Below are 285,377 nucleotides of genomic sequence, written 5' to 3' on the forward strand. Positions count from 1 at the left end.
TTTTACTTTTTCCTACCTGCTTGGGAAAAAACAGCCCGGTGTTGCAGTGGCTGCAGAACTACATCAGACTAGACACACACTGTGCAGAACTAAAAATCACTGAGCACCATTTCAGGAGAACAATCAGTCTAAAACAGTAAAAAATCCCAAAGAGATCTTTAAACAGTAAGAACTATTTCAAAAATGATTGAGGTAGCATACAAAAAATAAGAAAAAAATAAATCAATCCTAGTAAAATCCTGGGGTTCCACTGCCTTGTCTGTGTTCAGCTCTACTGAAACTTCCATCTGCACAACTGAGGGAGGTGAGGAAACCCTAAACACAGGAACTGGGCAGGGAAATGCCTAAACCAAGTCCAGGGGAACCTGGTCAGGATTTGTGTGACTCTCATCACACTACATCTCAACAGTTACCACAGAAATCTGAAACTCTGAACAACTTGCAAGTTTCCTAATTTATCTGTCTCTAAACACAAGGCCATAATGTTTATCTTCAAGTATAAAAGCTAAATCTTATCTCTCACCTCTTATTACCCAAAAAAGCAGGCAGAATTTGGATTTTTTTTAGTTCAGCCTCCACAGGACACACTAGGAATGCACTGAGCTTTATGGTTCAAGAGTTACCACACTACAATTGAAAACCAAGGGAAAAATGATGGAAAAGAAAGAAAACACAAAGGATGTGAAGGAAGGATTGCAAGATCAACTGATAGAATGTTTCTGACATTGTCCCTGGATCCAAACTTTCCCCTCTTTTCAAACTGACACTGCCTGAAATGTATTTCTAGAAAATAATGTCACTAATATTAAAGAGCTTCTATCTAAAATACCAGGATAATAACTCCAACACTTGGATCAGTCAAGAGTATTTTCACAAACTGTGTTCAGGAAAAAACTGTACTTAATCCCAAACTTAAAAGAACAGGAATAGGAAAAAAGATAATTTCTGCTGGGACTGATTTTGTAATGAGATTTTTTTTAAACCATGTTATGACATTCTATGTGACAGAACAGGAAAACAAGGAAGAACAGAAACTTCACTATTTAAACTTTCAATGGATCTGCTGCTTAGGAACTTCTTTAAATTTGTTTTCTACCTCTCTGGGTAAGAATCAAAGAAACAACTTCAGCATCAATCAGTATCTACTTATTATAATCAGCATTAAGTTTAAAAAAATGCTTTTTTGGCTGTAGTACTAATATCACTTCTCAGGACATTCCAAGTGCTGGACAAACATGAATTCCTTGTGCTGCTGTGGTAACTGCTGTGGTTGGAATTTTAACACTGAGCCCATCTGCTGCTGCATCCTTTTCACAGAGCATTTTCTGAAGCCACCAAACACAGAGCAGCTCACAGAACACAGTGATGATGCTGCATTTCACACCCTCACATACTGCAATAACTAAGGAGAGAAAAACTTGATTCCAATGGGACCTAAATGAATCCAGAGCAGTTTTTCCAGGGGAAGGATGGCTCAGACAGATCTGCTGGGTGGCACCTGCTCTGTGCAGCTCAAACCAGAGCCCTGCACTTCCCACCAGGAAAAGCCCCTTGTGCTAGGGAGAAATAACGAACAATTCGGGTTTGCTCCAACATTCCCTTCCCCCCGTCCTGCCCAGGGCCAGGCCGCTCCCCAGCATCTCCGCGGTCTCCCCCGGCCCGGGCGGCCCCGCTCGGCAGGGCTGCAGGGGACATCGCCACTTCACGAGTGCCACCTCGTGGGCCCGCCCGGCGCCAGCCCCGCTCCCGCAGCCCGGGCGGGCTCTGCCCGGCCCCGCTCCGGGAAATCCCGCTGGGATCAACTCCCAGCTGCGTTACCGACCGCGGGAAAAGCAGCGATAAATGCCACGAAGGGAATTGGGTCTGCTCAGGAGGGCGAGGCTGATCCTCTTCCCGTCCCCGCACCCCGTTCTGGCCGAGGGAGGGATTTGGGAACTCCAGCACCTACCTTGGTGATTTCTTCAGAAGCCTTCTCAAAGTCCTGCACAGTCCTACAGTAAAATCCTATTGTGCAGCTCGGGTCCATTTTTTTGAAGGACATCTTTTTGGGAGAAGGACAGTGGAATGACTGCAGGTTTTCCAATTAAAAAACACAAAACACGGTTACAGTCAGGAATGGCACAGATCCATGCGTTTACTTTTGTCCCCAACAGCTTTAAAGCATCCAATCCCCTGCAGCACCTGAATTACAGCCCAGCACACCCTCTGGAAGTGATTTCTCCCACCCCTCACCCCAAATATCTAAGTGATTGCAGCCTTCCCCAGCCGCGTCAAACCTCCTGCTGTTCAGGCTGCATTCCCCAAACTTCCCCCCACACACACACCAGGTTAGTTTGGAATCTGTCACAGCTCTGCTGCTCCCAGCAATACTTTATGAATATTCCCAAGGCAGAGAAGGTGAATGCTCTTCTGCAAATTGAATTTGTAACAGCTTTTGCACTATCTTACTGCTTTACTACCACTGCCCAGTGCCCCTTCCCTCCCCCAGCCTCCATAAAAGAGACATAATGGAATAAACCAACCTCATGCATTTTCCTTCAGTAAATGAAATGGGTTCAAAAACCCACAAAACACACAAAAGCAAAACCATATAACAATGATCCACAAGTAGGGAAAAACCAAACATGCCCTGCTTTACAAATGGGTTTTTCCTCACGTGAAATCTCTTTCCCTGACAGATGCTGCCCCGCCAGTGCTGTGAGCTGATACTTTCAGCAGCCCTGCTGTAAGACAAAACAAACACAAAACCCCCTTCCCCACGCTCCTCACTCAGCTTATGAGAGAAAAAAATATATATATATTCCATCTACCCTGATTCTGTGGTTATTTATTACAGGAAATGCAGTTGTGGCGAAGCTCTTTGTCCAATAACTGCAATTATTTCCTCACTTGCTCTCAGAGGGAGCCAGTCCCCTCCACTCTGCCTCTAACACAGAGGATGACCCATCATCCTCCCTCTATTAAACCCCTTTTTTTGCTAATCACAAAAATCAATCCACAGAAGACAGCACTGGTTCCCAAATCCGAGTGTAACCATCCCTGCAGCAGTTTTACATAATAAAATATATTGTTCTTTCCTGGTGATTACAAACCCGAGAGGTATTTCTGTAAAACCTCTGCTAAAAAACCTCCACCAAGATGATTAGGGCTATTTCTGCAAGATTGATTTTAGTCACTGCTTTTTCTCCTCACCACTCCAATTTTATAAACAGCAACTGTATTTTTAATATTAATTCCTGAGTCTTCAAATGCATAAAAAAATAAAAAAATAAAATCAAACCCTGCCTTCCACATGCCATTGCAGCAGCAGCCCTGTCCCTACAGTTGTGCAGGAGGTTTAATGCTGCACAAATCACTGCACAACAAAGAGAAGTGGGGAGGATTTTTTTTCCCATTCCTCCAAACAAATGGATGCTGGAAGCCAATACAGAGTGGATTGATTTCCAACTTATTCTGGACAATTTGTCAATTTTGAAAATACTCCCTACAGATAAATCTAACAAGCAACTATCCACACTAAGAAAGCAATTTCTGTTTACTTTTGACATTTCTGGACAAAGATATAATACTATTAAATGCAGCAAGCATTAAATTGCAATCTATTTTCCGTCTGCAGGAAAGCATTAGGATGAGATCAAGCCAAGCTGGCAGGTTGCATACCTTCCAAACACAGCTTCAAACCTTGGTATTATTTAGAAATTCAGATTAATGCCAGTCTGCAGCACAATTTTGAGGCTGAGTCATAGGAACAGAACCCAAAAGATGTGTTTTGGTAGCTTGGCCACAGCAGGACCTTAAGGAATTCACCTCAGCTCTGCTGCTCTGTGCTATTCCCACCTTTTGTCTGCTTTTTCCCAAACTGTAAAATCTTCAGGGGCACTGGAGCAAAAGACAGTTGTGAGGATAAAGGGGAAGGAGCTGGGTGCTCATCCCAGGCAGAGCTGGTACTCACCAACTCCTGCTCCAAACATCTCCACAGGACAAACCTACAGGAATCTCCAAACACAGCCAAACCTCCTGCCTGGGGTATTTGCTGACCCATTTTGCTGCTGTGTTCTTCTGCTTCATTCAGAACCTTCTCATTTCCTAGAGAATCCTCCACTTCTATGTTACGTAACATGCTAACTCAAGCACTTTGTTAAGCATAAATAATGACAAACATGAAGTGTTTGCTGTAAGGACCTGACACCAGCCCTGTGCAGGCCCTTTGGGATGTTTTATTTATATATGAATAGTTCTCCTGAACAGCATTTGATGGGATTTTGCTCCAGCTCTGCTCTGGAGCAGCTGCTGCTGCCCTGGCTGTGGATGCCCCCTCAGGCTGAGCCAAGAGCTGCTGGAAGTTCCCCTGAAGTTGGGCACAGGGCCAAGGAAAGTTTGTGTGGATGGCCCTGAGGATGTGACTGTGAGTGCTGAGGCCACTGAGCTCTTCCTTGCAGCTGACAATGTTTTCCCAGGCCAGCTGTAAATTGAGTTCTCTAATCACCTCCTTTAGCTCCATCTATTTCCAGGCTCCTACTATTGAATACCACAGGAATTCTCCCTAATGTTGCTTGCAATTTGAATTAAAAAATAAATAAATAAAATGACCAAAAGGACAAACTTATCAACCCCAAATCCAAACAGGTTTAAGATCTACAAATATCATCTGTTTTCTTTGATGGAAAATCACTTAAATGAAGTGATCATCTATTTTGGAGATTTTATGATCATTAAAAAGAAAACAGATGAAGATTAATGAAGTAAAAATTAAACCTCCATATTGAGATTTAACCTGTGGTCATTTTTGTTGATTATAGGCCTATAAAGAAGGGCAGGACACTGATAAATAACATGTAACTGTAAAACCATAAAGCTGCAGCTAGCTAGAACAGCTCTAAATAATTAGTGTTTGATTCATATGGGAAGAAAACAGTGCCAGCTCTGTATCCATAGTACCTCAAGAGGGAAATCCTTTATGCTGACATCTACAAAAGATTGGCAGTAATGAGGATCCATGTAAATCAAACTGTCATCTGCAAGGACAAAACAGAAGACAAGTAATTCAAAAAACACCTTATTATTACACTGCTTACAATCCAATTTCTATGCAGAACAGCTGGAAAAAAAGCCAGTGAGTAACTGCTTGCCAGGCTGATACTCATTGACTGAAGCATAGGTTTTTGCAGGACAGATTAACTTTTGCATAATCAAATATGCTTGTATAAGCAGAATTTTTATAAAGTGATGAAACTGTCATTTAATTTTTGGTGATAAAATTACTTTTACAAACACACAATTATATTCTGGAGTTTGCATATGAAAAATGTATCGCCCTGCTTCATCCTGACAGCAAGAATATATTGCTTGTCATTTAGGCATCAACTAACACCACTTAAAGCAGGAGAGAGTAAATACCTAAATAAGAACGGCCAGGCAGGAACAGCAAACGCTCCTCAAGTTTGGTGAAACAGATAAATTATGCCTTGTTTATGCAACAAGGGAAATTAAATGTACATTTTACAGAATCCAATTACTCCGTGGGGTAAATGACAAATGGCTGGACTTGGGGAGATGTGATGAATTAATAAGGTGCTCATTTTACTATTTTAATCACGCTATTTCCCACTGCTTCAGTATTAACTTCCTAACTCTGAGAGAAAAAAATACTGAGGAGACATAACACAGTCAAACACTAACCTTGGAACCCAGCAAAGTAATAGGATTGCTTGGGTCTGCCACCAATGATGCCAACACAGTACTCCAGGCTCAAAATTCCCTAAAACAGGAACAGGGAATCATTTAAGATTAACCAAAATATGAAACTCAAGTATTTGCTTATATTAAAATATTTGCTCTTTGCTCTTTTAGGCAAACGGTTTTGTTTTTTTTTAAAGATTGGCTCTATGACTTCCTGGGGCTTGACCAAAGTGAAACCACACCAGCAGATATTCCAGAGACTTCCCATGAGACACCACACATGTTTTTGGGGAGGAGACAAAGTATCATGTCACACATTGAGCACCAGTTCCTCAGTCCAAATATCCCAAAGTACTGAGATTTCCAGCTTTCACACACATTTACATCCTATGCCCCTGGGGACTCTCTTCCTTTTGCCATCAAATGGACAAGCCTGGCCAGAGCATCAACTTTTACATCCTGGGCAGAAATGCCAGCTGAAGTTCAGAGTAAGTAATTACAAGGTCCAGCTCCAAAAGCAGCTGCTGCACATCCAGGGAGGAGAAAGAAACACACAACAGCCAGGCCCCATAAACATCCCTGCAGGTGGCCTGGGGGGCAGAGGAACCAGAACCTTCTGAAGGCAGAACTTTTGGGAAGGGGACATTACTCAGTCTAAGAAGGGAATTTTTCTTTCAACAACAAGATTGATATTGTCAGACTACTAACACCAAGGCTTCTCAAGAGAAAACCTTCCCTGCTTAGACAAGGATATAGTCACTTAAAAACCTCCCCTGAGATGCTACAGAGTCAAATCCAGCATTGTTTACACAGGTTAAGGAAGTGATGCTTATTTAAAATACGAATGAGAAGGTTTCCTTAGAAAACTTCTTTAAAATATAAATGAGAAGGTTTTCTTAGCAAATGCTCTGAGCACCACAGAACATTCACGCAGATCAGAGGCAAAGGCTCCAAGAGCCAAGGAGGGCAGAGCAGAGAGGGAGCAAAGCTGCTCAGAGTAATGGATAACTGTTTAATCTATGGCAAGCTTCTTGTAAAAGTGAATTATAAAAAATTTATCAATTTTCACCCATAAATATAAAACCCTTTGTAGAAATTACCTCTCGTGCTACATTCTAAAATGTGCATTTTTAACTTAAAGCCAGACTCCAAGAAATGTGGTCACTTCTGGGGAACAGTCAGGGCAGACACTGGAGTGACTGATTCAGGCAATTGAGAGCCCTCTTATCTCAGCCTCCATCAGGCTGCAACAGCCTTGGCAAGGGAGCAGCAGGAATCACTCACTGCAGCCAGCTGAAAACTAAAACTTTCCCAAACCAACTGTCTGAAAACACAAGGAAAATAATCAGGGAAAAATTTAATAACAATTTAAGTTCATAACTTGAAGGCCTTTAGCAGTCTGTCTTCCCATGCCAGTAAAAATCAAAATGTTTTCCTGAAAAGTTACAGTGAACAGAGAGCCACAAAATAAATCATGTTAGAGACTGCCCGCCTTTGTCTGTGCTCCTACACAGGGGTAAATGAAAAATGAACCCAAAATTTTCAGACAGATCAAGAGGAGCACGGACAATGAAATAAAAGCAGCAGGGCTAAGAGAACAAGCCCTTCCCTAAGAGGAGCAAGAGGCAGGATTACAGCACATCCTCAGGTATCTGCAGAACCTCTGCTGACAAAACCACAGCACAGACCTTCCCCCTCTGCCTTCTCCTTCAGTTTGCCTTTTTCCAGCTCATTTTTATTGTGGCAACTGCTTGCTACTCCTGCACCACCATCCTCAGAAACATTCATCCAGACAGGGAAAAAACAATTCAGGCAGTGAATAAAAATGTCAAAGAATTCCATGGGAACAAAGAGACAAAAGAAAATGGGAAGAACAGACAGACAACAATTTAAAACCATTTGAACCATTTTTCTCATTTAACAAAATAAGAAACAGAGCAAGGAATGGAGTGTATTTATATTTTAAAATGCTGCCTGATCCTTAGTTACATATGCTATTAGAGTCCTGCTAGATTAAATTACCATTTGTAATTTGAGGCACTGCATTAATGTCTTTTCAGGTGGCTGCTGGAGGAGCAGGACAGTTATCACTGCTTTACCAAGGGACATCATGTGCTCTGCAATTATGTCTGATCTTGTAATAGGGAAATTTCAAATCTGTAAAGTCAAACTTTACAACCTTCAACTGTAAAATCCCCACCACAGGTTTAATGGGGAGAATCACCCTCGTGAAGTTGCTTTTCATATCCCCTTGTGCTACTCTTTGAAAAATGATTGAACTCTCATTTCATACCTTTACAAACTCCAGGTAGTCTGTGTTTGTTCTCTCTCCACCGAGTCTCACAGGAACCAATATAATTACAGCTTTTGTGCCTGCTTTCCCAGAATCCACAAAGGAGCACTGCCTGTCAATAACATCCGAGCTGTAGACTGAGACACACAGAAATATTCACATTTCAAACAGAACCTCCAGGTTGCAGAGACACACCCCCAACGTGGCATCCCAGTGTGACAAACTAAAACTGCAGCCCCTCCAAACCTTGCTGTCCTCTCAAAACACAGCCCAGGTGTTGGAGCCCTGGGTACTGAGAATTTCAGACTTTCTGACAGGCCCTGACCCTCAAGAGAACACTGCATTTAACCTAAAGCCATGAAGAAGGTTTCCAAAATTGAATTATAGAACTAGAACTATAGGTATGTAGTTTGAATAGAAGTGTGTAATATCACAGGGTGAAAAATTTAAAGTTTTAGAATGTAGTAGTACATATATAGCAAGATAGAGGTTTTAGAACAGTAGCTAGTCCTTTTTCTTCACCTTCTTCCTCATGAGTTTAAGTAATATTGTGTAATTATATTAAAAAAAAGTCCACATTATGAGGCATGGGTAGTTAGTTTTTAAGTTAAAAGTAAAAATAATTTAAGTATCGTTTCTTAATTAGACAGTTTATCCTTACAAAACCTTATAAAAAGGGAGCTAAAATTCCATTTTTAAATTGTTAAAGTCCTACAGAACTCACAATTTATAAGACTGTAATATAAAGAAGAACTAATAAACACCTAAATCCAAACAAAAAATACCATCTTACACATTTAATCCCAACCTTAACAAAGAAAAAAAAAACTCAACACCCAGGTGACTCAGAACCAGTGCTGAGCCTCCTCATTCCCAGCAATATTTTGTGGAATGGGAATTGCTGCTGCTGCTGAGTTGCAATGCCAAGGAAATGCAGAAGGTGTAGGGCAGGAGAAAGCCAATAAATATTTATTGCTGCATATAAACTTCTAAAAGGAATAATTAAAACTTGAAAGCTTCCAACTAACAGAAATATCTCCATGTAAAAGGAGAAGAGGCAATAATTGATTTGCTGATTTGGAATTCCATCATAAAATACCAAACCAGCAAGAACAATCTACACATATCAAGAATCCCTTTGTCTACATAATCTCAATTTTGTGGATCCACTTCATGGGGATTTTTTTCCTTTAAAGCTCTATTGTTAAGTGCTAACTGAAAAGCATAAAAAGCATTTGAAATGTTTGCAAAAATCTACAAAATCACAGTTACCTGTACAATCCTGGGCAACATAGACTGTTACTCCTTGCAGCTCAGGGTCTCTTGCTTCTTCAACAGCTTTTCTAAGTGCAAACACAAAACTATTCAACTTACCATTCATTAAAAAAAATTAACAATAAACAAACAAATTATTTTGGTTTTTTAGAAACAGGTTGATTTTAATTGTTTGTGATAGGAGTTTTTTGTTTGTTTGGGTTTTTATAGGGGTTATTTTGTTTAATTCAAGACACCTTCCCTTCCTGACAAACACAGGAGGTGGGGTGAGATTTTTTAATTTGTTTTTAAACCCTGGATACCAAGAGCCAGCCTGTATCTTCCATGGGTGTCTTGGTACCACATTTTTCCCAAGCCAAGATGACAATGTCTGGCTATTTAGAAGAAACAATGAAACCCACAAAAAAGGCCCCAGATCCCACAATAACTTACAATGAAATTCATATTCATTACTTTATTTCTTTCTGTTTATAACTATTTTCTGTCATGTATATAGATGAAAAAGGCTAAGTTTGCTGACAAAAACACTATTTTCAACTCATTAGATCTCTTTATTTGACCTCAGTTCACATAACAAGCCACAAATTACCATCTGGAAATAAAGTTTCACCAAAACATTCAAAAAGATAATTAAAATATTAGACTCTCCTCAAAAGACTGAGTAACAGACCTAAAAAGTAAAATAAAATCCATGTTGATAGTCAGAACCCTGGTCATCTATCAGGGACAGCATTTGCAAAGAAAGGGAACTGTTCAAACTCCAGGATTTAGCTTTGATTTCAAGCACACACCTGCATTAAATGGTCACTATCCCTTTATTCCCCACTCTGTTTTGAGGAGTGGTTGAATGCAGCCATTCCCAAATTATGAGGAAGCTGTACATTGTCAGTGCTGCTGCAAGAGAAAGATCCAGGAAAGGAAACCTCTGCAGGGCTGGAAATCACCCCGGGGTTGTGGCGAGTGTAACTCTGCACCAAACTCCCCCTGCTCCCATTAGGCAGATAAATAATTGAATAGATAATTTATTAAAGCAAGCAAAAAATTCTGACTGCTTCCACCATGAGAAAAAAGTAGAATAAAACCCATTAAAAATGCTAAACTCCTACATACCTGTTTGCATCTGCATGGATGCACGCCTGATTATTTCAGTACAGCTGCACTTCAGATTAACATAACATTTACACTAAATATCAAATTCTTTTATATATATATAAATATATAAATGCATGAACTTTGCCTTCCGCTGTTTAAATGATTTATTAGTGATTTGGTTTATAGGTAAACTGGAATCCACTAAAAAAAAAACATAGAAGACTACAAAAAAACCCCAAACATTCAAAGAATTGGATATCAAGGCTCACAGTATGGAGAAATTTGACTTTCGACTTTTTTTTTTTAACCACGCTGAATGTCACAGACCCTTTACTTTTACTGGGATATAATTATAATATTAATAGTCCCATACATTTACAGTTTCACAAGAATTTGATGTGTGCAAAGAAATGCTGAAAACATCAATTTTAGCTCTGACATTTCATTACACTATCAGTACATTACAGCCCCCAGGTTACAGTATAAAAAAAAATCTCTAATGTTATGCATGTTCCAAGGTTGAAAGAGTGGTTAGTTTTTAGAACATTTCACTAAATGCAGCTCTACTTAAAAGGGTTTGGGAGAGATATTTGGGATTCCACAAGAAAACAGGAATGTTGTGTTTTTTCCTGAAATAAGATTGACAAAAGCTCAGCACTCAGTTCCTGCACCTGCTGCTACTTCCCTTCCTGCCTATGAAAAAGCTCTGGAATTGCTCCTGCTATGGGTGTTTTACAAAGCCAGTAATGAACAGTTTGCTGCTCAATTAGGCTGAAGCAATCTCGGGACACTCAGAAATGCTTCTCTGTGATGTGCCAAAGGGAAGGAGCAGAGAACTGAAGGTGTTTTACCTCAAAATGTCCAAAAGGAAGGAGCACAGAACTGAAGGTGTTTTACCTCAAAATGTCCAAAGGGAAGGGAGAGAGAACTGAAGGTGTTTTACCTCAAAATGTCCAAAGGGAAGGGAGAGAGAACTGAAGGTGTTTTACCTCAAGATGTCCAAAGGGAAGGGAGAGAGAACTGAAGGTGTTTTACCTCAAAATGTCCAAAGGGAAGGAACACAGAACTGAAGATGTTTTACCTCAAGATGTCCAAAGGGAAGGAACAGAGAACTGAAGGTGTTTTACCTCAAGATGTCCAAAGGGAAGGAACAGAGAACTGAAGGCGTTTTACCTCAAGATGTGTGCCACCACGGCAGGCCCGTACCAATCCCCCGCCATCTTCCCAGATTTCTTCCCGTACTCTATCAGCTGGTGTAGCCCAAAGGCTGCCAGGGGGGAGTCCCCAAACCAGGAGATGATTTTCCTGTGATAAAGCTCGTTCCTCCTCTCGGTGCCATCCCAGTCCCTCCTGGCGGGGGGCCGGGCCAGCAGCCTGGGGTCCCTCTCAGCCGTGAGCGACGCCTCGAAGGAGGCCGTGAGCTTCCTGACGGTGCTGCTGGGCCAGGACTCCGAGTCACAGCTGTCCATGGCCAGCGCTTCTGGCCACACCCAGGCTGCAGCAGGAAAAGGGAAAATCCACAGGAACATTCATTTTTAATTAGCAAAGCACTTCCCTTTGTCCCCCATGCTCATTAAAGCAATAATGTGTGTTTTACATGGTGCTGTTAACAGGTGAACAAAGAATTCTGGAAGAGCAGGGTTTACTTTGATTTTCTGGTGATTTTTTGGTGACCATCCCAGCCAGCTGAATAAACAAGATACACCTGATTACAGGTAAAAAACTCTCTTACATATTAAATTCATGAATGTTACTTCAGTACTACCCAAAAACCTTTTATCCATGTCAAACAAGAAGTTTCAAAAGCTCTTAATTCTTCTTATTTTTCAGTTATTAAAAAACCAGGCAGACCTGAGGAACTATTGACGTAAAAGCAAAATTTCTTCCTGGCAAAATGGCAAAGGAGATCAGCAGAAAAACAGGCAGGCAGGATTTTTTAATTCACTAAATTCATTAATTCCTTTAGACTACAAGGCAAACTTGTTTAAATATCAGTCAGTATCTCCAGTCTGCTTTTCCAGCTGAAGGTTTCCCTATGGATGGATGATGCACCCCACACAGCATTCCTCCTACAGAATGGGGTTTAGCAGGCCCAGGAAGATCCTGGAATTGTCCCCCAATTCCAGCAAGTACTCCCAACACAGAGCCAGCTCAGTGGAACATCCTCACAGGCCCTGCTGTTCTGGGCTCTCAGCTTCACACTCCAGCCAGTGTCTCTAGCACAGGCATTTCAAAGTAAAACTTCAAATTTAAAATCAAAACTCATTCCCAACAACATTCAGCAATATCTGGAACATTCCACATGGCAGTGGAAGTGTAAATATCTCAGCTAGAAACTTCAGGCAAGTTTTGCTTCCTAACAGAAACAACACCATTAAACAAGAACGAAAACATCTCTGGGAAAAGAGTAAACAGCCATGAAAAACTTCCTGTAAACATCTAAATATGTTTCCAAAGCTGCCCAGATCTCATAAAAAGCTTTTCAAAAGATAATTCACCAGCTGTCAGAAGACCAAGTGAGGAGCAAAGCAGCCCAGAAAGACCATCCCTATCCCATCTTTCTGTGGATTTGGATTGCCACAGGAACAAGAGCACTCTGGAATCACCCCATCATCTTCCAAATTAGGATACAAGAGGGACAAACAAGGAATTCTTTGGAACCATGGATTTTAAAGATAGAAAGCTGAATGGTTTTTGTTTGGGGTTACTTCCAAATGAGCCATTACACACTCCTGCTCACAGGGAGTCTTCTGGGCAGGTCTTGAATTTCTTTTAAATGTATGTATAAGAAGAGTGATATTTAAGGGATTTGTGTTCTCAGCAGAAGTATTTACACACTTTTTGATATGTGCAGTCAGTTGAAAGAGATAATGAAAGTTTTATGAGTTAAATATCCACAGCCAAAGGCACATTCACTGAGCCAGTGCCACAGCTCAGTCCTGACACTGCTGGAACAGAGACTCTTCTGCTGGAGTGTTCTGAGAGCCCACAAATGGCTGAGGAAACAATGCCCTGTGTTCTCTCAACGCCCCCGGGCTGCTTCAGGGCCGTGCCTTGGCTCATTCTGAAGCAAGCAATGGATTATTGTAATAAAGGGACTGGCAGCGGGATGGAAGGAAAAGGTGTTTAACTCTGCCAACCTCAAATACCTCTCTGCAGGACATGGCCCAGCCTGGAAGAATGAGGAGGACATGGACACTCAGCCCATGCCAGCAGAAAGTGTCCCACAGCTCCTAAAGCTTCAGCTAGCTGGCTGTGCCTGGGGGAGGACTTTGAGACAGACAGTGGTAAGGAAAAAGGGAAGAAGGGAAGTTCCTCTCTAAGTACACGGGGGGAAGGGAAAGAATGACACAGTGAACATTTCCACACAGAGAATGATGTATTGAGGTTAGATTAGAATCCTTCTAGGAACTCAATATATTAACACCAGGAGAAATTCAATAATGGACAACTTTAGAACTGATAAAAGAACATCACTTCTGCCATAGCCCACAGCTATGGGCTGGGGAATTCACTCCTACATCTGGAGTTCAAGAAACAATCAAATTTCCAGAGAGCTGGGCATGTGCATGGGTAAGAACACCCAGATCACATTTTTGTGACGTATTAACTCGCATCTGGATATTGGGAACTCCACAGGAGTTTGCTTTGGTAGAAGTTTGTTTTGCACTTGGTGGAGTGCAAAACACTCCACCAAGAATTTCGGTTCTCAGAAAAGGAAGGGCAGGACAGCCCAGTCTCTGTGCAATGGGACAATTCCAACAGGAGTGAGAAGCCCACAACCAAAACCAGCTGGCCCTTCAGATCTGGGATAAAAAAAGGCCATTCTGGTCTCTACAGAATGCCCGTGCTTATGCAAACACAGAGATCTTCTCTAACTCACCTCTCCCAAGGAAATGAAGCATCAGCCCCTGAGCCAGCAGCATCTGCCCCGTTCTGAGCGTGCAGCCCCAGCCACAGTCTGTGGTGAGAGCAGAGCCCTTGATCTGAGGGAACTCCTCTCTGTAGGTCAGCCAGATCCTAGAAATGAAATCCTTGCGGAACTCCTCAACGTTCCCCGAAATCTCGGTGCTGATTTTGTCAAAATTGGACCCATCTGTAGAGAGCTCCCCAGATTCTGCAAGGCAAAGCACAGCTTAAGCTCTAATTAACTTGTTATGGCACTCCTGTTATTAGTAACAAATATCAAATTTAAATTTACAAAAATTCACAATTGCCTCAAGTACAACAAAGGAAAATTGGAAGGCAAACATAACAAAAATGTGCCAGATTAAAAAGAAAAAAAGGAAAAATCAAAAGAACCATGCAGACACCACTGTGCCAGTGGAACCACTGACCTGCAAGTAAGTGCTTAATTCACCCAGCTGTGAATGGTCAAATAAAGAGACTTAAAAAACTGCACACTGGAAAGTGATAACAAAGGTGTTGGTGCAGTGACCCTGGTCAGGCCTTGTCACTATTTCCATCAGGAGTTTTTAGAGAGAAAATCTCCAGCTGATGGTAAATGAAGTGCAAATTACAACACAATTTTTTACAGAAAGCACAAGGTTTTGGTGTAAAATCTGAATAAAGCAGGTTAGGATGGGCTGCATTAGAGACGGACATTTAAATGAGTATTTTCTAAGCTTTTCAGATTTACATTTTGGATTTGGTAATTGTTAATGCCAGTCTTTCTAGAAGATTAAAAATACCTTTATTCCTGCTGAGGAAGACTGGAATGAGTGAAGAGCTCTGTACTCACCCTCAGTTTTGAAGTGGTAACATTTTCCCAGCAGAAAAACTGGAGAGTTCCGACTGAAGTAAGTTTTTGTTTTCAACACCCAACCTAAAACAGATGCAAAACAAATACAAATTTGTGACTGAGCTCTCCAAAAGGAAATGCTGACAGCATCTGGTTAAGCCAAAAGTAACCCCTGAAAGTGGAATAAAAAAAAGATGCATTGATATTGGGTTTTGGTCTCATAAAAAATCCCATAAAAGGTACAATGGCTACTATTCCCTTTCAATCATGTGACAGCCTCAAAGAAAGCAGGAAGAAAAAGTATCTTTTCATCTTGTCAGGCATCTCCAAAACTCAGCTATGATTAATTAAGTTTATCAGAAATCTGGTGGTAAATCTGAGCAACCTCAGTCCCAAAGGGAAAGCAGAAAAATCAAGGACAGATTAGTATAGGGCACACTTCAAAATCTGGTTGCTCATAAATGAATTACTGATGTTCAGCTGTGGAAAAATGTTACTCAAGGGTAGATTCTTCAGTGGAGTTTGTATCTCACACAACATCCTATTTTTTTCTATAAAAGCACATTTATAAACAAAATAAATCTTTGTACAGATGATTCCATATTATCCCTGCTTAAAAGCCTATGCAAATCTAGAGTAATTTCCAAAATATATTTAGTGTTTCCAAAAGAAATAATTTTAAATAAAATTATGCAAGATTTATTTGAAAAAATGAAAAGCTAAGGAAGTTAAGCTAAGAAAAAATTGTTACAAGGGCTATATTGCATTTGTAGTATTAATTAGTTATGATTCCATTCATGCCAACAAGAAACACTCCATTCCTTTTAATGAGGACAGATCTCACCACACTCTGCTCCACTTACTGTATTTCATGTTGTGCCATGCAGACATAAACTTTGATTTGATCTTTTCTACTTCATCTGTCCCCGTGGCCTCCATATTCAAATTCCAGAGAAAAAGCCATCGCTGTCTTGTGAGGCTTTCAGTTCTGCTGCTGCAAAAACCAAAATATAAACACTCAGCATCCCCCACTCAGGCACTTAAGCCCAACGTGGCCAGGAACAGCAATAAACTCACAGAGCCCTCCACCACCAGGCACTGAGAAGCAATCCCGTGTCCCATGAATAAGTAATAAAATAATTTAATTCCAAATATACACCAATAAAAGCACTACACAAAGCTAAATAAAAGATAATGTTCTCCAGCAGCTCTGCCGTGTACCATGAACTGCTCCAGAGCACAAAACCTGTGCTGGCACACGAGCACGCTCATTTTATCAGCACTGAGGTGGAGAGCTGACATGCAGCCCACTAAACAGAAAAGATGCTGTCCTTTTCTGCTGAAGAGAAAACAAAAAGCACTCTTTGTGTTAAAATCCACCACAGTGCAGGCTAATTTTGTAAAAACTCCTGATAAATTTTCCAAGGAAATGCACTTTTACAGGCTCTTTCTGCGCTGCAAGATAAGGCAGATTTCACCTTAAAAGCAACCTGAACTGGTAACAATTGGTAATAAAGAAATAAATAGGTAATTGGTAATGCCTTTATCCCTGTTTCTAATGAGTCTGGGAAAATGGGACAGAATCCCCTCCACAGCCCAGCTGCCCCATTTGTAACAGGAAGTTTGCTGTAATTAACAGAACCATGTGTATTCTGTCAGTGGATCACCTTGAAATACCTGACAGAAAGTTTCTGGATGGTATTTGGTGGCCCAAACCCTTGCAGAGAGAGGTGAAAAATTAAAAGCTCCTGCTTCAACAGCAGCTCTTGTGGGACATCAAAAGTTGATCAACAGTAGGACATCACTGCAACCTTCACAGAATTTCTATCTAAGTTCTGACAGCACCAGCTGACATGAGCAACAGTGAACTTCCTCATGTAATTAATAAACTTGAGCCAAGAAAAACCTCCTTGCTTTAAAAGGAGTATCTAGAACTGTATTTACCTTTCTGTGTGCTATTCTCCATGGAACAGGGATCAAAAGCAGGACAAAGACTTAACTGGGTCACTTCTCTGCACTGGGAACAAATTTTAAGTAAACCCAATCACTGACAGTGTAATTAAGGAGAGGGTGAAGATGTCAGGATGGCAGCACCACCTGAGCCTGAGGGTACTCACACAGATCCACTTTTTGGAGATCTGCAATCTGCTGCCCAAACCACTCCTAGCATATCTTCCCACTACTCCCTTATATTATCTCATAAACATCTGCTTTTTGACAGAAAAAGAAGCAATGCCAATTCACAAACATGAGGGAAGGCTGAGGTTTTCCTAGTGAAAATAACAAACGTTTACATCCCTGCTCTGAGTAGCCTTGTGTTAAGCTGGGGAAGGAAAAAAAGGAGAATTTCAAGCTGGGTTTTAACTTCCTGCCTTTTCCTCCCTTTATTTCTTTAGGAAAGAAAGGAAAGCCTGACTGTATCACCAGCTCTAGACAGCAAAGTGGTAAAATGAACTTTTTCAGGAAGAGCGTTTGGTCCTGTCTTCCCTCACATGATCCATCAGCATCAACCATTTATCCAGACACCACTGACTGCCTTAAAAACCAATTCCTATAAAAGCTTCCTCTGGCTAAAATTAGAAATGAAATAAACGCTACAGTTCTGAAACGGCTTGAAGACAAAATTATGTAAATGAGAAAGAAGCTAATTTTCTTTTCACAGACAATGGTCACCACAGCACATTTATCATTCCTCTCTGTACATTTCTTCTCTGACATTATGCTAAAGATGCAAAAAGGGCTTCCAAGAATGCTAACACAAACCAGGTATAATTTTTTCATGGGAAAAACACAGGTTCTTACCATCACTGTAAGAAATCATCAGTAAGAGTTCCACCGACATTAATGGAACAGCACCAGGAATATTAAAGGTCCCAGGAATATTAAAGCCAACGGGAAAGAATATCAAATTACCAAAGCGCATGGCTTTCTCCCGAAGTTGCCTGATTTCTGAAGTTGTTCAGATGCACATCACGAGGCTGATGTTCCCTCAGGGAGAGCAGAACACGGCTGGAACTGAGCCCCCACTCCTGAGCCCCCCTGAGGGGATCCCTGCCGGGAGCGGATGGGAGCTCACAGGGATGGAAAACACCCCAAACCCCCCAAACCAGCGTTTGTTTACATAAACAACAGAAAAGCAACGCAAGCTGCCGGTAAGACCGCAGCGGGAAGGATGAATGAAGCCTCAATGGGGTAATTATAAGATAAATGATCTCCTATTAACTAAGACTTGTCTGGTTTTCATTTGTACCTTGACGGAGCCCGGAGCGGCAGCGGCGGCAGTCAGCGGCACCCACACGGAAGAAGGACGGGGAGCAGAGGCCGAAGGTCATTTCTGAGGGGCTGCAAACACATTCGAGGGCAGTTAGAAACGATACTGGGATAGGCGGCTCGCAAAGAAAACCAGATTATTCCTCAGTCCTGCGGCAGGGACGGAGCGCTTCGCCCGGCAGGATTCGCAGCCGAGCAGGAGCCCACACGCACCGCGGCAAGGGGCTCGGCGGCTCCCGGCCCCACAGGACACGGCCGCGCCCGAGCCGCCGCCGCGGAGAGCCCGTCCCGCCGCCGCCGCCCGCCGCTCACCCCTCACGGAGCCGCCTCCGCCATGCCCGGGGCCGCCCGGGCAGCGCGCGGCCTCCCGGCGCTGCTCCAGCCGCGGCGCAGCGGCGCGCGAACTACAACTCCCGGCGGCCGCCGCGGAGGGGGCGAGGCGCGGCAATTGGCAGGACGCGCGCAAGGCACGCTGGGAAATGTAGTCCGGGGAGAGAGCGGCTGGGAGGGGGAGGGAGGACGAGAACGGAGGAAGAGGAGGGAAGGAGGGAGGAAGAGGATGGAAGGGAGGTGGCGGGGTTGGTCCGGGTCGGGCCGTGGCTGGAAGCGAAATCGCAGCTCCTTCACGGAGTCTGCGGCTGTCCTTTCACAGCGCTTCTCTCTTTGCTCGGGTTTTTTTAGGAGGGGCCTGGTTTTGTTTGATTTTTTTTTGTAGGTTTTTTTGGGTGTGGTTTTTTTTTTTTTTTTTTTTGTGCGTGTGTGGTTTCCTTTTTTTGGTTTAGGTGGTTTTGGTTTTTTGGTGGGCTTTTTGTTAGTTTTGTTTTTGCTTTTGTTTTTTAATTCCGTGTCCTTTGATTCCTCCACAGCAAAATGCTTCCCATATCTCCAAACTCCCTGAAGGATTTCAATTTCCAGCCTACATACCCAGCTGAGTGTGGTCTCCTTTATTTCCTCTCTAAAAGTCCCATCAAAACCGCTGCATCTCCTCTCACTCTCCTGAGGGGTTTTTAAGGTTTTTTTTAAAGTGTTTTGTAAAGTAGGTTCTTCATTAATCTGTTTGTCTTAAGCTGCTTAAAAATACTCATTGGCTGTATCGGGAGCCAAGCTTAAAAAAAAAAAAGTGCAGGATTTGTGGAGGATTGAGTTGAATTTCTCAGCTGTCTGGAACCAGCATTAGTGCTCAACATCCTAATATTCCTGCTTTCCCTGGTACTCACCAGCCCAATTTTGGGTTCATGAAGCAAAGTCATGTGGGTTTTTTTTTTTTCCATTTTGTGATTTTACTGCCTTCTGCTGGTCAGAGATGATCAGGCTGAGCTTAATTTTTTATAATCAGCGCATGATCTAAAATTTAGCTGCAGTGCAAATGCCAACAATAGATGCTTTGTGTATTTTGTGGTGTTTTGTTTGTTTTGGTTTTTTTTTCCCCTCATGGATATATTTCACATAGGAGGGTTGATCAGTAAAGAGGATTGTAGGTTTTAATGTGCAGACTACATCTTGTTCCAAAAGTCTGCTGTTGGCCTGAGGTGGGGATGTAGCAGATCACCTTTCCAATCCTTCCCTGCCTTTCAGCTGCCTGCTTGCCCTTTGCTCCCAAGATAAAGAAAAAAAATTTAAAAATAAAAACCCTGCTGCTGTTTGCATAAACTCATAAAACTGTGACAGTGCAGAAAAAAAAGAGGCCTGCTGCCTCCAGAATTTCATGATCTGTTCTAGGAATTATAGTTGTTTAAAGTTTTATCTTTGCTTTTATTCCCTGAGACAGAGATGGATGTTCTTGTCTGTCTGTGTAGGGGCTGCAAGGTGGAGAGCTGAGGAGCTGACAGGCTTGGATCTGCCTAAATGTACAAGGAATTATCCAGCTGATCAAAGGAAATGGCTCTTCCCTTTCCTGCACCTTCCTGCTCTCAAATTTAATAACCATGCCCTGAATTGATGGGCCACACCTGGGTATACCCTGTAAATCCCTGGGCAGGCAGGGGATGAGAGGGAAGGTATTTATTTTCTGCTTTTTTTTCCTCACAAAACAAAGCTTTGATTGCCAAATAATCACTCAGGCAACCATAAATAATTGTCTGTAAAAGAGTTTTCTTCACATCCACCAATTCCTATTTCTGAAGGGAAGGTTTGCACAGGGAGTGGGAGGGAACTGAGTTTAACAAACTTATAACAAATGTCACAGAGCTCACACTTTCAGCATTTTAGTGGCATAAAACCATCTCTGAGCTCCATTTGAATGCCATAAGGAGATTTTGAAAATCTCTGTTCCTGGAAAATATCGTTTGTCTCTTCTTTATTTTTTAATAGGTAAACAAGGTGGGTAACACCAAGTGGCAATGGCAAGATTAAAAATTAGAGGAGATACACAACATTTATCCTCCAAACACTGCAGAATGGCAAGAGAACACTGGGCAGTGGGGAATGAAGCTTCTGCTCCTGTTCCTGCCACTGTTCCATCATCAGAAATCTGCAATATATTTAGAAAAGCTCATTAAACATTTGGCCAAATGTGCTTTCCCAAACGTTGTTGCCTGAAGAGAGCAGACCTTGGGTCAAGTAGCTGGAGAGAAGGGAATTTTCCTCATTTATTTTTAGCTTCATTTCCTAGGGAAGTAAGCCATCTGTGGTCTGTTTCCCTCTGGAAAGTTTTGAAACTGCTCTGAATTCAAGTTTGCAGAGCCTCAGAGATGTTAAATAACTCCAGTTTTTGTGGGAGTAGCTGCTCAGGTCAATAGAGACTCTGGAACAGGAAAAGATGAAAACATGGGAATTCAGACTGTGTGAGTTTGTGCACCCTTTCAAGCACAGTGAGGGTGAAAGGGGCAGCAGGAGCTGGATTGCTCTGATCTGGTTCACCCCAAAATTAGCCAGCAAACTTCTGCTAGGACCACTCAGTCCCTCCAAATCCAGATTTCCCTTCTCTGTCCCAGGAGTAGGGTGAGGAGGAGGAGGCTTCAGCAGGATACTGGGAAGAGTCTGTGCCCAGGCTACCCTTAATGTAAGATCCTAATTATGCAAGGGGAAATAGAACACATTAATGCCATTTATAGGGTGCTGAACTGGGAAAGGTTGAGAGCTGTGCTCAGGGTGGAAACATAAACTACAAAAATGATAAACATGAGCAGGAATTAATAGAAGCTCAGTTGGGAAGACTTTGAGTCCTTCTCTGGGAAGATTGAATTTCTTTAACCCATCTTTTGAAGTGAAGAAATCTTTAAATAAATGTGCCAGGAGACAGGAAAGCAGAAGTGAAGCTGCCATCAAACACCATCATGTGAAGAAGGCTCTGGAAAGGCTGATACAGTTCTGTAAAGGAAATAACAGGGATGTCAGGGATGTAGTGAAGGCTGCAGGAATTCGGAGAGTCCTCCCTCCTTAAATCTCCTGGTTTCTCCAGGAAAATTTGGGTACTGAGCAGCCTGAGAAGAGCAGCACATTCCCTCTTGCCAGAGCTGTCCGGAGGAGATGGTGTTTGTGACACACGTGTAACTCTTTATATTTAAAGAGTTTTGCCAGGCGAGGCCAAGGTTTGGCCCTTCCCGGCGCTGCCAGGAGGTGGCTCCCTGCATTTGCAGTCCCTATTTACGCCTTTGTTTATGGAATTACTCCAGACGCCTTTTCCCTGGAAAACGTTTCCCCTGCCTTTGCCCTGAGGAAGTTTACGTCAGAAGAACAAGGAAGCCCTGGGCTCAGGAAATAATCTGCTAACAGGCAAGGCAAGGATCAGTTCACTTCTGTCCAAATGTTTTCTGGCTGGGATCCAAAGGGATTTTTCGTGTGCAGGACCTAATCTTGTAAGATGACTTCTATCAGGCTCAAGGAGTTACATCTGTGTTGGTAGGGTGCGCTTACCAAATTTGATTATAGCCCAGTAAAAGTCATTCTCAATTATAAAAAAATCATTTTAGTCACATGTTTTAAAGGATGCAGGTGGTTCATGGACAGGTACCCTGGTGAATTGATTAAATGCTGCTTCATTGTCCCCCTTTCAGTGTGAGAGTGGATCAGAGTCCTGTGTCCAGGCCATGGATCCTTTTTGGAGGCAGGGGTGCTTCCCAAAGGCTGATGTGTACTTCTGTTGGAATCCAGCTTGGAACCAGCCAGGTTCCTTCTCTGCTGCCTAAAACATTGTGAAGAATTACAGTGTGTTAAAGAAGAGTAGCTATTCAGTATCCTCAATAATGCTGGTAAAGTTCCAGGTTTTACATTGGTTACTATGTAGCCTCTATTCAAACATTAATTTAAATTAACTTGGGCTGTCTGGAGGTGTTAATTGCATGTACACAGCCCCTCCACTCTTGACTTGTCTTCACCCTCGCTCTGAGATACCAGACACCCTTGAGAACAATACATGGGCACAAAAAACTCTGCAAAATAAGGTGTAACACTCCCAGTACATCATGAATCATGCACAATTTCCCCCTGTTTTAAAAGAAAATGGTTTCATCTTTTGCTGCAGGAAAACTTGCCACACAACTGTTGTTTCTGAATCAGAGGGATCTGCTAGTTCCTAAAGAAGTATTTTTTGTGCAGACTGTAATTCCATGTAACAGGTTTCTCTGATGGTCACATTCTCCTCTTTGCAAAGCTTGTTTGTTTTTTTAGACCAAACATTTCCTCCAGTTAATTCACTTCTAGGATGACAAAACAAGAGGCAGAAGGATTGTAACTGTGCCTGGAAGAGGCAACACTCCCCTTAGTACCCAAAATAACACCCTGACACCATCACATCAATCCCCCCATGTTCTTACCATGAATTTTTTATTTGGCATTATTTGATTTATAATAGTCAAAGACTGCAATTTTTTTTTCCTCTCTTATTTCTTAACTTTTTCCTTGACTTCTCTTGGTTAATGCTGCATGCACTGCAAAATTTAGGGTCAATCTGCAGAAACTCTTGGGGTTTTTGCAAGGTCACATGTACATTTCTACCAATGTTAGTGATCTCTTATTATTTGAACCCACAGACTTTGTAGACTTTTGCTGGTCACTATCTGAAAAGTAATGAGGAATCTATTTTTCTGAAATTCATTGTGTATTGACTATTAATTGAGGGATTTTGCTTGTATTTAACCCAACTATTTGGAGAAAACCTATTTCTCTTCAAAGCAATGCCCTCCTGATTTTAAGGCAATAATATAATAATATTTTATATATATATAATTTATATATATAAAATATTCTATATAATAGGATAGAATACAGTATTGGATAATGTAATATAAGATGTAGATATGATATAGATATTATATAAATAATTTATATATATAATGTATCTATATATAATGTATATATGTATATAATATATATATAATGTATATATCTATATATAATGTATATATATAATGTATATATATAATTTATATATATTATGTATATAATGTATTGATAGAGGTCCATTTTAAATCCAGGTGGGATGGCTGGAGCTCCTCTGGCCCAGCTCTCAGTTACAGAAAAAGTCAAGGAAAAGCAAAGGTGACATCAAAACTCAGCAAGTAGTGCCCAGAACCTCACCAAGGTCCTTTCTGTGTGGTAATGACTGGCAGGAGGGCAAAATGCAACCTAAAATCCCAGAGGTCTCCAGTGGACCTTGGATACTCCATGCCCTGTGTGTCAGGGCTGCTCTGTACCTGGGCTGCTCTTTGCACCCTCTGGCAGCAGGAAGAGTTTTCCTTTCAGAACTGCTGATTCCCAGTTTTGGTCTCAGAGTTTGGGTTAGCCAGGGGTATTTTGGCCTCCTGCATTCCAGACTGGTGCCATTTTGGGAAGAAAAAAGGGAGGAAGAGGAAACATTGCTGGTGGTCCCTGATGCTTTGGTCTGTTCTTGTGAGCACACACACTCAGATCTGGGAATTTGGTCTTAGAATTCCAGACTGCTTTGGGTTGGAAGGGACCTGAAAGCTCATCCAGTTCCATCCCCCTGCCATGGACAGGGATACCTCCCACTATCCCAGGTTGCTCCAAGCCCCTCCTGGCCTTGGACAGTGCCAGAGATGGGGCAGCCACAATTTCTGTGGATATGAGGAGGTAAATCTCTTATCCCATCCGCAGTGTGAGGCCCTTCTCTGGTGTGCAGTTCCACACGCAGGCAGCAGCTCCAGAGCAAGAGTCTTTTGTCTTGGCAGAGGTCTGTGGGATATTTCTTCCCCTCCCCCTTGGAGAAGAACATCCCTTTCTCAGTGCCTACAATGGGTCTTTGCTTCCCAGGATCTCTGTCTGTGTGCACGTGTGTGACACATGACAGCACCTTTGTGTCCTGGGGCACAGCCTCACCCACAGGGAGTCACTTGGTGGCTGCATTAAATCCCCTGGGATCACTCACACACGGAGATATTTGCAGATTTTGGGGCACTGCCTGTGTAAACACACACAGACAGCAGAGCAGAGGAATTGCACACAGCTGGAAATCAGCAGCTGCTGCCAGGGGAAGGATTGGTGTCCTCCATGTGAGGGAAACGTTCACCCAAGCAGATGGAGTGGGGGGAATTAACACTCCTGCTTTTGGACACTTCCTGGGTGACTATTAATAGTTGCCTGGTTTGGATTAGTGCACAGCATATGTTGGGTAGCAGGGACTTGTGTTATCTGCTAGATCGTGTCCTGGGCTCAGTTGTTTTTTGAAGTCACAAACCAGTAATTTTTGTTAATGACTCCCCACTTTCTGCCTCCTCTTCCCGTTAGAATAACCCCAAACCATGACGTGGTTGGAGACACTGCTAGTAATGGCATGTTTGATGGGAATGGATGGTACAATCTTCCAACCATCTCCTGAATCATCATTAGGGACAATTTTTAGCCTTTTTGAAGGAAAAGATGGGATGACATGGGGCAGGAATGACTGAATGACTGGGAGCCCAGTTTTGTCTGGCCAAGGGACCTGGCCATGCCCTGCAGATCCATGACACCCAGCAAGGTCTTAAGCTGCACCTGGGCGGAGGGGGGGGTTAGGTTGGACATCAGGAGGAATTTCTTCACAGAAAGGGTGATTAGACATTGGAAGGGAGGTTTGGAGTCCCCAGCCCTGGAGGTGTCCAAGGAAGGACTGCAGCTGGCACTCAGTGGACTCAATGCTCCTGGAGGGCTTTTCCAACCTCAGTGATCCCGGGATTCTGGTGCTGCCAAGGGTTGGTCTGGCAGCAGTTTTGGACTGAGAACCGGGGAGCGATGCTGAGCAGCCTTTTCCCCAAACCACTGACGGATCCTCATCAGTGCGAGAACAACCCCAATTGCTCTGCTCTCACTCGGGAATAACGCGGCACCGCAAGGGGAGCCCCAGGCCAAGGGGGTCAGGACTCTGGGGATGGGGACAGGGGAAGGGGCAGGGATGGGGACAGGGGATGGGAATGGGGACAGGGGCAGGGATAAGGATAGGGGCAGGGATGGGGACAAGGGCAGGGATGGGGACAGAGTACGGGGATATGGACAGGAATAGAGGCAGGGATGAGGACAGGGGACGGGGATAGGGATAAAGGCAGGGATGGGGACAGGGGCAGGGATGGGGACAGAGGACGGGGATAGGGATAAGGGCACGGATGGGGACAGGGGCAGGGATGGGGACAGAGGACGGGGATAGGGATAAGGGCACGGATGGGGACAGGGGCAGGGATGGGGACAGAGGACGGGGATAGGGATAAGGGCACGGAGGGGGACAGGGGCAGGGATGGGGACAGAGGACGGGGATAGGGATAAGGGCACGGATGGGGACAGGGGCAGGGATGGGGACAGGAGCGGGCCGGCCGCGGTCACTCCCCGCCGTATATCTGCGAGGAGCGGCCCCGCGGCGGGAAGGGGAGGAGGCGGCGGGCGCGGCGAGCGCCGGGGGTGGGAGCTGCGCCGCTCAAGTGCGCGGCTCGGCGGAGCATTACGGCGGCCGAGCGCTGCCCGGGCCGGCAGCGCGGAGCCCGCAGCGCGGCCATGGCCGAGCGCCGCGCCTTCGCCCAGAAGATCAGCAGGTACCGGGGCCGGGCCGGGCCGGGGCGGCGGCGGCACCGCGCGGGGGGCGGGCGGGCCCGGCCGCGGGGGCTCCGCCGCTGCCGCGCCCCGGGGGCGGGCGGGCCCGGCGCGGCCCTCGGGCCCCGCGCCCCGCCGGCCTCCGGGGGCCACGGGCAGGGGTCCGGCCGCGGGGCCGCGGCTCCCCCGGCCGCCGCAAAGGGCCGGGAGCGGGCGCGGCGGGCGCCGAGCGCGGGGCCGCTCCCCCGGGGGAGCTCCCGCGGGGCGCGGGGGAGGGAGGAAGAGGAGGAAAGGAGCCGTGGAATTCCGCTCCCGCGAACAAAGGCCGGCCGGGCGCTTTGTGCAGCCCCTCTCGCCGCACAATGGGCGGCACGGCGCTCTCCCGGCCGGGCCGAGCCGGCCCTGCCCCGGCCGCCTCCCGGCGCTGCCCCGGCCCCGCACCTGGGAGGGGAGCGCCGACCTCCCGCGGCTGGAAAATGGAGAGAGAGCTCCCTTCCAGCGCCTTCCTTCCTTCCTTTTGTGTGCGAGCGCGGTTGCTGCGCTCCTTGGACGCGCCGGGCTGCGCCAGGCTCGCGGTGCTCAGCATCCTTGCGTTCCTCAAAGTTTGGTTATTTTTTGAAGGAGAGTATTTATCGAAATTTACCTGCTAACAGTCGGTTTCTGCAGATTTACATTCCGAGTTAGCATGTGGTTCCAGGTGGGAATAGTTTCTCTGTTTGCAGGTCTGAGCAGGCAGCCTTTGGTGACCATGGTACCTCTCCTACCTGTAACCAGCAGTGGAGTAAAAGCGAGATCCATCAGTTGTGCCAGAGCTGTTCAGGAGCATGTGGACAGTAGCAAAAGGAGTCTCATTTTCATGCCATTGAGTGAGAAGCTGTAGGTACAAATAGTTGCAGTTAAAGAAGCTGCGATGGAGAAGGGTCATGGGCAAAGGAGAAGCGTGGGTGGGAGGTAGAGGAGTGACATCAGTCCCACCCCACTCACGGTGTGGAAGCAGGTGAAAACATTGCTCTTCTCTTCAGGTTCTCTGCACATTTTGATGTGCACCAGCCAGGGGTTAGTGTGACAGATCAAGGAATGGGGAGAGATGGATTTGCTGCCAGACCGTTTTTCCTGCTCCTTCGTTGTGGTCATAGGAATGTCACGTGAGAAACAAGCCCTGGCAGTCAGTGTCCGAGCTGTGCAGCCCTGGCAGGAAGTTCAGTAAGGTGGCCCTGCGGTGACCACTGGGGTGCTCAGCAGTCCTGCCTGGTTCACTGGGTTGCAGCACAGCTGTGCCCCCTCTGTGCACCTTTTGGGCTAACCTGAGTGTTAGCACAGCTGTGCCACCTCTGTGCCCCTTTTGGGCTAATCTGATCCATTCCCTGTGTTTCCCAGTGTGGTCATTAAACAGGTCTGGTTCACCTGTGCCTGTGGAAGGACCCAGGTGCTTTGCAGTGAGGTCAGGGCTGTTGCATCTCCACCTTTCCTTTACACTTGTGAGATTGTTGTGTTTTCTGTGGGGTTTCCCATGTTGCAGTGTCATGTTCTGAGAAATCTCAAGTTCCTGCTTTGTGGCTTGCACAGCCAGTGCACGTGAAGGCAAAAACTTGTGGGCAGAACGCGTCACCTGGGGATGCCCAGGCTGGGCTGCTGCCCTTTGTTCTCCTGCTGGCACAGAGCTGCTGGGAATGTTGCTGTTGCAGGGCATGAGAGACTGGAGCAGGCAGTGCACGGAAGTCCCAGAGCTGTGCTGGTGGCTGCTGGAAGCCCTCCCCAGTTCCATTGTTTTCAGAAGAATAGATCCCTCACATTTTCACACTCTGCCTCCCGGTTTGGCTGACTCACCGAGGTGGACATAGCATTTGTCTTATTCACAGGAAGCAGCCATGCTGCTCTTGCTTTGCCTGTGTGCTCCAAATGGATGGCATTCAGAGCCACCAACACTAATTCCTTTAGTCCAGCTGCACGTTTCTAAACTGGTTGTTGCAGTTTAGACAACATGGGATGAGCTGTTTCTTGGAAAGCCCAGGGATGTGTCCCACACCTCAGATTTATCTCTGTGATTTCTTCAGCTGCAATGGTGCCCCTCAAGAGCATGATCAGAATGCTGATGCCCTGCTCATTGCATCCAAATCTAAATATTGGGCAGAGGCTATCAGTAATTGCTCCAGCAGTTTCTAAATATCTTTTTAGGACTATGTTACAAGGTGTCTTCATGATTAGGTCCTGCTAAGTTTTTGCTGGATGGGTTTGAACTAGAATTTGGAAATCAGTAATTCTTCTTGACTCCATCAGAAGAAACTCCTGAGTCAAACATATATGATGGGCTAATAAGATCTTGCATGCAATTGCTAATTTTTGTTTGGAACTGCATTGGTAGGATTTTTTTAAGCTGTAGTGGATCACATCCTGGTGCTTCTGTAGCAGCACGGAGGCTGTTGCTTCCATCTCAGTGTGAGAGCAGGGGAACTTCAGTGCCTCCTGTGTCTGGTGCACATTCCCAGCTGTGTTAGCTCAGGACATTTTTTGGATATGGGGCTGCTTGGCAAAGAAATAGGATATGGAAAGCCCCTCACCAAAAGGGTCAGTTCTGAGTTCCTGAGTGTCCCAGTAACTGCAGCATGTTGTATCCCAGCACCCCAGTGCTTCCTGGGACAGAGGAAAAGGCATGCAGGGTTTTTAGTGTTCAAAAAGAGAGAAAGGAGAACTCCCCCTTAAACCTCACGCAGCAAAACCATTACAGGGATAAACTCATGTGGGCTTTCATGTGAGCCCCTGAGTCAGTGCCTTGTCAGTGCTCTTGGAGCATCCTGAGGCTGGGTTAGCTGGGGAATTCAGAGCTGCTCCTTTGGTCAGACCATCACCTTGGAAGTGTCTTTGCTTGGAAAGAGTTCTGATCTTCCTTTCTGCTCCCACAGTGGGAGAGGATCCCTGTGACTTGGAACAGCCCACCTGCCCTGCCCTCTGCCTTACAGTGCCTGTCAGCCTCACACAAACCCCACAGTGTGATTTACAACTGCTCTGTGTTCTGTTGCTGAGAATTTTCAGTTTTCCTGTGCCCAGCTGTCAGTGGAGTCCAGAGAAAACAGTTTTTGCTTGGTGGATCCAGCCCCTTCCCAGGTGCTTCCACGTGCACAGGAACCCCATAATGAGGTGCTGTTCTCTGGGGCTGGATCTTCAGCAGGGGCTGATCCTGCTCTCAGACATTCAGTGGCTTGGAAATTCCCCATCATCCAGGACTCTTACAGTACATGGGATTCCTGGAGTAATCACAGCTTGTCTGTATGGATTTGAATGGAAGGGAAAACACTTGTGTTCACTACACTCAGAGCTTCTTATTTCTGCTGCAGCTCCCTTTGCACTGATGGGGTGCTGTAAAAGGGGACTTGGGAAGGCTGAATTTGCATTAATGTTCATTTAGAGCCCTTTTACGCTCCCTGAATGGTGTGTCAGGGGGGCTGACAGCCTCCTTTGCCCAGCCCCAGGGTAAAGAGGGATGGTGTGAAACCTGCACCCACTGAAACCAACAGCAGAGCTGTCACTGGCTCCCAGGAGCACCAGATTGGGCCAGAAGCGTGGTCACAGCAGAATATTCATCACAGTTTATTCTCTTCCCACATCCAGATGCCATTTGCATTGTCAAAACACTGTCACAGATAACTGAAAGGATTTCTAGCAGGAATTTCAGAGCATCCCTTTCCTGTTCTCCCCAAAAGTCCCACGGCTGTCCCCGTGCAGCCTCTCTGGATCTCTCATGGGGGAGTTGGCAGCACTTGGGAAGCCCAAGAAAATCCCTGACTGCTTAAAGCAAGGGAGGAGGCAGGGACAAAACTTCACAGAATCACAGAATGGCTGTGTTGGAAGAGACCTCCAAGATCATGGAGTCCAACCCAGCCCCAGCACCCCAACCAAACCCTGGCACCCAGTGCCACATCCAGGTTTGTTAAACACACCCAGGGATGGGGACTGCACCACCTCCCTGGGCAGCCATTCCAGAACTTTATCACCTTTTCTGGGAAAAGCTTTTCCCTGCTATCCAGCCTGTATTTCCCTTGGTGCTGCTCGGGGCTGTGTGCTCTGTTCTGTCAGTGCTGCTGGAGAAAGAGCCCAGCCCCAGGTGGGCACAGGCACCTTTCAGGAGCTGTGCAGAGTGATGGGGGCAGCCCTGAGTCTCCTTCTCTCCAGGCTGAGCACCCCCAGCTCCCTCAGGGGTTCCTCACAGGGTTTGTGTTCCAGCCCTTCATCTCCAGGGCTCTGCCACAGAGCTGCTTCTCTGGCCAAGGCTCCGTTCTTTGGTTGGGTGTTTTAGCCTGAGGTGTGACTTTGCTGTCCTGGGGTGATTTCCTCAGCCAGGTGTCCTGGGAGCTCAGTCCCAGGGGTGACATTTCAGCCTCAAGAATCAAAGATGATCAGAAGAGCACCACAGGCAGCGTTGTGTGATGTTTTCTCTTTTAATCAATGGTGAGGAAAAAGGGAACATGTTGTTGCTCATCTGTGTTAATTTAAGAACCCACACACACCCTGCAGCGGTCGGGATCAGGCTGGGCATTTCCTCAGCTGGAAATCAAACCCATTTCACTCCAAGGGGAAGGAGTTCACTCAGAAGGAAGCAGGACCTGGGGTTTAGGAGGAAGGGCTGAACTGGCAGGGTGGCTCCAGGCCAGAGCTCTCCCTGCCTCCCTGGAGCAGGTTCCCTCATCCAGCAGAGCTTCCCTGGCGGTGACTCACCTGGATGGGGCTGCAGGCAGGACAGAGGGCCAGCTCCTCCCTCTGCACAGGTGACACTCAGCCAGTGCCACTGGGCTTTGGGACTGACATCCCTGCACAGTTAGGCCAGAGGATGGATGAACAGAGAGTGAAGGAGTAAATGATGTGTAAATGCAGCTTTCTCTCTCTGGGGCACAGTGAGCAGCTCTGCTGGGGCTGAGATGCCTCTCAGTGCCAGGCTGCCCTCTCAGAGCTCCCTGTGTGTGACCCCAGGCTGAGGAGCAGGCTGGAGCAACACTGCTGGAATTAGCAGGATGAGGAGAAGCAATTTGCTTTGTCCTTTCCCAGTGGAGAGGGCTGTGGAAAAGGGACATTTCCTCACATCACCCCAGGCTGGCCCTGACCCACCTTTGCTGGGAAACAGGAGAGTTCCTGACCTTGCTTGGCACCACCAGGCAGATCTTGGGCAGATTTTTTTCTGGGAAGGCAAAAAGAAGAACTCATATTTCCAGTTTGCTGGTTAAGCTAAAAAAAAAAAAAAAAAAAAAAGGAACAGTGCTTGGGTTTGACCAGGCAGGGCACATAGAGAAATGATTTCTGTGTGTAGTAAAGAACCCTGGGAGTGCAAACATGGCTTCATTTTGTTATTTGCAGCTCAGAGTACTTTGAGAATGACCAGTTTTGTTTTGCTTTAGGAGCCAGTTCCAAGAGGATTTTTTCCCTCTTCTTTGTGTGTTTTTTTTTCTTTTTCTGTGTGAACCACATGCACACACAATAATTAACCAGTGAAGAAGGTCAGAAAGGAAGTGACTGGGGAAGATGTACTTTAAACATAGACATTCATGAGGCTGTGGGCTGTAATTAACTGGAATGTTTGTCTGAGGTTCCCAGGTTACATGTTGAATATTAGATAAGTTATTAAAGAGGCAGTTTTTTATTTGTCCTTTTAATTATCAAAGCTTTAATGGCTCTTCAGCTCTACCAAATTAATATTTTTTTTAACATCCGGGGAATATTTATTTCTCTTGTTTTGATGGGGTTTGGTGTCACACCAGCATTGCTTTAGGTTAGAAATAGTGCTCAGGGTTATAGTGTAACATGGGCTGCCGGTCATGACCAGTTTGTCATGGACAAACAGCCTGTGGGAATGCAGGAGGAGGAGAAGGCAGGTGTGTTCATGGAGTGATGGAATGGTTTGGGTTGGAAGGGACCTTGAGGCTCACCCTGTGGTCAGGGACACCTTCCACCAGAGCAGGAGTTGTTTGTTTTAGGGAAACTGGGAACCTCTGGGAGGAAACAGTGAGGAAGCAGCCCTAAGAGAAATCAGCTGAGATGTTATCTCAATGTGGAAATACTCATTTGGTTCTCCAAAGGTTCTGCTCCTTCTCTGGGGTGAGTGGTCAGGATGAAGCACATCTGCTGAAAGGTGATTCCCAACTGGAACAACTCTAGAGAAGCCATTGGGTGGTCAGGGGATCCCAAAGGGGACACCTGGCAGGTAGAAAGGGGTGGGAGAGGGCTCTTGAGCCTGCTCATGCTGCCACAAGCCCAAAGGGGGATAGATCACCCCTGAGTACATCTGCAGATCAGGCTACATGAGGAGATGGTTTCTGAGTGTCAGAGGCACGATGCTTTCCCTGGGGAAGGGGTGTGCAGAACCTCTGTGAGTGCAGAGACACAGAAAGGAGCCAGCCTGAGCTGTGGGTTGGGCTGCAGGCTTGGAATGAGCAGTGACTCCTGCAGACTGCACTCAGGAATTCTGGGGTTTGCACAGGGTCCATTAACTTCCCATGGGGAGAGTTCTGATGGGTGCTGGTGAAAGCTGCAGAGGCAGGAGTGCTTCAGACTAGAGAGTAATGCTGGTTCCTTGTGAAACCCATGGGAGCTTCAGTTCTGACTGGCTGTGCTCGTGCTTTGGGGGGATTTTCACAATCCAGTGAGGTTATGAATGGGGCAGCAGCACAGCTGAGCAGTGCCACCCTTTGTGGCACCACATTCCTTCCCCTGTTGGACCTCAGAGCTGCCCCAGGTTCTGAGGAGGAGCCAGCACAGCTGTGGTTGCACAGCTGGGGACAGGTCCCTCCTCTGGCTGGACTTCCCATCTGTAAACAATGCCTCTTGAAAATGGGGAAGGGTTTTTAGTTTTTCCTGTTGTGCTGGGCTCCGAGTTTCCCTGCCAGGGCTCTGTGTGTGCCTCCTCAGGAGTGACACAAAGCACAGCAAGTGAGAGCCTGGTGCAGAGCAGAGCCCTTGGGGACAAGCTTGTCCATGCCCAGCCACAGCTCCAGGTGTGCTTTCCGTGCCACGCAGCCATTTTAATCCATTCCAAATTTCCCTACAAAAGCCAGCAGCACTCGTGGTTTGCTCTCACGTGTGTCCGTGTGTGCACACTTGGTGGGAGCAGGGACATGGCTTTTCCTGCATGTTCCCTGTCCTCAGCAGGACAGAAGCCACCCACCAGAAGTGAAAACATCAGCTCCTGTGGATAAAGGCAAACATTAAGGAAACTACTTCTTGCAGCCAGAATACATAAAGCTTGATTTTTCTTTTCTCCTGCAGTCTACTTTTAAAAAAAGACAAAATAATGCTTCCTCTGGCTGATCTTACATCCATCCTCTGGCCTGAGGAAACATCTGCTCCCCATGGCAGCCTTAGTTTTCCCAGCCAGTTCCCTCTGAGTTCCCTTCTCTGCCACTGACAGCAGCTGCCTCCATTCCTGCCCAGCAGCAATCCCGAAGGCAGGAGCCCATCCTGGTGTCCAGGATTAGCTCAGGACAGGTTGAACTGTCTCCTTGGCAGGATTTTAGCAGCTCGTGTGCTGTTCTAATAAACAGCACAGTCCCCCTGGTGAGATCAGGAGTCTCTCAGCCACGAGGATGCTCAAAGATCACTGATACAGCAGAAAAAATATCACCCCAGTCCTTGCAGGCTGTTCATTGCCTTATGGGCTGGTTAGGGCCTCCTTGGAGCAGGGAGTTTGCTCAGGGAGCCAGAGCTGCCAGCAGGGCTGTGATGTGGTGAATGTCCCTCTTGGTGGGTTTGTCACTAATGAACTGGGTGTTGGCTCCTGGGGAGCAGCATTGTGTGGTGAGGTCCTGCAGGCCAGGGCTACTCAGCAGCTTTTCAGCTACACAGCTTTTTCTGTGGGAGGGATCTGGGTTTTGGTTTGCTTTTGGAACAAAACCATTTCCACCCTGCTCTGAGGCTGGGCTGTCCCTGCTGAGAGGAGCTGCAGGTTCCTGCTGGGCTGCAGCATGGAGAGCTGGGCATGGTATGGTGGGGCTGGGCCTGTGCCTCTGTGTTCACACAGCCCTGGCCATCAGCATTTCCCTCTGCTGAGCTCCTCCTTCCCCCTCCAGGTGGCTTTACCCACCTGTTGTGTTTTCAGCCTTGCCAGAGACATTGTGGCCCTTTGGCCAGAATTGGTTTTCCATGGAGGGTCACAGCTTTCACCCTCCAGGCATGGAAGGGCTGCTCTGTGCTTTCCATTCCTGGTGAGAAAATTCCCCAGTGGTGGAATTTCTGTCTGGCAGAGACACAAGGCTCTGTGCCAGTGTTTCCTCTGCTTGTCACCTTTACCTTTCCTGCAAGGGAAGGGAAACACCTTTTTGTTCTGACCCAGTCATTTGTTTCCTGGTCCTTTGTCTGACTGTGGTTGCAAAGCCCAAAAATAGGCAGAGGGATGAAAATGCAGAGTACAGGAGCAGCTGTGTGACCAGGAACTGCTGGAGGGTGAGGAGAGCTCTGGAGAAGAGCTTTCCTTGGAAGAGCCTGCTGGGAGCAAGTTCATTTGTGCTCGGGGTCACGTGCATCTTATTGCCACAGATGTGCACAGAGGAGCAGTTCACAAAAGGGGAAAAAAAATTTAATTGGTGTTAAAAATGTGTATGTGCAGCCTTGTGAGGGCTTTGTGATTCCTGGGAGTTTGGTATGTTCCTGGTGGGCTGTGACAGCCTCAGTGCAGTGAGCAGTGTGTGCTTCCATTCCAGCAGTTGTTATTTTTTGCAAGTCTCTCCAAGCCCACTGGTGAGTGGGGTGTGCATTTGCACCTTGGAGAATCCATGGGCTGTGCTCACTCTGGGTGCCCCCAGAGGTTCAGCATTCCCTGCTGGCAGCTGCTGCTTCTCATCCCCAGCCCCACTTGCCCTTGCTCTGGGAGAATTCCCCGGCTTCTTGCAGGATGGGGAATTTGCTGTGTTTGTTTGATGGCCCAGGTGGCTGTGCCCCATGCCATGTCCCTGCAGAGGGCATGGACACACAGGGGTGGCGGTGCCCCATGCCATGTCCCTGCAGAGGGCATGGACACACAGGGGTGGCTGTGCCCCATGCCATGTCCCTGCAGGGGGTAACTGTGTCCCTGTGTCGTTGCAGGACCGTGGCAGCCGAGGTCAGGAAGCAGATCTCGGGCCAGTATGGAGGCTCCCCGCAGCTCCTCAAGAACCTCAACATCGGAGGCAGCGTCTCTCACCACACCACTGTAAGTCATGCCTGCAGCTCAGGCTGCTCTCCACACTCACTGCACCGCTGGCAGGAAGCTGCTCTGCTGACAGGCTGTTGATGGGAGAGGCTCTGATAACACCGAGGAAAAAATTCCGTGCAAAACCCACTGATTTTGGGGATTTCTGTGTTGCAGATCAGTTGGTGTGGCTGGGAATCTGTGTTTCTGCAGAATCAAGAAAGCAAGGGGCTTTCTTGACCAGATATTAGTTGTTTTATCTCCAAACAGCCTGGATTGGGCATTAAATTCCATGTGTGTGTGTGGTTCTCTGCATGGGGAGCCCTTTGCAAGCTCCTGCACTTCAGGTTGCTGTTTTCCTGTCCTTGTCACCCTGGAGAGCAGGTCCACAACAACTCATTTCCTCTTCTGAAGTATTTTAAATATTATTGTGCAAACTGAGTGTGTCTATTCCTTGTATTTACTTACAAGTTTACAGCCCACTTTGAAGAGCTGCATTGTCACAATCACCCTTTCTGAAGTCAGACTTTCTTGCATGGCCTACCAGTGACCTTCCAGATTTATTGTGGTAAACATTTCGAGAGTGCAACAAACTTTTTCAAGCTGGAAATGTTTGATTTAGGGTTTCACTTCAGGTCACAGCAGTTCTTTTTGCTGCAGTCAACTTGGAAAATAAATATTAGAGCATCTTGTTTCCTTCAGAGAGGGGTGGTTAGGTCAGGCAGGGCTGGAAATGTGCCCTGAATTTGATGGTCTGTGCAAGTGTTGTGAATTTACAAGAGTTCTTCTCTCTGGAGTGGGGTCCTGTAGTGTTTCCTCAGCTTCTGGGGTTGTGGGGATGAGTCCATGGGAATTCTCTCTGCTTCATGAGCAGTTTAACCTGTTAAAGCTTCCTCCTGTGGGGCACAGAGGTGTCCTCAGAGCTGTGTCACCTCAGAAGGGACCTCCAGGCTGAGCTCTGGCTCAGAGCAGTGGCTGCACTGCGGGCACGGAGTTCATCTCTGAGGTCTGGCTGTGCCAGGGGCACTGGGGATGGAGGAGGGCTGCAATTCTGTCCTGTCCCAGGAGCTCAGGGAGAGCAGGAGGCTGCTCTGTCAGCAGCCTGAGCAGGTTAATGAGAGGCGTTAATGAGAGAAGGGTTAATGAGAGCTGCTGCCCAGGCTAATGCCTTATCTCAGTGCCTCTGCTGGGCTGTGCAGTGATAATGCAAAGCCCTGACTTGGCAGTTCTGGATGGTCTTTTGCATAATCCAGCATTAGGGCAGGGAGGGTCCCCTGCTATTAGCTGGTGTGGAGCACTCAGGGTCATTGACTCCACTTCCCTGCAGCCCTGGGCAGCTGAGGAGTGCACTCCCATTGGATATCCATCCCAGCAACTGCTGGGCCTCCCTTGGCCCACCTTGGTGTCCTCTTGGAAGGAGTTGGCTGAATTGCCTTTGTGCTCTCATCAAGTGAGATGTCTTTGGTGAGCCTCTCCAGCTGCTCCTCACCCAGCCATGTTTTTCATCAGTTTTTCCTTGTATCACCTCCTTTCACCCTGAATTATGTTTTTTCTACTTTTTCCTCCTATTCCTGAGCTTTTTCCATTCTGCCACCAACCAAGTGTTCATGCTCAAAGCTTCAGTCCTGTTTGTCTTCACATGTAATTTTTGATACAGGATCAGACTTGTTGGTCATGGTATTATCAGTAGCTCTCATTACCCTGTTGCCCTGGTGTTTGCTAGTAAATATATGCAAGGATCTATAAAAATGCTGGAAAAGGTCATGCTGGCTGGAAGCAGGCTCTGAGCTTTTCCTATCAAGCTGCATTGTGTGATGGCTGCTGTGATAAGCTCCCAGTTTGTCACATTAAATTGGGTGCTGAGCAGAGAAGCTCTGCAGAAGCCTGATTAACACGGGGTGATGGTTTGTAGGAGATAGTCTGTAGGAAAAGTCTATTTAGTTAAGTCATGAGTCTGTATCCTGAGGCTGCATAATGCAACAGAGGTTTGCTTGTCTGAATTTTGGGTTAATTTCTCTCCCCGAGGCACCCGTCAGGATCTGCTGTGCCTGCCTGGCCTGGTTTGATAATCAGCATTATGCAGAGGGAAAGCATTGCTGTGTGAAGCTTCTTGTAGTAGAAAAGTTCACTTCTGTGTAGCCACACTGGTTTAAAAGCCTAAAGTAGGGCATGTAGTGTGGGAGTGAATAGGAGATTCCTGCTGAAATGTTGTGGGGTTGAGTTCCAGTATCTCCACAATGGCAGGTTGGGATGGGGAGCTCCAGCCTGCCAGAATTCCAGAATTATTTGGCCAGTGCTCTCAGGGATGCACACGGTGGGATGGCTGGGGCTGTCCTGTGCAGGGCCAGGAGCTGGACTGGATGGTCCCTGTAGGTCCCTTCCAGCTCAGGATATTCCACGATCCTGTGACTCCAGTGGTTGTGCAGGCCTGGTGGTCTCATGCCTGGTGCAGCATTCCCTGCTGGGAGCTGCTGCTTCTCACCAGCAGCCCCACCTTGCCCACTGTGCTGACAGTTCTGCTCCAGGAATAGTCAGCACTGATCCTCTGATGGTTCATCTGAGAGTCTTGCCAGTCCAGTGGAGGCATTTTGGTGGAGAAATGGAGTTTTTGTGAATGAGGAGCCTTCAGCACCGTGCTTGCTTGGGCCTTGTAAGCTGAGGCCAGTGCAGGGGTGTTCCCCACTCCACAGGCCTGCCCTGGTTGAACCTGGGATAGATGCAAAAACCCGTCAGCTGAATTTTAGCAAGTCTCTTCCCTTTTGCCTCACAAGCAGCAGAGAAAATGCTGCCAGAACTGTTTCTAATTTGGTATCTGGTAGAGCTGGGGAGAAGACACTGCTTTCAAATGAGTTTATTATTGTCAGCCTCCACCCTTCTGCCACTTTAGGAGCAGCTGATTTTAATTGCACATTCCTCAAACCCCAGACACAGGTCCAAGGCCCTGAGAGGCTTCTCCTGAGTAACCCAATGTGCCAGGCTGGGATCCTGGCAGGATCCTGCAGCTCTGAGCTTTTTCTTTTTGCAGCCCACAGCAGAAGGCACTGACAGGTTTGTTACTGGGAAATAGGAGCTGTGAGCTCAGAGAGCTCCATGAAGGAGGGTTTATTTTTTTGCAGTTATTTTTGCAAGTCTCTCCAAGCCCACTGGTGAGTGGGGTGTGCATTTGCACCTTGCTGGGTGTGCTCTGCCTTGGAGAATCCATGGGCTGTGCTCACCCTGGGTGCCCCCAGGGGTTCAGCATTCCCTGCTGGCAGCTCCTGCTTCTCACCAGCCCCACTTGCCCTTGCTCTGGGAGAATTCCCCAGCTCCTTGCAGGATGGGGAATTTGCTGTGTTTGTTTCATGGCCCAGGCTGTTTACTATGGGCCATTATAATCCCTCATGACTAACCACTTTCTTTTCTTCCCAAGTTTGTTTTTTCTGTGGATCAGCTCCTTGTGCTCATTGAACTCTGTCTGCTGGAAGAAGATAAAGACTTACAAAATCTTGGACTTATTTTTTCACTTTTGAGCGCCAAGGATAATAATTGAAATTTTTTTTGGCTGTTGTCCAAAACTTGATTGTTTTTCTTCCCAAGAAAAAGTTCTCTTAATTTTTAAAAACCTTTTCAGGTCTTTTTTCTATTTCTTTACATCTTCACAGGTATAATTTAAATGGTTGGACATAGTGCAATGGTCTGGTTCACAAGATGGTGTTCAGTCAATGTTTGGGCATGGACTATCTTGGAGGACTTTGCCAACCTTAATGATTCTGTGATTTAATTAGAAGAGCAGCTTTTTACTGAACTTGCAAATAAGCAGAGTGAATGTACATTCAGTTGTTCTGTAGAAAAATGACAGCTTTTTCCAAGGGATTGGGTGTGATATTTCCTGCCTTTTGATGTATGTTACAGCAGAGATGATTGTTGGTATGTAAAGGAACACTGTTATAAGAGATGTTAATTAGTCTGGAATAAAGGGGTCTGGATTCTTGGATGTGATGTGATCTGACCAGGGCTGCTCTCAACACTTCATTTTCTCCTGTAAAATGAAGGTGCTGACATTTACATATCTTTGTAAAGCACTGCTGGCTTTATGGGCATTATCTGGGCTAATTGAGCCTTTGTCTTGGATTTATTGGATGTCAGACTTTGGCCATGTACTCAAAGATAGCATCTAATTATTCAGCAAGAGAATATAGGTTCCTTTGTATATTTCCATTGTTTATTTTAATGTAATTTAGGAGAAGAAGAAAAGGTGATTTGTGCAAGTGAATGGGAATCACAGCAAAGGAAAACATGACAGTGTCCTGTGTGGCACTGACAGGGCATTTTGGAGTGCTCAGTAATTTTATCACCAAAAATTGCAAAGGAGAATGAGCCAAGTCTTTGTGCTGTCTCAGGGCTGATGAAGGCTGGAGGGTGCCTGCCATTATTTGTATTTCCTGCAGGTTTTGCCCTGCCTGGCTGGATGGTTTATCCTCATCAGGCAGGGGAGGATGGGAGAGGCATCCACATCCTCTGCCTGCCTCTCCCCTGGGACTGCTCACAGTCAGCTCTGCTCTGGTGCAGGCGCTTTCTGTGGCTCATGAAACTGCTCCCATGCCATGGCTGAAGGCAGCAGCGAGCCTGTGGCACAGGGCAGGGCTGTTTCACCTGCTCAGGTGACTCTGCTGCCCACTGGAAGTCTCTGCAATAACTTCAGCAGTGTTAGCAGGGATCAATACTCTTAACTAAATAATGTTATACCAACTAATTGTTAACAGACAGGCTGGGGGTGCTCACCTGGAGAAGAGAAGGATCCAGGCAGAGCTCAGAGCTGATTCCAGAGCCTAAAGGGCTCCAGGAGAGCTGGAGAGGGGCTGGGGACAAGGCCTGGAGGGACAGCACACAGGGAATGGCTCCCACTGCCAGAGGTTGGCTGTTAGGGGGGTTTCCTTGCTCAGAGGGTGCTGAGGCCTGGCCCAGGCTGCCCTGGGGCTGCCCCATCCCTGGCAGTGTCCCAGGCCATGGGACAGCCCCATGGCTCGTCCCTCCCTGCAGGGCAGAGAGTGTCCCCTGGGAGCTGAGAGGTGCCTGTGCCAAGGATGTCCCACCCAGGAGAGCACTCTGTGCTTGGCAGGGCCACCAGGGTCTGCCTCTGTGAGCCCCGAGGGTCTGGAGGGCTCCATCTCTCCTGGCCTGATGTAACATTTCTGCCAAAAGTGGGAAATCTGTGATTTTTCTGCAGTCTCTGGTCAAACTGTTTGGCTTTTTCATTTCTCTGTTGCTGTCTCAGTTTATGCTTTCAATTTTTGTCACAATTTATCAGAGGGAGGCTCTCCAAGATGAGTCTCAGCACTTGCATTTTCTGTGTCAAAGTCTTTGTGTTCTCCAAAGACTCCTGGTGAAATTACACAACTCTTACTCATCAAGATCTTGTCTTCTTACCCGTCCTTGGAGGCATAACTCATGTCTTTCTAGGGTTAGTAAGAAATTGCTTTAGTATTCCCAGATAACTAATTAATCTCTGATTAATATTAATATTTCTATACCCAAATGGCTTCCTACATTAGCAGCCAGTTATCACAGCAAATAACCTGGCACTGTTTGTACATAAAGCATCTCACTGGTTTTGGGACTGGCTGTTGCTTGTTACATGTAGGATCATTCTTTAGCTAAGTGTATTTGTGATTATTTCACAGAAGCCCAGACTGGTTTGGGCTGGAAGGACCTTGGAGCTCCTTCCACTGTCCCAGGGTGCTCCAAGCCCTGTCCAGCCTGGCCTTGGACACTTCCAGGGATGGGGAATCCATTTCCTTTCATTGGAGGCTTTTCCTAACTCAAGCACTGTGATAGAATTTGACACACACTGCAGATCTCACAGAATCCTGACCTTAAAACTGAATATTTTCAGATTGGAAAATGGAGATTTCAGACACAGAGAATGCTTACAGGCATTTGTGGGGCAGGTTTGCAGTTTGGAAATGAGGGAATTCCATCGGCTGCTGTCTGTGGTGATTCAAAAGCAGGAATGAGAGGCAGAGCAGGAGATAGGGAGCTGCATTCCAGAGGTCATGGCTGCACTTATGGCTGGGGAGGTGTCATCATCCCTGCTGAGCCTGGGGAGCTGCCTGTGGTTGATGGAAAGCAGAGATTGCCTAGGAATCCCCTGGGTTCATTTGAATATTTCCATCTATTATAAATGCAGCCAAAAAATGAAATGCAGGAGTTCTCTGGGCTCACCAGGCATCAGGAGCATGGGTTTTCTGAAATGCAGGGATGGCAGCAGACAAATGTGTGAGTCTTTGAATTTGGATCCATTTGGGTTATTTTTGGAGTGCTTGGTTGAAAGAAAATGTCATTTTTGCAAGTAAAACATGTTTTTTCATTACTTGAGTGTTGTCAGTGGTTTAATATTACACTGCTCATGTTTCAAAACCTCTTGGAGTGACTTGCCTGTAGTTCACACTTAAAAATAAATCCACTGCCTCTGTTTAGCAAGCTCATTTCTTTCAACTGTTACCTTCTTTAACCTGCCTGCAAATTGTAATATTTTTTTTTAGCATATTACGCTCTCAGATTTATTCTGAGCCCTTGCAGTACATCAGGTTTGACTCCTGTTCCCTGAGGTCCCAGTGTCCCTTTAAGGGTGACAGGATTTTGCCCCAGCCAGCACAGGCCATCTGCATTGCTGAGTGCTCAGCAAGGGAAGTGCCTGTTTGCCCTGGAGACCCGGAGATAGCTGAGAGGAGGCTGGGGCTCAGCTTTGGAATGTTAATCTGCTGCTCCTGTCCCTCCAAGATTTTGCCCAGGAAAGGCAGTGTGGGTGGGAAGTCGGTATTAATTTAGAATTTGGAGCTTTGGCACAATCTGTTGCAGTTTTAGCACGTTATAAATCGCTTAATATTTAAGGAGGTACCGAAGTTAAGATGGAACTTTGTCCTGGTTTCAAAATTGGCAAGAAATATCACCCTGATTTTGAAGAAGTGCTTTAGCTGCCAAGTAAAAATAGCAGTCAGGATCCTCCCTGTGATGAGGAGCTCTCTGCAAGGTTAATTTTTCAAGGTCCCTTATGGGATCCTCACAGGGAGTTCTACTCCCACACAGCAAGGAGGCAGGAGGAACAACCTTGCACACTTTGCCATTGTCATTTTTACAGAGCCCCCAATTGTGCTGATCCTCACAGGGGCTGGGCTCTGCCCTTGGGAATGATGCATCTCATTTGAGCTAAAAGGGAAATTGGGCTTGGACTGGGCCACAGCAGTTGGGTTCAGATCCTTGCTGTGCCAGATGCATCCTGCCAAGCTGCCATGCCTTAACCTCTCTGTGCTCCTGGGGCTCCCTCCCGGGGGGATTGGACATCCTGGGAGGGCAGAGGTGAGGGAGGGAGCAGGAAATGGGAGGGAATGTTGTTTTCCATGGCTGTGCTGTCATACCCAAGCTGGAAAAGTCTGCAGGGTCCTAGCAGGGATTTGAGCGTGTCACTTGCAATCCCCTGTGCCCAGCTGGCTGCTTGGGAAAGGATGGGCTGAAATCCTCCAGGCAAACCTGGGAATGCCTGTGTACATCAGGGCACTGTGTTTCAGTCAGTCCCTGTGAGATGGAGACAATAATGGTCCCTTTTTCTGCCCCAGCTGTTACTGAGCTCCTGTACTGAGCTGCCGTGCAGTGCCCAGGAGAGCAGATCTTGAGCCTTCAGCTACCTGCACGGTGCAGGTCTTGTACAAACCTGACCTCTGCATTGTATTTTTTGTTTCCCTGTGTGAGCTTGCCCTGGGTGTAGCTTTCCCTGCACTTTATCCCTTTGTTCCCTTTGTTATCCCTTTGGGATGCCTGGCTGCAGTGAGTGAAGGTTTGTGTTACCCTCCGTGGAGTGATGCCACATCCCCTCACTGAGGCTCCTGCAGATTTGTGCAGGTGCTTTTGGAAGTGATGATGATGATGCAGGTAGGTGCTGAAAAGGAGGAAATAAATAGGAGAGAGACATGTGCACTTAAACTCCACAAAAATACAATGTTTGCTGTCTGGAGAAGGGCAAAGTCGATAGGGAAGGCAGTTTGATTTTCCAGCTTTTAAGGGGATGTAACAGTGAAGAATAACACAACCTTAAAGAAGAAAGCTCGAGTGTCCCCATTGCAGGAGAGCCGTAAACCTTTGAAATAGGGCTTTGTCCTGCAAGTGCTGCGAGCCAGAGCTGCAGCAGCACGGGTGCACCTCTGGAAACTGCCTGTTAAATGGGCCAGAGCAGCCAAATCAAGGCTGCTGTCAGAGTTAGCTGGTTGGACATGTCTGTGCTCAGGTTAAGGACATGCAGAATTGGTATTTTTAATGTATATCTGTTTCCAGATGAGAGGTTTGATTGGGGTTAGGGTAGGTCTGAGAGAGGGAGTCCTGTTTGATTTGTTCTGTGCTTTGAGTTTATCAGTGCTGTGATAAACACAGTGTTTGTGCTGCCAGGGAGCAGGTTATGCCCCTCTTACTCATCCTCAGCTGCCCTTTCTCCCCACATTGTCCTCCTGTGGATTTAATGGCACAGAACAGTGCTTGCCATGAGTGAGGTGGCAGTGCCTGATCCTGGGATAAAGACTGAGGGGAAGCTGAGTTAGGGAATTGTCCAAAATTTCATCTGTAATTACAGCCTGCACAAAATCAAAGAGTATTTTTTTAAAGAGCAGCAGTTCTGGGAGCAGCATTCCTCTGCATATTTTTAAGCATGTGTTTGCTGTTAATTTACATTATTCTGTGGTCCTGGTGGGGAGGATGCTCAGGGCTCTTGCAGACTTTGGTTTCTGGAGGGTCTTACTAAACTCAACAGAAATGGACCCCCTGGCCAGGATTTCCTGCAGTAACACTCCAGTATTCCCCATCAGGTTTATTAGGGGAGACCACACTGGGCCCTTTCAGTACTGAAAGGGGGCTTAGAAAAATTGAGAGTGACTTTTTACACAGGCAGACAGTGATAGGGAGAATGGTTCCAAACCAAAAGAGGAGAAATTCAGATTAGATATTCATAAACTCCTCCCTGGGAGGGTGGGCAGGCCCTGGCACAGGGAAGCTGTGGCTGCCCCTGGATCTTTGGAAGTGTCCAAGGCCAGGCTGGACACTGGGGCTGGAGCAGCCTGGGACAGTGGGAGGTGTCAGGGTTGAAACAGGATGAACTTTAAGGTCCTTTCCTGCAAAACCACTCTGGCATGCTGGGATTAGTTGGTAGGTGGTCTGCACGTTTGCAAATACTTGACTGGAATTGTCCTTCTGCCTTGGGAAGTCCAGTGAGGAAGAGCTGGCTGTGTTTTGTGAAGGAGACACCTCTGTTGCTTCCCTGGAGAGGGTTTTTCTGGGAGCAGGGTGAAGGTGGCTGTGTCTGCAGCCTGCCAGCCAGCAGGGCTGTGGGGCAGCACAGCTTTATCCTCCTCAGCTGAGATTTCAAACCTTTTCACGTGCAGCTGACAGGACTGGCACTCCTTGGGTGGCTGAGATCAGCTGTAGCCCAGTGGCAGCTCCTGTTTGTCCTGGAGGTGAGATGGCAGAGCAGGTTCTGCTCCCCCAGCAGCAGTCAGGGTGGTTGGGATGATGGGCTTGGGTCACCTGGTCTTTACCTGGGCTTGCCCAGCCCCTCCAGTGTGCACGTTCCACCTGATGGTTTGTGTTGCAATTTCAGGTGGCTGATGCTTTGCCCAAGTAACAGCCCCTGGTATTTTGTGGTATTTTGTGTGTCCTTGTCCCCATCCAAGCCTTTGGAGAGATGCTGGAGCATGGAGCAGGACTGGGGAAAGGTTAAACCATTGGCAGCAAGAGCCTTGAGAGGAGCTCTTGTGGTTCTGCTCACACGTGGGGACATCTTTTAGGTTCATTTTCCTTTTGGTGCATTTATTCATCCTTCTTCCCTCCTCCTCCTCTTTCATCACTTCTTCCCCCACAAATATCTGAAGCCCAAAGTAATGTTCTTGCCTCTTATCTGCCAATAGTGTGACACCAAGTAGTTCCTCTCCATGGCCATGGATTTATGTTTGGCCTCTTCACTCAGGTGCTAGACATATTTCTGGCTGCACAGATGGTGAGTCTGACACAGGCCTCCGGCTTTGACTGTTATGTTTGTTTACATCTTCATGGTACAACAGTAACCCAAAGAGACAAAGTGGAAAATTGGGAAGTGCAGATTCCGAAATGTGTGAAGGGCTTGGAACCCCCCGGGTGCACAGAGAGCCCCTGAGCACTGCCTGCCTTTCTGGCTTGGGTGGATTTTCACTGGCATGGCCCCTTCCTTCACCTCCTGTCCAGCACATCCCAGTGCTCCTGTTGGACAGGGGCGATTTGAGATGGGAAATGCAGGGATGGGGGGACCTGGTGTGTTTTGGGCTGTGACAGCCTCACTCCCTTGGCCCTGCATGTCCCCGTGAGCTCTGCATATTTATACATTTATACTGAGGCTTTTCCTCCTCTTTGCTGTAATTCTGTTCATCAGGATGAGTGGAGTGGAAAGGCTGGAAGGGATGAGGGGAAGGTTCCTGTGTGTTAGAGAATCACAGGTAAATGAGTTTGTGCAGATTAAAACACAACACTTGCACAAGCAGCTCACTTCTGGAAGATCCCTCAGCTTTGGAGCTGCCAGGTCAGAAAAAGCAATAAAATTAAGTCTTAAAATGTTAGGGCTTAAAAATAGGGGCAGCTAAGCAGCTTTAAGTCATGCCCTGAGGCTTCGTTACCCCTCTGGGAGGAGCAGCATGGATGGAGCTCTGCCCTGGCCACAGGAGGGGGTGAGGGGATGCTTCTCCCAGCACCTCTGCTGCTTCTGGAGCTTTTGCCCACAATTTTTCACTCATTTTGTTACTTTTAGCTTCGTTTGCAAGGAGTGTCCAGTGCTGGCTGGTTCCTCCTCTTTGGTTCTGAGGTTTGTCAGTGGAAGGGGAGATTTGGCACAGAGCAGCACTTGGGAACAAACTGAAAGTCATGAGTTGGATCCTCATGTGGGGCACCACTAATGTTGATTTTTTGGGGGGATTTTTCTTTGGTTTTTGGTTTTTTTTTTTTTTTTTGTTTGTTTTTTTTTTTTTTGTTGAGGTTGGGATTAAATTGTGAGATGATTTTTTTTTCCTTGGATTCAGATGTTTATTAGTTTTCATTTATATTACAGTCTCACAAAGTGTGTGTTCTATAGTAGTTTTCTTAAACAAGGTAAAAATGGAGATGTATTTTTTTTTCTATAAGGTTTTTTAATGATAAACTCTTTAATTAAGAAATGATACTTAAATTATTTTTATTTTTAATCTAATAATAAACTACTCATGACTGGCAATGCGGATTTTTGTATTTAATTACACAATACTACTTAAACTCATGAAGAAGAAGATGAAGAAGGTAAAGAAGAAGGACTAGCTTTTGCTCTAAAACTTTTATATATATATCCTAAAATTTTAAACTCCAAAGTTTTCTACTATGTGATATTACACATTTTAATTTAAACTATACACTTAACATTTTAGTTCTGTTATTTAATTTTGGAAGATTTTTTTATGGCGTTAGGTTAAATGTAGCGTTCTTTTGAGGGTTAGTGTTTGTTAGTACAGAAAGTTCAAACTTTTTAGTAACCAGGGTTCCAGCATCACCCCCCAGTGACATTTGTCAGGGATGTGGTGCCAAGTGGAGCTGCTCTGCCTGTTTGTGAGGAGCAGGGTGAGGTGGTGACATCTCAGCTGTGTGTGGCAGGAGCAGTGACAAGTTCTGCTTGTGACAACTGCTGAAGTGATGAAAACAGTGAAAGTGTCTGGTTTGTGTTTTCAAAAGTTATCCAAAATCATGTACTTTGAGTCCATTTCAAGAGTTCAGGATGAGAAGGGGGAAAAGGTTGTGGGGTTAAAGAGATGATCATCATCTTCTTGTGGAAGGTGTCCCTGCCCATGCAGAGCTGGTCTTTAGGGTCCTTCCAACCCTCCTCTGATTCTTTCCATATTTCTTTACACAGAAATTAATTTGTTTTGTTTGCAGAATCAAGTACCACATTTCCAGCCATCACATATTTTTTTTTGTGAACCAGATTCTTATCTGGTAAAAAGTCACCTTGTCCACCTCCCTGACTTCCTTGGAGTCACTCTGGTTTCCTGCTGAGGGGTTTGCCTTGTAGGAAAATTGCAGTGTTTATTGAGGTTGGTTGTGGTAGGGAGATTCTTTCAGTATTAGCTGAGTCTTTTCCCTTGAGTAAAAAGCTGATTAATTTCAGAACTTGTTGGCAATAGTTTGAAAACTGGAATTTGGGATTTGTATAGCAATATTTCTGAGAAGCACATTTAAAACTGAAGTGCCAAGTGTTCTTTATAAAATTATCTCCAACACAAGCTACAGGATAGTTCCTTGTCCCACAGAAATCATCTGGATGGCAGGAAAGGGGAAGTTAGTAGAGAAAACTGCTGAATTTGGATGTGCTTTTGTGGCTCTTGTGAAAACACTCAGCCTCACTGGCATGTGCCAGGGAATTCTAGGAAATCTCTCAGTTGCTGTAGAGACAGCTTCCTCAAAACTTGTTTTTAGTGTTTCATTTTCTTAATGTCTATGTTTATGTATAGCCTCATAGCATAATGATCTCATATCAGAATATTTATATGTATTTATGTAATGGGATATGTAAAAATACAAGTTATGCAATGGGAGTATGTATCCAGTTTATGCAAAGTTTCTTCTAATGTGTCTAAAAAAAGCTCAGGGTGGTGAGATCAGCGCTGCCAGTGAAATCTACTGTTTTCCTGCACGTTTTCAGTCCTTCCTTGTGCTTCAGGTAAAGGCTTTGTGCCCAATAAAGATGATTTTTAAGCAGCCATTTTATTGAGGGCTGTGTCCCTTCCTGGCATGGGCAGAGTCATTGTGGCACTAAAGGCTCTAATACCAAGGCGAAGAGGTGGTTAAACTTGTACCTGTGGTGGGTGAACATTGTGTTTTGTGTTCCCCAGAGAGGTGGTTTAATTCAAAATAATGTTAGTCCTCAGAGCTGTGTGGCTGCCTGAGCTCCTGGTAAATCAGGCCTTGCTCTGGGTTCTGCCTGGGGGAGGAAGGGTTCCTGCATCTTGGATCAGGATCAAGGTTCCCTTTGTGACCAGAGCCTGGTAAAAACAAATCCAGGCTCAGGTAGGTGGGAAATAAAGTACTAAGTTTCCTTTTGTTGTATTTCTTGAAAATAGATGTAACCTTTTCTGGCTCTAGTTGTATTTTTTGGGTGGTGATGGTAGGCACCAGAGAAACATGCAGAGGACCAGCAGATAAAAGCTAAGGCAGGAGAAGCAGCTCTGTGATGTGTTAGCTGAGGTTAACACCAGGGATTAATCGCCTGCTGTTGCATCAAACCCCCCAACAAGGCAGAAGAACTGGTTTGAAAAAGAGAGCAGAAAAGGCGCGCGTGATTCTCCTGTGCCTGTTCACCTCGCTGTGAGCCCCGTGGTGCTCTGTGTGTCCCCAGGTGCCTCTCACAGAAGCTGTGGAGCCTGTGGACCTGGAGGAATATCTCAACAGCCACCCCCTGGCCGTGGAGTCGGGGCCCCTGCGGGACCTGCTGGAGTTTCCGCGCGATGACATCGAGGTGGTGTCCACGCCCCGCGAGTGCCGCACGCTCGTGTCCGCCGTGCCCGAGGAGAGGTGGGACACCAGCTCGCCTGGGGTGCTCCAGGCACTGAAAGATGTGTTTGGGAAATCCTCATCAGCTCTGTGACCTCTGCTGTTTGTTCTTTTAACAGCGAGATGGACCCTCACGTGAGGGACTGTGTCAGGAGTTACACGGAGGACTGGGCCATCGTCAACAGAAAGTGAGTGAGAGACCCTCTGGTGTTTGTCACCTTAAGTCCATCTTTAAATTTTTGGCCAAGTGCTATAAGGAGACTCAAAAATACTGTCCTGGCTGCTGATTCCATGTGCTCTGCCCGGTCCAGCTGAACTGATGCTTTGTGTTTGGAAAATTGGATCGTGGGTGTCAAAACCCCTTGGGGCAGTTAGGAAAATCTTGGCCATTTCAGTCCACACCTGCTCCTTTACCATAGCAGAACAATTAGAGAGTGTGGACGAGTAAAATTACTTTTAGCATTTGTTTCTTCCTTTGTTCCATCTGGTTTTAGTTCTTTTTAGAGACAAGTTGCATTAATTTTGCAGTGATTTATGTGGAGTCACCACTACAGACAAGGTGCCCTCTTCAGCTTCCATTGGTTCCCAGAGAGACTTGGGAAAAGTACATCATTCAGACAAATAATTGTTAATATTTGAACCATCACAACATTAACCTAATGGGTTAACAGTTCAGAGGATGGGCATGCATTGATTATCCCATGCAAATTAGCAGGAAGGGTTCTGAGAGGCTCAGTTGGAGCAGGGACTCTCTGGATGATTGGAAGTCTGATGACTTCAAGAGCTGCTGTCAGGGAGTGAGTGATCCATGTGATGTGCATCACCTACAGATGACTTGGCTGCAGCTCCAGCTCTGCCCTTGTGGCAGGTGCTACAATTCACTGGTTTAATGTTGTCCTGAGAGCCCCTTCAGGGATGCTCAGGATGTGTTTGGCACTGCTAACGTGACCTAATAAAAAAGTGTTTTGTAATCTCATACCAAAAAAAAAACCAAAAAACCACCCAGAAAGGAACCCGAGAGGGAGGGAGATGTTTTATTAACTGCCAGCCTTGGCAGCAGAGTCTTGGATAGGCCTGGGCAGTGTGACCCACCCAGCCACCCACCCCTGGCTTCTCAGTGACTTCCATGGGGACCTGGAATTCCTGGCTGTGATTCCTGCTCTGATGAGCTTTATTTGGTGGGGTTTTGTCCTCTGAGAGTCAAAGCACCTCCTGCTTGGATAAAATCATGGCAGTGCACTGGGTAGAAATGGAAGAGTTGCTGCTGGAGCAGGGGAAGAACCCAAAAGCTCAGCTGGGAAGGACTGAATTGTTTTTCCAGTAAGGATGCCAACAATTTCCTCTCAATCCATCCCATTGGATGGTCCCAAGTCCTCTGGCTAGCTCCAGGGGCACAAACCCCAGCTCTTGGAAGAACTGCTGAATTGACTTGTGACATTCCATCCTTTTCTTCCCCACCCCAGGGGAAATAGTCTTTATGTCCATCTCTGCCTCCAGTTTTTTGTAACCAAAATGTTTTTGAGGCAGGGAAATCCACCCATTCAGTAATTCCCTTAATGATATTGGAAAAGGTGAATAAATTCACTGGCCTGGAAAAAAACCCACTAGCATATTCTGATTTCAAGCTTGTGGTATAATTTCTGTGTGCTAGACTGAGGAAGTCAGGTGTGAATTAGAGATAATTTGCGCTTATTGGTGGAGCTGTGATGGAAATGCAGACATCCAGGTGAGGATTATACAGATCCTGTTGTTCAGCTCTCAGGAAATACAGCCTAGCAAGGAAAATGCATCCCTTCTTTTTTCTCTTCCCTTCCTTTATTTGCTGCTAGCATTTCCATGTTTTTCCCATGTCTGGAGCATCCTCTGTGGTAACTTTAGTGCCAGGGCATGGTAAGAACAATTAATTCTAGCTGTGATCCCAGGAACTGACTTGGAGTGAGTGTTGCAGGGAGGCCGTGCCTTTACCCATGTGTGTGTGTATAAATACAGACCTGGTGCCATTTGGCACCCAAAAATTTGTTAGTCAAAGAGATCTGCTCCTGTCAGCACAGCAGGCAGCCTGTTCACTTGTAGGAGCTCTCACACTCCGGAAGGCTCTGAGGGACCCACTTTCCTCACAGAGATGCTGTGTGAAGACACTTGGTTTAGTCAGGGTTGGAAAATTGTTCTCCAGAGGTGCTCAGGATTGTCCTGAGTTGCTGTTTTGGTTTTCCAGTTAATCATTTTATCTGCTCCAAGCCTGTTCCTGCTCCAGCAGAACCACTGGCCTTCAGCCCTCGTGTTCCCGGCCTGTTTTTAGCTTGGCATCACAATGGCACATTTTACAGCAGCTTTAATTGGCCCTTGATAATCCTCCTTTTGACATCACCCAGAGTGGCTTTATAGATGAACAGAGTCACATTGTAGTGCTGGAATAGTGGCTGTTGGATGATGCCCCAGCTCCAGTGGAGCTGACTGGAAATTGTGTTTGCAGAGAGCAGCTCCTGCCTCGGGAGCACCCACGCTGACAATGCTGGGTTTGTTCCGGGGTGCTGCTCCTGGGGTCGGGCTCAAAAGGGCTGCTGAGAACGTGGTTGAAATCCTCTGTTTGCAGATACCACAAGCTGGGAACTGGGTTCAACCCCAACACCTTGGACAAACAGAAGGAGAGGCAAAAAGGGCTCCCCAAACAGGTCTTCGAGTCTGACGAAGCTCCTGATGGCAACAGCTACCAGGATGAACAAGTAATGTGCCTTTAAAACCCTGCTGCATAAAACCTAATTTATGGTCCTGCTTTAAAAGTGCAGTCCTTTTCCCATTAGAAGTTGGTTTAATTTGTTGGCTCTCAGGATGACCTCAAGCGCCGCTCAATGTCGATCGACGACACGCCCCGGGGCAGCTGGGCCTGCAGCATCTTCGACCTCAAGAACTCCCAGCCCGATGCCCTCCTCCCCAACCTGCTGGACAGAACCCCCAACGAGGAGATCGACCACCACAATGAGGACCAGAGGAAGTCCAGCAGGCATAAGGAGCTTTTTGCACTACACCCGGCACCAGATGAGGTATTTTTGCGTGACAGCTGCCAGGGATTGAAAGGATTTAAGATCACCTGTGTTTAACATGCATGAGAAGTGCAGCTATTTTGTGTTTTTCAGCTTGTTGTCTTGCCCATAGATATTACTTTCTGAAGATTGGGTTTCCCTTCTGGTTATGCAATCCCCAGTAATGCAGGAACGTTAAAGGGATTTAATTTAGCATATTTATAGCTGCTGATGAATGCACCGTGCTGGGAAGCCTCGGATTAAGTTGCTGCTGTGTCTTAGAAGGAAAAAGTGGTAGATGTGTTTGCATCCTGGTTCTGCTGGTGGTTTGTACAGGGGTTGTGTCTCTAATTCCAGGAGGAGCCCATAGAGAGACTCAGTGTCCCTGAAGTACCCAAAGAACACTTTGGCCAAAGACTCCTGGTGAAGTGTTTGTCCCTGAAGTAAGTATCACTCCAGCAGACACAAATTCAGAATTTAAATCTGCTGCTGTATCCACGTGCATCTGAAATAACTCCACTGCCTTGTTTATTGCCCTGGAAGGGTCATTGCATTGTTTGGTCCTAGGCTTCCAGGTTCATTTTGTGAAGCTTGAGTTACACAGTTGTACCTTCGAGACTTCCTGCAGGTTGATGAGATAGGAAATATCCTCCTCCCTTGGCTTTTCTCCCTGCTGCTTTCCAGCTCTACCTGTTCCATGTCACTGGCACATGACACGAGGCTTCACCACGCTCCCCCAGGGCTCTGAAGTTGTCCACTCACTGGTGTTCCCCTCCCTAACCAGGAAATGCGAGATTAAATTTAAAGATTAAAAATGCTCGAGCCTTAAACACATAAAGACAGCCCAAGATTTGCCAAAGTTTAGGCTCAACAACCTTGACTGTGTCCCTTTAAGAGTGAAGACTTTATATACTTAGTAAGCATTAACTGGAGGAATAGAAACCTGTTAAACAAGTTTAATGAAGTGGAGCTCCTGAATATAGGGTTACCTGCAGCTGGTTCATTGCCTATAACTCTTCTCTAATAACACAAGGTAAAATTTTACTGTTATTCCCTTGGAGAAATAAAGTACAAAACTGATTTTCCACACTGCTGTATTCATCTTCTGTGTCCTCAGTTAGGTCAACCCTTCTTATTAGAGAGCTCCAGTTGCTGCTCATAACTGAGATATATGTGTGGGACATTTCTCCTGCTCGTAGAGTACTCCAGGACCTAATATAGCCATAGAGATGAACTGATTTTGCAGCCTTTTATGAACTGGAACAACATAATATGCAGTAGCAGTGCAGCTTTCCCTCCAAAGGAGGGTGTCTTTAGCATAAATAAGTTAGATGCTGGAAATTAATGTTGTCTGCTCTTTAAGCATCTCTTACTGACTGCAAATTTATGGCAAATCTGCCCAGCTCCATGTTTGCTTGTGTACCTGGGAATCTGTGAGCCTGTGCTTGGGATGTAATCCAAGATTGTGCCATCTCAGTGGCACAAAACAAGGACATTTTCCCCAGGGAGAAAGCTCAGATGACCTAAGCAGGGTTATTGCCAGGTTAATCTCAGCTTAGTTGCAAAACTGGAGAAAACACCTGTTTGGTGGTGTTGTCCCTGCTGGCAGGAGGAATTCCAGGCTAAGGCTGAGAGCTCCCTGCAAGGGCTGGATGTGGAGGGAATATGGATTTTGTGGGGAGGCTGTGCAGACAAAAATGGCATTTCAGCCCCAGGTTTTGAACGTTTTAAAATTCCTCTAACTTCCCAGGTGTTCTGACAATAAGTTCAGCTCTGTTTGGTGGGTCAGTGTTCCTGTTGGGAGCGTTGGAATTTGCATAAACACTGGAGAACAGTCACTGTGAAGAGCTGGCACCTTTCTAAGGGGGTTTTGGTACTTTTTGACAACAGTCAACTGTTGAAAATTGCCAAAATAAGTGTCCCTGATATCCAGAGGCAGCAGCCCTGGATCTGAGAGGAGCAGTTGGCCATTTATCTGGGAAAACAGAGGAAATTGGCTTCTCCAGGGCATCAGGGCAGCTGAGTGCTCCAGTTACCCCAATTAACAATTCCTGCCCCTTTGAGGAGCCTCTTGGGCTGCTTTGCTTGGCTTTCAGTGGGTTAAAAATGGCTTTTGGAAGGTCCAGGGAGATGGTGCTGGTGGGAGGGAGCAGGGCAGGAGTGGGGTGGAAATTGGGAACAAAGATCCCTTTGGAGCAGGAGCTGCCCTGGGGTTGGCTCAGTCCCCATCACCCAGGGAGGATCTGGGGACAGGGTTGGTCATTCCTTCTGACAAAATGCAAGTCAAACTGATTCTGTGTTTCCTTCTTTCAAGATTTGAAATAGAAATTGAGCCCATTTTTGCAAGTTTGGCTTTGTATGATGTTAAAGAAAAGAAGAAGGTAGGTTTTTAATTACTTGAGTGTGACATTTTCAGTGAAATTTAAGCACATAAAATGGAGGATTTAATTGTGGTGGCAAAGCTTTAAGAGAATAGTGACATAGAGGTTGGAAGAATGATGAAGGCATTTCATGAACCACCTTGTGTGTTCTTCTTGGTAAAGCAGTTGAGGTATAAAAATTTCCTAAAAATACTATCTAATATATATGATTTAATACTTCCCTAAAAATATTATCTAATATGTGAGTGCCTGAAATGAGAATATATATATATATATACACACACATATATATATATACATATTATATATATTATATACATTATATATATACATACACACATATATACACACACATATACACATATATACACACATATTATATATACACACATATATATATATATATATATATATGTAGTCCAATTTTGGCTTTCAAAAGTCTCTTCCCCAGAGAGAACTTAGGTAACTGAAACCTTTCATTTAGATTAGGTTTTTATGACTTTCTTAATCTCTTTTTGGTGATTCAGCATGGCATGGGTCCAAGCAACACTTCAGTAATGCACAGAACTAAAAATTGCTAAAATCAAAACAAAACTGAGGAGTCTCCTCAAGATCTAAGTTATAGGAAATTGAAAATACATTTGTTCACCTATTTATGTTCTGTATTTATTATTTAAAGAGTCTCTTAGTTTTCCTTGTTCAAGATATTAGCAATAGTGGAGAGAAAAATGTTAAAAATATGCATTTTGACATTTATCTCTTTAAGACTTGAATTTAATGCATTGAGATTTAAGTTATGTAGATGAGAGTATGTGGAATATTATGTGAACTTTGTTTAATATTTAAATCACATTTCATAAGCCAATTTTATCATCTCATTACTCCTTTTTTTGGCTCTAAAGTAGTAAGTTCTTTACTGACCTCTGGTGTTGGTAACCTGCTCATATCTTTTTTGGCTCTGAAGCTTTGCAGTCAAGGATTTGCTGTTTCAGGGTAGAAGGCTCAGTGTCTGTCTTTCAGTGGGTGTTATTTTTTTTTTTTCTTTCTATTTTGATATTTTGATGGCTAACAATGGTAATTCCTAATCCTGTGGTGGAGCTGCACACCTTAGAGGAGCTGGAGGAAATTTTATTTGTGGTGTTTCCTCCATTTCCTTTCTCACTGGTTTTTTAATCAAAAAGCCTTTTTTTTTCTATTCATACATGGTTTGACACGAGGAGTTTTTAACATGTATTTTAAAACAATTTAAAATTGTTCATGAAGAGTTTACAAAAAAATAAAGATATAACTAATGCTTGCAACTACCCAGTTTTTTTTCTTGTTTTTCATACATGGTTTGACACGAGGAGTTTTTAACATGTATTTTAAAACAATTTAAAATTGTTCATGAAGAGTTTACAAAAAACCCCAAGATATAACTAATGCTTGCAACTACCCACTTTCTCCCTTAGATTTCAGAGAATTTCTACTTTGATTTAAACTCTGAGCAAATGAAGGGAATGCTTCGGCCTCATGTCCCCCCTGCTGCTATTTCCACCCTGGCCAGATCTGCCATCTTTTCTATCACCTACCCATCCCAAGATGTCTTTCTAGTAATAAAGGTAAGAAATGCCAGGGAAATTGAAATTATTGTGGTCTCTTGGTTTTTATTTAAAGCAAAATAGAAATTCTGTTCTCAGAAGTGTAAACAGTGCTGCTTAATTTCAAATATTCTCACTTGAGTTCCTTTGTAACAACCAGTTCAGTGCACTGAAGCTGGAGAGAGCACAAAGGTTTGCTTGATGATATAAATCAGTTTTCTGGGGCTTGACCTTGGTTTTCATATCAAACAATGTGCTGACTCCTTAAAATGACAGATAAGTCAGTGATTTAAAAATATCTATTGATCTGAATCTCATTTCAAAAAGGATCCACGCCCCTCAGCCAGATTTTCAGATGTATTTAGGGGCAGACATTACCAAGAGAGTGAGATCCATAACTGAAATAAAATGCAACATTGGTCTCTCCTGGGATAAAGTACACAAAGATAAAAGTTATTTTCTGTTCTCTCCTTTGGTTCAATGAGTGCTCAAATGTTGCTCATTCAGGTGGGTGTTTAGTCAAGATTTTTGGGTGGACTCCGGGTAAAAACCATTCTATGGTCAAAAGGGGGGTTCAGGAGAGATTTTCAGTTCATAGGCAGTGTGAAGGTTCTGCAGGAAATGCTTCTTACACAAGGACTCACCAGGCTCCAGGTCTTGGGGAAGAATTTTTCCTTCCTTGTGCTTGTTGAGTTTATTAATCCTTGCTGGATCCATGTCCTTATAATGGTTCATTTTCCCTTCTCAGCTGGAAAAAGTGTTACAGCAGGGAGATATTGGGGAGTGTGCAGAGCCTTACATGATTTTTAAAGAATCTGATGCAGCAAAGGTAAGAATTTTTTTGGTGTTTGGATAAAAAATTAAATGTATCTTGTTTTACCTTGGACAGTTGATACTGTTCCTGTCTTTAAAAAGATCCATTTTTAATTAGGAATTTAATCCTATTCTAAAGGCCAAAAAAGAGCCAAAGACCTTTGAGTCTTGATGCCTTATTGGGGTGGAGTAGTTAAAGGTCAGCACATTTTGTGGCTGTCAGGGGAGATTTGTGGTTCCCATCAAACTCAGTCATCTGTGATTCCCTGTCCCAAAGGATCAGCTGGGTCAAGGGAAGGCAGCCTTGGATGGAAATTTGCAGTAAAAAATTCAACTTTTCCACTGCTTTTGCAGCTTTAACCCCATCCCTTCTGCCCGGTTCTAAAAGCACCTCCAGAATGGTTCCTGATTTGGTGTGCAGGTGGGTTGGGCCAGCTGGAGATCAGAGGGTGATAATGAGGGCTGGGTGAAGGGCAGAGCAGAGGCTCCAGCCCTTCTTGTGGTCCCAGCCTCTCCATTTCTCAAAAGCTTGGATCATTTGTTCATTTCAATCAACCTCTTAATAAGTTATTTCCTCCCTAAAGCTCTAAAAATTGCTCTTTAATATGCAGAGCTATGGAAAAATCCTCTTTTATTCCCATTTTTCCTTGACAAAATGAGTATGTTAGTACTTATTTGAGGAGTGTTTTGGGTTTCCCACACAACTCCAGATGATCTGAGCACCTCCTGCATAAAATCACATTAGGAAAAGCCCTTTCAGACTTCACAGGGGAAAATTCAGGTTTTCTGGAAGGATCACTGGGATTTGCCAGGCTGTTCAGGAGGGTTAGGAACATAAAAGACTGTTCTGACTGTCCTCTGGTGGCCTCGTTTGGGAAGCAGAAGTTGCATTTTCTCAACACTTGGTGCTCCTCCTCTGGAAGGTGCTACAGAAACACAGATCATTGGGAGTTAGAAAATACACCATCATCCCTCAGTGATTTTTCTGAATGAACATCTGACCTCGTTCCTCTCCTTTTAACCTCTTGGACTGAATATTTTCTTCACAGAACAAGGAAAAGTTGGAAAAGCTGAAGGGCCAGGCAGAGCAGTTTTGCCAAAGACTGGGCAAGTACCGGATGCCTTTTGCCTGGACAGCCATTCACCTCATGAACATTGTGAGCAGTGCTGGCAGCTTGGAAAGAGATTCCACAGAAGTTGAAGTTGGCACAGGAGGTACAGGACTTGGCATCTGCAGGAGGGAACCAGTGTGGGCAAATCCAGAGGTTTTGATTCATATCCTGTAGCTGCTGTTGCTCCTTTTATTGCTTTCCTCCCCCTACTCTGATGGTCTGGGGTCATGGTTGAACTAAACCAGAAAAGTCCATGATAACAAATGGATTTATCTTTCAAGGATTTTACTAGCAAACCATCTGTTATATTATTTAAAACCAGGCTTGTGAGACTGAGGGAGCATTACAGGCTGATGAACATTTTCCAAAGGAGTGGATTAATCTTTGCGAGCCACATAGCTCATCCGAAACTGCTCTTCAGCATCCCCAAAACTGCCAACTTCATCATCTTTCAGAGCAAGGGAAATACATAAATCTCAGCATGATAAAGACTTTTATAACAGCAGGAAGGCGCTGGGGTGAGGTGGCTGGGAGGGGAGCAGGAGTCAGCTGTGCTCCACAGCCTCCGGAGCGGGATTGCCTCTCCTGTCACCTCATGGCATCATTCCCTCTCCTGCTCTGAAGGAAGGAGTTCTTCCTTCCCCAGGAATCCTACTCGGAACCAAAGTAGGCTCTTGGACTGTAGTTTTTCCTGCTTTATTTTTGATTCCTTCTCACTGTTGTGTTTGGCAGAACGTAAAGGGTCGTGGTCGGAGCGGCGCAATTCCAGCATCGTCGGGAGGCGCTCCCTGGAGAGGACCACGAGTGGGGACGAGGCTTGCAACCTGAGCAGCTTCAGGCCAGCCACCCTGACAGTGACCAACTTCTTCAAACAGGTCTGGCAGGCCAATGTCCCACCTAGGAGTTATTTCTGGGACAGGAGGATTGCATGGTGTGAGGTCACTGGGTGATTTATTTGTGATTAATTCGATTTCTGCTCCCCAGTCTCTGGGAGACTTTGAGCAGCATTCAGTTTGTTATGTTATTTATCAATTATCATGGAATAACAGACTGGTTTGTGTTGGAAGGGAGACTAAAACCCATCCAGTGACACCTTCACTGTACCAGGCTGCTCCAGCCTGGCCTTGGGCACTGCCAGGGATCCAGGGGCAGCCACAGCTGCTCTGGGCACCTGTGCCAGGGCCTGCCCACCCCCCCAGGGAACAATTTGCCCCTAATATCTGATCTAAACCTCCTCCAAGTTATACATTACATAATATTATATAATATGTATTAATTCTGGTAGTAGTGAATCCAATTCCTAAGTTATACATTACATAATATTATAGAATATATTAATGCTGGTAGTTGTGACTCCAATTCCTCAGAGGGATTAAGGTTGACATCAGTTCCTTGGACACATCCAGGGATCCCTGAGGAGAACAAAGCATTCTGCTTCTGGTGTTCCTTTGCTGAGTGGCAGCTCCTCTTAGCCAGAGCTTGGGATTTTCCTGAGCAGTGGATAACATGAATAAAGGGAATAAAGTTTTTAGTTAAGCTTAGCAAAAAGTAATGAGCTGAAAATTTTCTAAGGTTTGCTTAAGGTCACAGCTAGTTAAGGAAAAACTGGTCACTAAGTTAGTAATGATTTACAAAAGCATGTATTTATTTACTTTGTTTAGGTTATTTTTACTTTGAAGCGGCTCATTTTATTTAATTTGTCCTATAAAAACTCCCAAAAATTAATTTAAGATTTTAAATTTCAGATTCTTTATTATATTCCTTTTCTCCTGTTCAGTATAATTAATTGAACACTACCCAGTGTTTTTCTCCTTCCATTTGCTTCTTTTATTTTTTATTTATGTTGTGATTTCTTACCTTTAAAATCAGGTATCTTCTGCTTTTGGGTGGCAGAGTCCCATTTTCTGTAATATTTCCAAAATTAGTGAAACTCTGAGCTATTAGAATGGGCATGAGGAAGACTGACAACAGACTCCTTGCACTTCCTACTTTTCCTGAAAAACAAGGCTGTTCTGGGCTCGTCCCAAAGGAAGGGCAGAGGAGAAGCAATGAGCATCACCTCCTGAGTGACAGACACTTTTTCAAACTATTACACTTGCTAAAAAATGGGTATTTTTGGGAAATCTCTTAGCAGCCATTTCCAGTTTGGAAAAAGATAATATTGATGGGGAGAGAAAAGGCTTTCAATTAAAAGTTCCTGCAGCTGTCAGGGTGATGAATAGGGGATGAAGGAAGGGGAAAGGATGGAGAAACGAAGTGTAATTTAACACGTTAATGGTAACACCTTGTTCTGGGAGGGGACAGCTGGGTGTCAGAGGGAAGAGCCTGTGGGGTGGGAGGCTTTGTTCACTCTGGCAGCCCTGAGGGGTGTTTGGGTAACCAGATGTTGCTCCTGAGCAGGAGGGGGATCGCCTGAGCGATGAGGACCTGTACAAGTTCCTGGCTGACATGAGACGCCCCTCGTCGGTGCTGCGCAGGCTCAGACCCATCACAGGTATCCAGCTGCCATTGTCTCTGCCTTTTAGTGAGGGAATGGGGCCACCATGGGGCTGAGGACCATTTATTGCCCAGATAAACATCAGGCTCACAGCCTGGGAGATTTTAAAGGAGCAAGCTGTTGGCCATAGCTCAAAGTAGTCACAGGTTCTTTGTTACAAGGCAATAAATAACTTTCTAACCCAATGGACAGCTGCCACAGGGTGTATTTTGCTTTTCTAACCTATCACCTTTACTTACTTCTACTGCACTGAAGTACTTACTTCTACTTTTACCCAATGGGCTACTATCTGTACACACAGATGCTTCTATTAGAACTTCTAAACTCTCAACTTGCTTTGTACAACCTCACCCCTGCATTATAAACCCTTCACCATCTTATCAATACAGTTCCTTACTTAAGGAGTATTCTTTCTTACAACTGTAGAAACAGAAATCCATGGATTTTCCATTTGCTGTCTGTGCACTGTAGCTTCACATCAATCCAAGCTTCTCCCAAGGCAGCAAGGACACAGTCTCAAGCTGTGTCAAGGGAAATACAGGTTGGATATCAGGGAAAAGTTTTATACAGAAAGGTGATAAAGTTCTGGAATGGCTGCCCAGGGAGGTGGTGCAGTCCCCATCCCTGGGTGTGTTTAACAAAGCCTGGATGTGGCACTGGGTGCCAGGGTTTGGTTGGGGTGCTGGGAGTGGGTTGGACTTCATGATCTTTAAGGTCTCTTCCAACCCACTGATTCTGTGTAAATCAAACCCTTCAGCGTCTGTGGAAGTTTCTGGTTTTCCAGTTCCCACACAGCCAACCCTTCTGGGCTCAAAAGTTCATGTGTTTGCTTAGTTCCTCACCCAAGCACCCCAAGGAAATCCTTGAGAGCAGTCCCTGGGCAGCAGGAGCACGGAAGGTGTGATGGGGCAGGTTTGTCACTGGCACAGTGAGGGAGGTGTCTGTGAGGGGGGGATGCAAACCCCAAAGCCAGGAACCTCTGTTTCCCACTCTCCATCCCAAAGGAGATCTCTTCCCTGGTTAATAGGAACAGGCTCCCCCTCTGTTTGAGAAGGGGGAATAGGAACTCTGGCACACCTCAGTGAAGCTGGTCCCTGACCTGTGCTATCCCTGACAATGTTTACATTACTTAACCTGCTCTTCAAACTCTCCAGGGACAGCAATCCTGCCTCTTCCTTGGATCATCTCCCCAGCTCTCAGTTTGCCTTGCAGCCAGGTTAGGTTTTAAGAAAACTTAGCAAAATTATCTTGCTGCAAATTAATGTGACTCTGGTGTGCCATGGCCTGGGGCAGTGACCACAACCTCCCAAGCACTTGAATGCTGTGATCCCAATTCACCTCTGGTTTGTAGCCTGACCAATCTCAGGGTTTTTCAACCTTTCCTCTGATGGAGTTTTGTGTGTAACAATAGCTGGGCCTCCCAGGAGCATTATCTGGACTGCATTTCCCCAGTTTGCTTATGAAGAAAGCATCTGTGCCTTGTTAAAGCGCATATTTTCTGTTGGTTCTTACTATCTGGTCCCCAGTTGCCTTAGATATCAGCTGGATCCACTGATACTTGTTAACAAATCCACTTCATCTCTACTTTATCATTTGTTGATTTATTAAATTCATATATAGGATGTCAATGGATGAATATATAGGATATTAACCAGAAGAAACAAAGCACTGTTATGCTTTTAAAAATTAATTTCTATTTATTAATGAATAAAACCCCTTTCTTCTTGCAGCTCAGTTGAAGATAGACATATCTCCAGCTCCAGAGAACCCCCACTACTGCCTAACCCCAGAGCTGCTGCAGGTCAAGCTTTACCCAGACAGCAGAGTCAGACCTACACGAGAAATCCTGGAGTTCCCTGCCAGGGATGTCTACGTCCCAAACACCACATACAGGTCAGAGTTTTGAAATCCATTTCACTTTCCAGGGCCTGACACTGGCAAGTGTAGAAATTCCTCCCTTATCAGCAGGCTTGTTGCAAAATCTGGTGGATGGGCAGAGGTGCTGTGCCAGAGGCATGGGAAGGGTTCAGGCTGACACAGTGAAAAAGGCTCAGCTGGGAAGGGACAAACAGGTTTGCATCAAACTTGGCTGTGAATAAGAACACAGCAGAGGTTTCTCCATTTGGTTAAATTCTTTTCAGTTTTATGTAGAGTTTTTTTTTTCTTTGCTAAAGTAATTTTCCTACTGGTTTTATTAATTTATGTCACTTTCAGTGACTTTTTTTTTCCTTTAAAGTGAGGGATAAAAATAGAGAAAATATATAATCCCTTTGTTCATATTTCCATTTTGGTTTCCAGGTAATTTTTTTGTTTACAATACTTGACAGAAAATCCTCTGAAGCCCTGAAAAATAGGAAATTTCTCTAAATATTTTGGGAATCAATAATCTTTATATAACAAAATCCAGGCTGGAACCAGATTTCTTTTCATTCTGTACCATTATTAATTTAAAGCTTTTTCACAGTATCTTTGAAGACATTACATGGCTGAGTGGAATTGTCTTCATCAGCTGAGTGATTTCACCAACTTAGCAAATCGTTTCTTTAAATTTAGGTACAAACCAGGTTTTTACAAATCAAAGCTTACAAGAAGGGTTTAGCCAAGGTCCATATCCTGTATTTTGAAAAGTGTCAGCCATTTATTTATTTGTCTATTTACTTATTGGACAGGTAATTTAACATTACAGTAAACCAGTACAAATAAGCAACACTGCATCATCTCATCTCTGTTACAAACCCATGAGAAGGAAAAGGATTTTTATTGCAGAATTTCTGTAATTAACACGTTCTGTTCATGGGGTTTCACTCTGACAAATGACAACCAAAACCATTTCCTGTGCTGAGATAAAAAACCCACACTGTACAAGGGTTGGGGAAGATAAACAAGTCAATATGACTCAGGGGAACTGCAGGACTGGGGTTTGTCAGTCAGCACTTCCAGGGCCAGCCCAAGGCTGTCACTCCGTGTTCTGCAGCTGAAGTTCAACGTGTGAGTGTCCCCAGGAGCTGGACCAGCCCTGTGCCATGGGTTGTGCCTACTGGGTTTGTGGGTTGGCACCCTTGACCCCATTGGAGCAGCTGTTCCCTAAGTGAAAGGTGTTTTGGTGTGTGCTCACTTGGTTGTTTATTTAATTCCTTAGCTGGGTGGACTAAAAGGTCACAGAGGCTTGGCTCTGATTCATTTCACGTGAGGAGAGCAGATCTCTTCCTCCTTTCAGTGAGTTTGGCTCCTCACTTGCAGTGGGCAGCCCCAGCTGTGCAGTTGCCCTGTGGGATCCAGGGGAGCAGGGCTGCTCTGACCCCCTGTGTGTGACACACCTGCACACAGCTCCAGAAGGCATGGATTGGCCTCAGCTACACTCCTGGAAATACCCAGAGCCCTAAAACGAGGAATTACCCATCTTTCATTTGCTCCTGAAATGTTCCACAACAAAAACATGAACCAAACATTCAATTAGTTACTTCAAGAAACAAAATTTCTTTTTTTTTCTTTCCCTAAATGTTTTCAGTAGGGTTTTGCCAGCCCTTTGTTCCCAGAAAACACTTTTTGTTTTCCCTACTACACAACCCAGAAAGGAATGCACAGCCTGAAAACCCATTCCCCCAAACAATATTATCCAATGTGTGGCAGGTTGGCTCCAAGACATTAGAATTTCACTGTGAGGAAGGAAAAGCTCCACAAAAAGTTGCAGCACGTTGACATTGGGTCTTGAGGGAATGACAATACTCACCAGACATTTTGTAAGACCATCTCAGATGCCTCAGGTTTGTGTTTTGGAGGAATTCCATGCAGGGCATGGGCTGGGACTTGGCATCTGTTGGTAAACACAGCATCAAGTCCTTCGGTGTGGTGAAGTTCATTGTGTTTGTTCTGAGTTCAAATGCAGCAGGTTCAGCACTCAGTCAAAGCTTTTTAAGTCTGTTGGGTGGATCATTATTTTGGTTGACTTGAGCAGGTAGTATCTTCCTTTCTTAGGCTTCCAGTACAGACCTTTTCCTCTGTCCAGCCTTCCCCTGGACCTTGGTGTGACGTAGTTTCCATTCAGGTTGGTTTCCTCACATTCACTGTGCCACCAGCCTCCTGAGGAGAAACGTGGGCATGTCAGTCTGGGCAGAGTAAACAGCTCCTCTTTGCAACACAAATCTGCTTTAGACCCTAAATTCCAGCTCAATTGGCATCTACCCAGGATTCCCAAATCACTGAATTGTTTGGGTTGGGAAATTCCTCCAAACTCACTGAGTGCAGCCATTCCCCAGCACTGCCAAGGCCACCACTGACACATGTCACCAAATGCCACACCTGCCTGGATTTTAAGTCCCTCCAGGGATGGGGACTCCACCACCCTGGGCAGCTGTTCCAGGGCTGGACAGCCCTTTCCATGAAGAAATTTTCCCAAATATCAATCCAAGTCTCCTCTGGTGTAACTTGGGGCGTTCCCTCTCCTCCTGTCCCTGTTCCCTGGAGCAAAGCCCGACCCCCCTGGCTGTCCCCTCCTAGCAGGGGCTGTGCAGAGCCACAAGGGCCCCCTGAGCCTCCTTTGCTCCAGGTGAGCCCCTGCCCAGCTCCTCAGGGATTCTCCAGCCCCTTCCCCAGCCCCATTCCCTTCCCTGGCCATGCTCCAGCCCCTCAATGTCCTTGTCCTGAGGGGCCCTTCCCTGGGCACAAGGTCCCCCTCTTGGCATTGTTTCAGGCATCCACAATTTTCAGGAAGGCCTGGGATGATGTACAAAGTGTTTGTTGCATGAAGCAGATGGCTGGAGGACAATTTTGTCTCCTGTGGTTCAATCATTTAATTGCTTCTTCAGTTGTTTGCTTTCTGCTATAAACTGGCAAATAGAAAAGCTTTGTAAATCAGAGATTTACAAAGGGTTTAAGGGTTCTTAATTAAGAACCCTTTAACCAAATTATCTCCAAAGAGAAATGGCCTCAGCCTTGCATCTTTTGCTCTTTTGGGAGTGATTATATTGTGTATATATGACAAGAAGCTAAAATCTAAGCTTACCAGAGCTTGATGGCTCTGGGGGCAGCTAAAACCTTTGAATGGAAACTCACTCATTATTAACTTTAGGGTTGTAGCCTAAATGGAGTTAGAAGTCAGTTTGTCTTTAAGTTTTTTGCAAAAAGGGATCAAACAACTCAACCTGAGGCTGTCACACCAGACCAGGCATCATAGGAGGGATAGCCCTTTGCTTCAGAGTTTGGAATCTCATCCTGGGGTTATTTCATCCTGGGCTGCCTGTTCTGTTTCTGGCGTTGGTTGCACCAGGAGGGCAGGATTAGATGGGATATTGGGAAGAAATCAGATTGGGAAGAAGTTCTTCCCTGTGAGGGTGGTGAGGGGCTGGCAGAGGTTGTCTGGAGAGACTGTGGATTCCCCATCCCTGGAAGTGTCCAAGGCCAGGCTGGACGGGGCTTAGAGCACCCTGGGATAGTGGGAGGCATCAGGGTTGAAACAGAATCACTGGATTGGAAGAGACCTTAAAGATCATGGAGTCCAGCCCAGCCCCAGCACCCCAACTAAACCCTGGCACCCAGTGCCACATCCAGGCTTTGTTAAACACACCCAGGGATGGGGACTGCACCACCTCCCTGGGCAGCCATTCCAGAACTTTATCACCTTTTCTGGAAAAAGCTTTTCCCTGCTATCCAGCCTGTATTTCCCTTGGTGCAGCTCGGGGCTGTGTGCTCTGTTCTGTCAGTGCTGCTGGAGAAAGAGCCCAGCCCCAGGTGGGCACAGGCACCTTTCAGGAGCTGTGCAGAGTGATGGGGGCAGCCCTGAGTCTCCTTCTCTCCAGGCTGAGCCCCCCCAGGCTGAGCTTTAGGCTCCCTTCCCAGTGGGGCAGAGCAGTGGCCATGCCCTGGGCTGTACCTGGGTGGCTCTGGGGGCAGCCGGAGCCCCCGGCCGTGTCCCCGATGGAGAAGCGGAGCCGGGCGTGCTCCGGCAGCGCGTTGGGAATGCTGCCCGACGTCCTGGCCAGCTGCAGGGTAAAGTTGGTGCTGGGGCCCCCCAGGCTGAAGCTGTACTCGATGTGCCTCCTGTTCCCTCTCCAGTCCTGCAGCTCGATGCGCAGCACGTAATTCCCCTGCTGGGTGATGGAGTAGATCTTCTTCAGGCCCAGCCAGAATTCCTCTGCAAAGTTGGAGGGAAGAGATGGTTTTATGGATAACCTGCAGGTAGTGTGTGTGAAGATACAGTATTTAAAAGGCTGTATTAATTGCTTTAATTAAATCAGTGATTCGAGTCTTGGGGACCGTTGATCTTTGCAGAGGTCTGCTGCTACATTCTTTTTGTTTACCTCTGCTTAATTGCACACTGATGATCAATAAAACAGGAGTTCTAAATGAACTGGAGCTTCCCCCTTAAGTTTCCCACCTCGTGTGGAACTCTGAGAGGGAGCTGCAGACATTTAAGAGGTGTGTAATTGGAATGTGTGACAAATGAAGCCAGTGACATTCATAAAACCTAATGGCAATTGTTGCATTTTGGGAGGAAAGAGCTGCAGAACCAAACTGGGGTTTCAACACCCTCCTGTACAAAGGGAATTTTTCTTTTGCTGGAATTTCTGATCATTAGGTTAATTGGTTTCATATATTATATTCATTAAGTAGCTTATTATCACTGCAGGTAATTGCCACATGTACAAAGTGGGGCTGAATGTGAGTGCCATGCACACAGCTGGCATTTAAAGCCATAGAGCACAAGATGCTTGAAGAAAATACTCCCTAATTTCCAGGTTAGGAGCTGTAACCTGGTTTACTTTATCTCCTCAGAAGAGCACTGAGTAGGACATAGCTGAGAGCAGTGAAATTCTCTGTAAAATCCAACACTGAAAACATTTGGCTGCTTTTTGGTGCAGTATTTGGGAATTGGGAGACCAATCACTAAAGCATCCAGCAGGATCAGATAAACTTTACAGCTGAAAGTCTACCTCAGCTGGGAACTCGTGTTCCAAAACTGAGGGAAAGGTTGAGATCCAGCAGCTCTTTATTATAAAAGATGTGGAAATAAGTCAATATTGCTGCTCACCTGGGTGAGGTTTAGATCTGTGCTATGCTTAGAAAGTCAGACTATTTCCCAAACAAGAGGTCACTCATCTTGTACAAGAAAAACACGGAGAAGATTCTGGATGAGGAGGCTGTTGGGCAGCACTTGGTGCTACAAATTCTTTGGAGTTGATGATTAACAGGGCAACGTGGGTGTTTCCTCACCCTATCCAGCCATGGAGGGGATTGGCCACTCTGGAGAAGCCTGAGATGTTTGCTCAGGGGAGCACACACAGCCTTGGGCTCTCCTGAGGCTGCAAAAATTGATGTGGTTTTAAGGGTAACAGGATTGCAGGAAGGCTCAGAGAAAGTAGTGACAGCAGCTTCGTGAGGTTTTGCCTTTGTGTGTATTTGAAATGCTTTGGGAGGTGCTTTTATAAGCAGTAAAATCTTGGTGAAATAGTGTTTAAAGCATTCTGGCCTTGATTCAGTTTCTAAACACACATTTGAAGGGATGTCTTTGAGAATTTCACAAGCTGTGTGTTCTAGTGAGCACTTCCTGCTGTTTCTGATAAATCAGTCAGCTGCTAATTGCAGGTTTAGTCTGCTTTCCTTTCCATAAGAAGATTCAGCTTCTCAAATCAATTGATACACACAAAAAAAAGGAATATTTACCATTGAGGTCACCAAAACCATTTGTGTAGGCATCCCAAGTTTGGTTGAAGTCCAGTGATCCATCCACCCTCTTCTGGATAACAGTCCAGGAGGTGCCTGTGAAAAGGGGAATTCAGTCACTGCTGGGCCTTGGCCTCATTCCCTGTCCCTGAGTGTGCTCTGGGATGTTCCCATTTTGAGGTAGAATGAGTTAATTGAGGTCTTGATGAAGGGAATTCAAATGAGCCCAACTGGAGAGAGCCCAGGGCCCTCCAAGTGTCCTTGACCACACCCGGGGTGACTCCTCTCACAGAATTATTCTGTTAGGCTGCCTTAAATGGGTTTTACTTGTTTATGAGGGCTGAGAGACGGAGAAATTGATAAAGAAGAGATAAGAGCCCCAGACATTGGCTCAGAGGGTCAGACTCTGCTGATAGTGGCTGGCTGCTGGCACAGCTCTGGAGCAGGGATGAGGTGCTGGGGCTGTGTCCAGCTGCAGCTCCACGAGGGTCTTCCCTGAGCCCAGGTCATGACACCCTCACTGCAGCTGCTCCAGCAAATGGCAGCAAAGGAGCTTTCTGCAGAGGGCAGCCCTGGGAGCTGTGTGTGCACATCCAAACATGTGAGGTGGCCCCACACGCTCCCCAGCTCTCTGAGGGCATGGGAAGGGATGGGGGGCCGGCACAGAGCAGCTCCGGGGGGGCAGAGGAACCAGGGAATGAGGGAACTGGCCAAGCTGTGGGTGGCAAAAGGAACAAATTTGGGTTCCTTAGGAAGGTGACATGACACCTGTGTTCCTGGCTGCTGAGCCACCCAAACGTGGCACAGAAATCCCATCCCAGGACTCACTTCTCTGGGTTCAGTTTGGCACAGCTCAGTCTAAAGCACAGCCTGTTAATGAACAAAATGTTACTTTTGTAAAAGCAAATTGTTTGCTGTTTGCTTTTCTTTGGGAAATGCATTCATGGTTGCCCTGTAGTGGGTTTTATAATGACCATTTTCATTGCCTACAGCTAATGGGGCCTGGGATTTGGATAGCCTTAATTTATGTCACGTGATTGAATGTCCTTTCCTCAGTATAAACAAGAAGGGAGTAAAGAATGGGAGCAGTGATAAGGAGATTTCAGGATATGGGAAACCTGATTAGAGCAGCAGGCCACTAAGAGAAGTCAAGAAGATACATGAATCATAAGTTTTTGTGTACTTTGGGAGGAGACAAAGTTGTTTGGCTTAGAGAAAGATATTTGTGTGTAAATTAGATTGTTGCTGGCACAGCTCTTACCAAATTTCATTTCACAGTAGACATTGAAAGCTTCTGAGCCATTGGGCTGAATAGTGTAGACCCCACTGGCCTGCACCCCGGTGTGGTAGAGGGCAGTGCAGTCAGCAGCAGAACCTGGGGAGCAATCAGCCTGTTAGAAATCCTGCTTGGGGTGTGCTGAGCTGAGAGCCAAAGGAAAAAAATGAGAATGATCATATTGGTAATTCTATTTTACAATAAACATGATGGAATGGACAGACTGCTTTGGGCGTAATAGTGCAGCTGCCAAGGTGTGCATAGGTTGTGGTTTTTGAGTTAGGCAGGGCTTCAGTTTGGAGGATTTTGGAAAGTTTCTAAGGCCTAAGACTAGACTCTGGCAAATGGGCTTTCCTACCCCTTGTAAATCTCCTAGTAAATACCATGCTCACTGCTACACTTCATCAGTGCCTTTCAACTTCAAAGAAAGGACTCCTAAATCTTGTAATTAGCCAGTGTGGAGTAAATGAGTTCTCTGTTCAGGCTCCACAAGAGAGACATGGGTAAAAGCATGGCCACAGCATGTTTACAAGAGGGGAATGGATCCTGTTACTGCATTCTTGGACATTGTTCCTGTGTGTCACCCCAGAGACAAGTACAGCTGGAGTGGGCCTAAATAGATAATGACATTTTTTCCAAAGAAGGAAATCTAATTCCTTCCCACAGCCCAGTGTGTAACATAAAAATCTTCTCCTTTTAGTCTTTGGCTCCTACAAACCAATCCAGGGCTGTCCCAGAGGGTGGTGGGAAGGCAGCACATGCTGTAGTCAGTCTCAGAGATGGGGTCTCACCATCAGCTCTGTATGTCCCAGCCGTGGGCCTGTGCACAGCAGAGGGGATGGGCTCTGCCTCCTGCTGCTCCCCCAGGAAGGAATTCTCCAGGAGCTCCCGGAGCTCGATGTGGTTTAGCTGGAAGAGCCATAATGACACTGTTAACTTCCCAAGGCTCTGGAATGATGGGGTTCATGGATCAAGACAATGTCATGCAGAGAATAATTTTTCTTGTGAGTGTAACCCTGTGGAATACCCAATTTACCACATAAAAATAACTGCAGCTCCATGCTGGTGGATTTTAGGTGTGGGATTGTGTGTGTGCCACTGCTCTGGCAGGGTTGGATTCATGAGGGGGGGAAATGACCCCCTTCTCTTGTGGTGCACCTTAATGGGCAAACAGATTTAACTTATTTAATAATAATTTTTAATGGGCAAACAGATTAGCTTATTTCCTCAGGTGACATCACTCAGACAAATTATGCCAACAGCTGAGGAGGACAGAACCCACAGTTCCTCAGGCTGAAATGCATTTTTCTCTCAGAATAAATTAAACCTGATCATGCTGGTTGTACTGTATTATAGTGATGCAGACAGTGATGCAGACATCCACTCTGGGAGTGGGTTTTGGAAATTAAGAAAGAGGTGCAGAGCAATGAGACTTCCAGACCAATGGAAGAGCAATAAGGTGATAAATAATAAGAGGAAAAACCCCAAATGAGCAGTCAGAAATGCAGCAGCCTGGTGTTGAGACAAGGCCTCAAAGCTGTTGTTGGCCACAGCTCCTGCCTGGCAGCACTGCAGCCTCTCCCCAGAACAGGTACCTCAGAGTGGTCCCACCTTCCTCTGCACCCCAAACTCAGCAAGGGGTGCCTGACCCAAGGGTGGGACCTCAGCTCCCTCAGTGTCAGCAGAGATGGAAGGAGAAGCAGGGTGGCTCCTGTACCTTGTCCTCCAGCTCCATGATCTGGTTGTGCTGCCTGTCCAGCTGCACGTGCTGGTCCTCCACGATCCTCAGGAGCTGCTTGATGTCGTTGTCCTGCTGCTCCACAAAAGCCTGAGGATAGGGATGGAGGAAGGTTAGGAGCAGCGGAAGACCTTCAGCAGTGGTGCTGCCTCTGTAACTCTTGTCCTGGGGCCAGTTTTGAGAGGCACAAACCACTGAACGTTCCCTTCCCTTTCCAGAGAATCCTAGAATATCCCTAGCTGGAAGGGACCCACAAGGATCATCAAAGTCCAGCTCCAGAGGTTTGCATGCTTTGCCTCTAAAATGAAAAATTTCTTTGCTTCTGGAGCAAGCACCAATTTTTTGGAGACAAACTACCGGCAGCTTTGTAGACTCTTTTTTTAATTGCTCTTTTCCTTGTCTTTTCACATGCAGAACAATTATGATCTGTGGAATTGGCCCTTGATTTAAAATAGATATATGGCAGTGATTAAAAAAGGCAAAAATTCCCAGCATTTAGGATATCAGCTTGGGATTTGAGAGATCAGGATTCTTCTTTTTGGTTTGACACAAATATCCAGTATTTTCCCATACAAAATGCTTGGCCTTTTTATACTTTTGCAAAATACAGTTAATATTTCCTTTTCCATAGAAAACTGTATACCCACTTCACTGCTTGCACGATTAACATATTAATTTTATTAACACCTGTAGGGTTCTTTGGTTCTGGAGGTCCTACAGGTGCTATAAATGGTCCTCTCTAAAGGTTTAAGCTCCCTGTTTCTGCACTGGGCAGGCAGTTCCCACTGCACTGATTTGGGATGAGCTGGTGATGTACAAACCCATGGCCTTGGAAATCTCATAATTTTCCCGATTGCAAAACTTTTTTATCATTATGATGACAAAATTCCTTAAAATAGATTTGCAAATCAATACTGAAAATAATACAGAGCTTTATAATTTCACAATTTTTCACTGATTTCTCTGGGGAGTTTTACTGCAAAATTAACGCCGTGTCAGAGTAAGGCAGTGATTTTTTTTAAAGGTTATTACAGTCATTTCTTCCTCAAAAATCAGATTAGTACCCCAGAGAGGAGCAAGGGGAAGCATGAGCTTCTATTGCACAATTTCTGATGATGGCATTGCAGTGTATTTTGGCTCAGTGTGTCAGGGCCTTTCACAAGTCACTTACTTTGAGTGAAGAAATTTCTTTTGTCTCTTGCACCGGAGGCTGGAAAATGGCCAGTTTGGTGACCTTGTCCTCCAGTCCCCACACTTGCTCCTGCAGCTGGATTTTGTTTTGGATGAGGTCTTCAATCTTCAGGTTCATCTCCTGTGAGAGGTTCTTTATCTCCTCATTGTTGATTTGCAGCCTGGCCGTGGTTTGCCGGAGCTGTTCTTCTTCCTCCTTGATTTCGCTGGCTTGCAGGGAGAGCTCGTAAAAGGACCTGTCAAAAATGTAGAGTTTCTGAAAGATGTCGTTCATCTGCCCCTTGGTCTTGTGGACAAAGTCTTTGAGGCCGTGGCCCAGCTGGAGGAGCCCATTGGCCAAGATTCGGACGTCGTCCAACAACGCAAATCTCGATTTCGTTTCGGGAGATGCGGCGGAACCCACGGAGAAAAAATCCTTGTCAGCTGCAGCTGGGAGAGCCAGCGGGGCCAGGAATAGTAAAACTGGAATGATCTTCATGTTTCCTGCTCCTGGCTCTCTTTGCTCAGGATGCAGAGGCTTTTCCCAGTGACAGCTCGTGCTCTGTGGCTGTTATGGGTTGCAGAACTTGATCTATTTATACTCCTGTTCATTTTAGGAGAGGCAGAGCACGGGTTGATCATTAAGCTGTGTGTGTTTGAACGAGTGTAACCTCTCCTGAATGTAGGTTGGTACCTGGGAAGATAAAATTGAGAGACGGGCGCGTTGCTGATTAAACTGGTTCTGAACTTTTCCATCTGCCAGGCCTTCTGGTGTAAAATGTTATTGATGACACGGTGTTTTTCACATAACTCTTTTTAATAGGTTAATTTTGGGGCATAATCTGGGTAAGGGCTTAAATTGCACCTTGTTTGTGTTGTTTGGTTCCCTTTATTGCCTCAGGAGTGTGAAAGGATTTTACCATGTTTGAGAGCACTGGATGTTCAGGTTGTGAAGCTCCTTGATGAGCTGTGGAAGGGCAGAATATTCCCAGGTGATTCACACAACTTGATTTTCATCTCAGGCCGTTCTCTGATCTAACTCATTGTGCTGCAGTGGATTTACTTGTCATCGAGCCCAGATTAAGTGAGAAAGAGGGAATTAGGTCCAGAGATTGCCTGGATGTGATTCTGCTGTGTTAAGGTTTGTGCAGTAATTTACACCATATAAAACTTATTTTTTAAGAGCTGTTTTGCAGAGGTGGGTGAGATAAATAATACCTCGCTTGCATTTCTCACCTTAGCATTCTTTTTGCTGTTTAGGATTCACACTGCATAAAGAAAGGCTGCAAGTGCTCTGCAATAAATGCCCAGTTCTGCAGTGGGTCTCTGCATAAAAACATGGGGTTTTTGGGTAGTACTGCAGTGTGAGTCAAAGGTATTTCTCTTTCTGGACTCATTCATAGCAATCCAAGAAAACAAAATCAAACATTGCACAATGTGCTTTGGAGAGTTTTCAGGTTTTTGCCAACTTCTTGTATGTTTAGAAATTCTTCCCCTGGACTTTTTGTTGTGTTGATGTGCATATGCACGTATGATATGAAGCATCCATAGAAAAAATGTTTAAAAAATGAAATTTTTACCTCATATGTTGAATTTTTTGTGTGCTTAGGGGTTTGTGATATCCAGGTAACCTTCCCATTCACAATTAAATACTGTGAAAGTATTTTAGATCTCAGATTAATTGCTGGGGAATATTTTGTGCCAGTATGGTTGGGATCAGAGTTACTGGAGTATGGAAAAACAGCAGAAATAGGGAGGTGATCAGGCCCAGCTTTGATAGGGATTCCTTCAAAAAAACCAGTTCTGAATTGTTTCTCTGGCATCTGACACAGGGATTTTGGGCTGCAAAACTTGAAGAACTGGTTGTAAAATTAAAAAAAAAAACAACAAACCCAAACCAATGTATAGGCATTCTTCAGTCCACTTCACAGTCCTTAAGTGGCTCTGTTTTTTTGTGGTTTCAAATGAACCATTTTCTTTTTTAACTATTTAATGTAAGAAATCTTCCTGGTTTATTTTGAATTCTTCCAAACCCCATCACCCCCAAAAATCTTCCTTCTTGGCTTAGTCTTTCTAAAAATATAGGGAGTTACTGAAGAGATAGCAATGACCAAACAACTGGGGATCAGACATTTTGCCAGGTTTCTACAGCTTGTGTGTCCCATGTGCTGCCTGTGCTGCTCAGGCACGACACTACCTCTGGGAAAGGTTTGTTTTCCAAAGGGAACAGGCAGCCAAAGGCCCTGATGTCAGATATTAATGAAGCACTAATTAGCTGCCAAGCACGTTTCCATATTAATGCCAAGGCCATGGAGTCAGACAGTGCTGAACTCGCTACAGAGCACCCCTAGATGTCACAACAGGCCCAGAGTCCAGAAGAAAAGTGGGACACAGGAAAGCAGAGAGGAGAAAAGCTTCTGGCATGACTAAACCATAAAATTCAAGAGCTTTGGAAGCCCTGAGAGGGAATCCTGCCTCTGAGAGTTGTCAGGAAAAGATGTATATAACAAACATGATCCTGAAGATCTTTCATGAACCTGGGTGACCCTGATTATGTGGGCTTTAAATGATTTTTATAGTAGGAATAAAGCAAAGAAAAAGCTCTCTGGGTTTTACTGAAACGGGAAATTTTCATAATAGGAAAATTCATTCATAGGAATTTTCATTGTAAGAGTTAGGAGCAGCTCTTAATGTTTTAATGCCTTTGTGAAGGATTTTGCAAAATGGCTGCAATGATATTACATAAATATTTAGAGGAGTGCCTGGTACCATTATGTCCATGGCTTGGGAAGCCTTTGCACTTTAGCAATTTATTTTATGGAAGTAGAAGTACTTTTGAGATCTGTTTGAGATAATAGGATAAGCTTTGCATATAGTTGGCATGGCATTTTAGTAAAAGCTCCAAACACAAGTCCTTGGGTTTACAGCTCCTGCCTGAAACTTTATTGATGGAAATCAAGACATTCATAATGTTCTGTCGCTTTTTCAGCCATCAGTCCCTTTCCATGACTGTGTGTAGACAGGAAGATCTGAGATTTTTAGTGATGTGAGGTAGAAGAGAGGCTGGGAGGGCTGGGGACGGAGAAGAAAAGGCTCTGGGGAGATCTTAGAGCTCCTTCCAGGGCCTAAAGGGGCTTCAGGAGAGCTGGAAAGGGACTTGGGACAATGGCCTAGAGTGACAGGACAAGAGGTGATGGTTTTAACCTGAAACAGAGTAGTTTAGATGAGATTAGATATTGGGAATAAATTAATTTTTGTGTGGGTGGCGAGGCCCTGGCCCAGTTTGTCCAGAGTTTCCCCATCCCAGGATGTGTCCAAGGACAGGTGGGACAGTGTTTGGAGCAGTTTGGGACAGTGGAACGTGTCCCTGGACATGGCAGGGGGTGGAATGAGGTGATCTTTACATCCCTTCCAACCCAAACCAGGGCTCCAACCCAACTTGACCAGTGGTAAGGTCAAGCAGGATTTTTCCACTTGGGGGTCACATTCTGATTGCTAGCTGGGCATTTTTTCCCCTTTTTCCATGTAAGTTTTCCACAAAGGGAAGATGCCTCTAATAGGAAACCCTCTGGAGGGAGGCTGCCTGAACAGGGGGAACATCCCCTGTCCCCTATTCCAGTGGGATCTGTGCATCTCGAATCCCATAAGCACCAAGAGCTTCTTCCCAGTGAAATGCCCTTAATGAGGGCTTGAAAAGCAGTGGAGAGGGAACAACCTGTCCCTTTCCTCAGCATAAATCAATCCTTTGCATAAGCCTGCCTTTAATATAGGGATCCTGTAGCCTGGCTTCACAAATACCTTAAATCTTTCTCTTAGGCACTAATAATACTTAATAAAAGTTTTATGAGCAAGGTACATTTTAAAGTAAATTTTCATATCCATTTTCATTTTAAAAGAACATCAAGCAGCAAATGTATTCATGGCAGAACAAAGTAATTTAGGAGAGTCACAAAAATGGCCCTGGCCCCCTCTGAAATAGTAGGAGAGTGTTGATTTGGCAAAGTGACCAGTGGGGATGGGATTCCAAAACTTAATTCACCATGAAGGACTTGAGAGGGAAGAAATTCCCACTTGCCTGCTAAGCTTATTCCTCTGCCTGCAGGGGTGAAGCAGAGCCTGGTTCATGAGGCTGCCCCAAATGTCCCTGGAGCTGCTCTGCTCTTAGGGAATTCCTTGGGATCACCATTAGCTGGGGCTGTGTAGACGGGGCTGTTTGGGGAGCAGCTCTGAGGAATTGCCATCAGAACCAAGGCCTTGGGTGGGGTCCGTTGGCCAAAATCTTGTCAGTGGTGCCATTTCAGGCAGGCGGGGGCAGCCTCCCTTTGCAGCTGCTCCTCCAGGAGTGTGTCCCACCAGTGCAGGTGTTTTGGAAACTCCTGGCATCTAAAAGGCACCAGGTACCTTCCCTGAGTTACTGCCCTCCTGAGAACCCAAAAAAGAGTCTTTTTGTTATCAACCTCCTGCTGCCAGCACTCGACAGCAGCTGCTTTATTACACCTTAAAAGTTGTCCTGCTGTGCTCCTCACTTCACTTCTGAGCCCATCTGCCACCTGCTGTCTCTGTGGGACAAGGAACAGTTGGAAACCACTCACAAATTGTGTTCAGAACCACGGAACAGTTCCCAGAGGGAAGGAACCTCTTTTTCCTCTTGCCTCACAAGCCAGGGCTGTTAGAGGGCTGGTTCTGCAGTGTTTGGCCAGAATGCAGCGTGCCAGTTCTTCATCCCTGGGAGCTGAGGCAGCACTTGAGGCCCTCCCTGAGCTCCCATGGAACCATCCCTGCTGCATCCCCTGGCTGGAGCCAGGCTGGCCAAGGAGGATGATGCTGGTGTGCTGGGCAGGGCTGGGTGGGAGGTGGAATGGGGATTGCCAGGCTGGTTTTTTAAAGACGTGTAACAATTCATACATTTAGAGTGGTTTGGCAGCAAAAGAACGTTCATTTCCTCTGAATAACTGAGTGTTGAGGTGCAAAAGTCTGCTTTTATTTTTGTCTTTAAAAGAACATCAAGGAGCTTTGTGTAGGTCTAAATGGCTTGCACAAAAGACAGGTAGGGGTTTGTAGTGGACAGTTTTGCTGATGGAGTGTGAATCCATCACACTCCAACTTTCACCTTGTTGGCAAGGGCACAGCAGGGCTCAGAGGACAGAAAATACTGCAGAATTTTGCATCTCTCATGGCTATTAAAGTATTCAGGGACTTGGAGAAATGGGACTGGAAGGGGTTTGCAGAATGTGTGTCCCCTGCTCAGCAAAGCTTGAAGTTGTCTTTAAACCCACCTGATGAGTGTCTGCCTCACCTGTCCTGAGAAACCACCAGAAAAATGGAGGTTTGACACCCTCCAAGGCAATTTGTTCTACTGCTTTAACTCTCCTTACAGCCAGAACATCTTCCCTTGTGCCTCACCTAAATCTCCTGTGCTGCAATTTCCTCCCATTAGGCCCTGCCACATTCCCTGTGGATGTGATGAGCACTTTATTACTTCAGCCTTTGAAACAGTTCTTTAGCTACCTGGGGGTGTTGGCATTACCTGAAGCTACATGTATCCATTCAGTTTAATCCATTCTCAGAGGAAAAATGTAACCTGAAGTTATAGTGATGTCAGGAGATTTAAAAAAGAAAAGAAAAAAAAAGCCGCAAGAAGGAAGGTATTTAACAGAAACCAGCTCCTCTGTGTTGAGCAAATAAAGTATATCAAGTAGAAGTAAATAAAGTTTTTGTATTCATGTTTTCTTTCCAATTGAACTTAGATTGTAGAATCACTGGGAAATTTTTGGATGGATTTTTCAAGTACCCTTCCACACAAGAACTGTTTCAAAATGTGATGAGAGTTTAAAAATTATGTCTTTTGATGTCTGAAATAAGGGGTCATTACCAAAGACAATTGTTTGTCTGGGTGTGCACTGCATCCGAGAGAAAAGAAAATGTCAAACCCTTCACTGTTTGCCTTTCCACAGTAGTTTAAATAACAGCATTAATGAAGGTGTGACCCCTCTCATCAGCTGCTGCCTTTGTCTCTTGCAGGAATCTCCTTTATGTGTATCCACAGAGCCTTAACTTCGCCAACCGGCAGGGATCTGCCAGGAACATCACAGTGAAAGTGCAGTTCATGTATGGAGAGGATCCCAGCAATGCCATGCCGGTGAGGGGGGCCCTGTGCTCCGTGGGAAGGGACCAGCACTCCTGGCAGGCTGTTCAAACCTCACTGAAATGCATTTCAAAGTAACAACTTGAGAGGAATAGAAAATGGTATTTCAGAGCAAAGAGTGCAGTTGTGCAGAGTTTGCAAGGTGACAGTGGAGCAGCTGAATTTTAATGTGAGGTTGTTGGTTATAAGGGTGGTGAGGCCCTGGCAGAGGTTACCCAGAGAGATTCTCCATCCCTGGAAGTGTCCAAGGCCGGGTTGGATGGGGCTTGGAGCAACCTGGGATAGTGGAAGCTGTCCCTGTCTCATTCCTGAGATGGGATTTAAATTCCCTTCCAACCCCAACCCATTCTGGGATTCTGTGTTTGCAGCAGACACTGCTCGTGGTTGGAATAGAAGTTTTGCTTCCATGACAAAGGATTGAAGGTGACAGCTTTGTTCAGGGCCAGCAGTGATCCCCACTCAGAGAGGATCTATGCAGGGATGGTTCCATCCATCAGTTCTTCTGCCATGTCTGTGTCCATGTGTCACTGGAGTTGTTAAAATGGTGCCTTTTCAGTGACTGAGTGAAGTGCTGCCTGTAAGGGAAGGGGCAGGGAACAAGCAGGTATAACTGTACAGGTGCACAATAAATGGAGCTCTAAATGTCTCTGCAGGATTATGGAATAAATTCTTGGCACAGTTTTATAGGGGTGGTTCTGTGGTTTTTTCCTCTTTTTGCAGGTCATCTTTGGCAAATCCAGCTGTCCTGAGTTTTCCAAGGAAGCATACACAGCTGTGGTGTATCACAACAGGTAAACACAGTGTGGAAGTGCAGTTACTTGTCAGTGACTGGTGTTAATTATTTAACAATCAGCGTCTGGACAGCACTCACAGTGACTGCAGTGCCAGTTGATGCTGTCCTTAGAGTTTTGTGACAACTGGGAGACAGAGTCTTTGTTTGCTGTGGCACAGATCAGCTTTGTGTGATCCTGAGCACGTAGCCCAGCTCAGCAGATGCTCCAAGTACAGCTCCAGTCAGCAGTCATGAAGATTTATGTTTCAAACTCACGGGAGCAGGTGCCCCCGTTGTTTTCTTGGAGCATTTTAGACATTAGGTACAAATTGGAGCTACTTGATCTTGAAAGTAATTCCATTGCAGCTGGGGTGAGGGGTGCTGAGTCCAGCAGGAACGTTTTCCTGGCTTTGCAGCTGTGCCAGGGAGAGGTGTTCCAGGGGAGATTCCTGTCCTGCAGGTCGGGCTTGTGGCAGTGTCCACGTTGAGACAGGAGTTTATTGCTCATGTGGTTCAGAGTGCCTGTGTGAGGAGGAGGAGGCTGCTGCCCATTTTTTTGTGGATTAGAAGTTTTTCCAGTCCTTTGTGATCAGAAAGTGAGCTTTAATCCCTTGGGATAGCCCATACACTCCCTTCCCTGCAGATCCTTTAACTCAAAGGGTTCAGTCTGGAGCACAAGGTAGCAAACTGCTGTGGGTGACTCAGCTGAGGCTCTGCTCTCTGCGCAGATCTCCTGATTTTCATGAGGAAATCAAGATTAAGCTTCCAGCCACTTTGACAGACCACCACCACCTGCTTTTTACTTTCTACCACGTCAGTTGCCAACAAAAACAAAACACACCCCTGGAGACTCCAGTTGGCTACACCGTGAGTGTCTTCCCATCCTTATATTTTTCAGCACAGGATTCATTCAAATGCATTTGCTGCTTCTTTGTTTAGAACTCATATCCCATTGGAGAGCTTGAGCAATTGGCAAAAGCTCAAAGAAAGCCTTAAGTAATGAGTGTTTTTGTTGTTTTCTTCTCTTTGCAGTGGATCCCGATGCTGCAGAACGGCCGGTTAAAGACGGGTCAGTTCTGCCTGCCTGTGTCATTGGAAAAGCCACCACAGGCTTATTCAGTGCTTTCTCCAGAGGTGAGCTGAGTTCTGCCTGCTGGAAACCAGCAGAATACATGGGAGAAAAAAACGAGAGGATGTGCACACATATCTGTGTGTGTGCATTTATTTATTTCTTAAATAGCGTTAAATTTAGACAGAATTTTAATGTTTGTGTGTGGCTATGTGCATGTGATCTGGCCAAAATAAATGAAAATAAGTTGAATTGTAATCAGCAGAGCCTAAGCTCTGCTCTCTGTCACATCCTCTCTGATTCTTCCTCAACCTGCAGGTTCCTCTCCCTGGGATGAAGTGGGTGGACAACCACAAAGGGGTTTTCAATGTGGAAGTTGTTGCTGTGTCATCCCTCCACACTCAGGTGGGTGTTGAGAGCAGTCACTGGAATAAAATAATCTTCTGACAGCTGAAACACTGTCAGAGTTGATGCTGTGTATGACAATCCCTTGTAGTGAAATTACAATCTCATTTTCAGTTCTGAGCCAGCACACCTGTTTTTCCACATTCTGCTGTGAGTATATTTGAGAAGTTCTGCTTAAAAATATGAGTGGTTTGGCCTTAATTCACAGGGGAGTGAATGGCCAACAGTGTTTTCAGCCTGTTGTGTTTGATACAACAGCTCTAACACAGCCCAGGCAATTGATGTTTTCTTGTTCTCGTTTTCTTCTTGTTTTCTTGTTCTTGTTTTCTTGTTCTTCCCTTTCCCCTCCTCCTCTTTTGTTTCCTCCCTGTATTTTCCCTCTGTCTGCCTTTGATCTGAAAATAAAGATGACAATCGCTTTGTTTAATCATTTGAGCTTTTGTTTTATTAATTCCCACTGTGTCATGTTGATGGGCTGTGTGTATTTTATTTGTGCTGTAAGTAGCAATGTGATTTTAGTGCGTTTTTGTCTGGTTTGTCTAAGAATACACAGTCTGTGGGTCCTCTAGTTTTGCCTTTATAACTTTGAAACTAGAATTAGAATTAAATATGGACAGATCTCTCAAAGATGTTCAGTTTCTGCTAATTTTAAATGGCCAGATAGAAAAATGAGGGTGAGAACCCATCCATGAGACACAAATCCATAGAAAATGAAGGTATCTTGGGGATTCTTACTGATTATTGGCTTTTTGCTTGTTGTAGGACCCTTACCTCGACAAGTTCTTTGCGCTTGTCCATGCTCTGGATGAGCACATGTTCCCTGTGCGAATAGGAGACATGAGAATTATGGAGAACAACTTGGAAAATGAACTGAAGAGCAGCATTTCAGCTTTAAATTCCTCTCAACTGGAGCCGGTAGTGCGATTTCTTCATCTCCTGCTTGACAAACTGATCCTTCTGGTAGTAAGACCTCCTGTCATTGCAGGCCAAATAGGTATTTTATTTAAGTTTTATAGAGAATTACATAGCTGAAAGTTTGACACTTCCAATTTTATCATATTTATGTAGAAGTAAAAAAGTCCATTTTTATGCTTTATTTTAGTGCCACTAATATACCAAGTGTCTCCCAAATAAAACATGCTGGCATCCAGATCTAGGGTGATATACACAGGAGCAATATTTAATATTTAATAGAAAGCCTCTAAGAAGGACTGGGAATTTGGTGTCCAAATTGAGCCACCAGAAAAAGAGCCTGATTTTCCTGGATGCTCAGCATGTTTTTAGCACTGGAGTTTGTTAAGGTGTCTCCATCCTGACAGAAAATAGGGATTTCAACCTTACTGGTCACCTTGGAAAATCTGGAAGTAGGTGAAGTAGGAAACTACAGATGCTGCATGTTCCTGTTGTGGATCTGATACTGCCAGCGTGAATAATCCCTTCTTTTGCTCCCTGTGAAGGGCTAAGCTCTGGCAGTACAGAAAATCTCAAGTTTAAGTCAGGATTAGATCCTTACTATTTAAAACAGCAGTTTTTGCAGATTTTCTTTTGTAGGAAACCTGAGTTTGGACATGGTGGAATATAAGGATCTAAGACTGCTTTAAAAATACTTTAAAAAGTATTTTCTTAGCTGTACCATTTATTTATTTAATCTTTCTGGGAAAGAATTTACCTGCATTTTTGTTTTATATTTTAATGTTCTTTAACTCTTTCAGTGTTCTGTATTGATTTAGTTGTCTTGTATGGAATATTATGGACATTAGTGACTGAATTTATTTAAAATAAGATTTTCATTCTCTAGCTACTGTCTTCTTCATCCCTAATTTTTCTAGAATATCTGCTTCAGTCTGTGTGTAGTTTTTTGTGCTCATTTTCAGAGCAGCTTTTTTCTCTCAACAAAATGAAATTGTTCATTTGATACAGTTTGTATTTTGGCTAAGGCTTAAATAGAGGAAATAATTAACTGAGAAAAGCATGATAAATATCCAAAGGGTATTATCCATCAATTAAACAAAGACTTACTCTTGTTACCATTGCAGTTGATGACCAAAATTGGGCTGATTCCAGAAATGGAGCCTAAGTTCATTAAGTTTATTTTTAATAAAAGTGGCAGCTGATCACTGGAGCACTTTATATGAGGAACTGGAGAACTTTATATGAGAAAAGCTTGCTAGGCTCTAGGGAGCTCCACCATTTACCCTGCAGGAGGTGGATGAACAGCACATTTTGGATTTTTCCTGGGTCCTGCTGCACTCTAAACCAAACTTCTCCCTTTTTGCTTTCAGTGAACCTGGGCCAAGCATCTTTTGAGGCGATGGCATCGATCATAAACAGACTTCACAAGAACCTGGATGGCAACCAGGACCAGCATGGCAGGAACAGCCTGCTTGCTTCCTATATTTATTATGTTTTTCGCCTGCCCAACACCTACCCCAACTCACCATCACCAGGTAGCTCTTTTGTTTTTTCATTTTATTTCAAGTTTGGTGAAAAAAGGCAGAAGCCACTTACTGGCAGGTGCTCCTGAGCTTCAGCTGTGTGTCTGCTTCCCTGCAGGGCCCTGTTATTAATTTGCCAGTGTAGCCACTTAAAAGATGTGTTTAATTACTGTTAGTTGTGTGAGAGATTCAATTATTTGATGATTTGAAATAAGTGTCACTGCTGAAGAGGGAGTCTGGGTGAATTATGGCAAAAAAATAGGTTTTAAGGTTTTTTCTGTGAGACAGGTGTGATGCACTCCTACCCTGTCATGTTTCCCAGTCTCCTTCATAAGAACTTTTATACTTTATTCCAGTTCCAGCAAAAGTTTAAACACTGTCTGGATGGAATAGGTATCCAAAGGGAATTATCCATCAATTAAACAAAGACTTGCAGTTGATGACCAAAGTTGGGCTGATTCCTGAAATAGAGCCTAAAGTAATTGAATTTATTATTAATATAATATTTTACATATTTTAATGTATGTATGTATATATATATATATATATATACACACATATATATGCATATATATATTATATGGTTTTATTTCTATGTATACCTAAAAAATGTAGATATTATGTATTTAAGGCAGGAGTGCAAAATACTAGAAAACATATGTCTGGGTGCAGGAGGGAAATAAATTAATCCAAGGTGAGAGCAAGGGATGGGAAAGAGGTGGTGTGAGTGACAGCCATGAAAAACCAGGTTTTGGAAAGAATGTTCATGCACAGACGGGGAAGCTCTGAGAGATGTTGGGAAGGTTTTGTACCTAAAACTGTGCCCACTTTGGGTGGGTTTTGAGTGTGTGGTCTGGAAAACATCCTCTTAGCCAAGGACAGTCCCACAGGGAGCCTCATGCTTCCCTGTGGATAAAACAGCTTTTAATTCCCATACTGGACTGACCAAGCAGGGCTGGGTGTCCTGAGGGGGTCTGGGTGATGGAGGATGGCCAGAGTGACCAGGCAGGAGAGGCCTGAGTGTCCTGAAGGGGTCTGGGTGATGGATGGCCAAGCAGGGCTGGCTGTCCTGAGGGTGGGGGATGGCCGGACTGACCAGGCAGGAGAGGCCTGGGTGTCCTGAGGGGCTCTGGGTGAGGGATGGCCGCACTGACCAGGCAGGGCTATCCTGAGGGTGAGGGATGGCCACACTGACCAGGCAGGGCTATCCTGAGGGTGAGGGATGGCCGCACTGACCAGGCAGGGCTATCCTGAGGGTGAGGGATGGCCGCACTGACCAGGCAGGGCTGTCCTGAGGGTAAGGGGTGACCGCACTGACTGGATGTCCCCGCAGGTCCCGGCGGCCTGGGCGGGTCCGTGCACTACGCCACCATGGCCAGGTCGGCCGTGCGGCCCGCCAGCCTCAACCTGAACCGCTCGCGCAGCCTCAGCAACAGCAACCCCGACATCTCCGGCACCCCCACCTCGCCCGACGATGAGGTGCGCTCCATCATCGGCACCAAGGTACGGCTGTCTCGTCCTTTCTTGTCCTGCCAGGGACCCCCCAGAGCCCCAGCACCTCCCAGGCCTTCCCGAGTACCAGGGAAGGGCTTGGGGGTGTCCCAGCCCCTCCTCAGCCCTCTGCTGGTGGTTTTTGTTGGCACCACAGGAACGCTGCTCCTTGGAAATGTTCCTGACTTTTGGAGCCATCCTGGAGTGCTGCTTCCACAAGTGTGGGGGCTGAGGGCAGGAGTCCTTCTGGATTTGTCTCCCCCTCACTTCTTTCATGGCCAGCAGCCAAATCCTGAGCCCAGCTCTGTTGTGTCTCCCCAAACCTTGCACCTCTTACCCCACTCTTCTCTCCCAACCCCGAACTCCCTCCTCTGCTCTGCATTCAGCTGCTCAGGTTTCTCTAGTCCTCATGTCCAGAGTGGGTGTCCTGCACATAGCAGGAATATTCCTGCTCCCTGTGTGGCCCAGAGGGGATTTGGGGTGCTTGGTGAGGCGCAGTCTGGCCAGCTGAGCACAGGGACACTGACTGCCCATCCCAGAAAGTGATGTTCTAGTGTGGGTGCACAGCATCCAGCAGGGCTGTACTCTGGCTCTTGAGTAAAGAGTAAATTCACTAAATTTCAGTAAATCCATCTCCTCCTGCTGACTTCTAACTACACAGAACCACCACAGTCCCAGTCTGAGCCCTTCATTTTGTGCCTAAAATAGGTGGCATGAGCCGGGACAAAGCAGTGCTGGTAATTCCCTCCCTTGAGAAGGATGCCCAAGCTGCTTTAGGGGTTTCCTCTTTTTTTTTTTTATTCTTCAAACTGTGATAACTTCACCAGGGTGAGACTCTTTCCCACCATGACCTTTCACTCTTCCAGCAGAGGTGAATTCCTGAGCCCTTTCAGGGAGCTGTTAAGTTCCTTTGAAAGTTTAGGGAGCAAGGTTGTTACCAAAGCCACCACCCTGACCAGACAGGCTTGACGTGGCTGATGCTGGGTTTTATAAGAGCAAGAAAAACACAGTTTGAGGAAGAGGTTACCAGTTTTGAATGAATAACAGCATCATTTGCTGACCAAATAAGAGGCTGAAGAATTGTGGGTAGGCAAATGATTATTTCTTACATCAAAGTCTGGACTTAGAAGTCTTGAAATATTTTCAAGACCACTTCAGTATCTTGCTAATTAAACAAGCCTGACCTTTTGTGAAATGCCACAGGCACTGATGTGCATATGGAATTTACCCAGGCTATCAGAAGTTTAACGTGTGCTGGCTTGGTGAATAATGTCACAGTACAAAATGAAGAGAGATTTTCTTCCAGAGGTGTACTCCAGGCTTTAAAGGAAAACCTGTTCTGTGGATAATTGTTGAGGGAAGAATTTCCTTTAGGGTAGTCTAAGCATCAGGAATTAACCTCAGTCTGACTATACAGACTTTTGGTTGAGTATAATTATTTCTATTTCTTAATAGACAAAAATAAGACAATTCTTGAGATGCTGGCATGAGTAAAAGGGTGCAAAAATCCCTGTTGTTTCTCCAAGTAATGGTTTAAGGAATATTCCCAGATAGATTCTAATTTGAAGTGCAGGTTCCCTATCACAGGAAGTTTTCTGCTTAAAAACAATTTAAATTGTGGGGTTTTTTGTTGTTTGAGGGAGCTCTTCAACGTCCAGTCTAGTGTTATTTTTTATTCTAATGTAAGGTATTTAGAGGTATGGTATAAGTAAGTCTCCCTTATCTCCTCTTACTTCATTTTGAAAACTCTTTACAGGATTTGGAAGATTTCTGTTTATTGTCACAACAGAGGAAGTCTTAGGTCTGTCACTTGTTTTGCCATCATTAGTGAATTGAAACCATGTAAATTTTATTCCCTACTGAAGAAAATGTATTGAAAGTCTAACAAGACATGTTTAAAGTGATCCTGGAATGCTGGAGATGTGCTGGGAAAAGCCCAGAAGACGTTGTGGGGTTTTTCATTGCTTTGCCAGTGAATTTTCACAGGTGTGGGTTATGTTCCTGCACAGACCCAGCTGCAGGTTGAACCCCAGGGGCAGCACAGAATTTAACAACAGCTTTGTGAACTTTGGAGTGACTCTGCCAAGCAATAAGGAGCTCCTGTACTCTTTGGTTTTCTGAAGAGGAAAGAATCGTTCCCTTTCTAAATTTTTGCAAAATGACTTTTGCTTCTGAAAACACAGTGTGTGTTTAATTGTTCTCCTCAGAACCAGAGTGACAAGATAAGGAAACCCTGAGAGAGAAATGTGAGGGGGATAAAGGCATTTTCAAAATTAGTCTTGATTTTACAAAACAAGAGCTTAGTTCAGCATTCTGCAAAGCCCTTTCGACTTTAAATCACTGTGAGCAAAATAAAGCATGTTTATGGGGCTGAGCAGGGCACAGGGCTTTGATTTATTCCTGCCAAAAAGTAATTGAGATTAAAACACTCTCCTTATGTGTTCAGTATTTTTTTATTGGACATCTTAAGCAAAATTACAGCACTGCTGAGCTCTGCCTCGAGGAGCTCGGTGGATTAATGGTTTGAATCCCAGGTTACAGCTCTCACGCCAGGTTCAACCTTGAGGTGGATTTTAGTTTGCTGAGAGAAATAGATGATTTGGCTTGGTGGACTTTGCAGCTGATGCTGATCACTGGGATGAAATGGGCTGCACCTTTGCTTCGTGTATTGGGAAAAAGCCCTAAGTTAGAACAGAAGTGAGGATGGAAGCTCTTGCTCAGGTGAGGTTGGCAAAATCAATGTGTGGTATTTATAAGGAATTCTGTCTGTCAGAACTACTTCCTGGGACCCAGGGAAATCCACTCCATCCCACTGAATGTTCCTGTTGGGAGCAGCCTGAGTGGCAGCAAAAGTTTAAATTTTTCCTTTTTTCTGAGTTTCCCAAGGAGAGGAGAGCAGAGAGAGGAGGGATCTGCAGGAATTTTGCCAAAATGGTCCATTGCAGTAGAATTTGGAGTACAGGCTAGATTGAGCTTTTGAAAAGCAGGTTGGTTCCAGAAAAGGTAGGTGCTCTTTCCTCCCTTTGCCGCAATGCCCAGAGGAAATGCCCAAGTGAAATCCTGTCCACAGGTTATTCTGCCAGCAGTGCTGGACTTTCATTCCATAGGCAGGTAACCCTGTGAGGATTGACAGTCAGCTTCTTCAGTTTCTCAGCATTTGTGTAAGAATTGTAGAGCTTATGAAATCCAGGCTACCCTGAAGGTGCCGGAAACCTCAGACAGCATCCTCACATCTCAGCACCAGTTTTCCTCTGTCACAGTGTAAATCTCACCTGGCTCCATGGGAATGGGTTTAAACTGAGCAAAGGACAAGTGGGGTTTTTCAGGAGGAGGAGAGTTTTTGAATGTCAAGCATTCCAGACAGGACAGGCCAGACCAGAGCTGTTGACAGGATTAATGTTCTGTATGTATGTGAGATATAAAATAATCCTCTGGACTCAATGTCTCGACAGGCACCTGAGAACTCAGGTTCTAAGTGCTGATGTGTTTGCAGTGTACCCACTTTGATTGCTTGTAAGGACTGAACTCTGACTGCTGTATGGCATGCAACATGTAATATTTCTTTCCTTTCCCAACTGCTTTCTGTCACATGCCCAGGGCTTGGACCGCTCCAATTCCTGGGTAAACACTGGTGGTCCAAAAGCAGCCCCATGGGGATCCAACCCCAGCCCAAGTGCAGAGTCAACACAGGTGGTGTCTTCGGTAGAGGTTTTTCTGCCTTTGTTTTCCCTGATGTTTCCCTGTAGAATATCTTCCTTTCAGTGCATATTCCAGTTTTGGTGGTTTCTTTTTGTTTGTTTTTTTTTTTTTAAAACTTTTCAGTTTGATTTTATAAATTCTCATCTTCTCCCCCACCACCCCACCACACTGCATGAAAAACCTCCGATTGCGTGAATGTGTCCCCCTCCTTTCATTTCAGTGGTTGCTGGTCTGTGAAATGTAAATGCTGTGACTGCTTTTGTTTTCTTTTTTTTCTCTTTCTCTCACACTAGTTTCAGCTTCAGGTGGAGCACATTTCTAAGTGGGAACATTAATCACAGCTTCATAGTTTTGTCCATGTTTGCCATTCCTTTTGATGTCGTGAACCATTTTGCCATTCTCATCAAGCATTTAGTACTCATCGTCCAGTAATCCTTCATGACTTGTTTGAGTGGAGTATTGTGAACCCAAATTGATTGCCACATATGAAATTCTCGATTAAAACGTGTCAATTTGCGTGCTGGAGGCAGTGATTTGCCAGGGCCAATTGTATTGTTCTGTGTTGCAAAGTATGAAAACTTTACAGCGGCTTCAGTCAGGAAGAGTTTATTTAGCCCCCGTTGCCTGCTGCTCTCCCCTGCATGGTTGCCTTGAACGTACCTCTCAACTGCTCCTCATTCCCAGTTTATCAGCATTCCCAAAATATTTAGTCCAATTCGCTTGCTCTTGTGGCAAATTATTTCCATCAGAAGCAGAACTTGAGTGATTTTCCCCCTTTGCCCCTGGCAGCAGCAGTGTGGCTGTGGGTACATCCCCCCCACACTTGCCTTCTGGTAGATTGAGAGGTATGGGCTGAAATTCCAGATATTACCTGTGCATGTTGATAAAATGCAACAATGAGAAGTTTCATGCTTTGCGGCATTGTCTTTGTGCATCAGAACATGCAGTTCTTTAAGTAACCTGTATGTCTTAAAACCAATCAGAATTGCTGTCGTTTTGTTTAGACCCAATCTGTAAATGCCTAAGAGTTTGAGAATGCTTAAAAAGCTGTAAAAACCCTACAGTTGGAAGAGTATTTTTGTAAACGTTCGTTGTCCTTGAGCTGCAAAACCCATCCACGGCAAACTTTAATGTCCTGTCATCATTCATTCATCTCCACTCCGTAGGCTACGGATCGAAGTTGTAATCGTATGTCTTCGCACACTGAGACGTCAAGTTTCTTACAAACATTAACAGGACGATTACCAACCAAAAAGGTAGATTTCAGTGGAGACAATTGATATTGTGGGGCAGGGAGGTCAAGTCATTCTGGAAACGTGATGCAATTGATTCTTTTATTTATAGCCTGATTATTTTTTTTTCCCTCCCGAGGTCATTAGGAACTGCTGGTGCTTAACACCTCTGAATATCCAGGCTGTAGGGAATGTGAAGTATTTGGAGTTGAATTGTGAAGAACTAAATGATCAGGAGTTGCTTGTCTGATTTAATGGCCATAGTGTTTGGGGCCAGTTTATTACTGGCTTTCAAAAAATATGAATAGCACTGTCTAGACACGTAAATGATGCATTTTGTGTGCAAAATGAAAATGTGTTGGATGGCTCAGTGTGCTGAGCTCACTTATCCAGGTGTTCATCCAGAGAGACTCCAGAAAGGGAATGGGAGTCACTTTGAAAGTGAACTCTCTTACAGGAAATGAGGACCTTGCAAACAATGTCAGAAGGGCAAAATGCCAGAGCTTTTGTGTAAAGAAAACGTGGCCACTGCCACTGTCAGTCTGTGGGTTGGTCTTTTCTGAGAAAAGAAATCCAAGAGCTGTTTGAGCCCCATGTTTCTTTCTTACTGTGTTAAGTCCTTTCTCGCAGTAAATATACATCTTTGTACAAATCACTTTATGTGTCCACTTTTTACTCCTTTTTCCTGCGAAAATCAGACCAGGCAGAAAGGTAGACTTTTTAAACTAAATTAATTTGAGCACCAACCTTTTCTTTAATTATTATTTCTTGGGGGCGGGCAGAAAATTCTTTTGACACTGGAGATTCAATCCTGGAGCGAGATGCTGTGAAACGTTTCTCACATCACGTATCATAACCTCATCCCTCATTGTTAGCTGGGGATTTCTTTATGGGATGCCACCACTGCTGTCACGTTCTCAGTTATTTAGTTTGCTTAACTCATTGTTTGCCACACTTGCCACGGACCGTGCTGACATTTCTCATGGGGGCTGTGCTGGGAGCTGCTCTGGAGGCTCGGGCTGACTCTGGGTTTGACTCTGTAGCTTTTCCACGAGGAGCTGGCCCTGCAGTGGGTTGTGTGCAGCGGGAGCGTGCGGGAGGCGGCCCTGCAGCAGGCCTGGTTCTTCTTCGAGCTGATGGTGAGCAAACACCTCCCTGATGTCTCCCAGCCCCTGCTTTCAAACAGAGCCAGCTGCAGCTGCAAGTGGCTCTGCTTTAATTTATATCCCCGTAGGTGAAGAGCATGGTGCATCATCTATATTTTGCTGACAAACTGGATGCGCCGAGGAAGAATCGTTTCCCGGAGCGCTTCATGGATGACGTGTCTGCACTGGTCAGCACAATCGCTGGTGATATAGTCTCCCGCTTCCAGAAGGTGATGGCAAACAATTACACTGAGCCCTGCTCAGCCACCAGCCTTCCTGCCTCTTGTTTGCTTGAAAACACACAGGGTTCTTCATCTGCTTTCTGGTTTTCCTTCTCTCCAGGACACGGAAATGGTGGAGCGGCTCAACACCAGCCTCGCGTTTTTCCTCAATGATTTGTTGTCCATCATGGACAGAGGATTTGTTTTTGGTCTTATTAAGACCTGCTACAAACAGGTGAATGCAGATAAACATTGTGGCTTAACTGAACCATGGCAGAGCCTGTTAGTGTTAGATTTCTCTGGACAGACAGTAAAATATGGACACAGAATTCCACTGTTCAGGTCTTAGAGCAGGGCATTCTCAGAGGTGATTTAGGGTTTACGCCTCTCTGATTACACTGTTCACTGTTAATTAGGAATCACTCCCTGGAGTGAATGGACAGGCAGCAGGAAGGGAGAATTATTCCCTCTGCTCACCACGTTCAGAGTAATTGAATCAAAAATTAGTGGGAGGTTCTGTGAGGGAGCTCAGACTGTCGTGGTCTCTTAAGGACACGGTGACCCTGGATGATCATGTTGATCACTGAGCTCCTCTTCCATCCTTTGGGGCATGCAGGGTGTCCTTCCCCATAAGGAGGGCTCCTCCCACATTTGCAGTGTGGCAAGGAAATCACCCTGAACCACAAGGTTTTGTTTGACTGCAAATATCCATTCTGATGCTGTGTACAGAGGAGATAACAGGGGATCAGTGAGAAGTGGGCTAAGCTTAGACTCATTTTCCCTGTGGACCCTAAAACATTCTCTGTAAGGGGCAGAAGAACAGCAAGAACATTTAAGATTTTAAGCTGCCTGCTGTATAGTACATATATTATGTGTCATTAATTATATTTTTATATATAAAAGATATATATATAAAAACCAACCTGCATCTTAGAGCTGTTAGTGCATCACACTGGTTCCCACAACTCCCTGCTGAAATCAATAGGATGTAGGAATTACAGAATCAAAAAACAGTTTGGGTTGGAAAGGACCTTAAAGATCATCTTGTTCCAACCCCCCAATAGGTGAAGCCCACAGTTCTTCATTTGGTTATTTAAATACTACTGGGGTATAGATCTTGGGTTGAGAGATATGTCTGGGATGTGTGTGGCTTCTACACATCAGGAACTGAATTTCTGGCACAAAAAAGGTGCTGTGGACGTGGGTGTGACCATTTAATGACACCAAGCTCTGCAGTTCTTGCTTTGGGGGTGATTCTGGGGAGCAGGGGTGGGCCAGGGGGCTCACCTTGCAGTTACACTGTCTTTTGCTGCTGACTTCAATGCTGTGGGTTGGATTTTCCAGGTGTCCTCAAAGGTGTATTCCTTAACAAATCCCAGCAACCTGGCATCTCTCAAGCTGGACTTCCTGCGCATCATTTGCAGCCACGAGCACTATGTCACCTTGAATTTACCCTGCAGCTTACTCACACCGCCTGCATCTCCATCACCATCTGTGTCTTCAGCCACTTCCCAGGTACTGAGAAATTTGGGAAATACAAGCTGAGCTCGGACCTGAGAATGAAATCCTCTGAGGCAGTTGTATCACTGTACCTTCAATCCCCTTGCTAATATTTTTGGAAGTGTTTAGTTAGAAATCAGTTTTTCCTGCCGTAGAGGTTCTTATTTCTTTTGAGCTTTTATTCTTGAGGAAACAGTGCCCATATTCCTCTCCTGGTAGTGACAACACACTGTCCTTAGGAACCTGGTCCCCTCTTGTATTGGACAAACACAAATAAGCCATAAAGGAAAATACTTTGTCCAATGTTATCCTTTTCTGGCAACACAAGAGACTTCTGAGCTCCCTGCAGCTTAGTCCTGGCCTGCTCAGAAAAAGTAATTTGAACTAGTGTGTCATTCAAGTGGATTAATTAGTTGCAAAATCACATAAACAAAATCAATTAAAGCCTTCTTCAGCCTGGATAAGAGCATCTTCGAGTTAAAAGTTTAACTAATCCACTTTTAAAGGTTATTTGGTTTAACTTTCCTAACAGGGGAAGACAGTAACAACAAACAGAATTAATGGAAGGGTTACTGAGCTGGGATGGAATTTAAGTGTAGATGTGCCTTGATCCAAACAGAAAAGGGAAAAGGTGTGAGGTTTGTCTTTAATTCTGAAAACTGCTTCTTGTGTATTTCCTAACCTTTGACTCTGTTCATGATACAGCTTCTGAAACTTGATTTTTTCAGAGTTCTGGGTTCTCCACAAATGTCCAAGACCAGAAGATTGCAAATATGTTTGAGTTGTCTGTGCCTTTCCGCCAGCAGCATTACCTGGCCGGGCTGGTGCTCACAGAACTGGCTGTCATTCTAGATCCTGATGCAGAAGGGTAAATCTTCACAAAGTTTTGTTTTTCAAAGAGCTTTCTGTAATTCCAAGCAAATGGTGGATACAAAGAAAGTCCTGGCATGGCCAGAATTTATATAAATTAATAAGCTATGATACAAAACCAGTGATTTAAGCATCTTCTTTCTTCTTTATCCCAGACTCTATAAACCTGATTTCAGTCACATTTTTCCAGCTGAGAAGAGGGAAAGTCGTTCCTGCTGGAGCCCCCAGATGCCACAGGGGCACTGCTGGAGCTCTGAAGGGAAAATAGCTTTTCTCAAATGTAACAGGAAAATAATTTCCAACATTTAGGAAGCCTCTCTTGCTGGTGGTTTTAAATGTTACAATATATTTTGCCTGTGGTTCCCCAGCTCTTTTTAACTGTAAATTATGCATTGATGAGGCCCCTGTGGGTTACACAAATAGACAAATAGAGTCAAGCATGCAGAGTTTGTCAGTGACTCGCCTGGCTTGTGCAGCAAATAATTTTCTGCTCTAGTCCTGACATCCAGCTTGTTCCTTGTGTTATTTAGGGCTGTTTTCTGCCTTGCCTCTTTAAAATGGTTTGCAATGGAAATTATTGATTGCTCCCACAGTCCTGAGTTCCCTCACAGACATTTTTCTCAAGGTGGACTCAGAAATATCAGCCGAGTCGACAAATGCTGATGATTCATGGTTAATTCTGCCCCTTTGCCAAGAGGTCTCTGGAGTTAAACATTCATTCTGTTTCCTCTTGGAGAAGAAAGTGATACCATAAACTGGAATATTTTCTTGTATATATACATAACACGCTGCAATCCCATTTGTTTGGCCTGAAATGGAAAAAGCAGCAAATCTTTACCCATTTGTGCTGTCTGCAGAAATCCTTTTTGTGCCAGAGGAGCATCCTGCTCACTGGTTAGAAATCAGGCCCTGTCTCTGAGTGTGTCTACCCTTGCTCTTCACAAACTTTCTGTTCTCTACCTGCCTTCCAAGCCCCTAAGCCTGGCTCAGAATGGTAATCTGTGCACAGAGGAGCTTGCTGCTGTCCTCTGGGGACACAACTCCTCTCTCAAACCTTGTCTAGCCAAAAAAAGGCCGCTGGTACCAGTTCAGCTCTGGAGATGCATTTGGATCCAAGCTCCTGAATTTGGGGGCAGATGTATACCTATAAAACATTTACTTTTTACTGTTTTTCAGAAAAACCTGGAATTTCAGGTTTGTTTACTTTTCAAGCTCAAACCCTCTGCATTTCTCCTGGTAGATGTATCAGATAGCAAACCAAGTGTGTTCAGATCTGCTCTTCCCTTGCTGTGAAGACTTCTAACAGTCATGCATGATCACCAGAAGAGAGTTCACACTTGCTTTCCATAAAATACTGTGGCCACCACTGGAGAAAGCTCAGAATTGCTCCCAGTTCATTATCCTGCAGCGGGAGTGGAAGGGCTGTTCATCTATTTGCTTATTGTGTTAGAGACCTGCTTTAGGCCTTGATAGGTCATCCAGAGCCTTAAATGTGTTCTGGCCTTGCTATTTTTGCTCCATTAGCAGGATATGTTTCATTTTAGCTCATTTTTTAAGAACTCTTTGGGTTGAGTTGGACAGAAGAGGAGTCAGGTCCGTGGTGCCTGCGGTGTGTGTTGGATGCATCCCTCAGTGTGACCGGGTACAGAGCAGCCCTGCAGAGCACCTGCAGCCTGAAAAACAGGACAAACAAAGCGTGCAGGGCAAGGGATCCAGCTGAACGTGACAGTCCCAGCAGCTGGGCCCTGCACAGTTGTCTCTGCAAACACTGCAGGGGTGCTTTGGCCATCACACACAGTGCCCACGCTGCCCATCTTGGCTGAGGGTGCAGGCCAGAAGTGAGAAAATCAGAATTCAGCCCTCAGAGTTCAGTGCCAGAGTCGGTTTTGCACAAGTGTGGGTGGGTGTTGAGAGAAATCCAGGCCAGGGCTGAGATAAGGGAGGGGAGGGAAGGAGGCAAGATCGATTCGCTGCCTTATCAGGCAGGAAGAGCAGGGGGCTGCATTTCCTCCTCTCCACCAGGGATTGATCCACCACAGTGCCCACCCAGCTCTGGGAAAGTGACAAAGAAATCCATGGATCCCTAGGCTGGAATGACACAGCCTTGCTTGGATGTTTTCCCCATCTGCGGTTTTATGGCCTCTGGGATAGTGTCCCTTGAATTTTTAAAAACACAATTTAGGTGCCACTCCTTCAAAATAATACAATGACTTTTCTTTATCCTTAATCTGAAGGAACCAGTCACTTAAATAAGCGTTTCCTTCCTAGTTGTTAAGGCTCTCACTAATTACACAAGCAAGCAATTGTAGGATCTCATTATGGCTTGATTAAAAGCCACAGGGAGGACCTGCAGCTCCAGTAGCTGATGTCCTCCCAAGCTGTACTGCTGCCTTATAGTCAACTTCAAACCCCCAAAAATCCAGTCAAAGCCTCTTTTTTTAACCAGAACTCACCTCTACTTTTCAGGTAAAGTGGATACTGCCTGAAATTCAGCACTTGTTTTAATACCTCAGGTCTGAACATTGCAGCTTATGTTTTGCTACTGCCTAATGTCTGAGCTTCCTTGGCTGCTTCATGCATGGGGTAAAGTGTCTTCTTGGCTGGTTTGCCTACAGAAGCAAATAGCTGCAGAGAGAACCTGCTATTTGCTCTGGGAGAGTTTTGCCTCTGCGTGGTGGCTGAGGGGATTGAAAGGAGCAGAGTCCTTGAGAGATTCAGGGGAGTTTTTTGTGTTTTCAAGGAGGGTCACATGTGGTACTCTATAGAAGGGCTCTGCCAGTGTTTGCATCTGAATAATGACAGAAGCCATTTTGGCTGTTTTTCCTTCTATCCCTTCATGTCTTTGCCACTTTTTATATTCAGAATTTTGGGTCTGTAGTCTCCTGTTTTGGTTCAGTATTTGCATGGGGTAGGGTGGGGAGCTGAAGCAGAAACTTCCTGATCATTTGATTAAAGCAATGTTCTGGCTTAGGAGCGTTTGTCTTTCTGTAAATGGTGTTAAAAAGAAACAAAAAAATAATACAATGAATAGTTTTACTGAACCCACTGTCCTCTCAAGTTTCTCTCCCTGTTTTCCATATTCCCTAAGTTTTTCTAAGAGATTTGAGTAGATTCAATGCTTCAGCATAGCAGTAACTGGGACTTTGAGGGTTTTTAATGGAATATATGAGAGTGTTCACATTATATGGGTGTGCATTCCATGAGATATTTTTGCCCATTTTACAAGGCACAGTGAAAAACCAGCCAACCATCTGTAAAATCCATGGGAGATCAAAAAAACCCATGCAGCGGCAGTTCGCCTGAAGTTAAAAATAAAAGATGGGATTTTTTTCCTTTTTGAAGCCCCTTAGTTACAAAAGAGAGTTTGCTTTGAAGATATTAACTAATGTGCATGACCCAACTGTATTTTAACAGATTATTTGGATTGCATAAGAAGGTCATCAACATGGTACACAACCTGCTGTCCAGCCACGACTCGGACCCGCGGTACGCTGACCCCCAGGTAAAGGCCCGGGTGGCAATGCTGTATCTACCTCTGATTGGCGTGATCATGGAAACTGTGCCTCAGCTCTATGACTTCACAGGTATTTGATATTCTCTGCCTTGGCTGTCTGCTCACCAGACTTGGGTGTTTGGGTTCTGAAATTGAGCTATGAACGCCTTTGCTGTCGGACGAGGTTGTTTCTGAATTGCGATTTTGGCGTTTTTTCGTGTTTGGTTTCACTTGCAAAATGTGTCTTCAATGCCTGTTAACACTCAAAAGTTGCATTTGCCCACTTGTTGGCATGAAATAAAAAAAAAGCAGTGCACTTTAGTTTACATCCCACTGGCTGATGTAAATGCAGAGCCAGCTTCCATCTGTGTCTCTAACCTGCTTAAAAAGTCACCCCTCAAACTGTACCAGAGTCCCTAAATCCAAAGGATGAGCAGAGTTCCTAAATCCAAAGGATAAGCAGAGTTCCTAATTCCAAAGGATAAGCAGAGTTCCTCTTCTTCCTCCTATCATGTGCTCCATCAGCAGTTCATTTTCAGGGGTGCTTTGCAAAGTGTCCCAAAGAGCAGCAGAGGTTATTTCAAATCAGGGCAGGGAGTCCAGTCAGGAATAGTTTGGAATTTAGTGTTCTCATCTACATCCTCTGAACTTCATGACACAGTTAAGCTGCAGGAAGGGATTTGGAGTATTCAAAGGGACAAGTGGTCTGTTGTCTCTTATTAGAAGGGTTTTAGGCACTGAGGTTGTGTAGGTTGCATTTGGGAATTACTTTCTTTGCTTTCATGGTCTCAAATCATTGTCCTGTTCTTTGCAGGACCCCTCAAGTGGGATGATTTTCAGTTTGAATTCCCAGTTCAGTGGGACCAGCACTGTGGATGGAGGCTGGGGGGTGAAGCCTTGGATTTGGGGCTTGACTAAAATCCTGTATTTCTCTGCAGAGAGCCACAACCAGCGGGGGAGGCCGAGCTGTGTCGCCGTGGACGATTATGAGAGCGAGGGTGGCAGCATGATCAGCCAGACAGTGGCCATGGCCATTGCAGGGACTTCTGTCCCCCAGCTCACCAGGCCCAGCAGTTTCCTACTCCCTTCTTCGGTACAAATCCATCTCTCCCCATTTCCTGACCCTCAGTCTGTGTCAACCAGCAAATATTCAGCAGGCTCTGTGGGGACCCACATCAGTTTGTAGTTGGGTATGCAGAGGGGCAGCAAGGGGGACAAAGCACATTGGCATCTTGCTGTGTGTGTATCAGAGGGGCATAAGAAAATGCCAAGGAGGGATAGGAATCAACAAACCTCAGAAAGTGGGAGAATTCTCTTTCCTGATAAAGAAGCAATCCTGTAAAAGCTCTGTGAAGTGCAGTAGTCACTATGAGCTTTAAACCCTAAGAACAAATTCTACCCCAGGTAAATCCCATCTGGCTGAAGATAAGGAGGGGTCATGTTCCCTGTTCTCTGCACAGAGAGGGAATCCTGATTCTGGTAGCAGGCAGACCCTCCCATTTCTGCCTTCTCTTGCCTTTACTCCATGACTATGACCCCATTTTGCTGGGGTTCAGGTGCACTCTCAGTGAGACCCTGACAGATGCATGAGGTAACATGCAGCCCCTCTGCTTAAACCCTGAGCTGCTGAGGTTATTACAATTATCTCAAGGGAAGAAACTCCCACTCTGTGGTGATTGGAATGTGATCCCTGTCCTGTCCTGTGTTTCAGAGTGGCAGGCAGCACTCCACCTTCTCAACAGAGTCCAGCCGCAGCCTCCTCATCTGCCTGCTGTGGGTGCTGAAGAACGCAGACGAGAGCGTCCTGCAGAAGTGGTTCACTGACCTGTCAGTGCTGCAGCTCAACCGCCTGCTGGACCTGCTCTATCTCTGTGTCTCCTGCTTTGAGTACAAGGTACTGCCCAGCTGGAACCCCCTGCAGTCCCTCCCGGGCCCTGCTGAGGACCTTTATGCTCCCATCCTTTACACGACCGCAGAAAGGCATTTCCTGTCCTCTCCAAAGTATTTCCTGTATTCACAATCCCAAGGCCAGGCTTTTCCCATGTTTACTTCCCAGCCATGTGAGTGTCTGTGCCTTGTTCCACTTCTCAAGCAGTTTGTGCTGCTTGCCCCTTATCTGGGAACTGCTGCAGTGCCACTTTGAAAAGAGAATTTTCTGTAGCAATGCTGGAATTTAAGTGTTTTATCCACCTACCAACTTAATCTGTATTCCTTTCTTACTGCATGTCTGTAGATATTTTGAGTTGTTAACTCTTAGCAAATATCCCAAACTGAAAGAGTCTTCCCTCATGGTTTTGTTTGGAACTTGCAGGGCAAGAAAGTGTTTGAAAGAATGAACAGTCTGACGTTTAAGAAGTCGAAAGACATGAGAGCCAAACTTGAAGAAGCAATTTTGGGCAGCATAGGGGCAAGGCAGGAAATGGTCCGAAGAAGTAGAGGACAGCTGGGTAAGTAAAGGAGTCCTCTGTGCCATCCCTTTTCTTCCAAAAGCTGCTCCTCCCATCCCCAACAAGTATTTGCACCCATCTGTGGTGTGGGATACAAAGAGGCCCCTAGGAAAGCTGTTTGCAGCACCCTTCCCTGAGTCTGCAAAATCTAAACAACCTTTCCTAAATTGCAGGCACTTCATTTGCTACTTGATTGCCTTTTTTAGTGACATCACATCTCATTTATGGGGTGTTCTTGCCTTAGTTTTTTACAGCATCTTCTGGAATGTCCTGTTCAAGGATCAGAGAGGAAAGCAAACTGCCTGATCTTGCTCTGACAGCTCTGAAAATGCCTGGGCATTTCTGCTGACTTAAGGAGACCTGAAGTAGCTGTAGTTGGACTAACAGGCTCCTTCTGATGATTTCTACTGTTTGTAAAACCCAGTAATTTTTAGGAACACCCAAAATTCAAGGGGTGGCTCAGGGGACAAGAATCAGAACTGTGGTTTTGTCTCCTGCTTTGCCACACGAGCCTGTCCTTGTGGGCTACGGTGGAAAAGTAGTTTAGAGCCATAATTAAGGAATCACTTCAGAGATGGGAACCTTTATTTTTTTTCTTAATGTGGCTGGATTACTTTTATTACCTGAAATTCCCCTGCCCTCCCAGCAATGAGAATAAAAGATTGTGAGGTGGAAAGGGGGGGTCTTGGCACCACCCTGAGAGCATTCCTGGGTGCCAGTCAAGGACAGAGTGTTGGAATGCTGAGGGTTGGCACGCTCAGGCTCCTTGAGCAGTCCAAGGAAGGGACTCCTCTCACCAGTGAGTGCCTCAGCTGCCTCTCTGTGTCTCATGCCACTCAGCAGTGACAGAATTAGGGCCATGTAAACATCCTGGGTGAGTGCCACAGAGCCTCAGGCTCCAGAAAATCATCTTTGTTGCCACCTGCCACTTGTGAGCAGATCTGGAGCTGCTGCTTGTGCAGCTGAAGTGAGCACCAGCTGACTGCTGCTGTTTTGCTGTTTCCCTGCAGAGAGGAGCCCTTCTGGGAGTGCCTTTGGAAGTCAAGAGAACCTGAGATGGAGAAAGGATATGACTCACTGGCGGCAGAACACCGAGAAGCTTGACAAGTAACTCTGCCTTTTCCTTCTGCTCTACCCCTGTGCCAGGCCTGTGAGAGCAGGGTCCCCCTCCCCTCAGAGGGTCACTGCCAGCTCAGGTTTGAGCCCTCAGATGCACAGGGCTGGCATTGCAAAAAAAAAAAGCAAATAGCTTTTACTCCAAACTGCCCTCCCAACTCTTGCCTTTCTGCTGTCCCTTGCTTCCTTAGACTTCCAAATCAGATTTAAAGAGATTTATATGATCCATTACTGTCTTAAAACCCTGCCCTAAGCTGTAATTTAGAGGGAAGATCCATTAAGAGTTTCCACAGATAGCATTTATATCTCATGTCATATTTCCTTTATTCCATAAGAGCATTCTGGAGTTCTCAAAGCTCGCTTTCCTTTCCTGTCCTAATCCATCACTTTGATTGTTTTTCCACATGTGCTGTGCTTTTAGAAGCCACAAACCAGCCAGGTACTGTAGCATTGGTGTGCAGTTCTTACAAATTGCCATTTTGTACATCTGCAGACTCAATCATCACAGCATTGTTTGTGATGCTTGGCAGAACTTCTCAGTGTGTGTGTGCAACTGACTGGAATGAGCTCTTTTGGCTTATTACACCCATTTCCTTGAAAATTCCCTCTCTTGGTGTGGTTTAATCCAGAGGGCTCAGGAGTTGTGTTTGAGCTTTGCTGTGCACGTTTTCTGTCTCCTCAAATTGCAACCTGTAGTCTGCAAAAGAATTGTTCCTTAATCTAGGGAAGCAACCTCAGCCCAAGTGAAGCTCTAAAGAAACTGAGGAATGGGGTCCTCAGAGCCCACACAGAGATCAGGCCAAGTTTTATCCTTGCAGACACTGACTCTTCCTGGACTAGAAAGCAATTCTTCACAGCCTTTAGTTGTTTTGTCCCACGCAAAAATGTAATTTCTCCTTATGACAAGTAGTGGCTTTTTGTCCTGTTGAGTCATTGGGAAAGCCAAATGCCCAGGGTATTTCACCCTGCTGATGAAGTGATGTAGATATAAATTCCAGAGTCACACCAGATTAGAATTTGGCCTGAAAGACTCAGCAGCTCACTGCCAGCACTGGGTCTGAGTCCTGTCCTTCCCAGAAGGACCTCAAGTACACATCTAACAGCTGTGGAATTCCTTGATGGTCAAAGGATGGTGTCTCACCTCACAAAATGAGCTGCTTAGATAAAATAAAACTCTCTAGAGCTGCTTTCTAACCCCTGCTTGCTGTGACTGGCTCTGCTGTGTCCTGTGTGTGTAGGTAGAGCCTGGCCCTTTGAAACCCCATAAACAAGACTTTTCACTCCAAGAGCTCTGCACAGCTCTCTTTTTATGCAGATGATATTATTTTGTGGGGGATCAGGTCCCAAAACTTCCTGTCCTGGAGATGTTGGGGATGTGAGCCAGCTCCCAGAGAACGTGGAGTGTGGCAGGGAAGGGCTGCTGCAATACAGTTCCAAGAGCCAAATCGTTTCTTCCTTTTTCTGTGTGTTTTTCTGGGATTTTGGTCACCCTCCTGCTGGGATTTGGCCTGGCACAAATCTGTCAGGGATGGCACCTGTGGCAGGGCCGGCCAGGGTTGGGCTGTCTGAGTACACCCCTGGATCTGTGCCCAGTGCAGCTGGTGCCACTGGAAGGGGCTGGTTGTGCTGAATTCCTGGAATTACAGGTGTGAGTGGGTGTCTGGACCCTGCAAGGCTTTCCAGGAAAACAAGTGCCTGGCATGGAACAGCAAAACGTTGTCCTTTAGCTGAGAGGGGAAGTTGTGCTTCAAGGATTAAATGCAGTGTTGCTTGGAGAGATAAGATTGCAGCCTGGCAGGCTGCACTGTGCTGCTCCCAGGGGGAGTGCAGGTTCCCAGCTCGTGTAGCACCACCGTGTGTCCACAGCATAAAGCCACATGTCCTGTTCCTGGTCGTGCTGTCGCATGCCTAACGATGCTGCTGAGCCAGTTTGGGGTTGGACTGGGCTTCTAAACTGTTGTTGTGTTCCTGGGAGAGTAGTGAAGTGTCAGAGAGCAGTGTGAGCTCTCCAAGCATGATGAACGTGAAGCCTCTGTAAGTCTGTACTTGCAAAAAAACTGAGTTTTCCTTCCTGTCCTCTCAGGGGGTGCATTGAAATATCTTTGTGGTGTTGTCCAGTGATAAATATGCAAACTGTAACTGGGAGTTTCCTGCTAGTGAGAGAACATTTTTGACTGGAAAATATGTAGGTCTGTTCCTAAATCAGGAAGTAATTTTATTTCTTTGTTTTCTTTGATCAGGTCAAGGGCAGAGATAGAACATGAAGCACTCATTGATGGGAATCTTGCAACAGAAGCCAACCTGATAATTTTGGATACTCTAGAGATAGTTGTACAGGTGAGGCTGATAAGAAAATGGAGATGTAATGGCATTGCAGTCACCTGGCCAGGCAGCACTTTGTTAAACAAAACTGCCTCAGTGCTGAGGGAACTGTTCAGCTGCAGCAGCAAGGGGGTGATGTCTCTCCAAATCCCAGCCTGGAACAATCTGGTTTTACATTGCAATACCTTCCTTCAGTCTTGAAATTGAGAATTTTAAGATTCTCCCTTCCTTGTAGTATAAGAAATAGTTATTCAGGAATGAACTGTAAAAATTTCCAAATCTTGCCTTATCCCAAACAGTTCCTCCAGTTTTTCCCAAACCTGCCTCAAACCGCTGGGTTCCAGGTCAGCCTCCTGGACCTGTACTCACTTTGTCCCCTGATTTCTGTACAGATGAACCTGGGCACAGACTGGGAGCAGGCAGGACCATGCTTCCCAAATCCACCTCTGATCTGCAGAGAGACCCAGGAATGCCAAGGATTGAATTTGTGCCTGAATAACCCAGCTACAGCCCACCTATGGGCTTTCCCTCCAGCAGAACAATGTCCCCAAATGTGTCACTGAGGACAAAGAATCCCCACTGCACCTGCTTTATCCAGGGATCAGGTGTTCCTCACCTGGGGGTTGCCTCAGAACGGGGCTGTTTGGCAGGCCCAGCTAAGTGGGTCATTTCCCCATGCAAAGGGCTTTTGGTCAGAGCTGTTTGCTCTCTCCCACATGGACAGGCACGCAGAGGGTTCATTTTTCTCATGGAGTCTTGGTTTCTCATTTTTCTCATGGAGTCTTGTTTTCCCTGTTTCTCATGGAGCCTTGTTTCCCTTTGCAGACCGTGTCGGTGACGGAGTCCAAGGAGAGCATCCTCGGCGGGGTGCTCAAAGTGCTGCTGCACAGCATGGCCTGCAACCAAAGTGCCCTTTACCTCCAGCACTGCTTTGCCACGCAGAGAGCTTTGGTCTCAAAGGTGAATCCCCTGTGGGGGCACAAATCCCCCCCTGAGCCGCACTGAGGGAGGAAGGTGCTGTTTCTTCCTTTGTATGGGGCCACTTCCCCAAGCAATTATTATTTTGGGCAGTGTGAATTTTCAGACAGCATAGCCTGGCCTGGTTTTCATGGGCAGTACCTGCATTTCTGCATTTTGGGCTTGGCTGCACCAAAAAGTGCAGCTCACACACCATGGATGGGATTTGGGTTCCTGCTGGCTGGCACTGAGTGGGGAGAGGGGAGCTCAAGGCACAGGTGGGGTTGAAGCTGGACAAATCTCACTTTAAAAGGATTTGTTTCCCAGTTTCTGTGGGTGTGTGGGGAGAAGCTCAGAGTTTTAAGCCTGAGATTTTGGGAGTGATGTAAATCAGTGTGAGGGTGTAGATGTGGGAGCAAGTTGGAGGGGAAGGTAAAATGAGTTGCCTTCCAGTGCTGCCAGTTTTGCCTTACTGTAAAGTGATTGAAATGAGCATCATTCCCCCAAAACAGAGGGTTTGGGCTCCCTCTCATTACAGTGCACCCTCGCTGCTGCCTGTTTGAGTGCTCATTCCTGCCTGTTCCAATTTCCTCCCCTGCTGTTTTCCAGTTCCCTGAGCTGCTGTTTGAGGAGGAGACAGAGCAGTGTGCAGACCTGTGCCTGAGGCTCCTGAGGCACTGCAGCAGCAGCATTGGCCCCATCAGGTCCCACGCCAGTGCCTCCCTGTACCTCCTCATGAGGCAGAACTTCGAGATCGGGAACGTGAGTCTGCTGCTCTCCCTGGGTTATTGCAGATAACGGGGCTGGGGCTGCTGGCTGTGGGTGCAGTCCCCCACACAGCTGGGGGACACCCTGCTTCTGGCCAGGGGCTGTGAGGGGATTGACAGCACAGATAATGGGATTCCAGTTTTTAAGGCTTGACCAAACCAAAACCATCCTGGATCAAGGATGTTTCATGAGAGCATCATCCTGTTCAGGGTGTGTGAGAGGAGACCATGTGCAAACAGACAACATTAATATTTTTGCAGGAAAACCTTTATCTGGAACTAAATAATCATCAGATTTTAATGTTCGGCTGCAGCAGGTTTATTCTAATAATTGCTCTGAGACAGCTGTTCTTGCAAAACTTCAGTTTTCTTTTCTCTGTCAGGTCAGGAGGAGGGTGCCCTAACCAAAGCACTGTCTGCAGGCTGCTGAAATCCCATAACAACATCTCTGTTGCAGAACTTTGCCAGAGTGAAGATGCAGGTGACCATGTCCCTCTCATCCCTGGTGGGGACATCCCAGAACTTCAATGAAGAATTCCTGCGGCGTTCCCTCAAGACTATTCTGACATATGCTGAGGAGGATCTGGAACTTAGGGAGACAACATTTCCTGACCAGGTAAAAGACATAAACCACAAGGCAAGCAATATGTAATTCATTACCAGGCTGTGCCTAAACCTGCATCTAGGACTGGAATTTGCAGGCATTCCCTGGAAAGGGTTTGGGTTTTCGTTTTTTTAATCATCTAATCACATAAAACTCAGATTTTTGATTAGTTCTGACAAGATGCAAAGATTCAGAGTGATTGTGTTCCTCACATAACAATGGTAGCTCAATTTCCATTGCCAGTTCTTTACAGCAGCCTATTTTTCACAGGTCCAGGATTTAGTGTTCAACCTCCATATGATCCTGTCAGACACAGTTAAAATGAAGGAGCACCAGGAAGATCCAGAAATGCTGATTGACCTGATGTACAGGTAGAGTTGGCACTGTAGGGACAGGAGATGTCAGTGCTCCACATGGGTTTGGGCTCAGATGCTGCACATTTGGGCACTTACAGGACTTGATTGTGGGCCAGGGTGAGTCTCACTGCTCACAGACCAATATGTGCCTGTCTGTTGTGTTTGAGTGTGGTGCTGAGAGGTTTTGTTTGGCATTTGGGCAGCTTATCTTGGATAAAAGTAGTTTTCATTCCCCAGCCATCCCTGAAAATCTCATCTTCCACCTGAGTAGGGAACTCTCCCTGCTTGCTTCAGGGAAAGCTTGGGGGCTCTTCCAGCACTTGGTTGCCCCAAATGGTGTCCATGTGCAAAAGATATTCCAGAGCCAAGTTAAGCTCCCAAGTGCCAAATTCCATGCTGCTGTCTGCACAAATGGCCCTGAGGGCTTCTTAGTGGTCAGCAGAGGGGTTTTGCTGTAGGGAGCCAGGCAGGTGTGCTCTGATTGTGCCACACCTTTGGATTGCCACTAATCTCAGGTGAAACATGGGCTTTGGTCAGGAGCTTCAGCATCACCCACTGCTCACCCACCACTACTGGCTCAGAAATCTATAATTCAGGGTGACTTCCCATCTCAACAGCTTCTTGTCTCAGGGATTTCCAGAGCACCAAGGGGGTTGGTGTTTAAGCAGAAGTGACTAAATACAGTGTGAAAAAGCCGTGCTGAAGGGCTGTGCTGGTTCAGAAGGAAAGGACATGGAAGCACAGAGGTTTTGTCTCCCTTCAGGATTGCCAAGGGCTACCAGAATTCCCCTGACCTGAGGCTGACGTGGCTGCAGAACATGGCAGGGAAACATTCCGAGAGGAGCAACCACGCCGAGTCTGCCCAGTGCCTGGTGCACTCTGCAGCCCTGGTGGCCGAGTACCTGAGCATGCTGGAGGACAGGAAATACCTCCCTGTGGGCTGTGTGACATTCCAGGTGGGCATCATCCTCCCTAAGGGGTTTCTGGGCTTTGCTGCTGAGCTAAATAGTGTTTCCATGTGCTGGGAGTTCTGTGCTTACATCCTCAAAACATGCTCGCTGTTTGTTGCATCAATGAGATGCTGCTCTGTGAGGAATGTGTATTTTATACAGATCCTCTACAAAAATAGATGTATTTTATATATGCACTACAAAAATAGCAATATTTTACATATATACTCTATAAAAATAGATATATTTTATATATGCACTACAAAAATAGCAATATTTTACATATAAACACTCCACAAAAATAGATGTATTTTATATATATCCACTACAAAAATAGCAATATTTTACGTATATACTCTATAGAAATGGAAAGCCATATTTTACGTATATACTCCACAAAAATAGAAAGCCACCTCTACACAAATTCCAGGATTTGACTGCAAATCAACTGTCTTTCAAAGTATTGAAAGTGTTGAGTGTTGTTTGAATTGAGTAAACATATTTTTATCTCTTGTATCTCCCCAGAACATATCTTCCAATGTTTTGGAAGAGTCAGCAGTTTCTGATGATGTTGTGTCCCCAGATGAAGAAGGAATCTGTTCTGGGAAGTATTTTACAGAAGCTGGTCTGGTGGGATTGCTGGAACAGGCTGCAGCATCTTTCTCTATGGTAGAAGACTCATTTCTTTACCTCCCTTCTCCAGCAGCCTCACACTGCTGGGCAGTAGGAAGGAAAATGTTTTCTCTCTGAGTGTATAATTCTATTGTAAATGCTTAATTTGCACAGAGCAATTGGAGTTTTAATTGTTTAAAACAGCCTGATTTGCCCTCTGGAGTAAACCAAGGAAAAGGAGTGAATTAATTCCCAAGACACAACATGAAGTGTCATTCACTGGGCTTAAGCACAAGTAGCAGTAAATCCAGAGCAAAAGCCTGGAGTTCCTGCTCAGCCCCTCTGTGCAGTGGCTGCCCACAATGGGCTGGACCCACTCCAGGAGAGAGATCCTGGGGATCTTCCGAAGTCCATCTCTTCTGGGGTGCCAGAAGGGGATGCAGAAGTCACACAGGCTGAAGATGTACTGAACAGAAGGAGCTGAAATGTGCGCTTCAGCTTTTCCATATTGAATGCTCATAGGTTTGGTTAGGATCCTGTTTAGCTTGTTTTGCTCTGGTGCCTATGTCCATCCGAAATATCCCAGGATTGGTTATGTTAATGATCCTAATTACTGACAGCAAGGTGTAATGCACCAGGCTCTTGATTTCAGGGGTAACTGAGGATTTTATTCCATTTATCTCTGGGTACATTTGAAGAAATGATGTGATTATCCCACAATGGAGTCTCAGTCACCTTTTCATTTTGCAGTTTCATCATTTAAATGCTGTGTGTGTAATTCTGGCTGTTGAATTGATGGAGCAATCTGATGGGCCTTATTTTTGTAGGCTGGCATGTATGAAGCAGTTAATGAGGTTTACAAAGTCCTTATTCCTATTCATGAAGCCAACAGAGATGCCAAGAAGTTGTCTACAATTCATGGTAAACTGCAGGAAGCATTCAGCAAGATTGTTCACCAGGTAATGGTTTGAATTTTCAGCTGCAGGGTGAATTGTGAAGAAACTTCAAATGCTCAGTGCAAGGAAAATGAAAAACCATTATTCTCAGATTCCAGAGAATTGTCAAATGATGATCCATGGTAAATACAAGGATCATCAACAGTTTTTTTTCTGGAATTTAAAATGAGAGAACATCACAAACCAAGATTTGTGGTAACTTCAGAACTATCCAAGACTTAAAAATTCCAGTTTACCCTTTCAGATGTTCTTTTAAACTGTATTTTGCATGCTGGGAAAACCCACTGTACCTTGCCTTTAGCCTGGTAGGTAACATCCAGAAGTGCTGGGGGGTTTATTTGTTTGTTCATGTGATGGTTAAAGAATTGAAGGAACCTTTCCAAACTTGGATGGTGCAAAAGCCACCAGCTTAATTAAGGGCTGTGAGGGCCTGGCTGTGCTGGGCCAGAGGAGGCTGCTTTGGTTGCATGATGACTTAGAACCATTGAGACCATTGCAGGCTTATTGCTGGTCATGTTTTGGCCTTTGAAACTCTTTTTTTTTGGTTTCTGTGACATGCCCTTTTTACTTTTTATCACACAGAGTACTGGCTGGGAGGTAGGTAACTCCATCTTAGTTAGCAAAGAACACTAATTGAGTTTCCAGATGACTCACGCCAACGCTTGCCCACATGTGCTAGCTGTGGGTGTTTCTGTTGCTGTCTGCTGTTTAAAACAATTCATTAACCAAAGAAATCCCAATAAACCGTGGTTGTAGTAGGAATTTCTTCATAAGCAGCTGTAGGTAGTGCATGGATGCTGACGTGTTCCACTAATGAGGTTCTTTGGTGAATGAGCCACTGTATCATCACTAGTTTGTTTTTATAATTTGTTTATATTTCTTTCCATCAGCATTGACACAGAAAATCATCCCTCCATACCATATTTTCACCCCACCCACAGGGGTCGATTTAAGCACCAATGCTCAGAGGTACCAAACACAAACCTGGTTTGCTGCAGGTGCACCTTTGATCTCAGAGGAGAAACTGCTTCCTTCTCTTCTCAGTCAATCCATGTAGGGCTTTATCTGGCAGTAAAAGGGCTCAGTTGTGTTAACTGGGGCCAGTTTTGCTGCCTGGGTTTTTGAGGAGGCTGTGTGCTCACAGTTCTGCAACACACGCCACGAGAACCACGCTTTTGGGTTAAAAATGGACAAAGCAATTGAATGATCTGCAGGGCCACTTTGACTCCAGCCCTAGTCCAGTTGGCACAGTGGGTGCATGAGCATGGAGAAGTCTCAGAAAGCACTAAAAAGCTCTGTGAATATGATGTTCTTTGTTTAGGCTTCATCTTTTCAGTTTATTTTTGCTTTTCTATGGATCAGGCAGCTCATTTTGGGCCACCTCCCTCCAGGTTTCCACCACACATTTACTGAAGCGAGGCTGAGACAAAAAAACCTTTGGTGTTGTGGGACATAATTAAGGCTGGTGATGTCTGAATGTCAGTTTCAATTCCAGCCTGGCAAAAAATGGAAATTGAGCAGCTTAAAATAAACCCTGACACTTCAGGGCTGGCCCTGGAAATCATCCCCTTGTCCCCATGGAAAAGGTCCAGGGAGACACAGCCCAGCAGAGAACCTGTGCTAGGTGTGGAAATGATGTAAATGTGTTCAAGCCAACAAGGCCTGTGAGCATCTGTTTTATTATTCTGCCCCTAAATCGACCCCTGGAGAGACTCCTGCCATTGGTTATGATTCTAACACCACTTGGTCATGTTTTACTGCATGGTAAAAGACACCGTGGGTTCAGCTCTCGTCTGTCATCGTGCTCCTTCATTGCCACACTTTTTCTGACCTTTGTGCTTTGTAGCTTTCAGGTTTGTTGCATGTTTTGCCCTTTTTTCCCCTGCCCTTATTTTAAATATTTTAATGGATGCTCGCCCCCCCCCTTTTTTTTTTTTAATTTTAAAATTTATTTGCTGCCAATTTGCTGCTTGTTTGTTTTATGGAATTTCCCTAATTAAATACTTTCTGTTTTCTCCTCTATCGCCCTGGTTGCTGACCCTCCTCCCCACTCTTACTATTGTCTGTTGTGGTAAGTTCCTACTTGTGGAATTTTTTTTCCCTTTCTCTGCCCCTTTTTCCCCACCTCCCCTTTTTGTTTTTGGTTTGTTTTTTTTTTTTTGTTTTACACTGTGGAACCCCCAATTTCATTTTAGCAAAGAGCTATGCCAACAGCAGCACCCCCCTCCATGGCACAAGGGATGTGGTGTTGCCAACTACAAGCATTGCAGTGTCCTGGGGCTGGCACCAGAGGATTCCTGAGCTCTCCTTAAACACACCAACTGATGGGCTTTGTGTGCTTATTCATGGAATAAATGTTGAATTCATTCTATTAATTTGCTTTCCAATTAGGAAAATTAAGAAAAAATCTTTTCATGCTGTGCCACAAGAATTTAAAAACTCTTTTTAAGCTGTGCATGGGGAGGTTGCTAGTGGATAACAGGGCTCCAGGAGCTGATTCTTTCCCAAAAAATCAATATTGGAAGACTTGTAGTAGTTGGCAACACCTGCAAAGGACCTTGGGTTAAAATTGAGCAGGAAAATAACAGTACTGAGTTTGGTAAAGATGGGTTGGATTCTGCATTTTGAAGGAGTTGCTTTGTTCCTGCACCCTTCAGGCAGCTGCTGCTGTCCTGGAGGAGGAAGCAATGATCCCTCTTGCATCAGATTTATCTTTAATTTCCCCCCAAGTCTTGTTGGCAAAGCTTTTTGTGTGCGTGCAAGAGATAACCCCAAAACTTTATTCCCAGCAATTTGGAAAGGTATTTACCATGCATAATAACAAATCATGAACCTTCATAAGTCATGGTGGCTGTTACCTGCTCTGCCAGTTGTGTGATGGCTATTCAGTGTTCACCTTCATTCTCTTCTCCTCCCCAAATCCTATTATTTTTTGATAAAATAATAGGAGATAATGATGCTTTTAATAATTCCTCCCTCATATCTGCATTTTTAGCTCTTGCCAGAAACAAGACCACAGAGCACTTAATGATTTGTTCAGTTTTCCCTGCTGTGGCTGGGAAGTGGTTTGGTGTTGGCTGAGTTTGAGATGCCAGTACAGAGCCATCCCCTGTCCCTAGTGCCAGGCATGGAGCTGATGATCCCAGGGAAGTGGCAGCTCCTGAATGTCCCTGGCAGGCCTGGAGTGGTCTGGAAGTGTTTCCCCAAAGGGATTTGCTCCCATTCCCTTGTCTCCAGGCACAGATTTCCAGCAAGAGTTACATCAGGGGCTGGCCATGCTCCTCACTGCTGCCTCTAGGATCCCTTTTACTGGGATTCAGTGTCTGGATTTACCAGGGAGAGCCAGAGCAGCATGGGGATGAGCTGGGAGCTGACCTCACACAGGGACAGGGAATCTCACCAGGCTTCCCTTGAGCTCTGCCACTCCTGGGGCTCCCCAAAACTCTTATTTTTTGCATTTAGTAAATGCCAGCAGGACTCCTCAGGGATTTATGCTGATCAGCAGACAGCATTCTCTTCCTCCCTTATCATTTTTACCCTGCCTGTAACAAGGGTCTGCCTGGGCAGAGGTGTCCATGGCAAAAACTCACTTGTAGGGATCTGGTTCTTGCAAGTGCTTCACAGCCTGGAAACCCCTGGCCCAGGAGGGAGGAAACAGCTCATGAATTAGAAATCAGTGTGTCCTTAATCGCCCAGTGCCAGGGTTGGGGCAGGATCCCACAAACTTTGGCTCTGGGGAGCTGATCCCTGTGGCAGCTCCCCCCAGGCAGACACGGAGTCATGGAATGGTTTGGGTTGGAAAGGACCTTAGAGAGATGAGGTTCCAACCCCACCTTGCCCCAGGTGCTGCCTTGGGAAGGACTTGGAGAAAGGAGCCCTGGAGTCAGAGCCTTCTGTCTGTGACAGTGAGATGGAAGCTGGAAATGCTGAATATTGAGGGATTTTAGTGTGGATAATGTTACCCAAAACTGTGGCTTTGAAAAGGTAGTGATGAGGAAAAAAGGGTTCAGTAGCTCAATCCTGCATGGATCCAGAGGGATGGGCACTGCACAAAGGCAGGGAGTCCAGGGAAGTGGCAACATCCAGTGAAACAGCAGCAGCTCTGCAGCTGGAGTTCCCACCCTGGGAGGGCTCCTGGGCTCCTGGGTGTGCTGAAAGCCATGGGGAATTCAGTGGGGCTGGAGAAGAGCCCCTCTCTGCAGGAGGATTCCCAGAGGGACAGGCTCTAGAGCAGGGTCCAGGGAGCCTGGGCACAGCCAGGTGTTGCTTTTTTGGGATGAGGGCTGCTCCTCACCCCAGTGCCTCCAGGAGGGCAGAGCTCAGCTCTGAAGTGGAAGTTTTTGGCCCTCAGGCACCTCCAGGTGGGTGCTCCAGAGTTTCCTCCAGCCAGGAGAAGGCTGTGGCTCTGCCAGTGGTTTTTGCAATCTGGAGTTTGCCTGAAGGGTTTTTTTTATTTTAGTTTGGTTTATTTATCCTCTTTGCCTTCGTAGATCATGTTCACCATCACCACAAGAGATCAGTTTTGCCATAGCAAAATACTAAAATAAAACCTGGCAGCCAGGACACCTGTGAGGGCTGTTTGAAGCCAAACCCTAACCCAGCTCAGGGACCCTGAGTGTCCTTTACTGCATCACATTTGTCACGAGAGTAAAGGTGAACATTTTGGAGTTTCTTGCTGAAAGGCATCCCTGGTTTGTGCATGCAGCGTGAGTTCTTTAACACAAGCAAGGTGTGTTTAATTTTTAAAGCATTTTTCTTCTCTCTCTCTCTCTCTCTCTCTCTTTTAATCAGATTTTCTCCGTTGCCTTTCCAGCAAAAAATCTTTCTTGTTTCTCTCCTTTTGTTGCGTTTCGGGGCCAAATTCACCACTGGCTCCCCTGGAAGCAGGTACATGGCACAGGATTGCATCTGCTTTCACCAGGAGTGACTTTGGCCCTCTCTCCTAGGCAGTTCGTAGAGAGTGTAACACCTCCAGCTGGAATGCTGGTTCAAGAGCACTTGTGTGTGTGTGTGTGAGTGAACTGGACATTGACTTGGGCCCAACCCTGCAATTCCTGGAGGGTGGATTTGGGGGGAATCCATGCTGGGTGATTCCAGGGGTGTCTGACCCCTGCAGGGTCTCTGCACAGGCTTTGGAGAGCCTCAGATAATGATTCCAACAATAGGATTTATTTGCCTTTGGCTGCCTCTGAGAGATCTGATGCTTCTTAAGCTGAAAGAGATTAGATTTAGGTGGGATGTTGGGATGGAATTGTTCCCTGTGAGGGTGGTGAGTCTCCAGTTCCCAGAGCAGCTGTGGCTGCCCCTGGAAGTGCCCCAGGCCAGCTTGGACAGTGCTTGGAGCAGCCTGGGATAGTGGGAGATGTCCCTGCCCATGGCAGGGGTGGCACTGGATGGGCTTTGAGGTCCCTCCCAACCCAAACCATTCCATAATTCCATGCTGGCACCTCCAGGCTCCTCCTGGGTTGGGAGAAGTCATTGCAGGGTTGGGCTAATGGTCGTAACTGATCCATAGAATTCCATGTTAGTTTATAATTCCATTGTGGTGTTTGCTGCTAAATGCATCCATGCTGAATTCCAGGTGTGGTTTTTTTTTTCTTTCCCTTCTTTCTTTCTAATTTTTTTTCTCTTGTTTTATAATTTCTTTTCATTTTTGCATAAATTCAGGAGCCTGCGTGCAGCTGTGCTTGGGGGTGTGCGTGTCTCCACCCTGAAATAACTTCTTGTTTCTCCATCCCTAGGATGGAAAGAGGATGTTTGGCACCTACTTCCGAGTTGGTTTTTATGGCACTAAGTTTGGAGACCTGGATGAGCAAGAGTTTGTTTACAAGGAGCCTGCAATAACCAAGCTGGCTGAAATCTCCCATCGGCTGGAGGTGAGAGGGTCTCACTGGAAGTTTAACTGCATCCTATCAGTTGTTTCACAGGAACAGCCCCTCAGAGAAGCAGTTTGGGTGTCTGAGAGCTGCGGCTGGTGTCCCCTGCCCTCCTGCTGTGTGAGGAGGAGGAATTCCCTGATCAGAGGCTCTCCCTGAAAATTTGTGGAGTTCCCATTATCTTTCTCCTCCAGTAGGGTCTTCCCAAGGCATAGACTGAATCTTTAGTCTCTTCTTTATCTTCTGGTTTCTCCAAGATACCCTTGTGGTGCATGAATTCTGCATTCCAGGTGTCCAGCCTCATCTCTCTCCCAAGCTTTATTCACTGAAGCCCAGCAGAGCTGGTTTATCAAAACTTAAAGCTCCATTAATTTTCCCAGGCTGTGCTCCCACAAAAGTAGGTTATGACAACGTTCCTAAATGCTGGCTGAGAGCAATTTAGGAATATCACAGTATTTATAATTTGTATATATATAGGTTATGAGTAACACAATTAATTTAAATGTTAATTAAAATCATTAACTGAAATTTAAACATTCTATTTCCAACACCAGTGGATCCCAAACTGACCCATTTTAGTTGCACACAGACACAAAACAAGCCCAAATACCTCGTTCAGAACCAGGCACTGTTGGAAGGCCCTCCTGCTTTCCAGGGCTTGTTTTGTCCCATTGCTCTGGAATGTGACTGTTGGAATTCTCCTGGGTTCAGCAGATCCCATTCTGCCAAAGGCATGTGGAACTTCACCTGCCCTGAATGTGCCTTTGGCCCCCAGCCCCCACCAGGGCTGCATTTGATGTTTTTTTCCTTTCTCCTTGGTTGTAGGGGTTTTATGGAGAACGGTTTGGGGAAGATGTGCTGGAAGTGATCAAGGACTCAAACCCTGTGGACAAATGTAAACTTGATCCCAACAAGGTAAGGGCACAAGGGCAGGTGTGAGGTAGGACTGGTCCTGAATGGGTGAAAATGCAGTGGGACAAATTCTGCCCTGAATTTCACCACGTGGGCAACAAAATCCATGTACTGAGCATTTTGTGGCTGCCTGGGGAGGAGAGTTTGGGAAAATAATTCCAGCAAGGGATGCAGGATTGGCCATTCCCTTCCCTGCCCTGGTAGTGGTGGGTGGGAAGGGAGGAGGTGAAAGGACAGAGGCTGTGCTGGCCTTGCTCTGCTGGGTGCAAGGCAGGAGGGGCTGGGCCATTCCCTGGCTTTTGTGCAGCTGCAGCATTTTGTCACCTTTGTGCCACGTCCTTTAAGAGCAGCAGAAAGAGCAGGAGCAGGCCTGGGAAACAGGGCAGGGCATGACCTGCAAGGAAGGGTTTAGATTGGGTACTGGGGAGAAATTCATTGTGAGGTGGTGGACACAGGGTGCCCAGAGAAGCTGTGGCTGCCCCTGGATCCCTGGAAGTGTTGGAGCAGGTTGGAGCCACCTGGTTTAGGGGAAGGTGTCCCTGCCTGGGGCAGGGGTGGGCTGGATGGGCTTTAAGCTCCTTCCCACACAAGGCATTGCATGATTCCATGATGTGAAAGGCATGAGAAGGGAAGGACAGTGAGCTGTGCTTTACCCAGCCCACAAACCAGTGGCAGCACCTGGGTCCCTCCAGCGTGAGCAGGATTTCTGAAGGCAAAGCCCAGCCCCAGTTTGTGCAGTGGTGTTGGGAGGACACAGCTCCAGCTGAGGAGCACATTCCCTGCTGCAGGCCTACATCCAGATCACCTACGTGGAGCCCTACTTCGACACGTACGAGATGAAGGACAGGATCACCTACTTTGACAAGAACTACAACCTGCGGCGCTTCATGTACTGCACGCCCTTCACGCTGGACGGCCGCGCCCACGGCGACCTGCACGAGCAGTTCAAGCGCAAGACCATCCTCACCACCTCCCACGCCTTCCCCTACATCAAAACCAGGATCAACGTCATCCACAAGGAGGAGGTGAGGCCGGAGATGGGTGAGGATGGGGCCTGGTGGTGCAGGAGGCTCCTTCAGCTCCATTCCAGCTTAGTGTGGGAATGTTCTTCACTCGGGGTCACCAATTGTGGTGGTGTCTGCAGGGGTCCCAGGATGAGGGAAGAGATGAGAATCTTGACTCCATGTTTCAGAAGGTTGATTTATTATTTTATGATATATTAAAAGAAAATTATATACTAAAACTATACTAAAAGAATAGAGGAAAAGATTTCATCAGAAGGCTAGCAAGGAATGGAATGATAATAAAATCTTGTACTGCTTACAGCTTCGACACAGGTGGCTGTCATTGGTCGTCAAGTAAAAAACAATTTCACATGCTGGGTAAACAATTTTTTAAATCACATTCTGAAGCAGCAAAACATGGAGAAGCTGAAGCTTCTCAGCTTCTCAGGAGAAAAGATCTTAACCAAAAAATTTTTCATGAAATATGTCCGTGACAGCTTAGGAGTTGCCAGGGACTGCTCCCTGTTGCCATTTGACCCAAAGTAAGCCCAGACTGATTGGGGGCTGTGTCTGCCCCACCACCTCCACACCTGGTACATGGAGGGGCGCTTGGAGAGCTCTGCAGGCCGGGCTGGGTTGGTGTTGGAGCAGCCTGGTCTAGGGAAGGTGTCCTGCCCGTGGTGGGGGTGGAATGGGATGAGCTCTAAGGGCCCTTCCCACCCAACCCTTCCATCATTCTGTGATAATGGAGGTTTGCTGATTTTCCAGGGGTGGGCAGGATCAGGTGTGGTCACTGGGACTCTGTGAGCAGTGACCCAAAGGGACATGAGTGCCACTCAGAAACATCTCACACAGCTCTGGGGTGCCCAGAAACACAGTTAAAATCAAGCCTTATCTTGATGGCACTGAACCAAGATGATGCATTTCTGATGGTTTCAGAAATGTTGGTGTCCTCCACCCCTTAGTGGTGCCACACTGTGGATTTTTTTAAATTATTTTTTGTTTATTAAATGTGTGAGATGGTATTTTTTTAGTTTTTAATTTATTTTATTTATATTTATTTTTAATTTTATTTTTTAGTTTTTAATTCGTTTTTATTTTATATAATAGTTTTATAAATTGTGAGTTTTGTAGTATTTTAATGAATTAAAAATGGAGTTGTATTTTCTAATATGGTTTTTAAGGATAAATTGTTTCATTAAGGAATTATATTTAAATTATTTTTATTTTTAATCTAATATTTCATTATTTGTGGTTTGTAATGTGGATTTTTTATTTAATTATATAATATTTAAATTTATGAAGAAGGTGAAGAAGAAGGATTAGTTTTTGTTTTATATATATTGTTTATATATATAACAAAATTTTTATATATAGTTTTATATATTTTATTATATTTTTAAATTTTTAAATTCTAAGTTTTTTATTATGTGATATTATGTACTTTTATCTAAATTATATATTTATAATCTTAGTCTTATTATTTAATTTTGGAAGCTTTCTTTATGGTTTTAGGTCAGATGTAATGTTCTCTTGGGGGTTAGTGCCTGTCAGCACAGAAAGTCTGAAATTGTCAGTGAGCAAGGTTCCAACACCACCACACTGTGGCCTGGGTGATGCTGAGGGCCTGTGCCTGGTTGCCAAGCTCAGCCATAACAAAAATCCTCTTCTGGCTCCTTGCTTAGATCATTTTGACCCCCATCGAGGTCGCCATCGAGGACATGCAGAAGAAAACCCAGGAATTGGCTTTTGCCACCCACCAAGACCCTGCAGACCCCAAGATGCTGCAGATGGTGCTGCAGGGATCAGTAGGTACCACAGTGAATCAGGTGAGGATCACTGTCCCAGCTGGGCTCTGCAGTGCACAGCCTTGGGCCTTGTTTCTCAATCCCCCTAGAATTTGTTCAGTCTGTGGCATGTGTTTAAGGTCACTTAGGGTAGGGCTAGGCCAGCTGTTCCCAGTGATTTTGCTATTTGAGTAGGAGTCTGGAAAATGTGGAAAGAAACTGGGAAGAAACATCCCTCCCTCAGTTACTGCTCCTTCCTGGCACTTGCAGTTGTTTCTGCCTGCTCCTCTTCCCTGAACTTTCCCTTTGTTAGCCAGGCTCTGCAGGATCGTGTCCTGCTGTGGATTTTCAACAAAATGGAAAGCAGTGGAGAAAAACTGAGGAAAAGCTGAAGGAGCCTGAGTAAAGCACAGTGCACAAGCTGGAACAAAAATCAGCTGCAGTTCTGAGTGCTGGGTTGAGTTTATGGTGCTGGCAAACACTCCCTGGCTTCCATCTGCATTGTTTAAACTTTGCCTCAGTTGTGAGTTGAGCAAACTTTGTCAGGAGTCCTTATAAAGGAAAACAAATGGAGAATCTGTGCAGTTTCTCACACTGTTTTCCAAAAGCAGAGTTTTAAATAAAACAAAGCAAGGCCCAAAGGCAACTCAGTTGTCACTGAGGTTGGTGATTTACACCAGATTTCCCAGCTGCAGCTCTTCAGGATGCTTTGTGTAAGGAAATACTGTGTTTTGTGGATGTTTTCTACGTGGCTGAACTTTCTCCAGTGATTGGATGTGACAGACAGTTCCCAGAAACTCACTGTGCCCCTTCTTCTCCTAAAGGGACCATTAGAAGTTGCACAAGTTTTCTTGTCTGAAATCCCCAACGATCCAAAGCTCTTCAGACACCACAACAAACTCCGCCTCTGCTTCAAGGACTTCACCAAAAGGTATGGAAAGGGTTCCCAGGGCACTGCCAGGTGCAGAGGCTGCTGCTGCCACCCCAGCAGGGCCACATGCAGTGACCCAGGGCTGTCCTGCTGTCCCTCCACCTCCCAGCTTCCATGTGCAGCTCCTTCCTCACCTGCCCAGCCCTTCCCTGTTGGTGCTGCTGCTCCCTGGCTTCGTGGCCCTGCTGTTCAGCAGGGAGGAATTGATCCCAGCTCAGCTGTGAAGTGTCCCAGAAAAATCACAACAGGCCAGAGCTCTCAGCCTGGCAGAGTCAGGAGGAACTGCTGGGCTGGCCAGGAGATGAAATTTCCTTCTGAAGTGAATTTCTCCAAGCAGAGTGGAGGGATGCTGGCACAATTCCCTGGAGAAATGTGCTGGCTGCTCTACTTTCCTTGAGTCATGCAAACTGCAGCATCTTTTATAGCACCAAGAAATTTTAAAAAGCACCAAAATAATTGAAATGAAAAACCTGTGAGCAAATAGATCCAGTGGAAGCATAGCTTTCCCCTGTGAAATAAATGGATTTACTGATACAGTTGTTTTCCTACCCTTTATTTAAATTACATCTTCGCAAGCAGGAGAGTTCTTGATGAACATCCCAGGCTGCTATTTATTAATCTCTCCTGATTCTATCCATCTTTAAATCCTCTGGGACTGGAAGTGGCTCTGTGGAAATGAGCTTTTCATTTCTCTTCAGAGAGGATAAATGTAACTGGAGGGAGGGTAAATGACAATAAAAAAGGAGTGGTCACTCTGGAAATAGGAGATGTGACACCCTCTCCTTGCCCCCTGGACACCAGGTGGTTCAGCTGAGCCCTGATGACCAAAAGCCAAGACAAAGGGTATTCCCTGTGATCCCAGAGGGACAGTGGCTGTTTTTGTACCGTTGGATGAACAGACCTGCAGCAAGGGGCTGTTTCTGCGTGCCCAGCTCTCTCTCAGAGGGTTTGTGTTGCAGGTGTGAGGATGCCCTGAGGAAGAACAAGAGCCTGATCGGGCCGGACCAGAAGGAATATCAGCGGGAGCTGGAGCGCAACTACCACCGGCTCAAGGAGGCCCTGCAGCCCCTGATCAACAGGAAGATCCCACAGCTCTACAAGGCAGTGCTGCCTGTCACGTGCCACAGGTGCATATTTGGGGTTCCTCTCGGGGCACAGGGTGTGAAACTGAGGGCTCTCTCCTGTGCCATCCGTTTGTTTTCAGTCCTGGCTCTCCTGGCTGAGCCCATCCCTGTTCCCTTCTGTCCCTCCTGAGAGCACATTCCCTTCCCAGCAGCTGTGGTAGGTGGTGTTTGCAATGTTCCTTTTGTTCCTCAGCTAGGACAGTCAGTTTTTTGTTTGTTTCCATCCTGCATCCCATTCCTTTTAGATGCAAAACCACCCTCAGCATGGCAGGACTTTATTCCCGATGAAAATGGGATCAGGCGTTCCAGGGGGGGAAATTGTTGGTGCTGGAAGACCAGGAAGCTGGAGATTGGGTTTGTGTGAGACAGGACATAAAAATCCCAGAGGGAATCACAGGATCACAGAAGGGTTTGGGTTGGAAAGGTCTTAAACACCATCCAGTCCCACCCCTGCCAAAGCAGGCTGCTCCAACCTGATCTGGAACAATTCCAGCTTTGGGGTGACCAAAACCTCCATGTGCAGCTCATGGATGAGCAGGGGATTTGGGGTACAGCCACTTTCCAGCCAGGCTGTGGCTCCCAGAACAGGGCCAGGAGTGGTTCCCAGCAGCAATCTGTGAGCCCTGTGGAGTTCCCTGGCAGCAGGGCAAGGCTGGATGTTCCTGGAGCTGAACTCAGGGGGTTTCTGGCTGGGAGTGCTGCAGGAAGGTCCCTTCCCTCCCTGCCCAGCTTTGGGATGCTGCAGCTCTCCCCAGCTCTGTGTCCCAGCTGTTGCCTGGCAAATTTTCCTGGCTGGCATGGTGGGAATACCAGAGCTTCCCTCCCAGCCAGGCACCCTGCAAATGCTTTTGGTGTGGTAATTATTATCTGATCAGATAACCAGCCTAATACAGGTATGACATAAAATACCCTGAAAATCATAGAATATCCTGAGTTGGAAGGATCCCGCAAGGATCACTGAGTCCAACTCCAAGTATTCCTGGCAAATTCCACTTTAGGGATGTGTTTGAAAGATTTAAATAAGGTTTCAGTTGTGCAGGTGTTTGTGCTGCTTCTGTGTGTACACAGGAATTAAACTTTCTGTCAGTGCTCTGGATCATCCCAGATACAAACCCAAACCCAATTCCTTGGAAAAGCAACGAGTTTTAATGCCAGTGGATTTAATTTTTGTTGTAACCAGCTCTAGGAAATACTGGAAATCAATTCAGAGTCATTCATCTGGTGAGGCTTCTTATTTCACCATGGAAAATCTGAGCTCATCATTGTATTTTCTCTCCCTCAGAGACTCCTTCAGCAGGATGAGCCTTCGCAAAATGGAAATCTAAACGAGTTAAAAACCAAAATAAAAAAAAAAAGCACTTAAAAAATTAAGGTTTTGAAAAGAAAAAGAGCCTTGTTATCAGCGCTGGGAATCAAAGAAGTTTTATTGTGAAATAAAACTTGGACTTCATCCTGGACATCCCACACACCTCTTCCTCCATCCAAGTGTTCAGTGGCCAAAAAATCATTCTGAAATGTCAAATGTAGACTTCTCAATGTTTGAAAAGAAAAAAAAAACCATCATGGCAGTGGTATCCAGAGTATTGGTGATGAGCTGTAAACTTACCTGTTTTTTAAGGCATTTTTATGACTCAAAGGTACACTAAACGCATTTACCTTTATTTATAGCATTACCTAATGTTAAATTTATTTTACTTTTAGTTCCTATATTTAATTTATATTAGGACCATACGCAAATGCATTTTGGAAGTTTTTAATGTAGTGATGATGCTGATGGTTATTTTGATGGTACTATTAAATATGTGAATGTTTACACTTTAATTCCCTGTGCATTGGACTTCAGGGCTCAGCATCCTTGGGGAAAAGGTTCAGAGCAAGGTAAGTCATGGTAACATTAATTAACAGAGTGCTGATTGTTTATTATCCCTGTTCTTTTGCTGCAAACATAAAAAAAAATAATTGCACCTGTAGCCAGCAGCAGGTGGAGGCACAGCTTGGTACCCCCTCACCTCCTTCAGCCCAGCAGGGGAAGTTTCAGCTTCACTTGTGTGTGTTCATGGACATCTCCACCAGCTGGGAGGTGCCAGCATCTCCTCACCCCTGGAATTAGCAGTGTCCATGGAACTAAACTCATTTTATGTAATTTTTTAATTACAGCCTAATTTCACAGGGCAAAAAACCCTAAAATGGTGTCACAGTTTAAAAGGGTACAAGGCATTCTTTGCATTGCTGTTTATGTGAAGAAAGATGTGTTTTACAGCAGATATTTTGGGGTCTAACACTGCACTTCAAGGAAACATCAGATTTGGAGCTGAGTTCACAACTCCTAAATCTTGTCCTTAATATTTTTCCTCTCTGTGGTGAACAAAGTCCCCTGGAAGAGGTGGTGTGTGATTAAACACATTTATTCTCTCTCCATAAACACCTAAGTATGCATAAAATACAGATATACACACAAAGCCTGAATTTGATAAACATACTCTTTATATATATAAAAAAAAATAGAAGGAAAAATGGGTTTATACATGAAGTGGCCCCCTTCTGCAGCAGCACTAAAGTTTAGGGTGGGAAGGGTCTTTTTTCCCTTCCTGCTACTTATTTTAGGTTATTGGAGACTTCTCCCATGCTCTGTCATCCCAGCAGCTGCACAGTGGGGGTGCTTTGTGTGCCAGGCTCTGGAAGGTTCCCTGGAACACAATAATCCTGAATTGGTTCTGTCTCACACCTGCATGGAGTTCCCTGCAGAAGGAAAACTCCAAACTTTCCATGGATATTCCAAGGCTCTTGCAAAGCCCAGGGGTGCTGACAAGGCCTTGGAGGTGCTACAGGAGTCAGGGAGTCTCAGAATGGAAAATATGAAGGAAGGAGGGAAGGGCTTTGGAAGAGATTTACAGGAAGAGGCATTAAAAATATTTACACAGTGCAAACAAATCCAAGGAGCCATGAAAGGATAAAACTTTAATTTGCAGCAGTCCTGCTCCAGGACAGGAGTTACAAGCAACAAGTTCAGGGGGTGGCAAGTGGTGCTTGAGTGAATATCCCAAAAATCCACCCCCAGTCCCTCTCCCTGTGCCAGAGGAGGGGTTTTCATTCTTTTCATTCAGCATCTTCCAGCTGAAGCTGTTTTCTCTTCAGCTGCCACAAAGAATCTCCTCCCAGGCTGCGCTGGGATGATGGAAGGCAGCTGGGTCTTCCTGACATCCTATTTTGGTGTAAATAATGGTATTTTGTTTCCTTGGAACATTCCTGATGCTGCAGTTGAGTGAAAAAGATAAAAGTCTTGCACTAGGTGTAGAAAAATAAACTTTCATTTGCAGGCTGAAATTCAGCAAAGCCTAAAAACTTGCATTCTGTAATGGGATTGGGCTGCCCTCGCAAGGTAAGATTACTCATATTTTTGTAATGTAGCTTTTTCTTGGTTTTGACTCTGAAATTATTTATTATTATGATACAATGCTTTGGAAAAGGGAAAGTGTATTTTGTCATTGCAGGGTTTTTTTATGCTGCAAAATCAAGGCCTGTACAACATTCAGAGGTCAAACCTAACATGGAAAATGCACTAAAAGAGATTTTTCCTGACTTAACCTCCATGTTTATACAACATTATAATAAAAGGTAGTAAAAATTAAGTATTGCAGAATTAACTAGGCAGAAGTTTTTAGGGGTTTTCCTGTAAATAAATTAATTTGTAGTGGAAAAAGGTGAAATATATCCAGGGCATGCTCAAAGCCTGCAGTGACAGTTGATGTCATTCCATCCATCCTGGGACAGACTGAACAATCCCCCTTTTTTGAATCAGATTTGTTAAGATCTTAATTATCAGTTTACAGGAGTCACCTTCAATTCTCTGATAGACAGTTTGGGATTGTCATCTCTAGTATTTAGTGCAAATGTTTTTGGTTTTGCAATGTTTCCCCTTAACCTCTCAACTGTGGTTAAAAAGTACCTTCAAATTAGGAAGTACTGTCCAAGAACCAGCTAAAAACCACAGAATGTATTCTAGGAGCACTTTAATTCTTTAAGATAATTTCCCAGCTTTTTGTTGTAACTGTTCCCAAAGCCCTTTCCCTTTCTGCTTTCCCCTCTCCAAACACAACAGGCTGCTCTGCTTGTCTCAGATGCGGATCATAACTTTTTATTTCATATGTACATCCTTAACAAAGCATCAAAGCCAAATGCTCTCCTTTCCCCCCAGTTTCAGTGAGCTCCAGGTACAAATTAACTTCAGTTAGAAGGTCACCACTAAGTTCCCAACCACCCCAAACAGAGATGCAGATTTGAGGGCTTCACTCTTCAAAGTACAAAATTATTTTAATTACACTACACTCTGCCCTTGGTTTGAAGTATTAATCACATCTATTTACACTTTGCTCATTAACACCTATGCACCAAGATGCAAATTAGACCAGTCAAACACTTCCATGAATTCAGTTCCCTCCAATGCTCTGGACAAGGTTCCCAGACTTTTCTTTGTGCTTCAAGTTGCAAGGAGCAGGAAAGAATGGGAGCAGGAGAATAAACCACGTCCATTACCCAACGACTAAATATGAAATGTTACTTCCCAAGTTACAAAAATACACAACTTCTGATGCAATTTGCTAGTTAATATACATTTACTCCAGGGTATGAATACAAATAACTTTTATTTAAAAAAAAAACAAAAACAAAACAAAAACAGGGAAAAAAGGAAAAAAACCCAGAAAAAAATAGAGAAAAAAAGGAAAAAAAAGCTAATAATACAACAGGCATGTCTGAGACCTAGAGCTGCATTAAAACCACTACTGGGTGCTGTAGGCATCGTTTAGAATCTATACAAACTGGTATTTCTAAAAGGTCAGAGCACTATTCTCCAGAAGAAAAGTTATGGTGTGAGTCAAGTCCTATGTCATGTTTTGTTAATTCAAGTCGAGCCACTGGACACCGAAGGAAAAAAAGACCAGAAAGATGAAGAATCAGTAGCTTCAAAAAACAAACAGCCGTTGCTTCCAGGTAGTTTGGATGCAAATCAGAGCCAGAGGTGTATGCAAATCCCAAATATTTACAGTCCAAGTACAGCATCACTCTACAATTTTCTTATAAAACAGTAGGTAAGGAGTCGATGTAGATGACGACGTCGGAGAAAGAGAATTCAGAAAGTCCTTTTCCTCTGTGACCTTCACTTCGGAGTCATCGAAGAGCAGCCACTTGCCCTCGTACTCCTTGAGGCTCTGGAGCACGTAGAGAGCTTTGTTCTCCAGAGCTTTGTTCTCCAGTCCGTTGGCCGCCAGCACCGGGGGCTCGCCCTGCTCCGCCCGGGGCTCGGTGCTGGGCTCGCCGCGCGGCTCGGGCGCCACGCTCGGCAGCTTCTCGGGGTTGGGCTGTTTGCTGGCACACAGCTCACAGTCAGCCTTGCTCTTCTGCCCCCCGAGCAGCCCCACGGCCTCCACGTTCTTCTTGCCGAGCACCTTGAGCCTGAAGGAGACCTCGCCGTCGTCGTAGTCCTCGGCCACGGTGCGCGCCTCCTCCTCGGTCAGCGGCTCCGGCTTGAGCGCGGCGTAGGCCGGCTCGGGCAGGAAGGTGCCCCTGTCCAGCTCCAGGCTCTGCAGGTCCGTGACCTTCACCGAGGCCGTGTAGTGGCCGCTGCTGATTGTGATGCCGCTGTGCATGACCACGGCGAAGAGCCCGTAGGTGTCATTGGTGGGCCGCGTGCTCCACTCCTCCAGGGACAGCCTGAGCGGCGTCAGCAGCGGCGTGTTGATCTTGGACAGGCCCCCGTAGCAGTCAAACCTGCCGAGGGACACAGGGCTTACACCTCCTGCCACAGCACCTCCCAAACACCACTTCAGGTGGCCCAGAGCTGCAGCCATATCCTTGCTCCTCAAAGATATGGATGGTGGGAACTGCTCCCTGCTGCTCTGGCCCAGCACCAGCATCCCAGGTCAGGAAAGGCATTTTTATGACTGTAATGTTAAGTCTTACAGCCCAGAAACTGTAAATTTTAACTATTTCTGAGATCCCATTTTTCTAAAGTATCAGCTAAAGATAACTTCTAAATAGTGATGATACAGGTTCAGCTGATTGTTACCATTCCTGCTCCTATTTCTGCACAACACCCCCTTCTCTCTCTCACCATCCTGTTCAAAAACAAACCAAAAACCTCTTCAACAGCCAAGGCTGAACCAAGCACGGTTGGGTTTGTTTTTTTCTCCTCCTGAAAGAGTCATTTACTAAATAAAGCATTACTTATTTTACTTTCAAGTAGCTTTAATACCACTCAGAGATGGTGACTAATTTTCCTCAGCTCCCCTCAGTGCACTATAGCTGTGCCAGTGGTGCTCACCTGGGATTCTTCACTAGCTGTCCTGTGGCATTCTAATTTTTCAAACAAATCTGTGGCTAATTTACTTTGGGAAAGCCTCTAGTATTCCATAAATATTCAGTATTTTGTTCACAGCACACAATTTACCAGGAGGGGAAAAAATCCTTTCATTATAGGGATCTTCTACAGAGCTTGAAGAGAAAATCAGTGTTGGGATTTCACTGTGCATCAGCCTCCTTGAATGATTCTGCTCTTGGTGACTTGCACATTGCATCAGCCCAGATCAGTTAACCCCTTTATTTAACAATAGGCTGTGATGTCCTAATAAATTCCAGGGATGACTCAAAGTCTTACTCAACTGTGAGGGTGTTGCAGGGAAAAATACTGGGGAGTACAGACAAGCCCTGTAAAACTGAGGTTTCCAAGAGCTCACTGCTCTTATCATAGGAAAAAATAACTTAAATCCAAGGAAACTGCAGCCATGGCATAACTGCAGTTATGATTATTGTTTTCCCGGATTTAATTTTGGTTCTGCTTCACTCCTGTTCAGAGCCATGAACCCTGAGAGACACAAATAAACACAGTGACACACACAGATCCTCAGTCACTCCAGTGCAGTGAAACCTCACTTCAGACCTCTCTCACCACCACATTTCACTCCACCAAAAGGAACACAGAAGAGCACAGAATCAGAAATAATAAAACTTAAATCTTCTGAAAATCCCTATTAGCAGCAGGCAGAAATAGAGATATTCAGAAGAGAGTCAAGAAACACAGAACTGCTGGCGGATACCCTGGATTACAAATCCAGTTCCACTCAAGCACACTGGGACAATCATATTCACAGAAAACAGGAAAAAGCAGGCTCTACCTTTCTTCTCAATGAATCCAGCATCAGAAAGATTTGGAGAGGAGGAAATAAGAGAGGAAATCTTTTCCTATTAGCTTTTTGTTCTTCTTAATGATAAGAATCTGAAGACAGAAAAATTGCATGCCAAGTACTCTGCCTGCTCTGACTGATGCACTTCAAACACATCAAACCTGATTTCTGCACATCTTTTGAGACCATAAATTAGTGACATTCTACCCACTGCACTGAATTTCACAAGACAAAAAGCTGATTTTCTCACAGATTGTTAAATTTCTATAGTGGAAATGCTTAATTACATGTTACCAGTTAACAAATTCCTCCTAAACAGCTTCACAGCCTGCTCACACGTGGCCTGGCATTTTTCCCCACATACACACTTGCCAAAGAGAATGACTCCTCCCCAGGCAAGGAGATTTTCACACTGGCTGCTTTATTTAAAAAAAAAACACTTTGCAAAGCAGCATCTAGAAAAAATGAATAAAATCCTTATTAACTGCAAATATTTACAGTACCCTTCATTTCTCATTTATTTACAACTCAGTCACCAGAGAATTCAGTAGAGCACAACTGAGCAGACCAGATTCCAAAATTTTTGTGGGAGCTAAAAGTTATCTGAAGATTCTTATCTTAAATTTTTTTTTGCTTAAAGCCAGTAAAGAGTTTGTTTTTTTAGCAGTGACAGGGTTTTGCCCAAGAGAAAACATCCAACCCAAATATCAAGAAACTCTTCTAAAGAGCTTCAGCTTCATTATAGTTTTTATGTCAGGTTTTCCACTCTGACTTCCTTAATTTCTGACTGGTAGCCCTTGGCAGAAAATTTATGGAAGGACTGAGAGGACACATGAGGAAAACCACAAGAGACTGGATTCACTCTGACCTGGAAATTGGTCTGAGTGTTTTGGAGCAAGGAGCTGAAGCTGGCCAGGACAGAAGAGGTGAGTGAGGCAGGAGAGGATTGGTTAACTGTAGGCCCTTCCTCATGGAAACAAGAAAATAGGAAATACAGGAGCAAATGGAGGATAATTTTCATGTTTTTCACTCAACTGTGATGATTTTTAAGTGTGCAGCTCTAAGTCAGTATATACAAATCCGTATTTAAGTAAATATTGTGGAGATCAATGAAAAGACCATTTTGTATGTTATGATTCTGGACATGTATGGAAAGACATTGCAGAGACAGAGGAAATTCCCTTTCTGCTTTGTCAGAAACCTGGATATTCCTGTACAGTGCTCTAGGGATGGATTTTTCTTTGTTTCCTCTCATCCCAAAGAAAATCCCTAAATTCTTAAGTATTAAAAAAAAGATAAAAAACACTCCCACAACTTCTTTCAAAACATAAGGATTGCTACAATTACAATGCCAAACTGATTGCTTTGTAATTTAATATCAATGATGCTGATACTATTGTGTTTTTAAAGTAATTGTTCGTTTTGTTTTTTTTTTTAATATTAGCTCTTTAAAATATTTATCTGATTATTTTTTCCCCCAAAATTTTAGTGTTTACATTCAGGCAGAGACCAAAGTCTGCTTAAAGGAATTGGTCAATTTTGGGGTAATGAGTGTTGGCTCTTTAAAGTTTGTTAACTCCTGATTTTTTTTCCCCACTAACATTCATCTTTTTAGTACTCACATTCTGGCAGAGACAACATCAGACCCTAAAATGCAGATTTGTTCTCATTACTTGTTCTGGTAAAGCACTTAAAGCTGCCTCTGAACTCACAGTTTATTTACTTAAAACTTAATTATCCCCTTAAATAGAGGGATATTTAAAGTAAATAAAGTTTTAAGAAATATTACGTTGTTCTAAGAGTAGAGCTAATAATTTTTTGTTAAGGAGTCTCCTAAAAGTCAGTTTTTCTGGAAATAATTTCTGCCACTACCTGGAACAACACAAAGCCTTTATGGCATTGGGGGCTTCATCCCAGCAATTAACTCCAATCTGGGAATCTTTGGGAAACACTCCAATGCATTTCCAGCTCTTGGGGTAAGACTTTCCTTGCTGCAGGACCCTGTTTGGTAAGACAGGCAATGCATACTCACTCCAGGCCACTGGCAGCAAAGCACTTCAAGTGAATTGTGATCACTTCAGGCATTTTATCGAACAGGAGGCTGCGCTCTGCTTCCGTGTAGTGGTGGCAGTTCTCACAGAAATATTTGTCCTCTCCCACAATCCTCTCCACTGAGGCAAACTGGGAAATTGCCCATTTCAGAGTCTTCATTTCTGTTTTTGGCTCTGGAGAAACTAGAAAAGAAATTGCTGTATTCAGGGACATGCCAATATTTACATTTCCAACTCATCCCGCCAGAAGAGCAACAAAACAAAATATGCCAAGTTCAGACCACTCCAAACCTGCAACACTGCAAAGAACACTCAGTATGTGTGAAATATGTGATGTATTCCCATCTTTGGAGCATTTCAGGAAGGGATGAAAACATCCCTTAATGGATGTCATTACTCAAAATTAGGATTTTCCCAAAGCTCCTTTCAGATCACACAGTTTTGTTGCCATGTCTGGAAATGCAGAGCTTGTATGAGACCAGAATTTCACTTATTAAGGCAAACCCCCGAAATAACCAGAAAGTTCCCTCTCACTTCTTGCATTTTGCCTCCTCTGCCACCCTCACATTGCTGACAGGATCACCCGCTGTCGGCAGCACTTCACATACGAACATCACCCCACACATTTTCCTTTGAATCCTTCAGCAAAATGGGGAGCAAAAGCAGGAAAAGCTGCTCCAAATTAAATCAGTGGCAACTAAAATTAATTCCCTTAAAATTCTCAATTTCAAGATGTGTTTTTGGCACGCTTCCTTTTGAAAATAGCTAAAAAACTGCATATAGATCAATAAAATTTGTGAAAGAGACCACATGACTAACATTTACAAACATAATACAAATGGTATTAAAATAACAACAATCTGAAATACTAAGATTTTTTTTTTAGTAACTAAGGAAAAAACCTGGATTCTTGTTTCTTTTATTTCTAAGAAAAAATTTAAATGTTTCTTATAAAAAGAAGAAAAAGCAAAATTTCTTATCCAGGAAGAAAAAAGAAGACTCAAATCAAAGGAAAACCTGCTCATAAGGAGGAAAGCAGGTGCCTAAGTGACAGATTGTAGGCAGTCCAAGCCATGTGTTAAGATCTGGAACAATTTGAGTATTATCTGGATTTGCCAACATTATCACCACCATGTTTCCAAAGTCTAAAGTTAATCAGGACAGGAGATAAAAGTCTCTAATTTTACCCAGCACAAACAGGAGCCCTGCTCCTTCCTAACTGCAGCACTGTCCTTCCCCATGGCCGGCTGAGGCAGGAACACACCTCACAACCCTTTTCTTTTGAGCAAATTACTTACTTTCAGAACTCTCTTCACTTTTAGAAAGCTCATCTTCTTGCACTGGCACACTGATGTCCTGAAAGTCCTCCCTCCTTTCCGTGAAGCACTCGCACTCCAAGCACCTGGTCCTCAGCACTAACTGGCCCTGGAAGAGCTTCTCCACCAGCTCGAAGACAGCCAGCTCTGTACCTGCAGAGAGCACATGGGACATCATTCCAGAGACCCTTCAGACCCTGCTTATCCTCACAAAATCACTGTTACACCGTGGCCTTTAGGGAGCTCAGATAGGAATTCAAAAGCAAAGCAAATCACGAGCAGTTTTCATGGTATCAGCTGCTTGTAAGTAAATAAGGACCCTCTGTCTCTTGGGCCTCAAACTTTAATTTCTGTTCTAAATTGGGTTCTTGTTTTGTGCTTGAAGTGTGACAGTGTCACATTCTGGAATATTTGGATGCCATCAATGGACTGCTGAGCTCCTCAAGGAGCACCACACTGAGGGTTTGCCTTCTTTCTGTTCATTCTCAGTCCTCTCCTCCTTCCTAAATTTACTGGCCAGTTTTGGCCAAATCTGCAGAAGAAATGCAGAACTCAAAAGACTCTTCATTCCTTCAATTTTTTTATAAAAAACTGGTGGGTGGAAAGTTCCAGATTAGTAAGTACTGGATTTATACTGAGGGCCTTCCCTCAACATGTATCTTGTGTTTCATTGACATAAACAAAATCCAGACCTGCCAGCCAATTAGCATTTCTAATTGGTATCTATTAGATCTAAATAGATTAGATCTTTAATACATCCTGAGTCCTTCCTGGTTCTTGGGAAGGTTGGGAATATGGAAAGATAAAGGGAAAAAGAGGATACTGTGTGTAAAACCATAGCTAGTGGTGTTTGGTTCTGTTTGCTCCTGCCAGAAATATCCCTTTACATCTCAAATCCACTTGCTCTTTCTATGGATGACAAAAATTAGTGGTAAATACAAACCTGGTAATATTCAGCCTTTTTTATACATATTGTACAATGATTACAGAATGTTAAGAGAAATGCCTTGAGATCTAAGCTAAACAGGTCAAGTTCTAAGAGAAAAAAAATTACAAACACATATAAAAATAAATTCTCTTTCCTAAAAATCATCTTCAATTCCTGAAAAATCTAATTTTGTGTTTAGGGCTCTGCAGGCTGTGCAGTCTGAAGGCTGACTTCCCACGCATTGTACTTTCTTAATCCTACTAATTTTAAGCCCATCCACTTGTGCACCAACCTTCCTTTTTTGGTTCTTTTTCAGTTCCTTTTCCATGATGGCTTTCCACAGGAGACGCTGGTTCATGATATTCTTCTTTACTGTCACCATTTTCACACTTGACAGCCGACTCTTCAAACTCGCAGTCATATTCTTTCCCTGGCTCTTTGGATCCCAAGTTTGTAGTTAACTTTCCTAGACTGTAAAATTTGGACAGAATACTGGGCTGTTTGCAGGAAGATTTTAACCAGTTTAACCTAAGGCGCGACTTTTTCTGCGTGGGCTTGGCGCTCTCGCTCTCCCCGGAACACCTGGCAATGGCATCCATTTGGTTTTCCATCTTTTCTCCCGTGGCTTTCCTCTTGGACCTGGTTTGTCTTTGATTTTCTTCTGCTGCAATTTGCTCTTTTGATACTTTGGATTTTTTCTTGGCGTTGCCGCCCTCGGCGTCGCTTTTCCTTTTCCCATTTCCCTTGAGCAGCTTCTCCTTGGCCGCGTCTCCGCCGTGGCTGCCCGGGCTGGGATCCTCCTCCTCAGCAGGGCTCACAGACCCGTTGCTCTCAGAGTTTTGGCTGGGTTTTTCCTCCAGTTTAGCTGCAGGCTCTTCCACAGGCAGTTTGTTCAGCTCTTCCTTCTTCAGCAGCTGGCAGGTTTCCTGGATGTTGCCCAGGATACACTGCAGCACCTCCTGGGCATCGTGCTGCAGGTACCCTTCGTACATGGGGTTCAGCTCTCTGTGCAAAGAAAGGAGCAAAAATGAGGGTTTGGTATCCTCTGCTAACTGGGGAATGTGATTTGAGACTGAAATCAGCGATTTAGAAGTCATGGAGGATCATGTGTCCTCTCTGTCAGAGCTGGGGGAAGGTTCTGCCTTAAGGATTTACATATACCCAGAAGTGGAGCTCCTCAGCTCCAAGGGGATCCTTCCCATCCCTGAAGTGTCCCAGGCCAGGCTGGACAGGGATTGGAGCACCCTGGGATTGTGGGAAGTGTCCCTGCCCATGGCTTTAAGGTCCCTTCCGACCCAAACCTCTCTGTAATTTAATAACACTTCTGTACCTAAGCGCTGTTTTAAACCCCTTGTGCATTACAGTTTCCAACGCCATGGTGCTGACAATAAGCACAAAAATCTTGCTGCCTGCAAGGCCACCCCAAATTTAAAGCCATCTACCTTGCACCAGCCTCTAAGGCTGGGCAATGTAATGGCCTGGAAATGTCAGGACAGAATTCTGTCAGCATTTGGGGGGTTTGTACCTGAGGGTGTTCAGCAGCCTCCGGGGCTGAGTGGCCAATTCATCCGTGTATTTCTCTGGGTTCAGGAGAAAACTGGCTTGAAGCTGCTCAACTGAAAGGATCAAGGAGTGCAAACTGCAGATGAGTTCATAACTTGCCAAGGGATCTTCTTTACAGCCTCCCTGCAATGACAATGGAAAGGGAATAAAAACACTTGCAACAGGTACATCAGTCACAAATTAACATTTTTCTCTCCTCTCCTCCCTTGGTTTTCTACATTTGGCTGAATTTTTTGTCTGCTATGGAAGGCAGGTGGGTTTCAGACAGTATTTTGGTTTTTTTCAAGTAGGAAACAAACATAAAGCCCAAACAGCCATTGGTTTAAAATCCCAAACCATCCTTGCCCAAACTTCAGCTCCAGGCACTGTTTCATAATTATCTATGTGCCAGAAGCATGGTCAGGTATCTTCCTCAAATTTCTTCTGTATAAAACTTGTGCTAAAGCTCAAAACAACTCAAATACATCTTCACCTGAAGTAACAGGGCAGAAAACAGTGCTGAAAAGGTTCTTAAGAACAGAAATCAGTTACATTTTCCCTACATTCAGGACAGCCTCGCTTGCAAGGTTACAAAACAAAGAACACGTGGGGATTTGTTACCTTTTCTGCCTTTTGCTCTCCTTCATCCTTTGAAGATTCTCTCTTCTTTGAAATGATGTTATATAAATGTTTTACTCCAGTTTTAAAACCAGGACAAAAATATAATACCTGAAAGCAACAGTTGAAAACACAAGAATAACTGGAGTAAGAAGTTATTCCACACATAAATGAACATTTATAATCCACACAGCTCTGCACCTCCCCAGGCACACAAAGATCCAGGATTTTTCACAGCAGGGAGGAGCCCTGAGTATGGAAACTGAAGAATTTCCCAATCAGGACAACCACAGGGCACACATTTCCTGCAGCAGCATCTTTATTTCCCTGCTGTAATGAGATGCCCTTTTCCCTGCACCCAGAATAAACCAATTTCCCCCATTTGTGCTGGACCAGAACCTCACTTTTGGAGCCCCCCTGGCCATGGGCTCACCTGCAGGACACTGTTCAGGTAGCAGGTGTTGCCCAGGTTGTTCAAGCCCACAAAAGGCAGCATGTTGTCTTTTTTCTCACAGCTGACAAGGGAGGGGGGCTGTGCAGCAGGAACCACCTGGTCACTGGGAAACAGAGAAACGGGGTAAGAGACACCCTGGAAAAAGCACTCCTTCATCCCTCCCCACCTCAGAGGATTCAGCAGTGAGAAATGCAGATCTAAACCCTGCAAAAGTGTCTGAATTCACTCTGACTCCTCAGCAACCCCCCCAAAAGCACACAGGAGGAAAACCTGATCTAAGTTCCAACACATCAAATAGCAGGAGACTGATTTAATGGAACAAAAATTCCATATTTAGATACTTTTGAATGTTCTTTCTTCATTCATAAGGCAGAAAAATGTGCCTAGAATGTATTTTTACATTGCTCCAGTCACATCATTTCTAGATGCAAAGCCAAAGCATAAAACCAGAAAAAAAAGTCTAAAAAAATAAACCAGTAAGCCTGACACACTATACACTGATTATCATTATTATTAATTACTGATAGAAATGATTAATACACTGTAATGACAAAACAGAACCAAATTTTAAAATCTCCAACTATTTCTAACTGACCACAATTTACTTTTTCCCACTTAAATCCCCTCACCAGCAATGAAACAGATTTCAGGCTCAGAGCCTGAAAAGCCCCAGTGAATGACAGCCAACCCCACAATTAAAGATCCTAAATATTTCCATTAAAATTCACCTTGCAGAAAATGAAATTTTAATATAAATAGTTCAGTGACACAGTAACTACTTATATTAACTTGAAGCACAGTAAGTTTTTCGACTGATCCCAAAGTTTGTGCCAATTAAACACCAAAAGAAAAAATCCAAAATATCAAAAGAGCAAATTGCAGCAGAAAAAACCTTGTTTTCCTAGAAGAGTTATTAGAAGAAACAGGTTTTAAAAACTAACTTGAGCACGCGATCCCAAAGTTTGTGCCAACTGAACATCCCCGGTGCGGCAAAGCCGCTCTCTCAAAACAGAAATTGATCACAGCAATGAGTTGGCTCGGTCTGCCGAGGCCGCCCGGACGTTAATTTAACGAAAGCGCGTGTTAATTCATTTAATTGAAGCGCACGTTAATGCATTGCACGGAGCGCGTGCTGCAGCGCGTTATTGCTGCGAGAACACGAAAGCGAAAGGAGCGGGGAAGGAAGGCAGGATGGAGGGAAGGCAGGAGGGAAGGAAGGCGGGATGGATGAGCCCGAGCCCGCCGCGGCGCCGCCACACAACTTCTCCCGCGCGGCACTCACATCTCGGCGCCTCGGAACTCCGCGCCCTTCGGCTCATTTTCCTGCGCCTCGATGAAATCCAGCACTCGCTTCGCCTCCTTCTTCTGAAAGAGCTTCAGCGACAGCCTGTTCTTCTTGGAGGGGCTGGCCCTGGCGCTGTCGCCGGGCAGGACGCCGGGCATGGTTCCTGCGGGGCGCGGCCGGGGCGCTCACACCTGGCGCGCACACACACACACACGCGCACACCAGGCGCCATTTACTCCCCGAGGGGGCCGAGCGCGGACCCGCCGCCCCCCGCCCCGGGCTCGGGCCGCCCCCCCGCGCCCCCCGCATGTTCCCCGCGGCCGGCGGGGCCTGAGGCCGCGGTGCGGCCGCTCCCCTCACTCACCGCTACATGCCGGCCCCGCTCCCGCTCGCCGTTGCCATGGAGACCGCGGGGGACACCGTCAGCGAACTTGGCGCGTTTTTTTTCCGCGCGCCGACGAGGACCCCCGCCCCGCGCGCGCCCCGCCTCGCGCCGCAACCCCCCCGGCCCGCCGGCGGCCGCCCCTCGAGAACGCCGGAAAACCGAGCGCGCCCCGCCGGGGCAGGCCGGCGGGTAAAAGCCATGACGATCGGAGGCGGAGCGTCCGCCGGGAGCCGGAGGACAGAGCGGCGGCGGCTGGGCGTCGGAGCTACCCCGCCACCGGCCCCGCAAGGCCGCCGCCTCATCAGGCAGCGCGGCGGGCAGCCCGCTGTGGGTCCTGCCTGGGCGCGCGCGGGCGCTGGTAACGGCCCGGCCAAAGGGCTCGGCTTCGGGCTGTACCATTTGCGTGGGGAGAGCCCTCACTCCCCCCTGCCGGCGGGAGGTGGATTGGTCCCGCTGTGACCACGCCCCCTGCACGGCTCGGCCAATCAGAGGCGGCGGATCCGTTTCCCCTCACGCCCTTAGGGCCCGGTCCGCAGTGCCCAGAGCGGAGCCTTCCCGCGCTTTGCCATAAAAACCGCACATTGCTGCGGGAATTCCCAGCGCTGCCCGGCCCCAAGGCCCCACCGGCACAGCTGTGCACCCCGCATTGCCCAGAGCGGAGCCTTCCCTAAAAACCGCACATTGCTGCGGGAATTCCCAGCGCTGCCGGGCCCCAAGGCCCCACCGGCATGCCTGTGCACCCCGCAGTGAATTTTAGTTATCACTGAGGCTGTTAGGGCTGCAAAACTGGCGGTTTAGGGGTGCAGAATGTGGGAAAATGTAAATTTCTGCGTTGTTCTCTTTAAACTGGCCCCTCCAGCACCTCCTGCCTGTACATAAAAGATGCATATTGCTCATACATAAAGGTTTTCTAACAGGAAAGACTATTCACGTAAGATATTTTATAGGTTTAATTACATAACTGACTTTGGGCAATACCCAGATCTGAGTTTTGGGGTGAATTACCCCAAATTTGAGCACTTAAAAGCCGTAGTTCCCCAGGACCAGCTGCTGCTGCCTCCCCTGAGCGTGGCACTCCTGTTAAGCACTAAAGCAAACAGAACTCTACAAAACCCACTTTTTTTTGTAGTCCTGCAATATTTTCAGATGCTTTTTTGCTGCTGCATAAATTAATTATTACAGCAGGTCACTATCCCTAAATACTCATTTGAATTATGGAAGGAATTGTGTATATTCCAACTGTGTATATTCCAACAGTCACAGCCATACTCCTGCACAGGTTTTGATTTCTCTTACAGATAAAATATCCACCTGTACCTGCACACGCAGGGTTCAGATTCCCAAGGTGAATATTTTGATTTATTTCCTTGGCCTGTGGGATGCCCAGAGCTCCCCAGAAGCTGTTGGGACTCTGCATTCCCACTGAGCATGGATGGATGGATGGATTTCCCCCGCAGCTCTGCCATGTGAACTTTAGCTCCACTCAACAACCACTGCCCGAGGTCCCTGCAGTTAATGGACACTCAGGACTACAGAGGCTCTTTTGTGTGAGACAAGAGTCTTATCCAGGTGGGTGGTGCCCCAAGGTCCTGGAAGTGCTTGGCTGATTAATAAAGTGATTAATTAAGTGACGCTGCTGGTGATGCCTTGTGCAGGCTGCCCTGGAACAGAGACTGGGCAGAGTTCCAGAATAAAGCAGGGATTGATTCAAAGCATCTCCTCCATGGATCCCCCTTGGGCAGCACCAGAGCCCAGCCAGGGCTGCACCCAAGATGAACCAAAATGGCCCCAAAATGCACGGCTGGGCACGGGCTCTGTCACTGGGATCAGTTCTGCTCCATTTGCACCTTGCAGTTCATTGTCCCATTCCAGCTTTAGCCCCTGCAGTCCCACCCTGCTTGTTTTTCTCTCTGCAGCCCACGGGGTTGGTGCTCCTGGGGCTGAGATTTGGATCATTTGTCCTTGGTGCCCAGCTGGAGCAGGAATTGTTTTGTCTCCCTGCTCTGTGCACAGAGCTCAGCATCCCCTCATGTGAATCTCAGAATTAGCAGCACAGAATGTGAAAATAGAAAAGCCAAACCCTGAGGCATCAGTGATTTGAGGCATTGGCTGAGGAGTCGCTTCAGTGGCAGCTGGAAGGTGCTGGGCACTCAAACCTGGGGCTGTAATGAGGAAATCTGGGAGTGTTTGGGCCTTGGGGCTGGGTTCCAGGCTGGAACAAGCTCCGAGGGCAGGGCTCCAGGCTGGTGTGAGACAGAGGTGCCCTGACCCTGCTGCTCACCTCAGCCAAGGCCTGCCCTGCCCAGTGCGTGCTGTGCAATCTGCTTCAGCAAACAGGAGAAAAGACTATTTATATCCAAGGGTTTTACAGGCTGAGTCTAAGTCCACATTAGGTAATTCCTCATTTCATGTGTTAGCTGAGCTCCAGGTGTGCTCGTGCCTATGAATGCCATCAGTGACATCAGAAGGCCAAGATTTGGGGTAAAGTCAGGCTTGGGGACATTGCTAGGCTCATGGTTTGACTTTTCAGGGGCAGTAACTGAGGGAAGGAGGGAAAGGAGATGTTTGCAGAGCAAATTTGAGGGACTGGAAGTGCACACAGCATTTCTCATGGTGGTGATGGGGCTTTGGTCTGTGTGTTACATTTTTTTGGGCTAATGAAGCAGCCAGCTCAGTTTCCATAGGTATAATCATTATTTCAATACACAAATGCATCTGCCACACTAGCAGTACATAGGTGAGCCCAACACCTCTCAAAGTACTCACTCAGCAGTCATTTGGAACAGCTTTTCCTGCTCTTTTCCCACAGTGTGGGGACAATTCCCAAATTAAGGGGTCTGTGCTGAGCTGTTGTGCAGCCCTGCAGGGCTCAGGGTCAGGTCTGCTTCCTGGATTTTTAAAATTAAAATGAAAACTTCCTGTTTTACTTTTTCTGTTGGTAATTTCATCTGATTACATATAACCCTCAGCCTGCTGTAAATAATTTCTCTCTCTTAACATACTCACAAATTGCTCCCTAATTCCGCATCATCGTTATATTAACCAAACCATGCATATGTCATTTTTAATTTCCACTCCAAATTAGTTCTCTCTGGCTTTGAGAGACAAAGCCAATATAATTGTGAGACATTCTGAGTGATATTTAAGCTTCCCCTCTGCCACCTGGATGGAAAACTGGGGTGAAATCTTAGCTGCAGGTCTGTCCGTTGATTGATTTTTTTTAATTAGGCAACACAGCCACACTTCTGCCTCTTCTTTCTTCCCTCTCACCTTTCACTGATGAGTTCATCAGCTGCAATCCCAGTCCAGGTCGTTGTTGGATCCAAAGTTTGGGGCACAGGGAGGAATCCAGGCAGTGCCAAGCCCTGGATGCCAGGACAGCCTGCTTTGCTGATTCATTACAAAATGCTCCCAAAGCCACGATTTATTTTCAGGAAGCAGGAGCTGCCCTGCTTGGGAAGAAGCCTCACGCACCAGCCTGACATGGAGCTGTGCTGCCTCAGAGACACCCACACAGCTCCATCTCAGACCTGCCATCCAGCAGCTCCTTCCCACCCAGGAAAAACCCTCAGCTCCCTCAAATCTCCTCTTCACCAGCCTCTCACCCTCTCAGATTTTTATGGCCCCTTTTAAATTACAGCTCCCTGTCAGTTCTTAACGCGGGGAAATTTTTCCAGCAGGAAAAGGTTCTGCTTAAATGTAAGGAAATGGGGATTATTTTTTTCTGCATCTCTCCAAAGCCACAGTAACACCTAATTAAATATTGATGGCAGCTTAGCACGCTCCATAAAGGAGCTGTTGTCTCATGAAGCCTCGCTCCATGCAGTAAAGGAGTGTTTCAGGCACAGGCCAAAGGAGGAGCAGGTGCAGGAGGCAGTGATTCCTTACGTAGGGTCCAATGTGCAAAATCAAATTATGTCCGATACTATGGACTTCACAGCCATGTGTTACAAAAATAGCTGTGCTGGGAGACCAGAAATCTTCACAGGCACAGCCAAAAATAACCACATGAAATGCCTGGAAGGAGCAGATTCCCCAGAGATGGGATTTCTGGAGTCCTGGAGGCAGCCTCCAGTACAGAGCACGATTCCCAGCAGGGGAAAACCTCCCCAACCTTTAGCTGTTGCTGAATCTTATAAATCAATTTCTAGAGCCTGCAGCCATATCAGTGATAGGCCTATAAATCTGTCAGGGCTCTGGTATTGTTAGAATTATTCTGTGAGTTTTGGTGCAAATTGTGTGCAGACAATGTGCTCTTTCAGCAGCCTTGGATCACACGGGGACCTCGGGGTGGGAAGTTCTGCAGCCCATGCCAGGTAAAATTAATTTTATTTCTGAGGAATGGGACTCTTGGTCAAATTCCCCACACAGAAAAGGTAAGAAACCATTCAGACTAATAAGAATACTGTCTATAAAATGTCAGGACAGGACTGACTTCAGGCACAAGGAACAGAAAGGAATATTTAGGGATTTTATTGTTTGGTGATCCCCACAGCTCATGCAGACTCTGTGCCCTTTCACAGCCAGAAACAGGAACAAATTGTCTGACTTTCTTTACTCCACAGGAAAGGAAATTTGACTCTTCCCACAGCAAGCAGCCTGGGAATGTCACAAACCCTGAATTATGCCTGCTTGACGAGCTACATCTGCTTTGAGAGCATCACAGATCATTTCATAACCCTTCCTTTCACTTTGCTGCTGCTGCCTCGGGGCACGTGGGAACAATTTGGCCACTGCAGAACTCCAGTCCCTGTGAGAGCAGCACCTCTGCAGGGCTGTGCCTGGCTCTGGCAAACAAACAGGATGAGTTTGGGCAATTTGATGTCAGACTGAGGGGGTGAGGCAGCAGCAGAACTGCTGTCTTCTGTCAGGGGTCAGCTCCTGGTCTGGGCCACTCATTCCCACCTGGGCCTTACAGCAGCTTCAGCCTCTGCCAAGTAAAACCTGGCCCAGAACCTTGACCTCTGGGGCCAGCTGTTCTCTGGCATCCATAAAGATACAGATTTTAGGAGAGGCAGGAAAGAATAAATCAGGAATTGCTACAGTTGTGTAAACTCCGCGGACAGCCTGCAAGGAGCTCCTTTATTTTCAGCTGCAGAAGGCAAATGTCAGCTTGGAGGCCTGAGCCACAAACCATGAGATTGTCTAAGCACAAACCATAACAAGTTCCTCCATGTGGGAGAGTTTATAAGTCTGGAGGTCAAGGTATTTAGCCACTGATAGCACAGCCTTGGCTCTTGTTTATCTCGCTCCTAGGAGAAAACACAGTTGGATGTGATCTGTGAACTTCCTAGAGCTACATATGCATGGGTGATATCTCAGAAAATAGCAATAATTGCACCCATAATATAGAGATAAAGTAGATTAATTTGTTCATAATGATTCTAAACGTGTGGTTCTGAAAATCTGCCAAGGGCAAGAGGCTTCTGTGGCCAGGTCTGAAACAGAATATTCTCCTCAGATCTCTCTGAAAGCAAAGCTGCAGAAAAAAAGGGGAGGTTCTGTATGTGGTGCTGTTGCATCCTTAAGGGTGTTTTCCCCAGTTTTTGCCTGGCTGTGCATATTTTCTTCCCCAGCTCACAGTCTGCTGCTCTGTTTGATATAAACACGGATCCAGAGCTTGTCTGGTAGCAGAGGCAGTTTGCTACTAGGGGGCTGGAATTCACATCAGAAGGCAGGGGCTGCATTGCAAACCATAACCAAAGTAAAACTGCACACAAAATCCCTCCCCGTCTCTGTTCTCAGGGCGGAATGACATCGCACAGAGCTGTTACTCACTCCTGGAAGCACAGGAAGGAGAGAGCCCGACCTGCACATGCTTGCACCATCTGCTGGCAGCATCTCCACTGACAGACATTCCTAGAAGGGATTCTGGAATTCCTCATCCACACCTAGGGACACGAGGCCACCGTTATAAAGGTTTAAGATTCAGGTCAGTGTTGGAGCCCTGGGTGCTGAGAATTTCAGATTTCTGTGCTGCCAGGCACTGACCCCCAAGAGAACACTGCAGTGACCTGAGGCCGTGGAGAAGCTTCCAAAATGGAATGGTAGAACTGGGGTTGTGGGTGTGCAGTTTGAATAGAAGGGTGTGATATCACAGGGTGGGAAACTCAGAGTTTAAGGGTTTAGAATATAGTAATATATATAAAACAAGATGGAGGTTTTAGGGCAGAGGCTGGTCCTTCTTCTTCACCTTCTCCTTCACCTTTTTCTGCACCTTCTTCTCCATGGGTTTGGGTGGTTTTGTGTAATTGTGGATAAAAAAGTCCCCATTGCAGCCATGGGTGGTTGGTTATTGGGTTAAAAGTAAAAATAATTCAGGTGTCATTTCTTCATTGGACAGTTTATCCTTAAAAGGCCTTGCAGAGAGAGATGGGGCTCCATTTTCAGTTTGTTAGAGTGAAGTGCTGCAGAACTCAGGGTTTGTGAGACTGTGACAGAGATAAGAACTAACAAACATCTGAGTCCCAAGAAGAAATTCCATCTTGTGCATTTAATCCCCACCTTGGCAGGAGAAAAAAGAAGAAAAAAGAATCAACAGGTGAGTACTTGTTTTTCTCCGTAGCAGAGCCATTTCTGCCAAGTTTTAAGGAATTACACAGCAAAGTGGCCCCAACACAGCCACCTCAAGCAGGGAGCTGCAGAGCCTGTGCTGGCCTCATCCAGAACTGTGCCAGGTGTTGTCCCCAGCACAGAGCCATCCCCTTGGGAATTTCAGAACTCCCTGCTGGAATCCCAGCTGAAGAATGGCATCCTGTCAGATTCCTTGCCTATCCCAGAGCCTTGATATATATATAAATTAAACACACACCTTTGTTGCAGCCGCAAACATCACCATGTGAGTGAATGAATGGCTCAAGTGAAAGTGAAACTTGATGAAAGCATTTGTGCTGTTGAGGTATGCAGGGATAGATCAGTTCCTCCTCCTGCCCCACCCCTTGGTACAAGAAGAGGCTGTAAGTGGATCCCAGGAGGGAGGTGTGCAGCAAAACCTTCTCCTCCTGCAGTGTGTGGAGCTCACAGCACCAAGAACACTAGATGCCCTTGCTTGGCTTTTAAAGAGAATTGGCAGCTTTCTAGCCGATAACATCTTTATCCCTGCCAAGCCAACAGGTCACATGTGGCCCTTCAGCCTGCAGGATGGAACTGGAGGGATCTCTAGGGCTTCTCTAGGTGCAGCTCCTGGGGAGGACTGCTGAGGAGTTGGCCCGAGTCATCAGGCACTGAAGCACTGCTGAAGGGCAGGAGCTCCCAGCGTGGTGGCTCAGTGAGAACCTTGGAGCAGGGGGACAAATGACATGAGTGAAAATCCAGGAAACCAAAGCTAAGGCAGGGAACAGCTGAGCCTCTCTCTGTGATGTGAATGGGTGCCCTCTCCTAAGAGGAGCAGCATCATAGTAAGCCCAGGGTCATGAGCACACACCTGTCCACAAGAGATTTATGGAAAAATGAGAACCACTTTACAAGGGACAACTGAGCAAAGAAATTCCCTTTGAGTAGATCTGGAGTCTGTCAATGGATGTGTGAATTCCAGCTGTGGCTGTGCCAGGGCCACCTGAGCTATGAGCAGCAGCATTTCTTGTTCATTGCAGAATCCCAGACTGGTTTGGGTTGGAAGGGACCTTAAAGTTCATCCCATTCCACCTTCTGCCATGGGCAGGGACATCTCCCACTATTCCAGGTTGCTCCAAGCCCTGTCCAGCCTGGCCTTGGACACTTCCAGGAATCCAGGGGCAGCCACAGCTTCTCTAGGCAACCCAAATACTTCCAGGACATAACATTTTCTTTTGGGGAACACAACTACAGCAAATTTATTTGCCCGGCAAGCCCACGTGGTTTGATGTGAACATCACAGGGGTGATCTGTGTGCCATAAGCAAATGAAGTCTTTTCCATATCACTTTGGGGATCACAGGATGTGGCACAGGGCTGAATGAGCAGCAGGTTGGTTCCTGGAGGCTGTTTCTTCTCCTGGACACAGAGGTTGTATCTACACTCCACAGTTTTTCCTGCCTGCATCCAGCTGGCTGGGATGTGTAGGGAAGCACTGGATTTGGGGTATGAAAGGGAATGCACAGTCAAGTTTCATGATAATCCTGGTTTGATCCATAAAACTCTCCCAAATGGAGCTGCTTTGCAGGATTGATATTTGTATTCCTGCAGCACCCAGATACTGGCAGAAGCATTTTGCCCCGTTCATGCTGCCAGCAAAAAGGGGAAGGCCACAGGCCTGGCAGGTGGATGGGGTAGGCTTTTGGCATTCCCACACCATACAAGGCAGCTCTGTGAGCACAGCAGAAGTTTGCAGAGAATCTACAAAAATGGATGTTGGCACAAACGTGACATTCTATAGAACAGTAGTGATTCTGTACTGCCTTTCCAAAGGGGCTGCATCCCATCAGCCCCTGCCCTGGCACTGCAGCCTCTGGACACAACATCAACTCTGTTTTCTTCTTAGCACAGGGCAGGAGCCTCTCCCTGTTCCTGTCTGGCTGTTCTTGGCAACTGCAGGGCCTCCAGGAGGGTCTAATCCCACCCTTGTGGGGATACCTTCCCCAGGGAATCCCTTCCCCATCCAAACCACCACCCACCCTCCCAGGCGTTTGCCAGCCAGCAAAGCCCAGTGCCTCTCTTAAAAAACACACATAAAAGCTAAATCAGGTGGTGAGGGGCTGTAGGAAACCACATTCTTCTTGTTGTCCTTTTCCCCTCTTATAGTGACCTTTGAATAGGAGCCCTTGGGCGGATCTGGCACGCAGCGTTCCGGGCTGACCTCCTGCCGTGGAATTTCACCTAGTAATTTCTGTGGCACACACAAATCCTTGGAGGGGCTTGTCTGGCTTCAGAAGTAAATCTAAGTGCCTGTGGCTTGACAAATAAACAATCTGAAAGCGCTTAATGACTCACAACCTCGCCTAAGAATAGCTGAACTCTGCAGGATGGAAATTCAGCGCGGGGAGCGCGGCCCTGACGCTGCCCGAGCGGGGAGCTGCAGGACACAGTGGGAGATGATGGGCAGGGAGAGGCTGTGGCTGCATTCCTGGTGTCCCCTCCCAGCTCCTGGCAAGCAGCATCTCAGAGGATTCTTGGATATTCATGTGTGTATGAGCCACCTTGGAGCGCTCCCCAGATTCACCTAATCCACTTTTAAACAAATTATCGGGTTTCGTTTGTGCAGACAGCAAAGTTCTCCTTGTTTATCCCAGATTGTTTGAAAGCTCCATTTATTCTCTGGGGTTAAAGAGGGGTCACACAAGTTAGCCACATCTCTGTATACATTTCCAAGCACCTACAGCTCATGGAAAAGACTCTTTTTCCTCCGACTGTTGAGCAAGTAGAACTTCAGCGGCTGAAAAGGGGAAATGGGTTTGGCTGTTTCCTCCAAAACGGGGTTTTTGGTAGTTGGTGCTTTTCTGAGGCACACTTAGAGAAATGTGTGCTGTGAGCTGCCACCACAGCTTCTTACCCCACATGCACACACCTTTGAACACTTTAATCTAACCCCAGGGAAAAAAAGAACAAAACCAAGTTCAGCTGAATATCTGCGACCGCAAGAGCTTCCTGTTGGTACCCAAAGTTCCTGCTGCAAAAACCTCGTTGTTGTCATTGGGGCTCAGGGATCATCATGGCTTTGGGATGAGCACTAGGAATGAGTAATGGGTAAGTGCACAGTCGCAGGAGCAGCAGGAGAGGTGCTGTGTCTCCAAGGCCATGGCTGTACATCAAAGTTGGTTTGTTGATCAGGATTGAAGGAAGAAAATAATGTCAGAATCACCTCCCCACCTCCATCAGCAGAAAAAAACCTCAGTACCATGATCCCTCTCTTTTAGGCACTGCCAGAATACCCCGAGCAGCAGAAGCAGGGCTGTCCTGGGAAGCCTGAAGGATCCCACACTTTCCCCTTAGTTCTCTATCTGTTGTTAGACTCTTCAGGAAATGTGTTCCTCTCACTCAGCACCTGAGCCCCTCACATGGAAAGGAGGGCAGAGCCCTGCTCACTCCTGAGCTGGGTAATGGGATGTGTTATTCCTCCCTGCTTACCAGGAGCCTGGGCGCTGCCAGGAGGACTCTGGAATTGCTGGGTGGTTGGGCAGCAGCCAGAGCCCAACCCTCACATCTGCCCCTGTGATGTTCCCAGTCAGAGTTTAAAGGTCTTTGGGTTCCTCTGGAAGGAAGGGGGGATCCCAGTGGGCCACATCCATCCCCACTGGATGCTGAGTTCCTGGCCCAGATGGAGATCATGTGCTGCCCCAGCTTCCCTGGAGCTGCTGCTCTCCCACGCTCTGCCACAGCTGGAGCAGGGCTGGGATTTGCCCCCGTCTCTAAGACAAGGAAAATCAAAAGCTTTACCTAGTGCTGAAGGAATTATTTGGCATCACTAAACTGATTTCTGCCTGTCCTCACTTGGTGCAGCTGGATGAGCACATGGGATTGGGCACATGGGGAAGCTCAAAGACTAAAACCCAAATTCCCTTTTCTTTGCATTTTCCATGTGATTGCATTGAGGAACAAGGGCCCGAAGTGAACCGGGCGGGGCTGAAGGGCCGAGCCAGAGAACAGCTGGTGCAAAAACATTTCAACTTCTGCATCCCGAGCCATCCCCGCAGATTTCCCTTCCTTCCCACCGCTCTTGATCCGCATCTGTGCAAACAGGATGAGCTAAAAAGTATAAATAAAGCGTTCAGCCGAATACAGCGGGCATGAGGGAAAGTTAAAAAAAAAAAAAAATATCCAAAAAGCGGCCTCCCACAGCAGGCGCTCCCCCCGGCTCCCGCTGTCCCGCCTGCAGCCCATTCGGGCCGCCCCCGGCCCCGCTGCCCGGGGGAGGGCACCGGGTCCCGCCCCGCCCCCGGGCCCGCCTCGGGTCCCTCCCGGAGGAGGCAGCGGGAGCGCCGCGCTGGCTCTGCCCGGGCAGGTACGGCCGCGCCGGGCGGGACAGCGGGCACCGGCTCGGGCTCCGTGCCCGGGGTGCTGCGGTGCGGGCTCCGTGCCCGGGGCTGCCCGGGGGGTGCGCTGGGGGTGTCTCGGAGGGTGCTCCTGGGGTGCGCTGGAGGATGGTCAGAGGGGTGTTTGGGAAGTGCTCAGGGATGCTCCAGGGTGCTCAGGGAATGTGTGGGAGCGCTTTGGAGGGTGCTCCAAGGGTGCTTTTGAGTCTGCTCCAGGGATGCTCCCAGAGCGCTCTTAGGTCTGCTCCGAGGGTGCTCCGGGGGTGTTCGGGGGGTGCTCCAAGGGTGCTCAGGGCTCTTGGCCCCTGGCGTGGCTGCCCAGGGCAGCATCAGCCGTGGCTCACTCGGGACGGGAGCGTTTCCAGAGCACGCCTGGCTCCGGGATGGGGGCACTGAGCGTGGCTGGGCAGCTGGGAGAGGGCAGGAAAGCTCCGAGCCCTGCTGGGACCCCCAGAGGTCACCGTGTGAGGGCTGGGAAGGGCTCCCAGGCCCTGGGCACTGCAGTGCAAGTCCCCAGAGCTGTGTTTAGCCTCAAAGCCGAGCCATAAAACCCTGCCTAGCCTCGAAGATGTGGCTCAGCCAAGCCCCAGCCCAGCCTCCGGGCTGAGCGAGGTCTCCCCCCGCTGCCCGCAGCCTCTCCCCGTTTCCTTGCCCGCGTTCCAGCCGCCCGGACCGAGCAGCTCCTGGCACCGAAACTCATTTCTGGCTCTGGCCGGGGCTGTGCCCGGGTTCCCAGTGTCCCGGAGGGGCAGGAGGGCCGGGCAGCGCTCTCCCGCAGGCAGCATCGCCGTTCCGCGGCCGTGCTCGCTGCCAGGGCATTGTGAGCAGCCCAGCTCTGCCGCGAGCAGCCGTGCCCCGGACAACTTTCCTCCTGTGCTCTTGCTCTTTCCTCAAGTGCAGCTTGCTCCCAGTGGCTGCTGATTGCAGCCGGCCTGAGAGCTCGGGCTGTGCTCCCGGAGAAATCAGGAGCTGCTGCGGTGGGCGCACATCACTGAGCTGGAGAAGGAGCTGGGTGGTCCATGAGGAAGCAGAACGTGGGCTGGGTAATGTCAGCTGGAAGTTCACGTGAGTTCAGGATGGAGGAAGTGGTGGTTTGGATGCTCTGGATGCGATGTTCACCGTGCAGGGGTGGGAGTGGGTCTGGACTCTTCAGGGATAACTCATTTTCTTGGCAGCTCTGGGGTGTGACACCAGCAGGAAGGGCTTCCCTTGTCCAGAGCCACCCAGGATATTAAATATTTCAGCTGTGTTGCCCAAATGAAATTGGTGAACACCCAAAAGCGTTGCTCATGTGGGGCAAGGGTAGCAACCACAGTAATGTGAACAAAAATCAGCATTTGCTTTTGGACATGTTTTGCAGTCTTCCAGGTGGTTTGTGTTTGATTTTGGATGGGCTAAATGGGAAAAGCTGATCTCTTCAATGATACCTGAGATGGCAAGGGAGGAGGGGAAACCTGTAACCTCATGTTAATCATTCGTTATTTGTCGCTTTGGTTGTAAGATTTAAAAAATAAATATATCTGCTGAAATGACAGCCTGATGAGCAGGGACCTGGCTGGGGAATCTGTGGTTGAGGAGGGATCAATGAATGGATTCATTAAAACAGCCCTGGAGCTGGAAGATGAGGTGTCAGGGAGCCTGTTGCTGCTGTGGGCTCTGTCACACTCGTGGTGCAGTTCCCTGGGAATAGGAAAGCCCTGGTCAAATCCTGCTCCTCTCCAGAAAGTCCTGGTGTGAGGAAGGTTTTGTCTTCCAGGTATCATTCCCTCATGCAGTGCTGGGTCTGTCCCATTCCCACATATTTCTTTGTCACCAAGCAGGAATATGACATTGCTTCCCATCAGAGAACCTCTGCAATGGGAATGTTTTGGGAGGGAGAGGTTAGCTGTCAAAGCATTCCTTGAATCAGGAGCGGTGTTGAGATCCTGGGACACAGCTGCTGGATGAACACAGGCACATTCACCAGCTCAGTGCCAATTCAGGTCCCTCCCTTGGTGGTTTTACAGCTGCCAAATATTTTAAAAGTCGCATTTTCATTGCTGTGCATTGCAGCCCAACTCATCAAATCTTGGGTCTTTTTAAGGAAGCTTTGGGGGCAGCCACTGGGATGAGCATGGCCCCATTGATGAGGGACAAAAAGTCAATAGGGAAAGTTATTGTATTTTCCATTTGGTGCCCCACTTGCCAGGGGTTATGTGACTTTGCCTGGCTCCAGAGCAGCAGGATGCAGATTCTGGTCAATAAAACCCTGAGCCCAGCTCCAGGGGTGTGAAGGAGCCCATGGCTTGGGGAAGAAATCCTCACAGTGACAATGCCAGGGGAGAGCAGTGGGGAGGAACTGGCTGCAGGGAGCTCCTGCTTCAACCCTGTTTATTTTAAACCTCAGGGGAATTCATGTTTTGGGAAGCCTCGAGTCCTGCCCATCCCAGGGTTTAAACGGCACTTGGAAAATAAGGTGGTGTCATTATTAAGATAATATGCTGCCCAAATGGACAATTTGATGTAGTCAGAAATGTGAAATATGGTGAAAAACCTACCCAGACACAGAAGTCTCCATCTTCAAAGTGAGAATATCTCAAATTCATCTCTGCAGCTGGTTCCTCTGCCCATCAGGGTGGAATGTGGTGTGAGAAAGCTGAAACTACACCAGGAATATGTGGCTGAGGCTAGGTCAAAAACCTGGAGGAAAATCCCCATTTCCTAAATGGGTGAGAGGTGGGAAATGCTGCCCCAGGGCTCCCAGCTCCCCTTATCCACACAGAAATTACCAGCAGAGGAGGAAGGTGGCACATCCTCCCTCTCTGCAGCCCCAGTCAGTGAGGAGAGTGGTTTCAGGTGGCCTGAAAAAGAAATGTTCCAGTGTGAAGAGGGTTTTGAACTTGTCAGGAGTGTGATCAATGCGAGTCTCGTTGGCTGGGGTCAGAAATCGATGGGAGATGGCTCCGTGGCTCCATGGGGGATTGCAGTGGTTGCCCAGGGAGGAGGAGAGAAATGCAGACAACAGGGTTTTCCTAAAAGCACCTAAAATTTCCCACTTTGACCACGTGGGAGTTACTCAGTAACAGTGGCAGCAAAGCTTGACTTGTCCCAAGGTCAAGGAGGGACAGAGCAGAAGCCATAGCAGGGTTTCATTGTTTTCCCTCAAAACTTGTGGGATTCAGGCAAAGAGAAGAGTAAACGTTAGAAATGAGGCACCTCAGATTTTTGTCTGCCTTCTGACTGTGGAGCACTTTTGTTTCAGGGCTTTGGGTGCATTTTTTGTGCTCACCTGGCTCTGGGAAAGAAGACTTTAGGGAAAACACCACAGTTTTCAAGGCACGGGATAAAATCAGAAGAATTGACCAAAGCTTTTGTGAGTCTGTGGCTGGAATGAGCTGAAGGTCAGTCAGAAAAGAGGTTATCAGAGGAGGGGGTGAATGTGATCGTTTTCCCCTCCTGGTAAGCCAGAAAAGAGGGAGAGAGTTTGGATATCTGATACCTCCAGGTCTGACCCGTCTCTAATGGAAATGCTGGCAGGAAGCTCATAACATTTATTAGACAGCAACGAGCAGCTTTAATAAAATCAGAATCCACACAGCTTTATTACAGACACTGGGAAGGAAAGGGGCCTGAAAAGGCTGGTTAAGTACCAAGGGTTGCACACCCGGGGGCTGCTGAAAGGGATCCCCTCCTTTATGGAGTGGTGCAGGGTTCATTATTCAGCTTCCTTGTGAACCCTCTGGTTCAGAGCCCGGGGAGGCCCCACACGCCTCCAGGATGTTTTCCATGTGCACAGCCCCCAGCTCCAGCCCCAGCTCCTCCTCCCTGCTTTTTGTGCAGAGGGGGTGGGAGGCCAGCCTGGACCTCTCCATCATCAGCCACGAGCTGATGGGTTGCAGGGAGAGCTCGTCCCTCTCCAGCACTCCCAAATTGCTTCCAGCTCCCAGCTCTGCTCTGGAGATGCCCCGGGCAGGCAGCAGCCAAGGAAAGTTCCTCTTGGGGTGCAATAAGGTCCTGTTGTCATCAGCCATGTTACTGGCCCCAGGATGAAGGCTCTTCCCATAAGTAACAGGTTTTGCATCCTAAATCCAGTCCTGCTGTGCCTCAGCACAGAGGGAAGCCTGCCCGGCACGTGTGGTGTGGCTGCAGGCTGGGATGGATCCAGCTTGGGAACTTTCCCTCCTGGGTGCTGCTGGGTTTGTAGCAGTGCCTCAGCCATTGTCTGGTCTCCCCACTTTAATTCTGGGTCAGCTCAGCTGCCTTCTGCCCCCTCAAGCTGCTGTTCCAAGGGATGCTGTGGGGCACAGGACCACTGGCAGCGGTGATTTTGTGATGCCTGACACATGTGGGAAGGTGGCTGGTGGGCTCCCAGGATTCAGATCTCACCCAGCAGCAACCCTGTTTGCTCTCACTTTGGGAAATCTCCTGACAACTCCTTGCAGTGCAAACCAGGACTTTAAACTGCTTTTATTTAACTAGGTATTTATTTAATCCCACAAAGTTTTCAAACTTCTTTTTTTTTTTTTTCTCCTGGAGGGAAACTCCTTCCCGTGGCTGTGCCAGCGGGCAGAGGATCACAGCAGAGATCCCACCCGTGTGCAGGTCCCCAGCAGACTGGAAGTGGCTTATTTTTCTTCCTTTGCAGTGAAAACAGAATTGAAAAATCCCTACAACAAATATTCCCCGAGAGGCCATTTTTATTCCTGGTATGTCCATTTGCAGCCGGGGTTGTTGTGCAATCCAGACCGCCTGGATGGAGCAGGTTTGGGTGTAACCCTTTGGGTGCCGAGGGCCAGCTCTGTCTGTGGGTCACCCTGGGGTGATCCTGCCCCTCCGCTCAGCCCTGTGAGGCACATCTGGAGTGCTGTGTCCAGCTCTGGGCTCCTCAGGACGAGAGGGACATGGAGCTCCTGGAGTGGAGGCTGTGGAGATGAGGAAGGGCCTGGAGCATCTCTCCGTGCCCAGGAAAGGCTCAGAGAGCTGGGCCTGGTCAGTCTCAAGAAGAGATGACTGAGAAGGGACCCCATCCATGGATATAGGTATCCAAAGGGAGGTGTCAGATGGACAAGGATGGACCAGGCTCTGCTCAGTGGTGCCCAGCAGTGGGACAGGAGGAATGGGCAGAAAATTATGCCCGGGAATTTCCACCTGAACGTGAGGCAGAACTTCTTCCCTGGGCAGGTTGTCCAGAGAGGCTATGGAGTCTCTCTCACTGGGGATATTCCAGACCCCTCTGGACACACTCCTGAGTTGGGTGCTTTGGGATGACCCTGCTGGAGCAGGGAGGTGGCCCTGGATGATCTCAGTTGTCCCTTCCAACCTGAATGGACCCATGGTGGAGAGGAGAGGGGGTGAAGCCCAAACCTGCCATCCCACAGGGGTTCTCTGTGGGGAGGGGAGGGCAGCAGCCCTGCCAGCATCCAGGGAGGCAGCCGTGGTGGCCAGGGGGGTGGATGGGATGGCTCTTGAGCCACTTCAGAGCCGTCTGGTTCCTCTCATCCATGGGAGCAGACCAAACCCCCCGGCAGCTCAGTGCCTGATGTGAAGCAGCAGCAGCACTTTCAGGCCATGACCTCAGTTCTCATGCTTGGGGGACAATCTTGGTGAGCCCCTTCCCCACTTCCCATCCTGCAGCAACCCCCTTGGGCAAAGCTATCAGAGGCTGGATGTAAATCCATCAAGCACCAGCCCATAATTAATTAATTTGCGTGTTTTGACTCCTTCCCTCTGTAGCTCCCGATTAAAAGCTTATTTAAGGGGTCACAGACTTCTTCAGTTCCGGAGGGATTAAATGTGGGAACAACTGTAGCTCGTATGTGGGTAATTGCAATGAGGAAATGCTCCAAATTAAAGCTTCCTGCTAGGTCTGTCCAGTGGGAAAACCCAACAATTGTCTCAGAATGCCTTTAAAATCAGCATCATATAGAAATACGTGTGTTTATCCCGTGTGCTGCTTTGCCTGGAGAACACAAGCGGCTCAGAAGAGACACATGAGCGTAACTAAAGCAGAGGAATTCAGCAGAAAAGGAAAAAGGAGCCAGCGTGCCCTGGAGTTGGTTTGGAAGCTCAGGCTCAGTAATTGCTTGTGAAAGCAGAAAGCCACGGCCCCGCGCGGTGTGGGACGGAGCCGCGTGGGAAAGGCAGAGTTTGGGAAAGGCAGAGTTTGGGAAAGGCGGAATTTCAATGATTCCTCATTCCTCGGGTAGGAAGTTTAACCCATCCGTGCCTCGGGGAGGGCTGGCAAAAGGACAAACACTGCTGGCTCTCTGTGCCTCCAGATACTCTGCTTCCTGCAAAGGCAAAACTTGTCTGCTTTTCTTCAAAGTTAATGTGTTAAAGTCCCGTCCGGGGGGTGCAGGGAGCTGGAGCAGCGCCAGCAGCTCTGCTCTCGCACAGCCACAAGATGTGGTTTTCCTCCCCAGCATGAGATTCGGGCTGTGCTGCTCGTTCAGCCATGGGAAAGGTGCTGGCGCTGCTCTGTGATGGGAGTCCCTGGTGAGAGCCCCCAGCAGAGCCCCCAGCTCCCAGGGGATGCCTCCACTTCCCAGAACTTTCTTTCCCAGCCCTGGAAGAGTTTTGCCGCCCTGAAGCCCTCGGCCTTTGCAAGCATGAGGCTGTTGCGAGTTCAGGGCAGAGACTGAGGGATTTGTCCCTGCTGCCAGCCTGGAGGGGCAGCAATCCAGGATGCCCGAGGGGAATGCCAATGCAGGAGCTCAGGACAGGCTTGGGACAGGCACTCTGCCCATCACTGAGCCACCCTGCCCAAAATCACAGAATCCCAGACTGGTTTGGGTTGGGAGGGACCTTAAAGCCCTTAAATCTCGTTCCACCCCTTGCCATGGGCAAGGACCCCTTCCACTATCCCAGGCTGCTCCATGCCCCATCCAACCTGGCTTTGGCCACTTCTAGGGATCCAGGGGTAGCCACGGCTTCTCCGGGCAGCCTGTGCCAGTGTCTGCTCTGCCAGCTGACCCCTGCCAGCTGGAAATTCCGATGGATAACTCCAGAGCCGAGGGCTGGAGAGTTTGATATGGAGAGTGCCACTGTCCCCCTCTGGGACACCGGGACACCCCCTGCCCGCGCCGCCCATCCCGTGCGGCATCTCCCGGGGCGCTGCGGATGGATGGACACGGCGACAGGGGACAGGGGGCTGTGCCTGCTCCGCACGTGGGAGCGCGGCTCTGCCGGAGGATCTGGGGACACGGAGCCCTCCTGCAGCTCCCCCCAGGCTGCCGCCAGCGAGTCGCGGCTGCGTTTCCTCGGGAGAGGCGCTCCTGGAATTGCTAATGCTCCAGCCCGGAGGTGCAGCATGCGGAGGGCTGCAGCCGCAGCATCAGGTACAGCAGCAACGCCGCCGTTAATTATTGACTCTCTCTTCAGTTATCAGCCCTGATAAGGCAGCACCCCCCCTCGACAGCCCGGGCAGCGCTTGGTGCTCTGTGTTTTCTGGGAAAAAGAACTATTCCGTGGAAAAGTAACTCGTTTTGTGCGCCGGGATTGAACTGTCCTCGCAAAGGTCATCCGAGAGCCGTGGGCTGCTCTGCTGGAAAATCAATCCCTCTTTTGTGCTTCTTGGTTTAAACTTGTATTTGCTTTCTGAGCAAGGTCACAGCTCAGCTGACCAAGTTTGTAGCTGCTGGAGCAGGCTGGGGTCCAGCCACGCTCGCTGCTCCGAGCCCTTCGCTGCCGCCTCTGGCACGGGAGAAGATGCTCTGGAGGGAGGCGAGAGCTGCTGCTCCCCGGGGGGTTTGTGGGTGCCAGCCTGAGCAGGTAACCTGACAAAATGCTTTGCTAACCAGTTTTTCCTTTCACCACGAAGTGCTGGAGCCGCTGCTGCAGTGCAGGAGAACAGACAGGCAGAGCTCAGATCGTGTTGTGTTACAGCTAAAGAGACTGTGCTAACGTGCTGGTGGGTTATCTTGTTGTTTATAGGCTCAGGGTTAACTCTTTCCCAGTTAAAATTACTAGCAAGACACTCAGGGAGAATGGATTTTGTGGGTATTTGTGGTATGTGGTTGAGTTAATTTGTAATTTAAATGTTTGGGGGTGTCGTGGTGCTCTCCTTTCTGCTGGCTGGGGTGGATGGGGGAGCTGCTCACTTTGCCTGGCAAGTGGGATGGAGTGAGAGAGGGGTTAAATGTGAGTGTAAGGAGCCAGTGCTTGAGTCCAGGCTGGTTAAAAAGACAGTGCATTGTCCCTGCCCCCGGGAATAAAACCACTTCGCTCTGTGCTGTTGCCTTCTCACATATTTGGCTTCTCCGTTTCCATTTCTGTATGCATTTATTCCTGCCTTGAGAAAACAGCCTAATTCCAATCTGGATTAATCCTCCCCACTGTGTAGCAAAGGTAAGAATCAGCGATGCATGGGGAGAAAAAGAAATGTTCTTCAATTTCATTTAACAGAGAAAACTCAGCAAGTACAGAACCTGGCAGAGGGTCAGGCTAACAGGTTTTAGCATGATGGAGAGGCACCTAAAACTGTTACCCTGCCTCAAATTATGGACCCTGGGTGTAGGGGTCCGCTACTTCTGGCAGATGACTTTTTATATTTTAATTTCATTTTTCTTGGGGACAGGCATGGGAGAGCAGCTGTGGGGTCCAAAGAGGCACATTTTTGGCTCTAAGCCATCTTCTCTATGCCTGAGCTGCCCCGGAGGGGGCAGGAGAACATCAGCAAGCTGGTTGGGGACATTCAGCATCCTTTTACGAGGCGATTTTGAAGTAGATTGGTCAAAGGAGAGTAGTCGTAGTATCAATTTGGGCTGCAGAGCTGGGACCCAGCCAGCTCATAAATGATCCAAATGCAATTATCTAGATATTAAAACCCATCCTATTCACTGGCTTTTCCCCCCTCCTTCTGAATAAATGACCTAGAAGAGTGGAGTGTAGCTGGTCGGGCTGGAATTGGCTGCAGTCGGAAAATTAAGGGGAAGAAACAACATTTGAGAAAGAGGTTGGTGTTTGTTTTGGCACGTGCTGTTCTCTGGCAGGAGGAGACAGAAGGAGTTGTGCTTTGTAGAAGGAGTGTGGTTTATTGGAGAACACTTGAGGAGCTTTCCAGGAGCTCACAAGGTGCTGGGTGGGCATCAGTGTGACCCTGCTGGAGCTTTGGAGAGCTTTGATGTTCTCCTTGGGCTGGCACCTTCCTGGCTTCCCATCAAGGCTCTACATTGACCACAAACATGCCCATGGGATTGACAACTGATTGTTTCTTTAAAAGGTTTTGATCTTTCAAAGTATTCATTGTAGAATCATAGAATGGCTTGGGTTGGAAGGGACCTTGAAGATCATCTCATTCCATGGGCAGGGACACCTCCCACCATCCCAGGGTGCTCAGAGCCCTGTCCATGCTGGCCTTGGACACTTCCAGGGATGTGGCAATGTCCTGTAGTAACAATACAGCAGGATTTGACTTCATTTTTTAGCTGTCTGTGGTAAGGGTCAGCTGGAGCCCCTTCCTGGGGAGCTCTGGAACTGTGGTCAGTGCTAAAGCCCTCACTGAGGCAAAGCTCTGCACGCAGAAAATGAGTTCAGACTCTGGTGTTTTGGTCCATGAGATGGGTGTGAGCTGGGGCTGGCTCAGCACAGGCTTTGTGCTGCTGGTCCTGCCCTGAGGGTGTTGCATAGCTCAGGGATGCACTGGAGGAACAGGGATGGACTTCCAAGCAGCTGTGGGGCCGTCTCTGGCCAGGAACCAAACCAGATACTGTAAGGAGAATCATAAACAAACAACCTACTGTTCAGGAAACTCCCACGTCATCCTCTGTAGCAGAAATTGAAACCAGACCTTCTTACTTGGAGCGTTGCTGTCCCTCTCACACAAGCCAGGGAGCCTCCTGCTGTGATGTCCAACTGCCCCAACCTCCTTCACCCTTCCCTGCCTCCTCCCTGGGCCTTTCTAAAGGATCTGGAGGTGAGAAGTTTCACCCAGGACCTTTCTTGGTCATTCCCAGCCTTAATTCCTTGTGCTCCAGGAGGGTCTCATCTGTGTCCATGTGATGGGAAGGAGCTGGAAATGTGTTACCATTTCTGGTAGCACAGCCTAGAAATGATGTGAAGATCTCAGTGTTGGCTGTGGTAGATCTCCACCTGAAGTTGTTCCCTGAGCTGAAAGCAATTTGTCTGTGGTCCAGTGCAATTTGGTGAACGTTCTTTTTAGCAGTAGGGACATGCTCTGAAGTAATGGCTGTCACTTGAGCGAGATTCAACATAAATTTTGAATCTTTGCTTGTTATGGATTTTAAAATAAAGGCAAACCAGTCATTTCTGTGTATAGTTTATATCCCTGTTGTCAGGGAGCTTTTATCAAGTTGGATATCTCCAGCTCACAGGAGCCTGTGCCATCGATCTCAAGCCATCCCAAATGTCTGTCTGTCCTTGCTGGCAGTCAAACCCTCTGTAATGCAGGGGATGTTTTACAAGGACCAGCTCCCTGGGATGTGTCTGTCAAGCACAAGTTGTTGCCTCTGGAAAAGGAGCTATTGATTTTAGCAGCTTCAAAGCCTTGGACACACTGGGCTGCAGAAGATGGGAAGTGGGAGGGGGGTGGCCTTTGAAGGCTTGTAAGGCTTTAAGGAGAGATGAAGTTCACATGGCTGAGTGTGTTATTTTATTAAATTAGAAGTATCCATTTCTTTTTTCCAAGGGTGAAGCGACTCCTCAGCCCTTTTCAGAAGATGCTTAAGTGACAGCCCAGTTAAGACCCCACCATGGAGAAGACAGAAGGTATGGAGCCCACAGGGTGTTTATTTGTTAATGTATTCCTTGAAAAAAAAACCCCAACCAAGTCATGGAGTAATTTCCTTACCAGAAATGCTGTAAATAACCTGTTCTGTAGATGTGGGGCCAAGAGGTGTAAAATCCATCATTCATTATTATGCAGATTTCTTAAAAACCACAGCAAAGCAGGTGCCAGGTCTAGATCAGCACATATTTGTCCTCACATGCTCTGTGACAGATCCCTGCTCCCACCCTCCAGCTGTGCTCCTGTGCCTGGGATGACCCCAGTGGTGTCTTCCCTCTGTCCTTCCTCTGACTCCCACGTGCTGCTCCCGACCCAGGCAGCATCTCAGTGATGCTCTGTGCTGAGCAGCACCAAAATCTGTTCTCAATTGTCCTGGTCCTCTCCAGCTATCTCCAGGATAGAGACAAAGGGGTCAGCCATGGGCCCTGGTGCCTCCTCCTCCTCCTCACTGAGCCCAACTCGTGTGCTCAGAGGTGCAGAGCAGCCCAAACCACTGAGATTTCAGGGACTGGCTGCATAAAGGAAAGTGCAGAAATTTAACTCTTAACCCTCAAGGTGGAAGTCTGGGGGCTGTGAATGTTTGCAGGCTGGAGATGGCTGTGTTAAGGTGGGAGACTGGTGGAGAGCAGTTGTTTGCCTGTGCTGGCTGGGTGGGCAGACACAGTGACACCCATTTAGTGGTGGTTTGCCTCTGGAGCTGAGCCGGTCACCTTGGGATGCGTGTTCTGCATGGCTGCGGCTCTGAGCAGCAGCCTCTGCCCAGAGCCGTCATTTTCAAGGAATAATTTGTGACCTGGTGGTTGCAGGTGAAGCGAGGCAATGATTTTCCTGCTTGGTGTGCGCTGCTTATGCCGCTGAAAAGTTCGAACCAAACCAAAAGCCTTGAAGAATGTCATTGTCATAGATTGATCCCACATTCTATTATTGAGCTGGATTTATTATCCACCAGGCAGCTCTCTGTACCTACACAGACACGTAGCTCTGCCTGCAAAACCTGCTGTTTGCTTAATTGCCAGTTAGAGCCATGATTTCAGGAAATTTTTGGCTTCCTCAGTGCAACAATTACCTGATGCACCTCTGGAAAGCCAGATCAGAGCTTGGTGCGTGTCACTGTGTGTCTGCACAGCTTCACCAAGAGCCTCCACGGTAATGAGCTGCCTGCCCAAAGCTGAGATGAAAAGAGAAAAAACATCCCCCTCCTGCTCTAAACAATTTTTTTTCCCAAAATTCGATAATTTCTTCTTTTTCTGGGGGGGTGTTTTCAGCAGATGGCCAGCCACCCAAACCCGACGGGGACAGGGATCAGCCCCGCAGCCTCCCCTACTCCCTGGAGACACCCTACGGCTTCCACTTGGACCTGGACTTCCTCAAGTACGTGGACGACATCGAGAAAGGCAACACCATCAGGAGGGTGCACATCCACCGCAGAGCCAAGCAGCCCAAATTCAACACCCTGCCCCGAAACTTCAGCCTGCCCGAGAGCGGCTCCCGCGGCTGCTCCACCGCCGCTCCCAGCAAGAGCTGGACCTCCACCTGCTCCTTCCCTCAGCGAAAGGCATCCCTGGGCGAGGAGCCGCCGCGGGCCCTGCTGCCGGCCGGGGCAGCTGCCGAGGAGCCGAGCTACCGGAGGAAGGCGCTGCTGGCGGAGGCGCGGCGGCAGGCGGAGCTGGGCTGGCCGCAGGCGGAGCTGGGCCGGCCGCAGGACGCGCTGAGGGCTCGGCCGCAGCTGCTGCGCGCCTCCAGCATGCCCGAGGCGCTGCCCCCCGGTCAGAGCCCCCCGGCGGCACCCTCGCCCCTCCGGAGCCCTCTGCAGCCCTGCCACGGCCCCCAAAGCGCCTCCCGCCCCAGCCCGGAGGGCAGCGGCTCAGCCCCGCCGCGGGAGATGGAGCGGGACGGCTCCGTGGGGCAGCCCGGCGGGGCTGTGCCCCCGCAGCCCCCCTGGCAGAGCCAGCAGCTGCAGGTGCTGGTGGAGAGCGGGGCCGAGGAAGGCGATGCCGCCGATGGCTCCGACCTGGCCAGGGCTGAGGCAGCGGCACCGGCTGTCCTCTGCCTGGCAGAGGAGAGCGTGAGCCCTATGGAAAGGGGGCTCAGTGTGAGCGAGATGGATCTGAACGTGCTGAAGGAAAGTGAGGAGAGGAATGTCCGGGCTGGAGGGGACGAGGAGAGCGGTGCTCCCCAGGCCCCTGAGCGTGGACAGCCCGGCGGGGTCGCGGCGCTGAAGCAGCAGGTCGCTGAGCTGGAGGAGCAACTGGCCAAGAAGAAAGAGGAGCTCGAGCAGGTCAGGGCAGTGCTGGAGCAGCAGGATCATGAGATCCAGGAGAAGGAGAAGAGCATTAAGCTGCTGGCCAGCTCCAAAGCTGAGCTGGAAGAGCAGCTGTGGCAGGAGAAGTCCAGAGAGGCTGAGCTGCGGAGGCAGTGGGGCAGCGGGGCCTTGCAGCACCTCGATGTCGCGGTGAACACGGAGCTCTCCCAGGTGACAGGGCTCAGGCAGGCCCAGGACAAGGGCATCAACGTCAATATCCCACTCTCCACCAGGTCCATCGGCTGTGGCACCCTCAGGGCAGAGAGCGCCCACGCCGGGAGGCGGGCCGGGCAGAGGGACGTGCTGGTGAGGCCAGCATGGAGGCCGGACCTCCTGCTCCCTGCCCCAGCCAGCTGCAGATCCACGAGCATCCCGGCGACCACAACCAGAACCACAACCAGAACCACCAGAACTCCCTCGGCCCCAATGTGGCCCAACGCAAGGCGGGCTTTGGAGAAGATGAACCTCGGGAAGGGCTGCAGGAGGAAGGGGCCCCTGGCCACGAGGAGCTCCCGGCTGTTGATCCCATTGGCCAATATGTGAAAAAGATCCAGGAGCTCCTGCAGGAGCAGTGGCTGTGCTTGGAGCACGGCTACCCCGAGCTGGCCAGTGCCATCAAGCAGCCAGCCTCCAAGCTCAGCTCCATCCAGAACCAATTAGTTAATTCCCTGAACTCCCTGCTCTCTGCCTACTCCTCACAAGGCCCTGTGGATAAGGAGAATTCCAACACGCACTATCAACAGTTGGGTAAATAATATTGGCACAGGCTTCGATGTGTCCAGGCCAAATATTTTCCCATTTATTCCAGCGTGGACCAGGGGGGATGTGGTGGAACAGTTGTTGTCAGTCAGATCAGGAATAGTCTCGACAAAGCATGATGAGAAAGGCAAATCTCTGCACGGTACAGGTTATGGATCTGACATGGAAAAAAACAAACAAAATGATGTAGCAGCTCATAAAGCAGTGGCTCGTTTATATGCAGGATCAGCTTCCAAAAGCTGCCACACTGCTGGCTGTTCCATCAAATAAACATTCTTTTTATTCGGATTGCACATCTCAGTTTGCAAGGATATGAGGCTGGTGCTCAGCTGGGGTAAATCAGTGTGGAGTTCTCCAGAACCCAAACCAGTCAAACTAACTGAGCAGCCAGGCTGGGAAAAAACCTGTCCTCACTCACACACCTTCATCTAAAATAATTTTAGCTTATATGAAGATGGGAATCCAATGCCTGTGCTCTGGGGGAGGGAGGGAAGGGACTTGCAAATAGATAAGTGACTTATTCCTTAATATATAGACACTATTCAAAGTCCAATGGAAAAAGTCATCCATGTAGTATTGTAGCAGATTTATATAGGAACTTTCCAATACATTGCTATGGGGGGAAAAACCCCCCAAAACCAAACCAGTAAAATCTACTTACATTCGTAGGACAAATACATAATTCCCAATCACTTCCTTTATATTCCCAGTGACCTGGAGATGTTTGAGACCTGTATTAAAGGTGGCAGGGCAGGTTCAGGTTGTGGCCAGCTGCATCTGTAGTTTTGCAAGACATCAAAAGACTCTCATAAGATGAAGTAAGATGCTTACAATTGTGATTTGGAGCTTGTTGCTAGAGGTTGGGAATAATTATTGCTAATTATGGCACATCTGCTTAATTAATCTATTCTTTTGTATTTTGGTAGAAAACTCTCCAACCACAAGTCTTAAATCCATCATGAAAAAGAAAGGTTATGGTTTCCATGCAGGAGGCAATGGGACCAAAAAGAATCTCCAGTTTGTTGGGGTAAATGGTGGGTAAGCATCCATTCAGAAGACAAAAGCTGCCTTTTAACGTGGAGTGTCCTCTGTATCGCTGGAGAAGTCATTCTTTTCCCCCTCTTTTCCCCTCCTGATTAAAAGGCCAGTTGAAACAGAGCCTCTTTTCTCCCTTCTTTGATGCAGCACTGATAACCTGTGAGTAACCCGTTAAGGAAGGGTGGTGCAGTGTTCAGAGCAGCAGGGATGCGCTGGGGACTGACACTCTCTGCACACCCTTCTCCTGGGGCTTCATCCCAAACCCAGCTGGGGAAGGTGGGAATGCTCCATGGGAAGATTCCCTGGGAAGAGATTCCCACTGCCCTTGGTGGGTTTTGGAGGAGGCCAGCACTGCCTGGGTGAGCACGCTGCCACTAACCTGCCCCCACGCTCCAGCAAAGCCAACAGCACTTGCTGCAGGGCCTGGGAAAAGACTTTTTTGGTAAATAAGGAATTACCTTGGGGTGAAGGAGGCTTTAGGTTGTGCTCCCCATTCCAGGTGTGTCCCAATATCCAACACTCCTTGTCCTGTGAGCTGAGCAGAGGCAGCACCTCCTGCTGAGGTGAACGTGTGCTGCCATGAAGAGTGCAGGACACGTGTCACTGTCCCTGGGCTGGGCAGACAGCTGTGTGTGCCAGCCTGGGTGCTGCTTTCTGCTCACGTCCTGCTCCCCTGACTTCCCAGTTGCTGGGCTCTGCCAAATGGGTACAACTGGTAGGGACTGGAGAAGTCTTGGTTACTTTGAGGAAAGTTCTGGGGTCCATCAGGGTGAACGTTCTGTTTTGTGGAAGACATTATTAATATTAATGGTTTTAGACAACCAGAGGAGAGATCTCTATCAGGGCTGCTGGAATGGTGGATTCAGCCCAAAAGACTTCAGCCCAAAAGCTGTGCAAACACAGCTTTTGTCTCGTGCTCCTCGAGGCTGCTGATGCCTCCTTGCCACGGGAGCCCTGCTGCTGTCACCCTGCCACCGTGCCAGCAGCTGCCAGCAGGGAGGCAGCTCTCAGCCCTGCCCGGGCTGTGTGTGATGGACATCCCTCCAAACCCTGAAGTAACCTTGCCTGCTGCTCATTAACTGCTTCTGCCACACTCTTGCTGCTTGACGAGCCAAACAAAGACTAACCCCGACTTCGGCTGCGGCTCAGACCTTTTAACTTGCTGCCTGTCACTCTGGGCTTCACCCAAGGCCCACTGGGGGCAATGAGCCTTGGTCAGGCCCCGTGGCTGTGGCTGGGGAAGGAGGGAGTAACCTGTGGTGTCCTCAAATAGCTACGAGACAACGTCAAGTGAAGAGGACACCAGCTGTGAGGACAGCGACACCGAGACCGAGGACAGAGCCGGGGATGTGGAGCCCGAGCAGGATGGAAGGGAAAGCAGAGGGCCTTCCTCAGGGGAGAAGCGTGAGGAGGAGGATGATGATGATGATGAGCAGGAGGCATCAGCAGGAGCAGCACCCTGCTCTCAGCACCAGGCTCACAGGTAACCAGGACACTGGGTGGTGACTGACCCATGGTGGCCACAGGACACAGGACTGCAGGGCTGGGCTGGGGCTTCTGGTGGAACAGCAGTGGTGACCTCTGCAGGAAAGGGAAAAGGCTTTAAAGAGCTAAATATTTTCTGAGTTACTACAGAATCTAATGGGGATTGATTCAGGCCCTACACTGAGTCATGTCTGGTGAGTTAGCTCATTTCTCCCCGCTCATGGAAAGTTTTTTGGTAAAGTTCTTTGCAGGTTCAGGAATAATTTTTTTTTTTACCCCACCTTAAGGATTTTTGTTATAGATGAAATTGACCACATAAATCTGTGACTCTGGGCTTAAACCTCTGCTTAAGTGCTTGGCTTTGTACCTAAAATCTGTGTCAAGTCAATGGGACAACTTGTGTCCAATAATTTAAACACTTAAATGTGTTGAACATATTCCAACCTAATCTGCCCGTGTTCTCCTACTTGGTTCAATATCTCCTGTCCCATGGTGGATTTACAAAAGTCTTTTCCCTTTAGATGCAAACCCTCCGAAGATTTCCTTGCTGCCTGCCAGCTTCTCAGTGAACACCTCCCAGAAATCAGCAGCAGAAGCAACCAGCATCTGGTACAGATATTTCCCAGTCCCGTTTCAGACACGGTTCATGCTCTCTGTTCATGTTTTAATGGATGAGATTATCCCTGTGGCACATTGCAGGCTGTGCTCTGGACAGCTTTGTGAGGAGAGGGGGGTGAGGTGACATCTGAGTCAGTTTTACAACAGCCAAAAAAGAAAGGAAGAGAGGAGGGGAAAAAAAAAGGAAAGATGAAGGCTTTGTCTGGTTACTCATCCAAGTTGCCACAGGAAATTCCTTTCCCCCTCAAGTTGTAGCAGCAATCACAAACCCACAGGCTGAGTGCTGCCGGGGTGGGGCCAGGAGCTGGGGCAGCCACCGCTCTGCGGGGACAGTGACCGTGACACTTTGTGTTTGCAGCAGCCTGTCCTGGGCTCCATCTCCCAGGAGTGGTTCCAGGTGTCCAGCCACAAGGCTTCCAGGCCGGAGGTGGTGGCAGCGTACCTGGAGGCACTGGGGGACATCCAGCCCCAGCTCCTGGAGACCGTGGTCAACTTGCCTGACAGGAATGGCAACACAGCTCTCCACTACAGTGTGTCCCACTCCAACTTCCAGGTTGCAAAGCTCCTGCTGGACACGGGTAGGAATGGCCACTCTGCTCAGCCAGGGCTTCTGCTGGGCAGGGGGTGGCAGTGGCTCTTGCCACAGGCTCATGCCACAGGGATGGCTGCACGGGGAACAGGGGGACATGGACAGTCCCAGACATGACAAACACTGAGGGAGGGCCAGGGTTCTCCCAGGGAGCTCAGTCAGGAGCTAAAGGAGGTGAGACAGAGGTGGGGCTGAGGACCAGCAGCCACCTATGTGCAAGGGCCCCATCCAGGAGGCAAACATGGAATCACGGTCCAGCCAGGAGAAAAACGGGGGCCCAAGATCCATCCAAAGTACCAGGATAGGGCTGAGGTCCATCCAGGAGATCTGGCTGACCTCAAGACCAGCATCCTCCCCTGTAGCTTGGCTCTGGGCCCATGGATGTAGTCGTGGGGTCCCAGCTGCCATGAAGGCTCATCAGCGCCCTCACACATCTTGAGGGCTTTGCAGCCTGACTTTGGGATGGCTCAGGGTTGCTGGATCCAAAGGCATGTCCCTCATGGCCCCAGTCCAGGTGGGATGGGGTGGCTCCCCAGCTTCTTGCAGCAGCCAAAGCCACATCATGGCTTGGGCAGGAGGATCAGACCCCTGAGAGCATAAGAAACTCCCCAGCACCGCAGAAAAACTCCCATGTTAAACTCTTGAACTTTCAGCTTGTGTTGCAATGAAAGAACAAAAATCTCAGCTGAGCCTGTACAGGGCAAAAATGTGCTCGTGGTCTGAGAGAATAGAGGCACTTTGGCCTTTTCTCATGGGCCAGACAATCCATGAAATGTTTGGGAAATGACAGATTATCATACACGTCTATAACCCGATTGTTGCCGCAGAGGCGCGGGGAGGGAAGGGTTTGAGGCAGGGAAGGGTTTGAGGCAGCTGCTTCCTCAGGGTGAGGTTGGACCCGAGCCCTCACCCTCAGCCACGGCTCATTCCTCATGGAGGAGCTGGAAATGGGCTCTTTGAAGTGAAAAATGAGTGAAACGGGGCCAGGATGTTTTCCAAGCCCGTTGGGTGATGGGCGTCTCTCTGCTGCTCCCTTGCCACTGGAGCCAAAGCAAACAGCCCACAGCTCCAACCAGCATGTGCTTGAGGCATTAATTATCCCCCTTTAATTTCTATTTGTTGTGGTCTTCAAAGTTAATTGAGTTGACCTCAACAGTTGTAATTAACTGTAGCACCAGGGGCCGTTCAGTGCTGCGCTCACGCGCCTGGATATTCAAAACAGATAAATCCCCGTCCTGTATCATTATGGAAAAACTCCTTTTCTGGGAATATGTCACATGTTGTATGAGTCTCTCTTTCCTTCCTGTTCCCTCTGGGTGATCCACCACGGGCTGGATGCATCCCCTGCAGGCAAGTGCTGCCTGGACCTGCAGAACCGTGCTGGCTACACGGCGTGATGCTGACGCCGCTGGCGGCCCCCGAGACCCGCCAGGACATGGAGGTGGTGATGAGGCTGCTGAAGGAGGGGGATGTCAACCTGAGAGCTGCCCAGGTGTGTGACAGGAAACTGCTGGGGGTGTAATTTGGGTTCCTTAGCTTCCGTGGCAGCGCCAGGCTGAGGCTCGGCAGCAGGAATGGGGTGGGAGTTGCTGCTACCCAAATGTTCCAGAATAAACTTTATCTGAGTGTGGCCACCCAGCAGCTCCCTGGGAAGGGGTGTGACAGCTGGGGTAAATGGAGAAACTAAAAAAAGGCTGGAAATTTTGCAAACAAGTTTTTCTGAAGGAAAAAACAGAAATGAGCAGCGAGGGGTGAACCCTAGGGTGTGGGAGCCCCAGGTTTGCTGGTGAGCTTCGTCAGAGTCACACATTTTGGTTTAGGGATGAGAGTGCCCTCATCCATCTCTGCTCCCACACTGCTGCAAAAGTTAGTCCAGATCTGAATGAACTGCCCAGGAGGATTTGGGGAAGCCACATTTGGGGGCAGCAGGGCAGTTTGGCCATACTGCTGCAAGGACCTTCCACAAGTGAACAGGTGCCTCTCACAACACCTGCTGAGGAGCCCCAGGGTGATTTGATAATAACATCCAATAGGATGCAATATTAATAGGAATGATTATAGTGTATGTACCATGCAATAATAACATGCAATGTTGTGATACCTGGTTATGGGACGTGGGTTAGTGGTGGGCTTGGCAGTGCTGGGTTAATGGTTGGACTCGGTGATCTTAGAGAGCTTTGCCAATCTAAACTATTCAATTGTTCTATATGTCCAACAACAACAACAACAACAGCAACAACAATAATAATAATAATAATTATTATTATTATATTATAATTATTATATAGTAATTATAATAATCATATATTATACTATTATATATATGATTATTTTATATTATTATACATACCATTATATAGAAATAATAGTTATATATTATACTCTTATTATATTATTGTAAATATTATCAGATAATAATAATAATTTAGTAATATTAATTATTTACTAATAATAATTATATGTTAGACAACGGTTATAATAATTATTATAACTATTATATAATAATATATTCTATAACATATAATATAGTATAACAATATATTATACTATTATATATACCATACTTTATATATTATTATATATACCATGATATATAAAATATACTATAATATTATATATTTACCATTATATATTATAATTCGATATTATACTATTATTATATTATTGTAAATATTATCAGATATTATTATTATTATTATTATTATTATTATTATTATTATTATTATTATTATTATTATTATTATTATTATTATTATTATTATTATTATTATTATTATTGCTGCAGTCTGAGCAGCAGGGCTGTGGGAGGAGGTGGGCTGTGGCAGGGGGAGCTCAGCCTGTCCTGTGCCCTGCAGGGCGGCCAGACCGCGCTGATGCTGGGGGTCAGCCACGACAGGGACGACATGGTGCGGGCCCTGCTGGCCTGCCGGGCCGATGTCAACCTGCAGGACGAGGAGGGCAGCACGGCGCTGATGGTGGCCTGTCGCCAGGGCAACGCCGACATCGTGCGGCTGCTCCTGGCGCAGCCCGGCTGCCTGGTCACGCTGACTGACAAGGTGGGGCTCCACAGCATCACTGCGGGCAGGGGCAAACTCAGCTGGGATCTCCAGGCAGCAATCCCCCAGGGGTGGGCTGGAAGGGAAGAAGTGCTGATTTCAGTCCATTTTCTGAACCAAACCCCCTGGTTTTGGTGCTGCTGGGCTGTGGATGGGATGGCTGTGACAGCCATAGGCTGGGCAGGAGCATTGGCGTAACCCTAAAATAACCCGGATGAAATCCTGGGCATGTGGAATCAGCAGAGCTTCAGCTCCAAGAAATTAGCAATTAACTCTTCCCTGAGAATGGAGCCTCTCCATGGGGATGTGTGGGATGGGGCTGGGCTGGGAGTGGGTGGAAATTCCTCCTGCTGGGCCACAGGGCTGCATTTGGTATTATGGAACTATTTTCTAATTAAACCATAACTTTATCTGAGACGTGCAGGAGGGCACTGGGGCCGGGCAGAGGCACAGCTGGGCTGAGTTTGGTGTGGTTGAGGCCCAAAGGGGGGTTTGGGATGGTGACTCACTGTAAGGCAGGGAGGAGTGGAGGAGGGAAGGCTTGGGGAGGGAGCAGGGATTCACTCTGGCGGTGGTGTCTCCCCTCTGTGTCCTGCAGGGCGGGAACTCGGCGCTGTCACTGGCTCATGGGGACATCGCTGCTCTCCTGCGAGCCCACATCGAGCTCAGCCCCTCCCTCCCGGTGTGAGCCGGGAGCCAGCACTCCTCCCTGAGCATCCCTGCTGGGGCAGGGCCATGCAGCGGGGTCACAGGGCAGGAACCTCCCTGCACCACTGAATAATGCTCCCTGCGCCTAATTCTCCTCCTTCGTCCCACTCACAGCCCTGATCTGTGCCACAAACAACTCCAGACCTCTCCTCTCCTCTCCTCTCCTCTCCTCTCCTCTCCTCTCCTCTCCTCTCCTCTCCTCTCTCTCCTCTCCTCTCCTCTCCTCTCCTCTCCTCTCCTCTCCTCTCCTCTCCTCTCCTCTCCTCTCCTCTCCTCTCCTCTCCTCTCCTCTCCTCTCCTCTCCTCTCCTCTCCTCTCCTCTCCTCTCCTCTCCTCTCCTCTCCTCTCCTCTCCTCTCCTCTCCTCTCCTCTCCTCTCCTCTCCTCCCCTCCCTCCCCTCCCCTCCCCTCCCCTCCCCTCCCTCTCCTCTCCACATTAGAGCAGCAATACTTAGTCTTTTGTAACCTAAGGTTATGGGTGTCCTTTTAATCGACTACTTAACTGTATCTCATTTAACTTGTAAGTTTGTGTCCTAATATTTATTATCAGCTCTTCTGTAAGTAGTGGCAGGCAGCGATTGCTCAGTGTATGTAACAACAAACACAAGCTGGATGGATTATGGAAAGCATAAAACCCTATTTATGTTTGCTTATGCGGGTCTGATGCAAGAATTAAAAATTAATGCTGTAGGAAAATATTTGAGCATGCCAGACCCAAACAGGCAGACATTGTTGTGCCTGGGTTTGGAATTACCATATGGCTGTTATTTTTCCCTAATTAAGTTTGAGCTAACGGGGAAGTGCAGCCCATTGACAGGCTCTGCATCACCGTGGGGTGGGGCAGGGCATTGCAAGCACTGAAGATCCCAGCAGATTCCCAGCCCTGGGTGTGGTGGTGTTGTCCAAGAGCTCTGTGCAGTGCCTTTGCTGGCAGATGCCTTTTGGAGCAGTGTTTGCTCCTTGCTTTGCCTCTGCTCAATTTTCATATTCCCAAACTCCTCCTGCAAAGCCAAGCCGTGATTTAGGTGCTGGAACTGGGTCTCCCCCACCATGGAGCACCCACAGGGTCCAGCATTGCCCCAAATCTGGGCTTTTTCTTAAATCCCTCTGCTGACAGAGAGGGAGGCAGGGCTCAGGCCCCACTTTTCTTGTTCTGCTGCATCAGGAGCCACTGGGTGCTCTCCCTTGGCTTTGGTGGAGCACACCCACATCTCCCTGATTAGCTAATTAATGTTTTTTTTGTAATTAGAAGTAAATTCTGGCCCACTCTGGTTGTTGTTCAGTCAGTTCCCATCCTGACAAAATGTCTCTTGAGCTGCCTTGTGCCCCCATCCTTGCAGGGAGGGGAGAACAGCCCTGACCTCTGTTTGCCATGGAAATCTGCCATCTGCTCAATTTTTATTCCTTCACGTTTTCAGTCCAGGCATTCACTATCTCAAACTTCTATCTGCCTTTTTTTTTTTTAATCTATAACCCAAAATGCCTCCTTTATGTACAAATAAAATGAATTAAACCTTTCCCTGTGTGTGTTCCTGTCCCCATGGCTGTGGCTTCTCTGGGGTGACTTCCCACACCTGCACAGCACCAAACCAGCTATTTTTGAGGTTTTTCTTCAGATCAGTGACACCCCCCACATCCCCAGAGGGGTCCCTGCACAGATATGACAAGGTGGGATATTTTTTGCAGGAATTCCTCCAATTTGTGTACAAAAGCCAGCACGGGCATCTCTGCCAGGCCCAGCTGCAAACAAAAAGAGCTGTAACACAATTTTTTGACAGTTTCCACTGAGTTTTTGTCCCTGACAGCTCTGGATCCACACTTGCAGAGAGGAATTTTCCTGCTGCTTCCCTGAGGAAGGTAAAAGTTCCAGCTTCAGCAGAATAAATGTGGGAGATTTTCTGCTAATCATCAGGGTGGCTTTGGGAAGTGCCTGCCTCCCCTTGATTTGGGGACAGGGAAGTTCATTTGGGGGTGTGCTGCAGCTCTGCAGGGAGGCACCCCAGAGTTTGCTGCCTTCCCCTGCCCCTTTCCCTCCTGCTCCCATCCCTGCAGCCCAGGCTGGTTAATGCATCCCCAGCATGTTGGTTTTCATTCCTGTGCCTCATCATTCCTCTTTGCCCTTCCAACCATCTCCCCAGGGAGAAGCCGCTTCTCTGTGGGCCCTGAGGGATCATGGATGGGTTGATGCTGCCCCTGGCACCTCCCAGTGCCCAAAATTCCTGCTGTCGAAGTACCAGACTGCACAAAAAATCATCTCAGTGCCACAAAGAGCCAGATTTATATATTCCAATATCACTGTAGAGATCAAACTAAATATAGGCAAGGAGAAGCACACCCCCAGTGCGAGCACTGCGCAGGACAAATGGAGACAATTAAGTCACAGCAAGAAAACGAATTAATCTAATGATCTTTACAGGCTCAGCATCCAGCAGCCCATCAGCTGTGAGGGGAAAGAATGATGAGGAGCTCGGCTGAACACGATTTTTCCACTCTCCTTATGGGCATTTGCAGTGTGTCCCTTTCTTTTGCTGCAAGGAGAGGAGAAGGGACTCTGAGGGTCTCAGCTGAAGCAGCTCAGTACTCAGGCAAACCCTTTGCTCAGCCTTGACAGGTGGGAGAGCTGGGGATGGAGAAGTGAAGGCTTCAGGGAGAGCTCAGAGCTCCTTCCAGTGCCTAAAGGGGCTCCAGGAGAGCTGGAGAGGGACTGGGGACAAGGGACAGGACACAGGGAATGGCTTCCCACTGCCAGAGGGCAGGGCTGGATCAGAGATCAGGGGTAAATCCTCTGTGAGGGTGGGCCTGGCACAGGGTGCCCAGAGCAGCTGTGCCTGCCCCTGGATCCCTGAAGTGTCCCAGGCCAGGCTGGAACAACCTGGGACAGTGGAAAGTGATGGAACTGGATGATCTTTTAAGGTCCCTTCCAAGCCAAACCATTCCAGGATCCATCCAAAGGGAAATATCTCCTCTTGAGATGAGATCAGCCAGGACCTGCCCCACCAGCAGCTTGGACAGGGTCAGTGCAGCAGCTCTCAGCAGGATTTAATGTTCTTAGAAGAAACAAAACTCTCAGCAGCAAAGGCAGATTTCTTTCTGCAGGGGCATTTACTGACTGCTCCTCTGCTCTGGGGTCTGTCCTGTCCCCACAGCTCGGTGTGGAAGGGCCAGCTTGCCCTGTTTCTGCCAGGATGGAGGGCATTTATCAGCAGGAGTGAGACAGGCCATGATTCCACTTCCTAGAAAGCTCCGGTCACTGTAGCCAGGTGTGTCCTCTTTGCAGCTCCCCCTGTTCACAGGGAAAGAGCCAGCTCAGTCTGGGAGTTTGTCTTTCCTGGGCTGGGCTGAGAAGATGCTCAGAGCATCCCTGGGGGCAGCAGCTCCTCTGCCTGGGCCTCCAGCCCTGCAAGAAGGCTGCAGAAATGCAATATTTTGTCAACTGCTCCATCTAGTGCCATTTCAGCAGAAAAAGCACCCAGAGCACAATGCTCAGAGCCGTGCTGGGGCTGGGCAGCTCTCCCTGCCTGGGCTCATCCATGGGGATGTGCCAGCAGCCAGCCCTGGCCCTGTGCTCGCCTTGCAGAGCCAGAACCAGGAATCTTTACCCTGATTTTCTCATCCTTCTCAAAATGGGACTATAAACCCTTATGTGGAAATATCTACCCTGGAAAACATAACATTCCTCACGAGCTCTTCAACTGTTCAGGAGTCCCTTAGGTTGGATCAGGCTTGGAACAACCTGGGGTGGTGGAAGGCCCTGTCTGGGGTGGAATGAGATGAGCTTTAAGGTTGGTCCCAACCCAAACCAGTCTGGGATTCTGTGATCCTAAATAAAGAGGGAATAAAGAGTTTATTCTACCACTGCATTTTTTCCCTTTTTGTGCAGGAATTGGGAGTAAACTCTGCTTCACCCCCACCAGGCTTGGGAAGGCCTCAGAGCCCACCTGGAAAAGGCTAAAAGCAAAGTCAGGGTGACCCTTGTTCCTTTTCCATTTGGGACGCTGCAGAACACGGATCTCTGATTTGCTGCCATCCTAGAAGGTGCAGCTATCATAGGAAGGGGCATTTAGGGAACAAACCCCACTAAGAGGGGTAACAATGACCATGGCAGTGTTTAACCAGGACATCAAACCAGATATCCAGACATGTGACCCTGTGGGGAAAGGTGATAATGGAATTAGGCATCCACACTGAGCACAACTGCACAAACTGATGTTTTACATGTGTGACACTAAGTTAATTCTCTCCAGTGCTTTCAGGCAGAGAAACATTACCTGCTCCACCCTGGCATAATCACTTTTCCTCCACAGGCCCTATGGATGTCACACTCCCAGGGTGGAAATTGCCATGGGATTAATTACAGGGAATTTAGGGGCATTACAGTGATTCCTCATTGCAGGATAATGAGGTGGAGTCTCTCACCCCTCCAGGCTGACCTGCTGACCCCATCAGCCCAGCCACCACCACCACATCATAACCTAACCAGGTTATGAGAAATGCCAAGAGCCCTGAGATGGCTCCTGGTGCTGTCACTGCCCAGAGCAGGAAATTCCAGGAAGCTGATGGAAGGCCTGTGAACAGCACCTGGCCCTTCTAAAGTAAAGGCTGTACCCCCTGAGTCCTCAAACCAAGGCAGGAGAACCTTTAGGACAAGAGAAACAGAGGAAAAGTTTTGCCAGAGCAGGTTTAAACTGGATATCAGGGCATGCAGCAGCTTTTAACACTGACTTAAATTAAAATACAGAATAAAACAAATGCACAACTACTTATGCAACTGAGCTTTATTTAGAACCTTTGAAGTCATAAAACGTCTCCTTTTACTGATCTACGTAAACATACAATCAGGAGGTTTAATTGCTTTTTCCCTTGCACAGAAATGAAGTTTTAAACAAACCAGAACACCCCCACCCAGACAAGCGTGGTGCAAACTGAATTCTCTGCCTTGGCCCTGCACGTGGAGCATGGTCACTGGTTTATCAATTAGTTGCAATATAATTTTTTTTTTTTTTTGGCAGTAATATATTCGAACACACAAAGTGCAAATTACAAGAAGCAGAAAATGTTCTCTCTCCTTCTGAGCAACGAGAAGTGCAAAATATCTCAGCCCATAAATTCTATTGTTTATGTCTATGAACTGCATGTGCATCACAGGCTGATAAACAGCCGTGTACAACTTCATGGATCAAATGTGGCAACGTCTCAGGGTGGGTACAAAACCACAGGACAGAAGAATCATTCCCTTTGGTTGATAAATCCCACACACTGCTGCTGAGGGTATCTCCTCACGCCTCACCCTGAACTCCTGTGCAACCAGAGCAGTCTGTTCAGAATTCTCCAGTTTTCTACACCTGGAGAGATCCCCGTGCTCTGCAGTCAGGATTCCACTCACACCTCACTTGGCAAATCAAACAGGACACTGGGAATCCACTGAAAATGAGAAGGCTCTTCCAGGCACTATTAAGGGAATACCCACCAATGGTTCCAGCAGGCTAAATGCACTTTGTGATTACCTAAAGTTATGGAAAACTTTCCAAGGAAATAAGGAAAACCCTTTTCCATGAGAACTTATCACAGCATTCCTGTCTCAATGTCGTTCACCTCGCTTCAGGACTGGTTCCTGTACGTAAAATGGGGAAAATTCCACTCAATTACACAGAGCAGCTGTACCTTTAACACCTCCCTGCACTGCTCAGTTACTATACTGCAGATTTTTCAACCTTCTTTCCATTCAATTCCTGGAATTTTTCACACAAAATGAGCAGCCAATTCTGACCCCCCCTTTTCATTTCTCCCAGCTACATCACCATTATAAATTATGCCAAATAGTTCCAAATCAGACTGGGCTGCTTCCTCCAAACCCCTCCTGCTCCTCTGGATAGGAAGATTAACCCTCAAAGCCTTGCACTGCCAGGAACCTGCCTACCAAATTCGTCTGCTAAATCACCAAGGCCACACTCACATTGTCACTGCTTGATGGCTGGGTCATGGAATGAGGTTGGGAACTTTTGGCTGAACGTTCCTGCACCCCACCTCCAGAGTGAGACCAGCCTTGGGAAGGCTTCAGACCCCAAAAAACTGGCTGGGGGATTCAACTGAGCTGGAGAGGGTTGAGGAGCCTCATCCCAAACTGCTGCACATGGCCGTGGGAGATCATCCCAGCCCTGCCTGGTGTTACCCAAAATTGGCTCTGGCAGCCCCAAGAGAGGAGCATCCTCCAGGATCCATGAAAGCCCCTTCCTGCACTACCTGATGCTGGAGAAACTCTTGGAAATGTGCATCAGTTTGGTGGTGAGGATGAACTCCACCGAGCTGGAGGGACTGCTCACCAGCACTCCTAGAATTACAGGATCACATTCCCAAAGCAAACTTTTTGTCTTCATTAAAGTTTCAGGATGAACAATTATGCTGCAGCTTGGCACGACAACACCTGCCTTTGTATGCGACATGCCTAGCATATATCAGCACATTTCTTCTTAAAAAATAGAATTAGAATAGAATGAGCTATGCTGTTGTTGTTCATGCTGCCTAAATATCTGAAAAGGCTCAAACATTTTAAAAGCCTAAAAAAATAAATTTCCCTCTCCCCTCGTTTATTTTTCATGCTAAAGGCTGCAAATTGACACATCACAGTAATTACCTCTGACTAACTTCCACAGACCTACCCAAAGAGAAAAACATGAGAAGTTCACATTTGACTATCAGACTTACTGTGCCGAGCACAAATAATTTCCCAGAGGAGAATTTGATATTTCATCATTTGGAACAGTGGTAATTTAATTACATTGCTAATGTTTTCTGGCATACTTGAAAGAACAATTAGCATAAGTAAATCACGAGTGAGATGACAAGTCACTCAGCATTTATTTCTGCCCCTCAGATGAGATCAGTTGATGATCTGAAATTCTCTTTCGTGTGCGAATTGATTCCAGGTTCAGCAGTCGCAACCGGGGTTCGGAGCAGCGGGGACAAACCGAGGCGTCAAATAAAGCACAGCGAGTCCTGTCCTTTGAAGTTCCTTCATTAAAACTTGTCCAGGGAAACCTCTGAAGCCACCAGAAGTCGTGGAGGGCAGGGAGAAGGGCTGGAAAGTCGTGGGAGGCTGAATGAAGCTGGAGAGGCGGCCTGGCAGCGGTGGGAGCGCGGATCCAGGCTCTGCTGGGGCTGGGCAGTGTTTGACAGCTCTACTGATGGCCTGAAGAGCTCAGTGTGTCTCAGGACAGCACTGTCAGGGTCACTGTCCCCTTCTGGCGCTTCAGGATGGCCACGGCCTGGTCGTGGGTGACGCCTTCCAGGGCCTCCCCGTTGACGGCCACGATCTGGTCCCCGCGCTTCAGCCGGCCGTCGTCGGCCGCCGCGCCCTGCAGCGGCAACACGGGGCTCAGCGTGGCACCTCCGGGCTCCTGCAGCCCAAAATGCTGCCTGGAGTGGGGGATGCAGCTCTGGGGACCCCTCAGGGCCAGGAGAAATGGGGGATGGAGATCTGGGAACCTCTCAGGACCAGGAGAAATGGGGGGACTGGGCACTCCCCCCAGCCCCAGCAGAGATGCAGAAATGGCCTCGGGTTGTTTAGGTTGAACATCAGGATAATTTTGGTCACCAAAAGGTGCCAAGCATTGGAGCAGACTGCCCAGTGGAGCCCCCATCCTTGGAGGGATTTCAAAGCCACGTGGATGTGGCACCTGGGGACATTGGTTGGCAGTGCTGGGGGAATGGCAGGACTCGGTGATCTCAGAGGGTTTTTCCAACCTAAAAAGTCCTGTGACAGTCCTGAAAGCTTCCAGAGAGCTTTAGAAATGGCTCCTCCTCTCCAGACATCTCAGGCAAGTTCTGTTACCTCCACCCCAAGCCCTGCCTGCCCTCTGTTGGCTCACAGTGTCTCTTTCTGCCCCACCTGCAGGAACTTCAGGGTAACTTTAGGATTTCTCAGTCATGCTCACATCTAGAAACTTGTAGCCCCAAGCACCACTTAAAAGGCACAATATTTTAACCATTTCAAATTGTAAAAATACCAGATTTTGTGGTTTGAGCCCCAGAACAGCAGGAGCAGGGGATATTGTGGCTCCTACTTTACCATCACCTACCCTGCACAAGTGACACCAGGCAGGCACAGGGCAAGCAGCTGCATGTGACAGATTTCACAATTATTTTATGGCAAGTATCCCTAATTCCCACTGGTTTTGTTCCCTCCCCTTCCATTTCCACAACTCCCCTCGTGTGGCCATGCCTGACAAGTCTTGCTGGCTCATTTTTAGCAGGGGATGGGTGGGAAAAGGGGCATTATCTCCCTCCTGTAAAATGCTGTGTGATGATTCTTCCCCAGCCTCAGAGGCTGGAGCTCTCTGTCCCTGGCAGGGACCCCCAATCCGCCCAGACACTCAGGGCTGGGATCAGAGATGGGCTAATTCCTGTTTTTTCATCAGGATACGGCATCTCTGCAATTTCCTCACTCCTGCACAGTGGGGAAAAAAGATGCCTTCAATACCTCCTGGAAATCTCTTGGAGATTTACAGACAGAAAACTGCCTTATAAATATTTTAATGTACAAAGCCAAGTTTCCCAAGTACACAGAGCAATTTTGCTGAGACAAAGTGTCTTGTTTCAGCCATCAGTAATATGAAATATAAACTGAGAAGCCAGCTATGAGTTCTGGGTCCACTAACTCACAGCAACCTACTCAGACAGTGCATTTTGCTTTTTGCTACATGATATATTAACCAAGCCCAATCTCAGGTTTATTTTTAAAGATAATACAGAAAAAAAAAGGGAAGAAAGTGAAAAATAAAAGATACCTTGGCAAATATAGTCTTGACATAAATGGGCAGGTCTCCATGGGGACTTCCATAGCCCCCCACAATACTAAATCCCAGTCCATCAGAGCCTTTCTCCAAAGTAATAATCTTAGGCTGAGGTGCTCTGAAAACACAATAAATATCACTCAGATAAGCAGTGTCTGTCTCAGGAACACTTACACAGACATTTATCTGCCATGAGGTTTCTTTCACACAGTCACAATCCATGACCCTTGCACTGGAACATTCCTGCAAAGCCCCGAGTTCAAAGGCTGCTCCGTGTGCTCCAGATCCTCACTTGGAAAAAAATTATTTTTAAGGATTGTATTATACCCACATGCCTGTGCTCATAACTCCAGAGCTCATTAGCTGGAGCCTGAACTCTTCAGGGGTTTCCTCTGCCTACACTGAGCAAAGGAAGATTTTTTTGGGTGGAATTTAGACCACTCATATGAATTTACCTATCTCATATTTGAAATGACATGTAATTTATAACTATTTCAAAATAATTATTTAAAATTTATTTTAAATAAATTTATTAAAAATTAAATTTTCTTTTAATGAATCATTAAATGAATTTTATATATAATAATACTACTGAATAAAATCGAATAATGAATTTTAAATAATAATAATAATAATAATGATGATGATGATGATGATAATAATAATAATAATAATAATAATAATAAAATAAATGCTATTTATTTTTAAAATAATTAGGTGTGTAGAAAGAGCTGCTGTGGACAGAAATTGGCATAGCTGCCCAGGGCAGTGGTGGTGTCCCCAGCCCTGTGTGGATGTGGCACTTGGGGACATGGGTCAGTGGTGGCCTTGGCAGCTGGATGATGATCTGAGAGGGCTTTTCCAACCTAAACCATTCCATGATTCCATGGAATCCATTTGGCATCTTCCACCTATCTAAAGGTGCAGCCCAAGCTGAGTAATATCTATGCATTTTTTAGGATTTACCTAATTCTGCTTCATATTTTCACCTCCAAATTTCCCTGCTGCGTTGATATGAAAAAAGAATTCAAATCCTTTTGTAAAGCGAGCAGTTCTCCTTTGGGAGCAGCAATAAAACCAGTATCTCACACTGTAAGACCACAGAATGCAGCACAGAGAGCTCAACTTTTACACTCAACCCTCCTGAGGTTGGGCAGCAAAATAAATAGAGTGAACCACAGAATGAAAATGGAGAACATAATGAAAATGGAGAACAAATTAATTTCAAAATGGTAACTGGGATGCTACAGTGAGAAAAGCACACGATGGAGAATGATGCATGGCAGGGCTGGACCTCCAACTTCCATCACCACACACAAGTGCTGCAAGCAGGAATGATTTTAACTGGATTTTTTTGTCTCATAAAGCTATAAAGATTGAAAAGACAAAGTCCTGGGACACGTTTTGTAAGGTGTCTTTAACACCTCTGGCATCACTCTGCCAATACCCAATTATTTCAAATTGCTATGATCAGAACTCCTTCCAGAGGAAGGCAATGGACAAGGGCAGAAATACCATGTCAGCACAACATTAAGGAAGAAAAGGCATACATTTTCCTTGAAAACCACCCAGAAATAGTGCTTGGGAACACATTTTGTGCTTATTGACTCGAGCAATTTCTGCCAGCAGGCGAAAACAGACACGAGCCCATCATCAGCCTGGGGAAGCTCACAGAGCTTTCATTTTAAAGGTGATGGAAAAGTAGAGAGAGAAGCAGTGGGAGAGACCTCCCTGCAGCCTTTCCCAGCCCAGGAATCCACCCCAGCTCTGCAGGAGAGCAGGAACTCACTCGGGATCCTCGGCGGGATGCTCGGAGGGCAGGCTGAGGCTGCAGCCCGTGGACATGCTCTCCAGCTGGCTGGCAATGGCACTGATGTTGGTGTCAGCCACCACCTGGGCAACAGGGAGGCAAGGAAACACAGGCTGGAAAATCAGCTGCTGGCTTTTTTCCCCAAGCAAGCTTTACACCCAAGTCCTACTCTCTTAAATCTCCACACTTTCAGGTAAGAGCAGCCACTTTTCTGAGGTTCAATGGAAATTTTGCTCTGAAGCTTCTCTTGCCCTCACAAGACCATCACTCAGGCTCTGAGCAAAGGGGAACAGTCCTTCTGGGTAATGCAGAGACCAAGGAAAGAGAGCCAACACAAGGGGTCCAGGATTGCTCTTGAAAGAAACCACCACAACCCTTAAGAGAGCACCAAGGCCCAAGGGAGCATTGGGCAAAACCCCTGAAGTGCCTCAGACTGGTTTGATTGATGAGAAGGGAACAAATGAATCCTTGGTTTTGAATTCTTCTCTGAATTTTCAGCCTGAAAACAAACGGGATTGTTCAACTTCCCAATTCTGGGCCCTCTGTTATTCTGACAACATCTTGAATGCTGCTCTGAGGGCTGGAGCACCTTTCTGTGGAAAAGGTTTCTATGGAAAAGGTTTCCATGGAAAGGTTTCCTTCTCTAGGCTGGGAGAGCTGGGGGGTTCACCTGGAGAGGGTCTGGGGACAAGGCCTGGAGGGACAGGACCCAGGGAATGGCTCCCACTGCCAGAGGGCAGGGCTGGATGGGAGATTGGGAATTGGGAATTCCTTCAGTGAGAGTAGTGAGGGCCCTGGAATTAACTTTATTTTTAATTAATTGATGCTGATTTTTTATTTACTTTTTTTTTTTTCTGGAAAATTTTCAAAGTGACCACCACAAAGTGGTTTGGATTTGAAGTATTTACAGCTGAAAGGACACCAATTTCCCAACAAGTCCTTGCTGTGGTTATCCCCTAACTCCATCTCCCTCTGAGGGGACATTCTTCTCTGCCTGACATTTACTGCAGCGCAGGAGTTCAGCTCAGACACAGTGAAGAACAGCCAGGAAGCACAATTCCAATATTTCCTCCAGCTATGGCCCTATTTTATCAAAGTCAGCAGGTACTCCTTCCACTCGTTGCTGTGAACTTGGCTTTAAGGAAAACTTCCCTTTTCAAAGTAAGAAATTTGTTCTATAAATCTGTTTGAAATGAGTGCTCACAATTCTTCCATAGCAATATTTCCCTCTTTCCCAACCCTCTGGAGCCAAGAGGGTGGTGGAGCCAGGAGGTTTCCATGCAAATTCTGCATCCCAGGACTCAGGTTCCAGGATGCCCCAAAGGAAGGGGGTCCAGATGAGAACAGCACCTGGCTCAGCCAGCACAGACCCCACCAAGGCTCCCTTCCTGTGGCATCAGAGTAGGGAATTCCAGCCAGGATTTGTCATGGTTTTTTGTTGTTGTTGTTGCTCGATAAAACAAGGGTAAAACCAAATCTATATTCAAAAATCTTCAGCTGGCAGCAAGAACACATCAGAGTTCAACAACCTTGTGAAAAAGCTCCCCCTTATCTCATTACTACACCTGCAGAAAAGAAATTAAATTAAACCAAGGCATCAAAACAGCTGAGAGGGATGATTGTTCCCCTGAGACCTTAATCTGCCATTTGCAAACAGCGTTTGCAAACTCCTTCCTCCCCAGGACGTTCCCACAATAAGCCTTTCCACCCCACTGAACACAATTATCTGACCCCTCAGAGCCGTGGTCCACCCTGATAATAAACAGAATTACCTGATGGCACACCACTCATGATGATCACAGCGATAGGGCTGCTCCTTTTGGAGTGTTTTGGTTAAAAAAGAGCGGTTTGGTGCTGGAGAGGTTCCTGTGCTTGCTGGGGAAGGGAACCACCACCAGGCACCACTGCAGGTGTTCAAACACAACACCCCACCTTCCTAGAGCAGGTTTTTGATAGAGGCAAACTGCCTCTATTCCATCCCAATAAACCTCCATCATCTGAGAACAGCATCGAGCTCATTTCAATGAGGCAGAATGCTCAGAAGAAGGAAAGCAGCCAACTGACAGGCCCAAGGGCACTTCCAGAAGCAGCTCTTTGACCCAGTGGCATTTCTAGAAGCAGCTCTTTGTTTGTGTGAGCGCCCCAGTGCCAGAGTGCCCCATCAGGAATATTTTTAAACCCATCACGAGGTGCAATACTGAGCTGTATTACAGCTTTCAAGATGAGCAATTTTGGGTTCTGCAGCAAGCTTTCATTTTCTATTCAGGGAACACTGTTGACATGAAAAGTGAAATTACTCAACGTTGGTAACAATATGATAACTATAATTTAACAGAGAATCCTCAGCTGGTGTGAATCTGCGTGTTTCCTCTGACTTCAATGGAACTACACAAAACACCATCTGCTCTGGAACTGGCTCATCACTTACTGGGTCAGCAGTTCATGGACAGACAAAACAAAGAATGAGCAAGTCTCAAACTAAGTTTATTATCATTTCATTGCCTCTTTTTATCTTCCCCCCCTCACCCCTGTTTTTTATAGTCTCATTTGTGTCATAATACAAGCAGGAAGCTTGCAAAAGTCCCTCAGGATGAGTTCCAATCCAAAATGCTGTGATGATAAAGGGAGTTAAGAGTAGATTTTAGTGGTGCCTTCAGCTTGTTTTCCAATTGTTGCAATAATTCTGCAAACGAGGAGAATTCTGAATTCTCACTGGCAAGTATTTCCCCCATTTCTTTGTGTAAACATAAAAATAAACTATGGATCAACCCGGTGGCAGGCAGCAATCAGAAGCAATGTGGCAGAAGATGTCCCTTTTGGCTACCAGAGAAACACAGCAGTGACAGCTCTGTTTTCTCTCTTCCCTGTTTTTATCCTTCACCTGATGAATAATCAGTTCCAGGCAGCTCTGTCTCAGTGGTGATGCCATAATTTTTCCTAAACTCTGCTAGAATTTCTTTCAGGGACAAGGAAACCACCCTGTGGGTCCCTGTCTCATTACATCACAAGCACACACACACATTTTCTTGTTCCTAGTTAACTTCCAATTAAAAAAAAAACAAACCCCACAACTTGGAAGCTTGTTGATTTCTCACGTGTGGCAACAAGTTATTTTGTTCCCTTTGTTGTGCTTTCATAGAGCCACGCTCACAGCCTGTGTGAATGGCAATAAAGAATTTTTGAATGGAAATGATTTCTTGCTCTCCTTCTGTGTAATTCCCACCAGCAAAGCACCCTGCAATTCTGTGATGCCTTATGCCAGGGATGCTCAGGGATTTTTGTTGTTTATTTTTTTCCCTTCCTGAATGCCATTTATCTACCCTGCTGCAGCTGCATGTTCAATTTATCACCATACCTGCAGGATAATGCTCCCATAAGCATTCTTTAGTAGATTAACTGCATCTGCATGAGACAGCCCATCCAAAGGTTGCCCATTAATGCTGACAATCCGATCCCCAACCTGCAAGTACAACAGCAATGGAAAATTACCAGCATTAGGGAAAATTAAAATTAAGAATGCTTAAAATTCCTCATGAACTTGGCACTGCACAGTCATGCTTCTCTTTTGCAGGATCCCTTTTGTGAGGATTCTGCACTGCCAGTGATCATTTCCCATTCTTTTTTTAACACTAACAATATGATCAGAGAAAACAAAGATGGGTTGTATTTTGCTCTTTCTATTTGCAAGCAGAGAGGGAGGGAGGGAGATTTTTCTCTGCTGTCCTCCCATCCAGAAAGGATTCATTTGTGTCTGAATGTGCAGAGAAGTTCACATTCTTCCAGACCTTGTAAGCACATGCTGAATGTTGTATGGGAGAGAAGGAACTTCTGATATTAATCCAATTAACCTGGATGATTTCCTCTTCCTACACACGAAAATGATCTCGACCCTGCCATTGTTTAATTCCATCAGAGACAAGGCAGGAGTGTAGCAGCATGTCCTAATGAATCTCATGGGCCAAAGCACGTGGATCTGCATAATAAATTCTTTTCAATCCTCCTGATTCCTTGAGACTGTCTCCAAAAGTGGAAGTGTTCACCATGGCCATGACTGGAAACCCACACGTGCTGTGGGTCTGACACAAGTGCCTTGTTTTGCTGTTTATTTAAGATCAAACAACTCATTTCTGATCTGGTTCCTGCCTGGCTGGAGCTCTGAATGATGCTCAGTCTGGAGTTCCCAAAATACCCGTGGTTTCCAGAGGGCCTCTGGCTGCCCTGCCTGGGTCTGGATGAACACAGACATCCCACGACCACTACCAATGCATTTAAACTCTTTCTCTTAACATCACTTTTCCAATATGGGCAGCAATTGCCAAGATGGGAAGAGAAGGGCAGGTTTGCTTTTTGGGGTGATTTTTGTGTGGGGTTTTTTGTTTGTTTGTTTGTTTGTTTGTTTGTGGTTTTCTTTGGGTTTTTTTGTTGTTGTTTTACTTTTATATAAATAGAGGCAGAGCAGTCTGTGAGAGATGATCAATGACAGCAGATGCAGAAGCGCTCGAGGCTTCAAGGGACAGGTGGGAGATGAAACAGGAAATATTAGGGGCCTAATATTTCATACTATAGGAAATATTAGGAGATAGCAAGGTCCCTGTACTCACTCTGAGCCTCTGTGTGCGAGCAGCCACTCCGCTGGCCTGGATCATGGCGATGAAGATGGGGATGTCTCCCAGGGGACTGCCCTTCCCTCCTGCTATGCTGACACCCAGGGCATCATATGGGCCCTGGAACACAGCAAAAAACCCATCTGCAGCAGGGGCAACTGGCAGAGTGCAGGGTATGGCAGTACTGACTGCTTTGATTGGTGGAACAGGGAGAAAACGGGTCTGACACACACACCTCCTCACCCAAAGCACAGGCACACATCCAACCCTGAGTGCAAACACAAAATCATGCAGCCTGACTCGAGAGAAATGCTGCAAAAATGAACAATTTCAGTGGAAGGAGCTGGCTTTGTGAATGGGTAGAAAACAACTCACTGACCCTTGTTATCTCCACAGTCCTCGGGCCCATATCAGCGCCTCCTAATAAAGAAACAAACAATTAGCTTCTGTAATTAAGAGATAATATAATTAAGAGATAACACTGTCAGGTGACAACGGTCCCTTGCTGCCTAGGCAGAGTTATCACCAGGCAGGAGTGGAGCCTTCCTGTGCCAAGGCAGGCAGTGAGGAGGAGGAGGAGGAGGAAGGATGAACGCGGTGCAATCCCTCCCGGTGTCGCTGTGACTCCCATTGTAGCCCAGGCACAATCTGTGGCACTGCAGCACTCTGCCAGCCTGGAGAGCAGCCCTATTGTGCCCTCACTCAATTAAAGATTGGATTATTAGTCCTAAATCACAGCGTCCTTGCACAAAGGGCTCTGGGAATGGAGCAGTTCCAGGGATCTCCTCTTCCCCTTTGTGCTGTGCTGGAAAATAAGGGACAGGCAGGAAGTCAGGATGGTGTGCATCCACTGACAGGGTGTGAAAAGTACTCAAAATACTGGGAAAGGAGGGGGGAAAAGGGGAAGGAAAAGGGGAAGGAAAAGGGGAAGGAAAAGAGGAAGGAAAAGAGGAAGGGAATAAGGATGAGGGGAAGGAAAAGGGGAAGGTAATAAAGGTGAGAGGGAAAGGAAAACAGGAAGATGAAAAAAGGAACAAGAAAAAGAGAAGGAGGAAGGTGGGAAAGGGGAAGGAAAGAGAGGAGAGGAGAATGGAAAGTAAAGGAAAAAGGCAAAGAGAGTCTTCAGGGTTCAGTTCAAACTGCAACTTTTTCAGCCCAGCAAGCTGATGGTGTAGTCAGGTCCTGAGCTCTGCTACACCCACCCCTAATTGTATCAGCTTTAATGAAACCAGAAGGCTGGCAGAGTAAATCTCCTCCAAAATTCCATCCGTCCCCACATCCATGCAGGCGTGCCTGGGCAGGAGGAGCAGGACAGCTGAGCTCTGTGGCACTGGGAGCCCAGCCCTGGGGATCCCAAAGCAGGGCCAGGGAATGCCCAGTGCTGCAGGGCCTGCCCAGACAGCACCAGGAAGGAGGCCCAAAGCCACCAGGCTCCTGCAGTGCCTGCAAGCCAGCAGAAGAAATGTCTCCTCCTGCCCATGGTCAGATGTGAGCAAAGATTCCCAAATCCTGGAGCCACTCTCCCCAGGCTGCTGCAGGTCGTGGATTTTTAACACTCTCTAAACCTGCAAACTGCAAACTGGGCATTGTGAGTCCCTCACTACAAACCACCCCTTTATGCACTCAAGAGCAACAAAGACATAAATGAAGTGGTGGCAGCTTTATTCCCCGAGAAAACCATTCCCAATGTGAGAACCATGCCTGTGCTAAGGCTCTGACAAGGGGAATAGCAGGGCACAGGAATTCTGCACTTAAAACAGAGGGGCCAGCAGACATAAAAATAATAAAAATAATGTCATCTTCTGGGAAGTGTTGGGGTCTGAAAGCATCCATGGGGTGTCACTGGGGAGGCTGGGCAGGAAAGCCTGACCTGAGTGCTCAGTTTGGCTTCCAAAGCATAGGATACAAACCAAATCCCACTCAGCTGTTCTGTCAGCTGCCCAGTTTGTACCTGAGCTTCTCTGGGATGTGTCTGCTGAGGATCTCTTTGTGCTGACAAAGTTCTGCAGGGTGGAGAGGACGGGGGCGAGCGCGGGGTGGAAGTGGCTGTGGGCACTCTGCTGGCTCGCCTGAGGGTGAAAATAAAGAACAAAAACCCATGAGTCAAACCCCAAAGTGAACTTTAAACCAGACCTGGTGACAGATGGGAGCAGCTGTGCTCTGTGCCAGCCACACTGGAAATGCCACATTGGCCACGCAAGTGCAAACCCCTCTGGGAGGGGGCTGACCAAAATCTCCCTGTGGAGGTGAAGTCACCACCCTTGCAGGGATTGAACAGATGTGTGGACGTGGCACTCAGGACAGGGGCTAGTGCTGGGCTTGGCAGTGCTGGGGAATGGTTGGATTTGATGGTCTCAGAGGGGTTTTCCAACCTCAGCGATCCTGTGGTGCTGCTTACAGTATTTCACACCCTTACTCCACACTTATGTGTTGCTCAGGTCAGCTTTAGACAGTGCTCCCCCCTCCCAGCTGCTCCCTGGGTGTCTCCACACCTCAGGAGAAGGGGAAATGATGGGCACCTTCCCTGTGGTGCCCCTGCATGCACGAGCACCCAGGAGGACAAACAGCTGCTCTCTCACATGAGGGGGGAGAACAGGGACACCCATCCTGCCACTGGCAGGAATCTTTGCTGTTTTAGCTGAATACACTGCAACTGCCCCTGCTCCTTCTATCTGCCCAAGAACCTCCTCTCATTTCCACAAGAACATGGGAGATGACACAGGAGAGCCTCCAAAGGGAAAAGCTCACTCCTGCTGCCCTTTCCATTTCCCTCCTTTTCCGGCTTTTATCTTTATTTGATGCCTTGTGCAGGCTGCCCTGGAGCAGAGGCTGGGCAGAGTTCCAGAATAAAGCAGGGATTGATTCAAAGCATCTCCTCCATGGATCCCCCTTGGGCAGCACAAGAGCCCAGCCAGGGCTGCACCCAAGATGAACCAAAATGGCCCCAAAATGCACGAGCGGGCACGGGCTCTGTCACTGGGATCAGTTCTGCTCCATTTGCACCTTGCAGTTCATTGTCCCATTCCAGCTTTAGCCCCTGCAGTCCCACCCTGCTTGTTTTTCTCTCTCCAGCCCACGGGGTTTGTGCTCCTGGGGCTGAGATTTGGATCATTTGTCCTTGGTGCCCAGCTGGAGCAGGAATTGTTTTGTCTCCCTGCTCTGTGCACAGAGCTCAGCATCCCCTGATGTGAAGCTCAGAATAACACACACTAAAGCAGCACAGAATCTGAATAATATCAAATTTAAAACCTGAAGCATCATCTTCAGTCTCTGCCCCTTGAGGAAACCCAACCATCAATTTAGGAAGTGCATCTGAACAGGTTCCACTGAGGGCCAGACTTTTCCATCTGGGCTGCTCAAAGATCTGCTCCATCCTTGTCCCTGCACAGCAGAGATTCCTCCCCCAAACCCATCAGCTGGTGACTCCAAAGCCCTGACACATTTATCCCACTGGCCAGTGTGCAGCTGTCAGTGACAAACACCAGGCACAGCACAGTTCCCACCCCTGGGTGCCAATTCATGGCCCAGTTAACAACACTTGCAATGCCTGTGAAAGAAACCCCTGTTTCTATTTCCACTGCTCAAGGGATGCAGTGGGCCCAGAAAAAAGCCAAGTGAGGACAAAAGGTCTGGATGCTCTTGGCCAGCACCTTCTAAAGCAGCACTTGCAGTTGTGCAAATCACTCGAGCTGGTTTGCTGCACCATCTGCCAAGATTTCTATAACTCTTGGAAGGGTTTTGGTGAGAAATATTTATTCAGTTTTCAGAATCACCAAGTCATTTGGAGCAGGGAGATGAAGGCTCTCAAACGACTCTGCATCAGGGAGATTAGGATTTCTTGTGGTAAAAGAAAGGCAGGATTTTCCAGGTTCCTGCAAAAGCCTCTTATGCTACAAAAAAAGGGAGATGATGTCATTGGATCTGAATTTTTACCTAGACCCACGTTAGATATGATGGCATTTTGCTTCCCTTTCAGCTTGAGCTTCACATGGTAAGACCAGGTGGGTAATTTTTAGCTGTCACTTTTTGATTACCTTGCTCATGTTGATACAATGGCCAAAACAAAATCTAATACCTGACTGCTGACTTAATGCAATCAGTGCAATTTCCCTCTGTTCCTTCACCTCTCCTTGCCTGCTCCATGCACTGCAGATGTTTCTCCAGAGCCAGTATTTTTAAAGCTGGGCTTAGCCCAGCTGTTCCCACATGGCTTTAGCCCTCCTTGGTACCTCACCAGCTCCAGCCAGCCAGGGCCACTGCTGGCCCTCAGGAAGTGAAGAAATCACACCATGCTGTGATAACTTTGGCACCTTTTTAGGGCTGTTCATGGACAGACCCCTTACAGACCTCCTTAAAAACATTCCTGCTTTAACTCACATCTCCCCTAAGCCTCCTATGGCTCCTCCTCCCTGCTTCCAAAATACAAACCCTTCTTTTAGCAGTGCTGGTTCCCCTCATGTGCAGCTTCCCCGTGGCAGAAAGGGGCCAAAGCCCCCCACAGCCTCGCCCTGCTGTGATCTCCTCTTTCAGAGACATTGGCACCCTAAATAGAACGGCAAAGCAGTTGATTTTCAGAAGGAAAACCCATTAAGAGGAAGTTTTCCAAGGCACTGTGCCTTGTTTCTCCCCCTGCAATGCTCCAGGTTTAACACCAAGAACTGGAGTCTGAGCAGACTGGGGGGCACAGGGAGAGGGGAAAGGCCCAGCTCTGGTTGGAAAATGAATTGTTGTCCTCGCTTCAGGTAAAAAGCAAGTGAAGCAGGAAATTGCTCTGTGTTTTCTTGGAGAGGAAAGCAGCTCTCCTGTGGTTCTGCTGGAAGATAGGCAGAGATACAGTTTGGTTTCATTAGCTCGTTTTGATAGACAAAACAGCTGCAGAAAATACATTCAAGCAGTTTTTGCAAGTCTTCAAACCAAAAATTTCTGGGCATCATCACTTGAGAAAGATATTGCAGATTTTTGGTGTGTCTTAGGAAGACACTCCTTCAGCAATAAATACATTACCCAGCTCTTCTGCTCCATCAGCATTTCAGCTGCAGTTCAGCACTGAAAATGATGGGGATAAAATGTTCTGCTCCCCACCCTGAGCAGTGTCTGTGGGAGGCTGAGCTCCATGTGCACATCTGTGCACCATCCCTGTGCTCTGCCCCTCACAGCTCCAGTTTAAACAGAGGAATTTGTCACCAACCTGGCTGTTCTGGGATGTTTTCCTCGATGACAGCCACGACCCAGCTCGCAATCTCCCAAGCTCAAGATGCACCAGGCCTTGGGCACACTTGGAAAAAAACCAAAAAACAACCCACAATGTACAATTTAAGTAGACATATAATATTTCATGCTCTCCTGGAGAGAATTATGTTTATATTCAGCACCACAAGTCCGTGAAGAAAGCCACAAAGAATGTTCAAAACATGAACACTTGTATTTAGACAATACAAAAAGTGGATTTAGGCTTGTCCTGAAGGCTCCTCCTGGTTGCTGAATTTAGAATGAATCTCCCCCTTGCAAACTGATGTCCAATTTACTCAGGAAAAAGAAACAAAAAGCCCCAAACTCTTTAGCAGACATTTGAAAAACCCTTCAGAGGCAAAATGCTGCAGAAAAGGATGAATTTAACCCATATGGATCCAACTTAACAAAATACCCTTGCCCCACTGGTTCCCAATTCTTAAATAGGTAAACCTTTGGCAAGGCACCAGCCCTGAATGGAAAAAGCAAGGAAATAATTAGCCTTTCCCCTGAAGAATGAAAGAAATCATGTGCAGAAACTGTGGTGGGGATGGCAGGGGGAAAGCCCTGGGGGCAGATGCAGTTTGGAACAGAAATGGGTCTTCAGCATCCACTGACGGCACTTGTGGCCATCCCACCCCTGCCCATGGAAAAAGGCAACTTCTCCCAGAATTTCAGGGTAAAATCCCTCCTGGAGGATGGGAAGCTGTGCAGGAACAGATTTAAGCTGTCATTTTATCCCTGCAGGTCAGCAGAGCAAAGCCAAAGATTTATTTCAGTTCCGGTTTTGTGTCGCCTCTCCCGTTTCCAAGTGTTTTTCTAACACAGTTGCATTTTCAAATAAATGCCTAAATACTAAATGTGCCTTTGTGTTCCTGCTTCATATCACCCAGTTCCTAGAAATGCACAGAGAAGTGACTTTAAATGAACCTCCCAGTTATTTCCAATGAAATTCCTGTCTCAGTAATCAGCTGGAGCTGTCCTGTGTATGGTAAATAGCACTCCAGGATAATTACCCTGCACAGTGTCAGTAACTGCAATTCAATATCTCAGAATGCATTCTGTACTCACCTTAAGTATAGTGGCAACAGTCTCTTGTGAGGCATTTCTCATATCCTCCCCATTTACAGACAAAATCTGATCTCCTTGAATTAATCTTCCATCTAGGTCTGCAGCTCCTCCTTTAACAATGTCAGAGATAAACACTCCACTTCCATTTCTAACAATGCAAGAAGCATATGGCTAATTACACAATCCAATATTCTTTGGGAGACCAATTTAGATTACTTGCATTTAAGAGACATTAAAAGAAACCTGCGAGCAGAGGAAGAACCAGTTTTACACCCCATTCAGCTGTGTAAAAAAATCGATGAGTTTTAAAACCACAACATGTTTTGCTAATATTTAATGCTGTCTTTCCCCTTGAACTGCTAGTTCTGACTGTAGGATACAGAAAGATTTATGGAAAACACCATTTATATGAATAGAAGCCTGAGGTTTGGCCTATAATGGAGTTAAGCCATCTCCTGATGGGCCCCATCCCATCCTGGGAGACATTTACATATAAAATTCTGCTCCTTATGAAGTTTCCCCTTTACTTCACATTGGTTACAGTTGTTTCACACATCAAAATCCCAAATATTTCCCATTGGGAGCGCTGTCAGGTCAGAGACACTCTTACCGTTTCCCAGCTATGCTGAGCCCCAGCCCTCTGCCCGTTTTCTTTTGGATATCCACAGAGAAAATCTCCAAGTTTTCCTCATCCTTGTAGTGTGCCTCATTCCTGTAAACCACCAGCTGCACCTTCTGGGGCGTCTGCCGGAGGGCAGTGATGGCTTCCTCGTGGCTGGCGCTGCGCAGATCGATCCCGTTCACCTGCAACCATCAGTGTTTGCTTTCCCACTGACACGGATAAACGATCTTTTCATCACACCCTGCCCCTGGGTGACAGCCCACATTTGTCAATTTGACACCCCTTGGTGCTCTAATTGAGCTTTCCCCATTCCCAGAGGGAGATCCTGGGTTTCCTGTGGAGTGTGAGCTCGGAGCTTTGTGCCTCTGCCTGCAGTAAATCCCAACAATCAGAACATCTGGGCTTGGAAGTTTTGGGTGTTCTTCCCTTCTTTTTAACCTCAAGCCTTTGGAACCTCAAGCAATGCTTCTTTCTCCAGCTACACAAAGTGGGCTGTGCTCCTTTGAGCTCCCTGTGTATCTCAGTACTCAGATCCCTTCTCCCCCAGCTCTGTAACATCATCAAGGTGAAAACAGAGGGAATCAGAAACACCAGCAAATAAATGGCCACAGAGAATCCCAGGCAGGATGTAGTCAGTGGTGATTTTCCTTTTTTCCCAATAGATGGCACACCAGACCGCTGCTGGAGCAGCCAGCTAACACTTCTCTTACCAAAACCTGAGGAGGTTTCAGCATTTTAGTAATGTCAGACAGAACAAGGAGTTCTGCTTAAATGTTCCATTAAAAACACCCTTATTGGAACATGAAACTTAATCTGATTTTGCCAAGCCTGATCCACAAGTGCCCTTTAAGGTGTTTGCCAATATTCTGTCAACTAAATCATCTTTTATTTCTTCATACCAAAACATATCAATACTTAGACATTTTTGAAGTCTCTTTAGGAAGCAGCATGAACTGTAACCACAAATGTTAATCTACTTCCATGAGTTTTAAGGCTATGAAAATATTTCTCAGAATTTCTAGATATGCAAAACTACAATAATATCTAATTTTACATTAAGATAATTAAGGCTAATCTTTATTCCCTATATTCTTTTGCACCAACTTTGCACACATTTATTTATAAGTGCATTGATATTCTTTCCTTGACACAGGCATCTATGTGTGCTTTATCACACTAATCTGAAACTAATTCAGCCATCTTTTTGATTAATACAGCTTTTAAAAGCTGAAATAATAACAATATTATGGCTCACAAACATTAGCACTTTCCTGTTTGGTCAGAGAAGAATTAATTAACCTGCTCCATTCTTACCCCCTAATTACTGTGCTCTGTTAATACCCCGTTATTTATAAAACCAAAACAACATTGGGCCTCAACGCTAACAAAAATATTTGCAGTGCAAGAGCTGTAAAGACAACTCCCCAAGCACCCCTTGCTATTTTCCTAACCCTACACACCAAGGCCTTAATGGCCATGCTGGGAATTTGTCCTGAGCTGACAGCAGAGCTGCAAAGCAGCTGCTCTGAACCCCTGCCTGACGCAAGTTTCATTTGCAGACCAACACTTCTCTCTTAACCCTTTCCCTCCAGCTTTTCCCTGCTTTTCTGGGGGAAAAGCATCACATTTATTCCCAGCAGCCATTCCCCAGCTGAGTGAAGTTGTGGCGTGGGGGACCTGGGAGGGATGCAGGGATGCTGGGAGGGATGCAGGGATGCAGGGAGGGATGCTCATGCTCACAGAAAACTCAAGCGCCTGCCCAGGGGGCTCAAAGACCTTAGCACAGAACCCAAGGCCCCTGCGCCTTTGATTTAGCCCTTAGGAAAAACAACTACCAACCTTATATAAAGAATTACAAACCAAGAAAGTTTAAGTAGAATGATAGTGAATTTATCACAGGGTGAAAAAATAAGATTTTTAAAGTTTTTAGAATGAAGGCGCAAAAAGCAAGATAGAAGAATCTAAGTGTGCCCAGCCTTTCTCCTTCTTCTTGGCCTCCATCTTCTGCTGTGCTGGTGGCACTTTTGGATTGGTTTAGAGTAGAAGCTCACTGTCTAACATAGGTGATAGGTATTAAAAAGTAATTGTAAACATTGTACACATAGTTTTTAGCATAAAAAGATAACACCGCCCCAAAAGCAAGCAGAGCGCATCTAACTGTCTTGCTGAGCGGACCTCAGCAACACAAGAGAAAGAATTTTGTAAATAAAATACAATAAACAACCTTAAGACTGAAAAATGAAAAGCTCTGACTCCTTTTTTGAGTGCCAAGCAAAGAAAAGAAACCCTCTAGTGTTTCTCAGGGTCTGTGGGGTAATGCTGACAGGGATACTGGCAGGGATACTGGCAGGGATGCTACAGCCACCTTCTCCTGCTCACCCCACGTTATCCCAGCTCAATATTTGGGTTTCAGGCAGAGCAGAGATATGGGAGTGGTGCTGGAAGAGCAGGCCTCCGAATGAAAGATTAAAGAGATGAATAATACCAAGCTATTGGACATGACAGCTGAACTATGTAATTCAAGAACTGCCTTGCTCAATTAAATTTAATGTATTCTCAATTTGTACCTTCAGTTTATATGAATATATAAGGAAATATGAATTTTTCAGGACGTTCTTGGTGACAGAAGGGAAGCCTTGAGAATGGATCCTATTCAACCTACAAGGGACCTCTGTTGAACTGAAAACAGGTCTCCACAACCAAACACAGAGAATGTAATTTACCTCCAGAATCTGATCACCAGCCCAGAGTCTGCCATCTCGGGCTGCTGCCCCTTCTTCATAAACTTCATGGATCACTATGGCATCCTGTGGGAAGAAGGCAGAGGCATGAACCCTGCTTCCCAAACAGCCCCACACTTGCCACCGTGACCCACCCCACACTCCCCACCAGCTCCACAGTCAAAAACACAGCACTCCAAGTCAGGAGAAGCAAGACTGTAACACAGATTTTTTCAAATTTTCAGTGTTTTGGGACAAGAAAGTGACTCCTGTAATCAAAAACCGGTATAAAGGTACAAAGGATTTTGTTCCCCACTTCAGGGCAGTCTTGTCTAGAGCTTCTTCCATCATTTTTATGCACTGGCATCAGCAGCACATGAACTCAGTGTGAACTGTAGTATTAATATAGCCTACTTTTAATGATATTATTTAAAACCAGATTCTTTGGAGCTATGAATATTTTTAGGGACTTGGCATAGACCTCGGCTTTAAGCAAGAGCTGAATGCCTTGTGGTAAATAGCACTGGTTAAATCTGTAAGAAATGAAATCCAGAAGAAAGGAACAATGGCAAATGTTAGTTTATTACTGAGGTTGGAAAATGTAGGCAGTGGCAGATGTAGCTTCAGGGAAGGTTTCAGTGATTTAATCTTACTGCCAGCAATAGATGTCCCCAAAGAAAAAGCATTACAAAGAACATACTGTTCTCTTGCTGGTGCTTTCCCTTTGCATTGTTCTGGTTTGTTTGTTCCTTTTTTTTTTTTCTTTTTCCCTTAAAAAAATACATATAGGTGAGCATCCTGTTACAGTGCTTCAGCTTGCATGATGGGATGCTCCTGTTTGTGTGCCAAACCTGCTCCTCTCTCAGCAGCACCAGCAAACCCTCAGCCTCAGAGCTGGCTCTGGGCAAACACCTGGTGATTTTTAATTCCACACGTAGGTCCTGGATAACCCAAGCTCAAATACCCCCTGCAGAACCCTCACCAACAGGAACAAGCCAAAGAGGAGCTTTCCCACAGAGCTCCCAAGAAAAGCTGGAGCATGGGAACCCAGCTGTGGGATGGAGCAGGGGCAGGGAATTGCAGCTGGGTGGGAAAAGTTTGGAGTTCTCCAAGCTTGGAGAACACTCTTGGGTACATCTCTCATCATCAATTCACCCCTTGCCCCGTGATCCTTTCCCACACAGAAACAAAAAACAAAACAAAACTCCAAAGCCCTTCAGGTAATGCTCAGATCATGACACTCAGAGCACAATTCCATTTTATTCCCACTGCAGCTTATTTAATGATGGAGACTTGCTGGAGCACAGCACCACTGCCACAGGTTCCCTCTGATCCATGGACACCAGTCCCTGAAAAAAGCCTGGGGGATTACAACTGATGGATTACAACTGATACAAGAGTTCCAGATGGGAGAAAAGGAGATTTCAATCTGCAGAAATGAAGGGGAAACACTATGAGCTGTGTAGCAAGTAATTAAGAAAATCAAAAGAATGGTTTGATTAAAAAATAAAATAAAATACAGATATATACACACACCCCTGGCAACTGCAGGGCTTTTTTTTTGCAATAACTGAAGCAACAAATACTAACAGAATAGAGCAACACAGGCACGTGCATCCTCTCCCTGTGGTGGGGTTTGGGTTGTTGTGGGGTTTCGGTTGGTTGGTCTGGGGTTGAGGTATTTTTCACCTTTGTTTTCCAAAGCAGTGCAAGAGACTTTAGCCTGGCAGAAGTGGCCAAACAAAATATTGACCAGCTTGTGAAGGCACATCATTCACCTGGGGCACACCAGGGCAGTGGATGGCCAGGAGGTTTGGCAGAGAACTGGCAGCGTGACCATGGAATAGCACACTGGGCACGTACGCAGGATGGTCAAGTTAAACCTTTTCAGACTGGATTTAATCTCATATTTCCTAACCTCTGAGCAAGGACCTTTCAATCACATCTCTCTAAGTTTGTTTTCCATCTGTGGTTGCTTTTAAAACATCCACCAACCTGGAGTTAGCAGCTTTTCCCAGCACTGCTTTATTAAATGTAAAACTGCACATACCAAAGGCTCAGACCCAGGAACCACCAAGTGTTATCAGCTTGGATAATCTGCATCATCTATTTGAAAAGGCAACACTTCAGTGCTACACTGTGGCTCCTGCATGTGTGAGAAGCCAGATCCAGGACTAAAAATACACATGGCATGAAAAGGTACATTCCTGCTCACTCTGTGCCTACCCTGCAGAAGGAAACATCTCGTTGATCTGCCAAAACACTGTTTTTCTTAAGCAGGGTTTTTTTTTAAAGTAGTGTAGCTGAACCAGGCTTATCAAATCGATTAAAAACAGAACAGAGCAACGTGTCCATGATGCACTGTAAAGATGTCTACATAGTCCATAGGCATAAATGTCAGTTTTAGTTTTCCTTAGCTTATGAAGCATGGCAAACATCTCTTTCCTCTGATACTCCTGGGATCAGCTCAAAGCACTTAACCCAGAAGTAATTTTTTTTCCACTGGATCTAGTGGGATCTGGATAACACTCTGTTAGTTTTGATCATCCATGACAAATCACTAAAACCAAACTACTGATGCTAGTGAACATTTTACATCATATCAATATTTCAATAGAGTTTATGCAGTGATGAGATGTCATACTCCAGCCATCTAACCAAGCTGCAATGACTCTATCAACAGGCATGGACTGAAGCTGGAACACCCCTCTCAGTCCCTCAGAAAAAAAACCAGAATCTATTATGACTAAAACAATACATTTATTTAAAGGATAGCTTTTGGGTTTCTGGACATCTGCAGCTCCTGTTCAAATTAAATGTGTGCTTGATACCAAAGCCTATGTAGTTCAAAATCAATCAATCAAGAGGGATGAAGAGAAAGTGGTGTCAGTGTTCAGCTAGAGGCTGTGAATTCATGGTGGCTCTGCACAGATTTCCCCATCCCTCCCCACCTCCTTTCACCACCAGTTTCATACAGATTATGGCTCTCCATGGTGGAGCTTGGCAGAGTCACAAAAACCCTTCGTGCAGGAGGGGAAATAAAAACACTCCCGTATCAAGAACACACTTGTTTAAAAAAAGATACCCAGCTGCTGAAAGCACATACTTCATAAAGTTTACAAATCCATTCAACAAACTGCGGCTTTAATCTTTGTATATTTTGACAGAGCACAGTCTGGGAGCATTACACAAATGGGGAATTAATGCAGAGCTGAGCAGCTCTTGCCCGGGACAGAAGGATGCGGAATATGAGCCGGGCCATGCAAAGTCTGCTCCTCCATGCTAAACAAAGTCCACCCTGACAGGTGTAAACTGAGACTGTCCAACCATGAAAACACTGAAAAACCCACAGATGTGAAGGGAATTTCCCTGTTCCTGCTGAGATTACCATCCCAGGCTCGAAAATGTTGGTGCTGAAGGGCCTGCAGCCCAAGGAAATGAAGCTGGATGCACTGACAAGAGCACTGCATGGCCACAAAAATCACCTGCAAGCCAGAAATATTGCAAATATTTCCCAAATATTGCAAAAGCACAGCTGGTTGGGGTATGATGTGCCCCAAACCTGGTAAGAAGCAGGAATGGTCACCAAAGAGAAGGTATTTAGTAGGGTTCAGGCTGGAGCAGTGGGACAGGCACAGCCCTCAGCAGCAGAGCATTGCTGTGACTGAGAACATCACTGTGCCTGCACAGCTGAGGGGCAAGGGGAAGGCACAGGAGGGAGAAAGTGAGAGTTTGGCTGTGGAAGTGAAGGCAGAGAAGCAGGAGAAGCTCATGGAGCCTCTTGGTCAACACCTCCAAGAGCGAAGCTGGTGCAGAGTGAACAATAAACAGTGAGGGCAAGGGGCCTGACAGAAATGAGCACCCACCTCTGGACAATGAAGCTGGCACCACGTGCACAGCATGGTCTGCACTGCACTGCCCTTCATCTGAGGAGGGGAAGAACCCTGAACTCCCAGGGAGATGGATCTCAACTGCTCCCCCAGGCTGAGGATATTTTTCTGCTTGATTTGTAACGATGCAGAGACCCGTGAGGGGAAGAATATCACACTCAGCCCTCAGCAAAGGGCACAGACAGACATGTTAACTCTGAGAATTAAATTCAGCCAGACTGACAGCTTAATCTTTGTATCTTAAATGTCAAGAACTGGTATGGCAGAGACCCCAGGCAAGGACCACAGAGCACTGAGCCTTTTGGGAGGAAGGTGGTGAAGTCAGCATCCTGCTCAGGAAAATCACTGACCAAGTGATCCTTAAAAGCCTGCAGGAACATAAACCATGGTGAGAAAGCCTCACAAGCTGCTGGCTTTAGGCTTGGGCTGCTCACATGTTTCCTGCAAGTTTACAGCTCCTGAGCCAGTCTGTCCAGCGTTTCTTTTCTACTGTGCAGCTGCTCTTGAGCAGGACAAGAAGCAGCTTTCAACTGGAAAGCCACTGAAAATCAGGCCCCAGGCTGCTACTGGGAATGCTGGGCATGGAGGGTGAGGGAGGAACAGGGCACAAGACATGCAGGAAGCACAAATATTAAGTGCCAAGGGTATTTTGATGAAGTTGCATCCTGTGGATAAAGGTGGATCAGGGTGCAAAAGGGGTGATTTCAAAAGAAGTGGAGCAGAGAGATCTCCATATTCCTGGTGCTGGCTGGATTTGACAAGGAAGAAGGTCCAGATTGTGGTAAAGAGATTTCCTGCAGAGCCCTGAACACCTCCAAGTCCTGCTGCTTGAACTGAGCTGAACTTTGGGCTTGTCTTTGTGGAGCTGCTTCAGTCCCTGAGCTCCAGCCATGACCTGGGCAGGACCAAAGGCACCTGACAGAAGGAAAGTGAACACTTCCCCACTGAGGACTGCAATAACCAGCACAGAACCCCTGGGAATGAACCCTACACCAACCATAACCACACATTTGGTGCAGGGAATGGCGCTTCCTGCACTTCTCCTGAGGTGACAAAAATTAAACTACAGATAAAACCACGCTCTGGAAAAGATGTTTTTCTGATTTAGTTGACAAGTTGCGTTTTCCCAAGCTAACATGACACATTTCCAACTGATTTCCTACACAGCTACAAATGTTACACTAAATTAGCATTATTAAGGGTAATAACACTGCAAGGGGTTTTGCTGAGCGCAGGATCAGGGATTTATCTCTTTCCCAGGGCAAGCACAATCCTGTTGGTTATTTCCTTCTCAACTTCTTCAATACTTTGTCCAGAGTAGTCAAATTGTAAAAATTTCATTTTTTACAGCCTGGTTCCCAGATAAAAGCAGAAATCAACTGGTTGCACAGTGAGTTTCACTGGAGAATTAACCCCATGCAGGAGCCTCTCAGTAGTTCAAATAAACTCAGCTGCTGGTTACTCGCAGGCAGAGGAAATGACAACAGCAATGTTATGATCTCTGATCTTCCATTTGCAGCTCCAAATGGAATCTCCAAGATAACTTTCCAGCAAGGGAGGGTGAAGGTCAAGCCCAAGCAAAGCACCTGACACCTCAGAGGGGTTTATCTCGCGCAAATTCCTCCTTCTGGCACCGCAGGGTTTTGCCATTGCTGGCGAGCACAAACCATTAGCAGGCACCCCAAATCCTCAGGCAAACACCACTGCAGTAAAACAGGCTGCAGAATGTAAAAATCTACAACTGTGTTAATGCAGAAATGCTCCACGTTGCACGAGACCCAGAGACTGCCCTGCTCAAGGTCACAGCAAAGGGTCTGTTTCCCATTTAAGAACAAGCCCTCGCAAGAGGCGGTGTTCACTTGCCAACTTTCATAAAAAAGATTAATCCACAATATCAATATGAATATAATTTTTCATACTAAAATATAGATTTATTTTAAGGAAGTGGATAGTATTTGTATTACATTTTATAGGCCCCTATAGTTACATCTGGTCCTTATTTATTTAAATTTTATTCAGCTTGCATAATATTTTTGCTTACAGTTATATTCTCTAAGATCAGAAAAGTTAAAACCTGAAAATTCAATGGCACTATTCATTAACATTCCTTCGCTCTGCAGTCATAGACATTTGCAAGCTCTCCTTTGATTCTGAAATAATAAAACTAAGGTAATAAGATGTTTAGTGTAAAAATATATGACTTAAGTCAGAATGATAGAAAGAGCTATGTTCCTGTGAATCACATGCCAAAGCAAACCAAAGTTTTTCAAAAAGTATACATGCTCATTTTAGAGGGAATAATAAAACACAGAATGACATATTAAAACCTTAACTCTCTCACTCTCATTATTTTATTAAGTTACCAAAAAAAAAAAAAAAAAAAGAGAGTTTGCAGTGTACAGAGCATAGCACAGGTTATAAAGAATGCATGAGGTCCAGGAAGCCAAGAGCCAGGGGTTTCACCCAGCAGCAGGCAGGATCCTCCTGAAGCCCATCCTGACAGGTCCTGCTGCTTTTGGATATTGTCAGCCTCAATTTTATGCTTGATTTACATTCCTGGAAGGCAGCAGCTCCTCCAAGCGAGGCCCTGCTACGCAAGCAAGCCCTACCATCAGCTAAACCCTTGCCAAAGAGCCATCAAAGACACGATTTGCAGAACTTAGTGCCCTAATTCCCTTTTGTGACAAGCCATGTACGGAGCAGCTTGGGTTTGTCATGCTCCCGCGAGCCAGCGTCCTCCTGGAACGATGATGGATCCACCAGCTCCACCTCAGCATCACCCAGGCAGGAGGCAAAGCCATCCCTCACAATCTCAGGCTAACTGCATTTACCACCCTGCCATTAAAAAACTGCCTTCTGGTTTAGGAGTGTGGGCAGGGCTTTAGGAGGGGTTGCATTTTTGCCTCTCCCTCTGCGATACCAACCACGATTAAACACTCAGGGCTGCCATTCCCCTTTTCCATCCCATTGTTCCGTGCACTGTGTGGGGGATTTAACAGCAGCAGCATCTTACAGCCCTCATATTGCTGGGGCCTCCCCAGAGGCCAATATCCCCCTTCTCATTTGTAGTTACAAGGTGAGCACATTTCAGCAGAACGCTCTCAGTCCTAGCTGCACTGCCTGTCTGCCTGAGCAATCACTCAGATGCTCTGTCTATGCCTGATAAAGATATTTTTGCCTGGATTTAAACATAGCCGAAGTGGGGAGGGTGGGATGAAAGCTCAGCCGAGGGAGGAGCTGCTCAGTGACACAGGAGTCCCAGAGCCCTCGTGCTCAGGTAGGTCCCCACAAAGCTCAGCGCAAAGCTGAGCTCTAGGCTTGGCTTTGGAGCAGGAACAGCCTGGTTTTGGCAGCACGGAGCCCTCACAGGGTAATTAGCCCTCACAGGGTAATTATCCCTCTCAGCTCCAGGGGCAAACACCGGGGCTTGAACAGCTGCAGCTTCAAGTCACAGTTTTCCTGATTATTCCCTTGCCCTTCCTGAACAGATGGGGCTTATTCAAGGGATGACTCACCTGGACTGACAGAATTAATCTAAATATTCTTCTGTCAAACTGCCTCCCACCTCAGGAAGCTCCCAGAAAAGCCTCTGGGCTAACCCAGGTGATCAGGGAACCTTTTTGCTCCCCAGCTCTCACCAGCTCCTGTTAGCTGAGCACAGGAATATTCTGGTGTTTTTCATGTTCCAGTTCCCTGGCTTCGTGGATCACTTTATTTTACAGATGGAATACCTTAAAGTTTCTTAATTGCCTTAAAAATGCTTTTTATTAAAGTCAGCTGAAAGCCAAAGTACAAAAAGAAAATTTACCACATTCAAAGCAGACAAGCCAGTATAAAAAATCCTGCATAAGAGGTTTGATGTTGTTTACAACAAACACCACACAGCATAAAGTACATTTTTCTTCCTTTCTGTGTAAGGCTGAGATAATGACCACCCCCTACTCCACCTCCAGAGAGCCCTAAGTTACAGACCCTGCAATCTTCTCTTACACCTCTTCAGCAATTAGCTGAAGTGATTTCCAGCCCCAGCTGAGCCCCTGAGCCCTCCTCCCTCCCAGGTTCTCCAACCCTGCCTGGAGGAACATCCCCAAACCAGCCTTGAAACTGCTGCATGCCCTCTGGCATGTCTGAGTGTCTCCATCACCCAGGCAGAGTCAATAACCACCAGTAATCAACTCGACCATCACTAAATTATTCAGCTGGCAGCAGAGCAGAGCCCCCACCCTGTTTGTGCCTTAGAGCAGTGCCTCTTCCATGTGCTGCCAGGAGTCAAATCCCTGAAAATTCACTATCCTGGACGACAGAAAATCACTGCAAGTTGTTAAGTGGGCAGCACTCACCCACTCTGGGGTGATAATTTCAGAGAATCTGGGCTGGTTTGGGTTGGGAGGGACCTCAGAGCCCGTCTCATTCCATCTCCTGCCATGGGACACCTTCCACTAGGCCAGGCTGATCTAACCCTGCCCAGCACCCAGAGCCTCTCTGGACAAAGCCCTCATCCCATCTGAGTACAATTTAAAACAACAACTTGATGCCCTGTTCTCTGAGGATTTAGGATGAAAATCTCCTGGGTGTCCTGGGGAGCCTCAAACCTCATTTTGGGGATGTTTCTGAAAACATTTCTTTTTTTTTCCCCCACCCTGTTTTAAATTCTCACTCTGAGGTTACTTTTACAAGTTTGATTGGACTACAACCAAAATAAAAATCACAAACTGAAAGGCCTGTGCTTCAGCCAGCTCCACTCTGCACTTTAATTGCTTTAAAGCAGAGGCCATGTGTTGTGTTCTCTCAGGGGTACGTGGGAAGGTGAAATGAAAGTGAGTGAAGAGAAAAAAATACTTCATAAAAAATCAGCACTTAGAGGGAAATGAAATAGAGCTGCTCCAGAGCAGCCTGAAGACCAACAACATGAAGACAGCTCCCAAGGACAACCCTTCCCTGGCCATGCCTTTCCTGCAAGCACATCCTCCCAGCTCCCCAGGCAGAGCCCTGGTTCACAACACATCCCTGAAAGGGTTTGCAGCTTAAGGGCACGGACATCTCCTCACCAAAAAACATTTCACAGGGGTTAAGACATCACTTTCCACCCTCCTGAACAAATTAACCTCCCTGCTCACAGGCTGTATTTTTCAAGTCTCTACTTGGTGACTCCTGATGAGATTCCTGAGGTTATGACTTAAAAGTTGCACTCCATATTTCATTTCCAAGCGGCCTGTCCCTGGCTGCCAGATTTATTATTCCAAAAGCTGGGCCTGTACATCTTGTGCTCAAGGAAGATATAAAATATTCTGAGAGAGCTTTCCCATCCCTTGTGAGCTGCTGTTGAGTACCCTCAGCTCAGCATTTTTCGATCAAGAACATTTTAGTACAACGTGGGTGAGGCCCTTGCAGGCTTTGCCATGTCCATTTCAGACTTTACGTGTTCTGAGCAGCATTCCTGGCTTCCCCCATGCTGATAAATTCCTTCTGAGACCCCAGGAGCTGGGGTTCATGTCCTTCAGGGGTTTCTGGGCACTTCTGCTGGAGCCAATTACAGCTCATGCTAATTTCTCTGCACTGCACCAAACAGTGAATCCTGGACACAAAATTCCTGCCACACGAGACCTCCAGGAGCGATGAACTCCTCTGATCTTGCCTTTTTTAAAACACAAAAGATGTCCCTGTGTGTAACTGAGTTAAAACCAAATGACAGAGAGCAAGACACATCCATCACATCACTCAGCCCCACGGAGCTGTTTTGTTCCATTTTCTCTCTAAGCCATGAAACTCAGAGAGACAGAAACTTTCCAACAGCCCTGAGCAGTATTTGCTTTTACTGCTCATTATGTCACGTGAACTCGGTTTCAACTCTTTACAGAAGGTTTTCTGACTCCAGGGCAACAAAAAACCAAAAAAAACAAAAAAGAAATAAAAGACAGGAGGGTATCAAAGTAATTTGGAGAAGATCAGAAACACAGAAAAATGGGAGGTTCCCTGCCCATGCAGGGGGTGCAAGTGGAGGGTCTTTAAGGTTCCCAACCCAAACTCTTCCAGGACTCTGGGATCCCACCAGCTGCGGCCCTGAGCTCCAGGCTGGAGGAGAAGGGGCTGGTTTGGAGCAGGAAGAAGTGATGGAGAATCCCAGAGAGGGTCTGTGCACATGGCAAAGGACCAGGTTAGGCTGTGGTTTCCCAAAAGCACCTTGTTTCCTATGAAACACCATTTCTTGCCTTTCAATGAGCAGATTCAGAATTATAAGGAGAAACAGGGACTCATTTTGGGTAAGTCCTGTAAGCTGAGGATCTGAAAAGTGGGGAGTTGGACCTCCCTTCCTTCATGGTTTGTTACTGCACTCCAGTGCACAGACTTTTAAAATCAACTCCTAGGAGGACACTTTAATGAATAAACTAATGAAAGCATAATACTTAACCAAAACCATTTACTCCATTTAAAGACTAAAACCCTTTGCATTTTTCTCATCTGCTCTGTACAGCAGTTATTTACAATTTTCATTTATTTATATTAAAATCTCATTAAAGACACACACCATATTGGACCTGACAGACTGCCATGCATTATTTCCAAATTCCAGTTAAATGAAAAAGCAGGGAGATGACTGACACCGAGCAACTTATTTGAATTTACTCAACACTGAGGAGCTTGACAAAAAAAAAAGGGGGACTGGGGGCAAAGCTGTGCATTTCTGGGGCTGGAAAGAGTGAAAACTAACCCAGCTCCATCTCCATGGGAAACAAAGGAATTCATCCCAGCTCTACAAAACTGGAGACTGGGATAAATGGGACCAAAACCTGAATTTTTTCCAATTTCAGCTTTAATGCTGTAAAAGATCCAGCCCACACTCTGCAGCAGAAAACTTTCTTTTTCCTTTTGACTTCCTTACTTCTTTCCTTTCAATTTTTTTCCTATTTTTTTTACCCTAGAAGAAGACTGCTACATTGCAACTGTCTGTACCTGCTGACACTTTGATGCTTAATGATGCACCACTGTGATATTTTGGGCAAAACCTGCATGTACCAGAGCAGTTCCAGTGCCTGAAGAGTCTCAGTGTCAGGGAATTCAGGATAACCCAGCACAGACACCTCTGCAACACAGACTTGTTTACTGAAAGAACTGAATTTGACATTTAAAAAGTCCAATCTGGCTTCTCTTACACTGCAGCAAAGCCTCTCTCAGATGGGAAGTGGAGAGGAGACAGGAGAGCAGAGGCAGGGAGGGGTTTATGGGCTTTAGCATCACCAATTTGCTGAGCTCACGCTCGAACTGATACATTTTGATTCATCTGAAGATAATTTTTTTTTAAAAAACCAGCATATCCAGGAGGCAGATTAAGCCAAAAGACACAGCAAGCAATAAAAGATTACCTTTGGTTTACCTCTGTTCTGCAAGGGCTTTTGCTGGCAGGCAGATAAATCACAGTTTGTTTAAAGAGCTACTGAGCATTTCTGCTCTCAGGACAGAGCTGTTATCCTTGCTGAGACAGCTCCACCTCTGCAACATTAATTTCTAGTCCAGCCATTCCAGCTCCTGATTCACAATGGTTAAATAAAAGAAAACACATTTGCAGCCTCTGACCACAGCAGAAAAACTACTGCAACACCAACAATTTAAACAGGAGCACCACCTGATGCGACACAAGGCAAAATCGCCAAGTTTCTATTGGAGCTTATAGTTGGCTTGTCCTCCCTGTCTTCAGCAATTTATTAGAGCAATTACCTATTAAGGGCATTGCTATTTTCCATGTTTTCTCTGTCTCTGTCTGCAGCAAACATGATTTGAGCAGAAACTCACCAGGGGAGTGTCCTTGCCCCCGACGATGCTGAGCCCGAGGCCTGAGCGACCCTTGGAGATCTCTATGGTCATCTCCTGCCCTGGAACTATGGGACAGGTGGCTGGATCCACAGGCAGTGCAGGTGGGAAGACACCTGAGAACATCACAAGGGCAAGAAATCAGTCACACAGCGCAGCAAGAAAATGAGAACCACCAAAGGAATGGTGCGACAACAGCTAATTTGGCTTTTTTTTTTTTTTTGTTGCTCTTCACCTTCATAAAATTGAACTAGAGGGCCACTCTGAGTCACTTCTGAAGTCTCTAAACCAGAGTGACTTGAGTTCTGGGAATAAATGCTGCCAGTAAAAGCCTGTGAGGACATCTAATTCAGTTTTCACCTCTGCAATTCAGATCATGATGGAAAGGGGTATTCCTTTCAGGACAGGTAAAGCTATATTCCAGCACCATGGAATGAACAGCATGTCCCAAATTGCCTTTCCTTCTATTTCAATCAAAAACAAGATCATCTCTGCATGTACAAGTCAAGAAAAACAAGTGAAGACACCTCCAAAAATTGTAACCTCCATCTCCTCTCAAAAATCGTGACAGGAGAGAAAAACACAAACACGTTATAAAATGACTGAGAATAGGCCATTGGATGCTCAAAGAAACAAAACTTCAGCAGAAGTTATCTGGAAAACAAAATGAAAACACTCATTTTGGGTTAGGGTAGTAAAGACACAGGATATTGTGGCAAAATGCCTGGTTCCTACCACGGCTGGTGGCTTCTGGCTCTGGAGGAAGGTGAGGAGCTGCTGGCTCCAGGGGGGACTCCTGGCAGCTCCCTGGGGCTGCCGTGGAAGATTTGGGCTGTTTGATCTGGCTGAGGACCTAAAGGCAAAGCAGAAGCAAGAGAGATCAGTCATAGCCACCGTGACGTGGTGAGGTCACTGTCATCAGCTGTTGATCATTGTGCTCACCAAATCCTCCAAATCAACAGGAGGAAAAGCAATTCCCACACATTTACAGAGTAGCCAGCCATTTTTTACATTTCCATCAATAAAATTATTTTAATGTCTTCCCAGTTAATCCCTTCCCCCCAAGAATCACTCAGTCTTTAACCAAACCAAGCCCTCAGAACGCTCCCTTGCTGGTTAACATGAAGACACACACATTTTCCGGGACACACATTTTCCTGGACACACATTTTCCTGGACACACATTTTCCTGGACACACATACATTTTCTGGGAGCTGCTCCTCTGCCTCCTGCTCATCTGCCACCACTGGTGTGTCAGCCTTACACTTCACATCCTAAAAAGTCACAAAAAAAGAAAACAAGATGTATTGGAAGTGTCTCATTAGCTTCAATAAAATACCCTCCAAAACTCAGGATGATGATTCTAGGGAAATCCAGTGATGTTTTGGAGGGACAGGACACAGGGAATGGCTTCCCGAGGGTGGGGTTGGATGGGATATTGGGAAGGAATTCCTGGCTGGGCTGGAATTCCCAGAGCAGCTGTGGCTGCCCCTGGCAGTGTCCAAGGCCAGGCTGGAGCCCCTGGGGCAGGGGAAGGTGTCCCTGCCATGGCAGGGGTGGAACAGGATGGAATTTAAGGTCTCTCCCAACCCAAACCAGTCCGGTATTCCAGGATTTCTCATTAAATCCATTTGTACCACCAAGCAAAGCCCAAACCTTAAATGAGGCAAAGCTGCTGTGAGCCCAGGGAGTATCAGGAGTTAGTTATTAAAATATCAGGAGTTATTAAAATCCCAGCCCTCAGCTCTGAGGGCATGCAGCGCACAGCAGGGATTTTTGGGGAGGAGATTATCACACATGCTCTGGAATGACTGGGACAGCAATTCCCAGGCTGTGTGCAGGGACCCCTCAGTGCCCACTGCAGGAAGGGGCTCCCAGTCATCTGCTCTCTCCTCCCCCTCGTTTTCTGGCTCTCCTAAACAAAGCAACTGCTTCAAATGCATCCTCCAGTCCCATTAAAAAGATCTCCAGCAATGGTACTTCAATCACTGGCTCCACTCGTAGCCTAATTTATTTCTCTGCCTTTGCAATACACAAAAATATATTTTATATCCTACTTTTACAACTGTTTCCAGACAGGTACAGTGCCCTCCCTTGTTAGCTCTTCACTTTGATCCAAGCAATAGTTATTTTTCTTATCCCATATTAAAACCCCCTGATCAACAGCCTAGCTTGCAGGAAAACTAAGTACCGACCTCCAGAGATTACCTCAAACCTTTTTCAAACATTCAAAAGTTACTCTGCGTCTCAGAAAGAATTTCTAATTAAGATGACAATTTCTACATTAAAAAAAGGTAAACAGAATTGTTTCAGCTTGGAAGTGCTGGCCTTGTTTGTTGGAATTTCATTATGCTAAAAGATTCCAACCCCCACAGGATCTTTTTTTTCCCCTTGAATTTTTCTCCAAGCTTGCTGTAACTCTACAACTGCAACTATTATCCAAAAGGATAACAGGAAAAAAAGATAAAGGGGTGATCTCATTGTATTATCAGAGGTGTCAGGGGAGGAATGGAAGACTGCTCTGTCATTTTCTGAGAGATTGTTTTAATGAGTAATGAATAATTACTTCATACTTCCCTTGTTCATTGTGATATGTGACTAAAATCTGAAGCTTCATCGTGCACCACCAAGCAAGCACCAGGCACCACCTTCACATCTCCCTGATCTTTTAACTGTGCGAGAGGAACCTGAACAAAATGAGCACCAAATACACTCAGCGTTTGTCAGAAGCCTGCAGCCCCACTGGCTTAATCAAATTCAACCCCTCAGCTCCATCCAAAAGCACTTTCACACAGCCCCTCCTCTTTGCCAGGGTTTCAAGGATTTGTTTTCTCTATGTTGTGATTCAGATTGTTGTTCCAAGCTCAAACCTTTAAAGGCAAATGAATCCATTCTCACAAGCCATTTTCACTTTGTCAGATTAAATCTTCCAAGAGCATCTCAAAGCCCCCTCCACCAATTCTTTTCCAAGCACACCTTATAGAAAATCAGATTTTTTTCAACCCAGGACCTTCCAGGAGGCCACCTAAACCCCAGCTAACAAACACACAGACTGTGCCCAACACTTCCACTGGCTCCAGCTCAGAAACAAAGTTGTTTTCCTTCCCCCTTCTTATCATCCAAGCCCACAATGATGTCCATTATAGAACTTTATAGCTTTTAAAGTGATGAAGTGACAACAAAGAGTATGTTGTGAGAGACTGACAAATTTATCAGCAACAGATGAACAGAGAACGATGTGAATTTTTTAACTTTCCTTTTATTACAGCTGTCACTTGGTGAGACATCCTGCCCATGCTTTGAGCTGTACATGCTTGTGGAAGATCTCTGCTGATAAGCACATACTTTTTATTTACTCAGTGAACTTGATCTTACTTGTTGACTTTCACATTCCTGATTTCTCCTGACATGTTTCTGACAAATTCAGTAACAATGGTGAAGTAGCACTGAGGCTCTGGTAGCAGCACCATGCTGGGAAAAACAAGACACTGTTTTCTTTTGCTTCACTAGAAGACTGCAAGACAGATCCCCCTTCCCAAAAACACCAATTTCTGTTGTGCTGCACTGCAGAGTCAAAGTCTTAAAGCCAGTTGATAAAAAACCCTCTCCCCTTTGGGCCAGAACCATCAGCACACTCTCAAAACTCAGACCCACTCAGAAATATTCCCCATGCAGTTTTAAAACCCTGATGGTAAGAACACCCTGAAATTATTAAACTGGCTTCTGCCATTATTTTTCATCCATTAATTCCTCTAAACCAAGGGCTGGCCCAACTAAAGGCATTGTGGAAAGAGCAGTTGGGTCTGCAGGAATTCCAACACTTTTCTAAGTGCAGGCCTTTGCCTTCTCTTACCTCTCTGCCATTGCTGTTTGGGACAACTCTTTTTCTTTCTTTTTACCTTTCAACCTGTGCCCTCTGGCTCCACAGTTCCCTTCTTTCTTGCTGCCAATATATTTTGGGTTTCCTGTCGTTCCAGAGGCATCTTCCCTCCACACCTAGCTTGGACTGCTGCCATTTCTTTCTCCCATTAAATTCAGCCCTCCTCTAACACCACTCAAAGAGCTGCACAGCACCGTGGCCCACACCAAAAGTTCACTTTTGAGTAACATATTTTGGGTGTTTTTATCTGCTTCAGTCTTTGAGCAATTTCTCCTATTACCTTGCAATCTCTCTACAATTTCTTGCCAAGTTGAGCAAGAATTCCAATAAAACCAGGTGAGTGACACCTGCAAATACATCCAGGGAAAACCTGATTCCTTCATATTCCAGCCCATCAGAGGAATCTGCACTGGGCTACCAAACAGAAACAACTCAACCTTTTAGTGGTCCATTAGGGACATAAATCAATCCATGGCTGATTAATTCTGATGCCTGAATAGCACATAACACTTCCTAACTCCTGGAATTTGCAGACTCATTAATTAAACACTTACTAGCTGCAGAGCATTATGTACATTCAATTTATATCTGCAAACCCCAAGACACTCCTTGCAAGAGACATGATGGAGCAGGAAGAAGACATCTAAGAGGAAAAATATCCAGAAATGCCAAGTTTCCTTAGCTGAGGACACACAGCAAGTCCTGCACTCCTTGAAACTGGAGCAGGCAGCAAAAACTCTCTCAGCAAATCCTGAGGTACCCCCAGCTTACTCATGTTTACTGTTTCTCATTTTAAATCTTTAACACAGTGTCCAAAAAGAAGAAATCAGAGCTGCACCCTGAAGGACTTTCAGATTCCTGATAATGCATGATCCTGACCTATCAAACAACAAAAACCCCCATCTGTGCCAATGAGAAGTTCAGTATTTATTACAGTGCACACTGACAGAACCACATTAAAGCACAAGTTATGGCCTTAATGCAGAAATCACTGAGAGCAGCTCTAGAGCTGTGCTATTCAGGAGGCAAGACGAGATTATGATAATAGACATCTTAGCCTTAGAATTTATGAAGCTATGAATATAAATGAGAATATGATTTACAGACCAGGCTTTTTCTAAAGTTTGTCACACATGGATGGCAGGAGTGGAAACACAATCCCCTCACTCACCAAGAACCCCCCCAAGAGAGGGCCCAAATGCTACATGGAAACTCTTATCTTGGTATTTTAACAAGTTTTACTGAGTGCTCAGTTCATGAAAACAGGCTGGGTACATAAAGCTGAGTTTGATTCTGCTTTTACATGTACTGGAGATTATTTGACAAAAGTGCTGCAACACTCCAATAAAAAGGCAGAGAGAACCAACCAAGCCCAGTGAGCCTCCACATTCTGAACTCTAATCAACATTAAATATTGCCTCAAGTCACTCACAGCTTTGCTGGACTCCTCATCAGTCAAGCTTTTCATGACAACTTCCAAACTTGGGTCTTCCTCACCTCCTGCAGGTTCGGTGCCAGAGTGGTCCTGGAGAAAGGATTGACAACAGCTTTAAAACAGAGCTCTGGGCCCCAGAACAGCTAAACAGAAAAATTAGACAGTTTTCCCCTTTTCTGTTGTATCTTTTAGACAAGGGGCAGCATGACAAAGTAGAAAGATCCACAATTAAAACCTCCCAGTGTCAGGGGATGAATGAGGGATGTAACTCTGGGAAGGCAGACCTTGGTCCCGCTTGGCTGACAAAAAACACCACAAAATATTCCCACAACTGCCCTTAGGGGTAGCTCCAAAGGCCAGACTAATCCCTGCCAGCTGTGAAAGCTGTGGACTTGGTAAGAAGAGCTTTTCTCCACACCTCTGCCCCATGCTCAGCACGTTAAAGGAGTCCCAGTTTCCTTCTGAGCAGCTTGGGAAAATCATGGAACGGTTTGGGTGGGAAGGGACCTTAAAACCCATCCAGGGCCAACCCCTGCCATGGCAGGGACACCTCCCACTGTCCCAGGGTGTCCAGCCTGGCCTTGGGCACTGCCAGGGATCCAGGGGCAGCCACAGCTGCTCTGGGAATTCCAGACCAGCCAGGAATTCCCAATATCCCTGCCCTCTGGCAGTGGGAGCCATTCCCTGTGTCCTGTCCCTCCAGGCCTTGTCCCCAGTCCCTCTCCATCTCTCCTGGAGCCCCTTCAGGCCCTGGCAGGGGCTCTGAGCTCTGCCTGGATCCTTCTCCTCTCCAGGTGAGCACCCCCAGCTCTCCCAGCCTGGCTCCAGCCCTGCAGCAGCTCTGTGGCCTCCCTTGGACTCTTTAGGCCTAGAAACAAAACTATTTCTGAATTTTCATTAGGCATTTTACATTTAAGTAAGTGTAAACTCAAATGTCTCGGCCACCACTTGGGAGGACAAAGCACCTCTGTTCACTGTTGCAAAAAAATACCTCATTCTGTGCCTTTCTGGTGACTGAAACTTCTAAAAACATACTTTACAGCAATTAATATTTAATAGACTCTGTTTCTGGTGGCTTGCCCACAGTATCACAGCACAACACAAGACCCTGATTTAAGGTGCATTTACTGTTTATCACTTCTCATGTAACACAGACAAAGAGATAAGCTGCAGATAAAGAGATAAGGTAAAGATCAAGGGATGAGCTGAAGAAAACTAACACAGTAATCCATGGTAACTATGGCACCCTGATATTCCATTCCACAGCCAGGCTGTTTAATGTGATCTGACAAGTTACATGTAGGGTGCATGTAAGACACAATGTTAAATATTTATGTGGTATTTCAAAGATATTTGAAGATATCATTTCAAGATATAAGGCTATTTTTTTCTTTATTTAAAGAGAGGAAGAGCTGCCAAAGAAAGCAATGTAAACTTCTGTATAACATCACCATATTTGGTCATGTTGATTTTATATAATAAAAAGATACCAGCTAGAAGTAAAAACCTGTATTTACTTATAAAACAAACATAATGTCAATAGTCAGAACTTGCCATTAATGCATGAAACTCAACCCACAAGCATCTACTTCTAAAGGCAAACAGAGACACACTTGGGTAGAGTCTAATTACAGCCAGTTGACCAGAATGTGCCTAAACAAAGCTTTGTGCTTCCTCCTGAAGGCACAAGTATTAAACAAAGCTGGGAACAAATGCAGGTATTAAAGATAAAATGAACTCTGTGAATTGTTGAGTAATTTATAAAGCACCAGCTGCACCTGGGATGTGCTGCTGGTGTGGGGGAGTGAAGGAAAAGCCAAAGCTTTGTCCCCAAATGACTGAGATCCAAAAAAACATGAGCAGTTCTTGCTCTGTGCAGCACCAGGCCTGCAAGGAGCAGCCACCAGAGGTAAGAGAATCTGGAAAACAACAGCAAGAGGGCAAACAGGAGATGGATGCATCCAGCCTTACCTCCCGTGGCCCCTGCTGAGGGATCCCAGCCCCGCTCATGGAAATACCAGGAGTTCAATGCACACGGATTTATTGAGGCAAGACCAAACCCCAATTGAATTACAAAACATCTTTTGCTTTATTAGCTCAGATAGAAACAGAATTAAAAAGCAGCAGCGAGGCTAACCGTGTAGTTTATCTGGAAAATTTAGTTACACCGCATTGAGATGTCAAAATGATAACGAGTGTGGTGGCTGCAGGGATTCCTGGTGCACAGGGGAGCAATCAGCCTGCACCGGGGCTGAGGGAGCAACAAAAATCATAGAAAACACTGGCAACATCACCACACTGAGATTGTTTTTGCATTTAGGATTACTCCAGGCAGAACTGCCTCAGCACAACCAGCTGAAAGAGGAGCAGGACAAGGCTTAAATTTGGCAAGATTTTAGTTTGGAGCCTCCTCTTCCTCCTGTACAGCAGTGCCCTGTTTAAGAGCTGCTGTTAATGCCACGCAGGTCTGTCAGGAACAACCAGATCAATAAAAAAGAGACAGGGCAAAATAAGCCTATTAGGCCAAGTCTCTACCCAATGCATTTTTACGACCCCGGGTTTAATTACACAAGGTGCTCAAACTTATCAGGAGCTGCTAATTATGATTAATCTATCCAATTTAGCAGTCTCTAATTAAAAACAACAGCCCACAAACCTTACCTCAATGGCAGAGTGGGAGCCTGAAGGCAGTGGGAAGGGAGTGACAGCCATCTGGTTGACTGCATCTTCACTTCTGCACAACACAGCAAACAAAACACCACGTTACACACCAAACCAGGGTGGGCAAACTCTTCCTTGGAGTTGGTTCTGCCCATTAAAAAAACACCCTCAACACCATGCCAACTGTTTTTTATCATTTCTCTGGTTCCTTGCTCCCCAGCAGATCCCTGCATGGGAGCAGAGGAGGCTCATCTGGGACACACTGACATCCTGTCCTTTGGAAATCTCATTTTGTGTGGATTATCAGAGGATGCAGTTGGAGTTTATGGTCCCCACACATCCATAGATGAGCTCACACTTAGTTAGCCCCTTTTAATGGTCTCTACATCTGTAAACTGCTTGTTTATAGTTTCACATTCACATTACTGAAATACCTGTTTTAATGTAACAGATTGCTTTTTCTTTTTTTGTTCATTGTTGCTGCAGTCTTCTAAAAGCTTCAGTGTAAAAACTTGGAAAAGATTTTATAAAATGCAGGGAGAAGAGAAGATGAACACTGATTCTCCCTACTTATAAAGTGAGTTGTTTTTCCAAAATGCTTATGATGTATGGCATCTTTTTCTCTCGCTTTAAAACGCCTCTGAAGTTGACATCTGATTAATTTGTTTTTTGTATTTAACAGCATTCTGCCTTGCTGAAGTTTTTCCTCAACTGCCATTTAAACTGATTTGTTTTCTGGAATTAGCTCTGTGGTTTTTTGGCCTCTATAAAACAAAACCAGGTAACAGATTACTTCAGTGGTACCATTTAAGGCAAATCACAGAATCACAGAATGGTTTGGGTTGGAAGGGACCTTAAAACCCATCCAGTGCCACCCCCTGCCATGGCAGGGACACTTTCCACTGTCCCAGGGTGCTCCAGCCTGGCCTTGGGCATTTCCAGGGATCCAGGGGCAGCCACAGCTGCTCTGGGCACCCTGTGCCAGGGCCTGCCCAATCTCCCAGGGAGGAATTTCTTCCCAAAATCCAACCTAAATCTACCCCAGCCAGGTTACAGCCATTCCCCCCTGTCCTCTCACTTTGTGCCTTTTCACAAAGTCCCTTCTCCAGCCTTTTTGCAGGAGGGATCTGTGATGCTGCTGCTGCACAGGTACAGTTCTTAGACGAAGGGAAGTGACTTCTCCTGGCTCTTCCAGGTTTGATTTTCTCCCTGCTTCACTCCATGTTACTGTGGCATGAGCAGAATCTCTTCCTCTTTAATTTCTGGGATAAACTATTAGACTATTATGTGTTTTAAACACATTTTATAGAAGTGCCTGAAAGAAAAAGTCTCATTTTCCCCCTGAAGGGTTAAAAGACACGGAGCTAGCATGTTCTGATCCCTGAGAAATAACTCTGTGAATCAACAGCTCCGAGCACAGCCGCAATGGGAGTCACAGGCATCTGAGATGATAAATCCTGCAGGCAAAGGTTGGGGAATTCATTTCCTTATCTGCAAGCTCACAGCCACAGCATCCAAAGGAGCTGGCTGGGTGCTCCCAGAGCTGTCCTGGCTCCCAGCCTCTGCTGCTCAGAGCCCTGCAGGAGGGAGAGCCCAGCCTGGGAGCGGCTCCTGCTGCACACACAGGGCCAGGACAGGCACCCAGCCCTGAATTCCATCAGCATTTCACAATTCCCAAGCGCATCTCACCCCACAGGGCATATTGGGCAAGGATGTTTTCCCTGCTCTTATCTTGGTGAGACATCCATCGCCTTATGCTCGGTGCTTTTCTAACCTACAGGAGTAAATCACCCTGTGATTTTGTGATTTTGCCTTGACTGCAGAGCTTTTCCTGACAATAGTTTATGTGAAGTACAATCAGCACGAAAACCAACCCCGCTCTGCAGCTCACAACGCAGGCTGCATGCTGTGCAATTAGGAGCAAACATTGAAATAAAGATAGATAGATATATATAGATATAGAGATATAAATAAAAAGAATATATATAAACCATATTAAATTACATATTAAAATATAAATAGACAAAATATAAAATTATAGAAACATATAATTATAGAAAATTATATAAATATAGAAAATTATATAAATTAATAAAAAGTGATCTATAAAGAATATATACATATATTTTGTATATATATTCTATATTTAAAATATAAATAAATATATATTTATATATTTACTTATTTATCTATATTTCAATATAAATAAAAAAGTAAATAAATACATTACTATATATAATGTTATATGTATAATATTATATATAATGCTATATATATATTTATATATAATATTACATATATAAAAATTACTTTTTTTTCTTTTTTTTTTTGGTAAGAAATACCCTAAAAATTGCTAGACAGAAGCTTCATGACAAACTGGGGTATAATTAATTATCCTAACTAGTTTTCACTTCATATACAAACACTTTTGTAATTTTTTTACACCAGTCAGGAAAAAATATCTTTATGCAGCTTTAAGTGGATGGCCAGTTTTATTCCAAGCAATAAAAAACACTTATGGTAATTCCCCTGGGAAAAAAAAATGCAGAAACCTAAAAAACCCCAAGGTTACACAGTGTCACAACTTGTAATCTCCCCCTGCTAGGACTTGTACATATTTAAATACTTTAATGCTTCAAAGGAGAATGCTTCAAAGCAGAATCAAAGTGGGAATATATTTTAAAGTGACAGATCTAATAATAAATTGCTGTTTCTGCTCTCCACTTCCACAAGTGTCCTCAACTAAAATGTGAATTTATTTACGACTAAAAAGAGCAATCATTTTCTTTTGATGCAGGGGCAGACATCTTAGAAGTCTGAACATCACATTCAAATTACAGTGATTGCAGATGAACACTCCACATATTTGCCAACAGTTGCTCCAGAACCACCTCCAAAAAAAGCTGCTCCCAATTGCTGTTGCTCAATCCTGCTTGGGGTTAAGGCACCTAAACCTTCACACTCAAGAGAAAGTCTCAATTCCTTACTACATTTTACCTCTTTCCAGTCTAAACAGGGCCCCTGGACATTCCTCATCCTGTCCTGTAGACCAAAAAAATAAAACTCCTAATGTTCTGCATATTTGCAGCTGAAGCAAAGGCAAATACCTTTATTACTGACTTAAATACCACAAAAACTTGGTACAAAAGAAGCCTGAAGAGAGCCACAGGCAAAGATAAATCCAAAGGGAGCACCCAGGAAGGTGCAGGAAGGAATGAAGGGAAGCTGAAGTTGGGTGCTGAAAATGTATATGTAAATAATAGTGTAAAAAATGCAATAATAGTGCAAATAAATGTAGAACAAGGGAATAAATGTTTCCTCTGCAAGGTGACACCAGGACATAAAGAATGGCAGACTACTGAAGGTTTATAAATGCATATGTAAATAATAGTGTAAATAAATGCAATAATAGTGTAAATAAATGTAGAACAAGGGAATAAATGTTTTCTCCATAAGATGACACCAGGACATAAAGTCTTGCAGATTATTGAAAGCTTATAAATGTATATGCAAATAACAGTGTAAATAAATGCAATAATAGTGTAAAATGTAATAGTGTAAATGTAGAACAAGGGAATAAATGTTTCTTCCATAAAGTGACGTCAGGACATAAAGTCTTGCAGATTATTCAAAGCTTATAAATGTATATGCAAATAATTGTGTAAATAAATGCAATAATAGTGTAAATAAATGTAGAACTAGGGAATCAATGTTTCCTCTGCAAGGTGACACCAGGACATACAATCTTGCAGATTGTCAAAAGCTTATATTGTCCACATCCTGCTTAAGTTAAAATAAAATTTTAAAAAAATTCCAGATCTTGCATTTTCTCATCTTTGTCTTCCCTCTGGAAGCTCCTTTGGAAAAGAGGAGCTGCAGGAAAGCTGCGCCCTGAGCAGACTCACTGGGTTTCTCCTCCCAGGCAGGACCTTTGTGCACCTTCCTGAAAAATCTCTCCCACAGCAGCAAGAAGAGTCTTGTTCTGCACTTCCTCTCCTTCCACCCCCAATTAGTGGGAGCCACAGGCACAGAGGTATTGTAAACCAACAACTAATGTTCTTATAAACTGCAGCTTAGGTCATCAAAGGTTTTGGAGGAGCCCAAATCACTGAACTTCCTGAAGCGCTCCTGAGCCTGTTCCCACACGTGTATGACAGAGAGGAGGAAACAGCTCTGGAGAAAACAGGAAAAGTTCAAACTTGCACACACACAGGGCCTGGCAAGGGCTCGGTTTTGAACTTTCCCACATGAAAGAACCTCAGCAATCAAAGCAAGTAAAAACAGGAGTTTATACCCTTAAAATATGGCCAATTATGTAGGTTTGAACCAATGTAAAAATAATTTATAATTATTTCTAATTATTATAGAAATAATTTCTAATAATTTCCTAATTATTACAGAAACAATTTCTAATAATTTCCTTATTATTATAAAATAATTTCTAATATTTCCTAATTGTTACAGAAATAATTGCTAATATTTTCCTAATTATTCTAGAAATAATTTCTAATCATTTCTAAAGCATGGCAGTGTTTGAGAGAGGCACTAAGCATATAAGATATCACTTCTAGAGGATCTGAAAGAAGACTCAAAGTCACAGCAGTGAGTTTTATGTAGGTTTGAACAAACGTAAAAATAATTTCTAATTCCAATTATTTCTAATTATTATAGAAACAATTTCTAATAATTTCCTAATTATTATAGAAATAATTTCTAATAATTTCCTAATTATTACAGAAACAATTTCTAATAATTTCCTTATTATTATAAAATAATTTCTAATATTTCCTAATTGTTACAGAAATAATTTCTAATATTTTCCTAATTATTCTAGAAATAATTTCTAATCATTTCTAAAGCATGGCAGTGTTAGAGAGTGGCACAAAACATAAGATGTCACTTCTAGAGGCTCTGAAAGAAGAGTCAAAGTGACAGCAGTGGGGTTTATGTAGGTTTGAACAAACGTAAAAATAATTTCTAATTCTAATTATTTCTAATTATTATAGAAATATTTTCTAATAATTTCCTAATTATTATAGAAATAATTTCTAATAATTTCCTAACTAATAGAGAAATAATTTCTAATAATTTCATAATTATTATAGAAACAATTTCTAATAATTTTCTAATTATTATAGTAATAATTTCTAGAGCATGGCAGTGTTTGAGAGTGGCACAAAATATAAGATGTCACTTCTAGAGGATCTGAAAGAAGAGTCAAAGTGACAGCAGTGGGGTTTATGTAGGTTTGAACAAACGTAAAAATAATTTCTAATTCTAATTATTTCTAATTATTATAGAAATAATTTCTAATAATTTTCTAATTATTATAGAAATATTTTCTAATATTTTCCTAATTATTATAGAAATAATTTCTAATAATTTCCTAATTAATAGAGAAATATTTTCTAATAATTTCTAAAGCATGGCAGTGTTTGAGAGTGGCACTAAATATAAGATTTCACTTCTAGAGGATCTGAAAGAAGAGTCAAAGCCACAGCAGTGGGGTTTATGTAGGTTTGAACAAACGTAAAAATAATTTCTAATTCTAATTATTTCTAATTATTATAGAAATAATTTCTAATAATTTCCTAATTTAAATCAGTAGAATTCGCTTTGATTCAAGCACTCAGCTATATTGGATCTGCTTATTACACCAACACTGAAGCACCAAACCAGATTAAAGGCAGTTATTTGAGCATGGAAAAAAACCACTGAATTTGCTGAATCATAAAATTCTCACTGTAAAAGAGCATTCTGATGTAAACTGGATTTCCTAGTCCAGATGTAAAATTTAATTATATTGTTTCATTATGCACGTTACAGGGATGGACTTACAACACAGGACCAAAACCCACAATGGGTAGAAACACATCTTATTTTGGGAACGGGGGCACAGACACCCCTAAAAGAAGCAACTCCCTCTCTCACATTATTACCTGGCTAATTCCTGTTGGAGAACCAGAGCAAGAATTTCCAAAGACAACAAAGACATGACATCCCTTATTGCCCCTAAAAAAAAGGAAAGTGACACTCTAACTGCAAATCTTTTAGATGCTCTTAGAAGCTCAAGTAATTAATGAGACCACTGGGAAACAGGGCTGTGTTAAGACTTATATTCTGGAATCTGGCCAAAATCAACTGTTTTAAATAATCATCGTCAACTTAATTGAGGAAAAGATGCTCATAAAGCAGAGTGAGAAGCCTTCAAACATAAGGGGGTGTCTGTGATTCTCACAGCAGCTACTGAGCTGTGTCTCATCAGCAGAAATTCCAGGAAAGGGTGGGAATGCAATTGTAACACTACCAGGGTGTAAAAAAGTGTGAACAGACTTTTATAGCACACGTGGTGGTAAGTCAGGATTTCAGCAAAACGTCCAAAAAGGCTGAGGATACCTTTTATCCTTTATCTTTGTCTAGAAAAAGAAATAAATCTGGGGCTGGAGCTGGATAATCTTTAAGGCCCCTTCCAAGCCAAACCATTCTGTGATTCTCTGAAGTTATTTAATGATAGTTGTTACAGCTCTCCCAGAAAGGCTTTTCTGTGCCCAGGAATTTCTGGGCTTCTTTCGCAACTGATTAAGGAGTTTATGGAAACATCCCCCTGCCCTGCACATGAACCAAAACACCAGGAATAGGAAAACCTGGATGCTGTTTCCTGCTTCCAAGGGGAAAGCAGCATGCTTATCACTCAGCATCCTGCATCTCAGGGAAAAAAGGCCTCCGGGTATCAGAGAGGGCACTTGCAACAGCCCAAAAATTCCACCAGCTTGGCTTCTATGCCCTGAATCAGCTCAGTCAGGACCTTTTCAGGCTGTGGACTGACGTGTTTCTACAAAATTATAATCTCCTCAGGTCTTTCACTGGTGAAATGAGAATATTTGTATTTGGATGAACATGAAGACCAAATTAATTTCTCTCAGAGCTCCTGCAGTCTGTGCCATTTTGCTGTAGTGAGCTGTAGTGTAACACAGCCAAAACACATCCAGAGGCACAGAAAGGGCACAGCTCGTGTTTTCACTCAGCAGCATCCACTGGGTTTGTGGTCTGAGCTGGAGGAATGGGAAGCACCAAGACAGACTGGGCTCATGGCACAGGGTTTGAATGAGAAGAGTAAATCATTCTTGTTCGTCCTTAAAATCCACATTTAGGAGAGACAGTAATTTGTCTTTGCTAGAACTCGAGCACACATCAAAAAACAAGGGACATTGGTTTTCTCCCCACGTTCAGGGCAGTGCTCCAGCTACTGAGGACATCCTCTCAGTGGGAGAATTCCCTTTTACTGCTGCTCCCAGTGCCTGCCTGGGCTGAGCAAACAAACCCAGCAGCTCTCAGGGTAAGGCCAAGAGTTGTGCTCTTGGGAAGATGGAAGTTTACATCCTCAGCAGCAGCATTTAAAAGCAGAATTTTTTTTTTTTCATCTCTGAGATGGAAACAAGAATCACCCAATGGTATTTCCCATATCTATTTCTAGTATCTCTTGAATATTTGAGATATTTTTTTGCCTTGAAACTCACAATAAGAAAAGGAGGATTTTAGCTAAGAACCTACACGGCCTTTGTGTCTCAAAGGGCAGAAGACACAGCAAGGATCCAAAAGACAAACCAAGGACCCAAAAGACAAACCAAGGATCCAAAAGACACCCCAAGGACCCTAAAGACAAACCAAGGATCCAAAAGACAAACCAAGGACCCAAAAGACAAACCAAGGATCCAAAAGATAAACCAAGGACCCAAAAGACACCCCAAGGACCCAAAAGATAAACCAAGGATCCAAAAGACAAACCAAGGATCCAAAAGACAAACCAAGGATCCAAAGGACACACCAAGGACCTGCAGCCCATGGAAGTTGCTCTGCCAGGGCTCATTCCCTGGGGGTCTGCTTGGAGCACCAGGGAAGGAGCCCCACTCTTGGCTTGGGCTCCCACAAGTGGGGGTTTTGCCTCTGGAACCTCCAAGCAGCCACATTTTCCACAGGCAATTAAATAATGGTGAGCGAGCTGTGGGACGTGACGTTGAATTCTCAGTGGCTGGGGAAAGTAACACAGGAGCTGCAGGCAGGAGCATTAATCTCCTCCAGATCCTCTGAGCTGCCAAGGATAGCAACTCGTTCCTCACAGTGCTAATGCTGCTCCTCCATCACTTCTGGGCACGCTGCAGCAGGCAGAGCCGTGGCAGTAAGTGTACACATTTATATGCATTTCAGCCACAGATTATTACATTGTTCACAGGGAGGCTGTGGATGAGCCAGGAATACAAAACAACAGCAAGTATGATGTAGGTGTTGGTGGGAAGAGCACCTTATAAAAAATGGCACAGGGGGTGAAGTGCCCAGCAAAAGTCACAGCTGGAATTTGTTCATGAATGCACATCTGTGAAATTCCAGCCTGTTAAAGCATGTATGAGTCCTGGGAAAGAGGCAGCTTTTCCCCAGACCTCCTGCCCAGGGTCGGGAGAGCAACGCTTCCTGAAGTACTGAGGGAATGCACGCAGGTGTCTTTAATTCATGTACAAAGAGGAAAAATTTTCATGCTTGGAGCGAAAGAAAAATGCCCACATGTAATTTTTATGCAGATGAAAGGGTGTTTTAGCATATTCCCTCCCACACAATCCATCCCAGCGCTCCTTGGCAAAGCCAGCCTTCCCCTCTGTACAAACAAGCCCTTGCTCACTTTCAAAATCCTCTTTTGATGCCCACACAAAGGTATCCTCCAGACTTCCAGCCAGCCTCTGCTCCTTGTGCTTCATCCCAGCTCCTCTCCAGCAATCCCAAGCCTCTGCACCATCTCCACTCCCTCCTGGCTGGATGAACAAGCTGCCCTCTCCAACCCATCCCAAAGCACTTCAGGAAGCTGTGGGAGAAGCAGCTCCCAAGCCCAAGAGGAATAGCTCAAGTTTTCAGCAGACACCCCTAAAATAAGCATTCATTTCCATTTAATTTTTTTTTTTTACATTACTATGGAGAACTCTTGAAGTGTTCCAAGAAGAATAGTCAGGGAAAAGGTTCATTCAGCTTCAAAGAGAACTGGGAAAGTTCAGCATGTGCAAAGCAGGCTAAATATGTAAATATGTCATGGAACAGGCTAAAGTGCAACAAATGTTTTGATGAGAATGGTTCTTACCGTATGAAAACCAGCTTGACCTTGGATGGGGCAGTTTTAATGATTGCAGAAGCATTTTGGTGGCTTCTTCCATACAATATCTGATTGTTTATCTGTTAAAAGAAAATGATTTTCATGTAAGTGGAGGAGTACACCTTGTTCTAATTTATACCCCCGAGACTTCCAAGTTTACTGTGGGATAAGGAGATAAAACTCAAAGAAAATGTGGTCTCCAAATCTTGATCTATATAAAACAGGAACCAATGCAGAGCTAATTTACTGTTATTAGTAAACCACAAATGAGAGATTTTTTTTCCCCCACAGATCCCTTGAATGGGTTTTAAGGATTATTATTCCCAGATTTTTGGAAAGCAACTTGATCTGAGGAGGATCATATAGATGTGACAACAGCACAGATGTTTAGATGTTGAGACTCCTGCACTTTGCCTGCAGGCTCTGGCCATTGAGGAGAACTGGCTGCTAAAACTGTGCTGACTCCTCAGCTCTGCTGAAGGAGGACGAGTGGGAGTCAGGGGGATGAAGGACAATTTAAGGGCGTGATGCTGCATCCCTTTTGCTGGGATGGATCCACACCTGAGCACAGCAGCAGCACCAAGCCCTGCTCTGGACACAGGGAAATGGGAAATGCTGCAGCTGCCAGGGGAAACAGCCTGGCCAGGACATCACCCAGGTGGGCAGCAGGGCCAGGGCACCTGCCCTGGTCAGCAGTGCTGTGGCCACAGCAGCAGGGCAGTGACAACCCCTGTGACCAACCTCCAGCCCTGGGGGCGCTTGTGGGGTCCCCCGTCACAGAAAGAAGGACATGGAGGGGATGGAGCAGGTCCAGGGAAGGGAAGGGAGCTGGGAAGGGGCTGGAGAAGCCCTGAGGAGCTGGGAAGGGGCTGGAGAATCCCTGAGGAGCTGGGAAGGGGCTGGAGAATCCCTGAGGGAGCTGGGAAGGGGCTGGAGAATCCCTGAGGAGCTGGGAAGGGGCTGGAGAATCCCTGAGGAGCTGGGAAGGGGCTCAGCCTGGAGCAAAGGAGGCTCAGGGGCCCCTGTGGCTCTGCACAGCTCCTGCCAGGAGGGGACAGCCGGGGCTTTGCTCCAGGGAACAGGGACAGGAGCAGAGGGAATGGCCTCAAGTTACACCAAAGGAGACTTGGATTGGATATTTGGGAAAATTTCTTCATGGAAAAGGTTCTCCAGCCCTGGCACAGCTGCCCAGGGCAGTGCCCATCCCTGGAGGGGTTTAACATCCCTGTGGATGTGGAACCTGGGGACACTGGGGCAGTGGTGGCCTTGGCAGTGCTGGGGGATGGTTGGACTCTGTGTCCTAAAGGACTTTTCCAACCTAAACAATCCTGTGCTTCAATGCTGCAGTTTTTCCCTCCCACTCTAAATTTACAACATAATATTTACATTCACATTTGATACACCAATGCTGCTTAGAACAATAAGGACAACGGAGCCCAGGAACAATTCAGTGGTGACTACAGAAGGAATTTTTTACTGCAGATGTTTGTATTGGATCCTGGGTTTGTGATCTTAGAAAGATATTTTCTTTTTCATTCAAACAAGAAGTAACAGGCCAAGTCTTCCAGCCTGGTGTGATATGGGCTAGTCAGACACATTAGGAATATTCACAAATCTTATTTTCAGTGGGTCAAAACGTGATGCAAGTTCATCAGTTAAATAAGGCCAATGCAAGGACAAGAATGAACCCCCTAACAATTGGTTACTGACTGGGATTGAAGCACAAAACTTTCACCTACCAAGTCTTTCATTGTACAAAATGGACCCAAGCAAGGTCTAAAAGGAAATAGTATCACCATTCCCAAAGAGTCAATATGGTTCTGTCTGCAGGTGCCATGGAAAAGGCAGGGTGAGAAGCAACATCCTGGGCCATGCTTCATTAATCAACCATCAATTTAAATATCCAGTGGCAAAAATGAATGAATGCTCAGCTGCATTCTGCCTTCAAGCTCAACTTGAAATTTTCAGCGAGTTTGTTGACTTAATTTCTTCAAGTTTGAGAATAAATTGTTCACTGGGAATAATGTATGCTTTACGAATTGTTTGGATTTAGTTAAATTACCATCAATTTTCCTAAACAGCAGACTTCTTAGATTAAAATTTATAGGCTTTACTCTGGCTAAATTAATCCTACTCACTACATGTATCAAATAGTCTAAAATTTAATTAGCTGTGAGCTGGGTCTCTAAGTCATAATTATTTAATTACTCCAAAATGAAAGCATAATCAAAGCAATATATCTCCACAAGGTTTTGGACTGTCCTACAGAGTTATTACACCCAGTATTAATTTTTCTTTTTTTTTTTTAAAGTACGCTTTCTTTTGCAAAATAAATTAACACTCCATTAGCTACAGATACCACAGTGATGAGCAAAACACCAAAGCCTACTTAAATAAAACAAAACAGAGAACATCTAGGATTTCAGAAGAAACATCACTTTAAATATTTCAAATTAAGTAAAGTAACATGTCAGATTAACCAAATACTACTCTGGGAGTCAAAGCCTACAAATCTGTGCTTTACTTTTTGCATTAGAGATTAGAAAAGAAAAACAAAGCCTGGACTAAGCAAAAGAAATAAACTGATTTAAATCAACCCCAACTCTTCTTGAAATGCCTCTTTCCATAACTGCTTGGGAAGTCAGCAGAGCTCAGAGAAAGATAAAAACTTGCTGCAGGTATGAGGCCGGGTCAGCCCCCAAGTTCAGCCTTTAAAGTAATCCCACGTTGCTTTATGGCAGATTTAATCTCAGATCCCAAATGCACTGTTGCCTTCACCTACAGAAGTTTTGGTTTACAGTTTCATGCACTCAAGTAGCAGAAAGTACAAACTCACTGAAATCCGAGCTCTTGGGTTCAGAGGAAAAAATCTCCAGGATTGTTTGCTTCTCAAACTTTAATTTGCAGAAGAGAAACATTAGATATGGATATTAAAAAAAACCCAACCCACACTGTTTTTACTACGTGGCAGTAATGGAAATCCATAAAATTAGTATCATCTGATTTTTATGAAAATCAAGTTAAATGATACCCCAAAGCTAGTAAAAATACTGGCTTAGCTTTCTGCAATAATTATTTCTTTGTACAATGCACTGGGTTCCTTCTTACCACAGGAATTGTAGCATTTCAAGACACAACCAGACTCTCTCAAACAATGGGGAAAGTTTCAAAGCCTTTTTTTTATCAGTCAGATTTTATATACTGAAACCCCATAAAGCACACCAAGCTCCCAAAGCTTGGGGAGAAAAACTAATTAGAATGCGAACTGCCCTCACCAAAATTCTTGCTGGGCACATGTTTAAACATGTGCATCATCTGAAGTGATCAACAGAGCATAAAATCTGTAAGGACAGAAAATATCCTGCTCTGAGCTGGCAGCTGATCCCTGTGGCTCCCCACCTGGGGATGTGGAGAAAGGACATTGGGAAGGCACAGATCCCTGTGCCCTCCTCCTGCCTGCCCAACCTGCTGCCAGCTTGGAAATCACCACCCAAACCCAAAAAGCACACAAAGCACGCCAAAAAAGGACCTGCATCCTCCTCTGCAAAGGACACTGGAGCAGTTTGTGCAGAGAAGCTCCATCCCTGCCAGGCTGGACAGGAATTGGAGCACCCTGGGATTGTGGAAGGGGTCCCTGGCCAGAGAATGAGATTAATTTTAAGGTTCCTCCCAGCCCAAACCATTCTGTGATCCTGTTCTGAGATTCCACAGCAAATAAACTGAGAATTAAGTGCCAATCCCCCACACCTCAGAACAGAAATGGCATTGTGAGTTTGGCTGAGGAGCTCATTTACTTGGGCAAAACACTGCTGTATCTATTATATTATTACAGCATAACTTCTATTTATCTAAGCACCTCAAACTAAAACAGCAATAAAAATGCATTTAGCACAAAAGCTCTCTGGCTTTGAGCTATGGCAAAAACGGCATAAAGAAATAAATTGTAATAATTGTCACCTGGGCAACAGTCCAGAATGGACAACAAGCAAACTTCTACAGTGATTTTTGTCTGAAGAGTCAAAAAAAAAAGGAGCTTTTACTATTTCAAGAGGTGCTGTGGCCTCAGAGAATAAAACACAGAAAGGGTTGGGTGGGAAAGGAGCTGAAAGCTGAAGCTGAAGCTGAAGAAGAAGAAGAAGCTGAAGAAGAAGCCGAAGAAGAAGAAGAAGAAGAAGAGGAGTAGTAGTAGTAGTAGTAGTAATAATAATAATAATAATAATAATATAATAATAATAATAATAATAATAATAATAATAATAATAATAATAATAATAATAATAATAATAATAATAATAGTAATGGCAATGATGGTAATGGGGAGCAGCAGGACTCGAGGCACAGGGACAGCTCCAGGTGACCCTGCTGAGGGCCATGCTGGGCACCATCAGCCCCAGCACTGAGCCCAGCCCAACAAGACACCAAGCAGGGCAGACACCTGCACTAAACCAGCCTGAGAGCCAGGCAGGAGCACCACAGATGGTTCCTCTGCTTGGAAAAAAGAACAGGAAAGCACGACTTGTGTCCTGTAAAAAAAATGCTTTTCTGTGCAGGGACAAAATTCTGACCCAAGTAGATTTCCCACATGTACAGAAGTAGGATGAAAGGACCTTCTTCCCCCAAAAAGCTGTTTTATCCAGCCACACAGCCATCGAAAATACACCACTGAAGAGGAATTAAAAAATAACCATCCCATGAAGGTTTTTGATGTGACCTGCATTTCCCTCCATGTCAGGTTGTGAAAACAAGCCAGGATCATGCCCCCACAAGGCTACTGTTGCTTGCAGAAGCTAAAAGTGAGCTGGTATTTCATTAATTCAGCAACAAAAGATTTTATGAATAAGGAGCTGAGGCAGCCTGAGCATCCCACGCTCTCCAATTGAATCCAGTCAAACCCCAGTTCAAAAGAAAAATGAGCAGGTAACATCTATCTGTCTAAATGGCCATCCCATTAACCTGAACTCCAGCAAAAGCCCCAGGGAATAATCTGCACACCCTGCAGGGGCATCCTCTGCTTTAATGGAGCAAGACTGTCCACATGGGGCAGCCCAGAAATGCCAGAGGCTTCCCAAGCTGTGAATCCCTTCTCTTGCTGAGGGGCTCCAGTACTGAAAACTGAGGTGTAATTAAAGATGCAGATGCAAATGTACCTTAAACATGCAGTCAGGTGAGAACCAGATGTGAGTTCTGTCATCTCACTGCACATGGCCAATGCACAGCCCAGCCCTTTATAATGCAGGAGGTTTGAAGTTATCCTTTCCTATAAGGAACTGCACTCCTGGCCCACTGGTGGCACATCTTAAACTGGATTGCAAGGATAAACAAGGTAGTTACTAAAGTCTCCTTGGATTTTTACTTGAATCTGGGCATTTTTGAGATGGAGGATCTCACTTTCCTTCTACTGAAGGGAAAAAACCAAATAATTTTTAATTTTATTTCCAACTGTTTTAAAATTTTTTTCCAACTTCCAACAGAGAGAGGAATGAGGGCAACACCATCACTTTGGGAAATGCTTCCTTATAACATGGCTCATCCATGCAAAACCCAGCATTGAGGTGCCTGTGATTAATCCCAGACGGTGCCTCTTTCATGTACTTAACTTCAGATCCTCTACTCTACCTATGATATGCAGAGGAGAACAGTGCCATGAGTTCTTTCAGCACACCCAAAAATTTAACGATTTTCCTTTTTTTTTAACCATTAGAATTCAGTGTCAGGGACAGAAAAAACATCATTCTGAAGGAGAAAGCAATTTTCCTACCCTACTCCATTATGGTCCAGACCTTCATACCTTTTCTCACACTTAAAATGAAATCAGCTTCAGATGATGGTGTTTCTATGGCCAAAAAAAAGATCTTTCTTGTACAATGTGTATTGAAACCCCCTAATTACAGAACTGTTAGACAATGACAAATGCTTGGACAATTCTGACTATTCCCAGGGTACCCCCAGGAAGCCAAACTGCTCTTTCTCAAGTCAAGAAATGTGAAAAAATAGGTGGTTTTCTGATTGCACAGGGAGCTGCTGGAAGTTCAGAGCATCACCACCCACAGAGAGCAGCAGGTCAGCAAATCCCTGCTCCTCTTTCCAAGGGCAAGATCCCCAGGGAGGGATGATTTTTTTTTAAACCACTGAAGCAATCACCACGTGGGGAATCACTGCAGGTACAGCAGCAAAATGTCATTTTGCAACAGCCCAAAAGGCAGATGAAGCGAAGGAAAAGCTGTGTTTGCAGGCTGAAGGTGAGGCAAGGAGACTGGAGAAAAAGTGAAGACAAAATACTCCACTTGCTAACGAGCTCTCTTGCCTCGTGGGTGAACTCGTGCCAGACACAACTACAGAAAATAAGTATTTAAAGTTGCAACAGATCAAAACAGATTACAGCATGAAATTTATTTCCAGGATGGGGAATATCCCTGTCATCTGTAAAAACACATATGGCAACGTTGAGGGGGTTTTGGCTTTTTTTTTAACGAAAAGTGTGAATTTCCCTGTAAACCACACATGCACTCCAAGGATTGATTTACTGTCCCCTTCCTGCTTTCCAACAGCCCCTCCCCACGCAGAGCTTGTGAACATGCTGAGAGCACAGACTTTGCTGACAAGACATTGCTTTTCACAGGCCAGTGATTTTTGTTTCACTGCAAACACATTCACCTGCCAAAGGCCAAGTTCTCAGTTGGCATAAATCAGCACAGCTCCTTGCTCAGCCACCTAATTCCACTTCCAGGCTTTATTTAAAGGTTCAAGATGCCTCTCCATCCCTGCACAGGCTAAAGGGAACAATTACCTCGAGGAACTCATCTCCAAAGTGCATCTAGGGAAGAATCTTACTTAGAGGAGTTCATCCCTGAGGTGCATCCAGGGAAGAGTTTTAACCTCAAGGAGTTGATCCCCAAAGTGCATTCAGGGAAGAATTTTACTTCCATCCCCAAAGTGCATCTAGGGAAAGATTTTACCTCCAGGAGTTGATCCCCAAACTGCATCCAGGGAAGGGTTTTACCTCCATCCCCAAAGCGCATCCAGGGAAGAGTTTTACTTCCAGGAATAAGCTTTCATCCCCAAACTGCATACAGAGAAGAGTTTTACCTAGAGGAACTCATCCCCAAAGTGCATTCAGGGAAGAACTTCCAGGAGCTCACCCCCAAAGTGCATCCAGGGAAGAACTTTTACCTCCATCCCCAAAGTCCATCCAGGGAAGAGCTTTACCTCCAGGAGCTCATCCCCAAATTGCATCTATGGAAGAATTTTACTTAGAGGAGTTCATCTCTGAGGTGTATCCAGGGAAGTGTTTTAACCTCAAGGAGTTGATTCCCAAAAGTGCAATTCATCCCCAAAGTGCATTCAGGGAAGAGTTTTACCTCCATCCCCAAAGTCCATCCAGGAAAGAGTTTTACCTCCAGGAGCTCATCTCCAAATTGCATCTAGGGACGAATTTTACTTAGAGGAGTTCATCCCTGAGGTGCATCCAGGGAAGTGTTTTAACCTCAAGGAGTTGATCCCCAAAGTGCATCCAGGGAAGAATTTTACCTCCATCCCCAAAGTGCATCCAGGGAAGAGTTTTACCTCCAGGAGCTCATCACCAAAGTGCATCCAGGGAAGAGTTTTACCTCCATCCCCAAAGTGCATCCAGGGAAGAATTTTACCTCCACCCCCAAAGTGATCCAGGGAAGGGTTTTACCAATCCAGGAGCTCATCCCCAAGGTGACCCAGGGAAGGGGTTTACCTCCAGGATTTCATCCCCATGGTCTATCCAGGGAAGGGTTTTACCTCCAGGAGCTCATCCCCGATGTGCATGCGCCCGTCCCGTCCCGCGGGGCCGTCGGGGTTGATCCCAACCACGAAGATGCTCATCCTGGAGCGGTCCTTGTTGCCAGCCAGGCTGAGCCCCAGCCCATTCTTGTCTTTCTCCAGCTCAATAATGTGCAATTCTCCCGGGAGATCTGCATATCTCTGCCTGATTTTTTCTGGGAAGGTCAAAACATAAAGGGAGTTAGAACATAAATTGAGTTACATGCAGATGTTCAACAACAGGCACAAATATGCCAGAAATTTATGGCTCCTCAGCAAGTAAGTGTTTTTAACAAAGGTCTTTTCAGCACAGACTCTAAAATACCATTTGCTCTGTGTGTATCAGTCACACAGCAAAATGCAGCATCAGCTGCAAATACTGTTCACACGAACCCCACGCTATTTTTAATTATTTGTACAACAGCCTGGTTCCAAACCAAAACTTTTCTGAAAGGAGGGTAAACAAGGAAATTCCAGAGGCACCTTTACCTCACAAAACCTATCAAATTCAGGAAACTCTCATAAAGTTCGAGCTGGTTAATTAACCACTGTGGGAAAGTGAAGCCCTTAATGGCTCAAGCATTACTGCAAGCTGACATCTCAAGGTAAAACCTTCTGCTTCCTCCTGGTGACTCAGGAATCTTCCCAGCACTGCTCTGCTTAACTCCACGGGCTGATTAGGCAGAGCAGATGTCAGGGACAATGGAGATGAGTGATTGCATTTTTAAATGCAGCCTCACCTGACATTCAGGTAGTTATTTGTCTTTCATCTGCATTTCAAGCATTCCTGTGACAGAGCTCGGTATATTTACAAAGTTACTGGGAGCACACAGCGTGGCTGGGGATGCTGACAGGTTAATCTGAGTGTCTTTTCACCACTGGCATACAAACACGCATCACCACTGCTGGGGAGGGCAGCTCTGTCCTGTCTGCTTTCCCTTTGCACATTTCAAAGCCAGTTTAAAGCACCACCTGCCCCCTTCAGCTGGGCCACATATCTGAAAGAGCAAGTCAAAGTACACCCCTGTGGCTGGGTGTCACCTTAGCACAGAGCCCAAGGTGAGAGAAACTGCTGCATTATGCATGAAAAGCAGAAATAAGGGATGTTATATGTTCAGCCATATCCCTGAGTCAGCAGCAGGAGCTAGATCAATATTAGCTACTAGCACCCTCCTGGGGAAGCACATTTTAATAGTATGATTTAACTGCTGTAGTGAATGTTCCCATGACAACAAGGAAGAGGGAAAAGAGCTGGGGAAGGTGAGAGGGAGGCAACCAAAAGTGAATAAAAACTGCTGAGAAGAAGGAAGACGAGGCAGAGATGTTCCTTCCACAGCCCCTGCGCTGTCAGGGTGATTCAGCTGAACATGGGACATTCCCAGTGGCTGTTCTCTCCAAGGGTCCTTCCTGAGGAATTGCTCCAGCTGCAGCAGCCCCTTGTGCCTTGGCAGAGCCCACTGGGACACGGAGAGCAGCTCCCCATCTCCAGCCCCAGCTGCACCCATGAGAATTACCCACACTGAGAGCAACCAGCTCTCCCCTTGCTGTATTTACAGACTGGCATTTTCTTGCCATGCTCAAAACCCCCAGTGCCTGAGCCCAAAATCCCCAGGGTGCACAGCCAGGGTGAGATGTTATCCCTGGAAAGCTGCTAAAGCCCTACAGAGCTCTGCACAAAATCAGAGGATCACGAAAAAAATTAGAAAGCTCCTTTGTTACTATTATCTGCCCCCAAAAATTAATGTAACTATTTAAATAAATGGCAATCCATGTAGCTGCATGGTTCTTTAATGCATTTCTTAACTAATGGGGTCAGCTTGTAATCAGAGGTGTGGTTTGCTACATGGATTTGGAAACTGTTTTGTCTTCTTAGTACCAGAACAGCAAGACAGGAAGGGTCTCAAAAATGGAGTTTCTGAAAGCAAAGGAGATGCAGCCACACCTGGCTTGGTCACAGCACTGAGGTTTAATTTCTTTGCCCACAAGGCCAAGTCCAGACCTGAAGAGCCCCAAGGCATTTGCTGCCCACCACACTTAGACCAATAACTCATTACAGCACAGCAAGGAGCTGCAGCACGCCCCAGAGCTGGGCACCAGCAGAAAAGGGCTTTTCTTACTGATTGCATTTTTGTGGCTAAAACCAAGAATTGGAGCTGGAGGGCCGCTCTCCATCACCTCCTGCCACAGCTCCCTGCACTGCTTGTTGTACATGGGTAACACATCTCAGTGCTGCTTGCCAGGAGCAAGGAACTTGTCTAAAGCATCACTTGAACAACTCACAGCCGGGTGCACAGACAGGAGCTGAAGGAGCAGGGAGCACACACACACACACACACACACACACACACACGGTTAAATGCAGTGCAGGTGAAGCTGCACATCTTCAGAAGCTGCCTTAAAACTCATTCCTGGCTTGTGACACTCAGCCCTGTGGCACTGCAAGCACACACTGCTCCTGCAGACAGAGTGCCTCTGTGAATAAGTCTGAAATTCCATGGTGTTTCCTCCCCAAAATGAGTTTTCTCACATCTCTTTCTGAGATGGACCGGAACTAAAAGTGAGCTTTAGTCCTTCAAAAATCAGTACTTTGGGCAATTTGTCCCTGGGATGGGACAAAGCCCCACTAAAATTCCTGTGTTGGGCCAGGTCTGGAAGCCTGGTGATTGAACCCCAGCTCTGTGCTCCAGCAATGCCAAAATTCCCCACTGTGGCAACAAATCTTTGGGTAAAGAAAAAATTCATGTGGGCAAAGGATGACTCCAGGGTTGGTTGCTTTATTTGTTAAGGGGTTGGGTTGTTTTCTTTTGGGTTTTTTTTACAGTGTCTCCCCCGTTGTGTTACTTGTTGGAAGAAATCCTTCCTTACAACAGAAGGAAGGCTCTGTCTGGACTAAGCTCTTGATTCTAAATTATCACCTTCATTTCCAAAGCAACTATTCCATGGTTTGAGATGGCTGAGGTGACTAAGAGGTAAAACAGAGGGAGGGAGGCAGAGGATGCCCTGAGCCAGCCCCATTTCCATCCTGGCAGGAGGCACCGCTGTCCTGGAGAAGGGACAAGTAGAGACACCCTGTCACAGACATCTTTTGTGAAAAATCCTTTCCTTAGGATTTTTCCTCCTGAGAAGCTGAGAGGCCTCAGGAACAAAATGTAAACAATGGTTATCTGCTGCTGTGGAATGCAACAGGTGCATCTGTGATTGGTCTCGTGTGGTTGTTTCTAATTAATGGCCAATCGCAGTCAGCTTTTGTTATCATTCCTTCTTTTTCTATTTTTAGCTAGCCTTCTGAGGAAATCCTCTCTTCTATTCTTTTAGTATAGTTTTAATACAACATATATCATAAAATAATAAATCAGCCTCCTGAAACATGGAGTCAGATCCTCGTCTCTTCCCTCATCCTCGGACCCCTGTGAACACGGTCACAACACCCCTGCTTCTAAAACCAACCCTCTGCTAGCACAGGCTGCCTCCTCCCTGGCCAGCAGAAGGTTCTGGCTCTCCCCAGTCCCACCTCCTGCAGCTCAGCCCTCGGAAGGGCTGTCCTGGCCAGGCAATAAATGACAACAGATTCCCAGCGGTGCTGCCTCACTCATCCAATCTGCACACAAATATCCCGCTGACTTCCTACAGCACTGTCATGGTTAGGCTCAGCTTGCCTCTTAATAAGGATCTCACAAAATCATTTTAAACAAGTATTTACTGCTTAAACAAACCTGCATCTAAGGCATCTTCTCCTGAATGCCTTTTTCAGCTGTTTTTTCTCCCCTCCAGCTGGTATCAGTTTTCAGCTGGCTGCCTAGGGTTGGGGAGCCAGTTAGCATCTGCTTTTGCAAAGAATTCCATTATCTGCCTTCATTACCAGATACTTTACACGAGGCAATTGTAATTCTGTTGTTGCTGCCTCACACATGGGACTCGGTGTCTCTCTTGTTTTGGCACTGCTCGGGGCTGTTTCCACATTCGGTGACAATATGCCCATCACAACTTCTGCAAACACATCTCACCAAGGATATTTCACCAGCTAATACTGCAGCCAGCTCCCCTTAAAAAACGCCATACAGATGTAGCATGAGCCAAAAGCAGGAGTAAACGCTGTAGTGATCACTCCTGCAATGATATGTCCCTGTTATATTAGCAGACAATTACATTTCAAAGGGAAGCCCTGGAAATGGAAGACAACTGCTCCCAAACAATCTACTATTATGCTGCTGCATATGTTTTCCTGCCTCAGCCACTATTCCTATTATATTAAACAGAGAGATAAATAAATGGGGACAATATGGTCGGGATATTGGAGCTTGCATGATGTAGTACTGCAACAAACACACAATTTATCTGCAACACCAGACCCAGACACCACTTCTCAGGAAGTCTCTTTAAATGACAGATATATAAAAGCACTTGCAAAGGGCTCAGGAGCCTGTTTCCCAAACCTACTGAAATCTCCAGGTAAATGGGCTGAAAGGGAAGAGGTGTTGCTTTGGAAAATGGTGTCTCTGCGTGATGCAAATGACAGTCCATCCAGAAAAGGTAAAAAGAGGAAAGAAAAAGGTTCTGGGTGACTCGGCAAGGTGATTTGGTTTAGTACCAAATGCTGGATATTAAAAATGTCAAGGCAAAACATAAAGAGAAGAGAAGGGGAAAAAGACCAGAAAGAGAGACAGCAGCTGATATCTGAATATAGGAGGTGATGCTGAGGATTTTCCATCCCTCTTGTGTCACCTCAGATCTCTGTTAGCAGCATGTGCTGCCTTCCGGAGATCCCATTTATCAGCCTGGGCTCATTCCAATGCATTTATCTCCCATTTTTACCCCAGCACAAAAGCAGGTTCCAGCCCTGGCCCTGCCCAGCAGAGCTCAGGCAGTGCTGCAGCACCCCTGCTCCTCACTGGGCAGTGACACATCAGCATGCAGGCAGCATCCCCTGCAACAGCCAGCCCTGCATACCAAGCAACCAATTCCCTTCTTCATTTCACTGCAAACGTGAAAAAAAATTAATGTAGGAAGTCCCTTGAAAGCTAACCCTAGAGCTGTGAGGGCAGCACGTCTAATTTACTGATTACAATTTACAAGAACCTAAATAAGCATATTGAAGGGACCATAATTGAACAAATGGGGTTTAGAATTCTCCCACTACTAATAATATAATAAGCTTATTGTTTTAATCTTCCCACTAGCCCTCTATTCAGCTCCAAGGAGGCAGACAGTTCTTCAAACCTTATCTCAAAAGTGATGCACTCATCTGTTTTCATAAGCTTTCAAGAAAAAAATGAGAGTATTTCTGTAATGCTTTTCTAAATTCCATTAAATCGCTGCAATTCTTCCCTCAGTGATCAGCAAGCATGAGAAAAACAGGGCAGTTGTACCCAAAAATCAAAATGGGAGGACCAGAGATGCTGTTGTCAGCAGCCCCCCTCCCTCAGGTGACGAGAGGTACATCCTTGTGAGTGCTGCCATCTCCAAACCTGGGGGCAGAGAGTTCCCCACCTGACCCAGAGACTCAGCATCCCCTCCAATCCCCCTCTGACATCCCTTTGGCAGCACTCTGCTCCACCTACACCATTTGGAAATCATTTCCCAAACCTGAAGCGATGAGTTGCAGGGAAAAACAAAACTCAGCATTCCTGTTTTCCCTTTGGCAGACTTCAATTGATTCTCCCAGTTAAGAAAAAGAGCTCCGTGGCCCCTTCTTCCCCAAAATACTGTCAGCCAGAATACTCTGGCACTACTTTAAATCCCATGAGGGAGAGAGCAGGTGCCACAAACAGCCCAGGTGTGGGCTACACACCCTGACAAATACAGCTCACCCAACCTCAAGTGCAAAGCAAGCAGGCATTAAACTCTCCTGAGACAATATTCTCACCCTAAGCTGAAGGTTCCCTTTTTTCCTCTTGTTTTGTGTGAAGGATCTGTTTTTTGTTTGGGATCTCCAAGTTTCTTCTCGCTGCTCCCTCCAGCTCAGGCTCCAGTTGTGTTTTGCTCCTCTCATTCCCAGCTCACAAAAGGAAACTTCTCTCCTTAAAGCCCACCTGTCCCTCACATCACTTTTTACAGCAGAAAGTGGCAATTCCTGCAGGTGCTTGTTAACCCATCCAGGAAGAAGGGGATAATGAGAGCCTCCACAGTCTGATTCAAGTACCATTTCAGCCTTTGGGAACTGTTAACTATTAATTACTTCTTCCTACAATCAAGGGAACCATCACAGCCCCAAAGACAACAGCAAAGAAAAAAGTGACTGAAAACCAGGGAGACTGTGCTCCATAACACCAGAGAGCACCTCCAATGCCTGCACCACTTCACACCAATATTTTGCACAAATGGAGATTTTACCAAGAATTGTTTTCCTTATTCAGGCCCAAAGCTTCACTCTAAGGCTGCACTTCCACTAGACAACATTTAAGTCCTCTGAGGAAGAGATCTTGTATGTTTTCCTTTTTTTAATTAGATGAGAAGGCCATGATGAGTCTATTCACGCCCATGTTTATCTTTTAAAAGGAGATTTAGTGCAAGTGTGGTAAATAGAGCATCCCATGCTAATAATTGGTGATTATAAGGGAATCTGCCTTCCCCTGCACACAATCCTTCCACTCGTTTGCCTTTCCAATGATGCATTAACCCCCAAGAAAGCACTTGGCTTTCCCCAGAAGCGACCTCTGGGTGCAGTGCTGTGGCAATCAGTGGCTCACTGGAGCTGAGCTGGGTCCTGCAGGCTCTGCAGGAAAGCACTGGCACCTCTGGGACTCTGGGTGCTTCCTCCAGACAGGAGACACACTCCTGGAGCTGCTTGATTAAACACAATCAACAGCAACCAAGACTCTTTTTTGTCCTTTTGATTAAAAATCCACTGTGAGGATACAAATGTGTGAATATAAACCACGTCGTGGTTATGCCTGGACCACGAAATGCCAGGCTGAAGGCATTTTTGGAGTAATTAAATCCTTCAAAAGTGAGGTAGCTACTGTAGATCATTTTTTTAAGAGGAAAACCCCACAGAAACACTCTAATGTGAATATCCCAGTGTGTTTTGTGGCACTGTGCAGCTGAAGTCACTCAAAGCCAGCACCCTGCGCTCTCCGGAGCATCCTGGAGATAAGGCTCAGTTATCTCTGCTCCCAGAGGAAAACAGCCCTGCTGCTGCCTCCCACAGCTCCCAGGGAAGGCTGGGTGTGAGAACAGGGCAGAACATCAGGAAAGATTGCAAAATCCCAGGGAAATTCCAGCTGTGCTACAGGGATCCTTAAGGATGCACCAGCACCAGACTCCAGCTGCTTTAAGGAACCCTTCCACATCTCAGTTTTGGAGAATATCTCCCAAGTGGGACAAAATGTCTTTCCTAACTCCTCTCACAGGATCCCAGGAGGTAGGAGGGACCCACAAGGCTCATCCAGCTCCTGGCAGGATCAGTTTTTCTGCCCTGCTCCTGCTCACTTTGCCCTGGTAAGATCTATAACCCGTTCCCTACACTTGGATTTGAAAGCTGCTCCTTCATTTCATGTGCCTGAATATTGGGAATTCTAATCCAGGGCTTTCCCCACTTGGTCTCAATGCAAACAAATGAATACTGTGAACATTTAAATTCTCCCTCCCCTGACAGGAACAATGTAAGCTGATCCTGACAGTGTTTTATCTTTGATAATCATGTTCCCACAAAGCCACGGGCACAGCCATTATCTTGGAATCTTTCTGCATGGAGTCTAATTAGAGAGAACCATGTCAGACTCTTGTCAGAAACTGAGAGTTTGTTACCTAATGAAGACTTTTAGGGGACCAGTGCTAAGTAACTGCAAGAGGCAGCACAGACAACACCTCTCAGAAGTCGAGGTGAGGAGACATTTCTCGCTTAGCGATTCATTTAATTCCATTGATTTAAGAACCTGCAGTAAGAGCCTGAACCTCCTCCCTCTAGAGTGGGACCAGAGAAATTTGGATTTAATAACAAAGACTTTTTGAGCAGCAAACACAGCCTGTGGCGATGGGTCCAAAGATCCTCCAAGGAAGGTCTCCAGGGGAACCACCAGGCGCTGTGAAATGTAGCGAAAAACTCCAACAGCGTAAAACTGCACATAAAATCAGAACAGCAGCACTAACAAGCCATAAGAATAAAAAAAGACTAGGGAGTTGGTAGTGGAAGAGCAGGTGAAGAGGAGGAAATGACACTGGGGTAAGAGCTGGTGGAGAGTGCCACCTTCCCTTTGCTGCGGCAGCAGAGCCCTGTGGCACAACAAAGCCACGTCACAGGGACTTGACAATGAACACGTGAAACTTCTGGATTAAAAACCCCCACCCCAGAAGCCTTAACTTTGCTTGCACGGCAGTTTTTAAATGTGCTGTGACAGTGATTAAACAGATTAGATCTGGATTCCTGTAAAGCCCAGGAACATGCCCATGGAGCTGGGCTGGGAGTTGCAGAGAGAGCCTCAACAGCAAGGAGCCCCACAGAAGATTGATCATGACCAGCCACTTCAGCTGGGAATTAATTCAATGGCAATCTTAATGATAAATTTTAATCCTCTTTTCTATTTTTAGGTTTTAGTTGTTTTGCTGAAGATTGATTGTATCTGCCAAGCTAGTTACTACAAAAATAGATTTACTTGCACCAAAATATTGAATTCACATTGCACATTCCTTTTTTAGGCCTACTATGGGGATTTAAGTATTTTAAGTATATATAAAAGCTACATAAACATTTAAGGAAATATAAAATTTATGATACATTTGGTTAATTAATTAATCACGCCAGGTATTGTGAAGAGCTTTCCTTCTATACTTTATATTTTTCCTAACAACATATACTGTTTGCATTTGGAGAGACATGAGAATGTAATTAAAACACAAACAACAGCTTTGTAATGAAAACACACCAATTATAATTAATACAAGCAAAAATGTCCTCGCTGCCACGTTTTCCTTTAAAACTGGGGTATTTAACAGAAGCATTGTTATTCTCCTGGCAGATAATGGCGGGTCTGTGGTGATCAAACCTGGTTTTAACAGCCTAATTTCCACTTTGCCAAGGGTTCTGTCTCTGGGTTTCACACACAGCTCGTTGTGCAGAGACCTCAGAGGAGGCTCTGCCACCCCACAAACACTTCCACAATTCTCCAGCTGACAACTCTCAGCTTCACACTCCCAGCTTTTATTCGCAGGCCAGCAAAGAAAAATATCCTCTCTCAGCCCCTAACAAGTTGCTCAGGTTTGATAAGCTGTTTTCATTCCCTCTGAAGGGGTTGTGGAGAGAAAAAGCTCTTTGTTTCAGGCTGCTGAGGAAAAAGGCAAAAGCTGGGGTTTTACTACGGTCAGTGCTGGGTCCAGATTCCTCTCAATTCTCTGGGTGCACACATACTTTAAATGAAAAAAGCTATTCAGGAAAATTATGCTAATGGGTCAGAGCATGCTCAGATCTCCATGCAGATTGCCTTTTAAAACTTCCAGCGTGTGTTAAAAGAAGAAAATGTTCCATTTTAACGAAACGCAAAGCCAATTTAAATTAAAAAACAGCTAAATATTTTAAAAAGCTGTATATCTAGCTTTTAGAGGACATGAGGTGGCAGTGAGTTCCCTTATGGAAAAGACCTGACCAGCCCCACAATGCTGCTCATGTGGTTTATCTCCTCTTTTTTTTCAAATTTAGGCATTATTATCATTATTATTATTATTATTATTACTACTATTATTATTATTACATTAATTTTCTATTTTAAAATCAGTATAATTATTTATTTTATCAGTATTTTGTTAGGTTCATACCTGCTCTGTCTTCCATCAAACTAATTACAGCTCCTCAAATGATTACAAACTACCTGACCACTTTTGGGTTCTGAGGTATCAAACTGTACTTGAGTCATCAGGCTCTGTTTAGGTACAAACTTGAGTTTCCCAATGTCACAACCTGCCTCTGATTGCTGAGGTAAAATGAAACATGAGAAATGAAAAATGACTGCGACACCTGGCACTGCTGCAGATTTCTGCACCTTGGAGCAAAACAAATGCACCCCTACAATTCCACTCTGAGGCCTCTCCTGCTCATAAATACACAATAATCATTCTTTTGCTATGCATTTCCATTTATTCAGCTCTCATGTCCCAGTTTATGGTGTCTGACGTGTTAATCCCAGTCCAGCACTCTGATTTTAGATCATGTTTTGGCCCAGGAGAAGCGGAGATGAAGGAGAAGGTCCTTCCTCCCTCCCCTGTCCAACTCAGCTCTCGTGCCAGACTCCTCCAAATCCATTCCTCCTTCCTGGAGGAGGTTTCCATTAGAGAGGATGACAAAGTGAACACTTCTCATGTAGATAAACCCCTAAAACACAAACTTCCAGGCTGAAAACACACTGCAGGGTCATGGCTGCTATTCCAAAAGAGAAAGGCATCAACTAAATACAGAATTCATTCAAAGTCTCTTCCAAAAAGAGACAGCAAGAGTTTTAGGAAGAATTTTCAACTGTCTAATGTGACATAAACTGAAAATCAGTGGGTGCCCAGTGCTCATGAGAACACAGATCTTTTTCCAGGGTTAGTCAGGCAGCGACTTCTGCATTTACAGCTGCCAAATTCCTGTCCCATCAGGTGAGGCAGGGGAACGTGGACTGAGGAAGGGATAACAATTCCTCTCCACACAAACCCCCCCTCTGAAAAATCCTGTGAGATCATACAGCAGTTGCATGCTCTCCCTAAATAAGCCATAAACCTTATTTAATCAGCTGTCCTGAGAGTCTATTGGAGCAGTTAATCAGGTTTGTGCTGCACTTATGACATCATAACACTTGATAGATTTGATTAAATAAAATAATATTTTTTATTTAGAAATTCTATTCTGATTATTTTTAAGCTCTCCAGAGGACAGAGCCTAACAGACCTGTTTTCCTCAAAAGAGTAAAATAAAAATGCCAGGGTCAGACACCTTTCTTTCAAATAAGAGGTGCTAAGCAAGGCATTCATTTTTCTGCAGGAGAAAAATTGTATCACAAAGAAGTGAACAGAGTATTTGAAGAGATGATTTTTTTTTTAGTACCAAAATATGTTATTAGACAACAAATGGCTTCTCTTCTAATGTATTTAATGAAATAAAGATATTAATGCATGAAGCTTTGGGCATTTTTGAAATGAACCAAATGATAATCAGGAAATTGATGATGTATGTGAGCAGAGACTTGCAATACGTCAAGCACTCTCTCTTCTTCCTTCTGGCAAAAGAAATCCATCTCCAAGGATTAATCCAGGAGGAAGAGCTAAATGGATAAACTTTACTATATTAAATACTCACTTTTTCCACTCTGACTGGAGGAGGAAATCAACTAAGAGAAAGTTAAAAAAATAAATGCCTGAGGGAAAAGTAAGAGTGGGGTAGGGCAATTTTGACTGTAATTCTTTTGGCTTGATATTAAATTGATTCCCCCCCTCCCTTATGGAATTTAGCCATCAAATAAGATGATTCAGATGCATCCATGACTTACTCTTCAGTAATAAACACTGTCTTTAGGGTAAGCTGGAGCTCTATGGATCCCGCTTTCTGTTTTGTTTTATTTTTAAATTTACATGGCCACCTGACCTCTGGGAACTGAGGTGTAGAGCTCCACAGGTCTCAAGATGCTTCGTGTCTCTTATGACAGATGGCCAAGCAAGACATCCAACAGATGGCAACCCACCCAAGAGATGCCAGGTCTTCCCAATGGCAGCCCAGGGCTCATGCTCCAGTGTTTATTAAATATATTTTAGTCTCTTATTAGAAATTAGGCTTAGGTCTAATGGGGTAGCTAATTTTATTCTGTTTTTCTACAGGAACACAGCACATGCAACCACCCCCTGTGCAATGCAAGCTCCTGCCCCCAAACCTCTGGACTGGCAGCAAATCTCAGGGTGGAGCAGGGCTCTCAAAGGTGCTGTAAAAAGTTCATGAAAATAGGCAGGAGAGAAACCTGATAAATACCCTGACTGCAGAAAAGGCTTCAGTGTGAGCTCACACTTAATAAAGCCAGAGAATTCTCTCAAGGGAAGGCTCCAGCCACAGGAAAAGCCCAAAGTGGAGCTCACACCTTCCTGGACAACCAAGTCAGGTGAATTTCCTACAGAAATCTGTAGGAATCCAACTTCATCAGCTGCAGTACTCACAGCACCACTCATTAAAACCCTCACAACCTTCCCCATCCGTGTGTCTCTGTGCAAGGCCTGCCCATCCCCATGTCCCTGGGTGAGGCCTGCCCATCCCCACTCCCATTCCCATTCCCATTTCCATCTCCATCCCCATTCCCATCCCCCAGATCCCTCCTGCATACACAAACAGCAGCCACATCCTTCTGGCCCCAAAAGGCTCTGCTGAGCTCCCCATTCCTCACAAAATCCCACCTCTCTCCCAGCCTTTGCCCACAAGCTGCCCATGCTCATCCTTGCACAGAGCTCTCCTGGCTCCCTCATCCACCACATGGTGCCTCAGGTTTTGGCTTTTGTATTTTCACATTCTGTGTTGCTTTAGTGTGTGGGTCTGGGCTTCACATCAGGGATGGTGAGCTCTGTGCACAGAGCAGGGAGACAAAACAATTCCTGCTCCAGCTGGGCACCAAGGACAAATGATCCAAATCTCAGCCCCAAGAGCACAAACACCGTGGGCTGGAGAGAGAAAAACAAGCAGGGTGGGACTGCAGGGGCTAAAGCTGGAATGGGACAATGAACTGCAAGATGCAAATGGAGCAGAACTGATCAAAGAGAGAGACTTTGAGAGGGTTTTCTATTTTTTTCTGAAAATAGAAAAGCTAAACCCTGAGGCATCACTTCCACTATCCCAAGCTGCTCCAAGCGCTGTCCAGCCTGGCCATGGACACTTCCAGGGATCCAGGGGCAACCTCAGATTATAACATTTCCTCCAACAACTTTTTGGGGAAGCAGAGAGAGGGAAGCACAAGCCAAGATCTCCAAGCAGTGATGAAGAAAACAGACATGCACATCACCACATTGATTATAAAAGGCTCATTATTGCTCCTGGGGCAGCAGAAGGAACCACCTGCCCTTCAGCCAGCTGCCACATCTCCCCTAAAGCCAGTATGGCAAAAGTGCTGTGAATTTGGTGATAAAATAGAGATGCTCATCTGATGCAGCCAGCACACACACACACACACACACAAATATATCTGCATATGGATTTCCTTCCTGATGTCTTTAGCTTGCAATCAGTTTTCAATACACACGTGGCCATTACAAGGCATAAAGCAAATTTTCACTGGTCTGTCACAGTGCACTGTAGCCAGCACACCTAGAGATAAATACTCTGGATTGCTCTTTAAATGCCACCTACCCTGATAAAGAGCAATTACACACCTGCTCAAAGTGATGACACGACAGGGAATAAGGGAGAATCAAGTCTTCAGACTGAGAAGCAAAAAATGATTTCAACTTTCTCCTGACAGTTCAAGAAGTGATTCTGGACAGCTGCCTCAATTGCTGCAATACTGTGCAAAACTAGGTAATGTCTGTGAAGAATAAAATTATTGTCATTTAGCATTTTTTAGATTTCCCTTCTGTTAGAGCCTTACTTCCACTACATACTGGGAGCAGCTACTGCTTAAACCAAGCAGATCATTTTGTTACAGAGCTATTATGCAAATAATCTGCTCTGTATTCTAACTAGAAGCAATGCTGTGCTAGTCTGGGCAAGACATGAGGCACTGTGGAGTTTTCTGTTTAATTTTTTTTTTCTCTGTGCACTGGAGCAACATCATTTACAGTGGTAATGATGAAAGATATCTTCCCATCTAAAAATCAGGTTATTAGTCAAGAGTATAAACACATAACCACCTTTTACGAGCCGGTGTCTGCCTTTCATTTACCTATTTAAATATTTACCTCCTTTTAACATATTTTTAGTTGCAAGTCATTGCAGTGATATTAAAGAGTACTTTGGTGAGAGCAATACATAAAGACCTACTTGGATCATCCCCTCTTAGCAAGTTTGTGCCTGTGTTTACAGATTTACAGCACAGACATTATCTTCTATCTGAAATTACTTATCTGTAGCACCGGAGCGAGATCAAAGATCCCAAACAACATCAGCCACCTGCACCCAGCCCCAGACAATGTAATAACCTTCCAACATCAAATCTGGCTATTTCATGCCCAGCATCCCAGTGCTATTCTCTGGGTACCTGGCTGGTGTTGGAAGAAAAGATCTTACCTAAGAACAAATGCAATCTCAGGCAATATTTAAAGATTAGATTATCCTTCATTGCAAATAGCTCATTTGTTTACTATCACATTGCTTTATTCTTGCTTTGCCTCCTTCAACCACGAAAATGCTGAATATTCAGTTTAGATTCCCAGCAGCTTTTTATTTTAGTCTAAAAACATTTACCTAACACATTCTTAACAAGCAAAGTGAAGAAAATTCAGCCATCTGTCTCTGCATTACAATAACAGTTATGGAAGAGTAGATTATTCTATACAGCAAGAAATTTAATGCTACGAATTCTTATACTTTAAGCACTGTGTGCTCCAGTCAGTTCTGTATACAAGAATGTTGAGCACTGGCACACACAGAAGCAATGATTTATAAGCAAACACAAGAGAAAATATTTTAAAGATGTTAAATGCATTCAATATTCTAATCATGCTGTATGTCCATGCTTCAAACTGAAGGAAAGGAAAAAAAATAAAAACAGATCTCTGCTATTATTTTCTTTCTCCAGCACTTCACTAGTTCTAAATTATCACGAAAAATGCTCAAAAAATGACTTGCTGGAAACAAACACGACACAGAGATAGATGTGAATCCTTACCTGGGAAACCCCCTTGTACCATTGCTGTACCAGCATGTACTCAGGAAATCTGCATTCCTGACAAACATTCAGGGCTGTAAGCAGCTCAAATCCTCATCACACACAGGCTCAGGGCTTGTCTTTCTTCTGACGACCTTGGGCCTATTTTGCTGAGATTTTTCCCTCCTTAAGGGCAAACCGTCTGTCTGTTCCTATTACGAGATGCCATCAATTCTATTAATTTCGGGCTGCCCACGAGCTCCCAGTCACATCTGCCAGCAGAGGAGAGCTGCCTGTGGAAGCACACAGGGAGCAGCAGATCCCTGGATTCCCACATCTGACCCACGGATGCTCCCAGCTGCTGTTTGTGCTCTGCCAGCATCCGAATGACATCTCCATCCCCAAACACGAGTCACCCCCAGCGTGCCTGCGTGCCTGGCAGCTGCAGGTGCCTTCCTGCTTAATGACCCACTGCATGGCAAAGGAGCAGTTAATAATCTTATTTATCTGAGCATCCTTCTTCCTGCGAGCTACAGGGGTTAAAAATTAATTTCTCTCCCACAAACGGCTTCATTAAATCCCTTCTTCCCCGACGCTGCAGTTTCCCAACACTGATCTGTGCTCGTGGCACAGGGTTTGCTTGTTTCGTTTTGGGTTTTTTTTAATGTCAGAAAACAAAACCAATCTGTCATTATAAGCATAAAAAGGCTCAAACTTCATCATAACTTGTGTTTTGTTGAAACCCCAAACAAGCAATATTAGTTTCGCTGCAATGAATGCTGAACTGAAAACACTGAAAAGACTCAAAATCCTTCATTTAGTAATTAAAAAAAAAAGCAAAGATAAAATCTCTCTCTGCATTTATAAACATACTTAGTTATTTTGGGAAGTCCTACTAATTCTCTCTTCCAAAAGCTACATTTAAAACAACTCAAAATACTCAGTTATTTTGTTAATATCATTAATTTGTTCATTTTTAAAGTTCATTGTCCTTCCTTTAGAATATGTCTCACAGCACACACACAGCCATCTGTTCAGTGCATTATGTCAAGCACACAGTAAAAAACCACAAGAAGTCCCAGCTGCAATTTTACTATTACTTCATCAAAAATGTAATTTCCTCTCGCAATACTTCATCAGATGATAACTGTGCGTGTGACTCACAAAGAGAGCGAAGAAACCAGCCCAACAACAAACGAACCCACAGGCTCAAAGTGCAGGGACAGCAGCTCCCTCACCCATCCCAGTGTGCCAGGGCAGCTCTGTGGCTCGTTCTGGATCTGATCTCAGGGCTGGTTATAAACTCCATGTATTTGAGCTAATTATGGGTCAGAACAAGAATGGGAAAAGAAGATTAGCAGCACAGAGTCACATTAAATAGAGATTAACACAGAGCTGAAAAATGAAAGTCTCCGCTCTATTTGTCTAATCCTGGCTCTTGCCTGATCTAAGAAAATCCACTGTATTAAACACACTTGGTGCTATATTTAAGAACATTAAATGGTGCAATTACTACTTCTGCAATGTTTTATTTTCATAAAGCTTGAAGCCTTTTTCCCAGCTACATCTTCCCCTCTGAGCATCATCTGTGTTTGCTGTTGATTGCAGTGACATCTATTGGAGAGGCAGTGCTTGGCTGCATGAGCTGCCTCCACTGGAGAGCCACACTTTCAGCTGATCCCCCCCAAAATGAAAAGCAGAAGTTAGGGTTGCTTTTCCTTTGTTTCAGCACAACTTTGCATACACCAGACTCCAAACAGTGAGATGCCCAGGAATTATGAGTGGGTTGGCTTTTATTTAGTCATTTGTTAATAATCCTGGCATTTTCCCAAAATGCTGATCCTCACGTTGCCATCCTCACCCACAGCAGTGCACAGACACTTCCAGAGATCCTGCTCCTGCCCACCCCACCAACCTGACCATACCCTCCTCAAACTCTCAACTGACCTGGATTCCTTTTTTCCCATCTTTTATTTTTCTGCTCTCACTGATCACAGGCATCACTGGCACCTGGATGCTGCCGAAATCCTCAGGTGTGTTAAGAGCTGCCCAATCCCAACCCAACCCTCCTGCACCCACAGATTTATCACAACCATGGGGGGATCACAGAACCGTGGAAAGATTTGGGTTGGAAGGAGCCTTAAAGCTCATCCAGCCTGGCCTTGGACACTTCCAAAGGGATGGGGAATCCACAATTCCTCCCACCCTCTGAGTAAAGAATGCAAAGTCAAAATACCAGAGAAGTTTTAAAATCTCTTGCTTTAGCAGAGAAACCACTGTTCCTCAAAAAGGCATCTTAGGAAGATAAATCATTATGTTTTCTTAGAGCTTCATTGATTTCTACATTACCTAGAGACAAAATAAGAGGAAGGGGGCATTATTATCCCCTTATTAGATGCAGTTAAATATCCTTGCAGACAGGAAGTCTGAGCACAGCAGTAGCTTAGTCCATTATCCAAGCCACCTTCCACAAATTTTTTATTACCATCTATTTTTATTATTTTGGACTTTTTTGAAACCAACCAGATCGATCCCAGTCAACTAACTGACAAAAGACAGAACAGCAATTGAAATTAAATATTTCAAGTTCTTTCAGTTGTCCTTTCAAGTTTTTTTAGAATGGTTTTTGAGCTCTCTCCTGTCCAATTCATGTTTGCTGCAACTCGGTCATGAAAGTGTGCAGCCAGGAATTCCCCCAGGGAAAACCTCACCAAAAATTCCATTACAAACTGCTCTGCCCATCCATTTCCACTGCTTCTTTTTACTAGCAAGCCCTCATTATGGCAGTAAGCCACCACGGGGTGCACACAGGTCCATTAGTAGGTTCTTGCAGCACACCTCCAGCCATCCCCTCTCCAGGAAAACACACCCGTGCCTACTGATGCCTGCAGCACAGCTGCTCACAGGCACAAACAGCTCCTTTGTGTGCCTTCCCCTCCTTTCACTTGTTTTGATTAAAAAAAAAATTGAAAACGCAAAAAAAATTCCATTCACAACCCAGTGTTTTTCGGATTTGGGAAGTTTAAAAAAAAAAACCTCTTTCTCCAAAAGAGGCTCTGCCATGGGCAAGCATGGGAAGGGAAAACTCCAAAATGCTTCAGGTCTGGAGGATGAAGCATTTTGAAAGCTCCTTTTGCAGCAGGATGGACATGCTGCAAGTTGTGCAAAACTGTTTCCGTGCATTAAAAACAAAAACAAAAAAGAAAGCCTTAAAACAGCAACCTCAAAGCAAAGAGAAAACAAAACCCACACACAGGGTTAGAGCTGAATACAGATAAAGATTTGGCAGTGCCACTAGAAAAAGGAGTAAAACAAGAGGAAATACAGCTTTCAACTTGCCTTCAAAGTCAAGGAAAAGCCATCTAAGAACTTGGGAAATGATGTTGGAAACACTGGAGGCATGAAGCAAAGGAGAAGCAGATCTGAAACTGAAGGGTCTTGGGTGCAAGAGTCACATTTGAAAAAAAAAAAATCAACCAAACAACAAAACCCCTGGAACTTTAAACTTCTTAAACCACAGAAACATGGAGGACATGACTGGAGTTTCTCTAAACCAAAAACTACCTCACAGTTCTATTCCCAACAAGGATTTGCCCTCATTGGATCAAAACCAACTCCAGGAAAAAAAAGGGAGAACATGTACAAGAAATGACTGTTTGTTCCAAACAGGAATTCAGGCTCCAGGTCAGCAATGAGAGCTACAGTTTCAGCAGTGGGAAAGCAGAAATAAAAGGGAGCATTGCCAAAAGGCAAGTGGGTTTAGACTTCAGGGGAAATTAAATCAACGCCAAAAGGTTATTCAGCCACTTTAAGGGGAAAACAGACAAAACATGGAGACTCTGAGGCCATGTGGATGGGACAGAAAGGAAAGAAAACTTCTCAAATATGGCAGGAAGACTAACAATGCTCTGCTTTTTCAGTCTGGGGAATGATGGAGGATGTGGAGACAAAAGATGAGAGGGAGGGTTGAAAGAATTGATAAGCAAGGACAAAAAATGTCAAGCAGAGCAAATAAAGTAATTCTGGAGTTTGAAAGAAATTGATGAGTAGGTTCCTGACACTGCAGCTGTGTTAATAAGAATGCTAAAAAATAAAGTAAAACCCATCAGGAGCAAAACAAGAGGACAGGTTTAACAGCTGTCCCACCTCAAAATGCCCTCCAAAGCTTTCCATGCTGTGACAGAGATTGAGAACTCCAGGAAGCAAATAAAGGAGAGGTTATGATGTGAATTTACCACATCTTCCTTTTGGAAGGAACCTTACCTTCTAAATAAGGAAGACAATAAATACAGCTCACCTGTTGATGTATTTTTTAAGTTCCAAAGCCAGCAGAATGAGTTGGATAAGTGGGTAAGGGACAGAGCAACATGAACACACAAATGGGCAGTTCAGAAAGACAAGTTTTGTCTGGGTTGGGATTTCTGGGAAAGGTGCTCAAGAACCAGGACAGAAGTTATGAGCATCAAGCAATTCACAGAAACATCCCTGTACTGGAATTTGGAGAGAAAACTTTGTTTTTCAAGTCATCACAGAACAGGGACTCTGTAAAAGGCCATCCCACAGCTGCCAAGATGCTTAATGCCATTAAGTACACTTGGATCATTTCTAACATGCTTTTTACTGCAAGGGCTGAGGCACAAACTTAGTTTAGGCTTCCTTGGCCTGTTCTTAATTTTTAAAGGAACAGAATGAGGTGAGGACGAATATATCTCTGTTTCCCAAGATTCATGGAAAAGATGGCTACAGCAAAACATTCAACTTCAGTCAGTAGAAAGGAAAGAGAGGAGATTCCCCTGAACAGATCTGTGTGCTGCTGCCAAGTCTGGGAGGATTGATGAATTTAATATCAGCAGCAGCTTTACCTTTTCAGCTTCCAGCCTCAGCCAGCAATATCATTAGGGATGGCAGGAGAGCTAAAAAATGACCAAGCCCATGAATAAGGAATTACTTCTGTGCAAAGTATTAACTCGGGCCCAGCAAGCACTTGGATTGAGGCATATCCTAATTAGATAACTCAGGTGTCAGCCTACTTATCACCCCTACCCTTTAACTGGGAATTAGAACTTCAGTAACGAGCTGGAATGGGTTTGTTACAATTGGAGCTTTACCCAGTCTGTTTGAGAGCTCAAGATGATGAGAAAATCACTGTAGCAAAAAAAAAAAAAAAAAAAAAAAACCAAACTATACCCCAACAAAAGCCCACACAGAGTCACAGAATGTTACAGGGATGGTTGGGACATTAAAGATCATCTCATTCCACCTCCTGCCACGGGCAGGGGCACCTTCCACTAGACCAGCTGGGTCAAGGCCTCATCTCACCTTATGCTGATTTGGTACAAAGGAGCATATAAGATAAAAAAAAAATAGAAGGTAACTGATTTTAGAAAGTAATTTAGGACTCCTAATTGCAAGTTCAGTATTCCTAAATATTTTACTGCAAGATAAGCTATGGATAATAATATTCCATTTAACCAAAGTTGTGATTCCAAAGCAGCTGGAATGTAAATCATGCTGCCAGGAGCTCTCCACTTGCACTGCCTCCTGCTCCTCAGGTCCCTGCTCCTCCACAGAGTGAGCACCACCACAAACCACTGCCAAACCCAAAATGGGACAACTGCAGAACCTTTCCCATGCATGGTGCTCTACAAAACCAGGGGATCCTTTCTTCAGCAGAGCACCAAAACAACAAATCAGCAGATTTTTCTTTTTAAAGGAGCCCATCTTGCTTGAACAGCATTGCCTGGGATCAGCTCCAGGATTTCTGGTTTTTTGCACCAGTGGTCCTCAAGCTACAAGTGCTTCACTGAAATCAGAGCAGTAAAACAGAACATCCCCAGTCACTGCTGACATCTCTGCCCCAGGAACTCCTCCAGACACAGCCTGGATGTTCTGGGGCTGAAAATAAACTCAGCCCTTCCTGTATCTCCTCATAAGAGCTGAGCTCTGTGACCCGGCTGGGGAGAAGAACCACCTAAGTTACAAACCAGGCTGAGGAGTGATGCTGTGGCCACACTGAGCACCACTTCCCACAGGCAATAAAAGGTTTATCAGCAGCTGATTGTGCCCCACAAATGTGATCTGATGCAGTGATTGGAGCACTACTCACCCTCTGCACAAGCATCCTCATCCTCCTCTTCACCCAGAGCAGCCTCCCCTGCGTGATGCCTTTCGAGGGCTCTGTAAGGAGGTGGCAGCTTCATGGGAGGTGGAGCCCCATATTTCCTCTGGTGGATTCAAAGACAATGAGTTACACGTTTTGTCACCTCTGAGAACGTAAAAAAATCCCATTGTCTGTTGCACTGCATATGCACAGACACAGCACTTAATTACAATGCTAAATTCTGCAGCAAAGGCTTTTTGTGCAAGAAAGCAGAGCAAGAAGTGACACTGAACATCAAGAAAAACAAAATTGAAACACAATTGTGCATGCACATTTACTTGTTGATAAAATACTTGTGTATTGCCATAAGCATCAAAGTGTGAACACTAATCAAGGGTTAAAAACAAACATTGAGTTATACCCTGTTTCTTATAAGCCTCCATAACAAAACTGTCTGGCGCTGATAAACATCAATTTTTAAAAAATACATAAAATAAGAACTCAATCCTCTTAGTCCACACATGAATATTTAAACATCCCAGTCCATCCGTGTTTTGGCGTAAATTTAATAAAGGTTTTGAATTATATCTCCCAATAAAATTCTATTACCTCACATAAATACAGGCAGCTCCTATAATGATGCATATAGCGGCGCATGGCAGGAATACAGAGCAGGCTCTGAGGCTGGAGAGGCTCTGGCTCAGCTCAGCAATTGTTTCACAGCTCCAAGGAACCGAGTCCTGCCTTGGTGTGCACCAGGACTCCACTGAAGGATGCTCAGCTGCATCCCCTGCAAGCCCACTGCTAATAGCAGGATGCACTTTAGAGAGGGAACACCAGGGAGCAGATGCCATTAGAGCACCCAGAATTCCTGTAATTAATTCCTTTTGTGGCTGGGAAATATGACACAACACCCAAACACATCAAGCCCAGGGTAATATTTCATTTTTTCAGCAATGAAAGCTGAACCTGTGTATTGATTTTTAAATTCTTCAAGCTGAATTTGTATAGAACGGTGCAAGTAGTGAACTGCAATATGTGGAAAATTTGGAGAGGTAAAAATATCTGTCATCTCATCCATTTAAAAAATTAACAGGAAAGCACTGCACTGAACACAGAACACAATAATAAATGGAATTAATTCAATCCACCAGTAGCAAAAGTGTGTAGTGAGAGCACCTGGAAGCACAACAGCTGTTTTCCAAAAGGATGTAACACACTTAATGGTGCCTCCTACTTTTTTCTTGAAGCCAGCACAGACAGAACTGTGCAAAATCCAGATGATCCAGGAAGTAAGGGAGGATTTGGGTTCTACTTTCCTGAGCAGGTAAAGATGGAAAATCTGCAGCCTTGCTCTCAGCTGCCCATGACAAATGAGTCACTTTATAATCGCTGTAATTTAGTAATAACTTACAGTCTAAATGTTGACCCTTTGGCTTTTTAAGACCTTAAACGTTTGTTAGAAAGTCTGTGTGAAATTACACGAGGCACCCAGGCTTATCCAGCAGTTTTCTAGGGCTCACAGGGACAAATATCTCTTATCCCTCCTGTCCCACTGAAAATCCAGATGAGAAAATTGTGCCTGGCTCCTCCACTGCACCACGTTTTTGTACCAACACAGGGGCAAAAGCAGAGCTCACACAACCAACCAGCAAAATAATGTCAACATCTGGCTCATCCACTATTGTTTTAAGTGGTTTGATACAAATTAAAGTGCTCATTTTGAAACAAACAGATCAATAGAGGAGGATAAACGCCAACAAAGCAGAGAAAAACCTCCAGCATTTGAAAAGATACAGGAAAAGGCAGGTTTTCCAGCTGGATGTGGCTGCTTTCAAGCCAAACTCTTTTGTGACTGTCTGAAGACTGGACTAGAAATATCAGTGATTCCCCATAGGGATGTGGACTAATAATCCACTAATAGCAACTCTTTCCAACTCCGAGACGGCCCCACAGAAGTGCACTGCCACTGCTTTGTGAGCCCATGTTCAAAGCCCAAAAGGAGCTACATATTCATGCACTGGAGCTCTTCTATATTCCACCCACCAGTTTATAGCAGCAATAGATGAAAAAGGGCTGAAAAAGATGAGGCTCCCTCTTTAACCTCGGAACGCCGCAGAACGCGGCGCACCGGAGTGCTGCAGATTAAAGGCAGCACGTTGCCAAAGGATGAGAGCTTTTGAGATTAGAAATACAGATAAAAAAAACACAAGAAAAGGGGATTGTAAGTGCTTCATTGGAAGTATTATCCTCTGGCATGAAAGCATGTCTTCCAACACCTTTTCTGATAAGTGAGCCTCGCCGCTCCTGTCCCTGACAGGATCTGAAAGGAGCCTTTACAAAAACTTTTGGAAGTAAAAGGGTCCTCTCAAGTACCCAACAAACACCAGAGTGCTGAGTAGGATCAAATGGAAACTTCATCCTATTTGTAGCTAAACCGCACCAGGCAAAACTTATTGTCTGCATTAATTCTGTCTCTGCTCCTGCTGCTCTCACACCCTCAAAGTACCCGAACTACACTCCTCAGTCAGGACAAATCCCCCAGGAAAACACCAAGGCCATGAGAGTCATACAGCTGAAAATGAAAAATTAAAATTTTCCCTTATTCCCTTATTAACACAAACTGCCTGTTTTCCACCAAACAGAGTTTTTTTTCCCTTTTAAAGCTGCTGTGAAGTAGTTTGGAAGTCACTGTGCAGTAACTGCCTCACAATTATCTGAGCAGCCACAGACCCCTCAGTCATTTCCTCATTTTACACAGCTGGGAAATGCAGGAGACTCTGTGGATGTCATCATCCCATAAGGTGATTTCACTGGATTGCAGGCAGCCTCTCACTGAGGATATTATTTGTGTACATGTTGCCATTGCTCTGTTTCTGCTGAACAAAGGGAATCAATTTGCCTCCACACGGAGCAAACCAGGTACTTCAGAGAGCTGACAGTGAGGAGCTGTGCTAAGTACAGGGTTTCAGCACCCAGCAGACACCCACAGAATAAATGTCAGAATATTTGGCAGGAATTTGGCAAAAAGTCACAGAATCAAAGATATTTCAACAAAACACTTCAAATTTAATTTCAGACTTGGGAGGAAGCTTATCACAGAGTTAGAATACATGCTATTATACCATCTGATTTAGTAAAACCTGGGTACAGCACTGAATGCAATAAATACCTTATCACTCTTATTTTCTTTGTCTGCATCCTGATCTTTGCTGACTTTGATTCCCTTAGGCTGGGCAGGAGAAACCACCTGAAAACCAATGTACATTACCCACATTAGAGAGAGAATCATATCTGCAAAACAAACATCCAAAATCAGCTGCTGACAACAACAAAGTGCCCCAGAGCACTCTGCCCTTTGCCCAGTGTAAAAGGGCACTGCAGTGCAGTCTATAAATCACATTCTTTCACTGGATTTACTGAATTACATTCTTACATCAAAAGTCTGGAGTTTCTGTGTGGACTTCAGGCAGGTAAACCTGTATGCCTGCTCTTACTAAGGCGTTGAAAAGTTTCTTGCCTTGGCCTCAAAGATGAGGAGATGCCTCAAATCTCTTGGAAATTAACTTGCTCCTGGGTGACTGTTTCAGGTCCCTCTGGTGACACATTTCACAAGGAGCTGCTGACGTGAATCTGACTAATTTTAATTCCAGCTTTGCTCCTCTGGATAACAAAGTTTATTTCTAGATTATAAAATACGGGCAAATTAAAATGCACAGGGCCAGACTCTTACTACACAGGTATGAGAGTTGAATTAACACCTAGTCAACAGATTTGCATCTACTCCATGTAAATTAGACAAATGAAGATTTCAATTAGGCCAGAGAAGTAATCAATCAATCAATCGGTCTGTAACTGCAAGGATCCATCCTTGGACACAAAAATGGATAGAACTGGCTGAAAGGAGCTTAGCCAAGTTCAAAATAAGATGCATGCTATGCATTTACTAAGTTTTGGAATAAAAATTGAAATAAACTTACTTTTGGTACATTAGCCAAGCTCTGGACTACAAACACCACAGGATTTCCTGCATTCTTGATGGCATCTACTGCTTCCTTGTGGGTGGCATTTTGTAGGTCTACCCCAGAAACCTGACAAACAGTGTTTATTTTTATTAGGTACAGAGTCATTACAAGGCATCACACACACTTGCAGGAGATTAGTGTATCTGAGGAAGGCATCAGAAACAGTCAAGAGTAATTATTTGTAAAGTATGATTTGATGATGGTTTAAAGAGAAGTGTATTACTTGGTATTCATCATTAAAAGATGGCCATATGTTGCCCAAGCCAATTCTTCTAGATAAAAAAATAAGGAATGAGATTGTCAGAGTGTTACATAACATTAGATCTAACTCTTTCAGGCTGTTTGTAAACTTTAGTTTGTAAACTAAACCTGAACAGCACAATCAGCTTGGCACCCCAGATTCTGATGTATTAATTTGGAGAAAAATTAGTAAAAAAAATTAACCAGAAGTGAGAGGCAGGAATGACATTTTCCCCCACAGCACCTGCCAGAACCAGGGATTTATCCCAAACAGTGGTTATCAGTTAACCACTCTAAATCCACACACACAAAATAACAGCCCATAATTCAGTATGAACACTCTGTGTCCTTGTATATATTAAATTTATGCTCACAGATATGCTGTAACTTATTCCCCATTTGTACAGGAGGAGGACACTCCCTTTTTTTCACTTCCCCCTCAGACACCAGGACACATCTTTTCTTAAATACAGAGGAGAAAGTTAAAAGAGCTCCATAGTCAGACCTTAAAAAAAAGAAATGCCACCAGAGCTTTCCTTTGGTTTTCAAAACAAAGTGTTGCCAATACCTCATGAAGTGGTGGCAGTATTTTGTTCCTCTCTCCACCCAAAGCCGTTCGAGACAATTTTTATTTTTCAGACTAAAAAGGAAGGTTTATCTCCATTTACCTCAAGTATTTTATCTCCAGTTTTTAAAGCCCTTGTTCTTCCTGCTGGGCTGTCTTCCAGAACTTGTTTGATAAAGATCCCTTTAAGTTCTTCTCCATTCTTCAGGCGCTTTATGACAGTTTGTCCACCAACAATGCTGATTCCAAGAGACACCTCAGGGTCTCTGAAGATCTCAACACTGAAAAAAAATATGTGGTAGTTTCAAGAGCTTCAAACAGTTTTGGTTTTTTTTAACTACAAATGCAAAGCCTTAAATAAATGTAAGCTCCTGGTCTTTCAAGAAGATTTAACAGAGTAAAGGGATAAAGTCAGAAGCCTGAGAATGCTCTCAGCAGAGTTGAGTTTTCACCCTGAGCAGATCTCACCCCACAAAAAGAGCAAAATTCTGCTGCCAATCCCTGCCCACTGGGCAGAGGCTTTTATTCAGAGAAAGTCAGATCTTCAAGTAAATACTCATCCCCTTTCAGCTTGAGCAAAGTGTCTGGGAATGGGAAGCCCTGCAAGTGGCACGTTGGACAAATAATGAAGCATTTCACACCACTTTCTGAACACTGACTTCAGTGCATATTCATCAGCCCAAGCAGGAACTTTCTGATCATATTTGACCTGGGACCATAAAAACAATTCACCTAAAAATGTTAACAATACAACAAGGATGTGGCTAAAAAGGGTTGGCTTGGCAATTTGGAATCCTGCCATGGGGGTTTAGCAGGGAACCCCTGGAAAGGGGGGCAGTCCAGCACTGTGTGCATTGTTCACACCTAATAGTTATTAAACGAGCAAGAACTTGCAGGTCATCCACAAGCTAAACCAGCCAAGCTCTCCCAAGTCAGCTGTATAAATAGAAGGCAGAATTCTGCTGAACATCTGTTAAAAATTCCCTGTCTTCAGGAAAGCCCAAGGTACACAGGTACCCTAAAGTTATTGGCAGAGAAGGAGAGGAGAAAAAAAAAACACCCAAGAAGAACCAATGTGGCTCAGAGAAAAAAAAGCTATGAGGTAAATGGGAAGGAAAAATATGAACATACATCCGTGGAGGTCCCCAGTGGCTGAAGTTTGGAGTTTCTTCTCCTTCTCCTTCTTCTCTCTCGGGTAATTCACTAATTTGGGGCAGAGGGGAGGAGAGGAATAAAAAATAAAAGAGGCATCACCCATGCCAGGTCACAATTCCTCACATATTTTGCATCTGGCAGAGAGACAGCAACACCTTCTCACACTGCCCAGTTTAAAGCAAATGTACAGAGTCAACAGACCAGACAGGAATTTTTGTATTTAGGTTTAAATGTACTTAAGGAATGCTCCAGAAATAAACATGATGGGCAGACCAAATTTATAAGCTGCTCTGTGATACACAAATCTGCACTGCATTTACTCACTGGAAATGACTATTTAAGCAATTAACATTTACTTTCTGATAAATATGCTGTGATGCTTGGAGAGGGATATAAACATGCCAAAAGCAGTGAGCAGATCATGATCCAAGTGGGAGAACGGATCCTGTGTGTGTTCCATTAAACCCTACAGAATAATCCCCTCACCTTATTGTGGAGCTGCTTGCCCTCTGAGAGAGGATTTCTGATTAAATTAGGGGAGTACTGAGGATTGGAATCAAAGGCCCCAAAAGCTCGATCACCCACTGACCCCAAACTGGTGGGGGAAGACTGGGCCAGATAAAGCAAAAATCCACAGCAATGCCAGCTCAAGGTTCCTCAGCACCACTGAAGTTTCCTGCAGAGGCCTGAGAGCCCTGGCTGAATTCTGCTCCCCCCAAAAGGAAGAACAAAGGGAAGGGAAAACCAGGAGGAGAGCTCCTTAAGGAGCCATGAGTAAAGGCTCCTCCAGGTCCCCTCCACGCTGCCCTCACTGCAGTGCTGGCAGAGCCACTTGCACATTTCTGTCCCAATACTCAAGGGAGGAAACATGGGAAGTTTTCAGGTTTTAAACCAAACTCCAACTCCTGTGAAAGCTACAGAGCTCTATGTCTGTCTGAGCATTCCACACAGCCTTTAATCATGATTCAGCTGAGTAAAGCAAGAGGACAGTTAAGATTATTAAAAGAACCCTTTCAAAACCTGAAATCTTCCTCCATACCTGCCTGATGCTGCTCTAGGCTGAGCTAAGGTGGTTACTCTCCCAGATTCCTGGCTCTTGGGAAGAACATAATTCTCCTCTTTCAGGGCTTCCTTTCCAACTGCTTCTGAATCAGCAGCAAGCTCAGGTCCTTTGGAGTCACTCTGAAGCTTTGTCCCTGAAGAAAAAAAGGGGGAAGATGTGAAAAAAGGGTGAAGATGTGAAAAAAGGGTGAAGATGTAAACTTTTGCTTCCTCTGTCCAAGCACCCACCGATTATTTCACCCTTGGAATTAAACCCTGTATCCCACCAAGTTCCAAATGTGTTCAAGGCCAGGCTGGACAGGGTTTGGAGCTCCTTCCTCCCAAGCAGGGATGCCACTCCAGGCAGGTTGATAAATTTATTTCTCTGATAAATCCACCAAGTCCTAACCATCCATCTGTGGCCATCTGACAAGGAGAAATCTGAGCACAGATCCAAAACCCAGGATTTGGGGCAATTTTCTACCACACAGATCATTTGCAAATTTCTGGTTGGGCTAAAGTCAGCTCCAGAGCCTGTCACTTTATTTCTGTATTTATTTACCACTGGTCAGAATTGGAGGAGGAAGCAAGATTATAAAGCTGAAACCCATTTCATGCCAGACTGTCTTGAGCCTGTAGAACTCTTGATTTGAATATCTTCTCATTTGAAAGTATTTTTGTTTTGGTTAAAAAATTGAAATTTGTAAATACGAAATTACGAGATAAAGAGGAACCTTCTTACAAACCTAAATTCATCTCAGTTTTCACTTCTGCCTGGGTAGTTTCAGCATCAAATATGTCTTTTTGGTAGCTGCTGGGAGCTGTGGTTCCAGAAATGTGTGACCTTAAAGCAGCATTCTCTTCACACTTCACAGAGGAGAAAAGAAGTAATTAACGTTAGAAAGCAGTGGTATTAACTTACACAGGGGTATTTGACAGGAACATTAATTTTTACAGCAAACATACACATTTCCTCAGCTACATTCATATTTATTCAGGTAACTATGAAATACTAACTGCTTATTTAAATACTAACTGCTCATTTATGCGCTGCATTAAGAAGAGGCATGAGAAATGTTATACGCAATTGAAATATAAAGCAACTGTATCTTTCTCCTCACCTGTAATTCAGACAAAAATTTCTTTACTCTTGCTCATTTGTTTTTTTTATAAGTAACAAACAAATAAATTTAATATTGTGCACTCTGGTATAAAACTGTCAGTAGAAACTTTTTATCTGTTTATACACATACTGCTTAAGGGGACAAACCAAACAAAACTTGAAATTCTCTGTGGCTGCGATGTCAAATCCTTTTCCCCTCCATTTTTTTTCATGTAAAAGCACACACACCTAAGAAGCTGGTGCATGGGAGACTGATAACATCAGCTTTTTGTTTGGTGAGGGGATGAACAAAGAATCAGAAGGAAAAAATAATTCTCAGTACTTGAGAAAGATGTATAAATAAGAGTTTTGCAGTTTACCTGAACCTGTCTCCTCCTACTCCTTAATCCACCACTATCCTTGCCACAATTCCTTCCACCATATAATTTTTTACTCAAATACACAATCTGGCTGAGAGAACTGATTTGGGTTTAAAAAACTAAGGAAAAGAGGGAGTTCCTTTCACTGAAGCCTCTGGACTCTCAAACCCATGATGTGACATTCTGCTGTCATTGACATGCCCCATATCGAAAAAAAACCCCAAACCCACAAGTTTTTGGGTAAAAAGACAAATTCAGGATGTCTGTAGACACACCAATCACATATTTCACTCCAGCAGGTAAATATACAGACAATAAGTTACCTAAAAAAATCTCCAAAATGTACAGAAGGATAGACTGGTGTCTGCTAGCAGTACACAAGTCAAAAATCAAATTTATAAGTTTAATACATGAAATTCTAGTAATTAAGCTAAATTTAATAAATTAAATTCTAGTAACTAAAACCCTAGAGAGAGTCCTGAGGGTTCAGTTTTGGAGTCTGCCCTGAGGGATCTGTGCTCAGCACAGCATTCCTTACCATTTGATCTTTCCTGAATGGATATTCCAGGGACTCTTTGGCACTTAGGCTAACACTGGATCTTAAATCTTGTGTTTCACCAGTCTCCAGTTGCTCTGCCCATCGTTCTGTGTCCAGATTCCTGTCTGAAGCTGCCTCCTCTCCACCTGATGCATCATCCCCCTTCAGGAAGTCTGAATCCTCCTCGTACTCCTCATCCACCAACATCTCCCGTTCCTCCTCCACGTCCTCTGCTCTGACTTTCAGAAACTCACGCATCTCCCAGGACTCCTTGCCATACTCCTCATCCTTCTGAGAAAGCTGAAATGACCTTCCCAAGTCCACATGGGGCTCATCAACGAGTTCTTCTTTGAAAGGCACCTCGTCTCTGAAACCCTGCAAAGATCATTAAAGGAATACAGCTTTTACACCATGTTTCCACCCCACTATTTTAAAGCTATGCTTTATTTTCTGCCCATGTTAAAACTATATCCTGATTTTTAAAATCCTCTACCTTTTGCATTTTCTAAAAGAAAACAGACTCTCTGACTTATGATTTTAACACCAAAAGTAGACAGTGCAATTATTTTTTCCAAGATAAAGAAATTTAAGTTGCACAGCTTAGATGCTGCTGCAGCCATTTGGAAAAACCAATCTGGCCTGAAGTTAGGGAATGAAATTATTAATTAACACTGAAACAGTCATAGGAAAGAGTACATATAAATCTAGTTAAAGTATCTCTGTGCTTCAGACATATCTGCTGTTGCTTTATGAATCCATGAACGTTTCTTGAAATGCTATCAGCTAAATAAACAGCCCAAGAGTTTGCTTATGCAACAGTGTCAGCAACTTAAAATCCCCCCCAAAAACCCCAAATAAAAGCCATACTTGCTTGCCCCTACCTTGGATATCCCATCCAACTTTTAACCTGGGGCAGAGGGGAAATGGAAGACCCACACACCCAAAAAAAAAAAAAAGGACATGAACGACTGTTCATTACCTTCCAGTGCTCAAACCACAGAGCAACCAACCAAAAACAACAACAAAACCGAGGGAAAAGGTATAAAAACCCACTCTGAAAGATCTCACTCAGCAGTTCTTTCTCTGGGATTTATCACGTGCCCCCCTCCAATTCCAACAACTCCTGTTTCTCCCAGATGGAATTGGGGTGCTGTTCATTGGCTCTCAGCGAGGCTGCACAGACAGCTGGGATTTCATGCCCTGCACTTATCCCAGAATTTTGCCACACACTGAGAGTTCTCCTCTCTTTTCCTTCAGGCCACCAAATCCCTGTGGCCCAAAGAACTCCCAAACCCAACTTCAACACCCCGAGCCCCCAGACTCCAAAACCAATGGACAGATTCAGGGCTCCTTCCTCAAAATGTTTTTGTTTCTGCTTCCTGCCCCTTCCCAGGCTCCCCACGGCTCTGCACCACTTCTGACCTTCGGTGTCAGGACCCTGTTTTGTTACATTTGTACAAATACAGAAGGAAAGCCCCAGACACTGCCAAGATGTTTGTATAACTCAAGTGAGAGGCAGGAGAGAAAGCAAGAGAGAGGCAGGAGCATAAGGAAACAATGCAGCCAATAGCTGGCACCAGAGCAGAACACCAGCAACCCAGAAATTAGCCCATTTTATTAATTTAACCAGCATTAAATGTCCCTTTAATCCATCTGATCTGTGTACCTCGAGCTCACAAAACCCCCAGGCTGAAGAGATCCTGATTCTCTCCATGTTCACTTCATTCCCCTCGGCTCCTGCAGCGTCGTCCTCCCAACACTTCCCCAAGTCCAGGGCACATAAATCAGCTTTCTCTGCCCAGAACCGCACAGGGTTTGTGTCCCTGACCCAGCAGTTTGCTCTGCATCCTCCCTGACTGCTGCACTGCAGCACCAGACACCACCAACACCACAGGGAATGCTGCAAACACGACACTGAAGCAAATAAAATCCTCAAATTCCGTCACTTTGGGGCTGAAATTCTGGTTGCCAGTGCCTCAGAGTGGGAGTCAGCAGAACACACCACTCCTGGCTACCTGTGTGAGCAGGTAAGATAATAAAAAATAATTTTGGCTACTACCAAAGCTGTCATACATGAGGTAAAACAAAATGCAAGTAAATTCCCCTGCGGGTGTTTTGTCCAAATTGATCATTCCAGTTTCAGGACTTTTAGGTAAAATGTTTTCTTTAAAAATACTTAATGGCATTGGTTTTATTTAGGAAGTAGAAAACCAATCTAAGCTGGCAGAGGATAAATTCTCTGCAACCCCTCCCATGCCCCCAGAAAACAACAAATGCCATTTTACATTGTGAAAATCAGTAAATATCACTTATCATCACCCAGGCTAATTTCTTCACAGTATACCCACTAATCTACCATTTCAGCATTAAAAACAGTTTTGCATCCAGAGACAGGTACACATGTTCAGCTACAAGAAAATCTGGATTTTATTTTTCTTCCTGTGTTGCAGTTCTGCATGATCATTTACGTGTTGTATTTTCTGGTGTAAAAAGAATACATTTATGGGCATGAATTTTGCAAAGCACTTGAGAACAGATGAAAGTTACAAGATATCCACATCTCTCTAGCTCTGCACTGGTGAGAACTGCAATATTATTGCCTATTACCCTGGTATCTGAGTTTCTCACTATCTTTAATGCCACATCCTCCCACAATAAACAGAATTATTTCTCAGATAGTAAGGATGAGGAGAGTTGAGGCAAGAGTAAAGAAATCACTCCAGAGAACATTAGAAGGCTATGAAGAAGAAAGTATTTTGAATGTGCCTTATACTCTGAACCACTTTTTTGTTTTGCTTCATGATAATTAAAAGCATTCTGCTTCCATACTTTGCTTTCAGTGCAAAGCTGAGCCCACCACTTCTGATTATAATAACAACACAGCATTCCTATTTCATATCCAAGGTAACCCAAGGTATTTTAATGACATAATAAAGTTGATAAGGCAGTCTGGGAGCTGCATTGGTAAGTGCTCCCAATGCACTTGGCACAGTTCGCTGTTAGAGGGAATCCAATACTTTCAGCCTTATCTGAAAAACATACTGTATTTTTTTACTTTAAAACATCATTTCCTGTCTGTATAAACTGGAGTTGAACCAAAAAAAGTAACCAAATACCTGTGGTGCTTCAAGTATTACTGAGAAATTTGTGTTATCTATTGGTTCTGGAGACCCAGGGCTGCTTTTGATGCTGCTGGTTTCCACACTGTGCATTTTCTCCTCCTCTCTGCTGTCTCCCTGAAAAAGGTAATCCAAACAATGAGTCAGGAAAACGACAAAAAAAAATCCCACATCTTTCAATAACTTAAAAGGGAGAAGGAGAACCAGCCACTGGAAAAAGAATTATAAAAATAGAAAGTCAAAAATGGAGAAGTCAACAGCTTTTGTTCTTTGAACATATTGGTTCAGATGCACTAAAGCCTAAAGAAATGTGTAGAAAGGGAAGACAAATACAAGGATATGAACAATGAAATATCAATTTTTAGGAAAGGAAATAATATATTTAACAGCTTTCCTACACTCCTATTTCACAACTCCTCTACCACTTTGAATTACAAGCACTTTCTGTTAACTGAGGCTTTAATTAATTTTGCCTGGGCGCCCTTGATGAACAATACTGCAGCATTCCCCAGCAAACTACTGTTCCAAAGCCTTGATTCCAGAAAAGGGAAATTCTGCTTGGATTTACAGTCTTGACTTCAAACAGAGCAGCTTTCTTTGATGTCATGGAGCTCAAGCAAGCCCTCAGTAGTGTCTGAGAGAGAAATGGGCTCCAGCACACGTTTAACTGGGTTGCTGAAGTGCTGGAACCTGTGCACAGTGTACATGGGTCTGCCCAGGCACATCTCCCAGCTCCATGTGGATGTTCTTGAAGGAGGAACTTGAGGATTCTGGTTTTGGACACTGAGTTGCCCATTTGCCAGGACTTCTGGCCCTCTCAAGGCACAGCAGCTCAGCTGCTTCCCAAACGCACACGTGCCCTGTGCCGAATTCTCCCCACAAACCCCATGGGAAGAAATAATTAAAAAAAGAAATTGAAATCAGTTCTTACCACTAAAGGCTTGCAGATCCCAAGGGAAACTGTCCCTGGGGGCACAGATGTCAGCACTTCCACCGCCTCTGCCAAGGTGGCACCATCCAGGTGTTTCTCGTTGACGAACACCAAGCGGTCGCCCGGCAAAATCTGCCCCCCGCGCTCGGCCACGCCACCGGGCACCAGGGAGCTGATCACTATGGCTGTTCCTGCTGGATCCAAGGGGTCCTGGGGGGGAAATAACATAAAACACCCCCAGGTGAAGGCCTTGAAAGATGATGTTTGTTTGGGGTGTGTAAGGAGCACTCAAGCACCTCCGATGCTACGGGACTGAAGACGTTCAAAAAGCGCCACCTGCCAACACTGCCAAGGTTTAGACTGTGCAAAAAGGAAGATATTCCATCACTTGCCTAATCCATTAAGAAATGTTAAGATCTGAAAGGTGACTGATACCCTGCCTGTCCTCTCCTTACACACACAGACACAGCCAGGCCAAGCTGCAAATAGAACAACAACACTGGCAGCCTTCCACCAGCCTCCATCCAGCCTGCGACGTGCTAATGTCACAGAAAATAACCACACTGCACGTCACCCAAGGGCTCCAGAGCAGCAGAAATGATGGCAAAAGGAACCACTGCAACATCAGAAATTTAATTCAAAATCTGAAGCTCAAATGGAAGCCCCAAATATTGAAGAAATGGCAGCTGATGTGGGGTGTGTGACTGCAGCGTTTCTGCTCTGTCGACTCCATGTGACAACTCAGAAGTGACATTTTGTCCACCTTAACAGGGAACAGGAGACAGCAACAGAAGAGTAAGCAAGATTATTACTGAAGGCAAACAACACTGTAGCGGTGGATGCAGAGAGTGTGTCAAGCACAAAATATTATACACGTTGTAAACTGATGCAAAGATATCTGCTTCACTTAATACTTTATCCTGTATTAGCCTTTGCTTTGTCTCCTGTAACATTTCTATCATGCCTTCACTCATTAAAAAAATTATTCTTAATCCAATAAAATTATAAATTATTATATACTGGCAGAAAGATATACAAAACAAATGTGTGGGGTTTTAATTTTTTTAGTATTTTTGTTTCCTCATTTGTTTTTTCAAGATTGCAATTATAGCCTTTCTCCCCCTTGCTAAGGGCTCATAAAATTCAGAAATGCTCCTTGCATGCACTGGGTTTCCAAATACACAATCATGGACTATTTTTCCCTCAGGACTTGCATCTTATTCAGGGCATGGGAGGGATAAAAAAAGGGCAAAATTCAAATCACAAAGACCACCATGAATTCAGCACCTCAGTGTTAATTTGAAAACAGGAATGCTTTTTAAGCTCTTTATTTTTATATGACTATACACTGCTTTCCAAGGGCATATGTTTTTTAAGGTATGTGCAAACATATGAGGCAATGCCTGTAATATCTGTAAAAGGCTGGAATTAGAGAAGTGAAATTAGAGTTCAGCAGGAAGAGCCACGCAGGAGCTGGATTCAAGTAAACAAAAGATCAGCAACAATTCTCTCCTGTTCTGCTGCTCGATCCTGCCCTTTTACAATTTTAATTTTACGATTTATCCGCAGTGCACACAAGATGTTTCCTCCTGAGTGTCAGGTCCTGGCAGCCAAGCCCAGCAAGCTCCCTGTGCTCACCTCCTGTGCCAAGGTGCTTGTGGCGCCCGAGCTGTCTGTGCCCAAACCTGCTGCACCTGGTGCTCAGGGAGGATTCCCTGGGCTTCCAACAGCATCCCCTCAGGAGATTTCCAGGAACAAACCAGAGCCCAGCAAGTTCCAAGAGGAATCCAAAGGGATTCCAAAATGTGAAGGGAAAAAAAGAGCTTTAAGTGTTGGATGTGGAAAACTGAAGTTAGTGCTGCCCTTTGTTCTTGCCAGCAAACCCCAATCACCCTGGAACCAGCACAGTCTTGTAAATTGGTTTTAATCTGGGGGTTTGCTCCACTGCAAATTAGAAATAACCTTCTGGACATCTCTGCAGACCCAGGATGCAGAGAGCCCCTTCCCAGCAAGCAAGGCACTGTTCACATCAGGGAGGCTTTGCTGGAGAACTAAACCAGCGAGTTTTCCTGCCATGGGCTCATCTTGCCGTGGCCAGGGAGGTTTAGGCTGGTTCCCTGAATGGGTGAATGCTCTCTCAGCAAAACAACACCTCTGCTGACACAACAGCTTTTATAATATGACTTTTGCTGGCTTAGCTCTATTGATAAAAAATGAACGAAACAAACCCAGCACTCACCCCTACCCAGGCAGAAAAGCTGACAAAATTCTGTGAGTGAAGGACTGGCCCAGTAATTATGGTGCTGGCTGAGGATGGGGCAGAACCAGGTTCAAACCCCTGCTCTGTCTGATCTAAATCAGTTCATTTTTGGGTTCTGGATCAGAACCACTTAAGCAGGACATGGGACTCTCACCATCAGCTGCTTCTATGCAGGGTCACTGGCCTAACTACTCATCTCTGATGAGAAGCAGTCCTGTTTCAACTCACCACTGAAATAAAAACAGTTTTGCTCAATAAATCATCATGTTTTGGTAGGAGATAATTTAGCTGAAAGAAGTGCTCCAAAAGGAGGAGAGATCCTGCAAAGCAGCAGCTCGAGGCAGAGAAGTTTTGAGGACAATGTGGTTATTTTCCCTGCTTCACAATACACACCAGCACAAGCCATGCACTGGAATTGCTCCATGAAGAGCAGCAGGAATCTTAAAAAAGGGGGCCCATGTTAAAAACTGTTGTGCAGGCAAGTAGGAAACAATTCCACTGCTGATTTCAAGCAGAGGGAGCTGTTGCACAGGGAGAGAGGAGCGGGATGAGCTGCACAGGGAGAGCTCAGCAGCAGCACCAGCAGTGCCAGAACCTCAGGGCTCACCAGTGCCTGCACCACGATGTGATTGCCACGAGGAGTGCAACAAAAGCTGCACAAGAAGGCACAGACCCACCGAACTGCAAGGTGTAATCATGTACATCCATATTCTCTCTGTAATTTAATATTCTACCACAACTGTGGATTGCACTGTGCTTTCCTTATCTAAACCAAAGGAACACTGGGATTCTTTCTGAAACCTTGCCTTATGATTTACCCTCAACCCCAAGCACACCCTAAAGAAGCACCTGCTAAAACAAGACAGCAAACACCAAATTCACATTTTCTAAATGCTGAGTGCAACTGGGCCGTGAGGGCTGCTGTCTTGTTTTTGAAAGAAAGCAGTGCTTGCAGCAGGATGAAAAACAGATCCTCTCCTTCTATACTGAGCGCAAAAGGTACAGTTTGTGTCTAGTTAGTATGGTTAAAGGCAAGTTCACCCCCACAGTGGGATTTCAGGGCTGCCTCCACGTTAACAGAGCAGCTAGAACCATTCCAAGTTACCCAAGAGCAGCAGTGTGAGTGCACACCTACCCCGAGGCTCTACACTCACTTTACTTGGCTCAAAGTGATTTTTAGTCACCAACAGGCAGGAGCAGATTTCAGCCTCCACTTTTAAGTGAAGGCTTGTTTACTGGGATGGAGTTTGCAACTCTCCCCTCAAACCCAGAAGTGATTTAATTTCAATATTTCAAGAAATTATCACATGGCTTCATATCAGAGCACAAGGGGAGTGTGATGGACAATCCCATGTGAACTGGCCATGTTAAAATAAACACAAATCATATGAACATTAGGACTGGAAAAGATCTCCAAGATTGTCATGAACAGGCCTTAGCACATTTAAAGAGGAACTTTTACCTTTCCTGAAGGATTCCTTTACACCAATGAATAATGATTCATATGAACAACGAGGAGAAGAATCAGACTGCAAAGCAGTGACGAGACAAAGCCCCTGAAGCCAAAAAACTCACTTTTAAGAGAAGAATCACATGCTGGAACGTTTTCCACTTGTGTAAATGCTGAGAGCTGCCCCCTGCCATGCATCAGCAGCAGCAGCCCAGGACAGAGGTCCCCAGGTAACCCTTGCAGAACTCCTGTGCTGTAGCTGCTGCCCTCCCCTCTGTGCCATGGATTCTAGGAACTTGTTTAAAATGGCACCCATTTATTCATACTTAGCACACCATATATTTAACTATGCTGAACCATAGGCTTTCCCCTCTCTCCCCCACCCCACTCCTCATCAAAACCCACAAATGTTTCCCGGAGTCCAGGTGTCAAATTTTTCTCCTTATTTTCAGCGCCCCGTTTGTTCAGGACTCATTTAGCAGTGGAGAGTCAGGCAGGGGCCACTGCAGTGGCTGCCTCTGGGATGCCTGGGTTTGGGGCGCTGTGAAATCTCTTAAAAACCTGAGCTCTGCTAAAATGTTAAGAGTCCCAGGAGTTCAGAGAGTCCTGCGTGCAACCCTGGAGCTGCAGCTTTATTGTGGCTTTAATTACCAAAATGGGCACCAAACACCCACACTCAGAATGCCTTGGGAAGCAACCCTGAGACAGAACCAGCGCTGCTGACCTCTGGGAAGGAAAAATGATAAGCCAGGCTGGCTGTTGCCTTGTTCCTCCCAAAAGGTGAGGTGTGCAGCAGCCAAGAGAGGGCACTCCAGGCCAGCCCAGCTCCCAGCACCGCAGGCATTCCCTGCTCTCACAACCCATCCCCATCCAGCCAGCCCCTCCTTGGGCTGAGGATGAGGAGCACTGAAACCACAGCTCCACTGGATGGGAGCAGCTCCCACGTTTGCCGGGGCTCTGTTTGTGTTTTGCTTTTTTTTTAAAGGCTCCTATGAAAATGTAAGACAAAGCTGCGGGTGACTGACATTCCCTGTGCAAAGTCACTCTCACTTAGTTACAGGCTATATTAGTTTTGGCATCACTTGAGATCTAAATCCAGCTAGCCCGACTTCCTAGAATATTTCAGCTTTCTTCAAGCAACAAACTGCCTGCTGCCACAAAAACACACATCCAAAATAGCATGGCCAAGGATCCCAAAAGAAACAGTTTGAAACTTTTTTTCCCCGCCCGTGCCATTTTTTGATTTATCTGAACATTTTTACAAGTGCCAATTTGTATACTGCAGGTTTCTGTGAGGGAGCCAAAACAAACGCCTTGGAGCTCAGAGGTCAGAGCAGCCCAGCTTCATTACATTTTGCATGGGACCACTTCCAGGTCTAACACACATATATCCATATTTAAAACTCTTCAGTGAATAAGATACCAGGCTGGAAGACTCTTAGACACAACACTTTTGACGCTGAACAAGGAAAAGAACAGTGAAAAGAAGCAGAGGCATTTTATGTTTGTCTCTCTATTATGCAGAACAAAGGTAGAAGTGCATAAGTAATGTACCTGCATGCTCAGTGTGTGAAATTACTCAAAATACTCATCCATGCTCTCACTTTGTGAAGTGCCTGTGGTTCCCTTTGCAGAGCCACCCTCCACAGTGATCCCAACAATGCCAGTGGGCTGCAAGAGCCAGGAGTGACAGAAACCCTTTTTTGTGCCTTTTCACAGCAAGAAGTGCCCCCAACAGATGGGGAAGAGAGGGAGAGCCAGCTGTGAGTGAGGTCTGATTCCCTCTTTAGGGTGGCCTCACTTTAGGGGTGAGACTCAAGGTCCAAACCCTCTGTTCACTCACTCCAACATGTTTACAGCAGTTGGAACTGCCAAAGGCACTCTAAGGCCTGGAAAAACATCCCTGAGGAAGTGCTCCACTGGTTTTCGTTAGACCCACTGCCTCTGAGTGAAATCCGAAGCATTTCAGACCTGTTTCTGCCTCTTCCACTTGGGTTGCAGTCAGCAGGGCTGCTCAGGAAGGAGATTACACAACGCACAGCCTCTGGCTGTACCAGAGAAATAAACTGCAGGCTGATGTGCTGAAGCAACACAAACTTAAATACAGAGCAGCATTCAAGGAGGAACGCTGAACTTTGCTGTGATGTAAGGCAAAGCACTGGAAATAAAACATTACTATTTATTGATCTGCAGTGAGGGAATAAAGCAATGAATTTCAGAAGCTCTAGTGTACAGCCGGCATTAATCAAAACTTCTGTTGTGGGAAATGTCAGCAAAGAAACAGGAATTCGCAGGGAAGGGGGGAAAAAACAGCAACAAACCACACAGAGCCCCACCCAAAGGAGGAGAGGGAACAGCAAAATAAAGAGGAGGAGGAGGAGGAGGAGGTGGCACAATGGGTTTCCCACAGCAGGCTTTCATCATGTGGGATGTGAAATCCTATCAGCCTTCCCCAGCAAGAACCAACACGGTGGCCGTGGGTGACTCAGCTGGGTCTGGAGAGCACAGCACAGCTCCCAGCCCTCTGCTGCAGAGCAGGGACCCCAGGGAAAAGACCTCACACAATACTGCTCTTCCCAAAGAAAAAGATGAAAGATAGGCCCAGGATCTGGGCGCTCTCAGTGTCACCGTGCACTGGACTCAGGTGCCTGTCGCTATCTTTTAATTTATCAAACTTCTCAATCCATCCAAGGTTTTATCCGCCTTTCATATTTGCTCTCCACAGAGCTAAAGTCTCAGGGATTACATTCATTAGACTCTCTTAATATCTTAGACTTTCAGACTTTCCAGCTCCAGAAAAAACACGCTGAGTGCTGACTACAGGGAAAAGCCACGGAGATAAGGAAAAAAAAAATCCCTGAACTCAGAAGGAAGTGGAGGAAAGCCACTGTGTGATGAGATAAAGAAGGGATAGAGATGTGTGGGAAAGAAGAAAAAAACACCAACAAGCCAAGGGAAAAAAGTATAAATGGTATCACCTACACAGCCTGTGCTCAGCAGGCCTTAGCACAGGTTGTGAGTTTGATCAGCTCTCAGATTCAAAGAATTCCTGAACTCCAAATCCAAGCACAGAGCCCAGCAGCACTTGCACCAGCGAGGTGAGCCAGCCTCAGCACTGGTAAAAGTCTGTGGAAGTGCAGGATGTGTTTTCACACAAACCAGAGCTCTCCTCTGCATGAGAACCTTGCCTCACAAACAGCAAACACATGAATTATGGAAGACTTGCTGCAGAAAAAGCTGCAAAATGAAACTGGGGACAGAGGACAGGTTGGGTTTTATGCAACAAGGATCTGCAAACAGTGATTTGGCCCAAAGAATCAGAGAATCCCAGACTGGGTTGGGTTGAAAGGGAACTTAAAGCTCATCTCATTCCACACCTTCCACTCTCCCAGGGTCCCAGAATGCCATCCAGCCTGGCCTTGAACACCTCCAGGGATGAGGAACAGGCTGGACGAGGGAGCAGACAGAAGGCTTGGCAGAAAGGTTGCAGAGAATTTTAAGGCTACAGTGAATCACATTGAGAACAGACAGAAAATTCCAAGGGCAACAGGATTCCTTGGATTTGGGGAGCAGCATCTTCCAGCAGGGTGAGGTACTAAGAAAACAGAACACCTCATAAGTTCCATGAGTTTTCAGGATGCTTCATGCTTATCCATCAGCACCACCGTCTACCTCAAATCTCATCATTTCAGTACAAATTCTGAGCTGTCTGGGCTGAGCTCTTCCACACCCACTGCTCCATCATCTCCACATGCCCACAGCTTCCTCCAGCCTCATCCACATTATCCCAGCTTGGCTGAGATTTACCAAGTGGTTAACAGAAAATCCAGCTACAGTTTTGTCCCTTTAAATTCTCGCCTTCTCTCGCAGGCAGAAGACATCTGTGGAATAATAATGAATTTCTTTGGTTTGGGGTTTTTTGTTTTTATTAAAAGCTATTCTTTCTAGCAGGAAATGAAAAAGAACAACCAGATTGGAGAATTTGGGGGAAGAAGGGAAAACGTTTCTAAAGGTTAATAGTAATAATACTGCTCAGCATTTATTCCATGGATATGTGACAAAGCAAAGAAAAACAGATGTTTTCAGTAATGCTCCAGTTTCTCTGCAAACTCAGGTATTGTCCAGAGTTGCTGCAGCTCACAGGGACAGGAGGGATGCTCCTAGAGCTTGCTCTACAAGACAGCAAGAGGAGGGATAAGGAAAATCTCTGTCTTTACTGAGTGCAGGACAATCTGGGGATCAGCACAGCTCTGCGGAAGGCAGGTCCTGCTCAGCCAAAATCTGCTGCCATGGCTGAGAGAAGAACACTTTAATAACTGAATAAAGCCAAAGATAACAGCAGTGCTAATACTAATAAATATAATGAAAAAGGGACATAACACAAAGAGAGAGAGAGGAATAAAACCTGAGGAAAACAAGTGGTGCACAAATCCTGTTCCTGAGCAGTGATGCACCCCTCCTGGGCAACTGCCCCCATTTATAGATCACATCAATCATATATCATGAGCATGATATCCTATGGAATAGCCCTCTGGCTAGCTCAGATCACCTCTCCTGGCTTCTGGTGCTGCTCCTCACTGGCAGAGCATGGGAAACTGAGAAGTCCTTGACTCAGAGCAATCGCTACTTAGCAACAACTAAAACATTACCCTGTTATCAACATTGTTCTCATGCTAAATCCAAAACACAGCGCTGCACCAGCTACTTAGGAGGGAAATTAACTCTATCCCAGCCAAACCCACAACACCTGCTTAGTGTGGATGGGAGAAAGGCTGTGGAAGTGTCTACCTGGAATTCTGTGAAGCCTTTGACGCTGTTTCCCCCAGCATTCTCCTAGAAAACCTGGCTGTGCATGGCAAGGATGGCCAAGAAGGCCAGTGGAACCTGGCTTCTGTCAGCACTGGCGTGGCAGCAGGACCAGGGGACAGTCTGTCCCCTGTGCTGGGCACTGCTGAGGTGCCTGGAATTCTGAGGTCACAGAAAGAAGGACATGGAAGGGCTGGAGCAGGTCCAGGGAAGGGAATGATCTGGGGAAGGGTCTGGAGCACCAGGAGAGGCTGAGGGAGCTGGGAAGGGGCTGGAGAATCCCTGAGGAGCTGGGAAGGGGCTCAGGCTGGAGCAAAGGAGGCTCAGGGGGCCCCTGTGGCTCTGCACAGCTCCTGACAGGAGGGGACAGCCGGGGGATCGGGCTGTGCTCCAGGGAACAGGGACAGGAGGAGAGGGAACAGCCAAATTGCACCAGGGGAGGTTCAGGTTGGATACAAAGAAAAATTCCTTCCCCAAAAAGGCTGTCCAGCCCTGGCACAGCTGCCCAGGGCAGTCCCCATCCCTGGAGTGGTATAAAAGCCCTGTGGATTGTGGCACTTGGGGACACGGGGCAGTGGTGGCCTTGACAGTGCTGATGGGAACTGAAAGGTCTCAGGACTTTCCCAACCTGAATAATTCTGAGATTCCTCCCTAACTTGTCATTTAGAGTCCTACTGATGGCCCCTTCCAACCCAGTGTCAGGGAACACCCAACCCCTGACTTCTTCCTCCAGGCTCTCCAGATCTCTTCCTGTGGGTCTGTCCGTATCTTGGTTTGAGACACACAGAAATCTCTTTGATTTCTTATTAAAGTGGAGAGCCTCTGCTCTCCCAAGGCATTAGTGGTGCAGGTTTTGGAATCCACTAATCGTGAACACCTCAGAAACTTCTCCAGGAATGTGCTCAACTGCATTCACCAGCTCTGAGGTCCTGAAAAGTAGTTTTTAAGCTGAACTCCAAGAGAATTTTTCAAAAAGCTACACTGAATTCAATTCATGACACACTATTAAGAATTATTTTACACATGAAGCAGCTTAATATGATTTAAAGGATGTAGAACTTTCCCATAGGGGGAGAGAAGCAAATCCTCCGTGAGATGAGTACCAACACAGCTGGTACTGAGGCTTACAGAACTTTGATGTTAATGAATGTGGATGGGTTGTAGAGATGGGAGAAAAGCTGCCTTTATCAGTTTTCCCAGTACCAAGCTGATAGCCATTGTAAAACTGCTTTTTAATACAGCTGTGCAGCTTTTGCCAGTAAGCCACAGGTTTCCATCACATGATCAGGTGAAAATGTGTTTAACAAAGACATGAATATGCTTCTTTGTTCATAACAAACTTATCACAAGAATAGACAAAGCTCAAATTATCACAAGAGGGCAAACGTTTAGCCAGCAACTTGTCAAAGCATTCCAGCCTGCATCTCACTGCTGAACAGACCAAGAAAAAAAAAAAAAAAAAGAAAAATATAATCTACATGAATACCACCTTCTACAAATAAGAAGTCAGTTTCTTTTTTTTTTTTTTTTTTGGAACGCTACATCTGGAGCCTGTTTGGGGCATAAAGAAAAGAGGAAAGATATTTGGAGACACTTAAATTGCTTCACTTCCTGCCGTGAATGACTATGCAGTGATTTTGTTAGAAAAGAGAAAACAATTGTTTCCCATGCTCCCTGGGAGAAGGACAAAACATAACCTGCTGAATGTGCAGCAAAAGAGACTTCAGCTCTACAGCACGAAAAACTGCTACTAATAATAAAGGGAAGGCAGCAATAAGGCAGCTGTGGGGTCCCTATTGCCAGAGCACCGGAAAATCCCTGGAGCACTGACCCAGGCAGGCACAATTCACACAATTCAGGGCAACCTGGAGCTCCTGAGGGGTGAAATGCCTCTTTCTGCTCCCATGGATCACTTGGAGCAGGTGAGTCCATGAGTTCCGCCAGCCAGCCAGCTCTCCAGGGCAGCTGGAGTGTGCCAAAGCAAGCAGGCACTGGGGACTTATCTCTGAGCACAGACAGGGAGAAACAGCATCTCCCAGTCCTTCCCAGGAGCTGTGTAAAATGTCAAAGCTCCCCGTTGCACCCCTCAGCCTCTCCAGTTTCACGCACTCTGAAACAGCTGCTTTAAAAAGACTCTGACTTCAAAGCACAGTAAATTAAGCTCCACATAAAGTCCATTCAGCTTTCTGTTTAATTTGATAAAAGCTCATCAGACCATTCAAGTTACCTTCTGGTCAATACTGCCTCAAGAAATCTGCAATTCAGCTACCTGTGGTTTTTCCAATATTTCTGTAAAACATTACTGACAGAATCTGTTGGCCTGCAATGCATCAGGTCTTTGCTAAACACTGTTCCAGGGCTCAAAGAACCTTCTGTCCTGCTGGGATCTCTTCATTTTCTCTAGAAGTCTTTTGGGATTTTTCTTTCCTCTTGCTCTAATGCCCTGGGGTCACAGTTGTTTTCAGACAGCATTTCTCTCTCTGTTTTAACCTGATAATGTAACTTTCCCTTTCTTTCTAAGGAAAAGGGATTGGTCTCAAAAACAATGGCTCAGCTCTGCCAGGAGGCTGGATGGGGCTTGGAGGGTCTGGTGGAAGGTGCAGGGTTTGGAACAGCATGAGAGTTAAGATCCCTTCCAACCCAAACCATTCTGGGATTCTGTGATCAGCTCCAGGCCAGACAGATTTACTGTTAAGCTGGATACTTTCAGGTCTGCTGACAAAGAGCACGAAATGCACTGACTGCAGCCCCTTTCCAGCCCAGGTGATCCCAAACCCCTCCACCAGCAGGTCCTGGGTCCCTCCTCCCCACCGGAGCTCACTTGGCACTGCCTGTGCCAGCAGCACCACATAAAGGTTGGTGAGGAGGTGAAAGGCAGAGCAGCCTCTCCAAGTGGAAGGAGAAGGAAATGAGGGGAGCAGAGTGAGCTGCTCCATGGAGGAGCTGGCCAGGAGGCTGAGCAGCACAGCTTTTTAATGGCCAGGAGACCTCTGCAGCCTTCCCACCACATCAAGAAAAAAACAATGCCTGGCCTAGGATCTTTCACCAGGTCCCAACACAGTGATGACAAGAGAAAAAAAAAAACAAAGAAGATTTCATTTTAAGACATCTTCAGTGTTTCTTATTTAAATAAAAGAAAAAAAAAAAAATCTATCATTTCAAGAATCCACAGGATCAGCTTCTCATCCGCCTCCCCTCTTGCCAAGTCCTGACCTTGCTGCCAGCAGAGCAGTACTCTCAAAAATTTTACATTTCCTACAACATAATTACAAATTACAACATTCAAAGGGGAAAAAAGGGTTTTTTTAAAATACACAGAGACCACAGGAAAATGAAGAATATCCTATATAAATACTATCCTGCCATAGCAAAAGGGGTAACTCTACCCCAAAGTTTTATGAACCTTATTTAAAAAAGGAAGTTTTAAGCTCTGTTTTAAGCCCTTAAATCCCTAAAGACAATCAAAAGAAAACACAGGACAAAGTAGAAATACTATTGATTATGCATAATTGGTATAATTAATTTGTAATTAGTTCATTAAAATATATAGGCATTGGAATTATGCTTGTACATTTCTGGGAATATCCTGCAAGTCACTTGGGATGTGCTTATCATTTATTTGATAGATGAAACATTATTAGAAAGACAGCCCATTAAAAATTAATATGCCAGAGTAATAATTTTCTCGATCTCAGCATTCAGTTTTCCACGTACTCAGACTCCTATTCTGCCTCACAAAGAATTTTTATTATTTCTGTTTTGCAGAGCATGACTTGGGAAGCACAGCATTTAGGACAACTGAGGCACAGCAGCCTTTATGCTGAGCATGCAGCCAGTTTTGTGAAACAAAATGGCAAATATTATAAATTATATACCACAGGAGTGTTCAGCACAAGATCTAATTCTACAACTTAATTTAGGATGCAAAGGTAAAAAGCTTTGTGCTTGAAAGCAAGTAGGAAGAAACTTGCAGAGCACTGGGAGCAGGCTGGTGTGTAACTGCTGAGCATTCTTGTGCTTCTGTAGTGTTCTGGCATCTCTCACTGTCAGAAATGGATGAGCAGGACTCCAGAGCTCCCTAAGCACTGCAGGGAACAGCCCCAGTCCCACCCTGGGCTGGGATCCACTGGGATCCACCATTTCAAAGGTGCTGCTCCACTTTTGTGAGGGGCAAAGTCAGGTGGGACAACAGAGCATCAGCACTTTTTAACCCTGATGGCACTTCCCTGTTCCCACTGAGCATCCTGAAGTCCCTCCAGTATTTCTGAAGTGCCATTTCAGCCAACAGCTGCGGAAATATTGGATCTTAAAAACCCAGGATAGTCACATCACCTCCTCCAAGCTGGGTATGCAACACCAAGCTTTCCTTGAGTTTCTGTAATGGACAGAGCCACTCCTTGTGTGTTAATTGCCAACAAAATTTCCCCTTCAAAAGCATTTTCCTCCCCACCCGACCTCCACCAGCACTGTGGCAGCCTAGAAAGGCTGGTCACTCACTCAGGATGAAGATGGGCCATGGCAAGGCCCATCTTCATTGAAAAACACCTACAAAAATGTAAAACTCATATTCTTCAAATGGAGCAAAATCAGCAGAGGATACACAGCACGAGCAGTATCATTTGCCATTGTAAAGCTTGAATTTTCTCTTGTAAAACAAAGAGTATGTGCCTAAAAAACCACCTTTCATGTTTTAAAGAATGGTCTCCAAGTCCTTTAAGGCACAATTAAACAGTGCTGTAATTCTGTGCTTCCCAGCAAATCTGTGTTAAGAATTCCAAACACTCTCCCAGGAACCACACACAGTTTTTTTGGGTTTTTTTTTTTGCTTTTTTTTTTCCCCTTGCCTCCACTGTAGCATGGACAATTATTTATTTTCTTTGCCTTGCACTCAAGGATGTGATGGATGTATTTACATAAACACACACACAGCCACAGATATCTCTCTACAAAAATTAATCTGCAGATGATGAAAAGTGTAAAAGATCTAAGAGGCAAATCCCAAACAAAAGAACACACTTTATACATAAATATCTTGAAATTATAAAGATCTGAGATTAAGTGGTTTACCACTCATTTAGAATTGATTAGAATGTATTTAAATTTAGCTGAAAGTACCACAACATTGCTCGTGTATTTGCATCTGCGAATAAGTAAATAAAAAGCCTGCTATTAAAGCCTTCATTAATTCTGATTATATGAGAACTTAAAAGCAAATCTGTGTATTACTGCTCTGTAAAGACTCCCAGCAACTCTAGAGTAGAGCTGGCACTGCAACACAACATGTGTCAGCTAAAATGACTAACAGGATCTATTTTCAGTAATCTTAAATCGCACTGCTAAAATATAGAATTAATGGGTTTGCATAATACTTCAAATATTTTTTTTTCCTTCTAATTCATTCCCAATTCCTGCCTTATTGTATCAAAAAGTGAATTTTATATCACTTGACATTTATGTACAACAGTTGAACACATTTCATTAAACTACAATGTTTAGGCAGCACTCAGATGTGATGTGTATATTATTATAAAGAGTGATCCAGCTATTTTATTTCCTTATAAATATGATGACTGGAGGTTTAAAAAAATATATCATGTTGACTGGAAACATGAAGAACGTTTCATTCTGACTACAGATTTTGAGAGTTTCTTCATATTTAATTGAAGACAGGGTTTTTGAAAGAAGGATTCATTAATTTTAGTAGCATTTCCCTCCAACTAAAGACTTGTCTGTTAATTTCTAAAGAGTTTAACAATTAAGAATATAATCATTTCCAACTAATACCCAAGAACACTTGCCACTCTGACAGCTGAAAAGCCATTCTAAGTTAGAACAAAATACAACAAAAAAACCCAACCTTGCCCAACATTTAGTCATTAAACTCAGAGTTATGGGGTGCAGCTTGATGAAAGATTTTGCACTTTATCATGTCCAATAATCAGAGGTTTAGAACACTCCATAGTTTATAGAATTGGCCCCAAAATACATTATTTTTCCCTACAGTTCCTAGGCCCAAGTGTCAAGTCCATTACTCAGTAATCAACATCACAAAACATTTTAAGGCATCGTGCAAGACAAAGGATCAGAGGGAATTTTAGCATTTAGTATACAGAAAAGTATACCTGATAGTCCAAAATGCTGAATCCTAAACCATTTTTGTCTTTCTCCAGCTCAATAACCTTCACATCAGGAGACCATAATGCCAATTCCCCTTCTTCCTCCTCAGGATTAAAGTCTTCCTCGGGTTTCACCTGGAAAAGAAAAGCTCTGGTTCAAATACCATTCTCTCAGCTCTTTACAAACACTATTCCTTCAATATTTTGATTATTAATGATGCATACATGCCCTAAAATGTGACCTTTTATGGAATTGAAACTTCACTGAGCATTATGAATAGAGTTTTCTCCAGCTTGCTGCCTTGACTACTCCCCTGGGCACAGGCCTACACGTTTTGAGCATCAGAGCCCAACCTGGCACACAAATACCCGTGTATTAGTCTAATTAATTGTCAGAATATTACTAACCTGTTACATGTTGATGAACTTCAGCTGTCCCATTAGATGCATAAAGGAAAAAATAAATAGCATAAAAGATTTAACCACAGACAGCTAATAGAAGGGCCAGGCAATCAGAAAAGATGAGAAGCCAATCTGTAAATACTTTTGCAAACAGGAGCAACCACAAGTGTCAGGCTTTGCTTTGAGACTCCAAAGCTCCTGCGACAGAAAGAAACTTCTAAGTTTCAATTTTATTTTTTTCCCCCAGTTCTATAAAAACCTACTCAGAACACGGAAGCAATCAGCTAATGGTGGCAAGGATGTGATTTAGTGTAACTCAGAGCTCTCACTCACCTATTAAGTGTGGGGATGATGAATGGGATGTGCAGTCAGCAAAGCAGCGCCGTGATTTACCTACCTTGTCTTCCCAGGACAATGAACCTCCTCAACACCAGCCCCTGCGAACCCAGGGATTTTTCCCACAGAATTTACTGTCCTTTTGCACAAGTGGGTGACAGGAGAAGCGTTACCTGCTGCTCTGGAGGGGACACTGCCACGGGGGGCTCGTCCACCCAGGACTCGGTGCCGTCGCTGAAGAGCCGCCGGCAGCACACCAGGGTGAAGGGGGGTGGCACCTCCTTGAGGAAGGTGACAGCCTCACGCCGGGACCTGCCACACAGCTGCACCCCGTTTACCTGCAGAAGAGAGAATTAAAGGATATCCACCAGATTATTTCTTGTTTTTTCTTTTTTTCTTTTTTTTTTGCGTACTTTTTTTTCCCCACCTGAGCCTGAACGTCTGATTTTACCTGGGGGTTCTGGCACAGCTTGCACAGTTTTATTAACATATGCTTCTGAAGAATATACACATTATTGTAAAACTGCATTTCCAAGATCTCATTACTACTGACTGCTGCATCATGTCTCTCTAGCTTCTTCGAACTTCTTTTCTGCTCACTGCTTTTCCAAGCCTAAACCTTTCCTAAAATTCTTAATTCTTTCTCACCTCTTTCTTTGCTGGGGGTCTTTTGTCAGTGCTAGGCTCATGTATTTGAATTTAAAAAGATAAAAGAATTAATTTTCCCACAATATTTTAAGGAAACACAGGTTCTGAGCTCCGATCAAAAAACTGAAGTCAGAACTATCACAACTAGTTAACGGTTTGGCTCAATGACCAAATTTTTGGTCAAAACCACCAATCATTAACGTGTTTTCCAACCTTAATGATTCTCTGATTCTAACTTTGCCAATTTAAAACGTAACAAAGTGACTGAAACTAAAACAGATCCTACAGAAAACAGGTGAGAACGTTTGTACAGTGAGAAAGAAACCAATTACAGCAAGCAATTAAACAGAAAGGCCTGACAAGGGTCAAGCTTACTATACCATAAACTCAAGATTGTGAGTGATAGCAGATCATTGTTAATGGATGCTCTATTTCATAGACTTAGAAAAATTAAAAAAAATAGAGAAATAGAGAGATAAGATAGATAAATAAGACAGATAGAGATAAGATGATAAGATAGAATAGATAGATTAGATAGATAGATTAGGTAGATAGATAGATAGATAGATTAGATAGATAGATAAGATAGATAGATAGGTAGATAGATAGATAGATAGATAGATAGATAGATCGACAGACAGACAGACAGATAGATACTGGTGCTTTAAAAAGGGGATACTGCAGCTGCACTTTTTTTTGTAGCTGTCCCATCCCTGGAAATGTCCAAGGCCAGGCTGGACAGGACTTGGAGCAACCTGGGATAGTGGAAGGTGTCCCAGGGGTGGGATTGGATGGGCTTCAATGTCCCTTCCAACCCAAACTATTCTGTCACTCTGTGACTCTACTTCTGCAGGAAAAGAAGAGGGATTCATCCTCTTTTACCTCTTTTATAACTTTTATATCCTGAGGGTTCCTCTCTGCACCAAGGGGTGTCCCTAAATAGGAGGACAGCAGGATGCCAGCAGGTGCCATAAATCACCAATGTTAACCAGCACTGCAGCCCCAAAAGAGCAGGGCTTTAACCCAATTACTGCTGTGGACTCAATCCCAACACCTCGTGTCCTCCAGGGATTTCTCTCAGGCTGCTTCAAGCCTCTCTCGTGACCAAATGTCCACAGGGCTGGAGTGCAGCCTCTAGTTTGGGAATCCAGCCCCTCATCCAAGCCATTCCCCAGCAGGAACCAAGGCACAGCAAGTGCCTTGGATTACCTTCAGCCCTTCCCTCCATACCCACACTGCAAAGGAACCTACACCTGATCCAAGAAAACAGCATGGAAACGTTCACCAGACATGGACACACCTTTGTACCTGTGCACTTGAGGCAGAGCCTCTCCATAAACCTCCCACATCTCCCTTCAGTCTTATTCAAGGCTCCAGAACAATCCCACTTTAGCCAACATCTGCTTCCTCATCACTTCTATTTTTCCCCCCACTTTGTGCTTTTTGCACTGTAAATACAGGTTGGACTGCTGGGAAACACAGAGCTCTTCTCCCACTCTACATCCCAGCCAAGCAGAAAGACTGAGAGTGGTGGAACTGGCCTCCACCACGGTAAGACAAACTGCTCTGGGCTTCTTGTGCAAGAATTACAGCAAGTGCTGAGCTATCAGCCTCGTCCATTAGTTAATTATTTAAGCAGAAGGATCCACACGTAAGGATTTTTTAATGCTTGGAGAGTGGCGGCGTGGTGGAAAGCTCCCAGCACTTCTCAGCATCCCGTGATGGATGGGGAAGAGCTGCTGTGCACCCCCCAGCAGACCTGGGGACTCCCATTTCTCCTCCTGCAGCTGCCAGAAATCAGCCTCTGAGCAGGCAAGGTGCCCTACACCCACTCATTCAGCACATGAGCCCTCAAACAGCAGGGAAAACGCACAACAAAAGGGCACAAAAAAGCAATTTACTCCTGAAAAAGAACACAGTGGAATTATCTGAAATGAAGGGCAGGGGAGGGGTATTGTGCTGTCTGTCATAATTCAAACACATCATTAAAAATAATCAACATTCAACCTCACTGTACATTTAAAAAAAAAAAAAAAAAAAGAAAATCCTTGCTGATCATATTTTAATCCCAGGCCCAGGTAAGGCTGCTTGTTTGGGGAATGGGGCTGTCACTTTTTCCACTGCAAACCCCTATTTAAGGGGATTTATAACTTGGCTGCAAAAACACAGTTTGGGCTAAACCTGGCACTTACAGCTTTAGCCCCAGAGCACATTTTTATTTTGTTGGGGTTTTTTTCCCAACTACAGAGCAGCAAAAAATTTACACTCACTAGGTCTGGGCATACCTGTGAACTTAATTCTGAGTACAGAGTAATACATAAAACTGTTAAATATACACAATTAAAGTTTCCTAAGCTACTCTACAGCACTGCATTATTGCTTTTTCTATAAATTCTTTTTTGTTTAGTGGCCAAGCAATTTAAATGACACTTCCAGCATTCCATTAATCCCTTCCTTCAGGAATCAAGGTTTCCTCCATTAAGCAATAAGAAAATGTTTTAGGTCTTAGTGATATCAGTATGAATTTTTGATGTTAGGGGGTGAAGAAGTAAAAGCAGAATAGCTGTACACCTAACAAATCAATCTTTCAGAAGGCCTAATTCTGTTTCCATTAAATGTTCTTTGCATCCACTAAAAAAAGGCTCCAATATCAAAATATTCCACAAGGAGTAAGCATGCAATAAGAAATTAATGTCTTCTCACTTGCAGGCTGATACACCAATGGACACATGTACACACACACACACACACACACAAATAGGAATTATTTTAATTTTATAAAATAATTACTTTTCTGAGGAAATAGGTCTGGTGTGACTCTGATAACTCCAAAGCTGCCCCAATACCTCCTTATACACATTTAAACAAACTGATGTGTTTGCTCATACACACAAATATCTTTCAACACTCCACAAAAAAGTTTTATTGTGTAACTGAAACCACTGTTCCTATGACTGCTGTAAATGTTTTAGGGGTGACAAATATTCAGAAAGATTATCCACCACAAAAGCTAAAGCCAAACTGTGCAAAAGACTGAGCCACAGCACTACAAATAATTCAACACAAATATTATCCCTGCCCTTGTAACTCTTGATACTCATGTTAAAACATTTCAGAAAAAAATACCCATGAAGTCACTGAGAGGTCACAAGAATTTTACATTTTTTCCATAAATATGGAAGGGACCAGTGAAGAAAATGAATTAATTCCAAAGCATGACTCTGTTTCCACAACTAATCTGGAATAATTCTATTGCACACACAGCAGCCAAGCTAGAACTGAAGAGAAAAAGTCTAAGAAGGCCAAACAAACAGGAAATACATAATTTTTATCTTTATTTTCTGTTTTATTTTTTTACCTCCAGAAGTTCATCCTCCAGTTGCAGAAGACCAAGAGCTGCAGCTGGGCCATCTGAAGCAATGGATGATATATAATGATGTCCATCAAAAGTGTCCAGCTCAACCCCTAATCTCAGAGTGTGGATGGGTAACAGCTGCCAAAAGATAAATATAAATATGTATTTAAGTCTAAATCTTTATCTACCAGGATAAAACAGATTTAGGACTCAGTAGCTCACCAAATGGAACCAAACCCACAGTAAGATGATTAAATGTTCACAGTGACCTCTCCTGTGTTACAGCACTACTGTCCATGACTTCACTTTGCAAACTGTTTGCACAAATAAAAACAACCAATCTGTTCCTTGGGGGAAAGGCAATTTGAACTGTATTCTCAAATAATTAAACTTAATGGGAAAAACACAGAGAGAAGTAGCACCCAAAAGGTGAGCTGTCAACAAATCACAGAATGGTTTGGGTTGGAAGGGACCTTAAACATCATCCAGTTCCCTCCCCTCTTCCATGGGGCTGGAGCAAAACAAAAATAAAATAACTAGAAATAAATAAAGGAATAAAATAAATTCCATAATTGCCCTAAAATCTCACCACAAGATCAGCTGTCTTACTCCTCTGGGAGCTACACTACTTTGAGGCAGAAAAAATATCCCTGAAGTGTCCTCTGTAAGTAGTTACTAAAACTGATATCCTTTTTTCTGCAAGGGGAAATCACTGATTTTGTGTCAGCCTTTTCCCACTGGGACTTCCTAATTTGGAATTTTTCTCTAGGGAAACTCCAACCCTCACTGCCTTAAGTCTGCTAATATCAGGAAAAGTAGAATAAAAGTGATACACTGTACAGAAAAGGCAGGAGAAATCATGGCAACGTGGGGAGAAGAGATGATCAGCAGGAGCTGCTCCTTCAGTTTGGACATTTGCTGGCTTTTTATTACTGGAGTTCAAACACTGACTGTCCTGCTTCCCAAAATATTCTGGATATTCAAATAAAAGGAGCAATCCATTGACCCACAGCATTCCTTCAGAGCCATGTCTGATCATGACTTTATGGCCCTTCCCCACTGAGGTGTCCCCACAAACACAAAAGTGCATCACCTCTAAAAACCTCCACAATATTAACACAGGTATCTTGAAAATCTCTTGGAAGTGAAATTAATTTAAGATCTGACACTATAAATGAATTACACATCCCTTTCCCTGAGCCAGGATCACTACAGCAAAATCCTCTGTGGGACAAAAAAGTTGTTCAGCGGAGTTTCAACCTTAAGCTCCATTCTGTGCAATTAAATACCCAAAAAATTTAGGGTTTATGTGCATGGCTTGAGGGTAGGTTTTTTGTTGTTTGGGGGTTTGGTAAGGAACTGTTAAAAGGTTCATTTGCCTGTGCTATGAAAAGGTATTGGATCAGTCCAGGAGATAAGCAGAATATTGGCAGCCTTTTTTTGGAAAATATAGAGCCACAAAACCACTGAATTCCTGAGCCACATCTGGAATTGTGTCTTGCCCTCCCAGGATTACTCTGCCAACATACACCAGGCAAGAAACCACCATGTAAGCCTTACCTTCGAGTACTTCTGGAGCTCTGAATCGTCTTTAAAGGGCATATCCACATTCACAACCTAAAAATTGGACATCAGAACATTTTTCAACAGCAGGACAATAAAGACTTTACCAGAACGATGAAATTCTGGCAAAAAAACCCCAACTCGTGAGTAAAATAAACTGTACTTAAACAATGTCACATTGATGCAAAATAATTTTAAACAAATGTTAGAAAAATCTTTCAGGCACAGAACATTTACAAGTAGGAATGTGGTGATTATGCACCATTAGCAGACTCCAATATTATCCTATTCCCGGAGCCCAAATGCCAATTTTAGTCAAGTTCAGTAATCCTGTGTAAGCACAAAATGCCATTATGTTTGACACAAATACCCACACGGCCTTGCCAGTCAGAATTTGAAAGTATGACAGCTTAAGTTGTTACCTCAGGCTATAGTGCAGCCATCTCCCATCCAGACTAACCCACCAACTTCTGGCTTGAAATACATAACTTTAATTACCAAATGGGAATGGAAAGTGGGTTATTTAAACCAGGGACAGGAAATCCTCTCAGTGTCTTTTTTTAAAGATTAATAAAATGACTCTGCTGACCACCAGTTTTCTTGTATTGTCTATTCTTAACAGAACAGATTTATCTGTAATATTAGAAGGTTATTTACTTCAATTTTAAATGTAATTAAGACAAAATCATAGAATGGTTTGGGTTGGAAGAGACCTTAAAGATCATTTAGTTCCAATTTATGGCCCAGGGTTGGAATCTAGGACACTGAAGTTGAATGTTTAAAGGAAAGCTGCACTTGGTTGATCTGAAAAAAAACAGCCTTGCAAAAAAAAAATCAAGTAACTTTTCTTTGAAAACTTCTAGTTTAATAAAGATTAGACTTTTCTTTTGGATTAGTTTTAAACAGGGCTTCCAGCATGCTGTTTTGCAGTACTCAGGGTGTTTTTCCAGACAGACAGAACCCATTTCATGTCCATGCATGTAACTAAATGGATTTATGACTGGCAGCTCCCCAGCCTGACACCACACGGTTCCTGCTTGAAATCTCAGCTCCTTCCATTGCACCAAAAAGGACCAGCAGCACAGAAGGCACCAGGGCCACCAACCCCTCTTTTCAAACAGCTGTTTCCTCCCAAGATAAATACTCCTGAGAGAACCCTGTAGGCACCTTTGGGGTGAGTTCAGGGGGCTGAGCGAGGATGGTGTGACACAGGGACTGGGGTGGCATCAAACTGGACATTGCTGCTCAACATAGGAGGCAGGCACAGGCAACCAGAACCAAAAAATGACTTTCAGAATGGGATGGCAGGAGAGCTCCCTTCTATCATGGTTAACATTGTCAGCGCTGACATTTCACCAGCGGCTGGAGGAGGATTTGGAATGGCTGGATTCACCAGCTAAGCAGGATTTCATCCTCTGTGGGAAGTGTGATAGCGCTCAGGGAGGTAATAGCAGCCCCTGGAAATGTAAGGGTGGGAATACCAAGCAACTGAAGTGGGCAGCCAAACAGATTTATTGCATCATGTACATAATCTCACACGAGCTCCAGATCTTAAAGGGGCGCTAATGGAAGGAGGGGAAGCGAGTTTCTCAAGGCAATTCTTAAAGCTACTTTAAATCTCCCAGAGAGTGACTGGAACG

The 285,377-nt window shown here is 45.5% G+C and overlaps 6 protein-coding genes across 13 annotated transcripts in view; 2 read left to right on the top strand and 4 right to left on the bottom strand.

Annotated features, from left to right (window-relative positions):
* Positions 1-18,766, bottom strand: part of ATG4C (autophagy related 4C cysteine peptidase) — a 20,647-nt gene extending 1,881 nt beyond the window's left edge. The window contains exons 1-11 of the mRNA XM_030953799.1: positions 18,663-18,766; positions 18,331-18,422; positions 15,944-16,074; positions 15,081-15,164; positions 14,223-14,456; positions 11,513-11,834; positions 9,245-9,315; positions 7,973-8,109; positions 5,680-5,758; positions 4,939-5,015; positions 1,949-2,068 (exon numbers count right to left, since the gene is read on the bottom strand). Of these exons, the coding sequence (XP_030809659.1) occupies positions 1,949-2,068; positions 4,939-5,015; positions 5,680-5,758; positions 7,973-8,109; positions 9,245-9,315; positions 11,513-11,834; positions 14,223-14,456; positions 15,081-15,164; positions 15,944-16,019 (1,200 nt within the window). The 5' untranslated portion in view covers positions 16,020-16,074; positions 18,331-18,422; positions 18,663-18,766. The remainder of the gene's footprint in view (positions 1-1,948; positions 2,069-4,938; positions 5,016-5,679; positions 5,759-7,972; positions 8,110-9,244; positions 9,316-11,512; positions 11,835-14,222; positions 14,457-15,080; positions 15,165-15,943; positions 16,075-18,330; positions 18,423-18,662) is intronic.
* A 7,417-nt stretch (positions 18,767-26,183) lies between these two features.
* DOCK7 (dedicator of cytokinesis 7) lies at positions 26,184-123,075 on the top strand. 7 transcript variants are annotated; one of them, XM_030953686.1, is made up of 50 exons: positions 26,184-26,305; positions 35,364-35,469; positions 48,848-49,023; positions 49,122-49,190; positions 51,596-51,725; positions 51,831-52,043; positions 52,380-52,465; positions 54,337-54,403; positions 55,855-56,004; positions 56,732-56,812; positions 57,846-58,011; positions 58,641-58,783; positions 60,309-60,402; positions 62,136-62,298; positions 78,270-78,387; positions 79,114-79,184; positions 79,894-80,032; positions 80,198-80,299; positions 80,553-80,639; positions 81,402-81,633; positions 82,922-83,086; positions 84,408-84,577; positions 88,163-88,255; positions 89,431-89,520; positions 90,540-90,635; positions 90,731-90,871; positions 90,984-91,097; positions 92,207-92,377; positions 93,091-93,230; positions 96,647-96,816; positions 97,664-97,818; positions 98,437-98,619; positions 99,037-99,172; positions 100,183-100,279; positions 102,529-102,625; positions 103,436-103,570; positions 104,177-104,329; positions 104,792-104,950; positions 105,209-105,309; positions 106,058-106,250; positions 106,770-106,913; positions 107,684-107,815; positions 108,395-108,409; positions 113,563-113,688; positions 114,514-114,603; positions 115,389-115,625; positions 117,290-117,433; positions 118,216-118,322; positions 119,282-119,449; positions 120,729-123,075. In XM_030953686.1, the coding sequence occupies exons 1-50, from the start codon at positions 26,268-26,270 to the stop codon at positions 120,769-120,771; spliced, it is 6,396 nt and encodes a 2,131-aa protein (XP_030809546.1). In that variant the 5' UTR covers positions 26,184-26,267; the 3' UTR covers positions 120,772-123,075. The 7 variants fall into 7 exon arrangements, with proteins under 7 accessions (XP_030809546.1, XP_030809547.1, XP_030809548.1 ...); XM_030953687.1 differs by lacking the exon at positions 108,395-108,409 and having other exon boundaries at positions 113,554-113,688; XM_030953688.1 differs by lacking the exon at positions 108,395-108,409.
* ANGPTL3 (angiopoietin like 3) lies at positions 64,304-72,860 on the bottom strand. The gene is made up of 7 exons (XM_030953696.1): positions 72,250-72,860; positions 71,058-71,168; positions 70,132-70,249; positions 69,326-69,439; positions 68,065-68,160; positions 66,275-66,535; positions 64,304-64,485 (listed from the first exon to the last, which is right to left on the bottom strand). Exons 1-7 carry the CDS (start codon positions 72,745-72,747, stop codon positions 64,304-64,306), a joined length of 1,380 nt encoding a protein of 459 aa, XP_030809556.1. The 5' UTR covers positions 72,748-72,860.
* Positions 123,076-123,548: 473 nt separating the features above from the next.
* USP1 (ubiquitin specific peptidase 1) lies at positions 123,549-135,314 on the bottom strand. Of its 2 annotated transcripts, none has more exons than XM_030953693.1 (9): positions 135,183-135,314; positions 134,816-135,009; positions 133,513-133,636; positions 133,083-133,190; positions 132,445-132,605; positions 131,212-131,924; positions 129,974-130,144; positions 128,657-128,858; positions 123,549-125,212 (listed from the first exon to the last, which is right to left on the bottom strand). In XM_030953693.1, exons 2-9 carry the CDS (start codon positions 134,974-134,976, stop codon positions 124,504-124,506), a joined length of 2,349 nt encoding a protein of 782 aa, XP_030809553.1. In that variant the 5' UTR covers positions 134,977-135,009; positions 135,183-135,314; the 3' UTR covers positions 123,549-124,503. The 2 variants fall into 2 exon arrangements, with proteins under 2 accessions (XP_030809553.1, XP_030809555.1); XM_030953695.1 differs by having other exon boundaries at positions 134,816-134,981; positions 135,183-135,305.
* A 10,717-nt stretch (positions 135,315-146,031) lies between these two features.
* KANK4 (KN motif and ankyrin repeat domains 4) lies at positions 146,032-167,629 on the top strand. Its single transcript, XM_030953757.1, is given in 12 exon segments — positions 146,032-146,117; positions 156,773-156,852; positions 158,137-159,449; positions 159,452-159,920; positions 160,859-160,970; positions 162,244-162,453; positions 162,977-163,064; positions 163,432-163,651; positions 165,013-165,051; positions 165,054-165,154; positions 166,518-166,718; positions 167,317-167,629. Coding segments are annotated over 11 exon segments (2,859 nt in total). The 5' UTR covers positions 146,032-146,117; positions 156,773-156,836; the 3' UTR covers positions 167,407-167,629.
* Positions 167,630-174,256: 6,627 nt separating this feature from the next.
* The window catches only part of PATJ (PATJ crumbs cell polarity complex component), a 136,906-nt gene continuing 25,785 nt past the window's right edge, over positions 174,257-285,377 (bottom strand). The window contains exons 14-45 of the mRNA XM_030953798.1: positions 283,735-283,791; positions 282,178-282,312; positions 278,345-278,509; positions 277,440-277,568; positions 262,802-263,011; positions 261,868-261,987; positions 258,752-259,126; positions 257,478-257,598; positions 256,730-256,886; positions 255,667-255,738; positions 254,639-254,816; positions 253,686-253,796; positions 252,878-252,955; positions 249,712-249,829; positions 228,844-229,040; positions 221,065-221,156; positions 211,944-212,016; positions 209,280-209,372; positions 205,170-205,241; positions 204,702-204,819; positions 203,949-204,082; positions 192,274-192,357; positions 189,539-189,732; positions 188,929-189,076; positions 187,817-187,903; positions 184,580-184,697; positions 183,008-183,048; positions 182,626-182,748; positions 181,380-181,484; positions 178,004-178,107; positions 176,209-176,332; positions 174,257-174,777 (exon numbers count right to left, since the gene is read on the bottom strand). Of these exons, the coding sequence (XP_030809658.1) occupies positions 174,631-174,777; positions 176,209-176,332; positions 178,004-178,107; positions 181,380-181,484; positions 182,626-182,748; positions 183,008-183,048; positions 184,580-184,697; positions 187,817-187,903; positions 188,929-189,076; positions 189,539-189,732; positions 192,274-192,357; positions 203,949-204,082; positions 204,702-204,819; positions 205,170-205,241; positions 209,280-209,372; positions 211,944-212,016; positions 221,065-221,156; positions 228,844-229,040; positions 249,712-249,829; positions 252,878-252,955; positions 253,686-253,796; positions 254,639-254,816; positions 255,667-255,738; positions 256,730-256,886; positions 257,478-257,598; positions 258,752-259,126; positions 261,868-261,987; positions 262,802-263,011; positions 277,440-277,568; positions 278,345-278,509; positions 282,178-282,312; positions 283,735-283,791 (4,080 nt within the window). The 3' untranslated portion in view covers positions 174,257-174,630. The remainder of the gene's footprint in view (positions 174,778-176,208; positions 176,333-178,003; positions 178,108-181,379; positions 181,485-182,625; positions 182,749-183,007; positions 183,049-184,579; positions 184,698-187,816; positions 187,904-188,928; positions 189,077-189,538; positions 189,733-192,273; positions 192,358-203,948; positions 204,083-204,701; positions 204,820-205,169; positions 205,242-209,279; positions 209,373-211,943; positions 212,017-221,064; positions 221,157-228,843; positions 229,041-249,711; positions 249,830-252,877; positions 252,956-253,685; positions 253,797-254,638; positions 254,817-255,666; positions 255,739-256,729; positions 256,887-257,477; positions 257,599-258,751; positions 259,127-261,867; positions 261,988-262,801; positions 263,012-277,439; positions 277,569-278,344; positions 278,510-282,177; positions 282,313-283,734; positions 283,792-285,377) is intronic.

Source organism: Camarhynchus parvulus, chromosome 8 (genome assembly GCF_901933205.1).
Source record: "Camarhynchus parvulus chromosome 8, STF_HiC, whole genome shotgun sequence".
Lineage (NCBI taxonomy): Eukaryota > Metazoa > Chordata > Aves > Passeriformes > Thraupidae > Camarhynchus > Camarhynchus parvulus.

What these genes read in the sequence shown, in the direction of transcription:
- ANGPTL3 (XM_030953696.1), bottom strand. Translation starts at nt 72,747, where the DNA reads ATGAAGATCATTCCAGTTTTACTATTCCTGGCCCCGCTGGCTCTCCCA. An exon ending in AAGAAATTTCTTCACTCAAA is followed by an intron (nt 71,169 to 72,249) that starts GTAAGTGACTTG and finishes CCCTATCCTCAG; the next exon opens with GCTTTTGTGGAGCAGCAGGA. An exon ending in CTACTGTGAAATGAAATTTG is followed by an intron (nt 68,161 to 69,325) that starts GTAAGAGCTGTG and finishes CCCTTTTCACAG; the next exon opens with GCACCTCCTGGACTGTTATC.
- USP1 (XM_030953693.1), bottom strand. Translation starts at nt 134,976, where the DNA reads ATGCCCGGCGTCCTGCCCGGCGACAGCGCCAGGGCCAGCCCCTCCAAG. An exon ending in AGGCTGCTGAACACCCTCAG is followed by an intron (nt 131,925 to 132,444) that starts GTACAAACCCCC and finishes TTCTTTGCACAG; the next exon opens with AGAGCTGAACCCCATGTACG. An exon ending in TTTGCTGCCAGTGGCCTGGA is followed by an intron (nt 125,213 to 128,656) that starts GTGAGTATGCAT and finishes GTCCCTCGGCAG; the next exon opens with GTTTGACTGCTACGGGGGCC.
- DOCK7 (XM_030953686.1), top strand. Translation starts at nt 26,268, where the DNA reads ATGGCCGAGCGCCGCGCCTTCGCCCAGAAGATCAGCAG. An exon ending in CTCTAGAGATAGTTGTACAG is followed by an intron (nt 102,626 to 103,435) that starts GTGAGGCTGATA and finishes TTCCCTTTGCAG; the next exon opens with ACCGTGTCGGTGACGGAGTC. An exon ending in TAGGTACCACAGTGAATCAG is followed by an intron (nt 117,434 to 118,215) that starts GTGAGGATCACT and finishes CTTCTCCTAAAG; the next exon opens with GGACCATTAGAAGTTGCACA.